Genomic DNA, 257297 nt, shown 5'->3' on the forward strand with positions numbered 1-257297 from the left:
AAAATGTAAAAAATAACCCATTATTATAATCCCAACAAGTAGTAGTTTGGGATTAGGTAGACTATTTACCTTTTGTTCATCTCCCAGTTTAATAAAAACCTTAACCCTCATTTCTTGTTTATTATAACAAATATAAATTACATCTTGCGTAAAGTATATATAAAAGTAAACATTTTCAACCAAAAAAAAACAATTAAACAAAATTGACTAATTGATATACATATCTAAAACATGATTGCATAAAGCCATAACAATAGAACCTTCAGCTGCTGAGTGTTCATAACAAAGACCAACCATTCCATTTCTGTTTACTATTAGCTAATAATGAAAAAAAAGGAAAAAATTTAAAAAATATTTTATAAATTTATTTACAAACTTATTATTTATAAAATTATTATTTATAAACTCATCTTATAATATACTATTTTCAAAATTTTATTTATATCATGTAAAAGTTCAGGCAATCTATTGATAATTTAACAGATAACTGATTTTTTGCTTTAAAGATTTTTGTTTTGATTTGAGAGCAACTGCAAGTTGAACAGAGTTGCTTCAAAATCAATCAAAGATCATAATATTTTTTGAAGAGGGAAATCTTTTTCTGATAAGCAAAAATAACAATAATTTTCATAAAGATATTTTTACATATATATATATATATATATATATATATATATATATATATATATATATATATATATATATATATATATATATATATATATATATCTTTAAAAGTCATATCTTGTTATACGATATGTATATAAATAAATTGTTTTTAATAGAAAAGGCAGCATATAACTTAATAATCTTTTTAAATATATTATTATATCTAAAATATATTTAAAAAGATAGTTATACGCTGCCTATTTTATTAAAATCAATTTATATATATATATATATATATATATATATATATATATATATATATATATATATATATATATATATATATATATATATATATATATATAAATATACAGGGTATATATATATATATATATATAAATATACAGGGTATATATATATATATATATATTTATATACAGGGTATATATATATATTTATATATATATACAGAGTATATATATATATATATATATATATATATATATATATATATATATATATATATATATATATATATATATATATATATATATACACACATGGTGTGCCAGAAAAAGTGGTACGATTTATGTTTTGAAACTACAACACTTACAAAAAAAGTGAATAACATTAAGAAAAATAATTGTGAGTACTGAGTAATATACGAATAATTACATTATCCAGAATGTTTTGGGTAAAAATTGTTCAAAATACCCTCCTTGCTGCTCGATGCATTTTTGCAGCCTAGCACGCCATTGATCAATTCCTTTTGCAATAGTATCTTGTCTTACACAATCCCAACAATATAAAATTTGTTCACACAAGTGAGCTTCATCCCTTATTTCAACTCCTTTGTACATTGTCTCCTGTAGTATTTTCCAAATCAAATAGTCTAACGGGTTATGGTCAGGCAAGTTTAGTAGTAGTAGTATATATTTGTTACAACAAAAGTAAAAATAATTGACAAATTACAAATCATAGATTGTCAGATTACAGTTAGTTTTTGCTTAGCAAGGCTCGCTTTAAAACTGTTGACAGTTGGAGAACCGATTACTTTATCTGGTAACATGTTCCATGCATTGGCAATGCGATTGTTAAAAAAGTGGAAACAAGCTAAATTATTGCTGTACTTTTCACGGTGAAGTCTTTCTCTGTGATTTGCTCTTGGTGGAATTGTGATGAGGGGAAAGTGCCAGTTGACTATGTCGATGTTATTATTAATTTTATATTTTTGGATAAGGTCACCTCATTTACAACGTTCAACAAGAGAAGATAGGCCAAGTTGTAAACATCTGGACTTGTAGTCTAAGTTGGTCTGGTATTTTTGTGGCTCTGCGCTTTATTAATTTAATAGTTTGTTCATCCTTCACCAAATGAGGGTTCCAAGCTGGAATTACAAACTCAAGTAAAGGACGGATGTAGGTGGAGTAGAGTTGTTTCCATAAAGAAGCATCACGAGATTGGAAAGTGTGTTTTAGGATGCCTAGCATTTGATTTGTTTTACAAGAGGCAATGATGGATTGGGTTTCTACTTTAAGATCATTGGTAACTTGAATTCCCAAGTCATGCTCAGAGGTGGTTGCTTCCAATGAAGTTCGAGTCGTTATTAAACAAGGGCCTAATTCCCCCATTGAATACTTGAAAGGAGTCAAATTTTTTTGGCCAATGTGCATGATCTTGCATTTCTTTGCATTTAGCTCCATGAGCCAAGATTTAGTCCAATGAACAATTTGGTCAATATCTGATTGGAGTTGAAGTTGAGCAGCAAGTGAGTTGACAATGCCTAGGATTTTAGTGTCATCAGCGTAGATCTTAAAACTGTTTTCTTCAGTTATTACATCCGGCAGATCATTGATGAAAATGACAAATAAAATTGGAACCAAGACTGATCCTTGCGAAACTCCACTTGTCACAGGTAACCAATTCGATTGAGTGTCACCAAGGATGACTTGTTGAGACCTGTTGAGTAGAAATACTTTTATCCAGTTGAGATTGCCTTTGATTCTGTATATTTTTAATTTGTAAAGCATTCGTTGATGTGGGACTTTGTCAAAAGCTTTAGCAAAATCCAGAAATACGACATGGTAGCTTTCTGACGATATTTCTAGTCAAGAAGTCCATTTGTTTCAAGGAGATTCGTAATGCATGTTTTTTTCTCTAAAAATCCATGTTTGACTATTTGATAAAAGATTGTTTGATTTTAGATGCTGCATGATTGCCTTCTTAACTAATTTTTCCATTATTTTACACGGAACCGAGGTGAGGGATATTGGTCTGTAGTTTGATGGGACGATTCTGGAGCCCTTCTTAAATAAATGTGTTACATTTGCTTTGGACCATGAGCTTGGAATTTCACCATTGTCAAATGACTTTTGAAAGATGAGAATAAGTGGAGAAGACATTGAGGTAGAACAAAAGCGTAAAACGTGAGGACTGAGATTATTTACACCAACTGATTTAGATATATCTAGTGCTGAGAGTTCTATTAGAGTGGCCAGAGTATCAAAAGATATACTATTGAGGATTGTGTTAGTTCTACGATCAAAATGGGGAAGATTGTCATTGGATGGCTCTTTGCTGAAAACCGATTGAAATTGATTGTTAAGTGAGTTGGCTATTGTAATTTTGTCAGAGCTAATGATCTCACTGGAACTGGTGATTCATATAGATGAGATCTGATTTATTACAGAGCGTTTACTATTTATGTATGAAAACAATCTTTTAGGATTACGCTTATCATTGGCAAGGGCAATTTTTAAGGATTTCAGTGAAGAACGACTTAATTTTTAAACAAACTTTCTAGTTTCTCTATATTCTTCAACCAGGGATGTGATTTTCCATTTTGAACTGACGTTACGAGCCTAGAGCGATTTTTTAAGACGTATAAGAGATAATAGTTCTTTTGTAATCCATGGTTGTTTTTTTGGGGATGGTTTGTTTGGCATACGAGGGATGAATTAAAGACAACATTCATTGTATTTGTTGAGCCAAAGTTGGTAACATTGTTCTACGTTTAAGTCTTTAAAAATAGATGACCAGTCAACCCTATTGAATTTTTTGTTGATTTCGTAGTTACCAGGCTTATATATGAAACGTGATAATTTTATGCTGGAAGCCAGTTTGTAATGCCAGGTGATAGAGCAATGATATTGATCAGACAAACCGAGTGGAGGACCAATGTTGATTTCGCTAGCATGATATGGAGAGTCACATATGATGAGATCAAGAGTGTTTGTCATAGGGAGATTAGCAGGTTTGAAAGTAGGAACAGTGACGATTTGGTGAAGATGACAATATTGAAAAAGAGAAACAAATGAAGAGCTGAGACCAATTTTACTAGAGGAAAAGACTGAATTGGAAGTCCAAGTAATCTCTGGGAAATTTAAGTCACCGGCAATTATGATACCATTGTATTTTTTAGTCGATAATAAAGTTTTGGCATGGAAAATAGCACTTGAAATCTCTGAGAAGGCTTTAATACTGGAGGATGGAAGTTTATAAATGCAGCCTAGAAGCGGAGTTTCATTCAGAAGCTTTAGCTCAACCCATAATTGTTCTGAATAGTAACAAATAAAATCTTTGTGTAGTAAGGATTCCTCTATTTGGTTTAAGATGATTTTACTGTTTGTGTATATAGCTACACCTCCTCCGATTTGGTTGCGACGGTCTAAACAATAGAGGTTGTAGTTCTGAAGAGAGGGAGTTGATTGGTCATTGAACCATGTCTCGGTGATAAAAATAATGTCAAAAGAGTTATTTTCTGCAAGTAAGAACAGTTTGATGAGTTTTATTGGATTGAGGGAGGTTACATTGGTGTAGAAGCACAAAAGATGAGATAATTTGATGGAAGAGGCCTTGTTAAAGAATGTTGACCTAGTGAGTTGTTGAGAGCGACTGAATGGCTTCAGCAGCTGATTTCCATTTGAGGAATGGGTTCCTCTCTCTTCCGTTGATGTTGACTGTTTTGGATGTGTCAATGCATTTCATTTTTTCGCTGCAGATGACAAATCGAAAGGGTTTGTCAAGTAAATCTTTTGCCAATAATTCTGCATTTTCTGTAGCACAATTTTTGTTTAAGTTTTTGAATGTTTCTTGTTCGAGAGGTGTACGGTTTGGGCGAATGTAGACAGATTTTAATTTGTCTATTGAAGCAAGTCGCTTTGCATTACATAAGAGATCATTGTGGTGATCATTCGAGTCAAACTCCATGATGATCAATTCATTTGGTTCAGCTGCTATTGTAGTTAAACTGGTGGTATTGTTGGTCTTTTTTGTGAAATGACCAACAACTTTAAAAGCAACATTATAGTTAAGTTTTTTGAGCATACTTTGAACTGAAATTAGCCTCTGATTATTGTCAGAGGATTTTGGAAGACCGACAACTATAGCTCTTTTTGATTTTAACTCTACAATTTCGGCATTTTCGTTGACTGCTGTGATAATTAGTTTATTGGCTTCTGAACCGTGCTTGACTGCGCTTGCCCAGTTAAGAGTTGTGGTCAAGCTCAGAGATGCTGACTTTGGCTGTTGAAAAAGATTTGCTTTTAGAGTAATATTTTCAGTTTCAAGAACAGCAGCTGAATGGTTACCTTGACCTAGGCCTGGCCAGTTGGCTACTAGAGCTGCAAGTTGGTCGGTTGAATAAGGTGTAGTCATGATCACCAATAATTTACAAATTGCTCAATCTGATATTTTATATTGATAAGAGGGCTACCACTCTGAATAACAGTGGATTACCTCTTGGTCGAGAACTTTTTGAACTTTCTATTCTTTCTTATTTTATCTTATTATACAGGGACTAAAAAGTTTCAGTATGTGTTTTTTTCTGTGTTTGAGGGCCATTCATCTAGTAAAATAAGAGAAGGAACTTTACTCTTCAAAAATGTTATTGTGCTTCTTGCACGATGTGATGGAGCAGAATCTTGTGGAAAAGTGTAGCGGTGATTACAAAAAATTTGCTCGCAGTCAGGCAGTAAACATTGCTGAAGAATAGTATTTTGGTAATATTGAGCATCAATTTTGGTGCTTGGTTCAACGAAATAAATTAATGGTGTTTAGTGACACCGAGATTGACCATAAGACTTTTTGAGACTCTGTGGATTGCAAAAACTTTAAATAGGAACATTATATTTTTTGTCGACTACACAATACACTCTGTTATTATGAGTATTTACAGTACAGTAAAAATCTTTTCATCTGTGAAGAAAATGTTCTGAACTTAACAAATAGGAAATCTATCTAATAAATTTTGGCAACATACTATACGTCCTTTTTTTTGAGCATCAGTCAACTTCTGAACACATTGTCTTTTGAACACCTTTAAATTCAAAGATTTAACAATTCTACGAACAGATGAATGTGATATTCCAGTTCTCCATGTTATCATCCTTTGCAATAAATGTTTCCTAGGTGAACCAACAGGACTAACTATCAAAGGCTTACAGTGCCTCTGTTTTCTGGTGAATTAACAGTTGGGCACCTCCCATTACCGATTCATCTGTTGGCAAAGAATTTACAAATGCGAAATGCACCCCAGTGCTTTTCATGATAAATAGCATCAATTGCAACCAAATCTTGTTTGCTTATTCGCATGTTATTCTGAAATGCAATAAAACATTTAAATATAACATTAATCTTAAATACCATTATTACCATAGTATGAACACTTACGTGATGCAACACATTGTGTAACACTAATATCTAGCAAAAAAGAACAAAAAGCAACATTTCTAAAATTTTTGCAATTTAAAAAAACTTCTAAAAATACACTACCATTTTTTCTGGCACACCCTGTATATATGTATATAAATTGTATAATATTGTATATATATATATATATATATATATATATTGTATAACCTTGTATATATATATATAAATTGTATATATATATATACACCTTGTATATATATATATATATATATATATATATATATATATATATATATATATATATATATATATATATATATATATATATATATATATATATATATATATATATATATATATATATATTTATGTTTAGCTTTAGCTAAATAATAAAATAAGATACATAAGAAAAAGCTTTAGGTTCTTAACAGAAAGTTTTTTCTAACAGCAAATTTTCTATCCCCAATTATCTGTTCAAAAATTTGTTCAAGAAAAACCTTTTCCTGATTATGAATCTGTTCTAAAAAACCTTTTTTTATGAATCTGATAACCAAATAAGTCTACGCATATTTTATTATAAATATTTTTATCATAAATATAAAAATTATAAATCATATGTCAACACAATAGCAGTTCAGTGTGATATTTCAAATGTCAATTGATAAGATGGTTCATAAAAATTTTTAGAGCAGAAATTCTTATATTTTTATAGAATAATTTATGAATGCATTTCCAAGTTTTATTTGAAGTATGTTTTACTTAAAGTACCCCATATAAAGTTGTTCATACTATGCTAAATGAACTGCCAGGTTTTATGTCTGCCGTCTCTGAATTTTTATTGTTCCCTACGAGGATACCTTTTAAATATGTGTAAAAAAAAATAATTTAAATTCACATTTATAAAGGGATAAAAATTGATGACCTTTATAAGGGTATGGTGGGTATACCCTGGAAAAAACATTTTTTTTTAATTTTTTTTTTGTAATCTGATTGAATATATTGTTGAGAGTCAATTATAAAATATTTTCTGGCACCTCAAATTTTCTGGTACCCAAGAAATATATAAACCAAAATTTTTTTTTTGGTTTTGAATTGAAAGTTTAAGCTTTTTAAACTTTTATTAATTTAAATATTTTCAGATGTGTATGAATTAATTTAAATAATACATTGTTTCCGAACAAAATCTGCCAAATTTTAAAATATAATATTTTAGTAAATCATATTTTACTATCACTATTCTATTAACTATATATATATATATATATATATATATATATATATATATATATATATATATATATATATATATATATATATATATATATATATATATATATATATATATATATATATATATATATATATATATATATATATATATATATATATATATATATATTAGGGTGATTCATATTTGACGAATTTTTGAAAATCAAGTTGGTCTTACCTGGAATGGTTGACCACCAATATAAAAATAATTTTAAGCCCAAAAATTTTAATGACAAATCTGACATGTGACAAGTCACATGACTTGTCACATGTCAGATTTGTGTATAAAAACATAGAAAACTTCAGGGGTCTGGCGGGGACCTTTAAAATCAACATGGAAAGCCAACTTTTCTTCTATATAGTATATTTTGGACTACTTATTTATAATAAGGTAGAACCAAAAAGAAATACGGTGGTATTTATTCCACATGATGTGGAGAAAGTGGCGAAAAAACTGTTTTCTTTTACATAAAATGGCGCATTACTATGTATAACTGACGCTGGTTTTTTCTTCATATTTAGGCCAAATTTTGAAATTTAATATTAGAACTAAGCATTAATAATGTTTATATAGAAGGGACATGTCAATAGCTACCCGCCCCCCTCACTCTATTATTGGAGATTTCTCTCCTCCACCTTTTCTCACCTCCAATAATAGGGTGAGGGGCGAAGTTATTTAAATTTTATTATAAATCATATTATTTAAAATTACTTTATTTTCTTTAGCAAAAAAAAAAACATAATTTGGCAATATAAATATTGAAATCATAATATGTAAATATAATATAATATATTGCAATGCATAAATATAGTATATAAATCATGTTGTTTTTTTCTCTGCTTTCCTATTGTTCATACGCTAGCTGCAACTGTTCCTTGGTTACTGACTCATGGAGGTGATCTTGTCTTTGCTGCACAGCTAGTATAAGTTCTTAACGATCATCCTCATTGTGAACATTGATCACAAACTCTAATACAAGTTTTACAGCCCTTTCAGAACAATTATTCACTACTTCAAGTTTACTTACAAAATTGGATAATATTTTGAACTGGTCAACATAGCACCACATAGGAGCAAGACAGTTTAACCTAAGTTCGTCCTCCATTATTGTCAGGTTTAATAAACTGAAGATGAACCAAGAGTTCTCTCCAACTAATGGAGCAAGTCCTGGTGGCACTTCTTGTTTAAATTTTAACTCGTTTATCAAGTTTGACTTCTCTGAATGCTGAAAATGATCAGGAACTGGTTTGGAGAGTAATGTTTTTGCGATGTTTTCTTTCTCCACATCAGGAAGGGTAGGGTCTAGGAGAGCAAGTGGAACCAAAGTTTCATCTAAGTACCAGGTGTGTCTCTTCATTGACATCATTGTACTTTCAATTCTGTTTAGAACTCTCTTGGAATCAGAGTCGCGTTTCTCTACATATTCTTTGTACTGCACCATTTGCCAATAGACTTGTACATCCTGAAATGGTGCCGCTGAGGGCAATAAGGTTCTCAGAAACCAGACAGAATAGAAAATCGAGATAAGTTCTATCATTGTCTTTAACTCTTTATTTTGGGTTGCAATCAAATCATAGGGCAGATGTGTACTCAATATCTGAACTTCAAGTAGTAAATGGCTTTTGACATGAACCTAGCATGAGAAACACAGCCTGGAGCTCAAACTTTGAAAAATATTTTAGGATACAGATACATCAGGGTAAGTTCCAATAACTCCCTATAATCCCCTCTTGGAAATATGTCAGTGTTTAATGCATCTTTGCATAGTTGATAGTTTCCTCAATCTGGGTTGCCAAGAAAGTATTGCTGATGGAATTGGTATTAAACCTTATTAAATTGGAAGAATCAACAGTTTCCTTGATGTCATTCCAGTTTGTCTGAAACCGTTTGAACATTAAATTTTCTGGAGCTGCTGTTTTGCCTGAGGTAATTTGCTCCCAGAAATGTTTGAGATGAAGTTCATATATATGCCTCCTGCAGGCAAGCTCTAATAAAATAGATTCCTGTCTTTGACTGAACCTTATATTGGTTCCTGAATGTCTTCTAGTATTTGAGGCAGTTGTGTCAAAACATAGTCCCTTCACATCGTCACGTATTCCATAATCTTCCAGTACATTAAACAAAGCTTCATACTGAGCAGCTCCAGTCCCATGCTCCATTGCTGGAATTCCAAGAAGCTTAATGTCTCCATCAATATTAGCTGAAACAGCAAACCTTTTTCTTTTTTCCCATTAGTAATATCTTCCATAATTTTTCCATCAAAGTGAGCTATTATGGGAGAAAGTGCTTTCTCAGCAGCTTTTTTAACCCCTATTTTGAGCTTTGCAGCTTTGCAATATCTTTTACAAAATCCTTGGCTAACAGTGGCGTTTCATTACTTGGACCTGGCTGATCGAAATCAAACAAACAATCTGAGTCTATGCTGGTATATATATCACTGGTTTCTGAGGAAAACTGAAGCTCTGTAGTAAAATCATCTCTCTGAGAAAACTGTTCAACACTGTGTACTAACTGTGGATATTTCAATCTTCTCTGTTTTCTCTTCTTAATTCTCTGGTTATAAAGTTTGTCTTTTTTACCCAGACTCATTTTACGACTGGTCTTGATCTCTCAAAAATTTCATATCGGTACAATACGATTTCTTATTAAGACGAGTCTTCTTTAGAATATCTTCAATAATTGCTTTAGCAATCCAGAAAAACCTTCTTCCCTTTTTTTTTTGAAATCTTGTCTAGCTTTTCCTGCTTCTTTTGAGTTCTTACACTTACTTTTCTTTAAATTCTCCCAGCTATTGATCAGATCAGTGATATGCTTCCTTTTAATAATATATATAACAGGTTTAAAAAATATTATATTATTCAAATTTTGTGGTGTGTTTATGGTAACCTGTCTCTTTAATATGAATTAAATTTTGTTTGGCCTACTTTATAAATGGGTCAGTGAGTATCCCATCCTTGTATCCTCCGTCTATCCATGGTTTCTTAACTGCGAATATAATGCAGTTTTCAGGACAGCTACCAAGACCAGAACACATTGGTGTTTGACAACCAATGGTACAAGCAATCAGCTTTTTTGTTGGAGCTATTTTGACTCCAGATCGTCTAAATTGAAAGTAGAGAATAATGTCTGTATTTGTTTAAAACATTATTTCTGGAAAATTTTCTTTAAGATCCTCTTCTTCAAAAAGATATACCTTTTTTTAAGTCTTTTCGATCTTGGCATCTTGGTTTCTAAACAGTAATTTGATTAAAGAAAACAATTGATATTCATTCTTTGTTTAAGTCACATGTATTTTACAATAATAATTTTGTATATAACCGCAGATAGTATCTCTTTTATAGATTGTTATGGATACACCACATACACACACAGAATGTAAAATTACGACGATGTCTTCTGCAAATACGACAATATGTTAGTTTATAAAACCGTGGAAACGAATAAATATTCCAAAATATTCAGGAATCAAAATGATATCATAATTTAATGTTTATATTGTCTTTTTTTCTACAGAAAATAAAATAATTTTAAATAATATGATTTATAAAATCATATTATTTAAAAAATTGTATTATAAAATCCCCCCCACCCCTTCCAACAAAGAAGGGATAGAGGGGGTATAAATCTCCAATAATAGGGTGAGGGGGGCAGGTAGCTATTGACATGCCCCTTCTATATAAACATTAATGCTTAGTTCTAATATTAATTTTCAAAATTTGGCCTAAATATGAAGAAAAAACCAGCATCAGTTATACATAGTAATGCGCCATTTTATGTAAAAAAAAACCTGGTTTTTATGCCACTTTCTCCACATCATGTGGAATAAATAATATCGAATTTCTTTTTGGTCCTACCCTATTATAAATAAGTAGTCCAAAATATACCATATAGAAGAAAAGTTGGGTTTCCGTGTTGATTTTAAAGGTCCCCGCCAGACCCCTGAAGTTTGCTATGTTTTTATACATAAATTTGACTGACCGGGAAAGTCACGTGACATTAAAATTTTTGGGCTTAAAATTATTTTTATATTGATGGTCAACCATTCCAGGTAGGACCAACTTGATTTTCAAAAAGTCGTCAAATATGAATCACCCTATATGACACTGGCGATTAAAAAAGATGTTTTTCCATATTATTATTATTACTATTATTATTATTGCTATTATTATTGCTATTATTATTATTATTTGGCATCAGAACTCATTCCATTGTTTTTTTGAATTTTGTAATGGTTTTTTAATTGTATTTTTGAACGGATTTTTCTTGATTTAAATATATGGCTGATGAGTGCCGCAAATGGCATGAAACTTTAAGTACCATAAAAAAGTTGTTTTTTTTTATCTTATATATATATATATATATATATATATATATATATATATATATATATATATATATATATATATATATATATATATATAATTTATTTATTTTATTTATTTACAAAAATAACAAATAAGTTTACAAAAATAAGTTTACTTATACAAAATTTAAAATAAAAAATTATTATAATAGACATAATGTTCACAAAAGTTTATGTGCTGCATGCAGGTATAATAAAAGCAAATGTTAATTCCAATAACAAGCAGTATTCATAAAGTGGGTCAAAGTTCAAAACAAGAGCCAGTTTAACACCTGAATCAATCAAAAATATTCATAATTTTGAAGAAATGTTTCCAATATGCCCTCACTGTTTTGCTTTTGTTGGTATATTTAAATTTGAGTTGTTTAAAAAAATTTTAATTTTATAAAATAATAATAAAATTATAAAACTTAATTTAATTTAATGCGAGGAATCATCCTCGAGGAAAAAAGAAAAAAGTTAAAAATCTAGTTCATATTCTTAAACATAAAATGGAAAAAGAAAATATTTTTAGTGGACAGAAAATGATGCCTTTAACTAGTGGAAACAAAATTGCAGTTTAAGTTGGTGTATCAGATAACAAAACTCTTTGCAGAACCATAGCTTGTGTATTCCCTGAAACTATTATGCAGTTACGAGTTAAAATTGATCCAAGTGGTAATGAAACCAAATTATTTTGCTCCAAGTTGAGAGACGTGGGACGAAGCAGTTTTAAAAACAATATATTTGGAAGACTGAAAGAACTACAAAAAAATATGAAAACTAATTATGATGCTCAACAAATTTTGTTTGAGGAAGCAATTAGTTGTTTGGTTGACCAAGATATTGTTAAAGTGAAAGACACATCTGATTTTTTTAAGTTGATAATTAGTAACAGAGAGCTTGATCTTTATAAGACTTAAGTTCAAGTGTCAATTGATTCTGGAGGTGGGTTTATGAAAATAAGTGTTAATATTTTTCATACTGATGAAAAAGAGACACTCCCTTTAAAAATCTGGATTCTGGTGTTCAAAAGGTTAAATTTTTGACAATTGTAGCAAATATACCAGAATATTACACAATGTCAGAAAGATTATTGAGCTCCTGAATCTTTACAGACTTTCGAAATTAACTCTCATAGCGGAAAATATGCGTGCACATACTATGAAGGTAAAATGGAAGTAAATGATGGAAAGCCAAGAATATTTAGAAGCCTTGGTAATAAGATATACTTCATAGTTTATTTAAAATGAGAGAGGGATTGATTGAGGTATTACATCTTTATATCTTTAAGTATTACATTTTAATAATTACAGATCATTTTTGATTTTGAAAAAAAATGGAGCAATTATGAAAGTAATGAAACATCAAAATGTTATTTTTCACAAAAGGTATATGTTAAATAATATGTATAAATAATTAGATAAATTTAAAAAAATATATAGGTTTTATATTGTCTTATAACATAAAAAATTATTTTATCAACCAACCAACATTTTCAACTAACCAACATTATTTTATCAATCAACCAACATTATTTTATCAATCAACCAGCATTATTTTATCAACCAATCAACATTATTTTATCAACCAACCAACATTATTTTATCAACCAACCAACATTATTTTATCAACCAGCCAACATTACTTTATCAACCAATCAACATTACTTTATCAACCAACCAACATTTAATCAACCACCCAACATTATTTTATCAACCAACCAACATTATTTTATCAACCAGCCAACATAATTTTATGCATTTTTTTAAAGCTTATTAATCTTGATGTTGATTCAGCTGTTGAAATTCAACATCAAATCCCTCCACCAGAACTTCATCTTTAAATGGGTGGTGTAAATGTATTAAGAGATTTACTTTTAGAAGCAAAACCTCAGACTTTAATGATCCAGAAATTCAATTTTAAGACATGGATATGAAGGTAGGATATTCTCATTATTTGAAGAGAGTTAAATAATAATCTGTGCATTTTTTTTTTTTTTAATTATTTAAAGAGATTAATAACATAATTTGAGTTAACTTATAAAGTGTAGCAAGCGTATATTGGAGAAATTAGATTTGTTGGAACAGGATGTCCCATCTCAGTTCATTGATCTTCATTTACCTCAGTGCCTAAAAGATATTCGGGCAATTGAACATTCTTGCTTTGGCTATGAGTTATAGGAAAACATTGAGGTTTTTAAAACATTCAAAAGTTCTTTTTTTCACATACAAGGTCTTGCTGAATATATATATATATATATATATATATATATATATATATATATATATATATATATATATATATATATATATATATATATATTCATACAGCGTTTTTGTGGAATTAAGATTTTAAGTGCGGCCAAAATAAAAAATGCTAAAACAACTTTTTAATTGGCGAGTCGTCAATTAAAAAGTTTTTATCAACAGTCATCAATGACGCCTGTCGATAAAAACACAATACACAATATGTAGAATTCTGGCTTTTGAAAAGGAAAACACAGTAAAAATTTTTTACAGGTTTGTGTTTTACTCCATAAAATCCAGACGTCTGGCAACCCTAATTATATAGAAAGTTTTTGAATATTTAAGTTTTTAAATACTTTAATAATTTTAAACTACAAATTTTAAACTTAAAAAAAAATTTTAAACTTTTTTACATGGGTATTCGTATTATTGTTCATCATATTTTTCAGAATTTATAATTTTTCAGATTATATTTTCAGATTATAATTTTTATCATTAGATAAATTTAAAAGTTAAAAAACTTATTTAAATTGATAGCTTTTAATTGAAAATTAAATGAAAGTTTTCAAAATCTTAAAAACTTTAAATTGAAAAACTTTTTTGGCTCGCCAATTTCCATCAAATATAATGTTAGTTAAAAGAACTTTTTAAAGAACTTGTTAAAAGAAAGAGCAAGTAAGAAACGCGTATGTACACAAGGGTATCTTTAATAATAAGTATCATTCTAAAAAATTTTTTATCCAAGCATCCCATCAAGGAGATTGCTGCAAACCCACAAACAAACACTGAGACCATGAGAAATAATATGATGTACATTATAACATGCATACAATTATAGATGGTTAGTTCATTACTGTGTAGTAGTAAGCACTATGACTGATTACAATATACAATGAGTTTTGATAACAGTTATTCCCAGTATAAGTGATTGTATATTCACAAATGGTGATTATAATTAAAGTAGGAATATGAGTCTATAATATGTACCACAACTATACCACAATTAATATATAATATGTGTCATGACAGCGATAACAGTATCAAGTGATAACAGTTCTAAAATAAAAAATGTTGGAGCAGAATAAATTATTTGGTTGAAGGAAACATTGCAGATGCTTTACAACAGAATTTTCACCTTCTGCTAAAATCAATTATTTATAGTAAAAGGATGCAACTTAGCAGACAAGTTGAATAAGATTGAGTTTTGGTTGATGGAGAATAGGAGATTTGGTTGATGGAGACTTCCTTGAGTAGCAAACATAGTAGTAGTTTTAAGGGAAATATTTTTAATCTCTCATGTTATTCATGTATTTTTCATTATTTCACATTATTTTTTTCAAGTTATTCTCCAATGTATTGGAAAATAACATGAAAAAAATTGTGATTTCTGAGATTGTTGTGATTTCTAATTTGTTCTGTGAATTTTTGTGATTTTTAATTTGTTGGAGGTAGAAAAAATTTTTTCAAGACTTCCACATATCTTTTTAACTAACTTTTTTTTGTTTTTGTTTTTGTTTTGCACACACTGATTCAAACATGCTAAATTTATTGCAATCTTGTCACATTGTATCCCACTACTGAAAATACATAAAAATATACATTTAACAAAGAGGTATAAATAATATGTAGTTTTGAAGCTTTAAAAGCCATATGCCAGTGACACAGAGGTATAAAGAAGCTTTAAAAGCCATATGCCAGTGACACAGAGGTATAAAGAGGATCAAAATCTGATTGTCAGAGAGTAGATGTAGAGTGAAAGAACAAGTGGCAAGACTTAAAATAAAATAAAAAAAGTTTGTTAAACAAAGACTATGCTAACAATAGTCTTGCTATTGTTGATTGGAGTAAGAATTTATATAGAGAGATAAATCTTTTTAATTAAATTCATCAGAATCAGAGATGCATTATTTTCCAGCAGATAGGAAAGAAGTTGATCACTAAAAAGTTTAAAGAGTATTGGAAAGAATTCTGGAGAATACTTTTGAAAAACAATGAATTATTTTAGATGTCCAAACTGTAGCTTAAAGTTTAAGTAAAAAATAACTATAAAAATAACAACAGAAGCCTAACAATTGCAACATAGCAAACATAGCAACAGAAACCTCACAATTTGTAACAACCTGTTTCTCTGGGATGACAGGAAAAGTGTAGTTATTAAATTAAAAAAAGATAAATCAATTCAAAAGCTATTTACTAAAAGGTTGGCCTTATACTAGGGAGAAGTATCAAACCTTTGCTAGAAAGATCAATCCCATGAGTGATGGAATGTTAAACTTGTTTTGTTAATAACACTTTTAAAGCTTTTTCTAAAAATGATATTTTTCCAAAAGTCTTCATAACTTATCTACTGAAATAAAACATTAGATTTAGTAATCTACCTTATCATAAGACAATCACACTTAGTCAAACATTAGACATATTTTGTATCAATTACATGCAATGCTAAAAAGATGTTAGTTCTCAAAAGAGTAGTTTTTGTAAAAAAGATGAAAAAAGAATAGTTAAAATTAGAATAAGCAGCTGCACCATGGGATTGAGTAAAAACAGACAAGAATAAACCATGGGATAAAGGCTTGAGTAAAAACAGACAAGAATAAACCATGGGATAAAGGCTTGAGTAAAAACAGACAAGAATAAACCATGGGATAAAGGCTTGAGTAAAAACAGACAAGAAAAAATTAAACTTTCATTATGAGCGGGATCCAGGACATTAGGTAGAAGGCAGTAAACAATATTAACTGTATTAACAGTCTGTCTAATCCTAGCAGTATCAACTGATCTATGCTTATTAGTCTCAAGTCTGCTGATGAATAATTTGAAATTTGAAATTCTTTGAGAGTCACATACAGTTATTATTCCAAGATCCCTAAGCAATATTCATCTTTTGTTGAAAGAAAATGCAATTCAAGGTGATTTAATTCAACTACCAATGAAGCAGCCTCTACAAGAAACAAAAACATTTTATAAAAAGGATTGACTGAAGAACTGTATTAAATTTTGACTGATATAGTCCTTGCATGTAGATAAAAACCCAAAAAACTATGTTAATAGTCAGAAAGTATAAAAATTAAAAAATTAAAAAAGAAAATCTTTATTTAGTTTAATAGATTCAGATCGCCTGCACTCTGATCCCTTTATTTTGCAAGAAACTAACAAGTCTATAAAAGGTTTATTGTTGAATACTTAAACAGAAAACTCAAGTTTGGATATAATTTCTGCAATTAAGTTCTAAACTGGGTTAAGGATTGCCTTAGTAACAAAAAACAGTGTAGATGTGATGTGTCTCGGAGTTCTGCAATTGGTTCATTGTTACTAGTTTATGAATGATATGCCTGATATCATCAAAATTTTTTGTATGATGTTAGCTAGTTTCCGAAATCAAAAATATTTTAGACATAACTGTTGTGCAAAAAGACAAAAATGCTTAATATGCATGGTCTCAACAAAAGAAAAACAAAGAAAACAAAGTTCTGCATCAACAAATGCAAGATCATCAATTTTATTGGTTTCAATGTTTTATTTTTTATTATGATTCATCAGACTTATCATATTCCATCTGAAAATCTGTTCGTTAATTTTTGATTTTTGAAAATTGTCAGTTAAGAAAACCATAGAAGTGTTTGTTCAACTTAAACTTGCATTCTAGAGAAAAGATGATTCGCCACAGATTATTTATATTCAAACAGAGAAGACTGTATAATGTATTTATGTCACAAACTGTTACCCTATTTTTGTTATATTAATTTATATGGCGTTTTCAGAAAAAGAAGAAAAATTGTAGAACAATGAAAGAGAAGATGAAGCTTCCGTTGATGTAGCAGCATTCCCTTGTGGCAGCAGGCTATTTCAGTGTGACTTCAGAGTGCTTATTTAAAAAAGCATATATATATATATATATATATATATATATATATATATATATATATATATATATATATATATATATATATATATATATTAGGAATCGCTAATATATATATATATATATATATATATATTATATATATATATATATATATATATATATATATATATATATATATATTAGGAATCGCTAATATATATATATATATATATATATATATATATATATATATATATATATATATATACATATATATATATATATATATATATATATATATATATATATATATATATATATATATATATATATATATATATTAGGGATTATAGTAAAATAATATATAATATATATTATATTACTATTTACAAAATTATGTCAATAATTTTGTTAATACTCCCAGACCCTAAAATACCTGTGATGTTATTGACTACATTTTTACTCAAAACATCAAGATTGTTAAGAGTTATTTTAAAATCAGAAGAATTACAAACAAAACAAAACTTATATTATACGCATATCATTAATTATATTAATAATTGTATAAATACAAATAAATGAAAATCTTGTTAATAGCGTACTAAAAATGACTTTTAAAAATATTTAATTATTATAAATTAAAAACTTTAAAAATTATAAAATATTTCAAATAATAATAACTGCTCTAAAACAAAACCTGGCAAACTTTGTCAAACCATCTATTCGTGCTATTTTCATGAGTACCTCCTCCATGAACCATTTGACCAATCAAATTTGAAAACTCGTACTTGTATTGAGTAGGTGCAACAGATACTGGTTGATCAAGACAAATTAAACATATAGAGTTGACAATACAATCAACATTCTCCTTGTTTATTGAATCTGAAAAAAATATATTCTGTAAAATTATATGTATATTACAATTTAATTAAATCTTTAAAAAATTGTAGATGTATAAAGTTTATCATTTTAATTTTGCTTTTGGAACATTTTTATTACAGATTAGCTAAAAATTTAATAAATTGAAATACTTTTTTATTTTTAACTTATTCTATTTATTATCTATTAACTTAGTATATTTTTATTAAAAAGAAAAACAAAAATTTAAAAAAAGATGTTTACGGACAATCGAAAAACTATGTTGCTTTAATTTAAATGGATTTCTTAAGTAAACAAGTTTAAATAGATTTGTTGGGTTAACAAAAAAGTGAAAAAAAAGTTTGGCAAACAAAAGCCTATTGAACAAGGTGATGAATATGCAAAATCTAGCAAAAGAAGAAAACAGTTACAACAGAAAAATACTAATTGCTTTTTAAAAAATTGTAAAAAACAGAAAATTGTTATTAAAAGTTTTTAGTAAGTTAACACCTAAGAACTTTCATTTAATAACTTTTTTTTTAAATCTAACACCTTTTTAATTCTTTTTTCTAACAACATTTTTAGTTTAGTTTTGTCTTAAAAAAGCAATTTTAGGTAAACATTTCTTTAGAACTTTTAAAACTTTATCTACTTTAAATTTAAAAACTTAACAAACAAAAAAAAAGGTAAATTAAAAATGCATTAGGATTGTATGCAAAAGGGTATGCAATGGACATGTCATTAATAATATGTGCAGCTCTGGGCTGTTCACAATGTGCTAAAAAATGTCTAAAAAAAGATCTGTACTTGGATAGGGTCAGTCTGTATTTTTTGTGTTACTAGTAAATGATTAGGCTATGTAAACTTTTTAACCTGTTTAAGCTATATGCAGATGAAACCAAATTGATTTCAAACATTAAGAGCTAATTTGATAATGAAATATTTCAAAAGGGTCTAAATCTTTTTGAACATTTTTCATTATCAAATTAGCTCTGTTTTTTTAATGTTTTTTTTTCTTTCTCTTTTGACACTAACATCAAAACACAAACTTTGACAAACAAAGCTGCTGCATCATAAATTAGGTGTGACTAGGGATGTAATAGGGTTCAGTTACAGAAAATATAACATAATAACAAACTCATAACTTATTTAGATCATAATTTAGAAAGTATTGCTTTAATACATACCAGACATAACATTAAACTACCTGATGTTAACAATTTCCAAATTTGAGCCCAAGTATTTCGATCTTGGGTAGTGAGAACTCCAACAGAGCATTCATCTTTTTCAAGTGACATATTTGTAATATGATATAACTGTTGTATTAGGTGAGCTTCACTTAAAGGACAACCATCCTTATCATAAACATTCAACTTGAAAAACTAAAAAAATTAAAAACTGTAAAAAAAAAAGTGATTTTTTTCTTGACAGAGAAAAGATTATCTCTTTTCTACTTCCTTTATTTCTAGACTCTGTTTTCTCTGTTAAGAATATTATAATACTGTTAATATAAGCAATTTATTACTTACAGGTGATGCGGAAGTTATTGGACAAATCTGAATTTATTTATTTGAGCATAATATTTTGTTTGTGTGGTTTTATACGTAGACATAAACATTCTATAAAATATAAACTTTATTATTTGAAACAGTTATTTAAAATAAGGTTAAATGCAGCTGATCAAGAATCTTTTCAAAAGTGTAAATAAACCAAATATATAAAAAAAAATGAAAACATAAATCATTTTGAAAAGGAAGGATTTGCTCAAAGTACAATATATGATAACCTAAAAAGACTTGAAACTGTTCAATTCTTTTTTGATAGAAAGCACCCTGGTTGTCCAACATCCTAGACTAAAGATCAATGGCAAGAAAGCCAAATTAACGAGACTTGTCAACAATCAAAAAGGGGTCAGTAAATAGGTTTAAAATCTGGTGTAAATCAATCGACAATTGGTCATCAGTTTAAAAAAAATGAATATTAAATATAGAAAAAGGGAAAAGACTCCAAAATATACTATAGAACAACAATTAAAGGCAAAGAAGAGAAGCAGGAAACTATCTAACCAACTCTATAACATAAAATCGCTTATGGTCATCAATGGAAAAAAATACTTTTGTTTTGCAGGGGACAAAATGCCTTGAAATTCTGAATAATACACAGACAACAAAAAAGCATGTCCAGAAAATGTTAATTTTATAGGAAAAGAAAAATTTCCAAAAAAATTATTAATGTGGATAGCCATATCTGACCACGGTATGTCCGAGCCATTGTTTCACACTTCCAAGGCTCTAAATTGGATGGACCAAAATGTCTATTACATTTATAAAGAATCCAATTCCCCAAATGTGCCTCAAGCATGACCAATTGAAAACTTTTGGGGACATTTGGCACAGAAGGTTTACAAAAGAGATTGGCATGCTTCAACAGAGCAAGTTTTGATTGATCGAATTAAATTAAAACTACAAGAAATCGATATAAATTTTTTACAGTCGCTTATGAAAGGTGTCAAAGCAAAATTGAGATCATTTGCAGATGGTGGTGCTTTTTCATTTAAAAAAAATATATATTTTTATTAAAGGATAAATGCTTTATTTAAAAAAAATATAATAGTTTTTTTTTCATTTATAAGTAAGTTATTGATAATTTTATTTTGTCCGATAGTTTACGCATCACCTGTTATAATATGTTAAAGTATATATTAGCAATATATTAATTTATTTGTATTATAATACACAGCACATATATATGTATGTATGTATATATATATATATATATACATATATATATATATATATATATATATATATATATATATACATATATATATATACATATATATATATATATATATATATATATATATATATATATATATATATATATATATATATATATATATATATATATATATATATATATATATATATATATCATACATATATATATACATATATATATATATATATATATATATATATATATATATATATATATATATATATATATATATATATATATATATATATATATATATATATATATATATATATATATATATATATATATATATACATACATATATATATACATATATATATATATATATATATATATATATATATATATATATATATATATATATATATATATATATATATATATATTGTATTTTTTCAGTTGGTAAACCTTTAAAAAAAATTTCCTTCTATTAATTATCAATTAATTAGACTTTGCTTGATAAGATAGAAAATTAAAAAAAAGATGTGCTTAAGCACATCTTTTTTAAGTACATACATTACCTGATATTTTAAGGTTTAAAATAAAGGACTAACCATTTTATTCTGAAATCAAATATGAAATGTATAGTGATTACTCTTTTTCATATTCTTGTTGTAAATTTTGCTCCTTTATAAGCCTTGATATCTCAAACACTAAGGGAACTGGAAAAAAGGTTTAAGATATTGAGAGTTCAAAATATTAAGAAAGGGTTAAAAATAATCAAACTGCTCAACTTTCATTAAAAACAAGTTATTTTTCTGAAAAAAAATCACTTTCAACAAAAACTTAAATTTTCAAAAAAATCTGTCATGACATTGCTTTAAATTATCTATCTTTTCCATCTTCATTAAATCCTCTAGTTTTAGTGCTAGGGATCGTATTTCATTTCCATATCTTGAGCTGTATAACAAAGAATTATAAAGCGTTTTAAAAGCATCTTCTAATTGAAAATCAGAAGAGCATGGCAGGGCTTCAATGTCAAAACCTTTGTCAACTCTATCTATCATTTATAATCATAAGGGTCTCAAATCTGAGCAACGATTTCAGTATAAGTAGCATGTGAACCAGTGGTTACTACATTGCAATCTAAACCAATGTAAGATATCAATCAGAGGTCTTCTTGAACGGTACTAAGATCTAACTCTTGAAAACGGTCAAGTTTTTCTGTCAAAAATTTAAACCGATCATCATCATCAGTTTCTGTAAAATGTTTGTTTGTTTTGCTGATACCAGCTTTTTTAAAGCAATTGACGACAGTGTCTTTGACACAGCATTTCAATAAGAAACAAAATCTTTCATTGCTTGAAGGATAGAAATATTCTGCAGGAGTTCATTATTATCAACAGCCTTGATACACAGACACACAATTGAGTGGCAACAGTTAGCTTTAAGACTTTGTGTTATGCCTTGATCTATGGGCTGAAGGACAGATGTAGTGTTAAGGGGAAGAAATATCAGGTTGATGTTGCTCAGCCCTTCATTGTGTGGATGGGCAGAACATTTATTCACCAGGAGTGCTACTTTCCTTGTCTTGAGTACAAAAAGATGAGTCACGCTTCTTTACCCATTCTGTAAAAAGGTCTTCGATCCAACTTTTTAGCTGATCTTTATATGTGCAAGGGAGTTGTTCATTACCTATGTTTGTTATTTTCAAATAAATATAAAACTTATAATAATCAAATAAATATAAAAAATATATAATGTTATTTTCAAATAAATATAAAATAACAAACATAGGTAATTTTTCTTCTGTTGCACTCCCTGCTGCCAAGCCTGTTAGTCTGACTTTACTATTTTTTTCCCAAAAACATTTTTCTAGAGATAAATGGTATTACTCAGTATTAAAAATGTTTTCAAGTTTGTAATTTGAAAGTGTAGGTTCATTCCAAGAAGATTCCCCGAGATTATTTTAATGCTGATGTCATTCCTAAAAATAGGAACAGAATTTTCTCAAGGTCTTTTAATGCCTTGTATTTTTCAGAAAACTGCCCTGTGGACTAAAAATATTACTCAAAATACCAAAAAATTTGAGATATTTTCAAGATAATGAAAGAATTATAGCCTTAATAAGTACGTAATACTTGATATAAAAAAAATTGGGATGGCAAAAAATGCTTAAGATTTTTTGCCATCCCAATTTTTTTTATATCAAGTATTCGAGATATGGAGAGTCAACTGTATGACTAAGTTGATGTACTTTTAGAGCAAATTTTTTACAAATATTTTTTAGAGCAAAATTTTTAAAAAATCAGTTCAGAGTCCTGCATAAATAAAAAGATTATTAAATTTTGTAAGCCATTCTAAGTTTTAAAGGGTTTTTTAAAAAAAAAAAAAAAAAAAAAAGGAGAACAAACCTTATGAAAAAGCAATTCATTAAGTGAAAAAAATAAATAAAAAGATAATGTTCTGATTCTTGATTGTTATAATTCTAAAAGCAATAAATGAATCATTAGAAAAAATAAACACTACATCTAAATTTTAAAAATAAAAATTTGCTGTTTCTCTACATTTTATGCTTTTTTTATTGACCTCATGGTTACCCAAAGGCTGTATCAAGCTACAGGTAAGGTATAAGGGTAGAATATCTTGACAAAAATTTCTACACTTATAAAAAACACACTGATGAAACATGATTGTTGTTATTTATCTGAGTTTTATACCTTTTTCCTTTTAACATGTTTATATTGTTTAAAAATTTAAAGTTTTATCAATATGCAAACAATATTTGATAACAAATTAGAGGTCTGGGTCTGTAGCTAATAGATTGAAACCTCTATTTTTTCTTAAAAGCAAAAATTTTGACAAGAAAGCTGTGAAATACTGATGATGACCAGTTGCCAAATCCATTTCTTATAATTGCAGGCAAAATATATATATCTGAAAAGAACACTTTTCTAATTAAATGAAACTTCCTTGAAAACTAGGAGATCTAATTGACTATTTATTTAGCATGCAAAAAAAAAGTTAATATATTCACTTTTCCCTATTAATATTATCATTTATATTCACTACTTTTTATTTAAATTTTTTTTAGCTAGAAACTTAAATAAAAAGTCATCAAAAAAAATATTTACTTGACTATTATGTGCAACAACCATATGGCGAGAACAGTCAGGAGGTGCAAAAACTATAGTATCTCTATCTGGTAGAGGAATACGATATGTTGATAAAACATTTTTATACTGCATCATACTTAAAGGATTTCCACGAGAATATTCAACAGGAATACTTTCACTAAAGAATTTACAAAATAAATGTTTATATATATATATCTACAGACCTTGGCGGGAAGCAAACACTTTGCCACATGGATTGCCATATTCGTTTTAGAAGAGCTTTTCTCCGCTCTCGCATTCATTCATTCCAGCCAAGGCCTGTATCTATATCTCTCTCTCTTATCACCTTAATATATATATATATATATATATATATATATATATATATATATATATATATATATATATATATATATATATATATATATATATATATATACATATATATATATATATATAATATATATATATATATATATATATATATATATATTAGGGTGTCCGTTTTTTTTCAAAATTTTTATTTTCTAAACCGTAGGTTTTAGTTCTGTTCATTTGCTTTTAAAACAATCGAAAATAAATTTTTACCTTACTTGGAAGATGTAAAGTAAAAATTTATTTTTACCTTACTTTTTTCCTAGTAAGGTAAAAATTTATTAATTTATTAAGCAAAAAAGTCAAGAGAGATCTTGAAATCATTACATCGTCTAAGAGTTAAACCTTCCAGGCGAAAGTAGTAATGAAGTGCATTATCTAATTAAATGGATGAATTCTTTTGAATTTGTTGTTTTCACTACTTTTTGGTTTAAATGTTTGATGGCAGTTAACAACATGAATCCTCTGCTTCAATCCACTCAACTCACTCTCGATGATGAAGTATAGATTATAGATTTTTGACGGATCTGGATAGAACCCATTTCATCAGGTCCAAGACAATTGTCTTGGGACCTGATTTTGATAGAGGCAACAGAAGTTGCAAAGAACTTGAAATTTGATGAAATCATGTTTTGCTGTGAAGAGAACAAGAAAAATGAAGATCTTCCCTAATGAAACTGCTAGTTACAACCATGAAGAAGCATCAAAAAACTTTGAGTTTAATATCTTCAATGTTGCACTTGATAATCTGACTAATCAAATGAGATCAATATTTAAAGTAATAGAAGAAGAATGTAACAAGCTTTCCTTCCTTTGGTCTTCACAGAAGTCTCAAACAGTCAAAGAACTAGGTTTAAAAGCTGAGAATCTGGCTAAACTTTACCCAGAAGACTTATGTAAAAACAAATTTTCTGATAAAGTTCAGCATTTTTTTCCTTAAGAAGTATTCTAGCCAGCGAAAAGCCTGTCAAACTTCTAAATGAAGTTTATGCAAAGGGGCTGCATTCAATATTTCCACAAGCGCGTGTTTCACTTAGAATCTTTCTAACATTGCCTGTTTCAACATCTGAAGGTGAAAGATCTTTCAGTAAGTTAGCTATCATCAAAGATTATCTTTGTTCCACAATGGGCCAGGAGTTCAAATACAGATTCTTATGAAGAGTTATTTCAAATTTTGTCACTAAGAAGGCTCGTAAGATGTGTATATGTATTAAGACTTGATTTGACCATAGTTTGTTTTTACAAACTAATATTAATTAAATGTGATTTTAGGTTTCTACGATTTATATTCTAAGTAAACAAAGAACAACTATACTAATTTACTTGCTGTTTATCATTTTAAGACCTGAAGTATGGTAGGACAACCATTAAACTTTTGGACTCAGGCATCACAAAAGCTCTAGGCAGGCCTGAGTGTAATGAGCAAGTTATAATGTAATGAGCATATTAAATACTATTACGATACTACTTTAAGTAATTGTTTTTACTTAACATGGTACTTAAAAAAGTAAAAGTAAAAATGCAAATATTTAAACCGCTTTAATTAGAAAACTATCTAATATGTTCATGCTGGCGATATAACACACGTTATTTTTAAAGAGTATTGAACTGTTATTGTAAAACAGCAATAAAAAATTACTGAAAAGTTGTTTCAACAATATTATATATAAGAGCTTATGACACAAGTTCTTTATATTGTTCAAGTTGTGTAATTCTAAAACAACTTCATGACACTGTTTAATACAGTTTATAACGTTAGTAACAAAATGCGTTTAAAATAAAACAAAGTAAATAATTAGAATTGTTCTAATTAACCAATTAAAAGATTATCTTCATAAATCTTTAAACTTCATTTTGCGCAAAAACATGCTATATCTATAGACCAAGCGATCAAAGCAAAAAAACATTAGATAACACACTTTTTCTAATTTCTTGCTTCTTAATATAGCGTACTATTAAAAATTAAAGTGTAATTAATTTTTTCATTCAAATGGTTTATAAGTTGATGTTTTCATTCAATTTTTCCATTCAAATTGTTTTGTAATAAAAAATGAAAAAAAAAACTTGGTTTAATAAATTGAACTATATTTCTTTACATATATATGCTTAAATTATTTTTTTGGAAAAAAATTTCTTTAAACAGAAGTAAAATAATTAATTTTTTTTCAATTTAATTTTTGGAACGGTAAAAAAAAAATAATGCAAAGTTAGAAAAGAAAAAAAACAGAAAAAAAAAAACACAATAGACTTAATTTGAGTCCTGTATTATATTTAATAATTTAGTTAATAATCATACAATTAATAATAATATAAAGATGTTATGATATAACCAATCATTTTAATAAAATATTATCATTTTATAAAAACAATTGATCTATATATTATTATATAAGTTGATTCAATTCACTTCCTCTTTTTAAATAAAAATATTGTCCAATGCGAAAAAATTTAAATGATTGCACTATAATAACAAGTGGGCGAGCAACAAATCATTTAAAAGACTTTAGTAATTAAAGTGTAAATAAATTAGATACTTGTAAAGTTTTTATTCTCTTTCACTCTAAACAAAGCTGTCAACCACAATTAAGTGGGACTTAATAATGGTTACTTGCAGTAACCACTTGCACAATTGGTAAATTACCAGAAAAAAAAGAATGGAGCTAAAGAGCAGTAGAAGGCATAATAGCAGTTAAAGTGAAACAATCGACAGAAGACTAGAAAGGTCATAGGTTGTATGAGTTAGGAAAACATGAAGATAGGAGAGAATTCCAAACGGTTAAAGTGCGTGGGGAAAAAACGGAATAAAAGTTTTGAAAGATGAATAAAAGTTTTAAGAGCATGCAGGGACAGATACAGTAAAAGAATAAGACTTTACTTAATGACAAGTCAAGTAAGAATGAGCTTTGCTTGATGGAACTAGAGATGATAGTATTTGTAGAAAAGAGAAAGAGATGCAACATTACAACAATAGGAGAGTGGCTCAAGCTTGGCAGATAGAGCAAGTCCAACTATGTTTACAATGCATTTTTAGACTTTGTCTAGAAGATAAAGAACATCATTAGAAAAACCAGCTCAATTATGACAACAGTATTTAATACAGGAGTAAATAAGAAACCTGTAGAGGTTTGAATGAGGAGCTTGAATGTTTGAAGAGTAAAAAAAATAGGCAAGCATGATAAAAAGAAGCAACCTTAGCAGATGCTAATTTAGCAATTGATTGTATATATGGTTTCCATGAGAGGTCAGAAGTGAATGAATAATCTAAGAAGATTAAAAAAAAAAGGAATCAGTGCGAGATTTCCCATTCGTCAATATAGGAGTGTTGACAGTATTGTGATAGTTGTTTGCAGTAAATAAGTGAGTTTGGTTAGAGTTAAAATTCACAAGCCACTGCAAGCCCCAATCTGTTACAGAAGTGAGTTCAAATTCAAGATCAGCTGCCTGTTCTATGCAATTGAAAAGAGAATGCACAACAGAGTATAAAATAGATCTACATTAGATTTAAGATTTTCGGGAAGATCATTAATATAGATAAGAAACCAAGCAGGACCAAGGACCTTTAGGTAAATAGGTGTTTGTTCTCAAGAAATTTTTTTTTTTTTTTTGAAAAAGATGAAAAAAATGATTACAATTAAATATAGCAGCTGCACAAGAAGGTTAACCCGTGGAGTAGAATAAGGCTTGACTTGGAACCAACAAGAAGGAGTAAAAGCTTCCACTCTTGCTGGATCCAGGAGTTTACATAGGAGGCACATTTATCAGTAAAGAGATAAAAGACATCAACCCAAGAATTGTCACAAAAATAATACAATAAGAATCCCAGACAGCTTTAGGGCAGTAGTAAGTAGTGTGATAATAGGGTGAGTCCAAAGAAGAAGTACGAAATGGAAGATTTATAAAGATTATTGCATGGTGGAAAAGACCTAAGGGAAAACAAGGAGAAACTGAACACAAGCTATGGTCAGAGACAAGACACAAACCAAGGAGTGAAGGTAGATAATTAGGGTTGTTAGGAAAACGAGTCATAAAGTTAACTATCTGAGTAAGAGATTGAAAAGTGAAGAAGTTATGGGCTTTAGTGCCAGCAGGGTCAGTGGAGTCAAGCCATTTAGTGTGATGAGCATTAAAGCCAACAATCAAAAAAGTGAATTGATGCATAAGTATACCCACATCCCAAGCATGTGGCTATTGGAGTCTTTTGAAGTCTTTGTAAATAAAAGGATAGTACCCATCAAAACTGAGATCTGAATAAGAAACAGCCAAATTTAAATTAGTCTCACAAAGAGTAAGCAGATCTAGTGAATTTTGCAGGAAGTAAAATTCAACTGATGGAAGATTACTTCGAAGACCACAAATATTTGTGAAAGAAATATTGAAACAGTTAAGTGGTGGGATGGTTTTTTATATTTAATAAAGTCAAAGTCAATGTTTGCTGGCTGGCTGCAGAAAGTGTAAGTGTAAAATGTAAGTGAAAGTAATATCAACTGGTATTAAAGTTTGATATTTTTAGGTATGACATGGCTACATGTCATGTCATACATAATTTTTTTTATACTTAACAATTATACTACACAGCTTTTCCCTCATTGATGTATCCAGAAGTTATTTGGGCACACCGTTTAAAAAAAAAAAGTTCCTTATATGACAGTTGTAAGTTATACCGGTACTGGTACATGAATTCATTTTGTTTATTTTAGCCTTTCAAAAAGGAAGTATGTTATATATACTTTTATCCTATATTTTATATACTCCTTTTATTTAATAAGTCAAGTTTGGTCTAAAGGTGTTCAAAAAAAGAAAATATTTTGTTTGTTATACTTTTTGTATTATACATTATTTGATTTAGTTTATATGCTCCCAGACTTGTAATTTATAATTTTAAATATGAATATATACAATCCTTTTTTAAATTTTTAATTCACAACATCTATGTTTATGTGTACTGTCTTATATAGTTCAAGAGTTTATTTTAATTAGTTCATTGTTTTAAAAAAACTACTGAAAATGATCAGAAAATTTACCTAACTTTAAAATTTTTAGAAATTCTGTGTACTAATGTAATGTTATATGTAACAACCAACATCTTTATGTGCCAACCACCTTATGTCGCTTGAACATTGGAAGACATGTACATTTTTTATCCTCTGATGCACTTTGTTTTATTATTTCATTTTCTACTGCATTTATCAAAAAATCCATCTATTATTGGATCATGACAAAAAAAGTGCATAGATGTTTATGCATCTATACATGAATCTATATTATGAATCCACAGCTGCAATATCAGATAAACTAAGTGAGCCATAAAAGAAATATATGGAGTTGTTTTTTACTTAAACTACGGAATATTTTCTTGACACAATTTGTCCTTTGCAATTGTCAGTATTAATCTAAATATACTGAAAAATGCTTTAAATGATTTTATTTATTTGAAGACCAGTATAAGAAAAAACTGTGAATGTTAGCTGATCAGTATGAGAAACAACTGGTTTTGAAACTATATTGAATGAAAAATATTTGGCAGCTTGAATATCAGATGTTATTGTTTTCATGATTTTCTCAGTCAAAAAATAAACAAATAGATACAAAGTCAACAATAAACAAATCATATTATGGCCAATATTTAAGCCTAAAAATTCCATTTAAAAAATTTCCAAATACATAATAAAGTTGAACTTTTAAGTGCCCATGAGGCAAAAAAATTGACAGTTAATACACCTGCATTAAAACTTCTCTCCAATACCTTCTTTTATTTTCAAACTGTTGAACAATATGTTTATCAAGAGTTTGTACTTTTGATAAGCGTGTTGCATGTAAGGTCACAGGGTTAAGATTTTTTTTGTTTCGGTTTTTTTAAATTTAATTTTAAACGTGAAACTAACGATTCATTGCTTTTTTTATCCGCTTGGTTTGGTTTTGGTTTAAAAAAAAAAAGAACTGTTTTGTTCATTTTATTTTTAAACCTTCATAAACCCTTTATATAATGATGTAAGATCTTCAAAGGCTACATGCCATCCCCAAGAACATTCATGTAGATGACTATTCAGTAAACCACTAAAAATCCTTCTTAAATACACTTAAAAAACTGTGTGATGTACAAACTAAAATACTGAAACTGTATTACTTTCCACCACTCAAAAATACTTTTTTATTTTTTTAATTTTTGTTGCTATTTTTTTTCCGAAATGAACAATTTCTGAGCACAATTTAGTTGTTGTTGAAACACTCTTACTCAATTCTGGTCCTCAACATATGTTCATGATTTCATGACAACACTAAATAAATAATTTGACAACTTAATTTTGAATAATTTCTTGATTAGTTTAAACTTTTACATTGGTTTTTTGGTTTCGAATAGGTTTTTTTATTTTTTTAAATAAGTAGATCAGTTTGGTTTGATTCAGTTTTTTGGTTTGTTTTTCACAGAAAAAACGATTTGGTAACCATGTAGCTTTAGCTGCATAATTTGTCAGCAACACTTTGTGTTCACTTTATTGCTCATATTCTGCAAGTTTATTAATATGATCCCATGAATTAAAACTGTGGTTTGCAAGTGCACTTATACTCCTTCCATTTAAAAGTTTACTAACAAAACAAGTGTCTAGTTGATGTTGAATACAAAACCTAATGCGATAAAATAAGTAAATAATTTAGACAGTACTGTGACAATATTGCAACCAATAACTGACCTAAGTTTCATTGATAATCCATAGGGCAGCATCTGTTTGTTGTACATTTTTAGGTTCAAAAGACTGAGTATCTCCTTTTAGTGGTAGATTTATGGTAGTTTTAGATTTTGGCTGATCAAGGGCGTCTTATTTTAAATTGATCCCATTGGTGTTGAGTCTAAACTGAATTATGTTTCTGATTCTGAGTCTATACTAATCATATCACTTGTTAATTGTGACTTCTTGTATTTTTATTGCAAAAAATTGATCGATACTATCATGTCGCTGTTTATCTGCCTCATCATATTCTCATTTTCTTTGGGGTTTCTGTCAGCCAAACTTAAATTTGTTCATTTTATCTTAAGTTGTTTTATTTTATCTAGCATACTAAACTACTATATAAACTAAAAATACATTCAAAACAAAACAAAAAAACACTAAAATGTTTCCTAACAGAGAAAAAATATAAATATATATAAATACTATATTATTATATATAAATAGTTATAAATATATTATACATATACATACTACAATATTAAACATACGTATACATAACAGATATGCATAACCTTTTGTCAAAAGAATAATGGAAAAAGCTCTATTTGTTACAAAAGTATGCATAAAAAAAATCATTAAACACCATTGAATAAAATCTTCATTCACCGCTGAGTTGAAGAGTTGAATTAAAAAAAACAATGCTCAGCAACATAATAACAGAAACATTTATTATTTTTATTTTGTTAACATTAATAATATCAGGGTTGAAAAAAACCCAGCGCTTTTTTAAAAAAAACCAACCCAAATGATTTTTGCATGCGCGTGTGTGTTTTTTTTTAAATTGATTGTAATTACAAAACCGAAATTTTTTTATGTAATTAATATGGAAAAGTATCCACATTAATTACATATGGGTGCTCAGCCCATTAAATTTAGTAAATAATGCTGAAATTTTCAGAGAAGCTAAAAGTCTTTAAATAATTAAGAAACGTTTTAAAATTCAAATGGAGAAATGTGGGATAACTTTAGATAAAGTACTACTACCTTATCTAAAGTTATTTCCACATTTCTCCTGGCAGATAGAGATGTGAAATTAAATTATTATTTATTAAAAGATTGTAAATTACGGCTTCAATACTAAGTTAAATAATGTTCATAAATATTCCAAGAAATATTTATATTTATAGCTTAAAAGTGATTCAAAATCATTTTCAGATGAATTTAAAATATGGTTGTCTCTACTGAATGATGAAGATCTGAAGTTATATAGTATTGAAATTAATTTAAAGTTTGATGAAGCAATGGAACCTTTGCATTTTTAGGCAAATTTCACTGATATTAAATATTAAAGTGTATAAGAACTCTAAGGTGTAAAAACTTCAAATCTAACGCCAAAATATTATATTATTTCAACTTAAAAAAGTACTGTGTTAAATTAAATAATCTATTTTAGACAAATGACACAATATATGACTAATAAACAAAGTCCGTTTGGAATTTACATTTTTTATTTATAAAATATTAAACAAGAATATATTTCTATTTAATTTTAGGGAAAGGAAAAGCATTGAGCATTTATTTGGCTGGATATTACGATTTCAAACTTTTTCACACCACATGTCCAATGATTTCTACCATTTCAAGTGAAAGATATCCATTGCACTGGCTCCATAGAAAGAGTGTTTTCCACTTTTGGTATTGTGTGGAGCAAGCTAAGTAATAGTTTAGGAAACATTAGAGCTGAAAAGCTTGTTCTGATATACAGTCAATAAAGAGGAGAGGAATTAGTAAACAACAATGACCAATCTTTTGTAAATTTTTTAAATTTATTTAAATTTAGTTTGTAAACTTTATTGATTTTAATTTACTTATAAACATAACTAACTTCCCCCAATATTTTTTTTTGTATAACCCAATACATACATACATACATACATACATACATACATACATACATACATACATACATACATACATACATACATACATACATAGATATATATATGTATGTATGTATGTATGTATGTATGTATGTATGTATGTATGTATGTATGTATGTATGTATGTATGTATGTATGTATGTATGTATGTATGTATGTATGTATGTATGTATGTATGTATGTATGTATGTATGTATATATGTATGTATGTATGTATGTATGTATGTATGTATGTATGTATGTATGTATGTATGTATGTATGTATGTATATATATATATATATATATATATATATATATATATATATATATATATATATATATATATATATATATAGTTTGTTGTCTTTGGGAAGAGCAGAAGGAAAAAAGTGATTCTTACGCCAACACATACGTCACTTTTAATTACTTTTGACTTTCGTCCAACATTTTCGTGTTGGACGAAAGTCAAAACCATTAATTTAATTACAAATTAATCGTTATATAAAAAACCCACAAAAACGCAAATTTAATTGACCAGAATGTTTTTAAAAACATTCTGAATGTTTTTAAAACATTCTGAATGTTTTTAACAATATAAACAATGTTTTTATTTTTATTTTTTTTAATAAAATGTTTTTATTTTTATTTTTATTTTTTTTACTGTATATCATGCGCGGAGTGTTGCTACATCGACTATCTTATAGCCTGACTTGCAAGGGAGTGTTGCTACATCGACTGACAAATAGCCTGACTCGCAAGGGAGTGCTGCTACATCGACTGACAAATAGCCTGACTCGCAAGGGAGTGCTGCTACAACGACTGACAAATAGCCTGACCCGCAAGGGAGTGCTGCTACATCGACTGAGGGTTTGGTTGGGGCAGGCAATCTATCATTAATAAAAAAAAAAAAATTCTGGTCTGGCATTTTAATTTTTACTTTTTTGTCAACAAAATATGGAAAAAACTTTTGGACAACATCTAAGGGTTCTATATATATATATATATATATATATATATATATATATATATATATATATATATATATATATATATATATATATATATATATATATATATATATATATATATATATATATATATATATATAAATATATATATATATATATATATATATATATATATATATATATATATATATATATATATATACATGCATTGTACATACCATATTGTATATAATGCATATAAGCATATTTAGACAAAAGATTAAAAATTTATTCATAATGTAAGATTTATAAATAGTAAAACATACTTATCAGTTGTAAAAAATGGATATTAAAAAAAACAAATGTTTGGGGTTTTATTGGGTTTTTTAGAAATGGTTTTTTTGGATTGGGTTATTTTGCCACCCTGGATAAAATTGACATCTATTTAGGTGTTTTACCCAGAAAACAGAATGAAAAGAAAAATTTAGTAACATAAAGATTACTAACTAAAAAATTACTAGTTTTTTTCATTTTTTATGAATTCACTTGCCTGTTAGAAGCCACCAATAAATTAAAATTAAAATATTAAAAATTGACGTAAACATAATTTCCTAAGTTCTTTAAAAGTAGGGAAATAACATAAGGGAAATCTGATAACATAAGGGATATTTGACAACATAAGGGATATTTGACTACATAAGGGATACCTGACAGAAATTAAATTGAGAAAAATAATGATTGTAAAAAAAGCAAAGCAAAGTGCAAAAAAAAGTGCAAAAAAAAGCTTGGCACAAATGTACCAGTTGTAGCATAGCTAATTTGGCACTGAATTTTTATATGTTAAGATTGTAAAACACAATTTTAAAAATATCACTCAAAATTTTTAACCTGTTCGATATTTTTATTTGTTATTTTACCTGATTTTGTACATTAGAATAATTTCTCCAATTAAAAAGGTTCTTACTTAAACATGAAATAAAATACTTGAATTGGTTTTTTTTTAAAAAAAAAAAAAAAGATTAAGTGAATCTAAAAATAAATACCTGTCAACTAGTTCTTTAAAACTCACAACTGCTCTAATCACCTTTGCAGTGAACCTTGAAAAAATATTTTTTAAATACATTGATCAACTTATGATAAATATTCTAAATATTTAAAAACTATTTATACAATTACTTGAACTGATCAAGTTCTTGTTCAAAATGTTGCTGAGGAAAGCTGAATCCAGGATTAGATTTAATAACAAGTGGTTCCCGGTACTCAAAGTAAGCATAGTTATTCCACCATTCTGCTAACCAATTGTCTGTAACTTTTGCCTTTTCTTCTAACTTGTGCTGGAGTTTTTCACCAACACCACCAGGCATTAAAAATTCAGAAACTAATTTCTTTGTTTTTTCAAGCTGATTTTTATTTAATAATGGATCTATTGCTATGATATACTTATTCATAGTTTGATGCAAAGGTGGAACTGGTAAATGTGGCAGACTATTTTCCACTGCCATCATAATTCGTGAATGGTATCTAACTTTGGTTAAGTTTTTCATAATAATATAAGACATTTTTATCTAAAAATATAAATATTACTATTAATAATAGCATAAACAAACTAGATGCTAAACTTATACAAAATACAAAACTTATAAAAATTAAGATTTTAAAGTGCTCTCTTACCAAATTTTTTTTATTATTATTCTGATTCACTCCCAACAAGGCTGTAAACAACCACTATTAAGTTGGGAGTTACTAGAAAACAAAGAATAGAGTTAACGGAAGGTAACAGAATACAAATTAGCATAGGCTATGTTGTAAACTGGTTTTTAGAGCTGTACCCTTGTTAAGAGATAACAGGAAGAGTTGCATAGCCGCTATCAAGAAGGCACAAGTAAAAATCTATAAGTAAAGTCAAGAAGATCCAGGATTCATTATCCTAGGCACAAAACAACATAACACAGGTTTACATCTATGTCAGCCTAATAGATAAAGTAGGGGTTTAAGGCTGGTCAACAGAATTAGTATTTTGATTTGTTGTATACTCAGTAACTAATTAGTGACTCAAACTCTAAAACCTACGTCCACTTTAATCTCTAGTATTTTGTTAGATGTAATGTTTTTCCTAATGCCTTTCCAAAGTATTTCCATCAATGTTTTAAAGTACTGATTACAGAAAGTAAGTTACTTTAACTACTCCAGGTCAGGTCAGGTTCAGGATTATCACAATATACCTGCTACTGGTATCATGTAACCCAGTACTACCTGCCCTACGTCCTGCTGCCTTTTAGGGTTTTTTTTTAGACAAAGGTTAAAAGAAACAAACACTGCAGAAAAATACTGAAAATTGTAATTGCAAACAAAAAATTGATTGCTCTATGAATGCCAAATGCTTATCAAAAAATATTATTTACAAATGCATTGTTTCCTCACAAAATAACTCTGATAAACAATATATTAGCTTAACCAAAGGCGAATAAATATCTTTTAAAAACTTATAAAAACAAATGACCAAAATAAAACTATCCTAATTCTAAAGCATTCTTTAATTAATTCTAAAGAATTCACAACTAATTTTTGTGAAAAATAATGTAGCTAATGTATTTTCCTGATTCCAACAAAACAACAGTTTTTATAAAGTTAATTATAACAGTTCCCAACCTCCTGTGAAATATTTTTTTTATAATTTAAATCTTTTGATATTAAGTCATTCTTAATTTAGTTATTACTATAAACATGGCAGATATTAGATAGTATTGATGACAAGATGTACACTTCTACTAGTCTTTGCTTAGAAAGGAAATCCTAAAAGCAGCAAGACATGGAACAGGTTGCACTGGGTTATATGCTACCAGAAGCAGGTTAATCATGATGACCATATACCTGACCTGACAATAATGAATGTTGATCATCTAAATATTAGACAGGATAAATAATCAACTTATAAAAACTACAATATTAAATTACATAACAAATTATTTAGAATAAAAAAATAAAAGTTGATAATTATTTAATATGTTTCAGTTGTTTTTTTCTAGACAACTTTAAATAAATGTCAATGTAACTTACTTTTTTTAGCTATTTAATAACCAAGCTCTATTACACATTTAAGAACCAAGGTCTATTACATATTTAAGAACCAAGCTCTATTACATATTATCCACATATTCTCATAATCTTGTAATTCAATCCTAAATCAAATAAAAATATTCTAATAGAAATCAACTTAAAAACTTTCATTTTGTAATTTTAGGCTTGATTAAATACTGGGTTAGAAACAATCGTATTTCTATGCAAAAAAACGAAAATCTCAGTTTATTTTTTTTTGTTAAAAAACATACAAAATCAATGGTATTTTTAGTTTAAATTTTTGTTTGAAAAAGATGTGTTAGTCAACGACATTAATTTAAAAAAATTAAAATCATTAATTAAAGATAAGATATGATTAATTTATTTGAATAAAATGGTTTTAGATTGCAGGTTCCATTAATAATGTTAAAAATAAATGTGTAATAGAGCTTGGTTTTTATGCTATTTGGGTTTATTTGATAACATTAAATAAGACAAGTGTTTAAAGTCATTCGGGGTAACTTTGAACATGTATAGATATATAAATATAACATTATAGACATCAAATAAATAAATATGCAATTTCAATCAGGATGGATTATTTATAATTTTTAAATTATTGTAATTGGTACTCGTCCAAAATGCACTAAAATGCATATCTTTAATCATCTGATGATGTTTCTTGAAGGATTGCTTTTTTAGAGGTTTTTCTCTGTAGAACCTTCTACTTGATTGTATTTTTCTAAGCTTTGTTAATATTTATGGTTTTTTTGTCATTGCAAGTGCTAACTACAAAAAAAGCAAAAATAGTAAAAAAGCTAAAGATACCTCTTTTTTTGTGGTATCTACAGCTATTATAGATCTACCTTACGCCATCCTCGATAATTAGTATTTGATTTTCGTTTAGCAAATTTGGTGGTGTTTTAGTGAGTATTATTAGCAGTTAGAGTTGCTTGTTCCAAATCAACATTATCATAATCATAAAGCAAAGCTGTTGCAAGCAGTTAAATTTAAATTCAGATTTTATATTTGTAGGAGCAGCATCTCTATCCCAAGCTTGAAGACAAATTTATGGGATATCAAAAATGTTGACAGTTTGACCTGAATGTGCTAACATCCATGAATCCAGACCTTTGTTATATGTTATATTGTAAAAATGCTTTAATAGTCCAAATACAGTTCTATCTAATGGTTGAAGTTTACTTGTTTTATATGGTACCCCATGTCTGAAGTCTCTCCACTCTCCCCTAATAATAATAACAATATAATAATAGCAATAATAATAACAACAACAATATTAACTGTATTTTTTTTAATAAAAAATGGGATAACCTAAATAGTAAACTTTAAAGAATTGAGAGATATTAGTTTCAAATGATAATGCTTTGATATTTTACAGATTTCAACCCATAATTATTGGAGTGGTATTTTGATACAAACAGGTTTAAATTGCTATTGGATTGAAGATGATAACAATAATTTGCACTTATGCGAAATGAATAAAAATTAAAAGTAAGTTTTATTGTTAGCGATTCCATACAAATTGGCAGTTTAGGAATTTAAACTGCCAATTTGCAGTTTAGAACATTATGATTAAAATTATGAAAACCTTGTTTTAGAGATCAAATAACTTAATAGGAGCTTGTTTCTGGAAATACCTCCATAATTGGTATGCATATCTTAGATGTAAGCCTAAAATAGCATGGTGCATATTCAAAAGTGTATTAAGATTAACATAATCATATATTTATAAAATGAGAAAGCTTATTGGAATAAAACTAATGAACTAGATTAGTAAGATCATGAGTAATGCATTACATTAGATTAGTGTCATCAGCAAAACAGTAAATGGTAGCAAACAAAACGAATGTATTAAAGTCATTAATATAAAAAGAAAAAAAGCAGCAATTATAAACTGAATCTGAGGGATACGAGCACATTTTACAAGACTTTAAAGCTTTAAGTCTTGTAAAATGTTGTTAAGATTTTAATACCACAATTAATATCAATATCTTTAATATTACAATTAATATCACAATTAATGACCTTAAAATCACAATTTGTTTTTATCAATGACTTAATTTAAGCCATTGATAGAAACAAATTGTGATTTATCATGTAAATATGTTGTAAACCATTTTCTAATTTTTTCAATAGAATAGACTGAACTACTGTATCAAAAGCTTTCTATAAATTGACAATAACAACACATGTGAAATATTCATCATTGAGAGTTTTTCTAATTGATTTAATCATTCCAATAGTAGTGCGAATTGTGAAATCTAAGCTGATGGATGGGGTGTATACGAATATTGCACCAGACCACACCGGACTATACCGGACCACGCCGGACCACACCGGAGTATAAAAAACAATTTTAGTAGAGCGAAATATGCATAAGTTACATTTGTAATATTTAAATGCAATAAAAATTATACAAAAAAAAAAAATTTTGAAAAATTTAAATTTTTATAACAACTTTAATTGTGCACCCACAAGTAAAAATACATGTTTTAGTCAAAACTTTATTGCATACGTGAATCTCATTCACGTGCGCGCATCCCTGTCACATAATGTTTTTGATTTTGTGAAAAAAGAATTAATTTTCATAAATAATGTGTTTGGATTTAAGCAAAACGGTAAGCTTTTTTATGAGAATTTTAAGTTATCCTTTTGGACTGCTTACCCTAACCAAAAACCCTTTGCACTTGCATGTACACTCCACTGCGCCTGTCCCTATGTTAGTCAGTCGATGTATGCACACTCAACTGCGCCTGTCCCAGTGTCTCCGGTGTTGGTCCGGTGTATTATTCGTATACACCGAGATGTATGTAAAGCTTTACATACGAGAATCTACGTTTTCCTCGAAAAATTTAAATGCTTTTAAGGACATTTAAACTTTTCCAGAAAAGCATAGTTAGTTGAGTAGTTATGTTTTACACACTTTATACTATTTTCCCTTGTAATTCAACATACAAAATGTCTTTAAAGACATTTATTTTTTTCCAGGAAAGTGCAGAGCATAGTATGTATTGCTTTTTCAAAGGATTTTCTTATAATAGAAAGCGGGGAAATGGGTTGGTAATTAGTGAAAACCAGTTCAAAGCCTATTTTAAAGATTAGAATGACTTGAGCAACTTTTAAAACATCTGGAAAAAGTACCATTTTTAAATGAGTACACAAATAAATAATAGTGCAAAGAGACTTAGAAATGCGTGGGATAAATTTAAAAAGAAATATAGGTATTTGATTTGATTTGTATTATATGTCATTCTTTACATAATTTTGTCTAAAGGCAATCATCATTCATGTAATACAAAAGAAACATTTTTAAAATTATTTTCTTATATCGAGAACTGTAGTAAGTTATTAGATCCGCCTAAAATATTAGATCCCACTGCGTAAAACTCAAAACAAGATTGCGCTTTCGGGTTATAACTGTTAGAAGTGTACCTAAAACGTCCGTACTACCTTAGTAAACATAAACAAGGAGAAAAAAACGTTTAGAGAACAAGAATTCAAGAAATAAAGTTTACATAAAAGTAATTTAAGAAAGACGATATAAGACAGGGCAATAGTGATAGAAAATAAACAAATATAAACTAATTAGTTATTTATTTACATGAAAATATTTTACAAATATTTTTATTATATAACCGTGTAAGTAAAAGTAAAATTAAGACAGATATAATTTAAATCTGTCTGAATTATTACCTCCCCTTGTAAGTCGATTAATGTCATCAAAAGATAATGACTGAAGTTCTACAACTATAAAATAATTAATAATTAGTTGATATTGTATAATTTCTGTTTAAACTAACTGATTAAATTAGTTATATAATTATGTAAAAATCATTTACAAGTATCTGTCTGAATTATACCCTTCCCCCGAGTAAATTACGAACTTGCGTCTGAATTATCTCCTTCCTCCTAGTAAATTAGTCAATAAAAGATGGAGTGATAATGGCATTGAGTGATGTAATAAATACTAAACAACGATAAACTTTTAATTATATATTTAATTAAAAATACTTTACAAATACTTTTTAAAGTTTCTGAATAATTACCCTCCCATAAATACCCCCCTCCCTTCCTTAGTAAATCGTTTAATGTAAGATGGTGTGATAATTGTATAAAGTGATAGTAATAGGCAAGGTTGTTATCTGTCAAATATACCTGAGACATATTTTTTGCCGACATAAAATATGTCCCACATATTTTCTATCGACATTTTGACAACATTTTATGTCTGAATTATTTTCTGCAGACATAAAATATGTCAGACAAATTTTCTATCGACGTATTTTGACATAATTTTATGTCTGAATTATTTGCTGTTTGATATTCTTGAAGAAAAAATCAATCAAACAAATTTATTGCGCATTTCAGCCTAATTTACAGAGTTAAACAAAAATAGTTTAACAAATTTGTTGCTTTTTGCAATCAATTATGCTTCATAAAACTTTTACTTTAAACCCTATAAGCAAACATCTGTTGTTTCATAAAGGTCGTTTTCTGCCCTTTTTTTAGCGATGTATCATTTGATAGTACTGACAAAGTATATTTAGCGATGTATCATTTGATAGTATCGACTAGAATTGATGCATCATTTGATAGTATTTGATAAAATCGATTAGTATGGATTAGTATTGGCGATTTCCCTTATTAGAATGTAAAAACCATCTCAAGCTGAGTTTTTTTTACTGAAAATGGTTTTTATTAGTATGACTAAACTTAAAATTATTCTCTTGATTAAAATAATAATTAAAAAAAACATTTTCAGTTATTTTTAATTATTAGTTGATCCTGAAAAAGATTTCATTATGAAAAATTGAATTCAAAAGATTCTATGAAAAAAACGGTTCACAGAATTTCAAAAAATTCGTGCCAAATTAAATTCATTTAAGCTGATTTAATTTGAAATATTTCGCAAAAGTTATATTCAGCTCATTAAATTTATAATAAGAAGACTAACCGGTAATAATTTATAACTAATTACGAATAATATACTTTTAGTAATAATAGTTATGATTTATTTAACAATAAAATAGTTGACAATTGCATTATAACTGCATATTCAACTGCCATAAACTTGCATATTATGTTTTGAGTGAAATATATATTGGAATATTTATTTTTTTCGTTTTCCTTACGACTTAAAGTCAAAAATGGAGTATAATTTATTGAATGAATTAACTATTAATTTAAAATAACTAAAAATGTTTTTTTTAATTATTATTTTAATCAAGAGAATAATTTTAAGTTTAGTCATACTAATAAAAACCATTTTCAGTAACAAAAACTCAGCTTGAGATGGTTTTTACATTCTAATAAGGGAAATCGCCAATATTAATCCATACTAATCGATACTATCAAATACTATCAAATGATGCATCAATTCTAGTCGATACTATCAAATGATACATCGCTAAAAACACTTTGTCACTACTACCAAATGATACATCGCTAAAAAGGGCAGAAAACGACCTTTATGAAACAACTGATGTTTGCTTATAGGGTTTAAAGGAAAAGTTTTATGAAGCATAATTGATTGCAAAAAGCAACAAATTTGTCAAACTATTTTTATTTAACTCTGTATATTAGGCTGAAATGCGCAATAAATTTGTTTGATTGATTTTTTCTTCAAGAATATCAAACAGCAAATAATTCAGACATAAAATTATGTCAAAATATGTCGATAGAAAATATGTCTGACATACTTTATGTCAGCAGAAAAAATTCAGACATAAAATTATGTCAAAATATGTCGATAGAAAATATGTCTGACATATTTTATGTCAGCAGAAAAAATTCAGACATAAAATTATGTCAAAATATGTCGATAGAAAATATGTCTGACAAATTTTATGTCAGCATAAAATAATTCAGACATAAAAATATGTCAAAATATGTCGATTGAAAATATGTGGGACATATTTTATGCCGGCAGAAAATATGTCTGAAAATATGTTGACAGATCTGCCAGACATATTATGTCGTAACAACCCTGGAAATAGGAATTACGCAACTGTATATCGATAAATTATAAAATTATGTAAAAATGATTTACAAATATACTTTCTGAATTATCACGTCCCCCTTCGTAAATCATACAATACGAGTTGTATGATACTGGTATTGAATTATATAAATCATTGTTTAGATTGCAAAAAGAGCATCGTTGGTTTCCGAAATTTGCTAAAAACAGATTAGCCGTCATTGACGTGGTCTTGTTTGATCAACCACGTCAACCACGGCAATCTGTTTTCTGATAAAGTAGTTCGTGAAAGTGAATTTCCGATTAATTAATGAAAGTGAATTTCCGACTTTTTGCAGTTTTTATTCCTAAAAAAAGAAAAAATTTTTACGGTTTTCTGTTTTAAATTTTGTTTACTAACAGTGTACGTAGTAGCCAAAAAAATATGTCATTTTTACTTCAAGTTATAGAGCATAGAAGTTGCGTATTCCGTCGAAATATTCTTGTATTTCGTCGAGATATTTTATCTTTATGCTTTATGTTTGATGCTGCGTCAGAAGATATTATTATACTATTAGGCTGGAATGCAAGAAACGAACTTGAAATTTAAGTAGAGCAAACTTAAACTCATGTTATACTTAAAAACCGACCGTTTTCAAGTTAAACGTTTTGTTCTTATGTCAAATAAAGGTATTGTTCTTTTTTTAATTGTAATAAACTCAACTTGATCTGAAGTTGGTATATTTTCAGGACTGCCGGTAGTTATGAGTATTGCTTTTTCAGTTAGGAGATTTTTTAGAGTAAACGACTTCTTAAATGTGATGAAAGTCCGCTAAGTGATTGAAGTTTTGGATTGTGCGATCCACGAGATATTTTCAAATTGCAGTTGTTGCAAGTTCCGTATTTGAAATCACTAGCTGCCACGGTAAAATGATTCCATAAACCATTTTTTTATCGATTATTTTCTATTGTAAAATTTTAGTACTGAGGAACTTTTGATGAAACTATTGGTTTGAGTTGCTTTACTTAAATGTTAATTCATTTTAAGAATGATTTGAGATTAGTAACTTAAAACTATTATGTAATGTGATTTCAATTAAAATTTCTACAATTGTTATAATTAAAAATTTGTTTACTAACATACGATCACAATTAGGAAATCGTCATGATCCCACTCTAAATTAAAACTTAAAAAAAATCTAATAAAAGTTTCGGTTCATTTCGGTTGCGGTTTAAACCGAAATTTCGGTCGAAACAGGAAAAGTAAAAAAATTGTTGAAGCAGAAATTTCGGCTTCGGTTTCGGCCGAAGCCGAAAGTTTCCGTTCCCTAATTAAGGGTCCCCGAAATAGTTTTAAGGGCCTTTTTTTATTTTCCGTTAATTTTTATCAAAATTATTTATTTGAAACATTATTGGGAGGGCAAATGTCCCTGCTGACCCCTCCCCCCCCCCCCCGGTTACTATGGGCCTGTATTAATAAATTTATTTACTTTGATTTATAACAGATTTATAAAATTTATTATTTTGGATTTTTATTACAGATTCATTATTATGGATTATTATTATAGATTTATTAGATTTGTGATTATTATTATTACAGATACATGATTATTACTATGGATTTATTATTAAAGATTTATTATTATAGTCATTCATAAGATTTATATTTTCAATATTTATGAGTATGATTTATGGTTTTATAGTATGATTTATTGTACTATTTTGTTTTTAAAATTGTAAAAGTTCTGATGATAAAATAATTATGATCTTTTTTCAGAAGCCTTGCTTGTTTGTTCTTGTAAACTATAGTATTTATTTTACGACAAATGTAAACAGAAAAAATATATATATATATATATATATATATATATATATATATATATATATATTTGTTGATTTCAAGCTTGAATTATATAATTTAACTTCTTAACTTTAGATAAAATCAAAATCTTTGTTATGATTATATTGCTAATATAATTATATTTATTTATGTATTTTATCATTAACTAAAATAAATAAATACAGCTTTATTTAAAACAATATTTTAGTTTAATTTAATAAAAACTCAATATTATTTACTTATATTTATTTAAATGTACATTTTATTTTGTACATTTAAATTGTTGAAAAATGACATACTCTAATATATATATATATATATATATATATATATATATATATATATATATATATATATATATATATATATATATATATATATATATATATATATATATATATATATATATATATAAAGTAGAAAATCACTTAAAATTTTTTTCCATTTAAAATTTTGTTTCATCAACAAAGATTCATCAGAAATGAAAGATCAATTTAATAAAACTTCAATTTATACCAAAAATTAAATTACAGGAAGTTGCAAATGTCTTAACTACTGTAAATTTTCACACATTTGTGGAATTTGCTGACACTATTATAAAAAGAATTCTTAAGAAATGATTACTTATGCTATTTTTTTAAATGTTTTTTTAAAAAGGGTAGTTAATGTAAATATTATTTGAACTCATTTATTTTTATAGTTTTTTAGGAGAAACTTATTTTCGTGCCTACATTTCGAAATTAATTCCGATCTTTTGTTTAATAAGCATTCTTGATTTGCATGTGTAATTATTTCAAATTTTTCTTGTAGGCATAGTATGCATTTTTTGGAAATATTGTTATATGCAGGCGCATATAACAATATTTCCAAAAATTCAGTAATATTTCCAATAATTCAGTATAAAATCATCAATATTTTTTTCTTTTAATTCTTATATATATTTTGACAGCATGGTGTCTTTTGAATACTTTTTATTCTTGAAAGATTGCTTATGATTGGCAAAACGTTTTTTCCATTCACCCTCTGTCATGCCAATATATTGTTTATCAGGTACATTCTAAGAGGAAACAACACATTTATATATCACATTTTTTGATAAACAACTTCCACTCATTGGACAATTGATTTTTTGTTTACAATTACAATTTTCTGTAGTTTTTTCATTTAGGATTTCTTTTTTGTTTAACAAAGCCTTATTGTGACCTTTTATAATTCTTTCCATATTTTTTGTGCAACTGTAGCTAACTTTAATTGTATTTCGATTAAAAATTTTATGTAATTGATTAGATCGCGGGAAATGCTTATCAACCAATTTTAAAAACACTTTTTCTATGTTAGTAGAAACATTTTTGCTATATGGGGGGTTGAACCAAATTACATTTCTAGTCCTATTTCGTTTTTTTGTATTCTTTTTTTCAGGGTCAAATTTTAGTTCAAAATTTTCAAAACCACTTTTTTTTAGGGCATCTTCAAATATTCGTTTAGAGGAATCGAATACATTTTCATTTGAGGAGTTTTGGTTTAGTCTGTTATTAATTGAAATCGGGATTTGTTTTAGAACTTGGGGTGGATGGTTAGAGTTAATGTTAATATATAATAGTTCATCGTTTGGTTTTTTGAAAGGCTTATATGAATTTTCAGAGAGGTTAAATGTGACATCAAGAAAATTCACAATTTTTAAATTTATGTTTATTTCGATTTGAAAGCCAATATTTTTTAAAATTTTTATAATATCTTTTCTAATTTTGTCGAGCTGTGGACCAGATTTTCTACGCATTACTATTAAACCATCGTCGCGATAAAGGCCTAAATCTTTTATACTGATTATTTTACTTAACAAATCTAAAATATGTAGTCCAACAAATTCACAAATTTCTATAATTTCTATAAATAACTGCCCATTGTTACATCAAAGCAGTCATGTATGTTTTTTTTTTCCCAAGTTTCCTTATTAAAATAAAGTAAGGTTTTCTACAATGTTTTATTATACGGATTGTGTCATCAGGAATAACTGTGTGGCTTTTGCAAATTCAATAGTCTTATCTAAAATATCTGCGGTTATTGAGGGGTAAAAATCAATAATGTCAATTGCTCTGTTCTTTTAAGAACATTGAGCACTCTATTGTGTAGAATACTTTTTAAAGTTGTTTAAATATATATATATATATATATATATATATATATATATATATATATATATATATATATATATATATATATATATATATATATATATATATATATATATATATATATATATATATATTAGGGTGTGTCATTTTTCAACAATTTTTAACAAGTTAAATTCCAACCAACTGGGTTAGTTAACTGGTTAAATAGAAATGATTTAAACCTTTTAATTTAATATTGATTAACTCAAATTAAGCAAAAGTATGGTACGATTTCTTTTTTTAATCTTTTCTAATTTTTTCAAAATAAATAGTTCGAAAAATAAAGATTGTTTCTGTTTGTCACAGACGTGAGTTATATTCGATCTCAAGCGTCATTCTATTTAAAATTATTAAAAATTATACTAAGTTGGAGCGTTTTAAACCATTTTTCTTGATCTAAATTAGTATATATACTTTTTAATGTAAACTTCCCAACCAATTCCAAATTAATATTTAGGCTTTTTAGAGTTCATAGAAAAAAAAGTTGGTGTTTTATTTCAATGTTTAAGATTTCGGGGCACAAATTGTAAAAACGGGTTTCAAAAACGCTGAAAATTATTTTTTTTGAGATTGAATCACTAGCAGAAACAATCTTTATTTTTCGAACTATTTATTTTGAAAAAATTAGAAAAGATTAAAAAAAGAAATCCTGCCATACTTTTACTTAAGCTAAGAATTAATCAATATTAAATTAAAAGAACTAATCGGAATGGCGGAAGCTTATTTATGACGAATTTTATAAATAAATTGAAAAAAAAAAAGAACGAAAGAAAAGAAAAAGAAAAGGTTTAACGGAATTTTTTTAGAAAATTAATAAAACAAAAATAAAGTGAGTGAAGAAAAAAAAAAGAAAGAAATAAAAAAACAAAAAACATAAACAAAAATTAAAACCCAAATCGAACAAATAAACAAAAGGAAAAAAAGAGAAAAGAAACAAAACGATAAAAAACTTAAGTTTAAAGAAAAAAACATTCGGAAATGGAAAGTGGTATAAAAATCACCAATCTCCGTTTTTGAAAAGACGAAAAATAATGATTTTAAAAATTTTTAATTTTTTAGTTTTTATTAATTTTTAGAGGACGATATGTGTTTTTCTGAGTATTTTGATTAGATTTCCTTTTTTTGTTTGAATATTTTTATTAATTATGAACACTCTAAACTTTCTTTGCGACTAAATGTTTGTTTGTGTGTGTATTGTGTGTGTTGTGTGTGCGTGTGTGATGTGTATGTGTGAAGTGTATGTGTGTGTGACAAGCTTTTATTTGGGAGTGTTATTGGAAAAAAAAATTTGTTCATTTATTGTTATATTTTAAAGAAATAATTATAGTACTTTTATTGTTTTTATTATGATTATTGATATTAATATTATTATATTTATTAAATCATTGTTAGTTTTTTGTTGTTTTAGTTAAATAAGTAGGTTGTTGCGTTTTGTCCGTATATAACTGTTTGTAATTTTTCTGTCTGTGCATAATATTAAATTGTTGTTTTAAAATTGATATTGGTTTATTATAATATAATTTTCTTATTATTCTTATATTTGATCATTTATCGTCATTATTATTTGTATTATTAATATTATTTAATGGTATTTACTTAAGATTAGTTTTTAACTATTTGTAAATCACCTCGATTGTACGATCTTTTATCAAAATATATTGATTGGTTAAAATAAAAAAATTTTTAATTATAAACTGCCATTTATAACTTTTACTTTATAATCAAAAATAAAAAGATTTAAAAAAAAAAAAGTAAAGATGCTACCAAAAATCACGGTGTCACTTTCAAAGACATTTTTAGCAATATGTTCTCAGAACTGCATCTTTTTTGCTAAAAAGAAACCGTGGATTGTGGAGTAATGACGGCGGCATATTTCATGACGAGCACATCAGATTTGCTAAATAATATATAACTATAGCTTTTTTTTTTTTTTACCGAACTTTAATTTTGCTTATTTTAGTTTGTGAACTTGACTCTTTTCACTCTGCCACTGATGGGACTCCATTTAAAAGTTTTAAAGCAATTAAAAAAAAAATTCAATAAATGTTATGTGTTCTAGGAAACTAATAAATAATCTAGTTGAAAATAGGCAACGCTAAAAAAAAATTAAAAGAAAAAAAGAAAACGCAGCAGAATTAGCTAGAAATATCTTTAAAAAAATGCTAAGAAAGTTTTTTGGATCGGAAAACCTGATATTTGTTCTATTTTAAAGAAGAAAGATGGAAACAAGCTACATTCATACAATTCAGATAAGCAAATTTTAAAAGATCAAATGACGAAACGTAAATTGACTCTTTGTTCAAAGGATTTTGGCATATTACCGAAAGATGAAAAAGATAGAAGAAAGGAGATTGCATTACTTAACATTTATTGAGCGATAAACTGATAAACTATTGAGATCAAACTGAGAACTAGTAAATCAAAAAAAAATTCTTTTTTCAAATCCATGCTTTATGCAAGCAGAATTCTATTGGGCCTAGAAATTCTTTTTTTGTTATCTTTTGTAGAAGGAAAAATTACTGTTACGTTTTTAAATTTTTTTTTTAAGTGTTCTTATGGGGAAATACAAATTAAATTTTTGTTAACTTAATTAACTTTTTTTGGTCAAATTTTTCCATTTCCTTGTATTGTCATCGAAAATGATTAAGCGTGCAAAATTTGAGCAAAATTGGTTGAGAAAAAAGCTTTCAAAAATTGATTTCAAATTATGTGGCACACAAACATATATATATAGAAAGTAACCTTATATAAAGCATGGAAAAATGAGTTTTTATCCTCAGAACAAAGTGAGGCCTCTTCCTGTCAGGATTCCGACTATTCAGCAAACAAAATTAAATCAGACATTAGTGCTTTAACAGTTTTACCTAAATAAACTGCAAAAAAAGTTGCAATTACACGTATTTCTAAAAACATTTCATCTAGAAATATGATGCACAAGAAATATTGAGCAGCCGTGGCGCAGTGGTAGCGCACTTGCTTCAGAAACAAAGGATCCTTGGTTCAAACCCCACCTCTCGACAAGTCTTGCGACATCGGTTAGGAAGGAGGCGTGAACTTCCAATTAATTGCTCATCTGCCGTGCTCTATGATAAGACCGTAAGGACTTCTTGGGGCACCTAAAATAAAATTAAAAATTAAAAAATGCACTTGTTCTCTGACATTGCAGCTACTTCTGGGGGCAGTTTGACAGTTTTCTCGCTTTCTGAATCCACCGTCAGACGTGCAAAAAAGAAAGCAGTAAGTACAAGTACAAGTGCAGCTAAATAGAGAAGATATAAGAAAAGCGGCAAAGCAAAGTAAATTCTCAATAATCGCACACTTTGATGGAAAAATTTTTCAGGATATTACTAACGGTACAAAACAAAAAAGAAATCGTTTTGCTGTTCTTGTAATTATTGATGGTGATTTAAAGCTTCTTGGCATTCCACCAATTGAACAGGGTACTGGAATATCTCATCATGATACTTTAGTAAACATTTTGGATGAAAATAAGCTAAGAACTTATATAAAGGGTCTGTGCTTTGAAACACAACTGCAACTAATACAGGAAAATATTCCGGCACAAACATTAGGTTCTGTCAATCACAGGGTTCAATTATAATACATACATTTGCATGTCGAAGACATGTTTACGAGCTTCACTGTAAACATTTTATGGAAAAAGTTCACATTATCAAAACTTATGCTCGATGTTCAAAGTTTTTCAAACTAATTGGAATGCAATAAAGGGATCTATGGATAAATCAAAGTTCAAAAAGTTTGACAATGTTGCAATTAAAGGAGCGTATCTTGAAAAAAAGATTGAAGAAACTGTTGATTTTTGCAAGTATGCATTTGCCAATTTAGTATTTCTAAAAGGTGATTATAAAAAACTTGTAGAACTTAGACTCACCTACTTATGTCCTGATGTAAGCTTTAATGTTTATGCTCCATGATTAGTTTCATATGCATATTTTATGTCAAAGTCTATATATTAACTTAAAATGCAAGTTTTAAGTAATCAGTTGCCCTACCAATTGACAGCTTGTTTACAAAAAGAAATCAATAAAATGGCAGAATTTATTCATATATTTTATACCGTGTGATTTGTGCGTTCCTCTTTAGTTTCCTCTGCACATTTTCAAGATATAAAAGCATACTGGCAGATGTTCAAGTATAAAAGTTGGGTTAAATCTTATGATTCAGGAGCTTATTATGCACTAGAGGGATTTAAAGAAATTTTGAAATCGATGGAGAGACATACGTGGTGTTTGGATCAAACCTTTATTTTGTAATGTCTCGCAGCTAAAGAACTCGAAGATGATGAGAAAGAAAAAGTTGCAAAATTTCTTTTCTCACAACCTATTCCTCCACTCTATAAAAAGTCTGAACATTAAATCCTACCAAAAGGTCTAGACTTCATCCAGCAGAAACCACCTAGCTTGTCACAGTTGGTTGGAAGGAACTCGTGGTTTATTTTAAGCTTGTTAAATACGATGTAAGTACGATGATAAACCTTGGCTTAACTGTCCTTCATCTTTTTGGGGCTTTATCAACCAATTTAAAACTTTCATTGAGTTTGTTCGCCGAATATATATAGTCAACGACTGCTCTGAACGGGCATTGTTTCAGAGTTTTGACGACGAAGCTCCGTCGTCAAAACAAAATAGTTAAGAATAAAAGAAACAAATATATAGCAACTTTTAATTTACTAGTTTTCTTTTTTATACCGTTTTTTAGTTAATTAAAGCAAATCATTCCATTTTAAAAGGACGGTTATTTAAAATAAAACATGTTTATTGTAAATATGAACGGCGCACAGTGGAGTATTTGTATAACAAAACTGCATACAACAATTTTGTGGATTTTTTTTTCAATTTTTTAGTTTTAAACACAGTATTTTATCACAATTAATTTATATATATATATATATATATATATATATATATATATATATATATATATATATATATATATATATATATACATATATATATATATATATATATATATATATATATATATATATATATATATCTATATATATATATATATATATATATATATACAGTAGCGGACTGGCAAATTTGAGCGGCCCGGGAAACCCCAAGTGGCCTCAAAAAAAACAACAATATAATATAAAATAACATTTTAATATAATATTACGTATAAATACATACTTAATAAAAAATAAATAAACAAAAGATTCTTAACCATTTAAATATTTACTAATACCAGGAGCATTTTCTCTTATTTTATCTATTATTGTATAATTATTTAAATTAACCAAAATATCCTTCTCTCTCGCCATAAGCATCAAAAACTGCAAATTATCTTGTGACAAGGAAGATCTGTGTCTATTTTTTATAATTTTTAATTTGGAAAAACTACGTTCACAAGTTACTTGCGTCGAAGATAATGTTAAAATAAATTTATATGCAAAATAAACATTGCTGTATACTTTGCTATATAAATTATATTTAGCCAAGAAATTAAAACAGCAATAAATACAATTTTTGCAACTCTTTTTGTTTTTGAGGTATACTTCACTTATTATTTCTGAATCTGAATCAGTTAATTCATCGGTGTTATATATATCTTGCATAGATATTTTAAAGTCGTCCCATTTTGTCATTAAATCAGTTAATTCCTCCCTTAAAATTGACGCTGTAGCTGTTTTATGATATTTTACTAGTAATTTACTGAGCTCTTCTAAACTGTTTTCTGAACATTTATTGTCGGTAAAATTTTTAGGGTCTAATATTGCCATGTCTGCATATAATTTTCCATGATTTTTAAAACGGTTTTCTATAGTATTTATTGTGGTATCCATAATTACGTTAAACGTGGTTATTTTATATTTTTCGATTGGGTTTTGAAATTCATGATCTTCGGTTATTTCGTCGGGCATTCTTTTTCATCGTCTAAATCTCTCTTCTGGTATATTTTCTTCGACAATTATTTCACAATTTTCCTCTTCAAGTAGTGTATTCGCACGTTTAGCAAATGAATTTGACTTTTCTTTTACATTACTAAAATCACGTGAAAATTTTTTTAACGAAATTAATGTGGAAGTTACCATGTTATAAGCTGTTAAATAATTTAAATTGCTGGTTTGTAAATATTTAGATAACGGTCCAATATATTGAAAAATTTTTAAATAAATATGCGCTGTAAGTATAACTTTAAATTTCAATAAAGACTCTATTAGTGTTGATACAGTGTGTCTAATTTGAGCATTGAAAGATACATTAGACACAAAATAATTCAAAGTTATCAATAAGTCTACATATAATGAGGTTTCTTTGTTATCATAATGCCCAAAAAAATTTTTAAGTGCTGTTTCTTTTGCTGACCATCTTGTTTCACCTATAACGTTAAGTCTCTGATACCTTATTTTTACACTGGTGTATTCCCAAACATCCATACGTTGATAAGATTCTCTTAGAAATACGGCACACGAGTTGAGTAATTGAAAGAGAGAAGTACCTTCAATTACCGAAATAGTAGCATTTGTGACAACTAAATTCAATACGTGGGCATAACACCAAACGTGAATTTGACCAGGCTTTACTTAACCAACTGGTGAAGCCATTATACTGTCCACGCATGTTTGCTGCTCTGTCTGTCGAATTACCGATACAATTTTTACTTAACCAGCTGGTGAAGCCATTATACTGTCCACGCATGTTTGCTGCTCCGTCTGTCGAATTACCGATACAATTTTTAATATGTAATCCACTGTTTTTAATAAAAGTACTAATTAAATTGCACATGTCTTTCCCTGTAGACGATTTGCAATTTAAAACAGCTACTACACGTTCATAAATATTTCCCTTTACATATCGGACAACAATTGAGCACTGATCCTTTTGTGTTATGTCCTGTGTGGTGTCAATTTGCAAAGAAAAAATACCTGCTTCCTGTATATCTAACAAAATGCTATCTTGAATTAATTTTCCACTGGCCAAAATTACCTGGTTAATAGTAGATTTTGAAATTAATGAAATGAAACTGCCTCTACCTTTAGTTCCCGCGGATGTTTCATTATTTGTCTTCTTTTCTTCGATGACTCTTGATAAATGTAATTTTAAAACAGCGTCATGTAGCAATATTGTTTCTAAAGAGTAGCAATATTGTTTCTAAAAAATTACCATCGTCTTCTTGATTATTTTCAAGTGAAAGTGAAGAAACAGATTCAGATTGGTGAGCGCGAAAAGCTAATTCTTTTTTTCCAATTAAATTTTGAAATTTTAACCAATAAAGCTAAAAATAATTTCTTAAGTTGTTGTTATCGCCCACCTTCAGGAGAAATTAAAAATTTCAGGTCATTTTTATGTAATGACGTCATTAAAAAAATTCACCACGAAAATAAATTTATATATTTATTGGGAGATCTAAACTTGGATTGTTTTCAATACCACGTAAATAATAACATTAGAATTTTTTATAATGATATTTTTGAAAATGGAGCGGTTCCATTGATTAACAAACCAACCAGAGTTACACACTCATCTGTTTCTCTAATTGATAATATTTTGACCACTGATATCTTTAACGATTCTTTAAAAAAAGGAGTAATAAAAAACGACTTATCTGATCATTTTCCTTTTTTCTTTTCTATAAATATAGATAAAAAATTAATATTTAATGAAAAACTAACTTCTAAAAAACGTATTTTAACGAACGATAACCTTGAATCTTTTAGAGAACAATTATCTTTAATTCATTGGAACTTTGTTAATGTTTCCGCTAATGCAAATTTAATTTATAACTCATTTTTCAAAACATTTTACAATATCTATAACGCTAATTTTCCGGTAATTAATCACAATCTCCATGCTAAAAGTATTAAATCACCGTGGATTACAAAGGGTTTGCGTAAGTCTTCTAAAATTAAACAAAAACTATACATTAAATACTTGAAAACTAAAACAAATGAAAACAAGATTATTTATAAAAATTATGCTAAACTTTTTGAAAACCTAAAAAAAAAAAAAAAAAAAAATTATTACATAAATTTACTTGAAAAATTTAAAAAAAATTTGAAGCGCACATGGTCAATTATAAGGGAACCTACTGGCAGCAAGAAATCTTTATCTCACACTTTATCAGATACAATTAGACATAATAATGATTTTATATATGATAAAAGGGAGGTTGCGGAAGAATTTAATAAATACTTTGTGTCTGTAGGGCCTAATCTTGCCAAATTAATTCATAAACCTAACAATCCAATTGCTAACTTATATTTCCCTTTAAATTCTTACCTAAACTACTTTGAATTATCTTTTGAAGAATTCGAAAATGCTTTTAAAATGTTAAAGTTAAACAAATCAGTAGGCCCTGATGGTGTCAACAGAAACATTATTATTAGTTCATTTGATGTTTTAAAAGATGTACAATTTAAAATTTTTTCAATTTCAATAAAACAAGGAATTTTTCCACAAAGCCTAAAGATAGCAAAAGTCATACTAATATTAAAAAACGGTGACTCTACCAACATAAATAATTATCGTCCTATTTCAGTTCTTCCTGCGCTCTCTAAAGTTTTAGAAAGAATTTTGTACACCAAAATATATAATCACCTTAATATAAACAACTTATTATACAAAAACCAATATGGCTTTCAAAAAAACAAATCCACTGAACACGCAATTCTTGAAGTTACTAGAAATATTTCTTACTCATTCGAAAATTCTCATTTTACTTTGGCTGTTTTCATAGACCTAGCGAAAGCTTTTGATACTATTGATCACAAAATTCTTTTTAAAAAGTTAGAGTGGTATGGAATAACTGGTAATGTATTAGTTTTGCTGAAAAGTTACCTTTATAATAGAAAGCAATTTGTTTATCCAGATGAAAGTACATCATCTAATTTGTTAAATGTAACATGCGGAGTTCCGCAAGGATCCATATTAGGACCTCTTTTATTTTTAATTTACATTAATGACCTATTTAAAGCTTCAAATCTAATTACAATTATGTTTGCTGATAATACCAACTTATTTCTCTCTCATAATAACATAATAACATTATTTAACAACATGAACATTGAACTCGCTAAAGTTTCTAATTGGTTTAAATTAAACAAATTATCATTAAATATTGAAAAAACTAATTGGATTCTTTTCCATCCAGCTGGTAAAAATTACCAACTTCCAATTAATATGCCAAATCTTTTTATTGATGATATTCTTATTAAACGGGTTATAGTGATAAAATTTTTAGGTGTGTATATTGATGAAAGTCTTACTTGGACGAACCACATTGCAAATTTATGTAATAAAATTTCTAAGAGTATAGGGATTTTATACAAAGCAAGAAGCGTATTAAACAAACATACATTCATTCAACTATATTACTCACTAATTCATTGCCATTTAAGCTAAGCTAATATTGCTTGGGGCAGTACAAATAGAGGAAAACTCGAACCTCTTTATCGGCAACAGAAGCATGTTGCACGGCTTATAAATTTTAAAGGCCGTTTTGCTCATGCCAAACCTCTTTTATATGAAATGAAAGTTCTTAATATATACGAACTAAATGTTTTTAATATTTTATGTTTCATGTTTCAATGTAAAACAAACTTATCGCCTATTTCTTTTCATAATTTATATCTACAAAAAGACATAATAAATATACAGTGGGCAAAATAATTGTCCGTACATTAATGAAAAGTATCTATATTTGATCAAAACAGCATTTAAAAGTATTTAGATAGTTGTAATTAAGAGTTTTTAAAGAAATATTATAATATTAAAGTAATTTTAAGTGTATTAGTTAAAAATATATTAATGTATGAAAAGTTATATAAGTTTATTTAAAAAGAGTTAAAAGTTCAAACAAAAAATTTGTCCGTACATTATGTTAATTTTTAAATTAAAATTAGTTAAAATTAAATTAATATCTTGTTTGACCAACATCAGCTTCAATAACTGCTCTACAACGATTTTTCATTGATGAGACGAGTTTAGACGTAATTTCTTGATTAATTGATGACCAAACATCTAAAACCAATTCTTTGAGCTCGTTTTTATTCTTCGGAGCTCGATCTTTCATTCTTTTTTCCACCACCGACCATAAATGTTCTATAGGGTTCAAATCGGGCAATTGTGCAGCCCAATCCAATACGTTAATGCCATTTGCAGCAAGATATCTGGTTACAGATCCAGCTTTGTGCTTTGGATCGTTGTCATGTTGGAATATAAATTCCGTTCCAAGTCCTAATTTTCCTGCCGAAGCCATCAAATTCCGTTCTAATATGGATCTATATAAGTGTTGATCCATTTTCTCATTAATAAATTCAATTTTGCCAACACTGGACGCACTCATGCAGCCCCAAACCATAACATTTCCACCACAAAATTTAAATGTTGCCTTCAAACACTTCACATTATATTCTTCTCCGACTCTTCAATAAACTTTTGCACCACCATCAGCTCCATATAAATTAAAATTACTTTCGTCTAACCAAATAATCATATTCCAGAATGTATCATCCTTCAGAACAGGTTCCTTTGCCCAATGCAACCGTTTTCTCTTGTTCACTATGCTGATGAATGGTTTTCTCCAAGGCGTCCGTGCAAAAATATTGGCTTCATGCAGTCTGTTCCTAATTGTTTGTGGCAATAGTTTAATATTTAATTCATTTTCCAGCTCTTTTGATACTTCTACGGCATTTTTTCTTCTATTCTGCTCGATTTTCCCAACTATACACCTGTCAACTCTTGGCGTTGTTGATCTTTTTCTGCCTCGTACACCATTATTTGCCACTGATTTTTAAAAAAAATACTTTTCCCATATATATTGAACAGAGCTTGGTGGTATTTTCAACATTTTTGCAACTTTTCTAATTGATTATCCATTTTCCCTATCAAAAAATACTCGTTTACGTAAGTCAATACTATATTCTTTTCTTTTTCCTTCCATCATAGCCACGTAGTTAATAAAAGGTTTATTTTTATTTATTATAGTATTATTTAACCTAAAAGTACAAGATATTAATATAAAAATCATTTATAAACAAAATTTTACCTTATTAATCAAATGTACGGACAATTTTTTGGTTTTAAAATTTTTAAAACTTGAAAATAAGTTAATTATAATTTAAATTGTCGGGAGAAAATTGAACATGGTGTATCGTTTTTATTTGTTTTCTTGTGCGCTATCTATTGGTTTAATTTATTTTTTTCTATCATTTAAAGTTTTAGAGCTTTTTTCGAAAAACCTTATTTTTCATTAATGTACGGACAATTATTTTGCCCACTGTATGTTAAGGAATAATAATTTAATTCGACAACCGTTTTCTCAAACTAAATTTGGAAAATTTTGTATTTCTTTTCGCGGACCATTTTTATGGAACAATGTAATTTTAAATGCTCCAAATGATATTTCTCAAGATTGTACTTTAAATTCTTTTAAATTTAATCTTAAAAAACTAATTTTTTCAATTACAAAGATATTGATTTACTTTTAAAATATTTTCAAATTTATTTAATTATTTTATTCTGTAGACTAATGGTTTAATGTGAAAAAAACGTTATTTGTGTATATACTTTTGATATTATTTTAAATTTAAAATAAGTGTTTTACTTCAGCGGTTCTCGGTGACAAGACCTGCCGGTCTTCTTCGAGTTTCCGCGTTCTTTATTATTTTTATTACAAAATCTTTTTATTGTATTTTCTTTCTTCTATTTAGATTTTTATTTTTTTTATTTATAAAAACTGTAAAATGAATTATTAAAAAGTTGTAATAAAGAACAAAAAAAAAAAAAAAAAAAAATATTAATTTTACAACATCTATAATTCTTTCCAATACTTGCTTTCGTTCAATAATATTTTTCTGACGTATGCTTCCTTCATTTGTGAACATTAAATTATAAATATCTTTGCCTTTAGATTTGAGCATATGACAATTTACACAATTTTCATGAGTTTTACTATTTTCATGTTCTTTAACACGTTGCAAAGTGTGCCTCCAGTCCGTCATTCCACAATTTACAAATGAACTCTCGTTTGTAATATCACTGTAAACCAAACACATGGTACAAAATAGAGCATTTTTTTCCAAACTATATATAGAGAAGATAAAGTAAATAGCTAACGCCTATTTACTTTATCTTCTCTATAAAATATTAAATTTGGTTTAAAAGGTAAATTAGTAATGTCATCAATGGTTGGTTGGCATGGATGTTTTTTAAAAAACTCTTCATAATTTTGATTTCCTGGCCTTATGAAATAATTATCTGATAAGAAATTAAACATTTTGTTTGTTGGTGTTATCATTTCATTATTGGCCTGGGTGGAAGTTGAAACTGAAGTTCTTCTGAAACTTCGAGAGTTGATGTTTCAACTTCATCTGCGCCAATGGGACACATAATAGTATCATCATTCCTCGAAACTGATGAACTCAAATCCAAATCTTTATTCAAATTTTCAATATCAAATGCACTGATCTTAGAAGTTGAAGCAAACATATCACTTAATTTAGGAGTATTTTTAGCAGCTTCTTGCATGATTTTTTTGTCGCTTTTTTCTCTCTTTTTGAGCGCCTCCTTTAAATTTTCTTTTTTCCATTTTTTCTAAATAATAAACGTAAATAATTTAACAGTATAATACAATAAGTATATATTTAACCCATTAACGCCTAAACAAAAATTAATCGATAATTTATTCTTAAAGTTTGCATTGATAGTATACGCTTTAAGAAAATAAGATTTATCAAAAATGTATGAAAAGAACAATAAGTCATCTTACATATATATAGTTTATAAAATAATAATAATAATATTATATAATTAAAATAAAATGAGCACTTCCAGTTGGATGCAGTATAAGTTAACAATTTTGTTTAAATTGTTTCTATATGTAAATTCTACGAGCCTGCGTTATTGGGTTAAATTAATTGATGGATAGTAAAACATTGGGGGAAAAAAAGTTAAATAGACAACCTGTTAAGAGTTAATTTTAAATATCACCGGACAAAAGTGCATGGTGATAAAATAAAATGAAATAAATGTATAAAAACATATTTTCTCTTTATGTGATTACAATACCAGTATTTGGTATTTTTATACTATATAAATATAACATTATAAAACAAAAATATATATATATATATGTATATATATATATATATATATATATATATATATATATATATATATATATATATATATATATATACATATATATATATACATATATATAAAAGTAACCTTATAAAATATTAGAATTAAGAAAAAAAATGAGAATAAGATCTGCCAACAACGTTCTTAAGATTTTTTATTTTTAAAATGCAATCTAAAAAATTTAAAATTTTGTAATTTTAACAATTTTAATAAATTTATAAGATGTATTTTAAACGTTGTTCGACCGGCCCACCGGGAAATGTCCCGGTGTCCTGCCGGCCCAGTCCGCCACTGTATATATATATATATATATATATATATATATATATATATATATATATATATATATATATATATATATATATATATATATATATATATATATATATATATATATATATATACATATATATATAAATTCTACGAGCCTGCGTTATTGGGTTAAATTGATTGATGGATAGTAAAACATTGGGGAAAAAATAGTTAAATAGACAACCTGTTAAGAGTTAATTTTAAATATCACCGGACGAAAGTGCATGGTAAAAAAATAAAATGAAATAAATGTATAAAAACATATTTTCTCTTTATGTGATTACAATACCAGTATTTAGTATATATATATATATATATATATATATATATATATATATATATATATATATATATATATATATATATATATATATATATATATATATATATATATATATATATATATATATATATATATATATATATCAAGGAATAATTTACTTGAAATATTTCAAGGAATAATTTACTTGAAATATATATATATAATTTACTGATTTGGGTAAGGAAAGAAACAAACTAAATGTCAATCTGTCAGAAGAATCTTCCTTTCGATATGTATCAGGGGCAACGCAATACAAAAAATACAAAAACAATGAAATTAGTAATCTCTATAAGTCAGACGAAAGTTTAAAAAAAGACCATTCAAACGACTTAAAAAAACAAACTTGTTTAAAATGCATATAAACAAATGCAACGTCTCTAAACAATAAGTTAAACTACCTAACAATTGAAATTATCCAACATGATGCTTCGGTTGTATTTATAAGTGAAACTTGGTGGTCAGATATATCATCTACAAATATTATTGGTTTTAATTTATTTAGAAAAGATAGAGATAGAAGAAAAGGAGGAGGAGTAAGTATTTATATTAAAAACAACATCAAACCCTACATTATAGACGATGACATACTTAACTCTAAAATAATTGAGTAAATTTGGTGTCTGAAGAAAAAAAATTGAAGTCGGATTAGAAAAGATTATTTGTGGTTGTATCTATTGTCCAGGTTCATGTAGTAAAATGGAAAATTTAGCTATAATCCGCTCAGTTAAACAAATTAGCAATCTGTATCAAACGAATAAATGCTCTGGTATCCTGCTATGTGGAAATTTTAATTATCCGTCAATAAGTTGGTAAAAAGTTACAATATACTTCAGTATGATCAGGATATTCAAGCAAAAGATTTCATAGATTGTCTAAGTGATTGTTTTTTGTTCCCAAATGTTACTTATCCAACATTCCAAGTAAAAATTGGTTTGACGAGTAATGTGCTAGATTTGATAATAATCGAATGTGAAAACAGAGTATTTTTCTTTCAATTTCCACCTTAAGGAGCGATTGAACAAGGTCACCACTTACTCAAGTTCAACTATTCGTATTCTGAAAATAGGAATGATAAAGAAGCACCAATGAGTAAACTACTTTATAACAAAGGAGGTTACAAGAAATTAAATGATTCTTACAATATTTGGTTTTCAATTTATAATTATGGATGCGATATGTTTATTCCTATGTTGCAAATGAGTAGCAAAAAGAGAATAAAAGATCCTCTTTGGATGAGTATTGAACTAAAACGCATGAGTAAAAGAAAGCGCAACTTATGGTTTATGTGCTGCAATACAAAATTTAGTAACTATGTATTGGTCACAGCATACAAATATTTGAATTTGGAAATAAAAAAAAGGCGAAAAAAGTATTACGGGATTTCCAAAAGAAGTTAGCACCGAATTCTAAACTAAGAGTGGAATGCAAGAAGCGATTAAACAAACTACTACAGACGGTGCTATAATATGGGGGGCTATAACTATGTAAGCGAGTACATTGAACAAGTGTTTCGTTTCAATTTTCACGAAGGAAAATTTAACAAACTTTCCAAAACTTAGTGATAAATTTAGTTTTGAATGCCCAAATCCAAGCTTTACAGAAGCAATTATTAAATTTCATATCTACAAACTTGATGTACAAAAAACTGCAGGAGTAGACAACGTTCACCCGAAAGTTCTAAAAATGTGTTCTAAATCACTTTGCAAGCCTGTATCAATACTATTTAACAAGTCTTACAAATCAAGTGTTGTTCCGGACCTTTGGAAAAAAGCACACATTACACCGCTGATTTAAAAGGGAAGGAAACTTGAACCATCCAAAATTTAGTTATCGTCCAATTTCACTTCGGTTGTATGCAAATTAATGGAGTGTATTATAGGTAATGAGAGTGAGAGAGAGAGTACACAGTAAAAAATAAAAAGCTTACATAACGGTTAGTGAAAAATTTATCGTCATGTTTACCGTTATGTTAGTAAAAAAAATGTCTTAAGCGTCATGTTTCCCAAAGTTATTTATATTTTCTTTTGTCTAAGAAAGGCGTTATGCTTTACCGTTATGTTGCCCGTTATGTTAAATATGTATTAATACGACATCATAGAAATATTTTTAAAAAAGCTGGATTATTTACAATATGTATAAGATAGCTTTATAAGCAATCAAATAAGCGCTCAAACAACTTTTATATTATTACTGCTTATTAGTATATGTTTATGATATTTTACTGAGGTTCATACTAATAATATGGATTGTTGCTAATATAATATATTGGTTTTCATTTAATATTATCAAATAATGTTTTCATACTGTTATTTATCTTTATTAATATTATGCTATACACACATAAAATTAATAAAGATAAATAATATGACAACACTATACTTATATGTACATATTTAGTTAAATATGTACATTAGGTTTATGACTTTTTTTCAACCTCATGCTCCTGTACTGTATTATTTGCATATCTTTCTAGTTCTTTTCGTGGTTTTTAGGTAAAAGTTCATCAAACTACAGTACAGGAGCATGAGGTTGAAAAAAAAGTCATAACCCTAATAAACATATACGTATGGTGTTATCATATTATTCATCTTAATTATTTAAAAATTTTGGCATATAAAATTCGTCGAATAGTCACACACGAGAATATGACAACACTGTACTTATATGTACATATTTAATTAAATATGTACATATACGTATAGCGTTATCATATTATTCATCTTTATTAATCTTATGTATGTATAACATAATATTAATAAAAATGAATTACAATACGACAACATTATTTAATAAACTTTGTAAAAAGAACTTAAAAAAAGGAAGTTCTTAAACATTAATTAATGTTTAAAAACTTCTTTTTTTTTGAGTTCTTTTTACAAAGTCTCTGCTTTGAATTTATTTCTTAATATTTGCATTGTTTCTTCACAAAAATAGTATTTAAAATTTTTTTACTATATTGTAAACAGTACCTTTTTTGTGTGAAATATACTGATTGATTGAGTTTTTAACTGCAATAATCTGATTAGTTAATTGCAATTAAATAATCAGATTATCATCTCGCAGTTTTAGATAAATAAAATAAAACTAAAAGTAACTTGAAAAATTGGGCCTCAATTGCAAAGAGAGGATTAGTTTAAATCAGAGTTTCAAGCCACAAGAGTTATAATTGTTACCTTAAATAAGGATATTGGAAAGTGAGAACGTAATGTTATTGTCTTTGGAATGTCACAAAAGAGAATGAAGATTGATACTAAATTCCATAAAGAGTGCGACTCCAAATTTGTAAATGATCTATTTAGAGAAATAATCGTAAATAAAAATGTAATCAAAAGAGTTTATTAATTCAAACCCAGGAGCGATGCACTAAGCAGCCCTGTTTTAGTAGAGTTAACCAACAATGCAAAAAATGTAGAAGTTTTGAAAGCTGCTATAAAGCTAAAGACTTTGAATAATTTTCATAAAGTATACATTAATCTGGATCAAATTGAGGTCGAAAAGTAACAAAAGAAAGAACTAGTTATTGACAAAAATTGCAACAGAAAACTTGCTACAGAAGGAACTATCAACAAGCCTATTTTATTTGCAAAATCTGCATCAAGTAAATTGACAAGAAAAACATCTGTCTTGCTGGTATTCTAATGCTACATTGCTAAACAACAACTTTGATTAATTATTAATTGGTATTGAAGTTGAGCAACTACATATGTTATGATATGTGAAACATAGCAAAGTGAACCATCAACAACAAGTATTCCGAATTATTCCTTTTCCAGACAAAACAGACTGTTTAATAGGGGACATGGAGTATTAGTTATGAAAGCATCAGTTCTTTTAATTTGAATAATAGTTATTTACATAATGAAATTATTGAGTAAATATGGCGCTCGGATTGTACAGTTTCAGAAATAATTTTTTGTCGGTGTATCTATTGTAGATACACCGACAAAACATTATTTCTGAAATTGTACTGTAGAAGGTTTGAGTGAGGGAAGTACTGTCTGAGTAGAAGGTTATAGTGAGGGAAATAACAAGCAAGTTGTAGATTCAGTCAATTAACCTATAAGTTGTTAAAAAATAATCAATATTAAGTTTTAAATATATGTGGTGACTTTAAATACTCAAAATATAATCAACTCAAATTATAAATCAAGCAACATTTCAAATAAATAACAACGAAACAACAAACGTATTAGTTTTTTTTTAACTTTTAAGGTTATTAAAGTTAATAAACATAACGGGTAATTACCCGTTATATCAGGTTTTCGTTGTGTTCAATATATAATTCGTATAAAAAAAATTAACGGCCAATGCCGTTATGTTTTTTCATGCGAGTTATAAGTGGAACCACGGAAGTATTATTGATGGAAGTGCAACGCTATTGAAATTCCTAAAACCATGCATGAAATCTTTTGTTCATAATACAATAAAAAGTCGTAAATAATTTCACTAAAGTTGGACGGCGCTTCTGAAGTATGTTTACGCTAAACTCGCTAACTCGACTTTTTTCGATAAATTCTCTAAAATTTGCCAAATTTTTTCAATAAAAAGACTTTGAGGTTCACCTTGCAGACGATGACTTGTATTTTGATATTAAAAAAATATATATATATAATAATGAAAATAATAATAATAATTATTTTGTGCATCAAGTTTATGCAATTTAAGAAAAAATATTATTTGTATATAATTATATATAGATATATAAAAAGTTCTAAAAAAGGTTTAAAAAAAATTTACTCTGATTATAAATCTAAATTAACAATAAAGTAATTTAAAAGTGGCCAAAATTATAAAAAAAATAAAGTTTTTTAATTGCCCCCATTTATCAAAAATTTGTTTTTACTAGAACCCCTTTTTTTGTATCACTTTGTGTGTATAACTTTGTTTATTTTGTATGCAGAAATCACATTCTAAATTATTTAAGAACTATTTAATTTTTTTTTTTTTTGCTGGTTCGCAAATTTATTTTAAAGATTTACATAAAAAATTTTTTGCACACAAACTAATTCGATGTTGTTTGATTGTAACGGTAATAAGTATTAGTTATCATTGTTATTGGATTGATTGATTTCCATTGGTTACCATTGTTGTTGAATTAAAAAAGTATAAAGATCTTAATACTTTACCAAAGTATGGTTGAATTAAGAATATAAAGCATATCAAAAAAAAAAAGAAAACTCTGAAGCAATCCTTTGATTTAGAAATCAAAGTCATTTCTCGACTTAAATTGAAATTAATAGTTTTTATTAATCTGCTCTCTCATAAAAAGTGATTCCCACACCACCTCATTACATCACTAGGTTAATTTTTTAAATGGACTAATCTTTTGAACGCTAAAAATTAAAATGTTTAAAAATTTTGATCTAATTTATAGCAGCAATTTTATAATAAAAATTTCCTTTGATGTAAAAAAAGGTCGACAAGGAAAGTAGGTAAACGTTTTTAAATATATTCAGAGTAAAGCTGAACCTCGACTAATTTCAACAATCTATATTATTTAAAAATAAATAGTTAATAATAAAGCATAAGATTGTTATTAATTGCACTTTTTTTTAAATTTCTTTGTTTTCTTTTAAATTGGTACAAACTCCAATAATTGGCTCTACCAAAGTCGAAATTTTAAAGCCCTAGCTTTATAACTTTTTTTTACAAATTTTGTATCAACTTTTCAAACTTTCTGCATTCTTCCATGATAATTTCCGTAATTAAGTCGATAACCAGCAATATTTATACCTAAAAAATTCAAATATGAAGATTATTAAAGAAAACACTTCTTACACTTTCTTATTTATAAAAGTATGCACCCTTACTTCTGCTGCTAAATTTAGAAGCAATTTTGACTGTGAATAAATTAAATACGTTCTTCTCTGAGTTTATGCCCAATTTAAAGACCAACATCATCATAAAAAATGCTAAGATCCCATTCATATACATTTAATGTAACCACGTCATCACATGATCTTTAACCTAAAAAAGGTTTTAATGACTTGTAATTTTAAGATTCATAAAATCATATTCATTTAAGATAAAAATAGTAATGATGATGATGATCATCATGATTGCCATCACCACCATCATCATCATCATAATAATAATCATTGCCATTATTGTAATCATCAACTTACCACTAGATATTGAGAATTTCGGTTCCAATGAGAATTTTCAAAATTATTTAGAGTAGTTTTGATCAAATGACATCATATATATATATATATATATATATATATATATATATATATATATATATATATATATATATATATATATATATATATATATATATATATATATATATATATATATATATATATATATATATATATATATATATATATATATATATATATAAATCAGTAGAAAATAACTTAACAAAATTTTTTTTATTTAACACTGTGTTTCATCAAAAATGAATGATTAAATTGATAAAACTTCAATTAGATTCTAAAAAAGTGGCAGCACTGCTTTATTTTATCATCAACATCCAGTGGGTGTGGCTGAGTATTGAAACTATTGATTTGAATCTGTTAACTTTTACTGTTGAATTATGTGTTTTAGTGAACATTTGGTATATCTTGCCTTATGAAATGTTGCGGACAAGTGAATATGTATGGTTTAAACAACCTTTAAATGAATATTAAATTATTGCTGTTGATAGTGATACCGTTTAATATTTTTCTGATTTTAAATATGCGATTTTGATTATTTAAGAATTTTTTGTTGTTAGATTATATTATATTTTCAAAATATGGGTAAAATTGCTAACCCTAATCCCAGAAAACGAGGCAAATTTGAAGCATTATTAAAGTTGGAAACATTTTCACAACGGGAAATTGCCAAGAAATGTAGACTAAGTAAAACAGCAGTTTTTACCATCAAGAAACGATTGGACTTTGGTTTTACGTCCTCTCCAAGACGTTCCACTTCAGGCCGAAAACCAGTCATGACGCCACGTGCAAGACGGGTTCTGCTTGCAAACTGTCAAAAAAACAGAAGAATGACCAGCAAGCGGCTCTAGGGTGTGCTGCAGGAGCACCAGATCAATGTCTCAACAAGTTGTGTTCGGAGATGTCTGATACAAGATGGATTTTTAGCACATCGACTACGCAAAAAACCGCTCTTGACCAATGCTCAACAAACGCGACGGTTGCTGTGGGCCATGGATCAAAAAGAATGGACCACAGAACAATTGAGAAAGGTACCATTTTTTATATAAGAGCCTAAATTCATGTACTCTAAGTTAAAGCAAAATCTAACATATTTTTTTCATGTAATAATGATGTTTAATATTATACATTACCCGCTAGTGCAATTGTTTTATGTCCATAGGTATCGAACATTGTAGCAATGGTTATGTTTATTGCATGAATGCAAAATGAAGTGAACATATAACCAGTGATTACAGTATGTTAATCTAATGTATTTCTATGTTCGAGGTACTCGACGATAAATCTCAGTACGTGCGCCATCGTTCTGGGGAAGAATTTCAATTGCAATGTCTGGTGAAGACCGTCAAGCATTCTACCTCAGTAATGGTATGGTTGATGATAAGTTCTCATGGTGTAGGACCTCTTAGAATTGTTGAAGGCAGAATGGATCAACATCAATGCATCAACATATCGGAGGAAAAACTTCTACCTCAACTTCAAATTCATTTTCCTGATGGTGGTTTCATCTTCCAGCAAGACGGCGCACCTTGTCATATGGCACGCTCTTTTACAAACTTTTTACTATATAAGGTTGGCATAATGTTTTTTTCCATTTGCTTTCGGTTAAGCCAATATGATAAACAATATATATATATACAGCGGTGGCCAAAAATTAAAGACCACTCATTTTTTAGTTGGTTTCCTAATCTTTAAATTAAAATTAAGAAGATTCAAATTGACATATTAAATTTTTTTTAATATCTTGTTAATTAAAACATACGGATTAAAGTGGTATAATTTTTTAAATCTAATTCTAATTAAATAGCGTTTAACTTATTAAAAAACTGATGAGCACTTATAAATCTTCTTTAAATAAATTGGACAAAATTTAACGACCACTTTCAAATCTTTAATTTGCACTTATTAAAAATAATAATCCATTATTTTTTTTAACTGTCTTAATTGCTTATTACGTTGGCTATAAAATAAAATGTCGAAACCTGAGTTTCGATATCAAATAAACATTTATTTTTTGAATTGCAATAAGGATATAAAAATATTGCAAAAATGCGTGCAAAGATCGAAGAAAAAGACAGATACGCAACTCTTGTATTAAAAGAAGAAGGCTATAGCATCAGACAAATAGCAGAAAAGCTCGGAAGGTCTCACTCTTGCATTATTAACATAATTCAACGATACAAAGAGACCCGGTCAATTAATGATCGTTATAGGACTGGACGCAATAAAATTTCAAACAACCGTGATGTTCGCTTGTTAGTGAGATTAATGACAGAAAACAGACAAGCATCAACTACAGACTTGTCTACAAAATGGACACTGTCAAATGGTCTGAAAACAAGCCCTAGAACTGTGCGAAGGGTCCTTCAAAATTTAAATTATTTATGGCGTGCTGCTGCAAAAAAACCACGCTTAAATAAAAAACAAAAATTTGCCAGGAAAGAGTGGTGCAAACTACATAAAAATTGGTCAACAGATCAGTGGAGCCGTGTGGTTTTTAGTGATGAAATGAACGTTGAGGTAGACAACAGAAAAGGTCGCGTAATGTTGCGTAGACTTCCAAGCAAACGGTTCGATGAATCATGCATTTTGAAATGAACAAAACAAGGCAGTGGTTCAATAGGCATTTGGGCCTGTATGAGTGCCTGTGGAGTTGGCGTTTTTCATTTATTCGATGGTAGACTCAACAAAGAAAAGTACATCGAAATTTGGAAAACTCGCTTATTCCTAGCATTGATTTATGGCAGTTGTAAGATGGATTTATTTTCCAGCAAGATAATGCGCCGTGTCATAAAGCGCATGTTGTTAGCGATTGGTTCAGTTCTAACAAAATTCAAGTGCTTCCATGGCCTGCCAATAGTCTAGACTTGAATCCAGTAGAGAATTTATGGTCGTGGCTTGATCACAAGCTTGGTAAAGAACAACTTTACAATTTGGAAGATTTGAAATCTTCTATCTCTCATCATTTGAAAAATGTGCCTGATGAAGTAATCAAAACTTTAATGAATTCAATGCCAGAACGAGTACAAGAGTGCTTGAAAACAAATGGAGGAACGACACGTTTCTGAATTATTTTTTTATTGCTTTTTGAAATATTTTTGAAACTGGTCTTAAAATTTTGTCCAATTTTTTTTCCCATTTATATTTTTTACTAGTCAGTTTTTTAATTTTTTAACATTATTTTGTAAAAAAATTATAAATTCTTTTATAATAAATATAAAATACAATAAAAAAAAATTCATTCTAAAAATGTCTTTCTTTTTTTGATACCTTTTTCCAAAATAAAATTATACTAAGGTTAAAAATAAATTTTGAAAAAAAAATGTGTGGTCTTTAATTTTTGGCCACCGCTGTATATATATATATATATATATATATATATATATATATATATATATATATATATATATATATATATATATATATATATATATATATATATATATATATATATACAGTATGTCAAAAAAGTCTATCACCCCCTGATGGTTTTTCAATAAAAACAAATTTTTATATGCTTAAATATAAATTTTTGACCCAAATTTTTTTTTTAAATATTGAATTTATATCAAAAAACATTTTTATTACAAGAAGTTAATATTCTTATACTTAAAACAAAAATTATCCACTAAATTAGAAAAAGTGTAAGTCAAAAAAGTGTATCACCCCTTAAATAATTATTTTGCTAATATAAAAGTAATAGTCTATTTGTGCGCCTTTTGCCTTGATGACTGCAAGACATTTTTTAGGCATTGAATTTACTAAGTTTTTAAGCCATTGTGTGTCAAATTTTTCCCACTCCTCAATGAGAATTGCCTTTAATTGCGACAAACTGGATGGTTTTTGATCAGCTACTTTAATTTTAAAAAGATTCCATAAATTTTCAATGGGAAAGTCTCAGTCACCAGACCTAATTTTCAATTAGGTCTGGTGACTGAGGAACCCAATCTAACATCTTAATACTGTTTTTCTTTAACCACTCAGTAGCTAACTTTGATGTGTGTTTAGGATCTCCATCCTGTTGAAAGATAAAATTACGAGATAAGCCAGCACTTCTGGCACTTGATCTCAGTTTTCGCTTCAGAATGTCAGTATAAACCTCTTTTGTCATTATTCCATCAATAAATTCGAGTTCGCCAACACCACTCCTAGCAAAAGAGCCCCAAACCATCATTTGACCTATGATAAGAGGAAAAGATAAGTTAGAAGTATATATTATATTGAAACTTTATAATAAAGCTTAATGTCACCTCCCCCATGCTTGACAGTTGGTCTCATACATTTAGGATTTAGGCGTTCACCATTTTTTCTCCATTTGCGTATGATACCATCAGAACCAAACAAACATATTTTTGTTTCATCGGACCATAAAACTCTTTGCCATTGGTCATTAGTCCAATTTGAATGTTTCTTAGCCCAAGCCAATCTTTTCTTTTGATTCTTTTTACTCAAAAAAGGCTTTTTTGGAGCAGCTCTACCTACAAAACCTCGATTTTTCAAGCGATTGCGAACAGTTTGAGGATTTACAGTTATACCATGATCTGTTTGTAAATCTTTTGCAAGCTTTGGTGCAGATAATCCTCGATCTTGTTCAACTTTTCGAATAATTTCTCTATCAATGCGTTGGGTAGTCTTAGCTGGGCGTCCTTTTCTTGGCAAATTTGTAACAGTACTCATTTTTTTATATTTTCTAATGATATTTCCTGCACTATTAGCCTTAATATGGACTATTTTAGAAATAGTTTTATATCCTTTTCCACTTTTATAGTGTCTCAGGATCAGTTTTTTTACTGATTCATGAATTTCATATCTTTTCGCCATAATTTTCTTATTAAGAACCTAAAAAGAAAACAAACTTTGCTAAAAAATTAGTTAGAATAACTTCTATCAACCAAATTTGATTGTTTTTGGCTTATTTTCTGCAATTTTACTAATTTAAACAACAGAAAAGTTAAAAAATCATAAGTGGGTGATACACTTTTTTGACTTACACTTTTTCTAATTTAGTGTATAATTTTTGCTTTAAGTATAGGAATATTAATTTCTTGTTACAAAAATGTTTTTTGATATAAATTCAATATAAAAAAAAAAAAATTAAGGTCAAAAATCTAAATTTAAGCATATTAAATTTCGTTTTTATTGAAAAAACAACAGGGGGTGATTTTTTTGACATACTGTATATATATATATATATATATATATATATATATATATATATATATATATATATATATATATATATATATATATATATATATATATATATAATTGTGTTTATCATATTGGCTTTTTTTTATTTTATACATGTTTTATTTTACAACTACAAAGTAATTACAAGTTACCAATCACTGATTGGCAGTAAAGATATACAAATTTAAATCATAAATATAAAGTTCAAAATATACGAGGTAAATAAAAATATAGTTGCTTACAACTCCGAGACATGAATAAAATAAATACCAATTACAACAAGATAATAACGTGTAAGTAAAAATAATCCGATAAATATATCTCTATATTACTCCAATTAAAATAAAAAATACAATAAATAAAAATAATCTGCTGATTTTTTGGAGGAGAGTTTAGATGTTTCACTATAAGTTAATTTACCACATTTCAAGATAATGTTAGTGTATAAATATGATAAAAACAAAATTTGTGTAAGATTGATAAAAAGAAATACTTATTTGTAGTTATAGGAAGCTCGCAGAAGACTTAAGTCAGTCTTGTCATCGAGTACCTATTTCTTAGACGTGTAATAGACATAAAAAATCAGTTGCATACGTGGTATATATGTACGTGTTACATATATACCTTGTTATTAATATTATTTTTATTATCGATTTGTATTAAAAGTTAAGTTACATTTATTTATTTATTCAAATTTAAAAAAATTTCTTACAATTGTTTAATTTAATTATTGTAGATTTAAGTTTTTTTTCAGAGAGTGTTTGTTGTTTAAGTTTAATAGTGATTCGTTTCTGGAAACTAATTTGTTAAATAAATAGGGACCACGATATGTAACTGAGAATTTTGAGTCTTGTTGTTTCAAAAGGTATCTTAAAGTTGCCTGTTGCTCTTGTATTGTATTTATTTATATTGTTTTTAAAAAAGTGTGCTGTAAAATGCTCTGGAACCAGACTTAGTTTATATTTAAACATGAAAAATATATTTTGAAAAATATTTATTTGGCTTAACCGAAGGCAAATGGAAAAAACATTATGCCAACCACAAACAATCTTTTAAACATGTTGAAGAAAAAATTAGATAAGTGTTTTTACAAATCTATTATTGCTCTGTTCTTTAAGAACATTGAGCACTCTATTTGTAGAAAACACTAACATAATATATATATATATATATATATATATATATATATATATATATATATATATATATATATATATATATATATATATATATATATATATATATATATATATATATAACATATAGTTGACAATATATAAAAATAAAATCGTAACATAATTTTTTATAAATATATTTTATATATATTTATAAAATTATATATGCATATACTTTTATTTATATATAATTTTAAAATATATATAACTTTAACTAAATTTTCCCAATTATACATTCAAAATATAATGTACAAATAATTTTTTTAAAGTAATGAACCTATATTATTACTGTTATTGATGCGTGTTTATCAAGACAAATAAAATAAAATGGAGCCATCAAATTTCAAAAAGTTTATTTTTGAGAGGAGATGAACGGGGATGAATGGTGCTAATGTATTTTAAAAGGTACTTTTAACATTGAAAAAATAAATAAGCTTTTTTTATAAAATGGAAGCACTAATATGTATGGTTTTTAGGTATAAGACGGAATATACTTTTGAACCAACAACCATCAGCTAAACCATCTTTTTACTCATAAAAATCAATCTCTTCTTTGAATTATAGAACTAGCTATTTGGCAACATTCCAGCTAACTTCTGAGCTATTTTTTATTTTAAACATCATTAACTTAAAATTTCAATTAATGTATTGGTATAAATAATATGCTTTTTTTTTTTAAATATCGTTCATTTGCCGATTATTTATATTTCACGCATGATTTTTGTATTCGGAACAAGCGCCGTCGACGAAGGTACCGTCGCCGTCGACTTTTAGTACTTTTTTTAAAAAAAATTTCCTGTGTCATAAATCGATGAACTTTTGTTAGAAAACATTGAAAACATGTTCAATTGCTTTAGATTGTAAAAAAAAGTCACCCCGCAATTAAAATTACGAATCATCATTTATTTAATCTGGTTACTGCTACTACTCATACGTGGCTTTCTGAAAATCATTTAAAACTTGCATAGATTAGAAGTGTTTAAAACTTTAGAACATTTTGGAAAATTCCAGAATATTTTAGATGACTTTAGAAAATTCTGGAACAATTACGAATGCTCTGAAACAATTTTAGAATATTCTAGAACAATTTAGAACATACTGGAACAATTTAGAATATTCTAGAACAATTTAGACTGTATATGTAGCTGTTTATCTAATTTTATAGTTATTACGTTATCAAGTTATACGAGCAAAGCTTGATAAAATACTGAAATGTTATGATGAATGTGTCAAGCCGGGAAGCTACGAACCCCTTGATGGAATCTTTGATATTACTAAAGTGGATGGAACATGGTTATCTTCCGAGGACAATCTATTGTACCATCTCCAAGTGGAAAACAAAGGAGCAGTGTGATACTCTACAGGCCAAGCGGCAAGTATAGAAATGATCCATCCCTCTAAAAGAAAAAACCTTTCTGATACGTCATCCAACTAGTCATCTTTCTATTTTAGTGATTCTGACTCTGAGGTTGACGACAGTGAATATGAAAACAATGAAGAAGATGAGACTACTCCTGCACCAAGCAGAAAACATCGTATAAGCAAAATTCCACTCAACTTGGTAACCTACACAAGAGTATCAACAAACAAAGCTGCTAACATATGCAAGCAATTGGCTCGTGAAGACATTGACATCCCAACTCCATGCCAATCAGCTATTTCCAAGTCAACAATCAAAGAGGCAATCAAGCTGAAAAAAGAAATGATTGAAAAGTTGCATATGGAAAGCTGGTTCTTACACTTTGATGGCAAGCACATCAATGAAATCAATTTTCAAGTGGTCGTCCTTAAAAATAAAAGGAGAGAAATCAAATTGGCAGGGGAAAAACTATTGCTCAAGGAATTTCTAAAGTCCTCAATGAATTTCACCTAAGGAATTCAATACAGATGATTATTATAGATACTACCAGCGTTAACACTGAAAAAAAGAAAGAAAGAAATTGTTGAAAGTTGTTATATTGCAACGAATGTTCACAAAGAAACGCATCAACAAACCTCAGTTTATCAGTTGTCAACATCATGTATTAGAAAAAATCCTCTGTTTGGTGATGGATAAAGAACTTGGAAGTAAAACACTATCGCCGAACATCGTATATCCATTCGTACCTCAACTGTTGAAGGAGTACGAACAACTAAAAACACAGTTTAATAACGGAATAGAAGTAGTTCTCGAAATATTAGGCTGGAGAAATGATATGAAATTTTTATTTCATCTCGCTCGAGTGTTCCAATTTTTTGATGAAAAGGGACATTTTTCATTTCTCTGGTTTCAGAAATTACCCATCATTAGCAATGCGAGGTGGAATTCTAGAGCTATGCTAGCAATCCTGGCCTTCATTTTAATTCCTTCAACAAGGACAGTTCTGCATAGAGTATGTCGATTTATATTGTATGGCTGGGCCAACCATTAGTTTACAGACCAACTGTACAACGAAAACAACTTTAATAACTTGGCTGAAGTACTAAATCCATATAAAAAGGCTTTAAGCTCATTAAAAAATCACTGGAAGCGAGAACCATCCATACTACAGATCCCCAGAAGTAATCAATGCGCAGAGCGCGCAATCAAAGTAATGAAGGAAATGTATTCGTCATGCAAAAACAAAGACAAATTGCATCTTCTATTCTTTCTATGCAACAAGCAAGAGCAAGAGCAAGGTGAACGGTCTGAGTCATTGTTGGATTGAAAATTCATTATATTACATGACTATGACATTCTAAATACATTTGAATACATAGTAGTACTTGTGTCAAAATCGATTTTTCAATGGCGGGGTGAACTTTTTTCAAAAGGTATGCAAATAATAGTTTATTTTGTGCTTTTTAGATCAAAGTTCATCAAACTACAGTACAGGAGCATGGGGTTGAAAAAAGTCATAACCCATAAAAAAACATGTAATTTGTTTACAGAGGATTGTGGGATGCCCTGGTAGTATAACATTTAAAAACAAATAAATATGTTGTTTTAAATATACAAATGCTGTAATTGATTGCTCTAAAACTATTTTGTAAACTATTTATAAAATTCTTTTTTTATACTATTTTGACATTATTTTTAAAAATTCCCAATTAGAGTTATAGGTTTTGTAAATAATATTGTTCAAAAGAGCAGCAATATTACAATCTAATATTAAATATATCATGTCTTAAAAATGCTTATCGATAATAAAAAACCAATTTGATATTCTTCAGATAAAACTTGAAAAATAATTTGTTATGTAATAATTACACACAAATTATCATTATCAACTTAAGTTTAAACACACTCCCACACACACACAGACAGACAGACAGACAGACACACACAGATATACATATATATATATATATATATATATATATATATATATATATATATATATATATATATATATATATATATATATATATATATATATATATATATATACATACACATACATGTATATACACATATATTTATATATATATACACATACGTGTATATATATATACACATATATGTATATATATATACAGTGCTCGAAGTGGGAAAAAAAAGGTAGCGGGATGGTTTTTAATATTTTCTAATCACCATCCCACCTATCCTAAAATTATAGATTTCGTATTTTGTGTAGATTAAATAAAGGAATTATAAATCCCTAGAGTATCCCTATAGTAAAAAACCTATATTAAAAAAACAACTTGAGGTCCGTTATATTCTTAAGAGACTGTCACCGTAAAATATGGAGTTGAGTTTCACATCAAACGTCATTAAGCAATCAAAAAACAATGGTATATTTAAACATTTTATTTTTAAACAAGTCTTATTTTTTTGTATTTACCAATTTTTAAATAATTGAAAAAAAATTCTGTCAGAATATCTTCCAAAATATTTTACTTTCATTTATAGACTTTAATGCCGGTGTCACGAAATAAATGTTCCCCATTACAGAATTTCCCCCCGGCCGAAATATTCTTTCCGGGGGGAAAATTTATTTCGAAATAATATTTCCCCCCTCGTAATATCTGTTCCCCTATCTGCGAAATAAAGTTTCCTCCGTAATATTAGTTCCCCCTTAATACTTAATAATATACAAATTGACATAACTTGCGCAATTAAATGCGCATATAGATAGATCTAAATGCTAAATGCTACTTTTGGTTCAAATGCTAAATTAACAAAATCTACATAAAAAAACAAAGTTTCGCTTGAATCGAACGCATCTTTCATTATTTTTTTTGTTATATAAAGTTTTTTTATGCAAATCTCTAATAAGTTGCAAACAAATTATACGTTTTATTGTTAAAAAAATAACTTCGTGCAAGTTTAGAACGTTTTTAAATGTTTTGAAAAGGTTGTTTGGAATTTTTGTTTGTATATTTATGATTATGTTATTCAAATCTATATAAGTTTTTTTGTTATGTTTAGTAAAATAATACTATAAATTGCAAATAATTTTTATGATATAACTTTCATTTCATATTTATTATAGTTATTTGCTTTCTGTAACGAACACGAATACTTGCTAACGTTTATAATTCAACTAGTTAAATAAAATTACAAATTACTTGCAAAAATAAGTTGTTTTTATTCGATATAATGATTTAGTTATTTTAAAACAAGAATATGGAAAATGAAGAAAGTAAAGCTCTGCAAATGTATCTCGGGAAAAATGAATATTTTTCTAATTATACGAAAGACGATAAAAGAAAACTTCGAAAGAAAGCAGAATCCTTCCGGTTGGTACATGGAGATTTATTTCATATCGGAAATGAAAAAAAACTACAACGTGTGGTAACTGGAGAAAATGAACGAAACCGTATAATACAAACATTCCACAGCAACATAGTTGGAGGATGTCACTTTGGGCAAAACGCCACTATCAAAAAAGCAACTGATAGGTATTGGTGGAAGTCGATTTCAAAAGACATACGAAAATTTGTAGCATCCTGCCCTGAATGTCAACGTGCGAATCCTAACAACAAACCATCACATGCGACGCTTCATCCAATCCCAGTACATTACATTTTTCACCGTTGGGGAATAATTCTAATTGGTCCGTTGAAAGAAACTAAGAGCGGAAAGAAACATATTGTAGTAGCAACAGAATACCTTACTAGATGGGCTGAAGTTGATTCCATAGCAGCAAAAGACGCGGAATCTGTTCATCGTTTCATTCTCCGTCTGGTATTCAGATTTGGAGCTTGCTACATTCTACTTCATGACCAAGGACGCGAGTTTTGTAGCAAGCTCGTGGATAATCTTTTATTGATATTAAATATGGAATCCGCCAAAACATCAGCATATCATCCTCAGACTAATGGACTGACAGAAAGGTGATAAATGGTTATACTTTTTTTTATTTTTGTACAGTTTTAATAGTAACTTTAAAATTAGTTTTTTGTTTAAAAAAGGAGCATTAATTATTTGCTTTAAATACAACAGTTACTAACTATAATTTATTTATTTAATCTGCACAATAGGTTTAACCAAACATTGATTACCCATTTAATGAAGCTCGTAAACAACGAAGCAAACGACTGGGATGAACTACTGGACCCGGTGGCTTTTGCATACCGAATAAATAAACAAGCTTCTACGAAATACTCTCCCTTTGAGATTATGTATGGAGTTAAAGCTCAGATTCCAATTGATTTAGAAAACCAGACAAGAGAAGTTTTTCAATGGGATACCAAAATCGATGAAGCCAAACAAGGATTATGAATGAAAGATTTCGCTGAAAAAATTGGTGCGAAAAGAAACGCAGCTAAAGAGAACATCACAATGGCACAAAATATTCAGAAGAAACGTTACGATATTAAACATTCAAGTCAAAAATTTGCAGTTGGTGACAAAGTTTTGAAATGCAACAGACGTAAAGACACACGAATGAGCGATAAGTTGGCTCAGAGATTCACGGCCCTTACACGATAATAGAGGTTTTGGACAAAGGAGTTTATCGGTTGCAAGATAAAAAAAGAATATTGAAACAAACTGTTAACGGTATCAACTTAAAAAGATGGAGTGAACAACGGGATACAGCTATGTCAATTCAGTCTGATGCCTCCGATCAGAATAATGATGAAGCTATAGCAACAGAAACAATCGATAATCAACAAATGGTTTCAAAATCTGAATACTGGATTTCAAAGTACAATCTGACCATTGGAGATAAACAGATCTTGTTTTCAAACGCATGGTTGAACGACAGAATTATTGATGCAGTCAATAAAATGGTTTCAACACATCTTGGTAACAAAAACATTCAATCAACTCTTCTAGTTCAGACACGATCTGGGTTCAAAGCAGTTACCTGTGAGTCCATCATCATTCTTCACGACGTCAACCATTGGGTGACAGCTGCATGTATTGACAGAGAGGTTTTGTATTTAGATAGCCTTCATGGTTCTGTTTCAAACTATGTTAAAACTCAAATGAGATAACTGTATTTTAATTTTGTTAATACCGAGGGTTTTCTTCCAGTAACTGTGGTACCATGCGCACTACAACCGAATGCATCAGACTGTGGTGTTTATGCAGCTGCCTTTGCATTTCAGTTGGTCATTTATGGAAAAGATGGTACGACGCAGACGTTTAAAAACAAAATGATGCGTTCACATCTCATTAGCTGTTTGGAAACATCAATCATCAAACCTTTTCCGATAACCGTCTTACGTAAACGTGGAAAAAATAAAGCGATGCAAACTATTCACATTTAGAACAATTACTGAACAATATTTATAAGTTATTACTGTAAAATGCTGTAAAATACAGGTAATACTGCTAAATTACGGTTTTATTTTATTTAGTTCTTTTTTTTTTAAATGAAATATGGAAGGCATGTGAAAATTTCGCCTTAAGCACCGCCATGCATATCGACGTTCTTGGTATAGGTTCTCGTATTTAACGTTATGGCATGTTATTTTATAATTAAAATAGCGTAACAATAATTATAATAATATAAATAAAAAAACAAACAAACCCTTTATCAAAAAAACCAAAGTTTTGCAACATTTTTAGCGGGGGAACATTTATTACGGGCGGGGATGAAATATTTTATCCTCCCGGAATGTTTATTCTAGAATAAACTTTCCGGGGGGAAGGTTTGTCCCGGTACAAACTTTCCGGGGGGAAAAAAATATGGGGGGAAAATTTGTTTCGCAATACCGGCGCTTCACAATTCCTAAAATTAGCATAGCGATGTCCTTTCCCAAACCACTTAATGACATAATCCTTTGGATCGAAATGCGTAATTGGTGGACCTACTAATGAAATAAACATTAAACTCGACACAGTTTTTATTAATAAAGAGTTTCGCAAAGATGATAAGATTATATTCATAGTAGAAAAAGAACACTCACATTCAGCTGTTGAAACAATCAAGGTATTTATAGTAGTTCTCAGAGGCTGAAGATCATTAAGGGTTTTATTACAGTCACCAGTGGAGATGTATTCACGAAACCCTTGGACTGCCGTAATTTCACAAATATTTAAGGTTTTTGCTAATTGTCTAATATCGTTATCTCCAAAGCATGGATCTTGGTCTGCAAACCATTGTGGCTTATCAAAAATTTGTAAATTTTTTATTAAATTATCGTATTTTTCTTTGTTTGGATCATTTTCTTTGTCTTGTAAAGATTTATGCGCAGCTCTAATTGTAAACATTCTAGAATCAAGATTTTCACTTAGTTTACTAAAAAATTTATTTTGATTAGTTTTAGAAACTTTTCCGATCTGTAGTTTGACGCCTTTAAATTCAAACTTTTCTGCTGCAAGCTGCGTTTGCGAATAATATTCACCTGAATTATTTCTCATTCTCAAGCCGATGTACATCAGGTAAAGAAGTTTGCCTATCTTGTAATTTTTTAGAAAGATGTTCTAGTTCTATTAAAGCATCTAGTATTAGTCCCATGTTGAGTATGAAATTGATATCACATAATTTATTTTTAAGACCTGCATATTGGGCTCTATCTCCTCCATTACGCCTTAAATCCAATGAAGATTCATGAAAGTGTTGATACAATGCTGCATAATTATTCCAAACAGCCATCACAGATCGAGCGCTAGACGACACCCATCTAGTGCCTAGAATTCGTCCAATGGAATTTAGTTTTACTCTTAAAGCCATAGCAACAGTTTCCAGTTCTTTTTTGTTTTTAGGAGATGCACTGTAAATGAAATATAATTTATCATAAAAGCTTTTCATGTGACAAATTGGTAAGATATCGCGCACAACATCATTTACTGCTAACTCTAATCGGTGATTGCTACAATGCCATAAAATCAAATTTGGAAACTGATTCAAAAGTGCTGGGCTACGTTGCTTTTTTGCCAAGCATATTAGAAGCACCATCACATGCAAAAGACACCCAATTACGTAATAAAAAGTTGTTGTCAAAACCAAAATTGTGTAAAGCACATATAAAAGAGTTTGCAATAGACGAGGCTTCTATATTTGTTAATTCGATAAGATCAAAATAAATACTATTGACAATATTTATTTCTGGAATGTTCACTTTTAAGCAGATTGACAGAGCAGACTTTTTGCTCATCGTGTGGTAGATCATAAACCCTACTTTAATATCGTTATGAAGAATATATTTTACAAGCTTAGTGCGCATTTCATTTGAAATGTGATAAACAATATCAGCGTATGCGTGATCAGGTTGTAAAATACGTCGCATGTCTAAACCATTTTCTACCTGTAATAATATTAGTTCATTCAAATCAAAAAATGAACGGATTCCTTTTTGCAATGTGATAAACAGTGCGAAATATGCGGTAGGTAGTTTCGTGCTGATTGATCTGCATTTTTGAACTAAACATCTCTATGGTGTTTTTTTTGGACTGAGAAATAATTTTACAAGCCTTTTCGTGTGCAACTGATAGTTTATGGCTTGAAAGCTTTTTTCTCATTGATTGTTGTTTTTTTTCTTTTGTTTCGCCATACTCCTTAACGTTGCCAAGCGTCCACTCGCTAGCCAATTTTATTCCTTGAGATTTTTCGGCACCTAAATTATTTGCTGACTTACAAACAGAACAACCAAGACCTGTTAATGAAACTGTCAACCAGTCAAATGTTTTTAATTTCTCCTTCCACATTAAATCAGACCAGTAATCTGGAAAAATACCATCACATTGAGGAAAGGATTGGCAAGTTTCAATACTCGAAAAATCTGTCACTTCTTAATTTATTTCAGTGTCATTTTCCAAATTACTTTTAGAACTATCACTGCTTAACTTTCTTTTCCTTCCGCTTGCTAGCCATTTATCCATATTTATAATAAGTAAACTTTTTTTAACTCATAACATTTAATGTTGAGTAAATCTACTGTGTACTATATTTTATTTCACCAAAAAAAACTCTAATGATACTTTAACGAAAAAAAAAAGCCAATGTCGCTTTTTGTTGCTTGGTAACTTTTTATTTAAAATACAAAAGAAAAGACGCAATATTTTATAATTATCGATTTAGTTTTTAACTTTCTACCGCAAGTTTTTAAATAACAGCTGAGACTTTAGTTCATTTAAATTCGCATATTAAAAAATGTTTTTACAAGTTTATTTATAGAAGGAAAATAAAATAAAAATTCCATTAATTTATTATCTACCGGATTGGCATCCCACCCCAAAATATGCATTAAAAGAGGTAGTGGGATGGTTCTCAAAATTTAAAAAGGTAACGGGATGGCATCCCGCCTCATCCCGCTTCACTTCGAGCACTGTATATATATATATATATATATATATATATATATATATATATATATATATATATATATATATATATATATATATATATATATATATATATATGTATATATATATATATATACATATATGCATATATATATGTATATATATATATATATATGTATATATATATATATATATATATATATATATATATATATATATATATATATATATATATATATATATGTATGTATATAAATAAATATATGTATATATATACATATTTGTATATATATATACATATATGTATATATATACATATATGTATATATATATATACATATATGTATATAATATATATATATATATACATATATGTATGTATATATATACATATATATATATATATATATATATATATATATATATATATATATATATATATATATATATATATATATATATATATATATTAGGGCGGGTCAAAACCATACTTTTTTAAAATTTTGACAAGCAGCACTACGTGGAGTTTTCTAATTGGTATAAAAAACTATGTAGACTAATTTAATTTTATTTTACACCCCCTAGGGGTCGCACCACACACCCTAATTTTTGGCCCAAATTTTTTTTTTTTTTTGGGGTATACATTCTATTTATATAAAAAAATTTAAGCAAAAAAAAATTTTCAATTTCAAAATTTTTAACTTCATTACCTTTCAAAATATGATATCATGTCAGCATAAGAACTTTTGCTATGCTACTATGTAATTTTTTGGTTTATTCTATTTGTTGCATTTTAGTCTCTATACATAGTATATTTATTGTTTGTATATATATTTGCCTACTTTTTATTTTAAATAAATAGCAGCTATATTGCTATTATGTTCGTAGAAATGAAGATGCTAAAGACAAAGGATCAAGTTCTGCTCATGAATGTTACAGATTAGTTACCACTGAAATTGAAAATATTTGGCATAAATTCAGTTTTCCAACAATCGAAACAGAGGGAATTCTCAAAAGTATGTAGATTAATGGAAAAAGCATCCAATTTAAATAAAACTTCAAGACTTAGAAGAAACGCTAATTTTTATGACAAATTGAAAGCTTTTGACAACATTTTTGACATATGTTCATGCAACTGTTATGATTTAGGAGTAGAAAGAGAGAAATGCAGATGTGCCTTTAAAGTCCCAATAAAAGAATGGGATGCGTTTGTTGGGCAAAAGAAACGCACAAATCAACTTGCACTACTTGATCGTGCCTACACATCTACTTTAAAGAAAACTGAAAAAAGAAAAAAAAAACAGTTATATACACATACAAATGTTGAGAAAGACACTGATAGACAAATTACCAATGACAATTTTTATGAATCTGAGGATAATATCATATTAGATGAATCTAATAATAAATATGACAAGCTATACGAATCTAATGTCTTAAAAAAATGTAATCAAAATAGGTTTCATTACAATCAACTAGCAGTCATAGCAGATCGTTATCGTGTCAGTTGCAGAGCAACTGCTGCTATTGTCAATGCTGCTCTAAAAAGACATGGGTATACTAAATGAATCAAATATGCTTGATAGGAAAAAGTAGAAAGAGAAAGACTTTGTGTTGGACAAAAAAATGAAAATGAGAGAAAATGCGAAAATTTGAAATTACAATGTATTGGTTTTGATGGAAGAAAAGACAATACAATAACAACGGCAGGAATTATTAAAGAAGAACATATTACAGTTGTTAGAGAACCAAGCAGCAGCTATATAAATCATCTAACACCTGATAATGGAACTTCTCGCTGCATTGCTAATGAAGTTCTCCATTTAATATTTGAAACTGGCAGCAGCGGCTCTTTAAATGCTCTCTTATGTGATGTAACTGTAGTAAATACTGGAAAATTTGGAGGAGTGATAAAATTAATTGAAACAGAACTCGATAGACCAATGTAGTGGCTCGTTTGTCAACTACATTTGAATGAACTTCCCTTTAAACATGTATTTGAGTTGATTGATGGAAAAACTTCTGGCCCTGGATCATTTAAAGGAGAAATTGGTAAAAAAATAACGGAAGACTTAACTAATTTAGAAGAAGTTCCTTTCAAAAATCAATGGTTCTTTTCATTTAATCAATGGTTCTTTTCATTTAATTCCAGATAATATCTTTAGTGAATTAAGTTCAGATCAAAAATATCTTTACAGTATCTATTTATCTATTCAATCAGGAGATGTTTCAAATGAAATCTCTAAAAATTCTCCCGGAAGCATTCATCATGCTCGGTGGCTCACAAGAGCAAATTGCATTCTATGCTTATATATTTCTACAGAAAAGCCAACAAAAGAACTTATTGACTTGGTTACAATAATTATGCAATGCTACGCACCAGGATGGTTCCAAATAAAATCAAATTACTTGGCAATCAATGGTGCTCAAAATTTTTGGTATATTGCTCAACTAGTTAAAAATACAATTATTAATGTAAAATATAAGGAGGTAATGGAGCAAGTTTTGAAGCAAAACTCATATTTCGCTAACCCAGTGAACATTTTAATGGGGATGATAAGTGATGAAAGAAAACAAGTTTGAACTACAGCCAATAGACATTTCAAACTTCCTACAACATTAAATTGCGGAGTCATAGATTACTGTGAATTAACAAATTAGGACATCCAGGAAGTTCATTCACCACCTTTACTGAATGACTATTCAAATGAAGATATTTTGAAAGCCAATGACACTCCATTAAGTATCCTAAAGTATCCTTGTCATAGTCAGAATATGGAAAGAATAGTTGGAGTAGTCACAAAGGCATCAGAAAATAGATATGGCTACGAAAAATGTCACAAATGTGTAACAAACCTGTTGGAGTCCAGGGGAAAAATGCCTAAATTTGATTGGAAAGCGCAATGAAAATAAGATATTTATAAAAATATACATTTTTTTGTAGCCTATAAAAACTTTTCATTCTATTTTTTTTATATTTCTAAAAGTTTTGCTTTTTTGCTTAGAAAAGGTAATATATATGAACAGAAAGCATTTTAAAGCTTATATCCTTTTTAAACATCTTGAATCCCCTATTCTAATAAAATACCTAAACAGTATTTTAGTAGAACATTTTTGTAGTATATCTAAATCATTACAATTATATAAAATAAAATAAAACAATTATAAAATAGTTATATATAAAAGTTTCTTATACCCCCTTTTTCTTTAAAATGCTTAAAAATCAAAATATGTGTGCGACCCCTACGGAGGCTTGCACAAACCTAAAAATTGGTATACATCCTATACACATATATAGGAACCCCCCACAATATGCTGCTTCTTAAATATAATGTTTGACCTGCCCTAATATATATATATATATATATATATATATATATATATATATATATATATATATATATATATATATATATATATATATATATATGTATATATATATATACATATATTTATATATGTTAGGGATATACTGGAATTCCGGCCGAAATTTATGTCTTTTAGATCAATTTGTTTCTGGCTGGAATTAAAAAATTTTTTTACATTTTTCTTTTATGACATGTGACACAGGGTGTGTAATTAAATCAAAAAATCATTATCCTACAGAGCAATGAAGAACTATAGGTAAACCTAGGTAAAAAATACAAATGTAGTTTTTGCAAATGTATTTGCAGTGCTACAATTTCAGCAGATAAAATTACATTTGCATTTTTTTACCTAAATTTACGTATGGTTCTTTATTGCTCTGTAGGATAATGATTTTTTGATTTATATACACAGCCTGTGTCACATGTCATAAAAAAAAAAAAATTTTAATCCAGCCAGAGCGAATTGATCTAAAAGACACAAACTCCGGCCGGAATTTTTTTATTTTCTTGACGTAGATCATGTACAGCCTAATAAAAGAAAAAAAATTTATTCTGAAAAAAGTGTAACCTTTTTTTTTTTATTGTAACCTTTAAATAAAAAGTCAAAAGTACAGAATTCCATGATTTTAAATAATAATGAAAAAGCTAGGTTTTTAGTATGAAGCCACTTTTCAATAAATTCCATGAATAATGTTATATAGAATATGACAAATCAATGATATAAATAAAGATTTTGGTAAATAGTTTTGGTGGTTTGTTTTCTTATTGGTCTCTAAACCATGCCTAACATCCATCGCTTCACAACAAAGTATTACCACACACTATTGACACAGTCAGACATCTTTAACATGCCAGCTAAATCTGCATGCTTTGTACAATAGTTTTCTTTATAAGAATTGTAACAGTAAACCTGTTGAAATGAATTTTGATTTTTGTTAGCAAAAAATTAACAAGCCTGCTTGGTTGGGTTTTTTTTTGTGTAAATATTTAAATAAAATATTTTTATGCAGTACAACGCTTAAATCGGTTTCTATAAGATATTTACTTTTAGACCTACTAGTTTCTAATAATTACAGTAACAAAGCATTCAGGTAAGCTAATCCAAATCGTTTGAAAGTCTGTCATTTCAACCTTCTTTGATCTGAATAATTCTAATTCTAAATAATTCTAAACTTTTTAAATAATCTTGCTTAAAGTGGGATGTGAAAATATTGCTAAATTTTTCCGAGAGAAGTTTCTGACACAATTTCAATATATATTAGTTATTGTAACATTTAATCCTTAATGAGATAGAGATTTTAAATCACAAAACATTCATTTCTTAATCCGAAGTTGAAATACTCTCAACATGTTATTTTCCATTGTTGTTACATCACATCGAGCAGGTTTATCAGCATAAAACTTTTTTAAACTCATTAGATTAAAAAGAGTACTGTTTTTATGAACAAATTGGTTGGTCAATAAGAAGTCAGTATAACAGTTGACAGTAATATTCGATTTAAAATATGCTCCAAGAATTTTGGTGTAAGACAGATGGAATTGCATTTGTCTATTTCATTCAGCGTCTAAATGTGATGCCATGAGGCTATTTTTAGAACTTAAATTCTGTAGTAATGGCATTATGGAGAAGGCAAATGATTGTTACACAATCAATACAATAAAAATGATCTTATTTCTATACTACCAGGACATCCCATAATGCCTTGCGCATACGATTACACTTTAAACAATGTAAATATAAAAGAGTCGACAGCGCTTGATTCGAAACCTTTGATGTTTTCAAGTGTTGCACTTCCAACTATAATACTTCCATGTTGAGCATAACGGTAATTACTCGTTATGTTCAATGTATAATTCGTATGAAAAAAACATAACGGTATTTGCCGTTATGTTTTTTTCATATGAATTATACATTGAACATAACGGTAATTACCCGTTATAAAACACGAAATCTAGCGGTATGTTTTTTAAAGATATAACGGGTATTTTTTTTACTGTGTATTATACGTGATGATAGTAGTGCACAATTTGAAAAATAAAACAACGACACGGCTTCGTTAATAAAAAAAATTGCACTACCAATTTGCTTACATTGATTGATTTTATCGCAAAAGCACTTGCAGATGGATACAATGTAGATATGTTGTTATTAGATTTTGCAAAACCATTTGGCTCTGTTTTATTGCTAAGGAGATAAATAAAGCTTGATTGACTCGATTGATTGACTTCGGGATTAGAAATTATTATGGTAGTGTAAAAGTTTTTTAAGCCGGTTAAGTTTATAACCGGTAAATATTACAAGTTTAAATCGGTTGCAAAGAATAATAGTAGGAAAATTTGTGTCAGAATGGGAGAAAGTAGATAGTGGAGTCTCTCAAGGCTCAGTTTTAGGTCCCCTATTCTTCGTGGTATTTATAAACGATTTGTTAACTAAAATAAAAAATGAAGGAGAGCTATTCGCTGACGATACTAAACTATTAGCAGTATTTAAATCGGAATCAAATAACATCAGTTTATAAAACGATCTCATTATTTTAAAAGAATGGACAGTGGACTGGCAAATAAAATTTAACTCGCAAAAATGTAAATTAATGCATTTCGGAAATAACAACCCTAAATATAAATATAAAATTGATAAAGTTATTTTAGATGAAGTAAAAGTTGAAAAAGATCTTGGTATTTTTATCTCCAATGATTTTGATTGGAGTCACCATATATGCTATGCGAATAATAAAGCAAATAAACAAATAGGAAGAATTAAACATGCATTTGAATATATAGATGAAAGTATTATTAGCTTATTATACAATTCATTAGTTCGTCCCAATCTCGAGTATTAATAGACTTTAAAAAGTTCAAAATAGAGCAACCAAAATATCATGTCTAGTTAGTTATGGTCATGAAGAAAGAAATTTTAAACTAAAATTGCTTTTATTAAAAAACAGAAGAAAGCGGGATGATATAATCCAAATATTCAAATTAGTAAAACAAATTGACGAAATAAATTTGCATAACCGAATTGAATATTTTAGTACTAATGGTCGAGCAAGAGTTCATAAATTAAAAATGCATAAGGAGTCAATAAAAACAAAAATAACTACAAGTTTAACACAATCAGACAAAAAAATTTTACTAATAGAGTTGTAAATGACTGGAATGTACTAACACAAGAAATCATTGAGTCAACAAACGTAAGTCAATTTAAGTACCACATTGATAAGTACTTTAACCTTTAACCTTAAATCTCAAATCTTGTATATTGTTTTTAATTCTAGTTAAATTTTTTGGCCATTATAAATTGAAATTCTACGTAATTTCAGTTTCAACTCTTGTGAGTTACAGCGTCATTTCTATAATATTCTTCAATCTATAGTATTGATATTTCTTTAACAACTATCTCAAGATTTTAATGTTATACAAATTATTAAGCAAACCACTAAATAATCCCAAATATAAATGCATAGTCTTTTGACATAAACTTACAAAAAAATGCACGAGAAACTTAAATAATGTAAAAATAAACTTAAGTAATATGAGCAGCCGTGGCGCAGTGGTTAGAGTTATGGCTCAGAACCCAGAGGTCTGAGGTTCGATGCCAGCTCTAGCCAACAAGCGACATTGGTACGGAAGTAGGCGTGAAACTCCCCTTAAATGCTCTCACGCGATGCACTGCGATAAGACCGTAAGGACCTCTGGGAGCATCTAAAATAACTACAAAAAAAAAAAGAAAAAAAAAAAAAGTTGATTATAACGTTTCAAAAACTTAAAAAAATAATCAACAAATAAAAGCCACTAAAGTTCTCATTTTATATTGCCTACATAATAAAACTGAAACGACTTCTTAAAATTAATTTTAAAAAATTTCTTGTTGATATTTAATTAAAATATTAAACATTAATAAAACTAATTTAAATCAACACATTTAACATTATAGAAAAGTACACATGACCATAAATATGCATTCCACGCTCAAGTGAGTTATTTCGATAAAATGAATATATACATTCATACAAAAACCAAGTGGTCATTGGGTTGCCATTTGTTAAAAAATTTTAAATTTTGATTAATGTTATTTGTGTTATTTTTTTGTTTTAAATTTCAAATTAAAGTCATGCGTCATACTTTCTATCTAAATAGCAGCTTAACTACAATTTGATAAAAGCGTAAATTTGTCCTTGTAAAGAACTAATTTGATATAAGATATATAAATAAATAGCTAAAATAATCTTTTGAATAATTTTACGCAAAATAATAACTACATAATTTAATTTAAGAAGCCAGTTTATGTAGCTTAAATATTTTGCTTGAAATATTTAACTGAAACAACAGGTTTAATGCAATGTTTTTTTTGCGTCCCGTAAGTTACACAGCATATAATCAACTATAATTGCTAAACTTATAATAATTAAACGAAATTTCAATATACAGGAAAACAAATAAATATTTTTGGGATGATTCATAAATATATAAACATATAATCTATATCTAAAAATGTGACATTACAAAAATCAAAATATCCCGTAACGGTGGAATCGCCCACATAAACATGATCATAAAAAAGTATACATACTTATGTCCATAAAAAAAATACATACACATGATCATAGAAAAGTATACATACACATGATCATAGAAAAGTATACATACACATGATCATAGAAAAGTATACATACACATGATCATAGAAAAGTTACAGTTGTCATTCCAATTACAATTAGAATGAATAAATAATAAACCTTTATAAAAAATTCCAATATAGATAAAAATAAAACAAGTTATTACAAAATTTTTATTATAAGACTTTTTATTTAACTAACTACTGATAACTCGTTATCTACAGTGTTCCGAAGCAAGATGGCAAAGTACTACAAAGTACAAATGTTTTCTTATATTTTAAGCCTTTTGGAGGTAAAATCATTTTTTTGCCACAAAGATTTATTGGGAAAAAAAATTATAATGAATAGATTTTTCATAAATTCTGGATTCGGACAATTAATTGATTTTAAAAAATTATGTAAAGAGATCAAAAACTTTTAACAAATTTGAGATCTTTTAACATATATAATTTTTAAACGAATCATCCAAAGGCAGATCAAACTTTTTGTGAACTTTACAAAAAGCTTCTTATTAATTCTATTATGAGGTTGTCATTTCTTTTTTCTGCATTCAAATCATAAAACAATGAGAATAATGTGTTATAATAAAGGTGTTTAACAACAAGGTAACTTCATACAACATAAAAAGTTTCTTGTGCGTGAAAGTGTTGCGCTAACTAAATGTAGCTAATTATTTAAATGTTTTAAACTCTTAATAGAAAATAATTTACATACAATAAATGTTTATAGCAAAGGGTTTTTCGTTAAGAATATATAATATAAATAACATAGTTATGGATGTTCCACACTCGTTAAGTCAATCCTTGAAAGCAATAACTGACTCCTTCCTAACTCTGCTACTAGTTGTTTTACTATACGTTTCTAGAGTCTAATCATACTTCTAAAATAAAATTTATAATAAAATCATTGAACTCGTTTTACAATTCCGTTCTTTTAAATAAAACAACAAAAAAAGTAAAACATTTACAACTAGCTAGCATAAACACTTAACGTGTTTCCCAAACATAGTTCCTTATCAATAGTAATACCTAGTGCTTTCACCTAATTTGGAGTCTAAAACCCTAGTGTTATCTTTTTTTTTTTAGAAATTTTTAATTTTTAAAAACAGTATTTTCTTTTACAGAAAATTCCTTGAAGTTTGAAGACTTTGGTAAGGTAAATAGTTAATTTGCAGAGCAAAATACAATACCGAATATAATAACTCGAATAACTAATATGTTGCTAAAAATTTACGTTCTATTGACATGCTGGTTTGACTCTCCCACTAATCATTTTTTTAACGTAAGCTTTTTTTTGGTTTAGAGTATAAAATGCTCAGTAAATTCAAAAGTGTCAAACTATATGCAGGGCTGTCCCGAACGGGGGTTTAGGGAGTTCCCCCCCCCCCTACTCCTCCAAAGCTGTTTTTTGTTATGATTTGGCACATTAGTACATTTGAGTTAGCAAGTTTTGAAGTATAGAAGGCAAATGTCAAATATCAAGGACCTTTTTTTTGTTTTTTTTTTGTTTTTTGTTTTGTTTTTGTGTCTCTAGTTGGCAAAAAACTCATACAACACCCCACCACCACCACCACCACCACAACCATGATAGACCTCTTCGGGACGCTTCTTACTATATGCACTAATTAACGATTAATTTTTTACGAAGACTTTCTTTATTTTAGATATTCTGAAAGTTAGCTATATTAAATACCAAAATGTACTGTCGTTTCCCTAGAAAATGATGTGTATATCGTAAAATAGAGAGCTCAAAATAAAAAAATCCGAATCCGAAGAAAGAGTGCTGCTTTTAATATTAAAATATTATTTTGATATTAAAAGAAACATCTTTTTTTCCTTAGCAACCCGTTTTGTTTAATTCTTTATTCTTATATCATACTCTTCTACTGATCCCTTGCAGAGAAAGTTAAAATAATAATTAAAGTAACAATAGCAATATTGTATAAAAATAAAAAATAAAAAGAATATACAACAGTATTTCCTGCATTGTGAATTATCCTTTAAAGTAACATGGTTGGTCACCTGTATGCAATTTTTGTGTCGCAAAAGCAAAAAAAAAAAAAAAACCGACAAAAAACAACAGCAAAGAATAACAACCGCAGTATTCCCCCGCATAGTGAATCATTTTTTAAAATAGAAGATTTTAAAGCCTGGTTTCTATAAGTCTGGCTAAAACTGTTCAACTATATGTTTATGAATTCGTTGTAAACTACTTAACTATTAAGAGTTTTATCAGAAAATATTATTGACAAGACCTGACCTTTTTCGACTTTTAGCGAAATCTCCGTTTGTAATTTTATCTTATATAGATGTTTTAAATATTTTTTATCGAAAAACAAATAAAAAAACATAAAAAAGATAAAGAGATGAATAAGTGTTTAAATAGATTAGTAAACCAGGTAGCCAGTGAAACCATTTTATTTAAAGCCTTAAAAAAGTCTTAACATTTAATTTATTTATAACACATTTCATTAGCCTTATTTTTTCATTACATTTTAAAATAGCCATGCTGGGTTTTTTTTCTTTAGTATGGCGTTGTAAGTAACCAAAGAGAATTTATGTTCAAAATATTATTTTTAAGAAATATTAAGTAATTTAAAAAAATTACACACTAAAACAAAAAAACAAAAATTAAGCTGAAATTAGGCAACAACAAAAAATTGTAAATTTGTAAGGTAAATTTATCTTCTCTTTTTTTTTCGAGATAAAAAAAAAATAAAAACAATAAAAAAAGAAGACAAAAGAATTTTAAATCATCCAATAAATTTTCAAATATAAACATCATTTATTTAAAAGCATTGTTTTGTTTAGAGCTATTAACATGTTGGGAGTTTTTAAACAGCATTTGTGTCGTTTACGCACGGTTTATTTTCAAACTTTAATTCTTTATTTTTTTTTTGAAGATTACTGAAGTTTTTTTTTCTTTCTTGGCATCGCATTAATATGGGTCCTGTTATTGTTCTAAATGGGATGAATCATCAAAATCAGCAGTTAATGGTCAATCAGGTTTGCTTTTTAAATATATCAATTTATTTTTGTACACTATTTTCTGGTAATATGTTAGATATATGTATTATATATATACATATAAATAAAATAAATACACACACATATGTTCAGGGGCGCAGAGAGGGTGAGGGATCCGGGTTAGTTCCCCCGGGCAACACGTTTATGGGGCATCATTATTGGACGAAAAATTCTAGAGGTGCTTCATTATTCTTATTATTCTTATTTTGGTAGAGGTAGGGTGGGGGTGTTCAGTAAATTTTTAACTACCTACCCCGGGCATCATGAAGTTTCTGTGCGCCCCTGTATATAACATTACTCATATTACCATATATGATAATATATATATATATATATATATATATATATATATATATATATATATATATATATAATTAATACCGTAATAATAAATTTATGACAGTTATGAACTTTCTCAAAGCATAACCACAAAAAATTAAAAATAAAAACTATTGCTTTTATCATAACTTGTATAAAAAATATTTATTGGTATTTAAACTAACATTAGTAGATAAAAAATAAAATATTTACATTCATTTTTTTTGTAGAACAACATTTTGGTTATATACTGAAAAAATTTAATTTTTATTTCGTCCTACGTTATTCCTAATTCGTTTTATATAAAGATTGCCATTTTTCTATACAAAACTATAAATCGGTTTGCCAATTAATGTTTAGTGATTATATTACAACATAATGATTTTTTGTTTGTTTTATATCCCCCATATCAGTTATTAGTAAAACAAACTACTTTATCCTTGTCTAATGTTATCTGTATAAGTTAAACTGTAAATTGCTTTAACAACGTTATTGAATATATCTAATATATATTCTTAAACTTATTTTTCTTGCAAAACATTTAAACAATTTTTCATCTCAGCATTCTTGGATGTGTATACCGCCATTTATTTTTAAGATTAAACATTTTTAATGTTAAAATATGTGTAAAAAAACAAACACTTAAATATGATAAGAAAAAAAATCTCCTTACTTATTTCTCTTTAGATGCTGTATAGATCTTTCCTTATATATGTTTTTATAGGTGTTTTGATAATTAAACTATTTAATTTTTATATATTTTGTGGTTTTAGAAAAATTTAGATATATTCAAATTTTATGTTTTATTATTTTTGTATTTTTGTACTATTTGGAACTTCTGTTTGCATCGCGTCATTAATAATACATGAATTTCATAATAAGGAATTGAAATAAGAACAAAGGCTGGTTAATGAAGTCAAAATGAATGACATTATGTAGAAAATCTGCTATATTCTTTAACTCTGATGAGCAATACATTTATTATAATAATTATCTTAACGTATATTGTACAAACATCGTGTAAATTGAAATTAAAAACTTACATTAAATATTTAATAGCTTTTTTCTGCTTGAACAAGTAAAAAGAACTTAAAATGAAGCACATGGCAGAAAAACGTTTTGACTTTTAAAAACAAGCCTTAAAGGTGATAAAAAACGGAAAAGACGTCATAAATTATGCAAAGTGATTATTTTTTCGCTAAACCAATCACATTCTCCATTAAAAAACAGAATTTTTTATTTTATTTTAGGCAGGTGAAATAGAAAACTTTTTTTTTTTTCATGTTTTTTATTTTGAGTTTCAAAAAGGTTTAGTAACTTAGTAAGGTTCAACCAAGCGACGAATAGTACTTTAAATTATTTTTATAAAACTCTCACACTAGAAAATTTAAAAGTTATAGAGCTGAGTCTTTTTACCTAGAAGAAATTAAACACTTATTTAAATAGACTTTTTAAATCCCTGTTGAGTTTAAAATAGATAATACAAAGTTACTTAGAGCTTTGAAAGTTTAATCTTGCTATAGCTATAATTATAACCATAGAGTAAAAATCATATTTTAGAATTAAGAATTAATAACTTAATTATTAATTCTAAAATACAAATCTTTTGAATTAGAGGTGTATCTACTTGTATTAACTACAAACCATTTTCAAATTTACTTTCATTCTACCAACAAACCATTATTATTAATTTACTTATTCATACTTTAAAAACGTGTCTATTGTTTCTGACATTAAATAGATTGTTTGCTTAATACGTACCGACTACCAGGGTCATCCCAAAGAGGTATTAAAACTAGGGGTGCCCCAATGCCTACTTTTGAATTTAGTACCGGCTGATACCGAGACATCGGCCGATGCCTTGGCATTGACCATAATTTATATTTGTACTCTTTTCTTTTTTACTTATAGGTAAACTAGGATTTTTTTTTCAAATATAATGTTAACAGTCAATTTTAATGTTTATTTGCTAGAGTTTGCTTAATGTTTAAGCTGCTCGTTGTTGATTTATTTTTATTTTATTTTTTAAAAAGTTTATTTAAGTTTATATATATATATATATATATATATATATATATATATATATATATATATATATATATATATATATATATATATATATATATATATATATATATATATATATATATATATATATATAAATTAGTAAAAAACACTTATCTAACTTTTTTCTTCAACTTTAAGTTTCACTATTGCTGAATCAGGAAGAGTTACTAAATCTCAAAATTTTTAAATCTCAAAACGACGGTTTAATAATAATGCATAAAAAATCAGGGCCACAACTCGATAAAATTAGAAAAGCGTTTTCTCCCTCTAATAAATTACATAAGATTTTTAACAGAAATACCATTAAAGTAAGTTATAGTTGCACAAAAAATTTAGAAAGAATTATAAAAGGCCACAACTACGCGTTAATTTATAAAAAAGAACATATAAAAGAAAAAAACACTGATTATTGTAACTTTAAACAAAAAATAGATTGCCCTCTAAATGGAAAAGGCCTTTCGAAAAATGTAATTTACAAGTGCATTGTTTCCTTACAAAATAACCCTGATAAACAATATATTGGCTTAACCGAGGGGGAATGGAAAAAACGTTATGCCAACCACAAACAATCGTTTAAACACAAAAAATATTCAAAAGAGACTATGCTGTCAAAATACATTTGAGATTTCAAAAAAAAAAAAAAATTTAATTTACAATGGTCTATTCTAAAACCTGCCCCTGCCTATAATAACATTTCCAAAAATGTATGCCATGTTTGCAAGAAAAATGTGAGTCGATTACTCATTTAAATCAGGAAAATTTATTAAATAAAAAATCTGTATTAATTTCTAAATGTAGGCACGAAAATAAATACCTCTTAAATAATTATAAAAACAAATGACCAAATTAAATTATCCCCATTCCAAAGAAATTTATTTAATAATTACTTTCTGTAACTTCCCGTTAACTAAAAAAATATAGTAGTTAAAAATTTTTTTTATTTTTATTTTTAGTTTTAATAAAATATAACTTCCTGTAAAATATTTTTTTCTATAAATTGAATTTTTTTTTGAGATTTAGTAACTCTTCCTGATGATTCAGCAATAGTGAAACTTAAAGTTGAAGAAAAAAGTTAGATAAGTGTTTTTTATTATTACTAATTTATTATTGCTCTGTTCTTTAAGAACATTGAGCACTCTATTTGTAAAATAAACTAACGTAATTTACATATATATATATTTATATATATATATATATATAGAACCCTTAGATGTTGTCCGAAAGTTTTTTCGATATTTTGTTGACAAAAAGTAAAAATTAAAATGCAAGACCGGAATTTTTTTTTTTTAATAATGATAGACTGCCTGCCCCAACCAAACCCTCAGTCGATGTAGCAGCACTCCCTTGCGGGTCAGGCTATTTGTCAGTCGATGTAGCAGCACTCCCTTGCGAATCAGGCTATTTGTCAGTCGATGTAGCAGCACTCCCTTGCGAGTCAGGCTATTTGTCAGTCGATGTAGCAGCACTCCCTTGCGAGTCAGGCTATAAGATAGTCGATGTAGCAACACTCCGCGCATGATTTACAGTAAAAAAAATAAAAATAAAAACATTTTATTAAAAAAAATAAAAATAAAAACATTTTATTAAAAAAAATAAAAATAAAAACATTGTTTATATTGTTAAAAACATTCAAAATGTTATAAAAACATTCAGAATGTTTTTAAAAACATTCCGGTCAATTAAATTTGCGTTTTTGTGGTTTTTTTAAAAAACGATTAATTTGTAATTAAATTAATGGTTTTTACTTTCGTCCAACACGGAAATGTTGGACGAAAGTCAAAAGTAATTAAAAGTGACGTATGTGTTGGCGTAAGAATCACTTTTTTCCTTCCGCTCTTCCTAAAGCCAACAAACTATAGAACTATATATATATATATATATATATATATATATATATATATATATATATATATATATATATATATATATATAGATATATATATATATATATATATATAGAACCCTTAGATGTTGTCCGAAAGTTTTTTCGATATTTTGTTGACAAAAAGTAAAAATTAAAATGCAAGACCGGAATTTTTTTTTTTTAATAATGATAGACTGCCTGCCCCAACCAAACCCTCAGTCGATGTAGCAGCACTCCCTTGCGGGTCAGGCTATTTGTCAGTCGATGTAGCAGCACTCCCTTGCGAGTCAGGCTATTTGTCAGTCGATGTAGCAGCACTCCCTTGCGAGTCAGGCTATAAGATAGTCGATGTAGCAACACTCCGCGCATGATTTACAGTAAAAAAAATAAAAATAAAAACATTTTATTAAAAAAAATAAAAATAAAAACATTTTATTAAAATAAATAAAAATGAAAACATTGTTTATATTGTTAAAAACATTCAAAATGTTATAAAAACATTCAGAATGTTTTTAAAAACATTCTGGTCAATTAAATTTGCGTTTTTGTGGTTTTTTTAAAAAACGATTAATTTGTAATTAAATTAATGGTTTTTACTTTCGTCCAACACGGAAATGTTGGACGAAAGTCAAAAGTAATTAAAAGTGACGTATGTGTTGGCGTAAGAATCACTTTTTTCCTTCCGCTCTTCCTAAAGCCAACAAACTATAGAACTATATATATATATATATATAGAACCCTTAGATGTTGTCCGAAAGTTTTTTCGATATTTTGTTGACAAAAAGTAAAAATTAAAATGCAAGACCGGAATTTTTTTTTTTTAATAATGATAGACTGCCTGCCCCAACCAAACCCTCAGTCGATGTAGCAGCACTCCCTTGCGGGTCAGGCTATTTGTCAGTCGATGTAGCAGCACTCCCTTGCGAGTCAGGCTATTTGTCAGTCGATGTAGCAGCACTCCCTTGCGAGTCAGGCTATTTGTCAGTCGATGTAGCAGCACTCCCTTGCGAGTCAGGCTATAAGATAGTCGATGTAGCAACACTCCGCGCATGATTTACTGTAAAAAAAATAAAAATAAAAACATTTTATTAAAAAAAATAAAAATAAAAACATTTTATTAAAAAAAATAAAAATAAAAACATTGTTTATATTGTTAAAAACATTCAAAATGTTATAAAAACATTCAGAATGTTTTTAAAAACATTCTGGTCAATTAAATTTGCGTTTTTGTGGTTTTTTTAAAAAACGATTAATTTGTAATTAAATTAATGGTTTTTACTTTCGTCCAACACGGAAATGTTGGACGAAAGTCAAAAGTAATTAAAAGTGACGTATGTGTTGGCGTAAGAATCGCTTTTTTCCTTCCGCTCTTCCTAAAGCCAACAAACTATAGAAATATATATATATATATATATATATATATATATATATATATATATATATATATATATATATATATATATATATATATATATATATATATGTATATATATACAATATTCTAGAAATTAAGCTTAGAAATAAAATTAAATAAAAAAAAAATTAGCAATGAGCAAAGTAACTAAAAGTCTAATAGACTATTTTGATATCGATGAAAATAAACATTCAAAGTAATTTGTAAATTTTGATATCGATGAAAATAAACATTCAAATTAATTTGCAAATTTTGATATCGATGAAAATAAACATTCAAAGTAATTTGTAAATTTTGATATCGATGAAAATAAACATTCAAAGTAATTTGTAAATTTTGATATCGATGAAAATAAACATTCAAAGTAATTTGTAAATTTTGGAAAATAAAAATAGAAGAGAAACATCTGGCAGAAATGTTTTTTTACATTTTACATTACATTTACATTTCTTGATTTTAAACTTTCTGTATATTTTGTCTCTCTGTATATTTTGGATCCATAAGTCAAATAATTGCTATTCTAAATTATAAAAAGACACTAAATGTAGGTAGCTCCTGATAAAAAACGGTTCAAAAATTACTTAAAGGTTTAGATATGTGAATATAATTACTTATGCTTATACATGCATTTTCGTTTATAAAACAATATTTTTACATACAAGTCAGAAACACATACAAAAAGTAACAACTGATTTTTCAAAACAATCGGTATCAGCCAATGGTTACCAAAACCAATGATGGTGGCGATGCATCGGCTAAATGGTCGATGCATCGACTGGCAGATGCCGATGGCAATGCATCGGAGAACCATTAATTAAAACGCCCCCTACGACCCCCAGGGGACGGTCCTCCTAGCTACACTAAATAGTCTTTTACTAGCAAAGCTCGATGCAGAAATAGAAATCTAGAACTTTTTAAGGCTCTTTGCTAATTTGAAAGTCACAACATTTCTTTTCCATATTTCCACCGTTCTTTTGAAGGCAAATTTATTGTCAATTGCTGTAAATACATGGGCAGATCCATAAAAGGAGGCAATTACCTCATTCAATATTAAAAAAATATTTTTTTTGTAAATTTATTTACTTATTAAAGCATGTCGTTTATAAACGGAAATGAATTAGAGAGGCTACTTGAAAGTAATAATAAATTTTAATAAAATTGTGTAATGCGAAAAAAAAAAATGGACTGTTGCCTGCTCTCGCCTAATAAGCGCAGCCCATTAAGAGCAGCTGTGGCGAAGTAGTAGCGCGCTTGCCTCAGAAATAAAGGATCCATGGTTCAAATCTCACCTCTGGGTAAGTTTAGCGACATCGGTTGAGAAGGAGGCGTGAACTTCCTATTAAATGCTCATCTGCAGTGCTCTATGATAAGACCGTAAGGACTTCTTGGAACAAATAAAATAAAATAAAAAAAAAAACAGAATTTGTGGAGAAGGAGGCGTGAACCTCATAGTTAAATCCTCTCCAGCGGTGCATATCTACATGTTCTTGAATGGGTTTATCATTATCGATTTAGCATTGTCAAAAATACTAGAAATATTTTAAAAAGTAAAAGGTTAAATGTTTGCTTATTTACAGTTTTATATTAATATTTGTAAAACAACACTTAACTACTAGTTTGTAGCAACTTTCTTTGCTTGCAATTCTGATTTTTTGGTTGAGTGGTTAAAAAATTACTTTGAGTGATAAAGCAATAATATTAGTCGTGATATAAAAACGATGTACGAAGCGGGAAAAATATTGTTTACAAGTAAAGTCTTCTCTACGGTCCGAATTAAAGGTAACTTTGAGACCAAAACTTTTTTTGCTTGCAATTCTGATTTTTTGGTTTGTTTGTTTTACTGTTAAAAGCTATTAGGTAAATAAAATTAGTTATTTAAATTTTTTAACTTTTACATTTTTATATATCTAAAACAAAATTTAAAGATTTTAACAACGTTAATAACGTTAACAATTTTTTGAAACGTTTCATTTTAAAATTTTTTGAAACGTTTTATTTTGCAATAAAAAACGACATACTAGGTAGAGCAGCAACTATAGAAATTTCGTCAACATACAAACAAACAACAATTAATTAAATAAGTAATCACTGTAAATCTTTAAGCAAGTCATATGTTTTTTATTTCTTGTTTTTTTGTTTTAATTTAAACCAATCAACTCTATACCAAAATAAAGCCACGCGAAAGATTTCATGTTAATGTTTTAAACTAAAACCCCTTAAGTGTTTATTCTTAAATATTAAACACTATATTCCAATAAGTGCAGAATATTTTAAAATTGTTTTAATACGTTTAAAACGTTAAAGCTCAAGACATTTTCTTGTTAAATGCTTGTAATTGCAATGATCAAAAAGACGTATTTTTTAAACATCGTTTTATATATTCACATAAAATACTGGTAAGAACAATTAAAAAAATTTGAATTAAAAATAACTTAAACTAAAACAGATAAAAAAAAAAAGAGTAGTTTATTCTAGATTAAGCTCATAAAATATTCCGAGCAGTTGTATTATTTGGTGTAACTTGCTCGATAAATACAAAATGTTACTCTGTTCATATAAGGGTTGTGTGTCATTAATATACTTGTAAAAATATCTAGATAATGTCATGCAAAAAAAAAGAAATATTTATTATGCGCTATCTTTTAACTACAACCATTCTAAAAACTGATTGTTTTTTTTTTTCAAAAATTTATGATAGTTACAATTTGAGTACTTTGAGTTGTTTAGGGCTATTGCAATACATACTATTGCAACACATACTATTGCAATACATACTATTGCAATACATACTATTTACATTAAAAAGTAATGTTAAAGCCGTTAAAAAATATTTAAATTCACTTGCATATCTTTGCGCTGCTTTGTTAGAGACAAAAATTTTCCCAGGAAAATGTTTAGGAAATGGAATAGTAAGCTTGGCATGCTCGTGATATTGGAACGCTTTGTTTTCTTCGTTTGTTACATTTTTTTGCACTTGTTTGTTATAGTAAAGTTTTATTTAATAATACTGTAGTAACACTCTAACTTGGGGTTAAGGGGTCAATCATTTTTGAGTTATTTTGTTAATTCGCTTAAAAGTTAATTTTTGCACCAGCATAGATTTGGTAAAGTTGTTAACTGTTTGTTTTTAATGAAAAAAAAAAGACTTCACTCAGAATGCGCGGTATAGTTCTGAAGCTGACCATATAAGCAGCCTCTATATAACCAGCTTTTTGGAAGTCAGTTTTCAAGTTTCAACTATCCAGGCAGCAAATAATGACGTTAAATTAAAGTTTTAGATTTAGATTTTGTTTTAATATTAAGATCTGCTCCAATATTTTCGGTTTAATTATGTATATGAAATGATAATGCATAATTAAACCAAAAATATGGAAAAATAATGAACTCGTTAACATTTTTATAATGTTTTTAATCATCTAACTAAAAAATATAAAAATATTTAGAATGAGATAGCGTTTTTTATAGTTTATAATTAGTCAGGGTTGGTTCCAAAAAACCAAACCCAAAAACCCACCCATAAACCCAACTTAATGGGTTTTTGGTCTCGAATTTTTTTAATTGAAATTTTTTCATTCATAAATTAATTTCCATTAACACTTAAGATTTGATGCTCAACAAAATTTTTTAATGATAATAAAATAAGAAGTTTAGTGAGTCATAAATGAAAATTTTGTTTTATTTGCAGTAATATTCAAATTTGAAAATTTAAGACAAAGTCATCTAACAATTTAGTCATCAGCAGCTGTACATCTCGATCTTAAATGTCTATAAATTTGTACAAGCTTTTCAGCTTTTTCTCTTCCTAAAAGCTTTAACGATATGCGAAATTTTATTGTATAAAATACATTTTTATCTTGCAGTTTCTACATATTTGAATTAGATAAAAAAATTATGCCTAAGTAAATCAAAGCTTCACAAATTCATTTAGCAGTTGAATTTATAAACTATATATCTCCAAAGAGAGATAGTTTTTGTTTTAATGGACATTGCAGAAACAGATCCGTCTTCTCTATTTTCTAAAAGTCTTGCTCTTTACAGGCAGTACAAAGAGCAACAACTTATTCAGAAATGAAGATTAGGGTCAAAGACCATAATCTTTACCCTTGACCAAAAAGCAAAAACAAAGGCCGTGATTTTTATCAATGGCTAAAAGGGACTTCCCAGGGTCAAGACATTTTAGGAACTACTAGCTTTTGTCAAAATTTGTGCTTGTTGAAATTAAAAAATATAACATATTTTGTTTTGTGCACTGCTGCAACTAATTGTACTGAAGAAAGATCGCTTTGATCCTTCTTCAGTACATCTTTAAAATTAATAATTTTTTAAATTGCATTTGCAATTATCCAAATTGATGTTTTTTAAAAAAATATTCACTTGAAATCTCTGATTAAAAAACTTGTGGAATAAAAATGCAGCCTTAAGCTGCCATCTCCTTCTGAAATTTGCATGTGCAGTTTTTCTGCCGATTTTTTTTGATTTTGCAACAGGTTAATTTAAGAAGAAATTAAAATAAAGATGAAGAATAATTAGATACAGATAAAGAGGAAAAAAAGTACAGATAAAGTTTTGTGCTTTAATATAATGTTCAATATTCAAAAAAATATACACATATATTTTCCATATTGGTGGTATAAAAAATTGAAGAAGCAAACTTACTAAAAACTTATAACCTATTTTAGCATATCTTTAAAACATATATTAACAAGCCTTATCAGACATTTGCAGCAAATAAAGAATAATTAAAAATAAATGTTATATGCTGTGAGATTTAATGGAAACAAAATTTAATGAAATGCAAAAATTAAATCCAAATTAAGTAAAGATTTAAAAAAAAAAAAGGTAAACGCTTGATTTTGAAAAAAGTTTTAAATATAGTAACAAATTACTATGGGTCTTCCATAAAGTACGTACGCAGGTATGGGGGAGGAAAATTTAATCAAAAACGTACGAATGCGTACAAGGTAAAGGGGGTGTTAAAAGCAGCTAGTACGTTAACGGTTTGACTATCTCTTGCTCTCTATCTCTCCTAAAACGTGATTTCTTTTTTTTTAACAAAAGTCTTTAGTTTTACAAGTTAAAAAATCAGAATTACGTTATGTAACAGAGAAATGTATGCGTTTAAGAGGGAGGCAGGGCGGATTTAGTAATATATAGTGCATACGTAAGCAGAGGGTGGGGGTCATTAAAAGCATAACAGTAACAGTGCGTACAAGAGGGAAAGGGGATCCTAAACCATTAGTTTTACTGCGTACGTACTTTATAAATGCCCATAATACGGTCTTTGAATGGAACATCAAGTGGCGTATGGAAATCTTGGGAGCTTCTGAAGACAACTTAACTTTACAAGACAAATCATACGTAAAGCTGAATATTATCTCAACTATACTTTTTTTTGCTCATGTTTCTTTTGTGAACAAGCTGCCTGGTTTCCGTTTTTCTGTTTTTATTTACATTAACTTAAATAGTATAAAGATAATTCATAATGATATTAATAATCAATCAGTCATATCATATATTCTGAAAATTATTTCATGGATATACATGTTAAAAAAATTATTTCATGGATTTACATATAGTAATTTTACTAATCTTAAGTAAACATCATACATATTTTTATATATATATAATTAAAAATAATTATAAAATAGTAATGATAATAATAAAAATATTATTTATAGTAATAAACATAAAAACTACCATAATAATAAAATAACAAACACAATAATAATAATAATAGTAATAATAATAAAATTAATAATACTAAAAATAATAAGGCACTTGTTTTTATAAACACAATAGCTATCTATACAAAGTTAGCAACATTAAACTAAATAAAAATACATACCAATGCAAACAACGCACTAAAAAACAACAAACAAACAAACAATGCAAACAGCGCACAAAATTAGATTACAAAATAAACGTACAAAAATATAGGACAATTTAAACTAAGCATAAAAACGCATTACAGTATGAACAGTGTATGAAAATAATTCAAAAAATTAAAGTTAAAAAAAATGTTCTTTTTTTTTCTTTTTAAAAATTTTTAAAAGCTGTTGCTCTTTTTTATCATTATTTTTTATTTTCAAACTTTTTAAAATTTTTAACTTTGTACTAAGTTTATGGTAGTTTTTTTTTTTTTATCTGTTCTTTTTTTTATCTTCAGTCATTTTATCTATTTGTATTATTTGATTTTGTTTTTACACTGTTTGTTGCTGTTTTTTTATACGTCTCTTTTTAAAATAATAATTTTTGATTTTCCTTATCTTCATTTTTCTCTTTTTTTTTCCTTTTTACCGTTAAAAACCACCTCCGCCATTCGCGATGTCATTGCAAAGACATTTGCGATGTTATTGCAACGAGATTTGCAACGTCATTGCAAAGAGAATTGCGATGTCATTGCAAAGAAGATTAATTAAAGATTGATTGATTATTTTAATTAATTTTTTTTTATTTTAAAACATTATTTTATTTTATTTTATATCGAAAATCTAGAGAATTAAAGTTATTTTTATAAAATATTAAAACTAATGTTATTTGTAATTTATATTTTTTGTATACTTAGACCATATAAAGCAATAAAAAATTAAAAAAACATCAAGAATAAAACAAAAGAATTATTTAATGCCTGAATAGAGTTTTTTTAAATAAATGGCTCCATCATTTATATGAAAAATCTTAACAAATAAATAATTGGTTTAAGTTAGTTTATGGTGTGATTCAAGCATTTTGATGTTTTACCTAGTCCGGGTAAATTTCAATGATGTCCCATCCCCTAACAGTACTAAACACGATTAAACAAACATAAATAAATATTAAATAAAGATATTATATAGTTTAAAAGGTAAAAGGTTAAGTAAAACATTATTTGTAAATCTTCTTCTTCTTTTTCTTTCGGCATTTCCCGTTTAGGGGTCGCCACAGCGGATCAAACTCCTCCATCTAGCCCTGTCATAAGTGTCCTCCACTGACACACCAGCCACTCTCATATCCTCCACCACTGCATCCATAAACCTCCTCTTAGGTCTACCTCTCCTCCTCTTACCTCTTATTATTTGTAAATACCATAAAAAATATTTTGCGTAAAATTTTTTTAACCCAATTTAATTATGTAGGAGGAGCTCGACACACTTCAGTTTCACGATGATGACAAGCGAACCAATCTTATTGTAAACTACTTGCCTCAAGAAATGAGTGAAGAAGAACTAAAAACATTATTTTCCTCAGTGGGTGCCCTTGAAAGTTGTAAGCTAATACGCGACAAAGTGACAAAAGCCAGTTTGGGGTACGCGTTTGTTAACTACCAACATCCAAATGACGCAAGAAAAGCTATTCATTCGCTGCAAGGAATGAAATTAACTACAAAAACAATCAAAGTAAGATTCTCTTATATATTGAGTAATTGAATATATTGTTACTAATTGATTATTAGCGGTGTCAGTGATTCAAAAATAAAGCAAATGTTTATAAAACTATTATCCGAAAACTTACAATTCTATTTAAAAACTTTTTATAAAAACTCTTAAGGGGTTGTCCATAAAGTACGTATCCTTTTATTTTAACCCTCTTCGCCCCGCGTTTTGCTATACGTCTTTTTGAGTACCACCTCCCTAAACGCACCTACGCTTTTAACCTACCTACCCAACATTTTATAATACTCTTTTTAATTTAGTATCTCTTTACTTTTATAATTAATTCACTGTCCTCTTACCCCCCCCCCCCCCCCCATGCCTTATCTTATATACGCAATTAGCTGACCCCTCTCCCCCATCAGAGCGTACGTACTTTATGGACAATCTCTAACTGCAATACCTTTATAAGCCATGATGCTATTTTCATTACAATCGTAGTTACACAACTTAAGCGTAGCTTCTTATGTGGTTACCGAACATTTGTTTTAGTTTAGTTGATTTGTTCAGAGATTCTAAAATTTATGAAGTTTTTTTTATTTTACGATTTGCTACAAATTACAGATAATTGTTGTAAAGCTTTACAACTAGCAAATAACCAGCTTTTCTACAACCGTTTTTTTAACAAACAAATAACCGGCTTTTCTTCAACCATTTTTTTAACTAACAAATAACCCGCTTTTCTTCAACTATCTTTTAACTAACAAATAACCAGCTTTTCTTCAACTATTTTCTTAACTAACAAATAACCAGCTTTTCTTCAACCATTTTCTTAACTAACAAATAACCAGCTTTTCTTCAACCATTTTTTTAACTAACAAATAACCAGTTTTTTTTCAACCATCTTTTTAACTTACAAATAACCAGCTTTTATTCAACCATTTCTTTAACCAACAAATAACCAGCTTTTCTTCAACTATCTATTCAGCTAAAAATTAACCAGCTTTTATTCAACCATCTTTTCGACAAACAAATAACCATAATAAAACTTTCACAAAATAAATTTTAAAGTTTTGAATAAAAGTAAAACGATTAAAACTTTTTTAATTGATATACAACGTATACCAAATTTACTCTAAGCTTTTCAAATTTTGCTCCTAAATTAATCTCTTTTATGTCCGCTTTACTCTTGGACCTTACTTAATCAAATTTATAATATACGTTTTTGTTTGCGTAATCTTTAATTTACGTTTTGCTTTTTATCTTTATCCGAAACGTGCACAATGTTATTGAGCTTATATTAAATTTTGTTTAACAGGTTAGCTACGCACGACCAAGTTCAAATGAAATTAAAAATGCAAATTTATATATTAGTGGTTTGCCACAAACTTGTGATGCTATTCGTTTACGAGAACTTTTTCAGTTTTTTGGAGAAATTATAACTAGCAAAGTTCTTGTTGATGAAAATGGTATCAGTCGCGGAGTCGGATTTGTTCGCTTTGATAAGCGTTGTCAGGCAGAATTATCTATTGAAGCTCTAAACAATAAGGTGCCGAATCTTCTTAACGCAATAAAACCGTTAGCTGTAAAATTTGCAAACCCGCCTAGTCAAAAAATGAATTCATATATTGAGGTCCTTAATCATAGTAAAAATATCACAAACGCAGGATATTTACAAAACCAAGGGTTTTCTCAAGCGTATTATTCACCGCTTCCAAACGCTGTTTTGACAGGAGTGTCAAACGGCAACACAGTACACAATGTGACTAATGGAACTAATTCGACATACAACAACGCCTTAAATGGATCAGGTCCGAATAATCTGAATCTTGTGCCTCAGGCAAATGTCACTAGTTGGTGTGTTTTTGTTTATAACTTACCGTCTGATGCAAATGATTTGACCTTGTTTCAGTTGTTTAGTAAACACGGAGCCATTCATTCTGTTCGTGTGATTACTGATCATGAGAAAAAATGTAGAGGATACGGCTTTGTAAATATGCTACATTATGAAGACACTATAGCAGCCATTTTTCGATTAAACGGTTATTGTTTAGAACGAGGAAAACCACTACAAGTATCGTTAAAACGTTCAAAATGCATGTCTAATATGTATACCAACTAAATATTATAATAATTCGCCAATCGGATATATTTTGGAAATTTTTATCGAATTTTTACAAAAAAAAAAAAAAAAAAATGAAGACATTTTGCGGTCTGAACGTTTATTATTGGAAAACATTGTTGGGAAAAGTTATTTTAAAAAATTATTAGAAAAAACTATGAAGAAGTTATCGTTAAAAGAAAACGTAGTTCAAGTATTTATACAAAAGTTTATAAAATTAATATTTTCTAACAAATATTTGCCCTATATGACAGTTTTAACGATAATTTTGTAAATTCTAAATTAATAATTATAACCATTTTTGAAAAATCAGGGGGTGGTGAAAAATCATGGGAACGAAATAGACATAACTCACATTCTTTTGATAATTACTATAAAAAAAACAAAAACTTATGTAACAGTTCCCTTAGTACTTTAATTCTACCGAGAACACAATGTACATTTTGCTCCGTTACACCTGAAATTTTTTGCTTTTAAAAAGATTTGTTGTAAAACCCAATAAAAATTGTTTCTATAATTGAAAACATTCAAACCAAATAAAGTTAACCAAATATCTTTAAATATCAAATTTCTTTAAATAATTTTTTAGGAGGTAATATAAAAGTGTTTAGTAAAAGAATTTTAATGAAGTTTTCAAACTTTTATATACATGCAATTCTGTTTCTGAAAATAAAAATATCAATTATATAGAAGAATATACAGAAATCTGAATTAATAATAAGAAATATTTGAAAAAATAAAAAGTATAAGGTAAAAGGCAGATAATAAACCTTTTAAAAATGAAAAAAAAAGTTCTCATAACAGTTTATATATAAGAAAGAAGGTGTTAGAAAAAAAAAAAAAAAATTGTCAACAAAAATTAATAAACTCTGAGATTAAGATTGATTTTTTATATGTCGATACTCAAAATGCATTTAATTGTTATTAAAAAAGATGTTGCATAATTATCATAATTGGTAAATTTAATTGTTGCATAGTTGTCATATATATTGCATAAATAATATAAGTATTATATAATTAATAAAAATATTGTATACATAAATATAATTAAGTTGTTGTTTTTTTAAATTATTTTAAATTTATCAACTAAAATTACTCAATTAAATCAACTTGTTTTTAATTCATCAGCGCCCTACTGTATATTTCAATTTTACTTGGAAAATAGTGAGACAGTAAAAAAAAAAAAAAATTGAGGGACGTAGAGTGGAGATGAGAACTAAAAATAGAAAGTATGCCAATTACCAATAATGCAATTATTAAATAAAACATTCCACTTGTCAGTAGAAATATTTAGTAGAACAGAACAAAAAAAATACAAAAACATATTGTATACAATAATCATACTTTTTGTTTTACACTTTTTTTTTAAAGAAAATTCTCGCTTACTTGCAAGAATTTTCCGGATAAAGCTAAGTTGAGAACCCAAGTAAGCAAATTTTTACTGAGGTTGTTTATACACACAATACACAATCAGGTATATTCCTTCATCATTATTTAGCATTATTTAAATTCTTCTTTTAAAATAAATTGAAATAAGTTTAGAAATATTTACAAAGAAAGTTAACTTTATAAGAAAAGCCCGGTGAATCTTAGAAGACCGTTAAATATTTTCATGCGCTGAATTTTACAAAAATATCACATAAAAAAACACAAACATATTTACTTTTCAGACTGTTCAAGATAATAGCATTTAAAAATAGAGTAAGCTGGGGAAAAGTGAGACACTTTTTGAGAGAATGTTCACAACTTGAGAAGAATCAAGTTTTACAGCAAAAATTTTTGCCAGCCACTAGCCTCACTATGATCTCGTAAAGATTTGGGATGATAGGTTGTTCCATTAGTGCGGAATTCCTTTCAAAATGATAACTACTGTGCGTGAGGCAAAATGTGATGAGAAGTCAGAATTCATAAAAAAAATTAAAAAAATAAATTTTTTGATAAATTAGACTAAAAAAGTATAAAGAACTCAAACCAAAAACTTAAAGTATTCATTTAATAAGGGAATATCCTATTATGATGTCATGTAACTCAAAATATTTGAATAAAACATCAAATCTAGTTGCATAAAAAGCAAATATCAAATAAAACAAAAAGCGCAACGGGAAATTAAACATAATATTAATCAAAAATAAATTCGAACACAAAGTTTTATGTTTGTCAAATAATTGAATAAAATATTAAACCTACTTGGATAAAAAAATTAATTTAAAACAAAGAACACAATGAAAAGTAAATCATAATATCTATTACAAAATCAAATGCAAAGTTTTATGTTTTCATTTCATATTAAGATATTTAAAAAAAATAAAATTTATTCATATAAAAAGTAAATATTATTTAAAGTACAGTCTTAGTGTATCCAAACAGTACATACACACCAAGTTGTGTTTCCTTGACAAATTGAACAAAACCATTCCTTGTCATTGTTTATATCTTTTTGAATCAAGCATTTTTTCATTATTATTATTATCATTATTATTTTATTACCTTTTTATATTTTCCATGTTAGCTCTTAGATATGTTTTGTTAAAAAGTTCTACAACATTTTCTGCTTGTATTCATCTTCTTTTAAAATTCACTGTTCAATGGTTAAACCTTATGTATTTGGTAGTGGTGTAAAAGCTTATGAGATGTATATGGTAGTAGTGAAAGTAAAAACGGTCTATTATATATATATATATATATATATATATATATATATATATATATATATATATATATATATATATATATATATATATATATATATATATATATATATAATATATATATAATATAATATATTATAATATAATAGCGCTGTACACTTCAAAAGTGATGAGTGCAAACTGCAAAGAGTTTGTACTTTAACAGCTGCAATACACAAAAATAATAAAAATTAGTATTCAAAATGTTCATCCAATTTGTTTTTGAATTGGTTGATACTAACTGCATCTATTGTTTCTTGTTTAAGATTATTCCAGTCATTTACCACTCTATTGGTGAAAAAACGTTTAATATTTTAATGTAGTTTAATATTTCCCGTATATTGTCTTCTTAGTTTACTATTCTGGCCTTTAGTTTTATGATCTTTGTCTAGCATTTCGGGTTTTATGTGAAAGTTTATGATATCGTATCCTTTCAAATATTTAAACATTTGTATCATATCGCTTCTTCTTCTTCTATTCTCCAGCTTCCATACTTGAGTACACTAAAGCTGCATTGTTCATTGAAAACTTGTGTTGGTTATTTCCAATTACCATAATCTTACATTTTTGCTGGTTGAACTTCATCAACCGCTCATTAGATCATTCCATTAAAACGTCTATATCTTGTTGAAGATCAATTATATCATTATCATTTTTTATTGCTCTAAGGATTTTTGTGTCATCAGCGAAGAGTTTACAGCTTGGTTTTATTTTATTGGAGATATCATTGATATAGGCTACAAATAATACTGGTCCTAGCACTGATCCGCTTTGGCAAAATCTAAAAACAATACGATCACATCCCAACCATTGTCTATTGAATTTGTGATGAAATCTAGAGACTTCAATAGGTTTGTCACACAACTTTTATTATTAACAAATTCATGTTGGTTTTTATTGATTAGCTTGTTATCTACTAAATATTTCATCATTTTATTCTTAATTATCCTTCCCATGACTTTACAAACTACAGATGTTAAAGATACAGGTCTATAGTTGCTAGGGTGTAATTTGTTACCGTTTTTAAACAGCGGAATGATATTAGCACATGACCATAACTTTGGGAGTTTACTTGTTTCAAAGGATTTATTAAACATTAATGATGAGGTTTTGGCTAAAGTGGATTTGCACTCCTTTAGAACTTTTGGGTGAACTTTGTCCATTCCAGTTGCTTTATTAGTATTCAGTTTGCTTAAGTATTCCTCTACAACAGAGACATTTAAATCTGGATTTCTACAGAAAGTTTGTGTTTCTATATCTATGATTGGATCAGATAAATCTTGCGGCTTGATGAATACTGATGCAAAATACCCATTTAATGTATTTGCAATTACCTTTAAATCTGTTACAATACTACCGTTTTTTAGTTGGATCGCTCTTATACTCTCTTTGACCTTTGTTTTATTATTTATATATGCATAAACTTTCTTGGGGTTAGATTTCAAATTTAAAGCAAGATTATATTCAAAATTTTTGATTCTCTGATTCATCTTTTTTTAATGTCTTGTTTATCTCTTTCTATTTTGCAAGTAAACGAATGTCTCTGAATTTCTTCCCTCTACATTTAAATCGAATTTTTCTTTTTTCTTTCGACAACGCTTTCAATTCTTTATTTATCCAGAGAGATTTTGTGTTGGTTTGAATATTTTCCACTTTAATGATCGGAATAAAAAGTTTACATCCTTCTTCGTAACGGCTTAGCCATTTTTTGTAACATTCGTTTATTTCCAAACCTTTATATTCATCGTTCCAGTTTATAATTTTAAAATAATTATTTAATTCATAGAATATCCCTCGATTGTTTATAAACTTGTCTTTTTTAAACACAATGTTATCAATGCACTTTTCTGTATGATTGTAGTTAAATCTAATAATGTGATGACCGTGGTTAATACCTCCCAATGGTGGAAGGTGTGCCGTTTATAAACTCTATTTTTATTTTCAGTTATAATCAAATCAAGTACATTCGTTTCCTCTCCTATGTTATTTTGAAAGGTTGGTTCAATCACATTCTAATGCATGAAGCAATTATTTAAACATTCTCTGTTAACAGACACTCTCTGTTATCAGACACACAAGTTAGTTTGCCATAATATTTAGAAACAGTAAATTCAATACATGGTTGGAAGAAAATGAAAAACTGAAATACGAATATATTAAAACTGAAATACGAATAATATTTAGTAATATTATTCGTATTTCAGTTTTAATATATTCGTATTTCAGTTTTTCATTTTCTTCCAACCATGTATTGAATTTACTGTTTCTTCAACAATGACTAATAGGGTATTATTTTGTTTAACTTAAAAATGTTTGATGTATTGTTCACTAGCAGGTATGATTAAAAAACACAAAGCTTTGCATCTGCATACTCAACCTGTTGCTGGCATTGAACATAACATTGAGGAAAATTTTATATTTGTTATTCATGGCCCATCACAATCAACACAGTTTTGAGTTTTCTAGTCTAATAAAATTTTATTCTATCAGAGTCACATATCTTTATCAGGGCTACAACCATATTTATTGTTGGTTAGGCTAATAAAGCAAATTAGATAGTCAACCAGCTGTAATTTTATGTTTTATGTAATGATGCCACTATTTCGTGTTTTTTTCTATGTTTATGTAATTAATACCACATCGTTTTAGAGCCATGCCGTTACTAAGGTCAATATTTACAATACCAGTATCAAAGCTCTCTATTTATGAAAAATATGTTATGCCTTTTAAACCGTTATAAATGCTTTGTACATCAGTATTTTCAGTGTTATTTAGAATAATATTAGCGACACTTTTGGTATTATCTTTAAAAGTGTAATTTTTCCTCAAGCATTACTACCATTTAAATCTTCTGTGAGTTTATTGATATTGAAGTCAATGTTTTCAATTTTAGTGTTATCTATGTGAAGTATAATTAAATCAAATACGGAGGTATTAAAACAAATACAATGATAAAACAAAGGCAGTTCTTTATGACTATTTACAATTTAAATGTTGACAGACAGATGATTTGCATTAAAATTTCAATTTCATTAGTACAAAATAAACATCTCTTTTTTTTATTTTTTAAGGACTCTGTAAATTTAAAACAATGGTTTCACTTTGTAACTGTTTGGTGCAAGATAGAGCCTAAATCTTTTCTTTTATAGTTTTTATTGCAGTTAGTATTTTATCATTAATGTGTTTTAAAAAACACAAAAGTGAAAGTAAGCGAAAGTACACAACTTACTAGAAATAACAGGACAACTGCAATGTTCTATTTCCGGATTAAATCAATCAAAAAGTAAAACAACTGATCTCAAATAGGCACTATATAATTTTGTACTCTTAGATTTAATGCATGCAATATTTAACCAGGTAACTATTTTAACTTAGTAGCATACTTTATGCTTTTTCAGGAAGTCTGCAGATCCCTTCCTTTTTTTCTAAAAATATCTGTAAATAACATCTTCACTAATTTTCTCATCGTAAAATATCTTGTTTGATGACCATTCAGCTTTAATTTTAGGTACTTTAAGTGAGACTGCATTGAAAGTATAGGTTTGCTATTCAATAACAATATTTAATAGCCTATTAGACCTCCGTTTATTCTCTAGCTTTATATAGCATAAATACATTTGCATTTTGTTTCGCAATTCCTCGAAAGTACCACATAAGACTCAATTTCTTTTTTAATCAATTACATTTTTAATCATGATGAATCAGGAACCAATAGCCGCAGCGACGGCACTGTTTCAGTTTTCTTCCTCTATCATTTTATGATTGATTTCCATTGAGAATTTCATGCTGATTAAGAATCGTCTAAAAAAATTGGCCTGAAAATTTGAGAAAAGCACTCTAATTTGATGTTGAAGTTTTAAAAATTTCACTAAAAAATAAAAAATCTTTGAGACAGCTTTTTAGATGTATATATATCGACTGACAAATAGGGATTGGCGCAATTAAATGTACATACATCGAATGGCAAATAAGAATTGGGGCAATTAAATGTAGATGGTTATGGTCAGGGTTAGGGTTTGGGTCAGAATCAATTAGTAACGGTTTTGCTTAAATTTATTTTTATTTAAAGTGTTCATAAAAACCGGGCTGTTTTTAAATTAACTTAGAAAAAGAATCTAATCGAGTATGGAGAAAATGGCGATTATTAGCATTTTTAGTGAAATATTTTAAATTTCAACATCAAATTAGAGTGCTTTCCACATATTTTCAGGTCAATGTTCAAAAAACAATATCAAAAAACATTATCGTCCACGCTTTATACAGACCACCAAATGGATCAATTAAAGTGTTTGAAGATCACATTAAAAGCGTAATTAAAATAAATTCGGTTTTAAAAAAATCTGTTTATCTTGTTAATGACTTAAATCTCAGTATTTTAGATTATGACACAAATAAAAACATTAGACAATTTTTCAATGTAATTTATGAAAATAGTTCTGAAAAAAAATTCCTGTCATCAATAAACCTACGCGCTTAACTAGAAAAAGTGAAACTTCAATAGATCAAATTATCACCAATAACTACCTTGATATAAAAATAAAAACAAGAATATTTAAGACAGATATTTCTGATCATCATCCCATTTTCATTATTTCACAAAAATGTAATAAAAATGATATTCAAAAAAATAAAAAAATAACAACAATATAAAAAAATAACGACTCGTAATTCAATTGTAAAAAAATCAAAAAAATATTATTATTCAGATCAATTAAAAAAGCACTCGAATGATCCTCAAAGTACTTGGCGTTAAATTAAGGAAGTCATTGGTAAAAATAATTCTGACAGAAATGCTATTCCAAAATTACTCAAATTTAATAATAACTACGTTTTAAAGAAACAACTAGTGGCTGAAACACTCAATGAATTTTTTTGTAAATGTTGGTGCTTCATTAGCATCAAAAATTGAATCCTCACAAACTAGCTTTGATGCATACTTGGTTTCTAATAATACTAATATTATGTCTAATGAAAAACTTATCGAAGAAGAATTATTAGTCGCGGTTTCTTTAATCAAGCCTAAAAAAAGTATAGGAGTTGACAATATAAGTAGTAGCATCGTTATCAATTCAATAAAACTCATTACAATCCCACTCTTGAATACATTTAATTTTATCTTTAAAAGAGTGAGTTTTTCCGGAAAAGTTAAAAATTGCTAGAGTTGTCCCAATTTAAAAATCAGGTGATCCTTATGGCGTTACTAATTATAGGCCGATCTCAATTCTTACATTATTTTCAAAAATTCTAGAACAAGTTATGCATAATAGACTCTATTCTTTCTTAAGCAAAAATAATATTTTGTACAATAAACAATTTGGCTTTAAATCTGATCATTCTACTAATCACGCAATCTTACATCTCGTACATTATATATTTAAAGGGTTTAATGAAAAAAAGTATACTTTAAGTGTTTTTATAGATCTAAGCAAAGCCTTGATACAGTTGATCATATAATTTATTTATCCAAACTCGAAATAAGTCGATCATATAATTCGATCATATAATTCTTTTATCCAAACTCGAAATCTACGGTATAAGAAATTCAAACTTGGCTCGGATTAAAAGTTACTTGTTTAACAGGAAGCAATATATTTCATACGAAGGTGGAAAAATCGGATAATATGACTATCACATGCAGTGTTCCCCAGGGTTCAATACTAGGACCTCTCTTATTTCTAGTTTATATTAATGATTTAAATAATTTTTCTAATATCCTCAACTCAATTTTATTTGCCGATGATACTAACTAAGAGGTACAAAAAGAAACGTTTTATCAATAGAATTATAATGGAAATAGAAAAATATTTTAATCTGTTCCACGTTCTTGCAACAAATTTTTTTAAAGGTTTATATCCATAAATTACGCAACAAATTAACTGGGACTAAGATGACAAAAAACTTTCGAGGTTATTTAGATTATAATAAGTATATAACTTTAATATTTCTATAATCAATTAGTTACTGTAAGGTTTTGAAAATGGAGTTGCGATGATATAAAATGTTTTTTTATGCATGTAATATTGTATATTTTATTTCAAAGTATATGTTTTAAGTGTATTAACTATTATTGTTGTTTAATAATGATTAATATTATTAATATCATAATATTTAATAACTATATTATTTTTGCGGTTACGGAAATATTACTGGCTAATATAGACGTAGGCGTATCAAAGTTTAGATTCATTAACCGACTTAAGGTGGTACTACCCTGTTAAAACCACCAAAAAAAAAGGAATTACAAAGATTTTTTTACTTTAAATTTTAACAGTTTGAACATCCTAAATCACAAGAACTACTTTACTTTTCGTGAAAAAATAACAGAAAGTCCTAAAATTTGTATTCAAAAGCAACAAGGTTATTTTTGAACTCCTAGCAACGGCCTTAGCAACCATGTTTGTTTATGTGTTTGCCCTATTTTCACAACTTTATCATTGGTATTATAAAAAGCTTATTTCGACACAGAAAAAAATATTAAAGGTGGTTAATCATATTTTTCTGGCCAGTTTCGATGTTTTTTAGTTAGAGGTTTTTTTTAGTTTATGACATTTTTTATTTTAAAAGCTGTTTTTTTCAGAATAATATTTTTAAAATATTTTAAAACTAGAATATTGATATCTTAGAAACTTTTTACTCTTTTTTTTTTGTAGAAAGTGATGGTAGGGCTGGTAGTAAAATAATCAAAAAATATTTTTTATTTTGACCAATTTTTTAAATTATACATACTCAACGGACCATTTTTGTATGATTTTTACAGGTTAATATCTGCCATTTCATTTTGGCTTAGTATTTAAAAAAAATTCTACTAAGGGCCCTCCACCAACCATTTAGCTATATGTTTGTAAAATTTAAAGCTTTTATCTCAAATATTACTCAAGTTATTTATGTTCTTGTGACTGCATGTTTTCGCTTATTTTGCCGACTCGGCATTTTTTTGTGACAAATAAGTAAAGAATAGGTGTTTTTTATATTCAGTTTTTTTTACTACTATCGAAAGATGTTTATCATTTTAAGAAAAAGATCTTATTTTGGAAAATAAATATGCAGGGTAGTACCATCTTATATTGGAATAGCCGCAGTGGGGTGTAAATACACCAACTGAAAGGTTTACGTTTGGCTCGGCACTCCTTTAATTAAAAGAAAGATTTTTCAGATTAAAAACTTTTAAATTAAATTGTTTCGTTACAAATTCGGTAATAATTGTAAAAAATCTTCGTAGAACTATTTACCCCTCCACCGCGTGACGTAATTTATGAATGACCCCTTAACAAAAAGTTCTATTCAACGCCGTTAATGCAAGTTCTCAAACTTTTTTGTCTTTTTGTCTCTTTGTCGGAAAATTTTTTTTCCGGTCTGCAACATTTGTTTATAAATAATAAATGTTAAGTTTTAAAAGATATGTTAAGTTTAAACAATATCTATATATATTGTGTAAGACTCAATATATCTTTAGCGATGGAGTAAGAAAATATGTATACATATTTTCTACAAAAAAAATAAAAAATTTATATATATTCCAATGAAATATATATATTAACCTATGGTAATTTAAAGACCGGAATTTTAGTTAAATAGTTTTATGGCATTATAAAATAGGGGTGGTTCACATCACAGTAATGTTTAAATTTTGAGCTTAGACTTTTAAATAAACCTTAAAAGGTTTAACTTTTAAAGTCTAACTAGTCGTACGTCAATTTGTGTGTTCTTCACACTCATATTAATAAAAACTTTCATATAAAATGGAAAAAAAAGATTTTAAACTTGAAATAACTAATTTTTTTCGACCTTTAATATGTTTGCAGACATATGACTGGTTAGAAATTAAACATACAGTCGACTCTCGATATCTCGAACTCTAAAGGGACCGGAAAAAAAGTTCGAGATATCGAGAGTTCGAGATATCAAGAAAAGGGTTGAAAATAAATAAAATTGCCCGACTTTCATTAAAACAAGTTATTTTTCTGACAAAAATCATTAACAACAAAAACAACAACTTTTGGAAAAAATCTGTTATCTGATATTGCTTTAAATTATCCATCTTTTCCATCTTCATTAAATCCTCAAGTTTTAGTGCTAGGGATTGTATTTCATTTCCGTATTTTGAGCTGTATAGCGAAGCATTTTGAATTGTTTCAAAAGCAATTTCTAATTAAATATCAGATGGGCGTGGCGGGGCTTCGACGTCAATAGCTTCGTCAACGCTATCTTCAACTTCATTATCGTCGTTTTCAAAATTAGGGTCTAAAATCTGAGCAATGATTTCAGCATCAGTAGCAAGTGAACCGGTGGTTACTACATCGCAATCTAAACCAATGTAAGATTCCGCTGAGAGATCTTCTTGGACGGCACGAGGATCTAACTCTCGCAAACGGTTAAGTTCTTCTGTCAAAAATTTAAAAGAATGATCATCATCAGCTTCTTCAATACTCTTGTTTGTTTTGCTGATACCAGATTTTTTAAAGCAGTTGATGACAGTCTCCTTCGACACAGCATTCCACGAAGAAACAAGATCTTTCATTGCTTGAAGTATAGAAATTTTTGGCATGGGTTCGTTATTATCGACAGCCTTGATACACAAACGCACAATTTTGTGACGATAATGAGCTTTAAGACTTCGTATTACGCCTTGATCCATGGGCTGAAGGATAGATGTGGTGTTAGGGGGGAAAAATACTAGGTTGATGTTGCTTAGCCCTTCAATGTGTGGGTGGGCAGAACAGTTATCCACCAGGAGTGCTACTTTCCTGTTTTGAGCACGAAAAAATGAGTCAAGTTTCATTACCCATTCTGTAAAAAGGTCTCCGGTCATCCAACTTTTTAGCTGATTTTTATATGTGCAAGGAAATTGTTTAATGTGCTTAAAACACCGTGGGTTTTTAGATTTTCCAATAACAAACATAGGTAATTTTTCTCCCGTTGCACTCCCTGCTGCTATGCCTGTTAGTCTGACTTTACTATTTTTTCCCCCAAAACATTTTTCTCGTGATAAATGGTATGTTTTGTTTGGTAGGCACTGGTAAAATAGTCCAAACTCATCGGCATTGAAAATGTTTTCAAGCTTGTAATTCAAAAGCAATGTTGGAAGTGTAGTTTCATTCCACGAAGCAGTCATATTATTCGTCACGGCGGCACTTTCGCCTGAGATTATTTTAAAGCTGATGCCGTTCCTAAAAATAGGAACAGAATAATTGAATTTTAATTACACGTTTAAAAAACTAAATAAATTAAATATAAACAGATACATGTTATTTGTTTATATTAAAATTGAACAAGATTTGACAAAATTTAACTGACCTTTCTTTCCAATTATGAAACCAACAATCAGATGATTTAAAATCCAACTCTCCTAATGCTTCTGCGAATTTTAGTGCCTTTTCTTTTAGTATGGTACCATCAATTGGTACTTGTTGACTTCTTTTTGCAACGACCCACGTGTATATGGCCTTGTCTACATTTTTGAAATTACCACTACGAAGTTTCTTCCGTTTAGATTTTGCGCCATTTTTTTCCAGTGAGGTTAATAACTTGGTTTTATTTTTAATCCAGGTTGATAATGTGTTCTTTGGGACTCCATACTTTTTGGCAACCTCTTTGTTAGACATCCCAGTCTCTAGAAAAATTTTTTTTTTTTTTCGAAAATTGGAATTTAAAAAAATTAAATTTTATTAAAACATTTTTGAAAAAAAAAATGTTAAAAAGTTCGAGATAATGAGAGAAAATTGCCCTGTGGACCGAAAATATTGTTCGAGATACCAAAAAGTTCGAGATAATAAGGTTCGAGATATTGAGAGGATTTTAGCCTAAACTAGTACGTTATGCCCATGGGACCGCTAAAAAAGTTCAAGATACTCAAAAGTTCGAGATATCAAGTATTCGAGATATCGAGAGTCGACTGTATAACTTAAAACTTGTTTGAAAAAAATGTTTTCTCAATTTAATGTTTTATCCTCATTGAGAGCAGTACCATTTTATACCAAAATATGGCTTATCAACTATAAAGCAAAATTTTATATCCAAACTTAAGTAATTTAAAAATTTAACTTTGTTTAATTTTAGACAAACTAAAGCGCTGGGAGAAAAAAATTAAAAAAAATAAATTATTCGGGCTAAAATAATGCAGTAAAACAAAGCCTTTTTATAAAAACGCAAAATGCGTGTATTTTCCAGTACATGCATTAACGGCGTTGAGTAACGGAAATGTCACATGGAACTAGAGTTAAACTTGTTAGAAACTTTGTAAGTTCAATGTTTATATCAAAACGAAAAATAGTATCGCCACAAACCATAATTGTCCTTAACTTTGATGGTTTACATATATATTAAAAAAAAAAAAAGATTCCAAAAATTTTTAATTTGAAAAAAGAATTTATATTTAAAGGTTAGAAATAATCTATGAAACCGTTTGGAGATTATTAACAGTTGAGTTATTTTTCAAATCTATATTGATTTTCGTATATCACTTCATTTAAAGACAAGTGATGTTTTCCGTAACACAAATTTTTTTTTAAGATTTTCGAAAAAATGGAAAGAATCGCAATAGAATCATTAAAATATTTTTGTTAGATTCTCAATAGGATCATTAAATGACTTTTACTGTCTTTTTATATGGCAAAAATTTTATAATTCCTAATTTTTAAAATGACATTTTAACTAACATAAATATAAAAGATGTGTATATAAAAAGAACTTTTTCTAGTCCATCTAATCATATCATGATCAGGTTATAACTTAAATATAAAATTAAATTGTATGTGATAAATCATGAAAATCAGGGTGAAATTAAATTTAAAAAATCTTTCTCAAAATTATTTTTATTCTGACCACAACCACTTCGAAATATTATTTAGACAGAAAATTTATTTCAAACACTTTTGTAGAATTAAATTTCTACTTGCGTTTGTTTGATTCAATATAGTATTGTAATTATCTAAAAAACATATCAATCAGCATTATGCAGGTTCATGTATCATATCGACCAGCATACAAAATTTGTAGCAACAAACTTTGTTTTTTCTGAAACAAAGTTTGTTTTTAGGGAGGAGTGTGAACAAACAACAACTGCAGACAATTGTAATATAAAAATAATTCCGTCCAAAAGAACTGTTTTCATTTAAAAAACATAAATTTTTGTTTAAAAACATAACAAATTTTATTTAAAAAAAAACAATTTTGCAACATTACGCAATAAAAAAAGTTATTTTAAAACGTTAAAAAAAAAAAGTTGAAAACTCAAAAAAAAATTACGTAGCAAAAAGTTATAAAAATAATTTGAAAAACTGCTGAAAAAAATACAGAAATTCGTTTGAAAAAATTCAAAAAAAAATTAAATATAAGCTCTTTATTGAAACATTTATTTATCGATTTAATTTTGTGATTAAAGTGTAAATTATTTAAAAAGATCTAAATCAATGCAAAAAATTAAAGTCTAAGTTATTCTAAAAATTTATATCTATATTACTCTATATATTTACTCTATATTATTAAATCAATGCATATATTTAAGAATAAATTATTAAAAAAATCTAAATCAATGCATAAACTAAAGAATAAATTGTCTTAAAAATCTAAATCAATATATAAATTTAAGCATAAATTATATTAAAAATCTAAATCAATGAATAAATTATGATTATACAAAATAATTGTAAAATCATAAAACTATAATGAACAAGGTAAATAAAAACTAATTGAATTACAATAATAAACATTAAACAATAACGTAAATGTTTATATAAAACATATATTGTTCAAACTTCTTACATGAATGACCTAACAGTTAATAATGCGGATGTAAACAGAATATAACTAGAAAAAAGTCTTTTAGAAGATTTGCTGGTGCATTTTAAAAAACTGTCAGAGAGTTTCATAGGATAACCATAATCAACCTCAAAACTTTCTACATTTACACGATAGTATTCAGAACCTAAATAAAATCGTAAATTAATAATAATGATACGTATACATATTTTTGCACCACAAATATTATCAATATTCTAAACAAACTGATTAATTGATAATATTTGTTCATATAATTTGTGAAATTAATTTAAGTTATTACAGCTTTAAATTTAAAAAATTTTGCAACTATCATCAAAAATCATAAGCCAATCGGTATAATTACTAATGATTCATTTATAGACGGAATCTTTCCTGACTTCTTTAAAACTTCAAACATTACTCGGATTCATAAAAATGGATCAAATTTTAGATATACTAACTACAGACCAATTTTTTTTATTTTTTCATAAAAAATTATATAAAATTTTTTTATTATTAAAAAAAAGATAAATTATTTGAAAAATTGTGGTAGAACTAGTGGATAAACAACTAAATGGCTAACCACTAAGCAATTACATCTAAAATATAAGCTACAAACTATTAACTTGATAATCATTTGTCGTAGGAAACTGTTTAAATCATTCATATCTAATTGATGCTGCAGATAAGCTTCGTAACAGGATCATTGAATGATTTTAAACATCTATTTGTTAATCTTTTCACCTTTGTCACTTTGTATAAGTCACACATGTTTTGATCAGATAAAGCCTGAAATTCTTGTATAATGGCAGCACTTTATAAAATTTAGCATTGTACCACCTAATATTTTTCAAGCAGGGCTTTAAGCACTGAACACACTGAACTCAGTCCATCAGTTGCAAATATTAAATGGAGTAACATATTGGTGGCATCACTGCGGACAGACTTTAGTTCAAGGGTTTTTTTACCAAAAAAGTTAAACACGTCTTTCACATATTTTAATATAGTCTCACTTTGATGGTTATCAAAGGAGGAACATAACGTGTACACATTCCTGTTCCATGTGCTACTGTTAAGAGCAGTACACCTAAAGCTTAAATATAACAAACATTTGTGTTTTTGTTTATTTGAAAACTGAAGACACATTTATGTTGTAGTTGGCGGGAATTGCACCAATACTTCTAATTGTATTAGTGAGTAAATAAATATATTACAATTGCTGAACATCTACTCAGTTTTCTAAAGTTTAAAGCCGATGTTATTTAATTGCCTAAAATATTTTTTCTGCTTTGTTTTTTCACAAGTGTTTTACTTTTAACTTACATTTTTGTGTCAGATTGTTTTCTTTATTGGTAAAACATTACAGCTTATTGGATTAAATGATTCCTTGTTCTTTTTCTCTCTTTCGACCTGTTTTAATCAAATAGTAATTGTCTATTGAATAGACCTCCTTTACTATTCAATAGACCTCCAGCCAACACTTTTTGGTGTTTTTTGGATAAGAAATGTCAAAATCTGGAACATCTTAGGTAAAAAATGCTACTAAATGGAAGTGAAATGGAAATGAAATGGAAATGAAAAAATAAATATCTATTTAATTAAACTGAGTTTGAGTAGGTTTCAAACCAATCTTGGTAAACATCGATTCTTTAGGATATTTCCAGAAGAGCTTTTTTCTTTCATCTTTTCCTTTTTTAAACAAAATGCCGTAAGGTTTTCTCATTGGAGACTAACCAAACATTTGTTTTTAAATTTAAAACTGGTGTTATACCTTAATCTTTAGTCAATCAAGATGGTACACTAGAATTACCAATGCTATATTTTAAATCTTTCTTTTTCTTCATTATTTACAACGTCTGAAGTTTTGATTTGCAGAGATTTGCAGCAAACATTGTCCATTTGTAGTTGATAATAAATTATACATTACATTAAAAAATTTTTTTGAATTTTTTATTTTTTTTATAAAGTATTTAAATATATTTCATTAAGGATTCAAGTTCACAAAATTAATTGTTTTTCAAACTATTATAACTAAAATTAAAAAAAAAAAATTGTGGCAAAAAAATTGGATATATTCCTTTGGGAGATCATATTCAAAAGATTAATTATTTTTACTTTAATCTTTTGCAATTACTTTTTACAGTGAAAATGTTTTGTTTTTGAAACTCAATTAGTGTTGAGGTTGTTTTTTAAAATTTTTTTAGACTTTTAGTGTGCATTTTTTAAACTTTCAACAATTTTTTTTAAACTTTCAAGAACTTAATTTTTATAATAAATCATAAAAACAGAGAGACTATATTATTATAAACAATGTGAAGTATATTTGAATAATAAGGTTTTTATAGTAATGTCTGTGTTTATAAAACACAGTAAAATAGTACAGAAATAGCCCCTGTAGTGAAAAGTGCAGACAGTTGCATTGAGAACAAAAATCAAACCAGTTGACACCAGTTATTGAGAGGAAAGGTTACATTTGGCAAAGTGAAAAAACAAAAAAATTTTGTTGACTAGTGTAGAAATTAGCAGCACCAGATATTGGCAGTGGCTCAAAAGTATCTTTATAAACAACAAATCAAATTTAAGATAAAACAACTCAATAGACATGAGCTGATTAATTTGATAAAAAATAATTTTGCTTATGAAGATAAGTTGAAGTAAAGTATGAAGATAAGTATGAAGATAAGAAAGATGTTCAGAAAGATTGTAGTTTGACTGTTGAAGTTTTGACCTTCCAAAAACCAAAAATTCAACATAAAAGCATTTTTACAGATACAAATGCATATATACAAAAATATATATATACAAATAAATAAATTACATGAAACTTTATTTACAAGCACTTCATTTAACATCAATGTCATCAACACAGCAACATATCAACATAGCAACTGATTTGTTATTTAAATATCAAACATTTTAATAAAAAAGTAAAAAAAAAAAGACTTTAAATTTCCACCTACAGTTCATACTTTTTACACGAAATTACAATTAAACAGATGGTGTTGAACAATGTTCCAATCAAGCAGATGTTATTTTTAGCTTTATATTTTTTAATGTACTTATTAAGAAATCCAGTTTATTTTTTTGACAACAGTTTCCAGCACATCTAATAATTACAACAATCTGATTTTAACCATAATTTTTATCATAAAGTCATAAACTATCCATAATTATAAAGTTTTAGATTTGCTTTAACCAAACAAAAACTTCAGATAAAAGATGAATTTCGCATTAAGTAGAAAGATCTTGCAAACTCAAATGTTCATTAAATAAAATGTCATAATTAAATATTTTTTATTCAAACAAAGAATATACTATTTTGTGGGTGGGTAACAAGGTTGGCTCCATCCTAATATTGGTTTAATACCTGGGTGTTACCAGATTTAAAAAAAAAAATTGAATCTAAATAAGTTGAAAAATTTTATGTTGTCACACCAAAACTAAACGATTTTTGAGCCAAACCATGGAGAAGTTTTTGCTAACTTTTTTTATTGAACATGTATTTTTTTTAATGCAGTTTTTTAAAATTAGTACTTTATAAAATTGTAACATAACTAACATTAGTCTAAAACATACAGTTCTTTTGCTGTGCAAAATTTGTATTAATCTAACAATAACCAAGCTTAAACTTTTGGGATGATAATCTATTTTCAATAGAGTTTGGTAACTGTTTTAAAATACATGCTCTTTAAAAAAAAATTAAAATATGTTCACTTGTCCTGTTGATTTTTTCTTGGCTGGGATTATAAAATGATCTGTAGGGTTATTTACAAATATGAAACAGTTAGATTTTACATTAATATGAAGTTTTTAAAAACATTTTTTAGAATGATTTTCTTGCTAATGATCTATTGAATATGATCTTTGGTTATTGAATCAATTTTTTTATAATTGACTGCAGTAGTATTCATTAATAATTTATTGTATACCTCTTAAATTAAGGTATTTGTGTAAGTGTAAGTGCATGACGGAGAAATATAGGTACTCGTAAGTTAACACAGCGCCTTTAGAAGAAAAACAGATCTTTTTATTAATTTAATGTTTTTCTCTTTTTTAAACATCAAAGACTCAAAACATGAGACCAACATATCTCTATATACTTTTATAGAGATATGTTGTATAGAAAACATTTATATAGAAAACTTTTAATGAGCTGAAAATATTTTTGGTCTCTAAATACTTTAACAAATCGTCTAATACCATTTGAAATCATTTTTTCTAAAATCAGATGCCACATAATTAACAGGTTCTCAATTCACTATCTAATTAAATACCTTGTACACTTTAGCCTTTCCTACATATATATATATATATATATATATATATATATATATATATATATATATATATATATATATATATATATATATATATATATATATTTATATATATATATATATATATATATATATATATATATATATATATATATATATATATATATATATATATATATATATATATATATACAGTATCGGACAAAACGAGTGCAACCAAATAATGCTAATTTACTTTCTTTATATAAAAGTGCTGCATTTTTTCAATTTAGAGTAATAAATATGTAACTGTTTAGAGACAAAGTTCTTCAAGTTTTATTCGTCACAAAGTTCATTACTTGTATATAAAAATTAATAAATTAATCAAAAGTATTAAAAAAAGTTGATTTCCTTCAGGACAAAACAAGTGCAACTCAACAAAATATTGACCAAGCTGTATTTCGCTATCAATATTTCGTGGCGAATCCTTTGTTGACAATCACAGCCTTGCATCTTTGAGGCATAGATTCGATCAGGTGATCAATGAAACTTTGTGGAATCGCTGCCCAGGCCTTTTCGATTTGTTCAAACAGTTGATCCTTATTACGAACACCTTCACGATTAATTCTGCGGTTGAAGATCTCCCACAAGTTTTCGATAGGGTTGAGATCCGGAGATTGAGGCGGCCAATCCATCACCGATAGGTGGTTGTCTTGAAACCACTGCTTGACTACTTTTGCAGTGTGTTTTGGATTGTTGTCTTGCTGAAAAACCCATTTTATTGGCATATTCCATTCAGCATGAGGTAACATAACATGTTTCAGGATATTTTTATACATGAAACATTATTCCATCGTTTCGATGTATTGGACCTAGACCGTTAGCAGAAAAACACCCCCAGACCATTACATTGCCTCCACCATGCTTCACGGTCTTATGGCAGTAACCTAAATCGAGGTGTTTTCCGGCTGGTCGACGTACACGGCAAATGCCATCGCTCCCAATGATGTTGAACTTCGATTCATCACTGAACAGGACAGTTTGCCATTTCTGCACATTCCAGTCAATATGAGATGTAGCAAACAGGAGTCTTTTCTTCTGATTTTTTTTAGTGAAATCAGCGGTTTCTTTGCAGGGCGTCGAGAAAACAATCCAGCTTCAACAGCACGTCGTCTGTTGTTTGGTCCAATACAGGCAGCTCTAGTTGCTTTTGTATCTCGACTGATGATATCCAGGGATCCTTCTTGACGGATCTGACGATCATAGAATCCTCTCTAGAAGTGGTGGAACGCGGTCTTCCACCTTTGTTATATGCTGTCAACTTCCCCGTAGAACGATATTTGGAACATAGTCTTTATACGGTCCATTTTTTCACGCGATATTTATCACAAATACTTTTTTGTGACATTCCACTTATGTAATCGCCAAGAATTTTCTTTCTTAGTTCAAATTCAAGATTGTCGGGAGCCATTTTTGTACTTGAAGTCATAAAAATAATAAAAATAAATAATCATGCTTCTCAAGGCTTACCGTGTTACATTTACCTTGTGATCATACAATAATGCTCTGTGGAACACAACGTCTTGGTTGGATGTGGACTGTATTGATGTAATGAAACACTTGTTGTATTTCACTTCTTGTATTGATGTTCTTCGATAAAACACTTTGATAAAACTCACTTCGATAAACTGTCTTGATAATACTGACTGATTGACTTCCATATACTGACTGAATTACATGTCGATTTACATGTCTCTTATATAGTAAAATGAACCTGTGTGAACCTGTTCTGGAAGATTCTAGATGCTTCTTTTCGATGTTTCTGGAAGCTTCTAGATGCGTCTGGATGCTTCTGAATGTTTCTGGATATTTCTGGATGCTACTGGATGCTTCCAGATGCTTCTTCTGGAAACTTCTGGAAGCTTCTGCATGCTTCTGGAAACTTCTAGAAACTTCTGGATACTTCCTTTAATTATTCAAAAACTTCCGTGACGTTGACACGGGCCAGACTTAAGAAAATGAAACAAACCAAAAAAGTTGCACTTGTTTTGTCCGCTGCAAAATGGCACTTATCAACAAAATTTTGCCTGTGTGCTGTCACCTGTCAGCTGATTGCTCATGTCATGGCATGCTATGACTCCAGACTCCTGAACTGTTTGCTGTGGTAGTATAGTTCGTTTCCTTTTTAAGACATGTAAAATTAGGAATACTTTTTAGCATTGTTTGATGTTGGTTGCAAATGTTTTGTCCAATACTGTATATATATATATATATATATATATATATATATATATATATATATATATATATATATATATATATATATATATATATATATATATATATATATATATATATACAAATATATATATATGCATATAATTTATTTTAAATATTTCAATCAAAGACCATGAGTACAATTGAATTTAAAGTTTAATTAAATTTGATAATTAAATCAAGTTTGACTCTATTATAACCATTGAAAATTGTATCATATCACCTCGTTATTTTCTTTTGACATCATCATACCACCTCGTTATCTTCTTTTGACAAGTAAAAGTATTCTAGACAAGCAAGTCAATTTTCATAATATAACTTATTCATTGAAGGTAATAATTTAGAGGTGCACTGCTGTTCTCATTCTAAAGTATCTTGTTTTTGATTAACTAAATATTTTTTAATATTAAAACCTTATAATCAACCTTGTATCCATGTATACGCACAGTTTCAATAACATTGTAATTAGTTATGTAACTCATCAGAAGAACTAATTGACATAATTTTTTTATCATGAGCATATAATTTTAAAATATTTTTTAGAGACTAAAGAAGATCATTTACATAAAGTATAAAGAGTAGTGGACCTAACACAGAGCCTTAATGAACTCCACTGTGCACCTCAGCCCAAGTTGAAACATTATCTCCTATAACTACTCTTTGTCTTCTAGTAGATAAGAAAGCCTCAAACCACAAACATATGCTTTAAGTATCAAAAGCCTTTGCGAAATCATATAAACCCACACAAACTGGAATTCATTGTTCAACAATTCCTGTAATATAAATAGAGTTTTAAGTAAATTTGTTGTTCATGATTTTTAACAAAGCTATACTTAGTTTGATTAGTTGTTTTATTTACCATTTACCATAGTTACCAATGATTAGTTATATGGTTATTTTGGTAAAAATATTTTTCAAACTTGTTTTTCATTATGCTTTTAGTATTTGTAAAACTAATACAAAAAAATTATATAGGTCTATAACTTCCAGAGCTGTTCTTGTCACTTTTTTTATATAGTGCAGTTATATTTGCTTTCATAATGGGTATCCTCAGGAGTTATAATTTAAAGAATGTATCAATAATTCTCGATTTGAAAAAAATATATATTTTTCTTTTCCTTTGATAAACATGTTTTGAAAACTTATATTTAGTAGTTTAGTAATCTTTTCTCAATTATGATTTCACTGCTTAGTTGTCGCAGAGTTTTTATACAAGTCTTTTATGGATTGTTGTAAATTCATATATTTATATAATATTTTTTGGATTATTTTTAACTTTATTCACAATCATTAGTTTATACTTTTGTTTTGAAATTTCAAATGAAACTTTTTTTTAGATAACTGCTTACATTGGCTATGAAGATTTCAAAGTTCCATTTGCTAGAACATTTTCTGTATCTTAAATTCTGTTTATCTCTAATGAGTGAGGTGAGGTCTTTGTTAAGCCACAGATGTATTTTTTCAATGTTTAACCTTAATCCTAACTTCAATTGGCTTCTTTTTAAATTTTTGTATCTGATTTCCATGAATACTATACCAAAAGGGATCTGTCTTGAGGGCATTATTCAGTTTATTTCACTCTGTTCGGAGTATGAAATCTTGTTGATGTTCAGCATCTGTTAAATATTTTCAAAACTCGAAAGCAATTCCAATTTTTTGGATGAATGTTTTGTAGATTGGATGATGTTTTGAAGATTAGAATCAGCCAAGTATACAAACAAAGAGTCTGGGCTGGTCAGACATTTTCATTACTTAATCGTTTGCACAATCGCAAAATTTATCATACTTTTTTTTTTAATTCTTTTCATTTATTCGATCGAAAAGTGTTGAGAAGAATTTTAAAACTTTCCCCCACCACTCATGCAATACTTTTGAAATTCCTGAATGGATTCTTTGCTCAAAGGCTGGCAAAAATTGTCAGTCTATTATTTGATGATAGCTACCGTTTACAGTTGATTACCTCCGCCTGAGATTGGTAATAATAACAATAACAACTATTACTTATAAACACAAATACAACAAGTGTTTAGACATGTTCTAATAAAATTATCATTTTTATTAGGAGAGTGATTAAATGCAATGTTTTAAAAAATAATTATTTAAATTTATTGAAAAAAAGTTAACTTTTAAAAAAAAAAAGAGAAGGAAATCTAAAACAGACAACAAGAAAATTTAATTTTAATTAAAATATTATTTTTATAATAAATCATTATTAAAGCAAATTCAAATTGTTTCAACAAAATAGTTTTTGCTATATGATGATAGTCTAAAATTTTTTTTTAATAATTTGATTAAATTAATTTTGAAGCAAATTTTCTTGCATTCATGTATTGGTATTATTTTAAAAATTCAGTATTCACATTCCATTTATTCTTCTTGTTGTAGTTTATTATAAATTTTTTGGAGATTAATATTATCTTTAAATAAAGAAATTCTTATTTTTTTAAAACAAAAGTAACAGAATTTATAAAAATTTCAACTTAAAAACTTTTGCTCTAAAAATATTTTGACTTTTATGAAAACAATTTAATTAAAGTAAAAAATCTAAAACAACTGCAAATACTCAAAGAAAATACTTAAAGAAAACTGATTTCAAAATTTTGTTTTGTGTTTGCAATACCTTTGAAAAAATAAATCTTTCTATGCTCATGGACATCATACCATTTAAATGCACCATTAATAGAACTAGGTAACCCTTTCCAATGAGTAGTTATTTTCTTTTCATAATTAAATTTATATTTCATTGTTGATAATTCCAAAGTATATTTCCAATAATAATCACCTTATAAAAAAAAAAAGAAGATAAAAAAAGTTTAAACTTTTTTCTTGGACTTGGTAAATAAAAACAAAATAAATAAATAAACCTTTAAATAAAAAAACATGACAGTCTATTGATAATGCTGCATCCACATCTCGAAAACCTTTGTCTAAATTTTCAAATCCATCTGTAATTTTTCTAGGAGCTATGTCCAATGAATAGTTCTTGAATACAGAATAACTAAAAAAATTTAAATCCTCAATAATAATAATAAACATCATTGCTATGACCAAAATTAAAAAAAACAAAAAACAAAAACGAAAAACAAAACAACTATGATAATTTCTTATACCATAGTTAAAGTTTTTATTATATACTTATTCAATTCTAAATTATTTTATTAAGCATGATAACAGTATAATAAAGGTAATATAACAATGTTTCAAGACAATGTAAATCAAAGTAAAAAAAAAGAAAAATTTATACCATAATTTTTTTCACTTATTATTTAACAAAAACATTTAAATTATTTTTTTAATTTATGTTTGGTTTTTCAAGATCTAGAAACTAATTAAAGGTAAACCATTTAATTAATTAGATTAATTACATACATACATACCAGAGTTGAAAAAAAACTATTTTTAAAAGACACACCAAAAACCATGGGTTTTTTAAAAAAAGATGACAAAAAAACTAAGGTTTTTTTTGGGTTTAAACTCCTATTTTGTAATAAGCCATCAACATTTTCAATTCAAAAAAAGCATTAGACATTGTACTTGAACAAATTATATTTCCTTTTAGTATTATAACTATAGTTCATCAATCAATACATCATTATTTAATGTTCTGTATATAAAAACAAACTTTGCCGCTTTTACTACTTCCATCTTGTTTCTTAACTTGGTTAAAACCACAGTTTAATCCAGTCTTGTGTGTGTGTGAGTGAGTGAGTGAGTGAGTGAGTGAGTGTGTGTGTGTGTGTGTGTGTGTGTGTGTGTGTGTGTGTGTGTGTGTGTGTGTGTGTATATATATATATATATATATATACATATATATATATATATATAAATTAGTAAAAAACACTTATCTAACTTTTTCTTCTACCTGAAGTTTCACCATTGCTGGATCATCAGGAAGAGGACTCTTCCAGATGATCCAGCAATGGTGAAACTTTAAGTAGAAGAAAAAGTTAAATAAGTGTTTTTTACTAATTTATTATTGGTCTGTTCTTTAAGAACATTGAGCACTCTAATTGTTAAATACACTAACATAATTTACATATATATATATATATATATATATATATATATATATATATATATATATATATATATATATATATATATATATATATATATATATATATATATATATATATATATATATATATATATATATATATTTATATATATATATATATATATATATATATATATATATATATATATATATATATATATATATGTATATATATATGTATATATATATATGTATATATATATATATATATATATATATATATATATATATATGTATATATATATATATGTATATATATATATATATATATACAGTGGTTGGCCATCACATTCGGACTACTTGTAAACTTTTTGTAAAACCGTATAAAAATGAATTTTCAGGCAAAAAGAAAAACAATGGTTCAATTTAAAGCTTGTTCTTTTATTTATAGTTATAAGTTATACTTGATGAAAAATAAACAAATAAATTTAAACACTTTGAACATTTATTGGTTATGACAGTAAATTATATTAAATGTATAAAGTATTAAAATTTTCTAAAACCGTCTTTATTTGCAATTTAATAGCATCAGATGCAATAACTGTATCTGATGTGTTGTGGCAAGCTTGCAATTGATTTCTTTATAGTTTCTGTCAGAGTTGTTAGTCCTTGGCCTCGGTCTTGGCCTGGCCTTAAGGCCAAATATTGAGGCGTTGGCCTTGGTCTTGGCCTTGGCCTTAAAAAAACAAACATATTTTCTTATTGATTTTGTTGAATTCTGCGCATAACCTTGGTCTATTTTCACAAAATGTGGTTTTATTGTCACAGCACTTGCTACTTACAGTTTTTTTAATAATTGGCCTTATCGTAAGGCAAAAAAAACTTAATTTCATAAGTTTTGATATTTTAGTTTTATTATTTAAGAATAATTTATTTCATAAAGAAACAAATTTTTTTAAAAAATTGGTTTGCAAAATGGTTCAAAATCAGATGTAAAATACAAAGAAAATAAATCAAAACCGATTTTTTTTCAATGACAGACTTCTCTTAAAATCAGTAGAAATGTAATAAAAATGAAATCAATAGAAATAGCACTTTGATTTTATCTTTTCAAAATTAAATGCAATAAGTTTTTAGAAGTGTCTTTTAAACCTTATTTTATCTACATTGCATTACTTTCAATTTACACTTCTAAGATCAACAAGACTATTGGCAGGTGTATATTGTGCCTGTTGCAGAGGTGAAATTCAAATCATGGTAAAACCTTAAAGGTGTTTGGTGCTGGTGTTAGCACCTTTTGACCGAGATCACAATATAAAAATCGTAAAAAGTTCTGCAAAGGAAGGTTCAAAAAAATGTAAAAACGGATCGAATCCTTCTGAAAGCAGTTTTTGATAATAAAGACTAGCCACTAGGTTTTGAGTTGTATATTTCACCAGACTACTGGTTAATTTTTTATATTTTAAGTCATAGTTTGAAAAACTGCCTACGGATGAGACTCCCTCAGACTTTTTGGATACAAAGTTGTCAATAACTCACCAGAACTAACAGCAAAATTGTAAATCTATTGACCATAGTTTGAAAAATTTATTTCTCAAAACAAGAAATATATTTCTTGTTTTATAAATTAAATGCAGGGTAGGACATTTATTTCTTAAAACAAGAAACATATTTCTTTTTTTAAAATATTTTGTAATAAAAAATTCAATTTTGCTGTGCTTACAGTAAAATTTATTCAAAATAATGTAGAGAGTGCGATGAGCTTGAAGAAGCTTCAGAAGCTACTTCAAATAAAGAGTTTTTGTAAAAAAACATTAAAAAAGAAGAAGAGTGGATTCAAGGAGCTAGCTATAGTGACTGCTTTCTTGTTATTGAATGATTCTAATAATTTGAATTTTGATCCGATGCCTAACTGCAAACTGTGAACCTAAAAAGTACATTTAAAAATTAGTTTTTACAAATTTTCTTGAGATATTTGTCTTAAGCTGAAAATTTATATGTATATAAATATTTATTATACATTTGCAGTGTTTAAACGCTGAATTCTGAAGCAAATTTGCTTCAGAAACAAGAGATCTGTGGCAGTGACGGATTCAGTATTTTTTGGTGTTTGAGCTAACATGGAGCAAAATCCAAATATTTTATGTTTATACTTATGTCAAATAAGCTTTTTAAAAAGTTGCAATAATTGAAGGCTGGGCTGGGAACAAAAAAGCCCTAAAATTTTATCTCCCCTGCCCCAAACATGTAAACAAAAAGTTGACGAAATAATTTTTTTGCTATTCTTAACTAAAATGATATTAACCAATAAATTTTAAGTTTCATAATACTATCTCTTAGTGTTCAAAAAATATGACCATATATAATTTGTAACCTCCTAAGATTGAGGAGGGTTTAAACTTTATATGGTCATAGTTTATGAACACTAAGAGATAATACTATGAAACCAACTTATTTTACCAACTTGTTGCTCTCATGTTTGGGGCAAGTGGGATGAAATTTTAGGGCTTTTTTTGTTCCCAGCCTCCAATCATTGCAATATTTTGCAAAGCATCATTATTTGACATAAGTATAAACAATGTATAAGTATAATACAAATGTTTTGGAGAATGTCTGTTAGCTATCTCAAACACCAAAAAATGCTGGATCCTTCACTGAACTGTGGTTCAATGCCTACTTTAGACTTTTTTTCGACTTCGAACAATCGGCGTGAATACTTCTATCAAGAAAAACTAAAAACTAAAAAATTTTTTTATATAAAAATGACCTCTACGCCACTCATTAGCCACTAGGTAGATAAATATATATAAAATATCATCTAATATCATCAATGAGAACTATTGTTTAGCCGGGACCTGGGTTGTAGAAATCCCTAAATTTGGCCCCAGTCACTTCCTAGGTGCAATGCTGCATGCTGAAAAGTCATGCATATCAGTCGATTGAGTTTAATTTGTTGATAGGCTTGTAATGTTGCATAAAGTCTGTCTTCAAGAGCTTTATCAGTCAATTTTCTTTACATCAACTAAAAAGTAAGAGTTCCAAGCATGTATAGCAAACTCCAAATATGGTCTGATAAATATTGTACAAGATCTTTTTTATATGGTGGAGTCTCTTTATACAAAAATGTATTTAAGATTTCCAAGGCTTTTGTTTGTTTTAACTGCTACTATGTTGTGCTGTTGTGCACATTTTAGATCCTCATAAATTTAAACTCTAAGATTTTTTTTAGAATTAATGACTCCTAAAACTAATCTGATAACTGTGCTGTACTCTCTAATTTTGTCTATAAGTAATCATATTTCATCAGTTCAGACTAAACACATGTCTCTAAATATAAGATTTTTTTACATTCTTTTCTATTAGCCAGGTTAGCATACATTTAACAGATTGTAAAACAGCTGTCTCTATTGTTTCCATCAAGTTTCATAAGCTTTGAGCCATCTGGCATTGTTCCTTTTGCATATTGCTGATGTGATGCAAACTTATAAATCTTTAATTAAAATGTAGCAAAAAATGCTGTTTGCAAAACAGAATTTTTTGTAATTCGTAAGTTATTCATGGAATTTCACATGTCGAAATTCCACGAATTATGTCAACCCAGCTTGAAAGTGAATTTCCAAGAATTACTTGTTTACATTTTATCAATTTAGCTTTGACCCAATTAAAAAGGTCAAGATTTTGTAGCAATTTAATATTTAAAATTTTAACAAATGCATTTTAATAAGTTTTTAGCTGTTTAAAGTCTCTTTTTTATATTTTGAGTCAAGAAGTGAAATTGAACAATCTTTTCTTTTGCTTTTGAACAGTAAAAATCAGTAAGAATGAAGTAAGAAAATCTAAAGGACAGATATCCAAATGAGTAGTAAGACTTATACTAAGTAGAAATGTAAAATGCAGCTATTAATGCAGAACATGCTTTCAAAGGGTGTAGCGGAATAGTGTTGCAAAATTTTGATTGTCGCAAATTTTATTGTTGAAAATGTAAAAATGGAATAGTGTCGCAAATTGTCGCATTATTGATTGTTAAATAACAGAATAAGGAATAATGTCGCAAAAGAGTTTAATGAATAGCGTCGAAAACAAAAAAAAGGATTAGTGTTGCAAATGAATTCAATGAATAGTGTCAAAAACAGTAACAAGGAATAATGTCCTAAAGGAGTTGAATGAATAGTAACAAAAATAAAATAATAATTAATAATAATAATAACAATAAATCTGTATTTAGATATCATGTTTGGTGTCATAATGAAATAGCCTGCTGCCAGAGGCTTCAGTACATACATCGAGTATAAATTGTCTGACCCGTAAGGGAGTGCTGCTACATCGACTGAGGGTTTAGCATCTTTTCTTTTGTTTTCCACACTATTCATTAAATTCATTTGCGACACTATTCCATTTTTGCAACATTAGGCCTTTTTAGTATATTTAATACTATTCTGAATTTCATTTTTCGACACTATTCCTGTCACCCTTTCAAAAAAACTAATTTTATCATCACCTAACTGGCTTGATTCTGTTAGCACAATAAATGTATTTTTAGGTGCACATTTAATGTGCAAATATATTTTAATTTAATCTTATTAATCTAAGGGGAATTTTAAAACAAAGAAAAGGGCATAAAATTTTTCTATATTTATTCTATATTTGCATTTCTAAAATGAAGTTACAAACATTGAAAAATATATAGACATCTTAAGCAATACACAACCTTACAGTTCTTTAGTTTTTTAGCAATATTCAGGATGATCCAAATTTTTTTTGTAAGAATTTGTTTCCCTAATAAAATCTACATGAACTAATTCTGACCTGTGCTCACTCCAAAGCTTAGGACCTCATAAAATTATTTTTTAATAATTTAAAAAAATGCAAAAATATGCATCAAAGGACTAGATTGGGCTGTCAAGCCCAACCTAGTCCAGCTGTCAAGCCCAAGTGAAATAAAGACAAAATTAGTAAAAGAAAATTATAAAATATATTCTCATAAAATTTCTTTTAAATAAACATAAGTATGTGCTTAATGAAAGCATGAACTTTAGAAGTAATTGAAATTCCAGGGAATTTGTTCTTTTTAGAAAATATAAAATCTTTATATAAGGAATCGATGACATAATAACATTGTTTAAGTGATGCCTACATTAATTTCAATTAAACTCTCCTCAAAGTATAAGTAGCCTGAAAATGGTATGTTTGTTTTACCAGTTAAAAATGGTTTGTACCAGTTTGAAAGAGCAAGAGATGCTTTGACTAAGTATTGTTAGTCAAATGATTAAATAGCCTGTTGGTAATTCCATAAACTTTTTGATTTCCAGAAAAAAATTAAAACATCAAAGAAATTCAATTTCTGATTTATTTCTTCTTCTTTAGTGGACTCAAGGTTGGTTATTAAGAAAGTATTTTGAATCTTTATTCTTTATTCTACAAAATAAAAATAAAAATACAAAAGATATTGTCTACATATCTTTGTTATAAAACTACATTTTTGCAAATACCAATTGTTGCCATATGACACTATACAAAAAGAATTTTTAAACATCTCAGCTCTAATAAAATTTCACGAGTAAACATCTCTCATCATCTCCTAAATGTAAAAATTCTGTAAGTACTAACTTACTCTTCATTTTTGACAGAGCATCCTTTTTAAAAATAATTTGATAATTTTTTCTCTCTTATTTTCTATCTTTAACATATATGAGGTTTTACACCTTTTTAACTAACAAAAACTTGTCAACACTGAACTCTTGTTGTATTGCGCATTTACCATGTGACAAGAAAAAAAAATTAGCACAAAATATTCCACAATGTAAAATACTTCAAAGTTTTGTGTAAAACAAAAAATACCAAAAAGTTTTTTTAACAGTCTGCACCAACAAATTCATTGTATTGTTTTGCATCAATTTTATCCATTTCTATTTGCACAGTCTCTCAGCAAAACACTTGGTTAGTTGATTGGTTACTTACATTTGGTTACTTAGATTTGGTCTACTTGATTAGTTACTTAAGATAAGTTATTTTATTGTTGTTATGGTATTGAACGGGTTTTTTTTTAATGTTTGGTTTGAAAATAAATTTCATCAAAGTTTGTTACATTTTCTTAAATGTTACTGTTACAATTCTTTTTATTGTTTAACCATTCTGTTTAAAAATCATTTTAGTTATATATTATATTTTTTAAATAAGTAAAATACATTGATAATATTGACAGCAACATTAAACAAACTATTTTTTGCATCTTAGAAAATACAGAATTATCATATGCAGCATAAATATATATAACAGTGAAACTAATAACTTTGTAAAAAAACAACATGATAACAGAGTGTTTAACTAATTCAGAAAAAAGTTTCAGGAATCATTGTTATAAAGGGGTGTATGTCTGGGACTTTTTCAAAACCTAAACTCCAAGATCTAGGTTTTCTGTGTTTTCAAGGTTTACTGAAATTAAATGTTTATACGTGAAATTAGGTGTTTATACAGTTACTTATATCTACATATAAGTAACTGTACTACTGTACTACTAAACATTCTTAAAATCTTATAAAACTTTACAAAATTTCAGAATATATTGATTGATTGTGAGGAAAAAACATACTTTTACCAATTAATAAAACAGAAACTTGTAAAACCATTTTCAATTTATGAACAAATATTAAACCACAACTTAACAAATAGAGTCAAGTAAACAGAAAGCTATGTCAACTCATTCGAAAATATGAAAAAATATGAAAATAGGTTCATTCATAGTCTAGGTTCACAATAAAATATTATAAATAATGACATCATAAAGCCAAGATCAGCAAAAAACAAAATAATTTATTGGTGAAAATAAATATGAGATAATGATTGATTTTAATCTTTGAAAAAACTAAAAAATTAACAAATACTAACCTATCACCGTAAAAAAAGAAATGAAATTTGTCTCCTCTTGTAAAAACAGCATCAACATAGGGAACTCTCTCAAATTTTGAAGATACAGAAAACGGTCCTTCTGCAATACCAAAATCATCAGAATTTAATACATAATACTTGTCTTTATTGAACACCAAAGTGTTTTTTATATTTCCTTCACTTATCTGTATAGATGCATCAACAGTAGTAGGACAAACAATTTTAGGACGCACAGTTGTAGTCATAATGGAGTCATTTATCGCAGGTAAAACTTTACGACCTATATAAAAACATTTAATTTGTTAATTTAAAACAATTGCTAATAATTAAATAACAATAGTTTTTTTAAAGCAATTTGTACATACACAAAATATAGTAAAAGTAATGCTGAATATATTATTGAATCCCAAATGGATCACTTTAAAGTGATCTTTAAGTGATCGAGTCCTCATATGGATCACTTTAAAGTGATCTTTAAGTGATCGAGCCTCATATGAATCACTTTAAAGTGATCTTTAAGTGATCGAGTCCTCATATGAATCACTTTAAAAAGATCTTTAAGTGATTGAGCCTCATATGAATCACTTTAAAGTGATCTTTAAGTGATCGAGTCCTCATATGAATCACTTTAAAGTGATCTTTAAGTGATCGAGTAGTCCTCATATGAATCACTTTGTTTTAATTTAATTTTTATTGTACATGTTCAATAGAAATAACTTAAAAAAAAAAGGAAAGGAAAAAATAAAAAAAACAACAACACAATTTAAGGTGAAAATGTAATAATTTAATTAAAAAAGACAATATTGAGAAATTATTTAAACCATTTTAAAATTTTTAAATAGTGGTCAAAAATTGCTTATAGGAACTAAACGAAAAAATGATGGAAGAACTTTTTGATTTGTTTTTTTAATGACGAACTTTTGTAACATTTTGTTTTATTTACCTATTTGCATTAGATTATTGTTTTACTTAAACTCAGAGCTGTTGTTTCTGATGTAACTTTGTTGAGTTTAGACTGTTGTTTCTGATGTAACTTTGTTGAGTTTAGACTGTTGTTTCTGATGTAACTTTGTTGAGTTAGACTGTTGTTTCTGATGTAACTTTGTTGAGTTTAGACTGTTGTTTCTGATGTAACTTTGTTGAGTTTAGACTGTTGTTTCTGATGTAACTTTGTTGAGTTAGACTGTTGTTTCTGATGTAACTTTGTTGAGTTGTGACTGTTGTTTCTGATGTAACTTTGTTGAGTTAGACTGTTGTTTCTGATGTAACTTTGTTGAGTTAGACTGTTGTTTCTGATGTAACTTTGTTGAGTTAGACTGTTGTTTCTGATGTAACTTTGTTGAGTTAGACTGTTGTTTCTGATGTAACTTTGTTGAGTTAGACTGTTGTTTCTGATGTAACTTTGTTGAGTTTTTTTTGACTGTTGGATTGCAAAAATATATATAAAAGCTTTTTATATTTATTTATTTTTTTATATTTCACTTTTGTATTAACCATTTTAATTTTTAACTTTTCAATTTTATATACTTTATTTAATTATTTAGTTTTTTTTTTTTTATAAAAACAAATCAACAAAGAACAAAAAATTACATTTAAATTATTTAAAGTCATCAAAATGATTCAATGTCATTAAAATTTATTAAAAAGATATACATACATACACAATTACATACATTTTAAATTTTAGATTTAAAGACTTTCCTAATATTTGCATGAAGACTGATTGTATAAAGACTGATTGTATGAAGACTGATTGTATGAAGACTGATTGTATGAAGACTGATTGTATGAAGACTGATTGTATGAAGACTGATTGGGCAAAAGTTGGAGATATTTGTGATTTTTTTTTAAAAACATCTTCACTTCCAACAAGGCTGCAAGCAACCACTAATTAAAGTTGGAAGTTACTGGAAGAAAAAAGATGAAGATTGAAGAGCAAGATAACAATTGACAGATGACTTAAAGGATTGCAAATTATATGAATCAGGAAAGCAAGATAAAGGAAGCAAATTCCAAAGAACTGATGTTTGAGGAAAAAAACTAGATGAATAAGAGTTTTTGGAGCACTTAGGAACAGTCACAAAAAAAGGATGAGACTTAATTGAATGATGAGTAACACGAGAATGAATTTTAGTAGATGGCACAAGAAACGCTAGCTCTTTGGAGCAGTGCCCATTATAGTATTTGTAGAAAAGAGAAAGAGAAGTAACATTACGATGATGTGATAATGGTTGGAGGTAGGCTGCAAAAGTAGGTCCAACTATGCTTACAATGCGATTTTGCACCTTGTCTAAAAGAGAAAGCGCACCATTAGAAGATCTGCCCCAGATATGGCAACAGTATTCCATAGAAGGCCGGGTTTGAGATTTAAAGAGATAGAGAATAGAATCCAAAATAAGAAAGTGTCAAGCTCAAAAAAGAGATGCAACCTTAGGAGATGCTAATTTTGCAACAGATTTGATATATGGTTTCCAAGAAAGATGGGAAGTAAGAGTTAATCCTAGAAGATGAAGGGTAGATGACTCATCGAGTACATTACAGTTCATAAATATAGAAAGATCTAAATTATTGCGATAGCGATTGGCTGAAAAAAATTGAGTTTATCTGGATTGAAGTTCACCAGCCACTGTTAGCCCCATGCTGAAGCAGAAGTGAGATCCTTTTCAAGCTCAAATGCCCCCTCCAAGCAATCAGAGAGTGTTGGCTTCTTATTACGACAAAAATAAATGGTAGTATCATCAGCAAACAATGCCACCTTAGATGTAAGAATATCTGGAAGATTGTTAATGTAAATTAAAAAGTGCATAGGGTCAAGGATAGAACCTTGAGGAACCCCTGAAGTTACAGAATAAGAAGAAGAGTGCTGTCCATCGAGGACAACTTTTATACTACGATTGAAAAGGAAGGATTCAATAATCTTGAATATGTTACCAGATACACCGTAAGAAGAGAGCTTATGGAGAAGACCAGCATGCCAAACTTTATCAAAAGCTTTAGAAATGTCAAGAGCGATAACCTTAACCTCTCCACCTTTATCTAATGTACGATAAAACCTACCGGTTATTACTGTTGGCAAATCAGCTGAAGAATAGTTAGTTAGCAGTTATAGTTAGACGAAGCAGATCACTCTCCAGAATTTTTGAAAATAGGGATAACAGATGCTGCTTTCCAGCAGACTGGAAAACAAGATTCGGATAAGCACTTGTTGAATAGTTTTGAGAGTATAGACAATTGCTCCGGAGAACACTTCTGCAAGACTATAACAGATATGTTCATCAACCTGTTAGTTGGCAATATCAGGTAGAATGCAACTAGTGGAACGTTGGTATTGATGAAAAGTTCTTAGCAAACATTTCAGCTTTGTCTTAAAGTGAGGTGACAAAGTCTGAACCATACAAGAGAGGTGGAATTAAAGATTTACCCTTATTATTAATACTATTAGAGATTCTCCAGAAGTCACAAGAGCCTATTTTTGAGATGAGATACAAGATTTCATGACCTGAGAATAGTGGACTTTGGGGTTAGACAAAACCTTTTTACAATGGTTTCTAACAGTAATAAACAGATGTCTGTTTTCTGGAGAAATGTTTTGCTGATAGATATGGAAGTAATGGGAAACCTGACTACCAGCCGGCCTCAGAACCATAAAACTGAGTTTTAGAGCTGTACCCTCATTAGGAAAAAATAGAATGAGTTGCCTAGTCATAAAAACAGAGACACAAGCAAAACCTATGCATTGAGTCAACAAGATCCAGCATTCAACATCCTAAACTGGAAACAATGTATTAAAAATACATCTGCACCAGCCTAATAGATGAAGGAGGGGTGCGAGGCTGGTCAACAGATAGAATCTATTTACCCCTTAATTACATAAAATGTAAAAAAAAACAACATATAACATAAATATAAAATATATTATAAAAAAAAAGCAACTTAGTAGCAAACTTAAAACATAACTCAAAATACAAAATAATGACAGAACGCTATATACAGTATCGGACAAAATATGGTGGACATACTCAAATTAAAAAAAAAAGTTGATCATAAACTGAAAAAAAGTGATAAAACAATTGACATATTAATTTTTAAATAGTCTATTATGTTGTTAACAAAATTTAAAACTTTTGAATCATACTAAAAATCACCAAAAAAGTTTTACCACAAATTTCCTTAACAAACTACATTTTTCTATGAACAAAACAAGGTGGACATTCAAAAAATCGACTGAAAATTCAAAAAATTTCAAAAATTAACTTATTATTTTTCGAAAAACTTCAAAAATTAACTTAATATTTGGTAGGACCTCCTTTACTTTCAATTACTGCTTTCATTCTTCAAGGCATAAACTCAATTAATGAGTCAACAATTCTCACATCAATCTCTTGCCAGGCCTTCTCGCTTTGTTCAAATAATTCCTCACTGGTCTTTACATTTGCATGCTCAATTTTATTGTCAATTATTTCCCAGAAATTTTTTATGGGATTCAGATCAGGGCTTTGTGCAAACCACTCTAATACGGTGATATTCTTGTCCTTGAACCACTATTTTACAATTTCTGACGTATGTTTGAGGTCATTGTCTTGTTGATAAATTCATTTAGATGCATCTCCCATTCAGCATGTGGTAACATAACATCTTTCATTATATTATTGTACACATTAATTTTGTGAATAGGACCAGGTCCTAGTGTTGAGAAACATCCCCAAGCCATAGCAGATGTTCCATGCTTAACACTCTTTTTGGTATATTTATTATTGTATCTGGTGTTATTTGGTCTCCAGACTCGCTTCTTGCCGTTGTTTCCAAAAAGGTTATATTTTGATTTACATGAAATATTATTAAAGATTTTAAAAGCAGAAAACGTCAAGCTGAAATTTGTAGAAAATATTTTATAGCTAAATAGACTGTAAGCAAAACTGTCAAATCATTTGGATATTGTGACTGCTATAAAACAAACCATCAGGGCAGACGTCCAAGAAAAAGATCACAAAGACTAGATTGAAGAATTATTAAAGTGCTTAAAAAAGATCCATTTTTATCATCCACAAAATTAACCGAAAAACTTGAACTACAAATCTCTAATCGCACTGTTAACAAAACTAACAGCTAACGAAGCTCTAGCTAACAAAGCTTGTTTTCTCGAATGCCTGCCAAAAAACTTCTTTTAAAAATAGAAAGCTAAGACTTGCGTTTGCCAAAGCAAACTTTTTAGTGATATATCATGAGTTAAATTTATTTTTAGTTTAATTAAAAAAATTATTGGTCAGACATTCTAAAATCTATTTTATTATTTTAGAGTACTGTTATGATAAAAGTGAAAACAAAAGAATACGGTAAATTAAATAAAGACAATGAAATCTTATAAAAAAAGCATCGTTTTGATTTGTCCACCTTGCTTTGTCCAAAGAAAAATGCTGTTTGTTGAGAAAAACGTGTTATAAATTTTTTTTGTGATTCTTAGTATGGTTCAAACGTTTTAAATTTTGTTAAGAACATGATAAACTATTTAAAAATTAATACATACAATTGTTTTACTATTTTTTTTTTAGCTTTTGATCAACTTTTGTTCTAAATTTGAGTTTGTCCACCATATTTTGTCCGATACTGTGTATATATATATATATATATATATATATATATATATATATATATATATATATATATATATATATATATATCAATTTATAGAAAAAAATATTTTACAGGAAGTTATAAATTATTATAAAAAATTTTTTAATTACTATATTTTTTTGTTAACAGGAAGTTACAAAAAGTAATTATTAAATAAATTTCTTTGGAATGGGAATAGTTTAATTTGGTCATTTGTTTTTATAATTTTTTAAGAGGTATTTATTTTCGTGCCTACATTTAGAAATTAACTCAGATTTTTTATTTAATAAATTTTCTTGATTTAAATGAGTAATTATTTCAAACTTTTCTTGCAAACATAGCATACATTTTTTGGAAATGTTATTATAGGCAGGGGCAGATTTTAGAATAGACCATTGTAAATTAAATTTTTTTTTCTTTTTTTTAAATCCCAAATATATTTTGACAGCTTAGTCTCTTTTGAATATTTTTTGTGTTTAAACGATTGTTTGTGGTTGGCATAACGTTTTTTCCATTCCCCCTCGGTTAAGCCAATGGTTAAAGCAATGGTGAAACTTAAAGTAGAAGATAAAAGTTAGATAAGTGTTTTTTACTAATTTATTATTGCTCTGTTCTTTAAGAACATTGAGCACTCTATTTGTAAAATACACTAACATAATTTACATATATACATATATATATATATATATATATATATATATATATATATATATATATATATATATATATATATATATATATATATATATATATATATATATATATATATATATATATATATATATATATATATATATATATATATATATATATATATATATATATATATATATATATATATATATATATATATATATATATATATATATATATATATATATGTAAATATTTCATTATTTACATATAGGTTAGTTATACTACTTAATCTCAGTTTTTTCATTTTTCTTTTTTCATAGTTTCAAGTCATAAGGAAGTCAATAACTGTAAATTCCGAAAAAATAAAACACTAGTACTTGCCATTTGAAAAAGAAATAAAAAAGAAACAGTGTATATTGTAGCAATATGAAAGTTGTTGATGTCTAAAATTGCTATTAATTGCTATCAAGATGATTTTATATATCTAAGTAATTCATAATTGATAATTAACATATATTAACAGTTATAATAATAATAATAATAATAAATTGATAATTACTCATTTAATTAACATATATATAACATTTATTAACAATTGTATCTAAGTAATGAAGAAAATATGGGTTTCTCTAGATGTAATAGACCAGGCACTTTTGTACATTTTTACAAATACAAATTTTTTTACTCTTAAAAACTTGTAATTTATAGTATAATATTTTATAGTTTATAATTAGAACCCTGCAAATCTGCATTTTTAGTTTCGAATAGAATCATGAACTAAATCAGTATTACTAGGAAATCCAAGTTTAAGCATCTTTTTTCAAAAAAAAAACTTTATTTAAAATTTTTTTTTTGTCTGGATTAATTTTTCAGCAACTATTTGTAAGCAGTATTACAATTACTTTTGATTACAATTATATATAATAATACAATTATTTCAATTAAAATTATATATAATATTGTTTGGAAGCAGTATTACATTACTTTACTATGGCTTAGATAAACAAAAACATTTTGATAGCACCTTAGCATTGGATATCTGAAAAAATAACAACACTCACAAAATGAATAGTGATTTGATCAAAGCGACACTTGATTCGCAAATTGAATTGATTCGCAGAGCCCTTCTTATAATACTGATGTTATTTATTATAGTTTAATTTTTAATATTAAATAATAATGAAATATTTTACTAAAAAACTTTTTAAAGTTTTGTACTGCTGAACAAGAAAATCAGCTTCTTAAGGGAACAAGAAAATCAGCTTCCTAAAGTAACAGTTTTCGATAGACAGCAACTTACTAAGCCACATAGGATTGTTCAGTTTGCTGTATTTTGTTATACTCCATGGTGGCTGACTGCATCTATATCTTCAGCAGCTCCTATTAACAATTTAAATCTTATTAATTCATTATTAGAGTATAAAGCATTGATTAACTATTGCTAATGCTGCTCTGAAGCTTTTAGCAATCACATGTAGTACCTCAATGAGGACTTGGCTCCGCTGTCTTTTTTTAATAACAACTGGACACGCAAAGACAAAAGATTAAAAAAAAAATCGTTGAAAAAATTATATGACAGTAAATAAAAATATGAAATTCAAAAAGAAAATGGTTAGGGTTTGGTAAATCTATATTTCCAGTGCTTTCTGAATTGGCTGTAAAGAATTTGACTGATTTTATTGGTGAATCCTCCCTAGTATTTTTTACCACATTAAATATAAACAGCAGTTTTCTCAGGGAACCACTTACAAAATGGCAAAAAACCAAAAGTGTTTTTGCTTCAAAAAATGTGATTTTTAATGTGTTGTAAATGACTCTTCTGACCCTGGAGTAAAGCTTTGTAGTGACTTTGTGGAAACTGTTTAAAAAAAAAAAGTTCTAGAACATTATGCAAGTTGTAGAAAACAATAGAAATATGTTACGCAACCAAAGAGAAAGACACTTAAAGCCAATCAGATAATACATTGAATTTTGACCAAATTGTCTATATCTTTTAATTTTGATTTAATATTTTTATAGATCTTACAGATTTAAATTTACATTTACTGTACATGCAATTTAATTGTTAATATAACATCACCTTTTCTTGATGAAATTTGAATTTACTTTATATTTTTTAATTTAATGTTAAAACTTTTGACTTAATATGTTTATCATACAATATATATTTGAATTTCAATTCCTCATACTAGTATATCAAACTAGTGTTTGGAATGGGTTACAACACATTGTCTAAAAATGTTAAATTTATACTAAATAGACTGATTCCTTTGGTAGACTTCTGATCAAACAAGTTTTATTGAAGTAGTTTTTAACAAGGATACCATTTCACCAAAAACAAAGGGTCTAACTGAAAAAAAAAAAGATTAAGTTGTGTAAAAAAGGTGACCACACCTCTTCATTATGTTGAAAAACTTCAGATTTTCTACTATATGGTATACTTAAATTTAAACTTGCTACCGCTAAAGATTGTCTAATTAAGCTCAAATTTTGCCCAGTTCTTAGTTAGAAGTAACCTTCTAACCAAAAAAGTCAATATAGTTTACACAAAAATTATAGCGCAACAGGATAACCCAAATATATATGTATACATATATATTTTTTCATTTTTTAGGTGCCCTTAGAAGTCCTTATGGTCTTATCACAGAGCACCGCGGAAAAGCATTTAATAGGAAGTTCACACCTCTCTCCTAACCAATGTTGCAAAACTTGCCCAGAGGTGAGGTTTGAACCATGGATCTCACGTTTCTGAGGCAACAACTGCTCATTTGTGTATATATAAAATAACTTGTATATATATATACAATTTATATCGCATGTTAAGGTGAGCAGTCTGACGTCATACCGAAATAGGTTGCTGCTGGGGAATTCAGTACATACATCAATGGAAATAGGTAGAACATGCAAGGAAGTGCCGAAAATAAGATTGCTGCTCCAGCAACCTTTTTTTCAAAAAAATTTTTTCCTTTTGAAAAATGGAATAAAATAAGCAAAAGAGTTGATCAATTGCTGATCTATATACACTTTAGTATATTCATATTTAATATATTTGCATATATAGTGTAAAACAAAATATCTATTATAATGTTATAAGATTACAAATAATGTAATGGACATATTAAAAAAAGGGACGAATAAGAGCCTGAAATGATATCACATGCTGTGGATGACCATCCTAAATATGAATCCTGTTAGTTAAGATCTCCATGTATTAAGTGATACATGTGGTAGACAAAATAAGAATAATATCCTCATAAATTTTATTCCAAACCCTGATTATGTTGTTTTAAAAAGATTCCCAGTACAAAGTCATTCCATTCATCCAATGTAAACAAAATTTTGGAACAAAAAAGTGATTTATTGGAAAAAAGGGCCTACCTACATTCTGATAAGAATTACCGAAAGATGTAGAATGATGCAGAGAACGAAAAGGAGTAGAGAACGAAAAGGAGTAGAGAACGAAAAGGAGTAGAGAACGAAAAGGAGTAGAGAACTTAAAGATCTTTACTGTCAAAACCAGGGAATTTAGAGTAACAGATGAAATCCCCAATATCAATAAATTACTAAATAAAAGCTGCAATTTGTTAAATAAATATTCAACTTACACAATTTAGAGATCTATTAACAGATACATTCAAAATAAAACTTTTTAAAAAAAGTTATAGAAAAGTTTACTGATCAATTTATAAATTTAATGTTGATATGGTTGTTTACTACTTTTTATTTAAACTATAATTTTATATATTTAATTATATACATTTTAATTTCGTCATTGTTTTTTATTCATTATTAACTCTATTATTCTATTATACCTCATAAATTCTTAATTAATTTAATTTATATTAACTATAAAATAATATTATTTAATTAATATTAAGTTAAATACAAAATAGTAATTATAAAAAAAGTTTATAATTTTTATCTTCTTGCAAATTAAATTTATAAAAAAAGTTAAAAATAAATAATTACCGTAAAGTTTTTGAATTCCATCAATATCAAAAGATGTTAAATCCTCAACATGATGCATTTTTTCATAATATTCATACATAATGGTACCTTCTATATGAGAATGATCTAATCCAAGAGAGTGGCCTAGTTCATGAATTGCAATCAAAAACAAACTTATTTTGCCAGAACTATGAGCAACAGAGTAATTACCAGTAGAAAATTTTTGATCATCATTAAAATGACAGTCGCCATCTAAAGGTTCTATAAGAAAAGGTTGGTAAAAAATTTTTTTCTTTTAAATGGTTTTATGTCCATATTTACATACTTGTATGGTTTCAATGAGTTTTCATAACACCATTTGTTTTTAAAAGTAAAGAAAAAAAATTAAAACCACAAATTAAAAATACAATAAGTCAATAAACAACTGATTTATCTTAATACTTAAACAATTTGCTTTTGCTTATTTCTAAAAAACTACTATGATTTTAAAAGCAAATTTAAACCTCCATTTTTTAGTTAAATGGCAAGTAAAGTAAACAGATGGAAAAAATTTTAATAAGCAAATATTGCTACATCTTTGACATTAGCACCTTGTTTAAATTTGCTTTTTATCAATTATTTGGCTATATAATTATTATTTAATTATATATCAATTATTCTATATCAATTATTTGTGCAACCTCTTCTGTTTTGGGTGAAAGTGTTGATTCAGATGTCTTGTTTGAGTTTAAATCTAATATTATCAGTATTTCATTATTAATAGTGCTCGCTTTGTAAGCGAGAGGTTCGGAGTTCAACTCCCACCACGTCCCTGGAAGTACCGCGCTCAACTTATTTTCTCCGCGCAGCGGCCTTGCTCGGCAAGGTTTGTGTTTCGGAGTTAAAGAGTTGAGAGAGGGTTGCACCACGAATAACAACTAAAAAAAAAAAAAAAAACACAAAAAAATGAGTAGCCTCCTCGACTGTAGTGGCCCCCCTCGGGCCTTGGGGAGGTTTGTGTTTCGGAGTTAAAGAGTTGAGAGAGGGTTGCACCACGAATAACAACTAAAAAATAAAAAAAAACACAAAAAAATGAGTAGCCTCCTCGACTGTAGTGGCCCCCCTCGGGCCTTGGGGAGGTGAATAATCTAAAAAAAAAAAAAAATTGGTTTATTATGATCATTCTTTAAACTTTCTACCCAAAAATTTGCATTCTTTTTAATTAAAGACCAACATGATAAATAATTTCTGAACGTTGAACTACTAGTAAGCTTACTAAATACATCCTACCATTCATATATCATTATTGAAAAAATTCTACATTATATAAAGTCACCTGAAGTCGCAAAATGAGCACATACAGATATCCTTATTCAATAAACTTAACTACAGGGTGGCATATAAGTTGCTTTACCATTCTAAAAATACAATTTCTTTTCATGTTTTCCTGACTCATACAACCTTATCTTACTTTAAGTTAAGAAAAAAAAGAGAAAAAAACTCTTCAAAAAAGTGTTTCACTCTTTAGAGGAGATAAGTAGAGAAAGAGCAATTAAACAAAATTATCAAAATAAAAAAAAGTTAAATATAAATCTATTCTCCAAAAAAGTGTTTCACTCTTTAGAGGAGATAAGTAGAGAAAGAGCAATTAAACAAAATTATCAAAATAAAAAAAAGTTAAATATAAATCTATTTCAAAAACCTCCAAAATCTTTTTATTCAGGAGCTTCATGTTAAAAGTTGGTATAAGTTAAAAACTGAATTATTTGAGTTTATTTAAATTTTAGGATTTAGAGATTCTATTCAATTCTATTCAAAATATTATAACCTACTAAGTTTAAAAGTCTTTCTTTCTTACCAGGAACCAACTCTGAAAATCTACAAGCTCAGTAAGCTCTGTTGGCCAATGAATAACCTGTAGCTTTGGTTTCCTTGTATGAAACTGTTCATTGACACTCAATCAGCTTCTTCAAAATCTTCTTCTTTATCTCGTTATCAACATTGTCTAGGGCTAGGGCCAGAAAAACTAAGCATTCCATTAATTACTAATTATGTCACTGCATGCTGACAAGAAGACCTTTTCCTGGTACTTCTCTTTTTAAAAAGAATGCATTAAGTTTATAGAGTTTCTTGTAATCCCCCCTTTTAAATATCTCTTTAGTCAATGCCCTCTTGCTGAGCACCAGGTCTTCTCTTGCATGTGTAAAGATGACCGAACTTTTAGCTTATTCCAATCAAATATTTATCTTGTCCACCACCTTCCTAAAATTTACCCAGGCTTTCTGCATTCTTATGTAGAGTGCAATTTTAAGCCCATTTGTTGATTTGAGAAAATTAATAAATCTGAGCACATCTAACCAACCTAGGGAGCTTGGTAATAACTCATTTTAAATAATGAAATCATTCATTAAATCTTATTTTAATTTGTAGCAATGTATAAAATGCATCATGACAGTTAAATAATAAATATGTATGTACATATTTATTACACCTTAAGTATACCTCTCAAAAATGTGTAATATGGCAAAAAAAACAACAAGGTAATTAAATTTTAATTAAAAATTTAATTAAAAAACAACTTAAATTTACAGGTTACATGCTTTTTTATATATATGTCTAACAACTATAATAAAGTCTTGGATTTTGTTAAAAACTAGGAATACAATAAGCATATTGTGGAGGTACTCTAAACTACGTATGTTCTTGAGCACAATTCTAATAATACAATTTTTTTATTTACTTTTACCCTCAGGCAACTTCAGAGAATAGGAAAAACTTGAGAGGTATCCTTAAAAAAAAAGTAGGCTTTTGGGACACCATACTGCCGTGCTTGTTTGTGTGTTTATAATATAATGCCTATTTGCGTTGCATTGTTATTAGTGCTTACCTTTGTTAGATCTAGGATAAAATGCATGTGCATATCTGGTTTCACTAAAATCCTGATCAGTTTGACCAACATAATGTAATGATTTTTGAAAAGATATACGAATATCAGCAGATTCTGAATTAGATACTTCTATAAAGTTTAAATTAGTAACATCAGCCCATTTTTGAAAAGATTTCTGCATGATTTCTCGAACCTCAGTTGGTAAAATACCACCATTATTTCTGCCATCCACAAACCATGTTACTGTCTAAATCAATGACTGATGTTTAAAATTAAAATTTTAATAAATTAATGTTTTTATTAAAAGTTTAAATACATAATAATCATTACTCTTAAAAGTCTGAAAATTATGATCTATTTATACTTTTAATAAAAGCATTAATATTTAATATATCAATTTAAATATTAATACTCCAATTTAATGTTTGACAATTAATGCGCTTAGTTACTGTTTAATGTGCTTCGTTGCAATGGTTATAACAAATGTTATGCTAAAGTGTAATAGGCTATTTATGATAAGTCTAATTTAATGCACTTATTTATAATGATCAAGATTTGTTTTCTTGAGCAGTTTAATGACATCAAATTTGACTGTTTTAACGTGAACAAATTAGGTAACAGGTATATATAACTTTAATAATAATTTACTTTATTATTCATTTTTTAACTTTATTGTATTTTTTGTATCTAAATAATAATTCTATTTTTTAATTTAATTTTAACTTAAAACTATTTTTTAGATAAATTATTTGTAAGTTATTAATTTAATGCACTTAGTTACTGTTTAATGCGCTTAGTTACAATTGTTAGTTATTCTCCCCCATAGCTTCTTTAAGCAAACTATGTTCTTAAACACTGTTTTAAATTTAATAAATTTTGATTAGGAATTTGTATATATTTGATTATGTTTTTATTTGTATACATATATGTTTTAATACATATATTTTTTTAGTTTATCAGGTTTTTAGATTTTTCAGTTTTATGTTGCATTGCTATTAATTTGGAAATGGCATAAAAAAATAAATAAGAGTGTTATTTGTTAACAAGTAAGTTTATATACATAAATGTCTGTATATTTCAGTAATTTTATACATCTCTGTATTTATATGTATATTTTCTTATAGACAAAGTTAGGAATAGAAAAAATTAAAAAAATTTTATGCTCGAAGCAGAAGAAAAATAAAAAGATTATTCTTATCCATGCGTCTTTGTTTAAATTGTTAGGCTTCATTTTAAAGGTGTGTGTATATATATATATATATATATATATATATATATATATATATATATATATATATATATATATATATATATATATATATTTATATTGTTAAATTTGTTTTAAATTTTTTCATCTTTTTTTATCACTTTAGATTGAAATATACTAGTTGACATTGCTTCATTTTTTTAACAATAATTAATGCTATTAAATATTGTTTTATATTTGTGATCAAAATCTAAGTTCATTTCATAATTAGTTCATATTTTTTAAGTCATACTAATTTGTAAAAAAACTTATAAAAAGATTTCAATAAATCATAAATTAAAGAATTTCAAAATAATCTTGAAAAATTTTAATAAAATTAGCTTAATTGTTATTTAATTGTTTAATGTTAAACTAATGAGTTAAACTGATGAATTATAGAGGTAGGTAAAAAATAATAAGAAAAATTCCAAAATTAATAAACGCCCCCTCCCATTTATTAAGTACTTAAGAGTATGTTAAAAATATGTTGTTTTTTTGAGAATAGTATATATTTAATTTTATTTAGTCTCTCATGATTTAATTAAGTTTTAATTTTTTCATTTTATTAAATAACAGTGGTTTATTAATTACTTATTTTTGTCTTTTCTTCACTTTATAGTAGTACGAAATTTTATAAAAAAAAGATCGCAAGACTTTTTTTGTTTATTTGTTATAAGCAGGATTAATACTACTGGTAATATGCTTCATGATAATAGTGAAATTGAAATGAATGATACTACTGGTAATATGCTTCATGATAATAGTGAAATTTAAATGAATGATATTGGACTTGAAGAAGTTATTAGTATAAATGCTAATAGGCAACTTGAAAATAATTATCAAAATTAAAGAGAAAAAGTGAGGCAAAATTAAATTAATCGTTGTCAAAATATAAGAAATGGTGCTTGGCAAGTAGAAATTAATTTAAATCCTAATGAGGGTAATATGGTTAAACAAGTTAATAATAACTGTCGCCGAATCAAAAGAATTGGAGCATGGTGAGATAAAATATTCATGAAATTAATCTGCAAAGTATATGAAATGCAGCTTGACAAGGAAGAATGCATTCTATAGCAAGAAGTAACAATATTCCAGATTATAATTTTTAAGGAGAATTGAATCAGATCTGTCAGCATTGTGTGTGAACCCATTTGCTCTTGCATTTAAAACATGGCTGAAGTAGAAGATGAAGAAATTCATCAAAAGAAAGTTGCTAAGTCTCAGTTGTAAAAATGTCTTTACTTAAAGGGCAAGATAGACATTGTTATAACCTGCCCTTACATAATGAAGTTCCAGTTGTACTCATTGGTTAAGATGGTGCTCCACCTCTTTCTAAGGAAGCTGTTATTTACCCAAGAGGTCATTCTCTAAAAACTATATAGAGTATGTCAACTTAGATCCTAAAGTTTATCCACTTTTCTTTCCAAGAGGTGATGCTGGTTGGCATAATCAACTGGTGCACAACCCTGAACATGCAACACCAGTTAGAAATCATGTTACATTATCTCAGATTTACAATTATAGACTTTCGGTAAGACAAAACCTTTATTCAATATTTAATAGCAAGAAACTATTTCAGTAATATGCTGTTGACGCATATGTAAAAATTGAAGGGAAGCCTCTTGCTTTCATCAGAAATAACCAAAACAAACTGAGAAGAAAGCAGTATGATCCCTTACATGATCATGTAAATAACCTTGGAAACAATCATTATATTAGACCAGGGTGTGTAGTAGTTTTGTCGTCAATTTATGTAGAAAGTCTTTTGTAGTCTATGTAGAAATTTTTCCAAAAATTCTATATAAAATTCTAAAAGTTGGAAAAAAAAATAACAACCTTTGAATGATTTGTTTTACTATTAAATATCACAGTAAAAAAAAAAACAATTTTTCTTACTTTGTCTGCTGTTATAACTGATTTTAAATAGTTATTAGTGTTATAATCAATAGCCAATTGTGTAGGGCTAGATTGTAAAACTAGCCAAGCAAGTGTTGCGACTTGCAGTGCGTATAGAGCTAAGCTGTTAAACTAGCCAAGCAACTGTTGTGACTTGCAATGTGTGTAGAGCTAGACTATTACTAGCCAACTATTTTTTATAAATAAAATTCTATTAAAAAAAAAAGAAAGTAAAATGGTGCAAAGCAAGATTGGCACTCTTTCTAGCCAAGCTATGTACTTAGCAGAGGCGTGACAGCAGGTGGATAGCATGACAAAGGTGTTACTGTTGTATATCTAGGTTCGGTTGTCAAGCCTTTCATAATTATATAGAAAACACACGTATGTTAATATTTAGTGTAATGTAATGTAGTTATACAAGTATGTTATGCTATTTGCTATTGCTCTGCATAATTTTCGTGATATACTTTGTTGTAATGTTTTGTCTTAATAGACAGCTTGGTTTACATTTCTGTTAGTGTCTATTGTTAAAAATGGTTATAGGTAGTTTCATTAATCTACCTAACTGCTTTTAATCTAAACATTAAAAACCAAGATAACATTTGATATTACTATAATCCAATTGCTTAAATCTCAAAAAGTGTTATTAATAATTTGCTCTTTGAATGAGATATTATAGTTGGTTTTTCAAACGGATTTCAAAACTGAACCCATTGCCAAAATATTTTCATAATAAAGTATTTTTTTAAAATCTATTTTATTTGAGATGTTTTCAATTTTTTAAAAAGAATTTCCCACTACTATGAAGTTATGTAATTTTTTTTTGATTTTTATGTTAAATTATTGTCCCAATATTTATGTTAAATTATTGTCCCAATCAGTAGTAAATATTTTTAATTATTATAATATGGTTTTACAAAAATTAAGGAAAATTTCAATTAATTCTAATAATTTTAGGCAAGGCAAGGCAAAAAATGTTCCACATACTTTTCGCTAAATATTTTCCGCATTAGTAAAATATGGCTTGGATGAATGCTGCAATAAATATATGGTTAGCATACATTAACAGCTTTAAGGTAGGTCGATATATTTGCTTACTGTATTCAGAAGCTATTCTAGACCATTTTCAACAGGTTCAACCATATTTGGACGCGGCCCAAATTAAAAATTAAGGCGCCTTTTTTTAAACGTTTTTCGCAGCAAATATTGTTTTTTTATGCCTATGTTCAGCAATTTTTGCGCTAAATTTCTCTGGGAGGGAGGGTACTGTCACCCAAGTTTTTTTCCTAGAATAGCCCTGATATTATATACTTTTTTAAAATTTCTGCCGCATTATTAAATAAAATTAAGATAATAATGCAACAGAACTAAGTTTCAAAGCTTATAGTTAAAAAAGCACATACACACAGATGGGAAAAAAGGCTTTGATGTTATAGGAGCCAAAAGTTTTAGAATAACTTTTATATATATCGACTTTGTTATGCTAAATGCATAAGATAGATCATTAATTTCTACCATTTTCTATAACCTATTGAAAAGTATAAATGATTATTGAAAACCATGTAAATTATGTTTGAAAAATGCACTATAACACTATCAAAATTAGTATTTTTTTTTTTTTTACAATTTTTAATGCTACATGACAGGGTTGTAAATAAACGTCAAAACACGTAAATATAACCCTTACAACTTTAAAACCATATATGGTATAATAAAAAGATTTTTCTAATAACTATTTTGCTCAAAAATATTTTTAAATAGTTAAAAAAGAGCTATGGAGTTTAATATGTGTTTTCATAACATTTTCTCTTTTTTTTTCTCCTTTTATATATATATATATATATATATATATATATATATATATATATATATATATATATATATATATATATATATATATATATATATGTATATATACATATATATATATATATACATACATATATACATATATACATATATATACATACATACATATATATATGTATATATACATATATATATATATATATATATATATATATATATATATAATATATATATATATATATATATATATATATATATATATATATATATATATATAAGTATATATGTATATATGTATATATACGTATATATATGTTTATATATACAGGCCTGGTTTTAAAGCATTAAGCATAGAGCAATTTACAAACCTCTTAAGCGATTTATACGTAAGCAGTAAGCGATTTCGGTTTATCATTTTTTAACTTTTAAATAAGTCACATTAATTTTTGAATGACGTTTTTGTAAAAATATTTCTTACATAAGTTTGAATGACAATTATGTTTGATATAAGCGCTATTTAAATAATAAATTTTTTCATTAGTAAATATTTACTAATGAAAAAAACTCAAATAAAATTAAAAGTTTAATTTTACTTTGTTTTTATTTTATTATAATGATTGATTTTTAAGCATGAAGCAAAGATCATAAAAACATAACTTTATTCTGATAAAAAATATATGATTTAATATAAAACATAATTTAGATCATAAAAACATAATTTAATTCTGATAAAAATATATGATTTATTTTAAAACTAATTTAATAAAAATATATAATTTTATTCTGATAAAAAAAATATATAATTTAATTTAGATTTTAAAAAATATATAATTTAATTTTGATTTTAAAAATATATTTAAGTTCATTAAAATTATTATTTATTTTTAACACAATTGTTTTTTTTTGCATTTATCGCATTTGTTTTTTTTTTGCATTTATCGCAATTATTTTTATCAAAATTGTTTTTTTGCATTTATCACATTTGTTTTTATTTTATTAATTAAAGTAATTAACTTTTTAAAAATTCAAAAATTTAAAATATTTTAATTCATTTATGCAAATGTTGAAAAAAGAAAGAAACTGGTCAATATCGAAAATTTAAAAAAATGCAATATTAAACTTAATTATTTAATATTAAGATCCCTATTGATGAATACGATGCTTGGGAAAATATTTGCATGATAATCTGTGACACGACTGCAGTAAATACTGGTCATTGGAAGGGATTGTAAAGCTCATACAGGATGATGTCTTGAGCAAGGGCTTTCAGAAGCCACAATATATTGGCTGTCAGCACCATGTGCTCGACCTCCTTCTGAAGCATGTCATGGATTTTCTTATTCAAAAGCCAATGACCAATATAAAAACTCAACTATTCCTTCCTTAACAAATTAACAAAAAACTATGTCTTTCTTCAGGCTGATTACCACCTCGTTGTGACAGATGATTTTAACACAGGCGAGAACCCTGGATGGCGAGATGATTTTAAGTTCTTATATGAACTATGTCAGGCATATTATCATTACAAAACAACTTCACGTTGGCCTAGAATCAGCTGGAAGAAACTCCCAAATTTACACCAGACAAGATGGAACTCATGTGTGATATATGCTATTATAGCATTATTTCTGATACCAGAATGGCGCAGTACCCTCGCTCCAGCATGCGACTTCATCTGCTACGAATGGGCAAATACTTGGTTCCATTCGCAACACTACAATAAAGCGTCCTTCAATGAACTGTTTACCTCACTCATGAAGATAAAATGCAAGAAAGCAGTTAAGTGTCTGGAGACGCATTGGTCAGTCAAAGAGTCATTAATTGACATTCCCAGATCTAACCAAATTGCTGAACGCGCTGTAAAACTGATAGAGGAACTTAATTCGAAATCAAGAAAAATTGAATTTTTGAACCTAAAGTTCATAGCAAAAACTATTTTTTAAACATTTCTTGTACATTTTGGACAAACTGCTAGCTGTTCTGTATCTTATTTGCTAATAAAATTTGCTTAGTTATTACTATAACTCTTTTGAATAAAGCAAAAAACACATGTCATTTTTAAAAAAATAAATTATTTTTTCACTTTTTTCTTCCGAATAGGAAACGGAGGGAGGGAGGAGGGGGGGGGGGGGGAATAGGGGGGGGAGGGGGGGGGGGGATTGGAAGGTTTTTTTTAAAAAAATCAAAAATGCAATTCTTCAATTACTCATAAACTTTCCTTGATTGCATAAAAAATTTTTTTTTGTTATCACACTAATATATATATATATATATATATATATATATATATATATATATATATATATATATATATATATATATATATATATATATATATATATATATATATATAGATCTATAGTTTGTTGGCTTTGGGAAGAGCGGAAGGATAAAAGTGATTCTTACGCCAACATATACGTCACTTTTAATTACTTTTAACTTTCGTCCAACATTTCCGTGTTGGACGAAAGTAAAAACCATTAATTTAATTACAAATTAATCGTTTTTTAAAAAAACCACAAAAACGCAAATTTAATTGACCAGAATGTTTTTAAAAACATTCTGAATGTTTTTAAAACATTTTGAATGTTTTTAACAATATAAACAATGTTTTTATTTTAATTTTTTTTAATAAAATGTTTTTATTTTTATTTTTTTTAATAAAATGTTTTTATTTTTATTTTTTTTACTGTAAATCATGCGCTGAGTGTTGCTACATCGACTATCTTATAGCCTGACTCGCAAGGGAGTGCTGCTACATCGACTGACAAATAGCCTGACCCGCAAGGGAGTGCTGCTACATCGACTGAGGGTTTGGTTGGGGCAGGCAGTCTATCATTATTAAAAAAAAAAAATTCCGGTCTTGCATTTTAATTTTTACTTTTTGTCAACAAAATATGGAAAAAACTTTCGAACAACATCTAAGGGTTCTATATATATATATATATATATATATATATATATATATATATATATATATATATATATATATATATATATATATATATATATATATATATATATATATATATATATATATATATATATATATATATAATTGGGAAGCACAGAAGGAAAAAAATGATTCTTACACCAACACGTACGTCACTTTTAATTAATTTTGACGAAAGTCAAAAATATTAATTTAATTACAAATTAATCGTTTTTTAAAAAAAACCACAAAAACACAAACTTAATTGACCAGAATGTTTTTGAAAACATTCTGAATGTTTTTAACAATATAAACAATGTTTTTATTTTTATTTTTTTTTAATAAAATGTTTTTATTTTTAATTTTTTTAATTAAATGTTTTTATTTTTATTTTTTTTAACTGTAAATCATGCACGACCTGTTGCTACATCGACTATCTTATAGCCTGACTCACAAGGGAGTGCTGTTACATCAACTGACAAGTAGCCTGACTCGCAAGGGAGTGCTGCTATATCGACTGACAAATAGCCTGACTCGCAACGGAGTGCTGCTACATCTACTATCTTTTAGCCTGACCCGCAAGGGAGTGCTGCTACATCGACTGAGGTTTTGGTTGGGGCAGGCAGTCTATCAATTAATAAAAAAAAATTCCGGTCTTGCATTTTAATTTTTACTTTTTGTCAACAAAATATGGTAAAAACTTTCGGGCAACATATAAGAGTTCTATATATATATATATATTATTATTCTCTGTTCTATATTCTATATATATACATACAGTAGCGTCCAAAAGTAATTGAACAAACACCAATTTTTGTTATATTTTCTCATTAAGTTAACATTTTTAAATGAAATTTTGCGTAAGTGTGTCAAATTATACTACAATTATGAAAAACAAACCAAAAATTCCCTTTTGAGAGTAATTACTCAAAATTTTGCTAAAAGAATGTAAGTGATTGGCTTAAAAGTAATTGGACAAATTTAATTCTAACAACGTTGATATAACTTAGACTATTTTAACTTCTTTTTCTGAAGGCAGATTTTTATAAAAACATTCAATGATTAATAATTTGCAATGTGACATAATAAATATTTAAACAGTGAAAAAGTTGATTGTACAAGCATCTGAAAACTGTTTGACAAATTTCAATAGATTATATATAATATAATAGATGGTATTGAATATGTTCAACGCCCTATAGGTCTTCGAAATGATGTTAAGTACCAAGTTCCTACAGTAAAACATGGTGGTGGTTCAGTAATGGTTTGCTCATATTTTAGCCATAATGGAGTAGGCCCAATCTATTGAGTTCAAGGCATTATGGACCAAAACATGTATAAAGGATTAATCAAAGATATAATGGTACCACATGCAAAAGACAAAACTTTGCTGGTTGGACTTTCCAACACAACCACGATCCAAAACACACCTCCAAGCTAGTCACGGAATTTTAGGCTCAAAAAAAAGTTTGTATCTTGGAATGGCCGTAACAATCTCCAGACCTGAACCCAATCGAACATCTTTGGCAACATATTGAGAAAAAAATTAGTGTTCTAAAACCATCTAATCAGCATGATTTATTTGAGTTGATTAAGCACACTTGGGAGGAAATACCAATTGATGTTTTAATTAATTTGGTTGATTCACGTAGATGTAATGCTATCATTGCGACAAAAGGTTTTCCAACAAAGTACTAGAATTATGCACAGATTATATACATTATGTAACAGAATATAACACTATGTAACATTATATATTTATCCTTTTAAGAAAGTTTATCCTTTGTTGAGAAAGTTTTTTTTTTAAACGACATATTTAGTTTGTCCAATTACTTTTAAGCCAATCATTTCCATTCTTTTAATAATATTTTGAGTAATTACTCCCAAATTTGGATTTTTGTTTTCTTTTTCATAATTGTAGTATAATTTGACATGCTTAGGCAAAACTTCATTTAAAAATGTTTACTGGACGAAAAAATATAACCAAAAAGGTGTTAGTCCAATTACTTTTGGACGCTACTATATATATATATATATATATATATATATATATATATATATATATATATATATATATATATATATATATATATGAGAGGCTTAGCGGAAAAGTGGTCTAACCCACATTTTTGAAATTTTCCGGATAATCACTGCAAAACTGTACATTGAGTATGTAGTTTGTTGTGGAAAAAGTGCCTAACCCCAAAACTCATCTATACAGTGCTACTACCTATAATCATATTTACTTTAACAGAAAAATAAAATTTGAATTGTGGAAAAGTTGCCTATCCAACAATCAATATGGCGAAAATGAATTGCTCAGATTTGGAAGAGTTTCTAATGAAAAGTGATTGTGATGATTCAGATGCAGATAACAACACTTCTTTTGAGGATGGTGTTAGCGAAGGTATGTATATAATTAATGCAGCATCAAGATATACTTTTCATTGAGTTTATCATACAATAATATAGTTTCTAGCCTCAATGTTGTTTAGGCAGGTTTTCCAGTTTTTCAAAACTGACATGCACTTTTTATTTCAGTTTCAAGTATTGGGGATCAACATGTTGAAGAAAACGCGAGACCTATATCTATACTAACAGGAGTTAATGGTATGTACAATTTGTCTAAAACTAAATAGGCTTATAAAAGGAATTTTTTAGTCCTATTGATATGGCCTAGGACTGATTGTTTACATTGGTGTTAGGCCTAGCATTAAACTAGCTAGGGCCATTTAGTTTGTTTTGTTAGGAGTTCTTTTCTTGTTAGAAAATAATTTTTACCTAACATTTTCATTGCAGATTCAAATGTTAACCTTGTTGGAGAAGTAGGAGAGAACGACAGTCATAGACAAAGTCATAAGCGAGTTGTTCATCCAAAACTACACAAAAGAAATATTTTGAAACAGAAAAGGTCAACAGGGAAGGGATATGTTACATCAAAGGGCAAAGTAGTTGAACCAAAGATTTTTATTAACAAAGATTATGGTTGCAATCTAGAGTGCAGCAGTAAAATAACAGTTGCTCACCGTAATCAAATTTTTCTAACTTTTACACCATGAACTGGGTTTTAAAAAACACCTTTGTGATGCGTTCTGTTGATGTAAAAGAAAAACACAGGACGTATACTGCATCAAATAACTCCTGTAGGGCAAATAGTCGTTCCTATAAACTAACTGATGAATGTGGAAATTTTAAAAAGATTTGCAAAACTTACTTCAAAGACACATTGCAGATTCTTGATGGGACAATAACAAATATTTTATCAAGGAAAAAAACAGATGGTACACCTATCGAAGATCGCAAAGGTAAATCGGCCCCACAAAATAAAAGTAGTGATGAAGACACAGAATATCTTCAAAGATTTATTCGCTTATTTCCAACGTACCAATCTCACTATAGCAGAAAAGACAACCAGTACAGAAATTATTTGCCTCCAACTTTACGAATGTCAACGATGTACAAGAAATATGTTTGCAATTGCAATGAAAATGATCGCACCCCACCTTCAATTTTTGTATTTCGACGCATATTCAATACAAAATTCAATTTACATTTTCACCATCCGCAATACATGTACATGTCAAAAATGTGATCTATTTAACAATAAAATTAGGTGTCTTTCAGAGGGTGAAGAAAAGAACACTGTTAGGAGGGACCTTATTATTCATCAAGAGATGGCTGAAAAGGCAAAATAAAAAATGAAACAAGATACACTAGATGTACATACAAATCCAAACAAGAGGGTATTAGTTTTCGACTTACAAAAAACTCTACCGACACCAGTGCTTGGTACAGGAATACCCTACTATAAAAGGCAAATGTGGGCTTACAATCTTGGAATCCGCGATGAAAACTTAAAGGTTTTATGTATGTATGGAGTGAGGAACAAGCATCCAGAGGTACTCAAGAGATAGGTTCTTGTATCCTTGAGCATGTTTTTTGACACATACCAGAAACTGTGACCCATTTAATATTGTATAGCGATAGTTGCGGTGGACAAAATCGTAATATAAAAATGTCTCTTATGTTACAATATATTTTGCACAAATCTTCATTTCTGAAAACCATTGAACAGAAATATTTTGTACCAGGGCATAGTTTTTCCTCCTGCGACCGAGACTTTGCTGTGATTGAAAAAGCCAAAAAATGAAGGACCAAATTTTTGTTCCAGATCATTGGATAGACCTTATTAAAAATGCAAAAAAGAGGGCCCCAATATTTATTGTAAGAAAAATGGAGACCCATAAATTTCTCAGTACAAAATGATTGGAGAGTGGGATAACCAATAGAAAAAATTAACAAATGGCGAAAAAGTTTAATGGCTAAAGACATGCTGGATAAAATTGGAAAAAGGATCACCATGCTCATTTCAAATGAAGCAAGCACATTTAGAAAGTGACACATTCATGTTGCTGGACGTACAAAGTGAAATCGTGGACGGCCATCTACCACTATCAATGTTGAACTTGAGCCCTTGTACCCCAATGGTAGAAAACTCACAAGAGAAAAACAAGTGATCTTTTCGAGCTAATACAATTCATACCACCTGTCCATCATCCCTATTATCTTGCTTTTAAAGGTGACAAGGAGGCAACTGATTTGGGTCTAACAGATGATTTTGGTGACGAAGACATAAATTACTGCATGCTACATATATAAAAAAATCATTAACAAGTCATAAACAAAACATCCATTTAGCCTAACCAACTCTATTAACAATATTTTAAAAATTTTGAAGAGGCAAAGTTGCCTTACATTTAGAACAGAGAATAATAACATAGTAGAAAATCAAATTATTTCACTTTATACTGTGTTTCATCTATAAAGACTTTCTGATGAGTCTTTATAGATTAGAGTTTCTAATCAGTTCTAACCAATAACCAAAAACCGTGGCTTTTTGTCAAAACCAATATAAATGAAAATAGTCAGTTTTCAAAAAAAGGTTTTGGCGGTTTTTTTTGTGTCTTTTGAATGTTTATTTATTTTAAAAAGGTATGAAAAATAAAATTTGTATGCAATTAAATTTTTATTTTATTATTTAGATTGTATTTTAATGGAAAGCTTAACATGTCTTTTCATTTTCAAACTTATTCAAGTATTCCAAAAAAAAAAGTTCAAATATTGAATAAAACACGCAAATATATTCGAATATTAAGTATTTGAATACTCAAATAGAATGGACTATTCTTTATATTGAAAATTTTTATTCCTTAAAAAAGCATATGGATATTTTTGCTGTATATTTTGGCTCAACAAAATATTAATGTTTAGGTATGTAATAAAAATAATTCACAGTAATGTTTCTATCAATTATTTAATTTTTTGAAAATATATTTATCTTTCCAGATAAATCAAGTCATCAGTTTGGAAATTTGTTGCCTGGCATAAAATTCCAAATTCAAGAGATGATGAAGGCATCTGTAATAGATGCAGTTCTGTTGTAACATGCTCCAGTGGATCCACAACTACTTTGCAGAATCATAATTTGCGTCATGGAATTTTTATCAATAGTTCTTTGAGAATCAAGGAGCAGCTCAAACCCACCTACAGAAAAAAAAAATTAAAAACATGGACAGTTATTTACAAAAAACGAACCTTAGAGAAATTGTAGCTGATCTTGTTACAGATGGTGTTTCAATTAATACAATAACTAAGAAAAAATTTATTTGCTCATCAATTCAACAAGGAGGAAATCATCTTCCTAAAAGTCCAACAACTGTGATGAATTTAATTCATCAAGATTTTACATAAAAAGGAAGTGAAACAAGAAACTATCAAAAAAATTCAAATAAGAAATAAATTCAGCTTAACGCATGATGAATATACATCTTTTAGGCACAGAAGGTACATAAGTGTCAACCTTCATGAAAGCGAATGTAAGAAAACCTATAAAACTGGCCTTATTAGGATTTATGGCTCCTGTCCAGCTGAAAGTTTAATACAAAATATTAAAGTTCATTTGAATTCAATTACGTGTCAGTATGGAAAGAGATATAGAAGGTTCTACCAAAGATGGTGCAGCAATCAACAAGAAGCTCATCCAATTAACGGACATTGGTGATCAGTTTTGCTTTAATCATGCAACTTATCTTGGAGTATGCGAAACATTATAAATAAGACACAATAAAGACACAAACATACCGATTCCCAAGGAAACAGACAGTGATTCAGAAGAGGATGAACATGGAATTTACAATGATAATTTTAGTTTTGAATCATTAAACAATCATCAATTCATAATCAAATTTTTCAGAGGAAAGTTACTGAGGAATATGGTAAAGAAATCGAACTGCATTTGGATGTTCGCTGTCCTTGAAATTCACTTTTCTTAATGAATGTGCTATTGTTAAATACTAAGAAATGTTTATTCTAAACATTTACTGAATTAAATGCTTTATTCAGATAGCGTCACACACTTGCCCAAATCTACTGATTAGTTCAAATGGCTTTAGTAAGAGTTTTTATTGTACCGAAATACAGACAAAAGAACAAAAAATCTTGAAAAAATTTACAATGTGATTCTCTTTATAAAGCCCACATCAACAGATGTCAAACGCATATTTTCAAGCTGTACTAGTTTCTGCACCAAAATCAGATCATGATTATCTGATGAATAGTTAAAATCTTTAGTTTTCTTAAATTTTTTTACAATAAAAATAAGTCATTAAAAGTTTTTTTTTGAAATATAAACATGTTAGAACACTATGTTTAAATAACTTTTTTAATAAACAATGCAAGATAAACTTACATAAGTTTTTTTATCTAACAAGAAAAACTAAAAACCATGGTTAGCCATAGTTTTTTTTTAATTCGAACCGAAACCGCATTTTTTTGGAACTTCTATTATTGATGAAACACAGTATAAAAAAATATTTGATTGTTTAATAAGTGATTTTCTACTAATTTGATTTATTATTATATATATATATATATATATATATATATATATATATATATATATATATATATATATATATATATATAATATATATATATATATATGTATATATATATATATATATATATATATATATATATATATATATATATATATATATATATATATATATATATATATATAAATATATAAATTATTAAAAACACTTATCTAATTTTTAGTTGTCTTTAACAGCATGTTTTACCATCAGTAGGTTTATCAGGAAGCTACCTGCTACTTTATTATTGCTCTGTACTTTAAGAACATTGAGCACTCTATTTGTAGAATACATTAACATTGTAAATACATTGTAAATACATTTGTAAATACATTGTAAATACATTTGTAAATACATTGTAAATACATTTGTAAATACATTGTAAATACATTTGTAAATACATTGTAAATACATTTGTAGAATACATTAACATTGTAAATACATATATACATTGTATACATTGTATATATATATATATATATATATATATATATATATATATATATATATATATATATATATATATATATATATATATATATATATATATATATATATATATATATATATATATATATATATATATATATATATATATATATAATAGGGTGTCCCAAAAATGATGAAAACCAAAAGTCTATACTCTTCAAATTATATGAGTTGGTCTATAAAGATAGATATGAAAAATATTAATCTAAAGTTAGTAACTTTGCGTAATTAGAAATTCAGAAAGATGTATTTTTATATTGCATGGTAGTTTTTTTCACAGTTTTACGCTCATATTACTGAGTCAATATTATTTGAATAAATAACACAACCGCTACAGAGAGAAAATGAATCACAATGTTAAAAACCTTTTTATCAAATTAAGCACATTGGAAAATAGTTATAAAAATATAGGCTTTTGTAAGTTGAACTTTTGGCATTTTGGCTTGGAACTTTTTTTTATGATCTTTTGCAACATGCATTATATTTTGCCTCTAATCTTCCTTTCTAGATGACTTCATGTAGTTTTGCATTAGCTTGATGTTTCTTTCGTTAGTAGTAGATAGATATTTACAAATAAACAGAACTTACAAAAACTTTCAGTATTCTCCCAAGATTTTACTCCACCGCAAAACTATTGTTCAACTTCACTGAAACTTCAATAATTCCCTAAAGATACCAAGACTCTGGACTGACCAGAAGAGATAGTGTTGTTTCGGAATCAAAACCCGGAATATTTTGAGGATACTCAATCTGGAATGTAGGAGTAGGAAACTTAAGTAGGTTATTATTCTTTTTTTTTATTATCGTCTTCAACATCATGACCTCCAATCGCTAACGCAACAATCTTGGTACCAAAAATGTTGTTTTATACTCTTTGTTAAAGACTGTCCTAACTGGTCATCATATTGCTCATGTATATTAAAACTTGCCCTGAAATCAAGGCCATTCTGGGGTGCTTTTGAAGACTGAGACCTTTTTAAAAACCATGGTGCATAAAAAATGGCGGTAAAAAAACTTCCTTTCCGTGCCTCATTTTTTTCTTTTTTTATCATTATTTTAACAACATAATTTTTGTCTTTTCCAGTGTAAGGAGGTAATGTCTGTCTAACATAAAATATTTCTCATAACAAGCATCAAGTTGGTAGAATTTAAAATTAGTTACATTTTCAACAAGATAAAAAACAACAAACTGGCAAAGGTTTCTCAAAATCACCTCTTACAAAAGTATTTTTGAGCAGAACCTTAGAGCATAAAGAACTTTTGCATGAGTGTAAAACACTGAATAAACCTCTAGGTTATCCCAACTCATTTTTACAATATCATTTAAAGTGTTCACTTCTGTACAAACTTCAGTCCACTAATTTTTTAACTTCAAATACAATGCTCTATGGGGATTTTTTGTCTTTCCTGGGAGTACTTCCATTAAGTGAGACATATGCACCTCATATATGTGATGCCTGCATAACAACCGTTATGGAGGCATCACATAAAAGGAGATTATTTGTTATGCAGCTATGCAGGCATCACATAAAAGGAGATTATGCAGGCATCACATAAAAGGAGATTATTTACGCTCAGCAACTGAAATGTTCCTGCATATTTCCTTGTGTTACTACTAATTGTATTGCGGCAGCAAAAAAAAGTTGATTAACACACTCATAATACTCTAATAATATTACTAGCTCTATTGCCTGGCATACTTAGAACCATTTTTTAGTTGGACAATCCCAAGCAATATATCATTGCAATCTAGAGGATCCAGAAAACTAAGGCTAACAGCCAATCTGTCATAAAAAATATTTTAAGATCTTCTGAAATTTCTTTAATTAGTTTAATGTCAAAATGTAGAACTAGCCTTTTACCTCTTTTACTGAGTCTAACTGAATTGCCTGAAAGTGTTTTCTGTGAACAGAAGACCTAGAAATATATTTTTTTTTAATATTAACATTAGATTTGGAAAGAATGGTAGACATGATTGCAGTCTGAGGTTGTATTCCAATATTATACCTTGCTGCCACAGTTGATGCTGCTTCAATAAGCTTATCAGGAGTAAGCTCTATGATTATTTTAGCTATTTTCTTTAATCTAAAAGTGTTTAATAAATATAATTTATTAAAATTTTTCAAATCCATCTAAATTTTGACTATATATTGATATACTACTATCCTGGCTTCCTTGACCTCTATGAATCTCTTTTTGTTTTTGTTTTTCTATAGTTAGTAATCTGAGTTTCTTTTTTTCAGTTCTAACTTGTTTATCCACGCAACAGCCTTGTTCGTCAAGGTTCATGTTTCGGAGTTATAGAGTCAATAGAGGGTTTTAACCTCAATTAATGATCTCCTTTTCTGTAGTGGCCTTCTTGGCCTTGAGGAGGTGAGTTAAAAAAAAAAAAAAAACTCTGTAAGCTGCATCATTTTTTTCCTCAATTAACATTTTCTTTTCCTTCATTTGGCCTTTAAAGAATTCTAGATCATTTTTAACAACTACGTTATTAGTTGCTCTTATTTTCTGCTCAAAATCTATTTTTAAAATATCAAAAAGATTATTTAATTCCAACTTAAATTCTTCTACTAGAATGTTTTGTATTATCTCTAAACTCAAGTGGTTTCCTTTTTAGCATTTTAGTGTATTTTTTAATGAACTTCTTTAATTTGTCTCTAAGTAAATTATACGAACAAACTATTTTATCGATAACAATTATAATAAAGTTAACAAAAAACAAGTACAAACTGAATAAATATTCATTATTTTAAAGCTAACTGATTACCTTACTTAAGCTCCCTTCTGAATATAACCTCTGAAGCCTGCTTTGATCCATACAGAAATAACTTTGGCAACAACACAATTGATCCCAAAATGATTAACACAAACTCCTTCAAAACACACAGATTTGAATCCAAAACATTTTTGTGGACACAAAAAAATTTTGTTAAACTTTGACGGCCTGAATCTGTAGATTCAGAGTTTAATAGGTAATATCTCCCCACATTTCCTACAGAAAGCAGTTGGTTTGTTGACAATTTTTTTATAGAACAATTAAGATAAACAGTTCTTTTCTAGGGTTAATAGAACATTTGTATTTTGCTCTTTTGCACCTTGCTTTATTTTTCATGTTAAAAGCAAATAAAAATTGATATTGTGAACACTTGAGCACTTTTGAATTAAAAAAATTTAACAAGTAAATCTATTACAGAACTTTATAGACATTCATAAGCTTATTAAATAAATCTTTCGGTATGATTTTAAAAACAAGGCTATTTTTATAACATTTATTACAAAAGCGAAAGTAATAAAAACACATAAAAAATTGTTATATCCAAATTTTCACATGCATCTTGCAATGGTCAACTAGGTGAACCATATCATATGGGTACTTTCTTTTTCTACAGACCAAACCACAAACATTTGAGGATATAGACTTTTTTTTCAATATATATATATATATATATATATATATATATATATATATATATATATATATATATATATATATATATATATATATATATTTACACATACAATATTGGATAAAAGTGCGTATAACATACTCCCTTGTCAATAAGATATAAGAGTATACACTTGTACTCTTGATTTTTAATTCTTAACACTTTTTTTTTAAGTTGTATTTTCAATCTTAATGTATGCAGCTTTATTCACAAAAAATACTAATGAAACAAAAAGAATATAAATTCGAGTAACATTACAAGTAGCCATATTTAATCAGCAAACTCAGAGGATTTGGGAAAAAATTCCTCTAGAATAGTCTGAGCAAACTCAGACTATTCTTGAGGAATTACCACTATTTCTCATTCTACTGCTCAATTATTAACTAACTATTTAGCGCTGACTTTTTACAATTGTCAGTGGTTGTATTCAATTGAATGACAACAAAAAATAACAATCAACTTTAAATAATGTGTGACATTTATGTTCGAATAACATACATTTGAATGCTCAGTGATTAAAAAGTAAGCAAGCAAATACAGTGGCAGACTTTAATTGATTATAATCACTTATTAACTAGTTACACACACACACACACACACACACACACACACACACACACACACACACACACACACACACACACACACATATACACACATATACATACACGACTGCACACACAACCACACACACACATCTACACACACACCAGAGTTGCCAGGGTTTTTTTTCAGCAGTAAGCCAAAAATAAATAAAACCTTTGATTCGGGAATGTTAAAGTCTTTACAACAAATCTTTTGGCTCATTAAATAATATTTTATGTAAATGACTGCATGCAACACTTGGTTTGACATTCTGTTTCTCTGTTTGCTTTTCACATAGTTGACCTGCGAAAAGACTCTCTCAACAAAACAGTTAGAAACAGGAACACATTGACAAGCAAGGCAGTATTCAGAAATGTTGTGAAATGTCATGATGTCCAAAAAGTTCCACAAAACTCTGAATTAAAAATAATGAATTCTGGATAGCTTTAAGTCCCTTAAAGCTATTCAGAATTCAGCAGTATTTTTAGGAATTTCTTTTTCTTTAAAAATACCAGACTCAGTCCATTCAACAATACTGACTTTTCTGTATTGGTTTTCAATTTCTTGATTTTTTGCACCCATTAGGCGAGGAAAAGGTTGCTTTGAAAATGGAACCTTTTCAACGTTTATTAGTTTATATATATAATCAAATAAAAGTTTTTATATTTGTATAAAAAAAAATTATATATATACATATTTAAAAAAAAAAAAATGCCTGTTAGCAGGGTTGCCATCTGTTTTTTTTCAAGCCAGATTTCTCAAATCTGGTTTTTTTTTTAGGTTTTGCTTGAATTTTTTTTCCTGGTTTATTTTCGAAAACCTGGTTTAAATCTGGTTTTCTTTTAAAGCATTATTTTGATTTATAAAAATTTTATTCCTTGCAATTATTTAAAAGAAAACTTTAAAAAGCATTTAAAGAAGTATACATTTCATTTAACAATGAGTACACTATGGTGCATTTTACTAATTTTACCAAACTTAAGAAAAAGAAGCCAACACGCAATTCAATATTTCAAAGTTCGCGTGTACTATTTTATTTTTATTAAACATTGCTGTTGCATTTTGAAGCACGCTTCTTCTCAATTTAAAATAAGTTTAAAATTACATTTTCTTTTATTTCCAAATGCTATTGTATCATTTTTTTAACCTTATAATTGCATCTTGAATCACATGAATGGACAGTTAAATCATTAATAACACTGACTCTCTTTTGTTTTTCCTTTATGAAATAATTTTTTTTAAACTTTGTCAAACAAAATTAACAAAATAAAAAACATTATTAAGATGCACATTAATGATGAAGTGGAAATTCTTTTTTTCTAAAAAAAAGTCTTGGTATAATGAAAAATGTTCAAAACATAGAAAGCAAAATGTTTCAAACATTCAACTAAATTAAATTTGATTGAAGATTAAGAGAGAATAAAAGAATATTTTCTATATATAAAAAGTTTTTTTGAAGTTTAGGCTTTAAACATTTTTGCTTCACATAATAAAACCTTTGTTAGGATTGACAAAAACAACACATCTTTAATTTAATTAATAAATTAATTAATTTACTTTTAAATAAATCGTTTTCTATTAGACATTTTTTAATAGTCAGACATTAACATGTTTTTTCTAACAAAAAAATTTTAACATGAAAAAAAAAAATACAAATATTTACACGGGACTAATGGTTATCATAGTGGACAACCCAAATGAGAAATAAAAACTGTTTCTGTCAGTGACAGGAAAAAATCCAAAGGGTACACCGCTATATATATATAGTGGTGTACCCTCTGGTTTATATATATATATATATATATATATATATATATATATATATATATATATATATATATATATATATATATATATATATATATATATATATGTAGATATATATATGTAGATATGTATATATATATATATATATTATATATATATATATATATATATATATATATGTATATATGATATATATGTTATATATATATATATGATATATTTATATAAATATGATACACATGTGTGTGTGTGTATATATATATATATATATATATATATATATATATATATATATATATATATATATATATATATATATATATATATATGTATATATGATATATATGTTATATATATATATATATATGATATATTTATATAAATATGATATACATGTGTGTGTGTATATATATATATATATATATATATATATATATATATATATATATATATATATATATATAAAATCTAATCCTAATCTGACTTTAATATATATATTTTTTTTTTAATGTTAAAAACTCATTTTGTTGTTGTTTTTCTTATTAAAAATTCTTTGTTTGCCTAATTTGGAGAGAAATTCAAAAGGGTTAAAATTTAAAATATTTTGTTTGTACTTAAATTGACAAAAAGTGCATGAATTAGTGGAATTCAAATGCATGTTTTGAAAAATTGCAGTAAAATATAGCATTGTCAATAGCAGCAAGGCAGATAACTGTATCAAAAGAGTAGTTTCAACACATCCTAAAATTTTAAAATATTTCATGTTTTATATAGCTCTTGATATTTAGCATATTTCCTGATATTATATGTTGTTCAAAAAACTGAAGAATTTAAATGAAATAAAAAAACTTTAGCTGCAGTTTTTAAAGTTTGCAGATCAGCAAAGCTGATAACCTATAGTATATAGAGAATAAAGGTGTTTAGTGAATGTTAGATCTTTACAATGAAATTACACATGAGAACGAAATTCAAAATAATAGGAAGAAAAGTTGGATGGTAAAGATTAGAAAGGAGGCAACAACACACTTGAGCGTGGGTCATATCAAGGAATAAAAAGACTCGACCAAATTTGCCATTATCATGATCCATGTATAACGCCACAACAGCAATATAAAAAAAAATTGGTGTGGATCAGGGTGCCCATTGGTTTTTATTACTCTCAAAGAAGTTCTCAAAGAGTTTGGTTCTGCTCTATACATAAGATTAGTACAATTGTGCATCACAAATTATAAAAAAAAAAATAATAATAAAAATAATGCAGTACTAATACACAATCTTTTATTAATAAAGTTTCTTTAATTTAATACTACTAGCTGTTTACTATCATGACCATGGGTTTAAAAGAATGTTAATGAGAAACCTTCTGGGTACTTTAAATTAAGTTCACACATAAATTTTATAGAATGAATGAAAAAAGTTAAAGAAAATATTTATTTTAATAAAGGATGACAACTTTAATATCACTTCTTTATCCATCTCTAAATCTTGTAAAATTGAACTTTTTTCATCAAATATGTAAACAACTATTTTTTATTTGTTACAGAGAGAAACTTTAAAGTAAAAAAAAAAAAAAATAATAAAAAGTAAACAAAAGAAAATTAAAACTTTGCTTGTAAAAATTCTTTTATATAAAAAACTTTGAAATAAATTTTATTATAGTACTTTAAACTAAACTTCTTTCTTACTGAATTATTCCATGCAGAGTTTTGAATAAGATAATTATGTTTCCTCATTGAATTCATTCCAATAAATTTATCAGACACTCCACATCTTGGATTTAAAATATATCTTCTTGTTTCTGGATTAATTTCCCCAGTTACTTCTAAGCCAAGATCACTATTGTTAAAGTTTTAATTTCATTATTTGAAAAAAAAAAAAAAAATTAAAGCAGAGGAAAACAAAAAAAAAAACAAAAAAAAACTTTTGATATATATATATATATATAGGTAATAAATTTATTTTTTTCCCCTTTCTTTGATGTTTGTTTTGCTTTCAGTCTTTCGATAAAATCCTTAAAACTATCTCTTATAAAATCTGTGTCCTGTGCATATTTAACATTTGTTTAACTGTCAATTTTGCTATAATCAATGGTGCTTTCAAATGGTGCAAATTTCAGCTTTATTTATAGATAAGATTGGTGTTTCTTATTATAAAACAAATTAATTACAAATGTTACACAATTTAAAACATTTCTTGCTTCCAAGTTTTAAGTGTTTTTTCCTGATCATTTAATCAGAAGTTTAGACTTTGTGCACAGGATACTGATATTTTCAAAATTTAATATTTTTAAAGAAAAAATACAATTTTTTAGTTTATCAACTTTTACCTACTTTTTTTATTCAAAATTATTTTATAACACAAAATTATTAAACAAAATGTGTAAAACTATAACTATTTCTGAAAATGCGGTTGTAGGTGAGAATGCACTTAATGCCTCAACCCCAAATTGTTCACGAGACTATTAATGTAAATAATACTAAAATGTAAATAATATTTTAATATAAATGTCTGTAAGCATCATATATAGACCTTAGAGATTACCTAAGCTAATGAGGCAATTAGCCAGTTTTGTAAATAGATAATTAAAAAAGTTTAAAAAAACCTATAATATCTCTCTGGGGAAATATTATATGGTATATATGATCATGTAAAGTTTATAATAAAGTAGTGTTTAGTATAATATCAATTAGCGTTAAATCAAAATATATAATGCTAAAAAATTCAAGCATTATTATTGAGTTTTAATATGCCCTCACTTTCTAACAAACATTTGGTAGCACAGGGTAGTTTCAAGTAATTGAATATGATGATAAACAATAGTGAAAGTGAATTGGATGACATACATTATAATCGGATGGATCAACTTAAATGAGCTAAAACAAAGACAAAAGCAACACTTACAAGAACGAGAAGAACGCTGATAGAATTACTTAATTCCGACCTTAAAAGGCCAAATGAGGTTTGCGAATGTTGGGAAAAGATTGACGAAGCACAATTGGCTGCAACGAAAGCAATGGATGAACTTTCAAATGAGTATTGGAAGAAGAATGAATTTGAAATGGTGACAAAAGTCACAAAAGAAATTGAAGCAATAGAGTCTACATGGAAGCAGACAAAATGACTCATGAATATCTTTACTTGCAAAAAGATGATGCATTAAGCATTGTCACGATAGGAGATGGCAGTGAACATAAACAAAAAACTTGAACTGGTCTGTCAAAAAATGAAATTAAAAAATGGCATTGAACAAGGTGATGGTTGTTATGGGCAACATGGTGTGGAAAATATGGAAATGGGATTAATGCGTTGTGGATTAATGGATAATTGATTGATGGATGATGGAATATATAAAGTTTATGGAGCAAAATTGGCTAATGAAATCGGATAATTTAAAAAATGACCAACTGGATGCACAAGTTAAACGGCATGCTGAAATCTCTGAAGTTAAGAAGAGCTATCAAACACGCCCTGTTGGAACTGGTTGGTGAGGAGAATCAACAAAAAGAACGAAGTACAATGAAAAAGGTGACGACTTTTAATCTATGAATAACACCTTGAGTAGGAAAAAAGAAATTAAACAAGACTTATGGAGGCACTTATCTAGAGTGTCGATTCCTGTCTTTTAGGAGATAAAACACAATACAAAAATTGGAAAACGTTGTTTGAAGCATGTATTGATAGAGCTCCAGCTACACCTAAATACAAACTGTTGCAACTACGCCAGTATCTATCAGGAGAAGCTTTGAAAATTGTTGAAAGTTTAGGGTATTCAAAAGCTGCATACGAAGCTGCAAAAGATTGACTCAAAAGGAAATATGGTGGAAAATGACAACAAATAGCCTTGTATTTGGAGAGAGTAGAAAATTTCAGCCCAGTAAAACTTAACAACCCAAGTGGTCTTAAAAATTTTGCTGATATGTTGGACATAGCAGTCATAAATTTAAAAGAGTTGGGAAAATTTGATGAGTTAGCAGATGGCTCACTATATATTAAACTTATAAAGAAGTTACTAAAAACAATGCTAAGTATATTTTTACGATGGTTATTTGAAAAGCAAAAAAGTGCTGGAGTGGAATCATTGCAATAATGGGTTATTCAAGAAGCGGAATTTTATACGGTTGCCCAGGAAATCCTATGTGGTCTGGAAGAACCAAGGTATAATCAAGAAAAACCACTTAAAGGCTTCAAAGAGAAACAAAGAACTTACTTTAGAGAAAAGACGATGTAACAAAAATGTGCAAGATTTGTGATAATAAACACGCAGTTTGAATTACAAGGAGTAATGAAAGAAATTAAGGTTAATGTACTCAATGGTAGAGTAGACAGCTTTCAAACAATGCCTATCGGAATCCAGTTGGAAAGCATTGACGGCAAATTGAAAAAGAAGATAAATGCATTAACAGTTGACAGAGTTACAAGTAACATGCAAGTAGTGGATTTGAATAAACTTAAAAAATATTGGAGTCACCTAAGAACTATACCATTTTGCAGATTGGGACAGTGGCCAAGATATTCTTATTGGATTAGAAAATGCAGAACTTCATTCGTCAAAAACAGAAGTTAAAGGACGCAATGGTAATCCAATAGCCTGACTCAACCCACTGGGATGGACATGCATTGGGGCGCTTGGACGTACACAAAATTATTATACTTGCTACACCAGAACTTGAGCACAAACATTTCTGAAATTGAAAAAAATTAATGAAATCTAAAAACATTTTGGGAAATCAAAAATGTTCATCCATCATCAGATAAGTAAGCTAGAACTGTTGAAGATAAAATGGCCCTAAACCAAGTACAAAATTCGATAATTTATGTGGATAGACGATATCAAATTGGCATTCTTTGGAAAGAGGATCCAAAACCATTACCAAACAACTATAAAATGAAATTGATTAATAAGTATGGAAAAGAACACCGGAGGTGGTGGAAATTTACAAAGTAACAATACTTAAAAAAAGGTGATATCAAAAAAAGTAATCACAAATGAAAGCAAAAATCAATGGATTCTTCCACACTTCAGTGTCATAAAATTTGAAAAGGAGACCACAAAAGTCAGAATCATTTTAGACGCTGCTGCAAAATGCCAAGGTGTTTCGCTGAATGACATTATCCATCAAGGACCAAAACTGCAATGAGATATCTGTGTTGCGCTGTTACATTTCCAAAGAAATGCAGTTGCTTTGCTGGGTGATATCGTAGAAATGTACTTGCAAATTGAGCTGAATCCAAAAGATTGAAGATATCACAGATTTCTTTGGCGGGATCTAAAAGAGAATAAACAGCCGGAGTTATTTGAGTTTACAAGAGTTGTATTTGGCATCAATTCCAGCCCTTTTCAAGTACAGTTTGTTATACAAAAACATGCAGAGAAATATAAAAATAAGTTTCCATTTGCTGCAGAGACTGTTGACAAGTCCACATATATGGACGACAGTATGGATTCAGTTGAAACTGAAGAAAAAGCTGTTGAACTGTATAGCCAACTTACACAACTGTGGAAAAGCTGAAATGACTGCAAGAAAGTGGATTTCCAATTCAAAGAAAGTAATGGAATACATTCCTTTAGAATCAAGAGCAGCAAAAAAAGATATAAAAATAAAAAACTTACCTATGGTTAAAACATTGGGCATATATTGGGAAGCAGCCAAAGATATGTTTACAATTAATTACACTCTACCAGACTGCTGTTAAAATACATCTCAAAACTCTTTGATCCACTTGGATTTTTATCTCCTATTGTTATTCGAGTAAAAATAATATTTCAAGAACTATGAACTTCAGAGAAGATTGGGATGAAATGCTACCAGAAAAAATAAAGCAAAAGTCACATGGTTTAGCGAACTAAAAAACATACACCAGTGCAAAATACCACTTTGTTTATGTTTTTAAAACACTCCTAAAATTATTTATTCAATCCTTCACATATTGTCGGCGCTTCTCAAAATGCTATTGGAACAATTTGTTACTTAGTTCATTGTCATGAAATTGGTGGAATGTCAAATTACTTTGTTTCATCAAAAACTCATGTTGCTCCATTGATTTTCCCACAAAGACCTTGGTATTTGTGAGCTGTATAATGGCCATATCAACTAATATACCTCATATGGTGTATCTCATATGATATATTATTCTTCTACATAAGCTTACCTCATATAGTGTATCTGGAAAAGTATTTGAGATTATCAAATCACTTCTTTCTAACTGCAGTATAAAAATCATCCTGGAAGGCAAACACTCTTTTTAATTCTAGTAACTGCTGGGGTACCTCAAGGTTCTATCTTTGGCCCTGTATTATTTCTTATCTACATTAATGATCTTCCTGACAACCTTACATTTAAAGTGGCTTCATTTACAAATGACTTGACTCAGAGAGCCAATCAACGAATTTGATCTTCTGTAACAGACTGGGGCTTGCATGGATCATGAATTTTAACTCCATCAAAACTTAGTCTTTTGTCAACTGTTTCCTAGCTCTTTAAATTTATTCTTTGCTTTCTAGTAATTCCCAATTTAATAGTGGTTGCTTGCAGCCTTTTAAGGAGTAAATAAAATAAAAAAAAAAAGTTCTGCTTGGTTTTTTGTTTGTATATAGTTTTGTTTTTATAGTATTAGTACTTTTTCATATTTTTGAACATTTCCTGTTTTGTTGTATAAACAAACTTTAACATCTCAACAAACAAATTTGTGATCATAAAATATTTAATTTTTGCATTAATTTTCATTAGACATAAATTATTATTACTTGCTTAAAATAGATTTCTATAATCAATTATTATTTATTTGGTTTTTGTGTATTTAATGGCAACCATTCACTCTACATTTTTGTCTTCTTCTACTTGTGGTACTTGAATATTGCATTTTCTCAAATTGTGTGTAAATCAAATGCAACAAAAATAGTAACAGGTGATGCAGAAGTTATTGGACAAATCTGAATTTAATTATTTGAGCATAATTTGTTTTTGTGGTTTTATGTGTAGGCATAAATGTTCTATAAAATATAAACTTTATTATTTGAAACATAACTATTTAAAATGAAATTAAATGCAGCGAATCAAAATGTATTTTGTAAATAATCCTCATATTAAAAAAAATAGAAATCATGAATCATTTTGAAAAGGAAAGATTTGCTTAAAGTACAATATATGATAACCTAAAAAGACTTGAAACTGGTCAATCTTTTTCTGATAGAAAGCACCCTAATCGTCAAACATCCTGGACTAGAGAAAAGAAAGCCAAATTAATGAGACTTGTCAACAATAGAAAAGGGGTCAGTCAGAGAAAAATAGGTTTTAAATTCAGTGTAAATCAATCGACAATTGGTTGTCAATTAAAAAAAAAGAATATTAAATATAGAAAACATGAAAAGACTCCAAAATACACTATAGAAGCAGGAAACTAGTTAACCAACTCTATAACACAAAATTGCTTCTGGACATTGGTGATGAAATATACTTTTGTTTTGCAGGGGACAACATGCCTGGAAATTTTGGATACTACATAGACAACAAAGAATCATGCCCAGAAAGTGTTCATTTTATAGGAAAAGAGAAAATTCAAAAAAAATTATAAATGTGGATAGCCATATCTGACCATGGTATGTGCAAGCCATTGTTTCGCACTTCCAAGACTGTAGCAATTAATTCATCTATCTATATTGATGAATAGGGATGGCTCTTTCACTTACTTTTTTTTACTTACAAGAGTGAGATAATTTTTATCAAAAAGTAAATTACATAAGTAATTTTAAGTGTTTAATGTAAATTTACATTTCCATATAGGTAATTAATTTTTTTAAAACGACTTTTACTTTATACTTTATGTAAGTTCTTTTACTTTCAAAAGTAAGTTATGTAAAAGAAGATTACATCAAAAAGTAATTTATTTTTACATGTAAAAGTAAGTCACATGAAAAAGCTGTTTACTTTTACATTTAAAAGTTAATTACTTTTGAAAATTACATTACATAATATAAAAGTTCCATTTACCTATAAAAGTAACTAATTAAAAAGAATAAAAAAATAAAAAACTTGCATATGAAAGTAAATTACGTAAAAGTAATTTGCTACTAAATGTAAATTAAATTTACAAATAAAACAATATTTTTCAAGTAGGAATTTTTTATTTTAAAAGTAATAACAAATCTTTATTAAAAATAAATTATACAAATTTAAATTTAAATTATATAAGCTCACATTTCGTATAATTTGTAAAGCAAATTAAAAGTAATTTATATAAAGTAAGTAAGTAGATTTACTTAAACTTTACAATAACTTTGGCAGGATCTTGTACAGCAGTAATGCAAAAAAGTAAAGTCTAGAATTCAGACAAAGCTGAAACATGGCAGTAAGAAGGCGCATATACCCATGGGAGACTCAGAAAGGGAAGACTATTTGAAAGGCATAATTGGCATAATTGTTAGTTCTTTCTACAGGTTTTTTGCATAAAAGTTTTTATTAATGAAAAATTAAACCAGTACTGGATTATGGGGGCTACAACCCCATCTCCCGCAGATTTAGGAGCTCTGATATTATTAAGAGGAATTTGTAAGGTTTTTTCATAATGCGGACTTAAAATTTTGTAAACTTTAAGTCCACGTCATTTGATTACTTATTCATGAAAAAATAGTTAAATTAACTTTTGCTCCAAACTTTTGAATAAGGAACGGAATTTGATTGTCAGACAAACTTATAACTTAATTAAAGATAATATTTTAAATCCCCTTAATAATTGGGGCGGTTGCTCAAAATCTATATGGTCATAATTTTTGAATACTAAGAGATTATTGCATGACATTAGAGACTTGTTAATGAACTTAAATTTAGTTTAAAATGGTAAAAAAAATGTACATATAAATGTTATAAGCTTGCCGCTCTCACGCTAATGGCATGAAAGGGAGGTAAACATTTTAGGGGTTTATAGTTAACAGACTCGCAATACTTTTGAAAAGCTTTACATAAACATGAATATATAAATGTTTGGAGTTTGCTCCATGTTGTTGCATAAAGATAAACTCTCAATCAAAAACCAAAAGCTTGCTATGGGCCTGATTTTAAATATGTAATTGAAATCTGGTTGTTTAAATATTGTGATTTACACTTTTGTTAACTTTTTAACTTTAAATTTTTGAAAATTTAAACTAAAAAAAGTAACAAAAAGTTACTGAAAAAAAGAACTTGATATTTCCAGTGGTGATATTCAGCCGGTATGACCGTACTGGTTGTTGAAATTTTCCGTACCAGTTGATATACAGTTAAATAAATTGATAATATGATATGTATTTTACATTAAATTGTGAATTATATTTTGTGTGTGGTACAAAAGACTAATTTCAATATTTAAATATAACTCACTGTCACTTTTCGTAACTTTTTATATGAATTATATAAACTATTTGAATTAAATTATTAATATGAATTAGATAACTGACCACGCAAAATAATACTTAGTTGCAACAAACCGGCCACATTTTAAAGAATATTCGCAAACACTAAAACCCGTTAAACTACAAACAAACTAATTCTATTGGTTCAAAACATACGCTGACTAAGCAAAAAAAAGTAGGTGATAACGACACTGAACTTCAATCCAAAAACATTTTAAATTTTAAACAAGCAGAACAAGGTAAGGATAATTATGATTACTTGAAAGTGCTAAACATTTGCATATTTCAATAGAGTGGAAATCATGTTCAGTAAAGGCTCACAGATCAAACAAAGAAAATTTACAATCATCAATGAGGAAAAATTGAAAGAACATAATCAATCATCTTCACATAAAAAAGCAGGAGAAATATTAAAATTAGCTGAAAAAATACTATTTTCAAAACTTTCGATGTCGCAAATGAACAGCATTTAAAGAGCACAATAAACATTTTCAATACTATCTATTTCGTTATTAAAAATAATAAACCATTCAGTGATTTTAAAAATTTAATAGATTTACAGAAAAAAAATAATTTAGATTTGGGAGTTTAATTGCATTCAAGATTTATTGTCCCAGTTGTCGCAAAACTCATCTCTACAGAAATAAGAAGAACCATTTTTGACAAAATGATAAATACTGGTTGTAAAATTTCAATTATTATTGATGAAGCTTCAACTATTTCCCACAAAGCCGTTTTAATAATTTATTTGAAATCTGAAATTCAAGATGTCGAAAATAGTGTATCAGTTTTTATTGATCTTGTCAAATTAGAAGGAGCAACATCAATAATAATTTGTGAAACTATAATATCAGTACTCGAAAAACATGGTTTTAATGCAAAATATTTATACAAAAATCTTATCGGATTTTGCTCAGACGGTGCTAGTGTAATGTTAGGAAAAAAGGCTGGAGTATTAGCAAAAATATTAGAAAAACTTCCAAATATTAGCATTTGCCATTGTTTAGCTCATTGCATTCAGTTATCGCTAGATGATGTAACAAAAGAAGTAAAAGAAGTAAATAATTTTAGATATTTTCTTGATAAACTTTATGTTTATTATCATACTTCAAATAAATATCAACGGGAATTAAATAATATATCTGAAGAACTTGAAATTGAAGTACTCAAAATTGGTAGAATATTTGGCCCTCGGTGGGCAGCATGTAGCGCTAGGACCGCTAAAGCAGTTTGGAAATCTTATCAGACCTTGTATATTCACTTTATTTGTAATCAAGAAATTGGAATAGTGTCATATTTGAAAAATGAAAACTTTTTGAGAGACTTAGGTCTAATACTCGACATCTTAGAAGAAATCTCCATAATTTCTACAGCTTTACAAGAAAGAAATGTTTCATTAATAAGAGCAGATAGATTAATAAGACGAACAATAAATGTAATTCAACATTTAAAATTAAACAAAGGAACATATGAAAAGGAAGCAGATGATACAATCTTCTATATATATAAAAGGCAATGTGTGTGTGTGTGTTTGTTTGTTTGTTCTCTATAGAAATCCAAACCGCCGGACCGATCTCGATGAAATTTGGCATGGGGGAAGTCCTCGAGGAGGAGAAGGTTTTTAGCTGGGTTTTGACCCCGTACCCCAACCCCCGGGGTCAAGGGGGCCCAAAAATGGGCCCCCCTGACCCCGGGATCAGAGGGGACCATTTTTTGGGACCATTTTTGTGTACAGATATCAGGTAAGCCAGTTTAAATATTGGCCCGGGCAACGCCGGGTAACTCATGCTAGTTAAAACTAAAAAGTACAATTTTCCATTTGAAATTAACAGGAAAAAATCATCAATTGTACTTTCTAGAGATAAATTTTATGACATCAAGACACTTTTCTTCACAATCGACCATATAACTTTAAATTTAAAAGTGTGCTTTTTTGAACCACCCTACTAAATTCGCTATATTAAATAAATTAAAATAAGTGGTTGTTGTGGTTCTGAAAAGTTATAAATTTTTTTTAAGTTAATTACTTTTACTTTTTTAACTTTTAGTTTTTAATTTTTTTTTTTTTTTTAAATTAATCTTGATGTTATTTAAATCAGTTATTTAAAAGTTATTTTTAAAAGACTGTCTGGTTTATTGTTCTTGCTTTGAAAATCGCTCTGCATTTTGAAATTTTATTCTAAGTTTTGTAATTTGGCTTCTTTTATTCAGCGTGGTTGTTGTTAAAAACCAATCTAACCAAAATGAAAGTTATTTCTCGAAATGACTAACTGGAATAATTGTTGTCTAGAATTGACTAATTGAAATTAGTTCATTCCAGACATTAATAGCTATTAATAAGTAAACGAAAAAAAAAAATTTCATTTCTGTTAGAGTGGTTTTTGCAGCCAGGGTCATCCCGAACAGAGGGTGTAGGGGGTATCCCCTCCCCCAAGCTGTTATATATGCATTTGAGTTAGCACATTTATACATTTAGCATTTCAGTTGGCAAGTTTTAAAGTATAGTTGGCAAATGTCAAATATTGAGGACGTTATAATGTCTCTAGTTGGCAAAAAACACATATGACACTCCCCCCACCCCCACCTGATGAGAAACCTCTTTGAAATGGCCCTGACAATGATCACATTGAATAAGAGAAGCGAAAAGCAGCAGCGACCAATTGAAAAATATTGGGGACATTTGGCACAGAAGGTTTACAAGGGAGATTGGCAAGCTTCAACAGAGCAAGTTTTGATTGATCAAATTAAATTAAAACTACAAGAAATCGGTTTAAATTTTTTACAGTCACTTATGAAAGGCATCAGAGCAAAATTGAGATTAATTGCAGATGGTGGCATTTTTTCATTTTAAAAATAACTTATTTTTATTAAAAGATGATTTCTTTATTAAAAAAAAATATAATAATAGTTTTTTTTTCATTTATAAATAAGTTATTGATGCTTTTTTTTTTAAACATCTTTGCTTCCAACAAGGCTCAAGCAACCACTAATTAGAGCAAGATAACGATTGACAGACGACTTAATTGCAAATTATATGCATTAGAAAAGCAAGATGAAGGAAGCAAATTCCAAAGAACTGATGTTCAAGGAAAAAAACTAGGCGAATAAGAGTTTTAGGAGCACTTAGGAACAGTCACAAAAAAAAGGATGAGACTTAATTGAATGGCGAGTAACACGAATGAATTTTAGTAAATGGCACAAGAGACGCTAGCTCTTTAGAGCAGTGCCCATTATAGTATTTGTAGAAAAGAGAAGCAACATTATGACGATGTGATAATGGTTAAGGGCTGGCTGCAAGAGCAGGTCCAACTATGTTTAAAATGCGTTTTTGCACCATGTCTAAAAAAAAAAAAGGCCATCATTAGAAGATCCGCCCCAGATATGACAACAGTATTCCATACAAGGCCGGATTTGAGATTTATAGAGATAGAGAATAGAATCCGGAGTAAGAAAGTGTCAAGCTCGATAAAAAGATGCAACCTTAGCAGATGCTAATTTTTAAACAGATTTGATATACGGTTTTCAAGAAAGATTGGAAGTAAGAGTGAATCCTAGAATAAGAAGAGTAGATGACTCATCGAGTACATTACTGTTCATAAATATAGGAAGATTTAAATTATTGTGATAAGGATTGGCTGAAAAAAATTGAGTTTTATCTGAATTAAAGAATGAGAATTATCTGAATTGAGAATTATCTGAACTATTTTGTCCAATATCTTATGCATCACCCGTTAATATTTAAGTGGATTTAATTATTAGATTTGAGAATTCAATTGTATTTTGACGCCATTTCTACAATAACAACAAAACAACGCTTGATTTCGGCATCATCAAGGATTGTTTACTGTTATCAGATAGATTAAAAGTGTTGATAGTACCCTTTCAAAAACTTTGACTTGAATCTTCAACAACTTTTACAATTTAAAAAAAAAAGTCTAATAGAAAAAGATGATTGCTTGCACTGACTACAAGTTGAATAATTTGATAATATATAATTTAAATATATAATTAAAAAAATATCTATGATAAACATGGTAAATGTTCAATCAACTGAATTTAGCATTTATAAAGTTGATCAAGATAAATTAATAAAGTCACTCATAAAGATAGATTAACAAAGTGATTTAATAAAACAATTGATGAGTTAAAAAATTGAACCAAAAGACTAGATGTTTTAGAAAAAGCTTAAATTACACCTTTTACCTCTGTATCGTGGGCTAGCGCCATTAATAAAAGTATGACATATATCTAAAAGATCAACCAAACAGCCATAAATTTAAAATGTAAAGTTATTAAAAGAGTATTTACTCTTGCAGTATTTACTTTCTATCGGAAAAAGTTTTGTACAGATTTGTTTATACTAGCAAAGTAAATCAAAATACAAAAAGTCAAAATGTCTGTTTATTAGGGTAGATCATCATTGCATTTTTTTGTTCAAATTACTTTGGATAGCAAATAAATGTTGCTCTAACATCTAAATATCATTAAAATAAAGAACTAAAATTATTTTTTCCTTTTTTTGCCGCAGTCTAAGTGAAAATAAGCTATTTTTGATATTACAATATACAATATATAAAAGTTTTTGCTCTACAAAAAATGCAATAATTTTGTTTTTTTCTGCTCAAACTTTTTAGATTGCTTTAAAACTCAAAATTTTATGTAATAGCACAATTACATTAGCACTAGAAGAATTTCTTATTAGCAATACAAGTTTTTTTAAATGTCATTTTATATTTACTTTTTATTGTACTTATTCGAAGAAGTTCTATGAAAGTGTTTATTGATCAATTAATCCTACATATTCCAATTATTTTTTGAAGCAAAGTGTGGAATATACTTTTTAGAAGTTTTGCTCTAATGTATCCATCTCTTCTCATTTCATTTCTGATACAGATACCGCTGTTTTTGTAACCAATTGAAAATATCTTTCTAAATTTTGAGAATGGCATGGAAAATCAGTTTTTGCACATTTTGTATTGCATTTTCAATGAAATCATTACTTAACTCTTTTAACATAGGTGGTGAGGTCCTTAGGTGTTCCTCCCGATATACAAGACTAAAGTAACCAACTGCATCAAAATTTAGAAGGAGAATTTTGAATTTTCTTACTTCTGTAGAATTTAAAACTGTGCATGGTCTTGCGAATTTAATTCTTTTAGCTGCTAGTTCTCTTATTTGTTTTCGTTCATCCATCAACATTGATATAAAAATAATTTCTGAGTCATCATAATATGCATTTATTTGAATGCATTTATCAACTATAAGTTGATCACTTTCAGAAAGGAAGCGAGATAATTGAATTAGGTGCCGCAAGTGTTTTGCCCCTATGTAACATTGAGGCTCCAGTTTTATAAAAACCACACCGGTGCATAACCTTGAAGAATGTAACCAGTAAGTATTACAAGCTCGGTAAAAGGAGGAGTTCTTGCAACATAAAAACGAAGGATTCGATTTGCTGTTGTCAGCCATCGAGAATAAACAAATGGGCCTGCCTTTTTTTTTTTTCAGACTTTCTTTCACCTTACCTATTTCTATTGACTTGCACATGTTATAAAGATACTGTTGATCTTTGCTAATATTATTTGTCAATCTCATGTAGAACGTCCCAATGTTGCCACTAAATGCAGTAGGACCTGAAGTGGTGCCATCTAATTGTGATACTAAATTTCTCAATGGGAGTTCATTAAAATGGAACATACACTCTAACCATCGAACTGGATATCCCAAATGCAGTTCCAGCAATCTTATTACACCGTTGTTCACACCAGTATTTACATTAGCTCCATCAGAGCCAATAGCTATCACATTATCAAGTGATATTTTGTTTTCATCAAAAATATCTATAACAGCATTCTTGATATTTGTTGATGATGCACTTGATGGAGAAATATGACTAAGAAAAATCGAAAGAGGTTCTTCAATCAATGTGATATGTTCCTGAGTAATTATGTCTTTACTGCAAGTTGTTAATGCACAAAGAGTTTATCTTTTCTCCTATCAAAAAAAATTAATTTTGGGCCTATTGAACACATAGCTAACTTTGCTTTGTGTGATAATTTAGTTCTAACCACTTGTCTCTGACGCCTTAACTCGATTTGTTCTATGATGTCATGTTTTTTTATAAATAAATATAAATTTAGTTTTATTCAATTTGCAAAACAAAATTCTAAAAATAGATTTAAATTCAATAAATCATATACAAAAGTCCATTTATTTGATATATATGTGGATATTGGTAATCTATATAATATTAATAATACAACAGTCTTTACATACTAATAGTATACTAATCTTTATACACTTATAAATATTAAAGTTTCCAACAATTTTTTTTTTAAATAAATAAATAACAATAATTTTAAAAAGTGTTAATTAGAATCACTACAATTTATATAGTAATAAATAGTAAATTAATATGTAAATTAAAATGATAAGAAAAGCCTAAAAATGCCAAAAATAAATAAATAATAATAATTTTAAAAAGAGCTAGTTTGAATCACTGAATAGATGATTAGTTTATAATTTAATGATGATTAGTTTATAATTTAATACTGGTTTATAAATCCAGACATTATTAATTCGACATTATTCAATTTTTTCCAAAATTTTATTTCGGAAAAAATTGAAAAAATTATGATCAAATACCAATACCTAAATACCAATAAAAAGCCTAAAAATGCACAATATAAGTCCTGCAACAGAAAAAGAATGCCAAAAAAAACTTGATTACTGTTCTATTTTTGTTTTATCATCTAATGGTAACAATTTATTACAATTTAAAATAAAATTTAATAATTTTAGAACAAAAATTACTAAGTAATTTAATAACAATAAAAAAAGCCTAAAAATGCTCAAGTATGGTAAAATAAGGTCTTTTAGAAACAAATGAAGATAAAAAAAAAGTGAGTTTTTTTTTTCCCATTTAACTTTTATTGTTCACGAGCAACTATTTAAACTACTCAAGATTAAATTTTATAACAAAATTACTATGTAATTAAATAATGATAAAAAGCATAAAAAAATACAAATATGGTGATTTAATGCCCCCTGGCGATTTGAGGCCCCCTGCGGCAAAGGAAGAGATTAAAAAAATCAAACAATTTTTTTCTAATCTACTTCATATTATTCAGGAGTAACAAATTATCACTATCCAAAGTCAAAATTTTTTCAATGACCTACCCTACTGTTTATGAGTATGAGCCAAAATTAAATATAATTCAAAACTTTTGTATTTATAAGTATGGCTGAAGAAAAAAGTCAAGTATAAATTCTTTTAGAAATAAAACCAATTGTACAGTCCTCAATGTATAGCAAATGTGCTAAATAATTAATTCTAATATATTTTCAACAATTAATGCATTGATGCAGAAATTGGTATTAAAATTATTTTAAGATGTAATACATGTTTAACTTGTACTAGTGATACATTGTAATACATGTATAACCTTGCAGGCCTTGTTTTAAATAAAAATGACCCAGCAAATTAGCTTGTCATGATTTTGACGTCATAAAACTATCTTTATCATTTTATATTTATTTACGGACATTAACTTTTTTAAACTATTGTAATAATATAAATTATTGCAAAACAAGTTTAATTTACTAAGAAAAACAAATCTAGAAGTTTTATTTTGTAAGTGTACAGAAGGTACAATATACAGAATGAATTGCATTGTACATAAATGTACTATGTACATTAGTGTTATTTTGTAAATGTATTGTGAAATAGCTATTTTGTTTTAATTTTTCCTAATTTTATCAACTCCTTGTTTTTAACTGTTAATTTGATGTTAACAGACAGACAGAGGTCTGTCTGTTAACATCAAATCTTGCAATCAATTTTTGAGTCACTTCCTGATAACAGGTTTTCTTCAAATTTTGCATACATACTTTTGCTTGATGACAATACAATATTTAATAATTAGTTTTGCAATAAGTCAATTAATTTAGTTAACTTTAATTAAGTTTATTTTTTACATGGGAAGAAGAATAACAATTTTTAAAATAAGTATATTATTAGTTCCTACTTATACGATAAGACGATAACTTCGTAAACAGAATGCCTGTGGTTACCCACCTCTTCCTGAATTTTTTTTTTCACATGCATACAGCCAAATGTTAATAAAATAAAATAGTAATAGAAAAAATTGTGTTTTAATAACATATAAAAGCATTGGGTTTTAAAAATTCGCTTTTAATTTTACTTATTTTAAATATTAATTAAATTAATTAACATAAATTTCTTTATTTTCTCAACATATGTATTAATGAATTTAAAATGTTAATTTTTTTTTTCAATATTTTTTAAAATTGAAACTTACAAATAATGATGATTTATTTACTTTTAAAAAGTACAAACAAAAAATTATTGCAAAACAAAAAACTCAAGTTACTTTTCCTCATTTTATTTTAGACAAACAAACATTTCCCAGTATCATTTATTATCAAATGTATACTATTGTACTGCCACATGCTTAATGACAATAAAGTTAAACATACACTTAATACAAATTTTTGATGCAGTGTTATAACATGTTTAAGAGGAATTTAAATAACTTTTTTAATCCAAAATTTTTCTAAATTATAATCCGGTCAAAATAAACATTTCAATTTACAATAATTCGCATAAAGCTGAAAATTGGTACATACCTTTAGGATATTATTACAAATAAAATATTAAAAGTCCCCACCGATCCCATATCTGCAAAAAAAGTTATTAAAGGTTAAAGGTTAAAAAAAATAGTTTTTTCTTTTTTTCAAATTAATGATAAGTTTTATCATAATAAAGATCAAACAAAAGTATTACATCATGAAAGTATTTAATAAAATTGCCTTTTTATAAGATATAATACATTTTTATAAGAATCGTTATTCCTGAGATATTGCAATCCTTGCGAAAATATATTGCGAGAAGATATTGCAAGAATATATTGCGAGAAAATATATAGCTAAAACATATTAAGTATAATGCGATATATATATGCAATATAAAATATATTGCTAGAAAAGACATTGCGATTCTTGTGAAATTACAAAATTAATAATCATATAATATAATATAAATATTACAAAATTAATATACATATAAATAATATATACATAATATTTGCATATATTATTTATTATTAAATGCATATTATGTATTATATATTCGTATTATTGTAATATATTATATATTAGCATTTTCTTTGCCTTCATCTTCTTCGTAGTCATCTCCTTTTTCAAGCTGGATATGTGAAAAAGATACATCAATTGTCTCCTCATTGATATTATCAAAATCATCATTTATTGAATTTGATTCAACATTGGAGTAAGACTGGCCTCGGCAATTACTACACACCGATGAACATAATAACCTGACTTTTTTACAGCTACATTTTGCACTACAACCCTTTTTGCAATTGCAGAAGATGGTGTTGAGAAGTCTTTCCGGAGCTGGTGGAAGTAAAGTGTCAATCAGCTCTAATGTATTATCTACTAATTTCCAACCCCAGTCAGATGGGTCCAGTTGATTGCCTAGCCATACTTGAACTTGATAATATACTCGATACAAGTGTTGACTTGAAGAAGCAGATGTTGGAGGAAGACAAAATAACTGCACTCTTTTATTGTTCTGGATGTTTTTTACAAAAGTTAGGTATCTATACTTGTCTAAGCAATCAATTTTATTTGAAGCTCCATATAGAGCAAGATGAAAACAAATCCCATTTGTAACAATGTCTTGTGGTGAAGAGTCTATCTTTTGAAACAATTTGACGCAATCAGTTAAATCACACTTTTCAAATAATTTAAATGCGTTGTTTTATCCTTTCGGAAAAATGCTGATGTAGTATCGCAGCCAGTAATTGCATGTAAAAATAAGATATGATTTTGACATTTTGGATAAGCAGATAAACTTTTTGATGAATATATTTCTGTTGGTTGATGAGCTTTCCCAGATTTTAAAAAGTAAATAATCTTATCAATTGGAGTTCGTGCAGTCAGTAATACTAATAAGTCAACATCTTCACCGACAACAATAGAATTATTTGTTGCATTTGATTGATCTATGGCTGTTTCAATTATAAGGACATGAACGCCATTATCCACTTGCATCACTATGATATTTGCAGCTGTAAATCTTTCGCATAACATAAAAATGAAGCGAGACTTGTTATGAGTATTGGAAAGGAATTGTTGTTGGTTTGTTGGAACTGTCATAAATTGATCAAAAATGACATCAGGTGAAGAAGATACTTTTGTGGTTCGACGACGCTGTTCTGCAGCTTTAACGTTTTTCCTATAATCAGTATAACCATCAAATACTACTATAGACACTCGATGACTAAAATGTCTATGTACGTACTGAATGTATTTATCAAAAGTAACGTTAAAGGTTGCTTCTTGATCCCACACAACGCGGTGTAATAAATACCCTCCATCAATGATGTAACTAGCATTTGTGTTGTCTATTTCAATTTCCATTGATTCAAAACAATTGTAAATAGCTGATTTCTGTGTTTTACGCATTCCAGTTTCATCGAACATTGATAAAGAATAGGGAGCTAATTCATACTCAAAAAATTTTTCTATTTCATTCTCAAATGTCTTACTAATACTCATACGTTGAAATAGTAATACTGGATCTACAGGTACTTTCTCACCATGAACTTTTATGGTGCTACTCATGGTTAGAAGAGAAAGAACTTTATCAGCGCGTTTTAATTTGATATTAAATGTTTCACCTGCAATTTTAGACATAGCAGCAGTCCCAACTTCACGAGCTTTATGACAGTTGATTTTATTATCACGAACAATTCCACTAGCAATCGAAATGATTTCTTTAATTTTAGGAAAAGAATCATGTGATAAAAACCACTGCTGAAGTTTTCCAATATCTTTATCATCTTTCTTTATTTGTGAATCACTTGCATCTACATGCTGATCTGTTGTATACGTTTTAAGATCAGCAAGATCTTCCAATCCTTCACATACAGTGTTCATTGCATGCATGCCATAAACCCATTTACTTATAACACTCTCTTTTGCACTTCTTCCTTGAGAAATACCTCCATATGTCTTCATTGATTTCATCATTGATTGCTCAATCACCATATCTGTTGAAGTACCACAATTGAGTTTATCAGAACGCCTAACAGTGAAAAATCCTTCGATAAACCATTGATAAACACTTTGGTTCATTAACTTCTCTAATTGTAGCATATCCTGTAGATATAAGTGCGAAGACTTAGCATAAGAAAAATGTTCCGATGTGTGGAAATAAGGTAGCATTTCTTTAATGCTGTTCAAATAACCTTGCCCATCTCCCATGCGTTCAGCTCTGATAAACTCTTTTGCAATTGACACCATATTAGGATATTGTATCCATAGTTTTGATGTAGGTCCTCGTTTTTTAAATTCTTTTAGTTTTTCATTGAACTTATAAAGTAATGCATTGCACATTTCATTATCATTGCCACTTTCAATATCACTATATGAAACGTTGTTATTTATAGCGTTTGTAATGGTAATATCAAGATTTGCTACCATCTCTTCATCAATAGCAAGATCTTTTGAAATTATTATAGCTAAAGAGAGCTGAAGTAATGTATGGGCTCTAACAGCTCTATCGTAAGCATGACCATTGAGCATTTTTTCCAATGACAATGAGCATTTTTTCCAATGAAAGTGCCTCTTGTATGCCACTTCCTTGCATAATATTTTTTTTTTTTGTTATTCACCTCCTCAAGGCCAAGAAGGCCACTACAGATGAGGAGGCTACTTAATAGTGGTTATAACCCTCTCTCAACTCTATAACTCCGAAACACGAACCTCGACAAACAAGGCCGCTGCGCGGAGATCAAGTTGATATATAACCAATTGATCCAAAAAATGACATTAGTAAATGAAATCCTCCAAATCTTATTATGATCTTTGATAATTCAGATCCATCAGGTGCTGCAGATACAATTTCTCGAGCTTTTGCATACAGAGGTTGATCGAAAGTAATAATGCATACTTCGTGGCCGTAATGTTTTGCGTTTTCTAAAGCGCAAAGTAAAGTCGTATATATAGTACTGTAGTTACTTGCTGGTTGGTGAATAATCGGTAAGAATAAAATTTTAGACTTAAAATTCTGAATACTACTTGTTAAACGTTCGATATAACCACTCCAACCGGGTAACGATAAATTCTTGCATTTACCATAGAACCATATTGCTTCAACTTTTTGGATTAAAGATATGGGTGCTTCACTTTCATAAGCTAAATTTTGCACACTTATTTTACTATAACCCACTACACCATCATTTTGATAGATTTGAATTGGCACATGAGCTTTTGCTGCAATATCTTTTGCAGAAGGGATTTCCTTTATTCGTGGTATTTGATCCTCTTGTGAAACTGAACCTTTTGGAGTAACAATTTGAATTATACCTATTATGTGAAGCGAGTTATTACCATCTAAACTATTTACGTTTATATCAGCATTGTCCGCAACGTATTGAATAAATGTGCCAGTTGATAAATGTAGTGGTAAGATAAAAGGCGGATGGTGAAGAACTGCTGCTGCCTCATACATTAAAGTGTCATTGTAGGATGCGCATAGACCAAAAGACGAAAAGATTTGTATAAGAAGTTTGGAACCAAACCGTTGATGGAAAAATACAGAGAGATCCAACTGCAATTTTGATTTAAAAGACCTAGGCTTAACAACAGACATAATGCTGTGGCTGATACTTGTACAAACTAATTTTAAATGTTCTAATTTAGATCATTTGTTTTTCAAAATAACTTGCTCTAAAAAATAAGTCAATGACTATGGAATATCGCTGTTAATATCTTCAAACATTTGACTAGGCGAGGGATAATTGGTATTATCAAATACCAATGATTGAATGTCCTCTCAAATGATTGCTGCCGCAATTTTTAAAATTCGAAATCGTTCTTCTTTATTTTGGCTTTTCTTCTCATACCAAGCTTGGTTAAGAATATCGCTATGATTGTCAAAAAAACAGATAAACTTTAATTTTCCTGGTTTTTCAATGATAATAATTTTATAACCGAACTTCAACTTTAATCGTGTCTTAATTGTTCTGTTATCTAAATGTGGATTTTTGCAAATATTTTTTAGTTCTTCTAATAAAAACTGGCAGTCATCACTGTTTTCAATGTATTTAAATATTTCTTCCATCGCAACATTTGTAGATTCATCTTGAGGAACCGATTTTACACCCATTGGTTGGTCTCAAGAAAGAATTATAACAGGTATTATGATATTTAGCCTCAGCAGCAACTAAATCAAATTCATATTCAATGCGTGCAGTAACCTTTTTTGCTTCCTCGTCAGAACGACTCCATGCTACCAGAATTGATTCTTTAAATTCAAGAGTCGCAACTTTATGAATTTTACGCCGAACTTTCTTCGCTTTTTTCTTCTCGGCCTCCTCGTTTGCTTCACCGCCGCAAAATAAGCAACATTTTTTTAAACAAAAAAGTGATTTACTTACGCGCGCTCTGGTACAAGGTGGACTATTTTCAGATGTGCTGACTTGATCTATATCTTGCTGTCTTTTAAATGCAACAATAGTACTCTTCCGAGTATACTTTTTACGGCACATCACATGAATCATCACAGACTTCAGATCTTTCAGGTATTCATAAAACCCGTCACTTCTTTTAACACTTGTATCAATCAAAGTCTTCATTCCACGACCAACAACAACAGTTTCACTTGCTATTAAAAGTTTACTACATATAAAACATAGTTGCGACATTTTAATAAAAGTATTAAACAGTTCCAATCGTAATAAAAATACTGCTTGATACTCTTAACTGCAACGGAACGTTCAACGCTAAAAGTATTTCATCGTTCGTAACTTTGTTCCAAGAATTTTGGGAAGTCAGACGAGAAAAATCAGTTGAAAACATTATTTGAAAAAAAGCATTTTTCATTGTTCTTATACAAGTTCAAAGAAAAGCCGATGAAACAGTTTATTCAAAAACGCGTTTAAATGCTGTTCGCTTTTGTTTGATCTATTTTTATGATAAAACATTTCCTTTTTTGTTTAAAAAAAAAACAACTTTTTTTTATACCTTAAACCTTGAATAACTTTTTTTGCAGATATGGGATCGATGGGGACTTTTAATACTTTATTTGTAATAATGTGCTCAAGGTATGTACAATTTTTCAGCTCTACGCGAATTATTGCAAATCTACCACTATTTTTTTTGTCTATTTTGACCGGATTATTATAAGAAAATTTCTGTTAATGCTTTTATAATATTGCGCAATGTGTTAATTATAAAAGTCTGATGTAATTATTATAAAATAATATTTTTTTTAAGTATTATTTTTTGCAAAATAAAACTTAAAAATAACGAAGACATTGCTATTGCTATAATTAAAAAAATATCATAAGTGGCGGTAATATAAAATAAAATTTAAAGTGTACTAATTTTGAGCTAATAATTTTTTGTTTTATTTTTTATTTTTTAAAAATTCGGTAACTATTGTTGTTTGTTATGAGAAATTGTCTAAATAAATATTCTTGTTTTTTTAATATATTTCTTTTAAGATTTCATTTTTAACGCACCTTTTAACATTATTTTCATCATATAACATCTTTTTTTTTCTTTTGTTTTGATGGAAAAGTTAGGTTAATAAAAAGAAACTGTCTTTGAAACAACGCTTGACCTTGTGTAACCAGTTCTGATTTTTTTAAAACTAAAACCATATATTAAACCATAAAATAAATCTTTAGAAAGTTTACTGTTTTAACAGCAAAACATTGAAAAACTCAAAAAAAAAAAATTAAAACAAAAGCAAATATCGCATACATCTGAAATCTTTTAACAGCCTTGCTGAAACATACTGCTTTATCATGTTCAAGATCAATCGTATCATTTCCAGCCTCATAATAGCATGTTGTGTTTAAATAACCATTTTGGATAAAAAATTTCTATACAAAACACAAAATTTATTATATAAAACAAAAAACATCAAATTAAAATACTAAAATATTTAAGTAAAATAAATAAAAACAACATTTGTAAGAAATCACTCATCTAAATAATAATTAGTATTTCTCTGACTGCATATTTTCCATTGTTATGCAACCTGCAATCCATTGTTATCGTTTTTAGTAAACAGATAAAATCTTTTCCTTCTTTTTACATATATGTGGTTTTAAAATATGGAAATTATGGAAAATGTTTAATCATGTATCTTTAGTAAGATTGCTATTTTAATTGTGCAAATTTCTATTATCTATTATTTCTATTTTTCTATTATTATTTCTATTATATTATCTATATTCCATTTATCATTTAAAGTATTACTAACTTTTAATACCACTATTACTATTACTTTTTAAAACATTTTAAAATGTTAAAAATATAACAAAAAAATATGAACAAAAATTAGTAAATAATATTAGTGAAAAAGAGATCCAAAACAACTCTTAAGAAGAGAAGAAGAAACGAAGAAAAACATTGAAACATCATTAGAACCTTTAAATTTTATGGAGTTGAACACATCAACTGAAATAGGCGTCTCTCCCTATCTAGACAAAGAAGATATTTTCTAACAACAACTGATTGAAAAACTTGCCATTGTTTTTCTAGACTGTTCTAAACAGTCTCAAGAAACAGCAGGCAATTTCAAATATTTCTTAACATAGAGAAGAGAAAGAAAAAAAAGTATGCAAGGAAACATTTATTTAATTTTATAGCATTTTTAAGGGCAGGTTTTGAAGACTTACTGATCTTCTAATAAAGGGTAAGTTACCCAAAGACGAGGTAAAAAATCTCAAGAAGAACAAGATTTCTGCTGAAAATTGTTCTAAAATACATGAGCATGTTTCATCATTCCACACCAAAATTACCTATTATGGTACCAAAGATATCATCTCAATTTTGCTAATGTAAAAAAAAAAAATGTTTTCCTTGTTTAAAGTACCACCTATGAGAAAGATTTGGACGTAAAATACAAGTTTTATCTTATTTTCATAAAAACTTTTCATGACCGTTTGGATCCACAGGTAGATATAAAATGTAAAGAACTGGATCTAAAAATGAAAAGCTCCTCTATTGGTGATTCAGAAAAATAGGATGCTCTTCTGAACTTATTTATTACAAAAGAGGAGCCAAGATATTTTACAATATAATTTAAAGCATCACCAGGTTACGTGTGGAATGTCTTCACATTCCACAATACTTTCACAATACAGACACAATACTTTCCTTTGATTTCATGCAAAATTTTTCTCTTCTAGCAATCCCAGTTCAGAACATTTTTTACCTCAGGCAATATTGGGTGAACTGTTTTGGGATAGAAAACCTAAAAACAGGCAATTCTGAAATATTCATGTACTATGAAGGAGTAGCCCATATAAGAGCAAATGATATATGTAGCATGCAGCATACATTGAACTAATATTCTATCAAATGCAAAAAATCTTTACCTCTTGCCTGATGGCATCTACAAACAGAATCAGAATCACACTGTGATAAGATTCAATACTTTCTAGTTCAAGGGCATTTATACCTTTTAAATTATCAAGATTTCAGTAGTATGAAGAGGATGATATTTAGTCCAGTAATAACATTTACATAGTATCTAAGCTACAAGTTTATATCAGTGGTAAGTACACCAAGCTACTTATCACTAACATAAATAATATTGACGGTTGGTGGAAGAAATAATACACAAAAAACCCTTTAGCAAGAGAATGTTGAGGATGAAATGTGGTAAAAGAAGCAAAATTGCTCTCACTCAATATAAAGAGTTGTGTTATAACTTTAAAGGGTAATCACAGCATACACTTTCATTGAAAGATTACAAAAGCACAGCTATTAGCTCCTGAAATGTAGATATTGATTTCCCTTTAAGTACTGCAGCCATCAGGGAAAATTCCAATCAACTTAAAGAAAATGGAAGACATCAGGATGATTATTCATATTCTTAAAAACTTTTAAGTTTTTAAAGATGAACTAACTAACTGACCTGCCAACAACCAATGCACATGACGAATATTTTACTTTCTTATATTCCTGTTTTATAATGACTTTGCAATGCTATAACATCATTTTTGATATAATATAAATAAAAATATAAACTTCTAATGATTGTAGTTTAATGAAAATTCATGAGTAGCCTTTTTCCAAATTTTTAGATTTCTGTATTTTTAGCTTTCTGTTTTTTAAATATTTAAAAGTTCAAATATTTGAACTTTGTTTAAATATCTAAAAGTTCAAATATTTGAATGTATTTTAAATATTTGAAAGTTCAAATATTTGAATATTTTTCAAATATTCAAATATTTGAAAGTTCAAATATTTTCAATTTTAGAGAAGTTATGATGTTTTTTCTCTCTTCTAAAAAGTTTAAAATTTGTGACTGAAGTTGTTTCTGAACTTACCGATTCAAGTGATTCAATATTGTTAATCCAATTTATATTTATATTTTTAAACATTAAATTTTTTGTGCTGTTTTTTTGGAATATTTATTCCAATACATGGTTAGGGGTAGTGTGTAAATCATTTATAAGTGAGTTACAAAATAATTGATTGCTAACTTAAACTAAACCTAATGGTAAAATGAAAACATGAATAAAACTAGTAAACATCTTTGTAATTTTAATACAAATTGATAATAAAAATTTTCAATAATATTCTCATTAATAAGACTCAATATATAAATTCTTGCCTGGTGTTGATGCCAACACTTTAACTATTGTTTATAGATATCAAAATTTAACTATTTTTTCTTATTTATATTTGTTGAACTTCTTCAGCCAAGGGTTCTTTCTCAGTCTGGGGCCATAAGCCATGGTTTAGTTGGTTTATGCCTTGATCCAGTCTTTACACTGAAAGTAACTCTTCATAGGTTTAGCATTTGAATGCAAAGTTGAGTGGAAATTTGCCATAACATTTGCAGAAATCATAACAATACCAGGGTGCTGTTTGGTATCTCCAAATCGAAGACACTTGTTTTCACCATTCAAGTTTCATGAAATGTTTTTAAAATTTAAAAAACACCTTCCTAATCACAACATCCAAGTTGGGTTGAATGGAAGTATTAATACCACCAAATAATTCGATTCCAGTCTATAATTTGATTCGACTATATTTTTTTAGTATATAATATTTTAGTATATGAGTTTTTTGTATATGATATTTTAGTATATGAGTTTTTTGTATGTAACATTTTAGTATATGAGTTTTTTGTATATTACATTTTAGTATATAAGTTTTTAGAATATAATATTTTAGTATATGAGCTTTTAGTATATAATATTTTAGTATATGAGTTTTTGGTATATATTATTTTAGTATATGAGTTTTTAGTAAATAACATTTTAGTACATGAGTTTTTAGTATATAACACTTTAGTATATGAGTTTTTGAATATAACATTTTAGTGTATGAGTTTTAGTATGTAAAAATGTTAGATAAACGATTTGTCCCCTGTAACATTTTAATATTATTTACGTATTGTAACAAAACAGCATTATACAACGATTACGTATCGTTTGACTATTATTTTTATGAGACAACATTTTTAAATAAAGAATATTGAATCATGTGGTGCTTTTAAAAATAGTTAAATGAACTCTTTTTTAAATCTATATGCAAATGAACACAGTACTGCAATATAAAAATACAACTAAATAAATAAATAAAAATCACAATAAAAGTAATTCAAAACTAAAAATAAATTAGCTTATAAAGTGATTTATAATTTATACAAACTCTTATGTTTCATATGATTTTGTCAACACATTATGTCCACAAATGAGCTTTAGCCTTTTTTTTGTTAGGTCTTTCTAATATTTAGAGAAGCATATCTTTCTTGCTTATGAATTTAATACTCTTTTACTAGCACTAATAGATGAAAACACAATCATGTAAACTTTGAAGTAACTTAGCTCAAGAGCGTTAACAACAAGTTAGCAAAATTTTTTCGAAAAAGCGCATTTATTGACTTTAGATCCTAGTTCTAATCCATTCTCATGCAAATTAAAAAATACTTGTCAAAATACAACCTTTTATAAAAATTCATACAAAAAAAAATTTGTATTTAAATGTTAAATTTAATGCTAAACCTAACTAGTTATTTACTGATGTTGATCAAGAAAAAACTTATAATTAAAAACTATAGGCTAGAAATATTTCTAAATTTGTTTAATCAAAAATTATATAAAATCAAAACATAATATGTTGAACAAGAATGAAATAAAAAGCAAAAAGAAAAACTATAATTTTGCTGTGTCAATATTAATTCAATATTAAGCAAATTTAATACAAACAAGCCAAATACAACAAAGAAATTAAATAATATAATTTTTAATAACAGTCTAATAAATGTCTTTGATAAAAGAAATGTCATTCAACAAAACTCAAACATTGGCAATTAAATAAAGCATGATAATAATAAACAAATGCTTATTGTGTTATAAAATTTATTTAATTTTAAGTAAAAGTATGTAACTTCTTTTAATTCTAAGTAAAAATGTATTACCAATTGTCACCATTTTGAGATGATAACATAAAAATGTTTAGGGGTATTCTATAAACAACAAAAATCATTGCAAAAAAAAATGCAAGTGGAAAGATGAGTTATTTCATAAGAAATTTAAAAACTAAAAAATAAATATTAAAAATATAACAAATACAAATAACAGATAAGATAGCAACAAATATGTAAATTAAAACAACATGCTAGAAAGTACGGAATTAATAAAATTAGGCATTAACACTGTTGCATAAAGATTTGAGCTGCAGTGCAAACTGCTTGTTTTTGCCCTTGTTAGAACGTTTGTTAAATTACATATTTTTTATTACCTCTTTTGCTGGTACAAAAATCTAAAAAATCTATTTTTCATTTCATTTATTAAAAAACTGATTGATTTGAGATTACCTACTCACAAAACATATTTGCAATAATACATTTAAATGATATGTTTATTTAAAAATTAAACCTTCATAAATAATTGCTATTAACATTTCTCATTATAAACAATATAAGCATATTATTATAAGAATATATATTTGTTCAAAATATAAACTTATTAAATAATTAAAACTTACTTCATATATTGGATTTTGATAAGATTGTGTTACTATTGTATTTTTCTAAATAAAATACACAAAAAATTTTTTAAAAAAACCGCACCAATTGTTCTAAATTATACAGTATAATATAATTTTACTCATTTTTTAACAACTTAAATAAGTAATATTTTATTGTAAAATTCTTTTAATAGGTGTAAAGTTTAATTTTTTTTGAGTTGATACAACTAAATAAAAATAGAAGGATGATAACTTTTAGTAATTGTACTCATTTATTGAAGCAATAAAGTAATTCAAGTAAGTCAACTTATTTCTATATCTAAGCCTAATTTAGGCTAGTTCTGCTTAGTTGCTTAGCAGCTTTCTTTACTATAAAAATATCTAGTTTGTTTAATAAATAGTGAGATCACCGTAGAGGTTTTTTTAAACAATTTAATTTATGCAAAAGCTTGTTTCAATGACATTTCTTGTAGTACTTATAATTTATATTGGAGAAACAAAAAAGAAAATTATACAAACCATCAGGTAAACAGCATAAAAGGCAATTGGCATGCTTCTGGAGCTACAGAACACTGCAAGGACTGCCACAGTATATTTAATTTGATGCACCCCAGAACAATCGCACTTAATTATAATTACCATGAAAGGAAAATAAGAGAGTCCCTTGAGAATAATTATACCCAAATGAATTACAAGATAAGGTGCTTCCCACCACTTTTAAACAAGGACAACAGTGTTAAAATTGCGTCAAATTGTAGGAGACCTCTTTTTAAGAAAACCATTGAAATTTTAAAATAGTTTTCACATTATGCTAGCTCATCTTTATATTGTTCTCTTAACAGTTTTTTACATAGGTTTTTGTGATATATTATTATTGTATTTTATTTTACGTTTGACAACAGTCTGAGCTAATAAGACTGAAGTATTACATTATTAATTTAAAAATTAGTACTTAACTGTATTTTATGTTTTATATATTAAATAAATGCAAAAGCTTGGGTTTTCCCTATTTTATTTTGTGATTATAATAAAATTTTGATCAGGCTTTTCTTAAATAACTTCTTTTATATATATAAAAAAAAAAGGATTTTGTTTCACAAAAATTTATTTTCATATTTTATTGTAAACAAAAATATTATTTATGATAATAATAAAATATGCAAATAAATTTCTGTAAATTTATTTTTATATATTATTAGCAAAGAAAAAAATGCACAAATATTTGGATAATCCAAATAGAAGCTTGAATACAATAGCAAAAATGTTGCAAGTACATCCCTATATTGTCAGTTGTGTTATTCAATGCTTTTCCCAAGCAAAATTAATCTGGTAGTGGAAGAAAAGGGAGTTTTTAAGATATAAAACTGGCTAGACTACTGGTTAACAGTTTCAAGATCAACCCAGGCCTCTCACATAGGGAATGTGCAAAATGAGCCTCATAGTTTTGTTGTAAAAGTTCAAAATAAACATGAATTTTACTCAAATCACAAAAAGTATCCAACCTTGTTAAAACTTAAAAAAAAACTATAAGAACTCGCTACAGAAAGTTGCATGACAATTTTATCTCTAAAAGTTTCTGTATTATTGAAGATGATAAAACTTATATTAAATTGGATCATCAGCAAATTCTTAGTGCGATCTATTATATATAAAAGCATTAAATATTTTTAATTGTTGTTCTGGGCGCAAGTTTATGCGTACCAACAAAGAAAAAGTAGCATATTTTATTAGATACAGAAATAAATAATTTTATTATTAATATTTTATCTTCATATATTAACGTATTAAATTACTTAGTTCTAAATAAAAACTGATGAGTAACTCTTTTTAAGAAGTTTTTCTACTTTCACATTTATTTTGTGTACACACTTTAGTTCTCTCAATATTTTTATTTATCTATCATGCCGCATGGCAAATGATCCCGTTGGTATTGATAGATATTTCAACTGTTACCAAATGAAACTGATAAATCATTTTTATTGCTTTTTTTTTATTAATTTTTTAAACTTTTACTTCGTAACTTTAAAATACATACACATTACATACATACCATGCATACACATTTCAGAATCAATTATATTGTCTATCCAAAAAAAGTTTGGAAATAATAAATATTAAATAGAGTTTTCAGCATAATTCTGATTTCAGAAATTTAAAAACTTTATCAATTCTGAGAAAATGCAGCAAATATAGGACTTTTATTTATTTATTTAATTTTTGTTAAGCCTTTATATTGCAATCTTCGATTATCTGTTGCATCTTAAAATTTTAAAAACATTAAACTTTTACAGAGAAAACTTTAAAAACAAAAAATAGTATTGCCACTGTTCAACACATTTTAAAGAGATATCTGATTAAAGAGATCAAACACTATAAAGGTATATCTAATTAAAGAAAATGAACACTGTTTGTAGCTGACTTTACTAATTTACATAATTATGTTATGGCAAAATTCCAAATATGTCTTGAGAGAATTTTATTGTTAAAAAAACCACTGAACTTCTTTTGATGAAAGTTTTTTAAAAAACAATTCATGATTGATATTATCATTTTATTTATGTTAATAAGTAATTTATATTGTTTATAAACTACTGTTATAATTATTTAGAATCATAAATATATAAATATATTATTTTTTAATAAAATATTAAATATATAATGGTTTAACTTACTTCTGTTGGTATCAGAACATCAGGTTGTGTTGTATGTTCCATAACAGTTTCCTAAATGAATAATGCATAAACATTTACATTTTTATATTTCAAATAAGGCCTAATAAATGTACACAAAATAAATGTGAAAGAATTAGCACAACATTTTTTTCAGTGGTTGTATTAATATATTTTTAATTTTATTTGTATTTTGTTTACAGCATGTTGTTTTAAAAAAAAATTTCAGTTTTCCCATTTAACTTAAAATAAGTTTTAAAAATGGCAAAAGAAGACAATAGAGAAAAAAATTATGCACAATTACAAAATCCGAATAGAAAGGAGGATTTTCAAGATATAAAACTGGCTAGAAAACTGGTTAACAGTATCAAGATAAACCCAAGCCTTTCACTAAGGGAATGCCCAAAAAGATTCTCATAGTTTTGTAGTAAAAGTTAAAAATAAACATCACAAAAAAAGTGTAAGAACCAGCTGCAGAAAGTTGCATGACAATTTTATTTTTAAAAGTTTCTGTATTATTGAAGATGATGAAACTTATATCAAGTAGGATCATCAGCAAGGCAATCAAAAAAGTAGGATCAATAGCAGATAAATTTAAATACACAAAACAATAAGTTTGCAAATAAAGTCTTGGTTTGGAAGCTATTTGAAAGTGTGGCAAAAAAACAGCAACCCTACATTTCTGAGACCATACTTTCTAATAAAGTATATGTTAAAGAGTGTTTATAAAAAGGTCTCCTACCTCTCATTAAATCAAATGATAGTAGACATGTATTCTGACCTGATTTAGCCTCAGTTTATAAAAGTAAAAAAGGTTATCAAATGGTATAAACAAAATGATGTGAAAGTTGTGCCTAAAACAACAAATCCCCCAAACTTGCAAGAATTAAGAGTTACTGAAAAGTATTTAGTAATTATGGCAATGATAAAAATCAAAAGCAAAAAACTGCAGAAATGTTAAAGATTTGAAAATGTCATTTAAAAAAGCATCAAATACTTTGATTGTTATTCCATTTTTTTGGTACCACCAAAGCAAAAGTTGGAAATTTTATTAGATGCCTACAGAAATAAATTATTTTCTTTGAAGTATTTCATGCAATTTCATAAAAAATTGATTAAGACAAAACTTATTTTTTAACTACTGCCTTCAGAGTATTTTGAGCTCTTTCAATGTGCATTAGACTTTTTTTAAAAAAAGCATGCATTTTCTTTTATTTCAGAATCAATTACGTGGTTCTAATAAATAATAACAATATTTTCATCTATTGAAACAAAGTTTAGAAATTTTAAATATAAAATAGTAGTTTTTAGCATAATTCTCATTTCAGAATATAAGAACTTCATCATTGTAATGAAATGCAGAAAATAAAGGACTTTTATTTTTTTGTTTAAAACTGTGTTTATTTTACAATATTCAATTTTCTGTTGAATTTTAAAAACTTTAAAAATATTAAACTTTTACACTGAAAACTTTAAATACAAAAATTAATATTGTCACAATTGTCCAGTCCATTTTACAAGTCATATCTTGTTAAAGAGACTGAACATTATTTATACCTTCCTTTTTACTAGTTTACATAACTATGTTTTGGTTAAATTTCAAATATTGCTAAACAGAAATTTATAGTTAAGAAAATCACTTAATTTTACTTCTTGTGGTAGAAGTTTTTTAAAAAAAGATTTAAGATCTATGTTATTACTTAATAGCATATATTAATTGTTTATAAACTTTTGTTACAACTTTTTAGAATCATCCCTTATAAACAATGTTTAATTTAACACTGCTGCTGCTGTCGTTACTCATTTGTGCGCATTTGACACAGAGTTTTTTAAAAAAATTTAGCATGCTTGGTCTTTTAATATTTCTCTTTATATTTTTGACCACGTATAAGATATTTTTAAATCTTTATAATCTGTTAATATCTGCTTAATTAGTAATAAGATCTAAAACTTTCATGTTAAATAAACCTTACGCTATTTTTAAAATTTTAAAATAACTTAAAAAATCAGGAAACTTAACTAACTTTAATAATAACACAATTTAAGTTCTTTGTCATTTGTATTTAAAGTATATTAATTTGTGTTTTTTATTTTTAAGAACTCAAAGATAATGCTCTTTTCAAAAGGTCAAACTTTTGATAAAGTAGGTATTTATCTCAAATCTTCTTGCACTGTCAACTCTATGTTGCATGTTCAAGAACAAGATTGTTTAACAACTTAATTTTTAAAATTGATAAACATTCATTACAAGGTATGTCATTTTATAAATGCTACACAAATAATGCTGTTTACAAATGTACTTATGTATAAATAATTATTGTTTTACTATTAAACACTACATTTTTTATAACTTAACAAAACAAATTTTGTTACTGAAAACCAGTTGATTTTAATGCAAACCCAGTTGTTGTTACTAAAAACCCAGTTGTTACAGATTTTCTGATAGATTTTAACTAACTTAGCTTTTTAAAGTTGATAAACATGCCTTACGAGGTATATCACAGAACAAATATTACACAAATAAGGTCTTATTTGTAAATGTTTCTAATTTATATATTTAAGTATCTTATGTTTCATATGGTGTGGTAATGTGTGTTATTTATTATGTGTTTATATGTGTTAAGATTATATGGGTTTATATTTTGTTTATGTGTTATAAATGTGTAAATATCTGTTAAATGGAGTGTCTCTATGTGTTTTTTGTGTTATTACACAAATAAGTTTGTATTTGTAAACCTTCCTAATATATATAAATATATATATAAATATATATATATATATATATCTTAATTCATATATTTAAATATTTTTATGCATCATACGATTAAGTAATGTGTATTATTTATTATATGTGTTTATATGTGTTAAAGCTCTATGGGTTAATATTTTGTAAGTTATATAATTTTTAGTAAGTTGTATAATTATATAAAGTGTTTCTATGTGTGTTATGTGCTATAATGTTACGTGTTTATAGTTTGTAAGTGGTTATTATGTTGTTTTCGTGATTTTAAAGTGTTGTGACTTGACTTAGTTTACAGCAAGTGTTGTCCTTGCTAGCCAAGTGGTGTACTTTACTATGATGTGAATTGGCTTTGTGCTAAGCAGTTTACTATCATGATGAAACACATAAAATCTGTTTGTAGCTAATGCAATCATAAAATGTGTAAATTTGAATTAGATACACTTTTTAGACAACATTTTTCATAGCCAGTAGTGTTGTTGCAACAACATCAACAAGTGCTGCCCCAACACTAAAAGAGTGACATCTGCTGAAGTAGATGAAGGATTTGTAGTGCAACATCTGTTTAAGTAAATAAGTGATTTGTAGTTTTTATAAGTTACTATAAAAAAAAAACTTTAGAATTTTATGCATTACTTTTCATTTCTAGATTTACTGTATTAAGCCTTTTAGCATTTAGAAAATTAAATGGGGGCAGTCGGCCATATCGTAGGTTTATAGAAATAGACTGTTTTAAATGTTTTTGTATGTTTTTAAATAAATAAAAAAAATCTCTCATTAAAATTTTTTTTATAAGCTTGCAGTTCCTGAAGTCTTTTGTAAACAATTGTTTCTTTGACTTGAGTTACACTGTTCAGATTTTTTATTTTTTTAAAAATACTTTCAACTTAAAATAATTGTTTTTTTTATAAAAGTTAGTATACAAAGTGTTATAACATTAGATAAAGTTGGTGTTGATCTCAAAAAGCCTTGGTTTTCACACAACCAAATACTATGTAGTACATTCTAGAATCAAGTCATTTTAAATTTTATAAACATGTATCTCAAGGTATGTTATTGAACGAAAATTACACAAATAAAGTTGTGCTTTAAAAGTTATTCTTATAATAGTTTTAATAAGTATTTTTATCTCTCATATAATGTGGTAATGTGTGTAATTTATTATGTGTTAATACGTGTTATACAAGGTTATATAGATTTATATTTTGTAAATGTTTATGTAGATTATGTTTCTATGTGTGTGCTGTTAGTAGTAAAAATATCAGGGAAACTACAGGGTCATTGGTAAAAAACAGGACGTTTTTTGAAAAAAAACAGGACTGTTGAGGCCTAAAAAACAGGATTTTTCGTAGAAAAACAGACTATTTTGTGACACAATTTAAAATATATTATTTAAAAATTTAATATATTTAAAAACTGTGTATATATATATATATATATATATATATATATATATATATATATATATATATATATTTATATATATATATATATATATATATATATATATATATATACATATATATATATACATATATATAAGTATATATATATATAAATATATATATATATATATATATATATATATATATATATATATATATATATATATATATATATATATATATAAACTATATATGGTATAAACTAATATGGTATACATATATATATATATGTATATATATATATATATATAAATATATATATTTATACCATATATGTATATAAATATAAATATATATATACATATATATGTATATTTATATATATATATATGGTATAAACTAATATGGTATACATATATATATATATATATACATATATATATATATATATATGTATATATATATATATATAAATATATATATTTATACCATATATGTGTATATATATATATATTTATGTATATATATATATATATATATATATATATATATATATATATATATATATATATGTAAATTATGTTAGTGTATTTTACAAATAGAGTGCTCAATGTTCTTAAAGAACAGAGCAATAATATATATATATATATATATATATATATATATATATATATATATATATATATATATATATATATATATATATATATATATATATGAAGACCTCACTGGAAAAACCGGCGTTGTCACATTTAAAAAGTATTGAGAAAGTATTTATTGATCATTAATAAAAGTCTTTATTTAAAGCAAATGAAACTAAGCAATTTAAAAAAATTTATATTATAATTATTTTATTTAAAATTTATTCAAAAACAAAACATTTTGTAATTTTTTATACAAAAATTTTTTTTTCTTTGCTTTAAATAAAGACATTTATTAATGATCAACAAATACTTTCTCAATACTTTTTAATGTGACAACGCCGGTTTTTCTACTGAGGTCTTCATATATATATATATATATATATATATATATATATATATATATATATATATATATATATATATATATATATATATATATATATATATTTATACATCTATATATATATTTATATATATATGGTATAAACTAATATGGTATATATATATATATATATATACATATATATATATATATATATATATATTAGGGGTATTCAAAAAAAGTGAATTTTCAAATCTAAAAAACCATACCCCCTAAATTTGGGGCAAATGTATAAAAAATGAGCCTCGCAAAGTTTGAGCGCTGTCCGATCACTTTTTTCCCCCCTCAAGTTAAAAATTTAGGGGAAAATTGACCGAAAAGTGGTAATTTTCGGGCGCCTTGAGGGAGGGGTAATTTTTTTTTTTTTCAAATTTTTTTTTTTATGCTATATGTATATAGGCCTATATTTTTGTTTAAAAATATATGGTTTTCTTCCTACTTCTCAAAAACCTATGTTTGGTGGTATTGAAAATCAGAATTTTTGTAGCTAAAGTTAGTTATATACATATATATATATATATATATATATATATATATATATATATATATATATATATATATATATATATATATATATATATATATATATATATATATATATATATATGTATTTATTTATTTATTTATTTATAAGCCTTGTGTGTATTAACATATACACACAAGGCCTCTCTAACTATTCCCAAGACATACCAGAGGGAGCAACCAACTTTATTTTGCCAGAAAGAATGAACAGTTGTTGGTTGTGACCTCAGCAATGTTGTTTATCTATATTGAAAAAAACACTATTTATCTATATTGAAAAATCAAAATGAGCAAGAATAAATAAAATTATAAATTTATATTCAAGTTTTATAACAGAAAAAAAATTTACAAATCTAATAATAATCAAGTTTAACTCTTTATCTTTTTTCGCATCACACCAAGTCCATCATTAAACTTAATCTTTGATATTGTACCGGATTTTTGTTCTTGTGATCTGAATACAGATCGAACTTTGTCCACAGTTAGCAATCTGTTGTGCTTTTCAGTTTCATCAGAATATCTATGAATATACTGCCCCATCATACCTATTGACCGTTCTGAATGGTCATTTACAAAAATCAAAGTTTCCGCATATTTTTGAAAACTTTTGAAGCATGACTGAGTATGCCAATAGTTTGGTGGAAGTGAGAGCCAGTCTTGAACTCATTGCTTATCAAACCCAATCATGTCAAAAATCAGGTAAGAAAAAACATCAACCAAGGCAGACAAGGATGGTGGTTTTTTCCCAATTTTTGTATTCATTTTATAAATTTCCTTGATATCTTGCTTTACTTTATTCTCAGGCTTATAATAGTCAGAGCTAGGCATATCAAATGACAGAATTGCTGATGCAATTTTTGCCTTCTCCTCTGATGCTAACTCATCGTCTAGCAAAGCTAAAGGTATCATTGTTGAATCCAAATACCAACAGTGTTTATACTGAGACTCTAATACAGCATCGACAGCTATTGGGTTTGTACATACCTTCTTGTACAGATGCATTTGATGTATCGCTGTAATGTCAAGAAAAGGAGCTTTGATGACATCCTCAGATTGTAGATACCATTTTGCATAAAAGCAAACAATAAATTCTGTAATAAGCTTAATTTCAATTTTTAGTTTATCATTTTCCTGAACAAATGTAAGTTGATTGGATAAAAGCCGAAGTTTTAGATAATAAATTGCTTTTCCTAAAAATCTTGCATGATGAATAGCACCAGTTTTTCTTACTTTATATGTTATAGGGGATAAGTACGTGACAACTAATTCTGCAAGCTCACTTCTATCATCTCTTATAATACCTGGTTTACTAACGTATGCTTTGCAAAATGTTAATGACTTCATAGCTGCCTTTTCTAAAAAACTGCTTTTAACCTTATTCCAATCAAACCGTAACAGTAGAACTGAATTATAGTTAAAATTAGGTTCTTCAAAAATATTTTTAAGCTTTTTGAAAAGAGGATTATCAGGTCCACTAGTTTCTTCATTGGTCACTAATTTCCAAAAGTGAAGCATTCTTAATTCAGTCACATGATGCCTACATACTATTTGGAGGAGATACTTATCCAGTTCTTGAGATATTCTGGAAACTGATCCTTTATTCGTCCCAGTGTTGGATGATGTTGTATTAAAGCATATTCCTCTAGTTTTTGACATAAGTTGATACTCCTTAATTAAGTTCATTACACCTAAGAACTGATCTTCACCAGTGGATGACGCTAGTGGAGGTACTCCAAGTAGGTAAGTCTGTCCATTAATGTTAACTAAAACAGCCATTCTATCCCTCTTTAACATTTTTCCTTTGTTTAGCTCAAACAAGGTCTTCCCATCAAAATGAATTATATGGAGATGCGTCTATGGCTGCTTTAACATCTTCTTTTGAAATTTTTGCCATGTTTTCATTTTCTTTTTTCATTTTTCTATATGCGGTAGATTGACTGCTTTTAACTTCTTTAAGATCAACACCTGATTGATATAGAATTGCATTTGTTACCTTCTGTAAAACATTTGGTGATATATCACAGGCTGTAGCAGTAAGCGAAACATTACCAGCAAAAACATCTTTTGGAATTTTTGCAATTACTGTGTCTGGGTTTTCAGAGACTTCTATATGATACCAATCACCTGGCTCGAAATCAGATTCAATTGAAGAATCATCGCTTAGAATTGTGTCTATAAGTTCAACGTTGGGTACATCATCTCTCAAAATCTTAGGCTGTAAACGATTTTTCTTCCTGATGCTTTCTTTTGCCTAATTAACAGAAGAAATGTAGTTTTAGTTTTTAATTTTAAAATTAGTGGAAAAAAGAATTAACAGAGCTTGAGAAAGAGCTAAAGTAATTAATTAAAAGTATTGAATACCTTTTTTCTATATTTAATATCCTCTGAACCAATAACAAACTTTCTTTCATTTTCCTGATCTTCAAGAAATTTTAGATCTTCAATCTTGTCTTTTAGTGATCTTTTTTTATCTTTACTGATTGTGTCTTTGAGATTAGAATTACCAGTCCAAAAAAGTTTTTTTATTTCAATCTCAAACTCGTTTTGTTTAGCCAAATCACCACTATTTCCCCTTTTTGCATTTTTTTTCAAGTTGGAATAGGACTTATGCAATTTAAAAACTTTTTTAACTAAACTTAAATCAGTTAACACATCAAATCCAGCTTTAATCCAGGGTCTCTTGATTTTAGACAAAATACATTCACAACAACTCTCCGAACATCTAGAAAAATTTTTTTTAGGGGGACAAGCAATAATACTTGATATTGAAACAGATCGACATTGTTGGTTATATATTAAATGTTGAAGTATATCCAAGCCTGTTGGAAGTTGTATATCTAATTAGAAAAATTTATATTTTATAAATAAAATAAATTTTTTAGCAACTAATGACTCATTATAATTCCAATATTAATAAAAATGTTTATACCTGATATAGCTGGTTTTGCCTCTTTTATAATAAAAAGTTCCTTTTTCATTGACCTAAGTTGTGCTTCACTCATTTTTAATGTTTATTGTATGTACTAATCTGTATTTATAAGAAAAATTCAAAGTTTTAAACTATCAGAATTTACAAGAAAATATATGTATATAACATTAGGCATAACAGAAAATATATTTTAAAAAATACCAATTTTCATGATTTTCAATATCACCAAACATAGACTTTTGAGAAGTAAGGAAAAAACCATATATTTTTAAACAAAAATATAGGCCTATATATATATAGCAGAAAAAAAAATTTGAAAAAAAAAAAAAATTGCCCCTCCCTCAAGACGCCCGAAAACGACCACTTTTCGGTCAATTTTCCCCTAAATTATTAGCTTGAGGGGGGGTCAAAAGTGAACGGACAGCGCTCAAACTTTGTGAGGCTCATTTTTTATATATTTGCCCCAAATTTAGGGGGTATGGTTTTTTAGATTTGAAAGTTCACTTTTTTTGAATACCCCTAATATATATATATATATATATATATATATATATATATATATATATATATATATATATATATATATATATATATATATATATATATATATATATATATATATATATATATGGTATAAAAAATAACATTCTAACATGGTCAATTTTGAAAATAAAAAAAACTAAAACAAAAAGCCAACTCATAAGAAATGCATGTTACCTTGTGAATCTCAGCATTATTTACCATCATCAATAACAAACTTTGAGAGCAATTTTCTTAGAAGGTTCTGCATCTTTGGGAACAGGACTGTAATCATTGACTGTTTTGTCATTGCAGTTGAAATTTTTATATTGGAAAGGGCTTTCCCATTAGAATTCTTTAAAACTGGTTTCATATGGGGAAGGAGAGGCTCCTTAACTCTGATTAAAAAATCTAAACCACCTAAACTATAAAACCACCTAAACTATAAAACTACCTAAACACTAAAATAAAATTGAGGTTAGAATGGTAATCTTTCTAGTTGTCACATAAAACCCCCCGATTAGCAAAACAGGTTAACGCCATATCAAAAAAAAATGATTATTGGGTTGTTTCATTACTGATACTAAGCTACATACAATTGACTCCCGATATCTCGAACTTTTGTGTATCCCGAACTTTATTTCCAGTCACTTGCGCAACCATTTGAGCCAAAATCTTTTCGATATCTCCAACTTTTTTCCCAATTCCCTGAGAGTTCGAGATACCGAGAGTCAACTTTATAATCATTCACTAAAAGCCAAGGATTTATTTTTAAAATAAAAACATATATTTTATCTTATTGGGATTATTTCTTTTTAGCGCTGCTGTTTCAAAAAGAGTCTAAAATCCAAATTTGCAACAATAAATCTTAAAAAAAAAACATCTTTAAAGTAAGTTTTTTATTTGTTATCTATTTAGTTATATTTTTGAGTTTTCAAATTAATAAATAAAGTACATAATACATTATTGTGTAATTAAGGTGTAATAAATGTTTTCAATAATAATTACAGTAACTTCCAACTTTAATTAGTGGCTGCTTGCAGCCTTGTTGGAAGCGAAAATGTTTAAAAAAAAAAAAAAAAAAAAAAAAAAATTTTGTTCCATTTTTAGGTCGAAATCCTTCTCTTATGACTAACTTTTGAAAGTTTTTCTACAGGGTGCGTAAAAAGTTCACGCACTCCTCTGGCAACGACGTTATTTCCCTTATTTTAAAGCTTACCATTTATTTTTCTGCATTATTTATGCTCTTCTCTAATCTTTGAATATGTTTTAATATTGAAGTTTTTAGGTTCCATGAGGAAATCAAGAGATTTGCGGCCGGCAATCGAGAGGCTCGCTAAAGAGAAAAAGAAAGCATCAGAGATCACTCGCCTTCTGAATGTTCTGCGGCGTACGGTTTACGATTGCTTGAAGCGACTTGAAGAAACTGGTTCCATTGATGATCGTCGACGTTCTGGAAGACCAAAAACTGCAACTTCGGGTAAAATCGTCAAAAAAATCCGCGACAAGATTCGGTACAACCCAAAACGATCGATGAGACAAATGGCCAAGGATGAAGGGATTTCGGAAGGTTCAGTTCGGCAAATCGTCCACAAAAAGCTCGGAAAATACCCATACAAAATTCATAAGGCTCATGGACTTACTGATCGGATGAAAGCCACTCGTTTGGCCCGTTGCAATGAGCTTCTCAAGCGACTCAAGAAGACGGCGAACGCCTCAACGATTCTCTTCATAGACGAGTGTCTCTTCACTGTCGAGCAGTTCGTGAATTGCTTCAAAGACAACTCACCCCCAAGCAGTGATGGTTTTCGGAGCGATTACAGGAGACGGCAAGATGCCATTGGTTTTTGTCGATCAAGGAGTGAAAATCAGAGCTCAAAACTACCTTGATGATATTTTGACAACAGAGTAATTAACTTGGACCAATTCACACGGACAGCGGTTTTGGACATTTCAACAGGATTCCGCCCCAGCCCACAAAGCAACGGTCGTCCAGGATTGGTGCAAAGCCAATTTTCCGGGTTTCATCACACAAGAAGAGTGGCCTCCAAACAGCCCGGATCTTAATCCCCTCGACTATTCGATTTGGGGAACTATGAAGGCCAAGGTTGGAGCTGTTCGTCATCCAAATTTGAACTCTCTACGGCAAGCACTCGAAAAAGAATGGGCCACTCTTGACAATGATATGGTGTCCCCCCATGGTTGAAGCATTCCCCAAGCGCCTCAGGGCATGTATCAAGGCAAAAGGAGGACTTTTTGAGATCTGACTTGTTTTTGTTGTTTAGTATGTTATCAAGAATAAATGTTTAAACTTTTGGCACATTATGATAGTTCTACGTGTTTTACGTCGTAAATACTGAGTGCGGGAACTTTTTACGCACCCTGTATATATAATAATTTAAGAAATATTCTGAACGTTGATCGCTTTCTAAAAGCTAAAACAAAGTTTCGCCAATCTTCATGCCATTTACTAAAAGTTATATAATAATGAAGCAATGCAAATTCCTTTTATAAGTACTTTTTTATGTTAAATTTACTTTTTTGTAACTTTTTTTTTTTGTTACAAAAGTTTATAGTTGTGTTTTATCTTAAGAAAAATGTTTTTTGTTTCTCACATAAATATATATTTTTTCTCTTTGGAATTATTATTTTGTATGGATATATTGGCCGTTTTTGCTTTGTTTTTTTTTATATTTCCAATATACTTTTAAATGTGAAGGGAAACCATTTATACTTTTATTGCCTTTGGTGATTACAATCCAGATGATTTCTATTTGCATTAAGATTTTCAGCACAAACAACAATATGATAAGCACAAATATAATAATTATTATTTAACTACTAAAATTAAAAGATTTTATTAAAAATACTTTACAGAAAAGTTTATAAAAAATCTCAAACAGATAGAGCTAACTTATTTGATGTAACTAGGACACATAGTTTGTTTTCTATGTTCTCTTTCTTTTTAAAGAAATCTTAATGTGAAAGGATTTTAAAAAATTAATTTATAAGAAATTTTAAATATAACCTTACGTTTCCAAAAACAGCATGAGAAATACTACGCAACTGTCATCTATGTTGAAGATAGTTTTGTTGTGTAAAAAACATTGAAAGTACTATTATTTGAAAGCATTATTTTAAATTGTTAACCAAAAGCCAAAAATTTTATATTGATTAATTTTCTATAATATATTGGAGTAAAAGCGGCTGTATTAAGAACAAGTTTAGATATATTTGGGCGTAGAACATAGTTACCATGACCTGTATCAAACAAGTCCTGACAGCTTCTTTTAAAATATAATAATTTTTTATAATTTTTTTTTTACAAAAGTGTATCAATATTTTTACTTTATCTCAAAAAAAGTATGTTTTTTGATTTTTACGTAAAATGGTATATTTTTTCTCTTTAAAATTATGATTTCCTAGGGATATATTGGACATTTTTGTTTGTTTTTTTATGTCTGTTGTATTTTTATATATGTATCAAAACCATTTATACTTTTATCACATTGGTGATTGTGATCTAGATGGTTTCCATTATATACCTTTTTAGTGTCTTTTTTGTCACTAACAACAGCTATAATAATTTAAAATTTTGCCAAAGCCAGTATTAAAAACAGCCTAATTGAAAGTTTTTGTAAAGAGTATGTTACATAAAAGTTCCCATAACAGGGTGTCCACTCTGCTGGAAAAACTAAAAAAACTAGAAAGGACTATTTTTGAAAAACCTAAAGAAACTGGAAAATGTATATTTTATGCATCATTGATTCAATGATGCACAAAAAATACATTTTCCAGTTTATCCATCATGCTTTTTAAAACAGCCCTATACATTTTTTTCAGTATAAGAGATATTAAACAGATATAGCTAACATATTTGACATAACTAGGTTTTGATGACCCGTTTCTGTGACCTCTTGCTTTTTATGAAAAGGTTATATTTTATTATAGCCTTAAGTTTCCAAAAACACCAGGAGAAATATTATGCTACTGTCATCAATGTTAAAGATACTTTTATATAAAAAAATATTGAAGTTGATAAGTATAGATATGGTTGATGTTGAACAGACTTATCAAGACCCATATTTTACGGGTCTGGACTGCTATTATATATATAAAATAATAATAATTTAATAATATATTAAATATATAATCATTACAACATACTTGTGTTGGTATCAGAACATCAGGTTGTGTCGTATGTTCCATAATAGTTTCCTAAATGAATAATGCATAAGCGTTTACATTTTTGTATTTTAAATATATTTTATATTTTAAATGTATTTTGTATTTTAAACAAATTTTTTAATGTTATTTTGTATTTTAAACAAATTTTTTAATGTAATTTGAGATATTAACAAGTTTTTGTTAATATCTCAAATAACATTAGTTTTTTTAAGTTTAATTAACTTTAAACTTATATCCTAAGGTTTATTTAAAATATGAACACAACTTATCTTGGTACTTTGGGATCCCTTTAAAAAAATTGGGGATAAAATAAATTAAGCAACAGAAAAAAATAAACTTAAGAAATTACTTGTGCAAAGTTTAACTTTTACTAATGTAAAGTTTTTTTTAGCTTACAACAAGAAATAACCAGTTTTAAATTTTTTTTCAGTATCATGTTAAAGCATGTACACAAAATAAATGTGAAAGAATAAATACATCATTTTTTTCAGAGGTTGTATTAATATATTTTTAATTTTATTTGAATTCTGATTACAACATGCTGCTGTATTCAAAAAAATGTTTTGTCTTTCCTATTTAACTTAAAATAAGTTTTCAAAATGACAAAAGAAGACATTAGAGAAAAAATCAGGTTCAGAATTCAAGCACACCAAAGCTTATAGAGGAAGCTGGCTTCACTTACTACAAATTTTTTTTCCAAAAAGAAGCTACAATTCAATGGCAAAAAAGTCCTACACTACACTACATCCCTACACTGTTAGTCGTGTTATTCAATGTTTTTCCCAAACAAAATCGATCAGATACAAATCTGGTAGTGGAAGAAAGGAGGGTTTTTTAGATATAAAACTGTCTATAAAAATGTTTAACAGTATCAAGATTAACTCAAGCCTTTCACTAAGGAAATGCACAAAAAGACTCTCATAGCTTTGTAGTAAAAGTTCAAAATAAACAAGGCCTTCATTCTTTTAAATCACAAAAAGTACCCACCCATTTTGAAACAAAAAAACATGGTGTAAGAACCAGCTGCAGAAAGTTGCATGATGATTTAATTTTTAAAAGTTCTGTATTATTGAAGATGATAAAACTTATATCAAGTAGGACCATCAGCAAACTTGGTACTGTCTATTATATTGCCTAATATAGAGCAAAAGTAGATAAGAAACTTAAATACAAAAACTGATAAGTTTGCAAATAAAGGACTGATTTGGCAAGCTATTTGCATGTGTGGCGAAAAAAGAGTCCACACTTTCTAGTAAAGTATATGTTAAAAAGTGTTTACAATAACATTTTTCACCTCTCATTAAAACAAATGATATTAGACATGTGTTCTGACCTGATTTAGCTTTAATTCAGGAAGTAAAAAAGTTATGGAATGGTATAAACAAAATGACGAGAAAGTTGTGCCTTAAACACCAAATCCCCCAAACTTGCAAGAATTAAGAGTAACTGAAAAGTATTTAGTAAATATGGCAATTATAAAAATCAAAAGCAAAAAACTATGCAGAAACGTTAAAGATTTTAAAATGTCATTTAAAAAAGCATCAAGTAGTTTTGATCGTTGTTCTGTGCACAAGCTTATGAGTATCAAAGCAAAATTTGGAAATTTTATTAGATGCCTATAAAAATAACTTTTTTTTTTTGAAATAGTTTATCTTCTAATATAAATGTATTAAAATTATTACTTAGTTCTAAATAAATATCGATGAGTACCTTTTTTTTAGTACCTTTTCATATTTCACATTTATTTCATGTACACGCTTAGGTCTCTCAATATTTTTGTTTATCTGTCAGACATGTTGCCTGATGAATGACTGGGTTGGTATTGATATATCTATCAATTGTGATAGATATATCAATTGTTATATCAATTGTAATATCACAAGTCATTGTTATTGTTTTTTCTTTCTTTTCTCTTGTAATTACTTTGTAACTTTGAAATACTATTAGTTAATTAGGGTTTTGTTTATCATGCATATATATTTTCATAACTTTTAAATATGATTTGTTAATGATGTTTATATTTTGTTTACAGAGCATCATTTTTTTTATCACTTTGAAATATGGTTTGTTTCTTAGGATCTTAACTAACATTACAGTTAGTAATACTGCTGGTTTAGATTAGGCCGACAGTTTGAAAATAATAAACATAAAATAGAGTTTTCAGCATATTTCTGATTTCAGAAATTTAAAAACTTTATCAATTCTGAGAAAATGCAGCAAATATAGGACTTTTATTTACTTATTTAATTTTTGTTTAAACCTTTATTTTGCAATCTTCGATTATCTGTTGCATCTTAAAATTTTAAAAACATTAAACTTTTACAGAGAAAACTTTAAAAACAAAAAATAGTATTGCCACTGTCCAACACATTTTAAAGAGATATCTGATTAAAGAGATCAAACACCATAAAGGTATATCTAATTAAAGAGAATGAACACTGTTTGTAGCTGACTTTACTAATTTACATAATTATGTTATGGCAAAATTCCAAATATGGCTTGAGAGAATTTTATTGTTAAAAAAATCACTGAACTTCTTTTGATAAAAGTTTTTTAAAAAACAATTCATGATTGATATTATCATTTTATTAATGTTAATAAGTAATTTATATTGTTTATAAACTACTGCTATAATTATTTAGAATCATAAACATATTATTTTTTAATAAAATATTAAATATATAGTTGTTACAACTTACTACTGTTGAGATCAGAACATCAGATTGTGTTGTATGTTCCATAATAGTTTCCTAAATGAATAATGCATAAACATTTAAATTTTTATATATTCAAGGCCTAATAAACTATATATTATATTTATATATTCAAAGCCTAATAAATTTTATAAAACTAATTTCTCTTTTAATAGTATGAAAACCAGCTAATTCTACATTTAAAATTTTTTTTTTTTTTTCAAAATAATTTGAGATAAATTAACTTCATATATTAATAAGTAATCTACATAAGCTCTTGAAAAGGAAATTTTTCATTTTTAGATTTTATAAGACTATATTATTTTTATTTTAACAAACTGCAGCCATATTGACTTCTCTCTGTTAAACTAACAGGGTGTTCATAAACCTTTTAACAGTTAAATTATTAACAGTTAAATTAATAATACCAAGCTAGCAACTTATCATTGAAATTCATATATATTTTTTATTTATTAAAAAAAAAAGGAATACTTAAACATTAAAATATATTTAACTTTAACAACGATACTTATTTTTATTGACTTCAAAAATAAACACTTTAATCACGCCAGATTTCTTTTGAAAGAAAAAATCAGCAATTCAACTCTTATTTCCGATCTTTCTTGGAAATCATATATCAAATCCATTGCAAAATTAGCATCTGCTAAGGTTACAACTCTTTATTGTGCTCGAGACTTTCTTACTCTGGATTCTATTCTTTATCTCTACAAATCTCAAATCCGCCCTTGTATAGAATACCGTTGCCATATCTGGGGTGGATCTTCCAATTATGCCCTTTCTCTTTTAGACAAGGTGCAAAAGCACATTATAAACATAGTTGGACCTGCTCTTGCAGCCAACTTCCAATCATTATCACATCATTGTAATGTTGCTTCTCTTTCTTTTTTCTATAAATACTGTAATGGGCACTGCTCTAAAGAGCTAGTATCTCATGTATCATCTACTAAAATTCATTCTTGTGTTATTTGTCATTCAATTAAGTCTCATCCTTTTTCTGTAACTGTTCCTAAGTGCTCCAAAAACTCTTATTCCTCTAGCTTCCTCCTTCTTGCTTTCCTGATTCATATAATTTGCAATCTCTTAAGTCGTCTGTCAAACATTATCTTGCTCTATAATCTTTTTTCTTCCAGTAACTACCAACTCTAATAGTTGTTGCTTGCAGCCTTGTTGAAAACGAAGAAGTTGAAAAAAAAAGCCAGAACTTTCCTTTGGGAAGAACAATATGGCATTAAAAATGAAAAAGTTTTTGTTAATATCTTGAACAACATTAGTTTTTTTAAGTTTAATCAACTTTAAACTTATATTCTAGGGTTTATTTAAAATATGAACACAACTTGTCTTGGTACTTTGGGATCCCTTTAAAAAAATTAGAGATAAAATAAATTAAGCAACAGAAAAAAATAAACTTAAGAAATTACTTGTGCAAAATTTAACTTTTACTAATGTAAAGTTTTTTTTAGCTAACAACAAGAAATAATAACCAGTTAAATTTTTTTTCAGTACCATGTTAAACAAAATAAATGTGAAAAAATAAATACATCATTTTTTTCAGAGGTTGTATTAATATATTTTTAATTTTTTTTTCTTTTTAGCTTATGACATGTGTTTTCAAAAAAATGTTCAACTTTTCCCATTTAACTTAAAATAAGATTTTAAAATGACAAAAGAAGTGAGAGAAAAAATGATGCACAATTATTTGCAAAATCTAAATAGAAGCTACAACTCAATAGCAAAACTTGCAGAGTAAAGCATAAATGAAATCCCTTTAAACCTGTGTTTATTTTGCAATTTTCGATTATGTGTTGCATCTTAAAACTCTAAAAACATTAAACTTTTACACTGAAACTTTAAAAACAAAATTAGTATTGTCACAATTGTCCAGCCTGTTTTACAAGGCTTATCTTGTTAAAGAGACTAAACAGTATTTAATCCTGGCTTTTACTAGTTTACATAATTATGTTATGATTAAATTTCAAATGTTGTATAATCAACTTTTGCAAACTTAATGGATATTTTTCTCACCCAGGTCACTTCTGGATACTTCTGGTCACTTCTGGAATAGTAATAAGTGGCAAAGTTAGGCCAAAATAAATAATTATCATCGCTGTTGTTTTTCTTTATAAAATTTTTTAAACACTGTCAGTTTACTATCAGTCCTGCAAGAATGATAAATGGTTGAGATTTCCCTAGGAGAATATGGTAATCCACACAAGGTTTTTATAAATTTGCTTTTGTGTTTATAATTTACATTTTTTGGAGCAATTTTTTGTTTATCTAAGTAAAACCCAATATAATCAATAGAAATTCAGAATTGATAAAAGCAAGAAATTCTTCAGCAATTCAGTTGCAACTGCTCTAACTGTTTATCAGTACAATCAGGAATTTGGTATTTCTTTAAACAACCAATGTTTGTTTTATTTTATGCTTTTAACATGTGGAATGATAACACCTGAACTTTTGCAACTTTTCTTGTTAAAGTTCCAGAACAGTGTTTCAAGAGACAATTCAGATAACTGATGTTCTTAGAAATTTTTGGATTTTGACACTCTGCTTCATAACACTTAATGGTTCTTTCAGGATAGCAAAATACTTTGAAAAGAAAAATAATCTTAGTTTTAGCAATGCAAACTACATTAGTTGTATACTTGTTCAGTTGAAGTAATTGGGTTCCTTTTGCTTGGGTATTATTTACTTTTAGTTAGATTTCTTTAATCTTTTTAATGAGCTTTTTAATGAATTAATCTAAATAAACAAAAGGGTAACAAAAAAGTAACCTAGAAACCATAGAAACTGTTTTAAACTCATTTAACAAAACAAAAAAGAAACTGAGGCTGGATAATTACAAAATCGATAATTTTTAACTACTAAAAGATTATGAAAAACTTTTGTCACCAGAGGTTACTTTATAGACTACTGCTTAACTATTATAATGATACATGATATCATAAATTTATATATTTATTACAACATACTTTTGTCAAAATGCCATTTTCATCCGGATTTGTTGTAGCTTCTATTATATTTTCCTAAACCAAAACAAAAACTTATTAACACTAAGATTATAAGAAATAGTTACTGATTTATCATATAAAACACAAACAATGTATGTTGATATCTTTATTACAACAAATATTTGTTGATATTTCATAAATATATAATTGATATATTATAAACATTGCCTGATAAAATTTTTATGAATATTTTCTTTATTAGTATAATTAAATTCACTCAATGCTTGATAGTTTTTTATTAAAAAATAATGATTTAAGATCATTGCTATCAATGAGTAGGGATGCCCAGTTAGAGTTCGGAGTCAAGAAGTCCCTATTTTTTCTTAAAGTCTGGAGTCTCAAGAGACCATTAAAATTTTGAGACTCTGGAACTCTAGTATTTTTTTTAATCTATTAAGGTGCACCAAGAAAACTTATTAATCACGTCACAGAGCACAGCAGAAGAACATTTAACCAGAAAGTTCATAAACCCTTCCTCACCATTATAATTTATTTACTTAGCCAAATATAGATCAGCTTGGAATTGCTGTCTATAGAATAATATACAGATATTTTTTTAATTATTTTAAATGTTTATTATGCAGATAAACTTATTCTAATGTATAATTAATTATAAGACAAATGGTGACACTCGGTATAACTCGGTATAATATTTTAAGAATAGATGAAATATTTATAGATTTATTATGTATTTTAAATGTGCTATGCTTGTATTTCATAATTTATTTGAATTTAATGATATGAAAACCAACTCTAAACTCAAAAATAATTTAAAAAAATGTTTTAAAATGAATCATTTAAGATAACTTATTACTTATGTAAATATTTATTTATAAATTGATTCAACTATTTTAAATTACACAAGAGGTGATACTATCTTTGTTCTAGATCAGTTACTATCCCAGTTGGAGTTCAGAGTTCGAGAGTCAGTATTTTTGCCTGGAGTCTGGAGTCTCAAGAACCCATTAAAATTTATGGGACTCTGGTATTTTTTTTATCTTCGAGAAAACTTAACAATCTTGTCACAGACCACAGCAGAAGAACATTTAACCAGGAAGTTGGCATTGTGCTCCATACAAATACCATATTTTTTTTAATTATTTCAAAAGTTTATCATGCAGATAAACTTATTCTAATGTATAATTTAACAAAAAGACCAATGGTGACACTCGAAATGCCACACGACAAAGTTTGCTAAGATAATAAAGAAAATGTGCAATAAAACCATATTCAGGCTTCGACAGGTGAGCAATCGTATGATATTCCTGATATTGTATATTTGTTTATTTTTTGACAATTTTACGATTTTTTTGATGGCTGTTTAGATACTTTGGCAGTTTAAACATTTAAAAAATGTGTTGAAAAAACTAAACAAGAAAAAAAAAAATTATTTTAAACTATACTAAAAAAAAAAAAAAAAAAATTCCTAACAAAAAATAAATTAAATAGTTTAATAATAAACAATTTTTATTTAAATTATTAGAGTATACAAGGTTATCATCCATTAATTCATAAAGACTCCAATAGTCACATGCTTGGCCTGGGCATCTACTTTCGTAAGAATTCACCCATTTGTTGGGAAACTAGATTTAAATTCACAGAATGTTCTTCAATGTGCTTTCATTTAGCACCACCTCACTCTATTGCCTTTTTCTTTGTTCTATATCGCTCTCCTTTATCTCAAGACTGCACTCTTTTTGATGTAATTTCTGATCAAATTGACCAAGACCTCTCTCTTTATCCTTCAACCAATATCGTTGTTGTAGGTGACTTTTATGGTCATCACACTGAAAAGCTTGGCTCTAGTGTCAGTAACTCTGCAGGCATTAAGGTCCACAACTTTTGCCTTTCTTAATCCCTAACCCAGCCCGATAGTCAACTTTCCAACTCCCTTTCAGATAATCTGAATCATTCACCTTCTCAACTTGACTTATGTCTTGTCTCTGATCCTAGTCAGCGCTCAGTTTCTTCACAATCACCCTTAGGTGTCTCTGATCATGATTTGATCTCTCTAAAACTATTATCTCATTCTTCTTCATCATCAGATTCCCCTAATCATCATACCTCTGACAACTACCTTAAAGCTGACTGGGACTCATTCTGTGATTTTCTTCGTGATGGCCCTTGGGTAGAAATCCTTTGTCTTCTTGCTGACAAATGTGCCTTTTATGTAACTACTTGGATTCAGGCTGGCATGGAATCTTTTATTCCCTCTCAACAATTCCAAATCAAGCCTCACCCATTATCCATGGTTTTCCTGCGCTACTGCAAATTCCAATCATAGCTACTACTAGCAGCAAAACGATTCTCCAGAAAACAGACGTCTATTTACTATCGCTAGAAACCTTTGTAAAAATATTTTGTCAAATGCCAAAGCCCGCTATTCTCAGGTCACGAAACATTGTATTTCATCTCAAAAATTAGGTTCTCGTGACTTCTGGAGAATCTTTAGCAGCATCTATAACAAAGATAAATCTGTTATTCCACCTCTCTTGTATGGTTCAGATTTTGTCACCTCACCTAAAGACAGAGCTGAATTGTTTGCTAAGAACTTCTTATCAATACCATCACTTGATTCCACTAGTTGCATTCTACATGATGTAGCTGACAAACAGGTTAATCCGTTGCCTGACCTTCGTATCACTCCAGGTTCTGTATCTAAAGTAATTTCCTGCTTAGACTCTTCTACAGCTTGTGTTCTGAACAACGTACCTGTTATAGTCTTGCAGAAGTGTTCTTTGTCTATACTTTCACAACTATTTAAAAAGTGCTTATCAGTGTCTTGTTTTCCAACCTGCTGGAAAGCGACATCTCTATTTTTGAAAATTCTGGGATCTAACTACCATCTCATTAGTCTTCTTACTATCATAAGCAGGTTTTTTGAGTATTTAATTAACAAACACTTAATCTCTCATCTTAAATTTAATAACTTTCTGATCATCTATATGGATTTCGATCTTCTCGTTCTACTGCTGATTTGTTAATGGTAATAACTGATATGTTTTATCGTGCATTAAATTGATGTGGCAAGGCTATTGCTCTCAACATTTTTAAAACCTTTGATAAAGTTTGACATGCTGGTCTTTTCCATAAGTGCTCTTCTTATGGTGTATCAGGTAACATCTTTAAGATTATTGAACCCTTCTTTACCAAGCGTAGTATAAAAGTTGTCCTTGATGGACAGCACTCTTCTTCATACCCTGTAACTTCAGGAGTTCCTTATAGTTCTATCCTTGGCCCTATACTTTTTTAATAGACATAACGATCTCCCAGAAATTCTCACATATAAGGCGGCATTGTTCACTAATGATACTACCATTTATTCTTGTCTTGATAAGAAGCTAACATCCTCTGATCGCTTGGAGGGGACATTTGAGCTTGAAAAGGATCTCACTTTTGCTACAGGATGGGGCTCACAGTGGCTGGTGAACTTTAACTCAGATAAAACTCAATTTTTTTCAGCTAATCAATATCGCAATAATCTAGATCTTCCCATATTTATGAACGGTAATGTACTCAATGAGTCATCTAACTTTTATCTAATAGGATGAACTCTTATTTTAAGTCGTCTGTTAATCGTTATCTTGCTCTATAAATTTCATCTTTTTCCTTCCAGTAATTTCCAACTCTAATAGTGGTTGCTTGCAGCCTTGCAGAAAATGAAGATATTGAAAATAAAATTGCCTACTGAGAACAAAAGTTATAAGCAATTTGTCACCTTATTTAAAAGAATTTCAAAAAATACTTTAAAACAATTACATTTATCATAGAAAGTACGTATACAAATATATACAAATAAAAGAAGTTAAATTTGATATTCTTTGGTAATTTAAATAAAACATGTTTATTTTAAACTACCAAATATCTATTTTAAAGTTTTAGAAGTAATTTGTTTACTTTATTTAAAAGCATTTGTGTTATATAAAAACTTTAAAAAAGATTAATGATTCAAAACAATTTTTCAGTAAATATCTTAAATGTTTAAATTTTCAAAACATCTAAATAGCTGGAATCAAGTTGTCAAAAAAAAAAAAAAAAAAAAAGTGTATGGTCAGATATAACATGCAATAGTAATGCCATTCCTGTTCAAGCCTGTATTTTATGTAGTAACATGGTTGTTGATTTAAGCCCACAGGATATGCTAGAGCAATTCAAAATTAAATTTCTTTTTATAAAAGTTGCCACAGATAATCATCACATTAACCCTTGCTATAATATCGGTAAAACATTTTTTGAAATTAGTTTAAATTAGTTTTTGATTATTATCTAAGTTGGGGTTAGTCAATGCATTTTTGCATCTTTTAATTTTTGAAGATTTATTTTTCAGCAAATGTTGGTTGAGTGTCCACATGTCATTGTTCATCTTAAAAAAATTTTCAGTGAGTGAAAAACATTTTAAGATGAACATAGCATAAAATAAGATGAACATAACATTAAAGTAACATAAAATTTTTTTCAGTGAGTGGAATTCTATTATAAAATTACTTTTACTTTGTTATTTTCATAGTTTTGGATTTTTTTAAAAAATTACTATAATGTAAACTACTATTTTATATATTAAACATTTTAAGATGTTAGTCAATTTAAGATGGGTTAGTCAATGCATTTTTGCATCTTTTAATTTTTGAAGATTTATTTTTCAGCAAATGTTGGTTGAGTGTCCACATGTCATTATTCATCTTAAAAATTTTTTCAGTGAGTGAAAAACATTTTAAGATGAACATAACATAAAATTAGATGATCATAACATAAAAGTAACAAAATTTTTTTTAATAAGTGGAATTCTATTATAAAATTACTTTCATTTTGTTATTTTCATAGTTTTAGATTTTTTTTAAAAATTTACTTTAATGTAAATTATATATTAAACTTGTTATTGTTATTATTAAATTGTAAACTATTATTTTATCTTTTTTAACTTGAGACACATTTGAACATTTTTTAAAGTTTAATTTCAATAATGGAATATATTATAATAGCAACTTATTTCTTATGTTAAAAGAAATAAAAGGCCTTTTAAAAAACTTTAAAAAGTTTTTTAAAATACCTAAAATTTAATCAACTGATGCAAAAAACAAAATAACTCCACTTTTCATTTTCACAAAAATCTGTTGGTGAAAAAAATGGTAATAAAAACTGGGGCATTTGAAAGAGGTATTTATGTATATAATTATATATATAATGTCTATTATTTTATATATAAAATGTAATTATATATATATATATATATATATATATATATATATATATATATATATATATATATATATATATATATATATATATATATATATATGTATATATATATAAAATGGATATAATATATATAAAACGGATATAATATATATAATATATATATACATACATACATATAAACATAATATATATAAACATAAATAATATATATAAACATATAAATAATATATATATATATATATGTATATATATATATATATACATATATATATATAATATATATATATATGTATATATATATATATACATATATATATAATATATATATTATATATTTATATATATATATATATATATATATATATATATATATATATATATATATATATATATATATATATATATATATACAAATACATATTATGACATATTACTCATTTAGAGCCACATTTGCGGCTTCAACATATCTATAAAAGTCTAATTTTAGTATTGTTTACTTTAAAACCTTTTTATTAAAAACTCAAAAGATTGTTTTATATTTAAAAAAACAGTAATGCCTCTTGGACATCAAAAATTATTTTTAACTAGCAGCATTTGTAATATATCAAAAAGGTTTTCCTGTTTTATTATTATTATTGATTTAATTTCAAGTGATCTAGCTATCATTTTAAGCACTTAAATCCAAACTCATTTGTTTACTTCTTATAATTACTGAAATATTGTTGATTTTCCTATATTTATAAACAGCAACACTCTTACCTAGTCCTTTATTTTATGTTTTTCTTAGATTATCCTTTAATACTTCTCATAGAAACCAAATATACAAATCATTGCAAAGTTAACATCTGCTAAGGGTATTTTTCTTTATTTTACATTCCTTTTTCGTGATTCCATTCTCTACCTCTATATCTACATTCTCCCACATATGGAACAATGTTATCATATTAGGGCTGGTTCTTCTGATGACACCCTTTCTCTTTTAGAGAAAATCCGACTTTATTAATCATAAATTTAGTTGGACCTGCTCAATGTCAAACTTAAGCCTCAGTTTCATCCTATTGAAGAAGCATTTATATCTCTATTCTATTAATTACTAATGATATTACTATTATTGCTGCTTAAGTGACCATTTATCTATTATAACATACAGTAACATAACACACTCAGTGGCCTGTAGACAAAAATCGATATAAAACAATTTTCCTACAATTTCTTCAATCCTATAATAAACTCTGTGGCTCTCAATCTTATTATAGGACTTTGCCAACCTTTTTTACCCTATCACAAGACCCCTGGTTTTAGATCCAACAACCAAAACTTTATCATATCATGACCATTTTTATAACGAGTATTCAAGGTAATCTAGTCTTATTTGACAACAATTCCAAAAAGTTTTTAATAATAATATCAAAATTAATTTCAAAATATATGATTATTTTTTGCTTTCTTTTGATTTGTAAATCCTTTTCTTTATTTTTTATTTTGTCTAGTTTCAACTTATTTCTAAAACATAAATATATCTATCAATCAATTAAAAACAAAGTATGATAAAAAAATATAAATACACATATACGTTATAGATATATATCATTGCGTCTTACTTCTGCCAAGATCAATATATCAGATTTTGTTGTAAGTTCTGCTTCACTTTCCTAGATAAATGAGTAAGAATATAACTTTAAAAATTATAAAAATAGATGAAATAATTATAAAAATTGATGAAATAAAAAAAAAGCACATGAATGGTCAGAGGATTCAAACATTTCATCGTTTGAATAAACAAAATAAATTTGATACATATTTATTTAACTATCCACACAAAGTTCTTAAAATTCGCTAAAATTTTAGTTTAGTTAATTTTAAAAAACTTTTTAAAATAAAAAATAGGTACCAATGACCAACCCGCTGATAAACCGCAGTCCACATAACAGTTACTAATACCTGTCTAGTATAAAATGTGTTAAGCTGATTTTAATAATTAATACCTTAATTAAATGCATGAGTAATTAAATAATCAACTACTCATGCATTTAATTAAGGTATTGGATCATTCAATATTAAAAAAAATGTTAATAAGTAATATTTTCTTTTTTGGATAGTGAACAAAATGATCTGAAAATTTTGATAACCAATGCCGATTCTATATATTTTATAGTGTATATTGATCAAGCTATTATAAACTCAAGTGTTAGCATATGTTAAAATGTTAAAAACTCTGCAAAAACAACTCATTTTCAGTAAAAATTGAACAAACCAATTCTCAGGTGACAATATATATATATATATATATATATATATATATATATATATATATATATATATATATATATATATATATATATATATATATATATATATATATATATATATATATATATATAATTCATACTATAGCGTATTTATGAAACAACTTGTTACCTATTTAACAAACTGACAAAATTAACAAATTTTAGTTGTTACCTATTTAACAAATTAACCTAATTAACAAATTGCTACCCTATTTCTTAAATTAATTCATACAGCAGTTTTGAAAAATTAAAATAAAATGAAGAATAATAAAAGAAGATCAAACATCTCAGAGTGTTCCCTAAACAGTATGATTTTAATTTTATATATAAATATAAATATACAAGTTTGTTTGCATATACATATATGCATATATATATATATATATATATATATATATATATATATATATATATATATATATATATATATATATATATATATATATATATATATATATATATATATATATAGATATAGATAGATAGATAGATATAAAAGCATCACAGAAAATGGATAAGACTTAATTGAATGACATTGAATGCCCATTATAGTATTTGCAGAAAAGAGAAATAGAAGCAATATTACGACAATGCGATAATAGTTAGAGGTTGGCTGCAAGAGCAGGACCAACTATGTTTACAAAGCGTTTTTACACCTTGTCTGAAAAAGAAAAAGGGCAGCATTCGAAGATCCACCCTAGATATGGCAACAGTATTCCATACAAATAAGGATTTGAGATTTATAGAGATAATTAATAGAATCCGGAGTAAGAAAGTGTTGAGCACAATAAAGAGATGCAACCTTAGCAGATGCTAATTTTGCAATGGAATTGATATAGGTTTAAATCATCAGACTATTCTTTTATGTCCTTTTGTTTATCACCACTTCACTCTATCGCCTTTTTTTTTTTTCTATATTGCTCTCCTTTATCTAAAGACTGAACTCTTTTTGATGTTATTTCTGGTCATATTGACCAGAAATAACATCAAAATAACATCATATTGTTGTTGTCTGTGACTTTAATGCTCATCACACTGAATGGCTTGGCTCTAGTGCCAGTGAATCTGCAGGCATTAAAGCCCACAACTTCTGCCTTTCTAAATCCCTAACTCAAGTAGTCAACTTACCAACTCGCTTTCAAGACAACCCGAATCATTTACCTTCTCTACTCAACTTATGTCTTGTTTCTAATCCTAGTCAGTGCTCAGTTTCTCCACATTCACCCTTAGGTGCTTCTGACCACAGTTTGATTTTTCTAAAACATTTATCTCACTCTTCTTCATCATCTGAATCCCCCTATCATCATACCTCTTACAACTACTTTAAAGCTGACTGGGACTCTTTCTGTGATTTTCTCAGTGATGGCCCTTGGGTAGAAATCTTTAGTCTTCCTGTTGCCAAATGCGCTTCTTACATAACTTTGTAGATTCAGGCTGGCATGGAATCTTTTATTCCCTCTTGACATTTCCAGGTCAAGCCTCACTCTTCTCCATGGTTTTCCTCACATTGTGCTGCTGCAATTGCCAATCAAAACCAATACTTCCATATCTCCAGAAAACAGACGTCAGTTTATTACTGCTAGAAGCCATTGTAAAAAGGTTTTGTCTAACGCCAAAGCCCGCTATTCTCAGGTCATGAAATCTCATATTTCATCGCAAAAATTGCAGGCTCTCATGACTTCTGGAGAATCTTTAATAGTATCAATAATAAGGGCAAATCTGTAATTCCACCTCTCTTGTATTGTTCAGACTTTGTCACCTCACCTAAAGACAAAGCTGAATTGTTTGCTAAGAACTTTTCCTCAATATCATCTCTTGATTCCACTAGTTGCGTTCTACCTGATATAGCCATCAAACAGGTTGATCCATAGCTTGACATTTGTATCACTCCAGCTTCTGTATCTAAAGTGATTTCCTGCCTAGATTCTTTTACAGCTTGTGGCCCGCACAACATACCTATTATGGTCTTGCAAAAGTGTTCTCCTGAGCTATTGTCTGTACTTTCAAAACTATTCAACAAGTGCTTATCAGAGTCTTGTTTTCCAGCCTGGTGGAAAGTGGCATCTGTTATCCCTATTTTCAAAAATTCTGGAGAGCGATCTGATTAGTCTAACTGCCGTCCCATTAGTCTTCTTCCTATCATAAGCAAGGTTTTTAAATCTTTAATTAACAAACACTTAATCTCTTATTTTGAATCTAATAACTTACTTTCTGATAATCAATATGGATTTCGATTTTCTTGTTCTACAGCTGATTTGCTAACAGTAATAACCGGTAGGTTTAATTGTGCATTAGATAAAGGTGGAGAGGTTAAGGTTATTCCTCTTGACATTTCTAAAGCTCTTGAAAAAGTTTAGCATGCTGGTCTTCTCCATAAGCTTTCTTCTTACAGTGTATCTGGAAACATCTTTAAGATTATTGAATCCTTAATTTCCAATTGTAGTATAAAAGTTGTCCTTGATAGGCAGTACTCTTCTTCTTATTCTTTATCTTCATGGGTTCCTCAAGGTTTAATCTTTTGCCTTATACTCTTTTTAATTTACATTAATAATCTTCCAGGTATTCTGACATCTAATGTGGCATTTTTCGCTGATGATACTACCATTTACTCTCGTCATGATAAGAAGCCAGCACTCTCTGATTGCTTGGAGGAGGCATTCAATACAGATAAAACTCAATTTTTTTCAGCTAATCATTATCACAATAATTTAGATCTTCCTATATTTATGAACGGTAATGTACTTGATGGGTCATCCACCCTTCATCTTCTAGGATTAACTCTTACTTCCGATCTTTCTTGGAAACCTTTTTTAAAATCTGTTGCGAAATTAGCATCTGCTAAGGTTGCATCTCTTTATTGAGCTCGACACTTTCTTACTTTGGATTCTATTCTCTATCTAAATAAATCTCAAACCCGGCCTTGCATGGAATACTGTTGCCATATCTGGGGTAGATCTTCTAATGATGCGCTTTCTCTTTTAGACAAGGTGCAAAAACACATTGTAAACATAGTTGAACCTGCTCTAGCAGCCAACCTCCAGCCTTTATTATATCATTGTAATGTTGCTTCTCTTTCTCTTTTCTACAAATACTATAATGGGCACTGCTCTAAAGAGCTAATATCTCTTGTATCATCTACTAAAATTCATTTTTGTGTTATTTGTCATTCAATTAAGTCTCTTCCTTTTTCTGTGACTGCTCCTAAGTGCTCCAAAAACTCTATTTGTCAAGTTTTTTTCCTCGAACATCAGTTCTTTGAAATTCGCTTCCTTCATCTTGCTTTCCTGATGCATATAATTTGCAACCCTTCAAGTCATCTCTCAACCGTTATCTTGCTCTACAATCTTCATCTTTTTTCTTCCAGTGACTTTTAACTCTAATTAGTGGTTTTTGCAGCCTTGTTGGAAACGAAGATGTTTAAAAATATATATATATGGTTTCGAAGAAAGGTTGAAAGTAAGAGTTAATTCTAGAAGATGAAGGGTAGATGACTCATCGAGTACATTTTTATTGATATATATAAGATCTAAATTATTGTAATGGTTGGCTGAAAAAAATAGGGTTTTATCTGAAATAAAGTTCACCAGCCACTGTGAGTATGCTGTAGCAAAATTCACCAGCCACTGTTGAATTTTGCTGTAGCAGAAATGAGATCCTTTTCAAGCTCAAATCCCCTTTACAAGCAATCAGAGAGTGTTGGCTTCTTATCGTGACAAAAAGAAATAGTAGTACCATCAGCAAACAATGCCACCTTAGGTATGAAAATATCTGGAAGATCGTTAACGCAAATTAAAAAGAGTATAGGGCCAAGGATTGAGGAAAACCATGGAGAAGAGCGGGGTTTGACTTTAAATCATCGAGAGGAAATAAAAGATTCCATGCCAGCCTGAATCCACAAAGTTATGTAAGAAGCACATTTGTCAGCAGGAAGATGAAGGATTTCTACCCAAGGGCAATTACGAAGAAAATCACAGAAAGAGTCCCAGTTAGCTTGAAGGTTGTTGTAAGAGGTACAATGATAGGGGGATTCTGATAATAAAGAATGAGATATTGGTTTTAGAGAGACCAAACCGTGATCAGAAGCACCTAAGGGGAAATGTGGAGAAACTGAGCACTGACTAGGATCAGAAACAAGACGTAGGTCAAGTAGAGAATGTAAATGATTTGGGTTTTCTGGAAAACGAGTTAGAGAGTTGACTATGTGAGTTAGAGTTGGGAAAGGCAAAAGTTGTGGACCATAACACCTGCTGTGTCAATGACACAAGAGCCAAGCCATTCAGTGTGATGAGCATTAAAGTCGCCAACAACAACGATATTGGCTGATAGATAAAGAAAGAGGGCTCAGTCAATTTTATCAGTATCAGTAATAGCATCGAAAAGAGTCTTTAGATGAAGGAGAGCGATACAGAACAAAGAGAAAGGCAATAGAGTGAAGTGGTGCTTAATGAAAGCACATAAAAGAATAGTTGGTGGATTCAAACTTAGTTTCTTGACAAATGGGTGAATTTTTACAAATGTAAATGCCCAGGCTAAGCATGTGACTATTGGAGTCTTTCTGAATTAAAGGAAGATAACTATCAACACTAAGATCTCAAGATGAGACAGCTGAACTCAAATTAGTCTTACAAAGATCAAATAGGTCTGGTGAACTTTGCTAGAGATAAGACTCCACAGAAGAAAAGTAACTTTGAAGATCACGAATATTAATGAATGATAGTTTTAAAGAACTTATTGGTGACAATGGTTTTTTGTATTTTATAGTTTATACATCTGTGAATGATATTTACTACTTTAACAAAAATAAAATCTGACAATCATCTGCAATGATTGAAGTTGTTCTTACTTTCTGAGCATCAGCAAATCTCTCAATATACATTTTTTCTTACTGCAAAATAAAAATCTTTTAATTAGTTTTTTTAATTAGAAAAATAGAAGAAAAAAAACCTGAAAAAAGGCAATAATTCATTTTAAATGATTGATATATTTCTTCTTGAAAAGCTAAAGCATAGTCTAGCAATGACATCCATTGTTTGTGATGTCATTGATTGCCAAAACATCAAGTCAAAACTTAAATAAAAAATAAAATAAAAAAGTTAGTAGTCTGCTTAACTGTAGTGGGGGTAGACCCTTGGAAAGGTTAACTGTAATGGAGGTAGAGCCTTGGAAAAGTTAATTATAATCTCTTGTTGATTGCTTACTACTCAACAGAACTTAATTTAAAAATATATTGTCTGTGTGTATTTTTTTATAATTTCTCTCTGTATTCATGTTTTCTTTTGTTTGTTTTTTATTTATGCTTTTTATGCTTTTAGGTGTCATTCCATTAACTAGTTTCTATGAGTGATACCTAACCTATATCGGTAAATTTTCAATGAAATTTGTAAATTTTATCAAAATGGTTAAATAAAAATGCAACAATATAAAGTATTTTGGAAACCTGTTTAGAACCTAACAGAATATTCTGAATTCTTTCTTTCTTTTAAAACATTTCAACTTTAAACAACAAGTGAGCTGATTCTGAGTTCGATTCTTTAACAATTGGTTTATGAGAGTTATGTCTTTTACCCTAATAACTCTATAATTACTGTATATTCACTACCTCGAATAATTTTACTCAAAGTTCTAATTAATGATGTCAATTCAACTGCCAATCATGCTTTGTAGCAACATATGTTCCATCAATTCTGAAGTAAAACACTTAAAGTATAAGAAAATACAAACGCACTTTTTATTCTTTTTTGAAACATGACATACTATCACCACTTGTAACATTGTAACAAGACGTATTTAAGAATGTACAAAATATCTAATAATGTTTTGCAAATCCAAACATTTGTCTGTGCTAAACTAAAAGGAATACCAAAAAAGACAGTATGAGTTATAAGAATAGTTAATGCCATTTTTGGATGATATTTGTTACACAATTACCATTCAACAATTTTAAATCTCTAGATTTCCTTTAAGGCCTATATTTTCCTGATACTGACAACTGAAAGCTTTAAAAAATGCAGAAACATAAGATCTTGAATTAACCATAAACTACCACATGGATACTTGTATGTCTTAGTTCCCGTCATCTACATACCAGAATGACAACTAACTTGTAAAAAAAGGGCTCAATCTCACAGCTCTCACACATTCTTGAAGATTCAGCACCCAAATGTTCTCGTTTAAATACCAGGTGATTTTTATTGATGTAATAACACCCCACTATGCAAGAAATACCATTTATGGCAAATAAAACATGCTCCAAATTGAGTAACAGTATTTTTACCATCTTAATTTTAATTTAATCTAACAAAATCCAAAAGTAATATTTTTCAGTTGTTAGGGAAGTATATGGAATTAATTGCAGTACACCACCATATTCATTAGCATGTCTATTGAATGGAAGGATGTAATAATGGGAGCAATACAAAGAAGTATTCTTGGTCCAATCCTTTGTATTACTAAAGTACTGGACATAAAAAATTACTATCTAAAGAGTATTACACACAAAAAATATTCCAATATTATCATAGCTTACATATTTTTTGAAAAATTTTATAGCTGTTTTCTTGTTTCTATATTTAAAGTAAAATGAACATTTTTCTTTAAATATAGAAACAACTTTATTTCTATAGATTTTAAAAACAGTCCAATGATTATAAAGATTATCATAGCAAAGTTAAATGCAAAGTGATTTAAATCGGCTAAATCTTGACACCATATATGTAACATTAAAAAGCAAAATTCTTAAAATAGTCAACTCATACAAATTCCTTGGCATCAATCTTAAAATAAGTTTTAAATTCTCATCTTGAATCTGATAACTTACTTTCTGATCATCAAAATGGATTTCGATCTTCTCGTTCTACTGCTGATCTATTAATGGTAATATAATGGATCTCACTTCTGCAGCAGTATAGGACTATCAGTGGCTGGTGATCTTTAACTAAGATAAAACTCAATTTTTTTCAGCTAATCGTTATAGCAACAATCTAGATCTTTCAATATTTATGAATGGTAATGTACTCTATGAGCCATCTACCCTTCTTCTATGATTGACTCTTACTTCCATCTTTTTTGGAAACCATATATCAAATCCATTGCAAAATTAATCTCTGCTAAGGTTGCATCTTTTTATCGTGCTTGCCACTTTTTTTACCCCAGATTTTAATCTTTATCTCTGAAAGTCTCAAACCTGTCCTTGTATAGAATGTTGCCATATCTGGAGTGAATCTTCGAATGATGCCTTTCCTCTTACAAACGAGGTGTGAAAATGCATTGTAAACATAGTTGGACCTGCACTTAAAGCCAACTTTAACCATTGTCACATCGCCATAATGTTGTGTCTCTTTCTCTTTTCTATATAGAGCTAGCGCCTTGCTATAAAGAGCTAGCATCACATGTGCCATCTGCTAAAATTCATTTTCGTGTTACTCATCATTTAATTAAGTCTTATCATTTTACTGTGACTGTATAGTTTTTTTCTTCAAACATTAGTTCTTTGGAATTTACTCCCTTCATCTTTTCCTGATTCTTATAATTTGCAACCTTTTAAGTCATCTGTTAATCGCTATCTTATTTTATAAACTCTTTTCTCTTCCAATAACTAATAAAATCTTTTCTCTTCCAGTAACTTCCGACTCTAATAATGGTTGCTTGCAACCTTATTAGAGTTGGAACTTTTATACAGCAAAAAAAATCTTTTTTGCTGTATAAAAGTTTTTTATATTTCAAAATAATATTACTGGTTTTTTAAAACTTATAACAAAGCATAGTAAGATTTCCAACTTTAATGTTTGAAATATAAATGTTATATAAGAAACCATTTATACATTCCAATACTTTAATAAAATTCATAGACAAGGATGTGATATATGTTTATATAACTTCTGATAGTGAGTTTTGTTGGAGTTTTTTTTAATAAAAATAAATATATTTCTTTTTTACTCTCTATTAATTATCTCTTGGAAATCATTTATCATTTTAAAAAAAATCATTTTGTATAATTTACTTTGTCTATGTTGGTTCTACTATGCTCTTTTTCTTCTAAAAGATCTAAATTGTTGATGGTGTCACTTAGGATTGACAGCTATAATCACTAAGCAAGCAGGGCTGATATTTGACCGAGGGCGGATTTGATAAACCATAGCCAGGGCCAGGGCTACCTAAATCTTGACAAACCCTATAAATAAAATAAATATTTTATCTTGGATTAAAATTCACATTATGTTTATGTTATATATCATGTATCGAGTCAAATCAATATAATTTTTGTAAGCAATTTTTGTCATTTAAAATAATAAAAATTTTGTTTTTTGTTGTTAAAACAACAACAATTGTTTGAGATTGACATTTCAAACTAATCACAAACAATTAATTAAACAGTCATATTGTAAAAAAATAAATAAAAACACATACATGATAAAATACACATACATATATTGTATCAAAGACATATATTATCTGTCATACATGACATGTAAACAAAACATTTGCTATTAAATATTTTTAAAAGTTAAACACAAAAAAATTGGTTATAACCTTATGTGTATTAAACTAAATAAACACGATAATTGCATAATTATTTAGTAGTTAAACACAAAAAGATTGATTTTAACTTTTAACACCTTTTGCGTAATATATTAAATAAACATAGATAAATGTATAATTATTTAATGGCTTCATAGATATCCTATATTTCAAACCAAATATTACCAAAACCCATCAATTAAAAAATACATCTCACAATCATTCAAAAAATTTTAAAATGCATTAAAACAATAAAAACTATATTAAAATTATCTTACATTAGTCGCATTTTCAACGAGATCTTTGAAACTAATAGGCAATCCAAAATTCGTTGACATTAAGGAGACAATTACAAAAAAAATTTTTCGATAAACTAGCATGTTAGAATTTTGTCAGTTTGACATTATAGAAGAGATAATTATTGACAGTGTTGCTAAATAAAGTTCAAGTAAGAACACACGTGTACGACAAAAGATGTGATTTGCTGTTTTTAGACCTAATTTTTCAAAATAAGACAAATGACGAAAAAAATGTCTCTTTCGTCATCCGACAAAAAACTTTTAAAAATTAAAATCTAAGTTTAAAATTTATTTATTATAATACACAAAGAAATTAACAATAAACAATTTCTTCAGTATAATAAACTATTATGTCGGGTTACATTTTTGTTGAATGGGGTTATGGGGTTACATTTCCGTCTTTATTAATGTCTAGAATGGGGAATGGAGCCAGGGCCGTCCCAAGGAAGGGATGTAGGGGTGTCGCCCCTTCTTTGGCACGGCCCCTAAGAAATTAATTAGTCGGCATATTTGGACACTTCAGTCAGCAAAATTGGATCCTAATAGACAGTTGTCAAATGTTACACAACGATGACTTTAAACAAGGAATTAAAAAAACTTCTTTAAAATGAATAATAAAAGTTTAAAAAAATAATTACAATATGTTCCTTTTATTCTGTATTAGAAAAAGTAATACAAAAAATCACAAAAATTTTTTTGTATCCAAAAAAGAAAATTTATCTGTGCCATTATGTAAACTGTGTTCTAAATTTCTTTTTTTTTATCTGGTTAATAAGGTGCTTCAAGAAGACTAAACGAACTTGTCACAGAGCACCGCAGAAGAGCATTTAGCTAAGAAGTTCACGCCTTCTTCCTTACCAATGCCTAAAATATAGCCAGAGGTGGCGCCGAGCCTCGAACCTTTCAATTCTGCAACTTTATTCTTTATCGGAAAATTTTAGTTGATTAATCTCTATAACTTCTCTCTATCTCTCTCTCTCTCTCTCTCTCTCTCTCTCTCTCTCTCTCTCTCTCTCTCTCTCTCTCTCTCTCTCTCTCTCTCTCTATATATATATATATATATATATATATATATATATATATATATATATGCATAAATATATATATATATATATATATATATATATATATATATATATATATATATATATATATATATATATATATATATATATATATATATATATATATATATACAGGGTGCGTCAGCTATTTGAGAACATATTTTTAATTTTTCTTAAATGATAAAAAGTCGTACAGAAAATATTTTAAATTAAAACCAATTATATAAATAATATAAGATAAACTATTGTTTAATAATTTCATTCAATGTAATCCCCTCTACTTCAATAACAGCTTCGATTCGAGACCAAAACCGACTGCAAGCGTGCTTGAGACGGCCCTTATCTGTGTTGTCCATTACTTGGACAATGGATTCTTTTAGAGAATCTTTCGTGTTATGGGGATGTTTATTAACATCTCTCTCAACGACGCCCAACACATAATAATCCAATGGATTCAGGTCTGAAGAGTTTGGAGGTCACAATTTTCGAGTGATGTGATCATAAAAATGGTCCGCCAACCATTCCTGAGTGTTTTGAGCCTTATGTGCTGGTGCAGAGTCTTGTTGAAAAATGTAAGGCCTTCTATTTCTTACTCTATCGATCCAAGGCTTAATAACAGTACCCAAGACTTCAATGTAAGCAGCAGAAGTGCCTCTTAGTCCTTGCGGAAAGAAGTGTCGAGGCATCACATATCCTTCGTTGCTAACAACCCTAAAAACCATAACAGTTGCAGGAAATTTTGTGTGCATGACTGTTGGAACTTTGCAAGGGTCATCACACAGCCATCTGTCATTTCTTCTATTTACTTTTTGATCTTGATCAAAATTTTTCTCATCTTAAAAAAATCAAAGCATGCCTTGTTTAGCAGGAAGTTTCAGTTTGTTTAACAGCCTCTTGGACCTTATCAAACAATTCGCTTTGGTGGTCTCGGACATAAACTGACCTATCCTCAACACATAAGACTGACCGTTGCTCGTGCTTTTTACGTTTAGCAGCTTGATTACAAGATTGACTTTAAGAAATTGTGCAATTTGTAAATCGCTATGCTCTGCCTTTAATGCTACAATTACAGCATGTATTTTCATTTCTTGTGTTAGTTTACTATTTTTCATTTTTAATTATCTGCATAAAATTAAAAAATTAATGTTACATAAAGAAATAATGACATTACGCGATGTTCTCAAATAGCTGACGCACCCTATATATATATATATATATATATATATATATATATATATATATATATATATATATATATATATATATATATATATATATATATATATATATATATATATATATATATATATATATATATATATATATATATATATATATATATACATATATATATATCATTGTGTATGTTGCATATGCTATCAAGAAAGTGCTCGATGAACTGAGTTAGACGTATAATATAGTAAGAATTAAAACTACATGATTATCACAACTTTAAGTTTCATGCTATTGCAATCATTAGGTAAAATACAAATATAGTTTTTTTAAGAACTGGCAATTGTGCTCCCCCACTTTGAAACCCGTGTCATTGGCCTTGCCTGAAAACCTTGGATCTAATGCTAATAGAAATATCCCATCAAAATCCTTTTAACTAATGGTTGTGTATTTTATAAGGTTCTTATAACACCAAAAGTTGAAATCATAGACTGAAATCTAGCAGAGATACTTTAATTTGGATATTTTGTGCAGAAAGTTAAATTTGATAGTTATTTATTGATAGATATCAGCTCTTAAAAATGCATTTTACAAGTTTTTAATTATCAAATTGATAATTGATCACACTAAACTTTGTATAGGTACTTATAAAGAGCCTCTCTGGAATTTATCCTATCTTAAAGAACTTACTCAGCTATTCATCGTATCTTAAAGAACTTACTCACGTATTCATTGTTTACGTCCATGCAAAAAATATTTCATTTCTGCGCGCTAAAAGTTTCTCCCTCTTCAACCTTAAAAGTTTCTCCCATCTTCAACCTCTTCATGGTGGCCACTACAATGGCAATGATTGCATTAAGTTGTTAAAAAGGTAAATGAGTTGAAATTCTTTGCTAAAGATGAAAATCATTTAGTAGCCCTGGATTTCTGCTGTGCTTTGAGTTTATTCAAGGGAGTTGTTTCAGTTTGTTTTGACTATTCCCTTTTACCTGAATATGTTGTAAAAATTGAAGATTTTAAATCCAGTTTTGGATTTAAAATCTTCGATTTTCGAAGATTTTAAATCCAAAACTAAAGCTCCAGATTTGTGTCACTCCAAAGGTTCATCATGTTCAACTATTTATAAAGGTGAAAAAAATTAGCCTGGGACTGTATAGTGAACAAGCCACCGAAGCTTTACATTCGTGTTTCAAAAGTAATTGGGAAAGATACAAAAGAAATGCTTCTCATCCCGACTATTCTCATCAGCTCCTTAACTCTGTTGTCGATTTCAGCAGCAAAAAAGTGTGATCCAACTGCGCGGAACTGGACGAAGATGCAAAAAATTCGAATAAGAAGAATCTGACAAATGTTGTGTTACTAGAATTATTTATTGTGAAGTGTTTTTATGACCAATATGTTTGTTAATAAGAAAAAAAGAGTGACAAAATAATTCAGGAAACAATTTTGTGTATTTCTATTAAATATTTAAACTTTTTTGAATAAAACATTTATTTAGGAAAAGTCATAAGTTGTTACAACTTGAGATAAATATTATTTAAAGAAAAATGTTAATACCTCTGTTGGATTTAACAGGGTTATTTATTTTTATATGCGCATTTATTCATTCTAATATGCGTATTTGTTCAATCTTATATGCGTAATTATTCATTCCTATATGAGTGTTTATTTATTCTTATATGTGCGTTTATATGGGAGTCAACTACCCATAAAATCTCTAATATGATTTTGTATAAACAGTAAATAGGCTTTTATGTTTATATATATATATATATATATATATATATATATATATATATATATATATATATATATATATATATATATATATATATATATATATATATATATATATATATATATATATATATATATATATATATATATATATATATATATATATATATATATATATATATATATATATATATATATATATATATATATATGTATATATATATATTTGGGTGGGTCATTATGATGTAAATGTTAAGTTGGGGCTGTGAAACATTACTAAAATGTTGCATTACAGTCTACTTATGAAAAAAACTCCTTTTGAAATAAAATTGAAGCGTGTCTTGGATCCGCAACTTTGGGAATTAAAATTACTGTATAATCGTATAATGTAAATACACGTGGTTTAATGCTATATTCCATTACTCGACATCTTGTTACATTAAATTTAAAAATGCAAGTAGTTGTTAAAGGAGAAATAGTCAGAGTGTAGTAGGCAACACATAACAGCAATTTGTTTCAGTTATTTGCTATTTGTTATGGCTCAAGAAGTCAGATTTAGAGTCAATTTTCGGTAATTCTGCTCGAGATTTACGACACTGCAAAATCATTCCATGTCGTGATTTGTGCCCGAAAACTTTCATAGTTGTTGCTGAGATGTCTTTAATAGTAAGTTCAACTGCCTGAGAATGGCATGGAATACCACTCAAGACATCAACGTGGAACTGGAAATGTTCAAGATCATCATTAGAAACAGTTGATAAAAGCGGTGGTAGTGTTGCAATAGCAACAGACCAGTCAATCATTTTTATGAATGATGAAGCTTCCGGATCAAGCTTGATGCTTGATTTATCAAAGACGCGTATCTTGCTACTTTGTGATATAGCTCGTGCGTCAATTATTTTGTCACACGAAAACTGACGAATTGATACATTTTCATCTGTAACTCCTCCAATAAGAATGTTCTCAGGATGAGCAAAATAGCAGTTGTTTTGCAACACTGGTTCAAGAATTTTCCACTCTTCTTTCCCTAGTTCATAGCACTGCTTCATAAGATAAAAGAAGTTTCTTGCTCCATCAAGGCAGGAAGAATGTTGCTTTATGTTGAACCACGATGGCGCATAAACATTTACGATGAATCTTGTAATTCTTTGCAATGGTTTTGAAGGATTTTCCTTAGACATATACAAACGTAAAATACGATTGGCCTTTGTTAGCCACCTTGCATGGTTCAGATTTCCTGGCATAGCAGTCTGGAGGAACAATATTTGATCACAAGCAGTGTATCCCTGCTGAACAGCTAAGCAAGTTTTTAGAAGGTATATCTGATCAGAGCTTAAATCTTTCCTGACATCAACACTTACATCCTCAACTTTACCAGGTATATCTTTAAAGTTCACAATATCTAAATCTTTTGGATCAAAATCAAGTGTAATGTCTATTTTACCTGTTGAAGTAGCTGGACCTGTTGAACGTCCACCATCCACAACAGAGAAATATTTTCTAAAAGGTAGTTTATTTGCATGTAACAAGCAGACCAACCATTGAAATGTTCTCCCAAGACCTTCTTCTAATTTTCTGATTACTCCATTATGTTGACCTGTGTTATTCACAGAACCATCGCAAACAACTGCTGCTAAAGTGTCTGATGATTTGATGTTGTTGATGCTCAATAATATCTCATGTGCAATTTCAACAGCTTTACTACTTTGTGGCGTGACATGATTGACATATTTGTTTTGTGGAAATGACACTATCACATAATGTTCTTCTTTGAAATTTCGTTGGACACCACTTGTTTTAACGGAAGTGATATCCTACTTTCCATCAAATCCAATGCAAAGTATTTTTTGGACTTCAGCAGCATGCTTCTTAACTTCTTTTTTCCTCCACATATTTCTCTGACGACGAAGTTTTGCTGGATCAATAGCATTCTCTGGTGTTATAAGATCTAAATCTTTTAGTACAGCATTTGCTATTAGGCAAGCATCCCTGTTACTGAATTTACACCTATCCATGGTCTTACACAACTCAGGATATTGTTTAGTGTTGTAAACCTTTATCTCTTCATCACTTGACATCTCATTATCACTTGACATCACTTCATAACTTGACATCACTTTACCATCTGACATCTCAATTGGCAAAAATTCTTCATCTAGCTTTGACTGTTCATTATCACTGCAATATGTTTCATTTGGATCAATTTCTTTATCAAACTTCATTTTCTTATCTGTAATCGGTAAATTGCATGTTTTACTTCCTCTTTTTTCTCTCTTCTGCAGCTTAATTGTTTCTTCTTTGTCTACTTTTCCTATTACCATCTTCCGTACCGTTTTTTGATCTATCCAGAACTCCCATTCAAGTGTTGGAATTTTTTTTGGCAGTGGACATGAACAAGCTGACCTTTCTCGAACACCTTTATTAAAACACTTACACAGACAAATATCGAATAGTTGGTCTAACATCTGTAAACTTGATTTAAATGTTGCAGAGGACTTCTTGCGATCAGAGTATTTACCAAGCTCATGTACTTTGTTAATTAGTCTCTTTATGCGAATAACTAAGCTGCTGACTGCAATGGTAGGAATACTTGCTTTGTTGTACAGTGCTTTAATTTCATTAGCTATGACTGTTGCTCTTTCAGTAACACTTGCGCAATTGTTATTTTTTAATAAATAGTCATATGCTTTGAAAACATCAGCAGAAGTTGGCAGTTGATTTGTTTGGAATGGTCAAGGTTGTTCAAGTATACCATGTTCAGTTTCACTTCTTGTTTTAACAGTAGCCATTTTTATTTTCAATTTTAACTAATTAAACTAAAACAAAAAAACAAACAACGTAATTTAAATGTAATATATACAAGTATATATCTTATAATGAAGAACAGGATCATGTTATCGGAAGTCAACAAACGACACTAACAGCTTTTTGTCTTATATTTCGTAGGGTGCTCTAAACTTTTGCAAAGTGCTGTATACTATTAATAAAATATTATTAACATGAATCATCAAAAAACCTAAATCTTAATGCTTTTATCCTGCAATTATACAACTGTTGTAAAATAGCATCATTTTGACCTAATATAGTAAAATTCAAGTTAAAGTTGGCAAAACTAAATCAAATTTTTATTACATTTCTTTTACATATCATTAATAGAGACAACAAAATGCAACTTTATTTTCATGTTTCATAAAAAAAAAAAAAATTTGACCCACCCTAATATATATATATATATATATATATATATATATATATATATATATATATATATATATATATATATATATATATATATATATATATATATATATATATATATATATATATATATATATATATATATATATATATATATATATATATATATATATGTATATATATATATATATATATATATATATATATATATATATATATATATATATATACATATATATTTAAAATATAAATTAGGTTGTTGCCACTGCTATTTATTTAAAAAATGGCTGCCGAGCCAGCACTGGATTTATGTAACTACGCATATGGTTGTAAAATGGAATTAAATTAAACTCTGTAGTATCCATAATATTTCAAAGTCTTCTGATTACTCCATCCGTATTTTGAGGCCTTTCTCTCTGTTTGTAAGTATGCTTTAAAGAAGAAAAAAATTCTTCTATTGGATTAAGATGTGGCGTGTATGCAGGCAGATATTTAAATATTATGCCATGAGAGGCTAGTGTACGCCTAATAGAAAGGCTCCTGTTGAATTTACAGTTTTCCATAACAAGCACCGGGGCTTCCACGTCTACATTCCTAATTGCTGGTGCCAACATTGTAGTAATGAAAGTACAAAATGATTCTGCATTCCAGCTTCCAATTTTTGTTTCATAAGCCAGCACCCCGATGTTTAAAACAATACAAATTAAACTAACATTCTTGCTGCGATTTGCAGACGACTGTAAAATTGCTGGCGCACCTCTTAGCAAATAACCATATGTGCTGTTAGTTTGCCCATTTAATACAGTTTCATCCAAATAAATGAGTTTTTCATTTGAAATTCCGTTAATTTCGCTTGCAAATGCATAACGTGCATCAATATGCACAACAAGCTTTCTTGATAAATCCGAGCGTTTGAGTTTTCTTGAAATAGTAGGTAAATATAGCTTGAATGAAAAATGTCTTGGTTCAGTTGCTTTTTCTCCCATTAAACCAAAAGGAGCTGGTGAATTAATGATGACTTTATCAGCATGCGCTAGTACTTTGTGAAAGAAAGCTGAGACCTTTAACCAAATTGTTAAAGACATAAAGTCTTACCGATTTCGTATATATATGATTGCAGTATTCATAAATTTTATCGGATCGTTTGAGTCTTCGCAATTGATTGCAATTAAAATGTTATGCAACCTGATAATAATTTCTTCATCAGTTTATGAAGTTATGCTGAGTAATAAAGGATCAGAATTTGTTCGTCGAAATATATTTCCGGTATTACTTTTTCATGATCTGTCAGCTCTTGTTTCATCAATTCCTAAACCAAATCACGCTTTAATGACGACTCATATAAAATTTGCTACTAAAGTGTTACGATTTTGTGACGAGGGGGGGGGGGGAGGTTCATTAGGCATCAAACAGGCACCTTATCTTTCTTACGTTCATTTTTGCTTAAATTAATTATTAACTTTAAAAACGTAAATAATTGAAATTAAAATAAAAAAAATTACTTTTTTCTTTTCTAGAAAAATACAAATACAAGTTCACTTTAGTTTTTCATGTCTTAAAGTAGTTTTTTCAATTTTTTTAGTAATGAATGAAAAAAAATTCTATTTTATTTGCTTAAAAAATCATGAATTTTTCAAAAATAGCGCTCAAAATTACTTATGATCGCAATCACACTTCTAAAGTTGTTACTAAACACAATAGACTAAAAAATATCAAAATATGGAAAAGATGCAATTAGAGCAATATTTTAATTCTCCATCAAAGTTTGAAAGTTTGTACTTTTTAATGAATTTTTTACTTAGGATGCATAAAATTGTAGCACTAAAATTTTCAGGAGATTTCTATTTTTTTAAAACAGTCTTCATTATAACTTTTCGAATGACGATTTTTCGAATATTGTCTATATTTCATTGATCTATACATTAAAATAATAATAATTACTAAAACCCTGCATTATAAGAATATTTGAGTTTTAAATGATGAAGTACATAGTTCTATAAAAACAATAATAATGAATACATTGAGACACCCCAATTGAGAAAGGGGGATGTTTAAGGGGCCCTTTTGAAAATTTAAGAAATTTTTTTTTTTTTAAATTTAGAAAATACCTAATAGAAAAATTTTGTGGCCCTCATGACATGTTTTGAGGGGGGAAGGGGCTCCTTGGACCTAATAGCCGCGGCACTGCCTATAAGTATGATGATATATACAAACAATTCGACTTTTTAGTCTTAAATTTGAGTCGATATTACAAATTAAATTTCTTTATACGAACTAAAAAAATCTTTTTTATTCATGTAAACACTTTCTGCGTTTTTACTGCGTATATAAATGCGTATACAAATATTAATCAAATTATATTAACTGTCAGTTGAAAAAAAAAAGAAAAAAAAAAAAGAAAAAAACGACGTCATAATGTCATTTAAAAGTTTGTCATTAGAATTTTTTCTTTGAAACTTTGCACTTATATATTAACAAGACAACAAAAGAAAAAATAATATTGTAAGTATGCGAAAATCTATCGCTTGAAGGTTCAGAATAATATGTATGCACGTATATATCACTCGTTAGATGTTCTATTGAATGTATGTATCATTCGTTTTTGTTTTTGTTTTGAAGAATCTTCATTGCTTTTTTTTTTGTTTCAACTTTAAAAAAAGAAAAATGAAATTCATATGACTATTAATTTAATTTATGAATACTTATAATAATATTAAAATAGCTTTTTTAACCCATTAGTATAATACTTATTTAATATAATACTCTAAATACTTGATATACACATATATAGAAAATTTTTTATTACTTTTGTTTATTTACTTCTTATGGAAAAGATGGTTTCGGATAATTGATAAATATGATCGATACGACCATAATTAACAATATGAACGAAGATTGGGAAAAAATTAAGTTCTTGCTTTGGGGCCCCACCGTATATTATCAAAATATCTTAAATTACTCAAGAGTAGTGTAGAATATCAAGTCATAATAATCAATAAATTAAATTACTTAAGAGTAGTGTAGAAAATCAAGTCATATTAATCAATATAATACAATAAAAATTTTTGCTCGAAATCTTAAACCGTTTAGCGTAAAAGACTCGGATTATATTTCCGTATCCCGTTCCTCCTTTATAAGTGAATTTCAGATTTGACAAATTGAATTTCAGATTTGGCATTTATAAAAGTAGGGTAATTTTATACAAATAAAATTATTATATTTAATATAGACCTAGAATTACCCTTGACACGAGTTATACTTTTTTTTTAAGTATTTTTTATGTTGAATTTTTCATACTGTTTTGGTTTTCGAATTATGCCATTCTTCGAAAGACAAATATTTTGCCGTGGAATATATTATCTTAACTAAGTTATTATTTTTATATTAATACTATAATGTTTATGTTTCTAATATATAAAAAATGATATCACGATTATAATAATGTATATCCACAACAAAATATTTGATATTTGCTTTAGTTTAACAAATTAAGTCTAAAGATTATATTATCAACAGAGAGGATTAATGACAAACTTTTACTAAATCTGTTATCTACTTTTTCATAAGTAAAAGTATTTTTTTCAAATACAATATGGTAACTGTAACTGATCCTATTTTTTTTGGGCTTTCTTTGTTGTTTTTAAAATCAACAGTTCTTGGTACACCATTAATTAGCAATGAAGAAATTGATCCAAAGAGCATTGTGAGTAGTTTGTTTTAGTCTATATTATGAATTGCTTAATAGTAATATTGATATTTAATATAATTATTATTATTAAATAATTCATAATAATGATATTATATTAGAATATAGTTTTAGTATTTTAATGAATAATAAAATAAGTGTTCCTCAGCTGCTATTATTTTATTAGGCATTTTTAAAATTATTTTATATTTAACTATTAGCAAAATACCTGTGTTATGTTGATCCATTATTTTGTTTTAGGTGTTCAATAGAACTATTGCAATATGACAGGCATTTACATGTGTTAAATCATTAGTAAGAGGGATGACATGCGTTAAATCATTAGTAAGAGAGATGGTTTTTCATGTCATCCCTCTTACTAATAATTTAAATAGTTAAAAATTATTTTAATAAAATAATAATAATATAACATATCTGGCCGTTTCATCTTCAAATCATAGAGATAATGGCTATATCATTTGATTTGCAAAGACTTTCATGGTCACATACTTGACCTGGGCACACACTTACATATCAATTCACCTGTTTTGGCCATGAAATCAGATTTTAGTCTTATAACTATTATTTTATGTTCTTTATGTGCTTAGCACTAATTTACTCAACCACCTTTCACTTTGTTTATTATTGTTACACTTCTTCTTACGACTGCACTCTTTAGTTTAACTGAACTTGCTGGCTTTAAAACTTGAACTTTTTGTCTTTCTTAGTCTCTTACTCAAATAGTTAACTTTGTGCCTCGTTTTTTAGACAACCTAATCTCTCCTAGATTTTTGTTTTGTTTCTGACCTAACTTGCATTCAGTTTTTCCCTATTCCCATTTAGGTGGTTCTGATCATGCTATGATCTTACTAAGTCTTATCTCATAATACATCTTCTATATTAGACTCTGCCATATACCTTACTACTAACTTATAGTTGACTGGGATTCTTTTTGTGATTTTATTCCTGATGATTTCTAGGTTTATGCCTTTTGACTCTATATTGAAAATTGCACCACTTTTATGATCATGTTTAAGCTGGCATAATAGCTTTTATTTCTTACCGTTGGTTTTAAGTCAAGCTTTACTCAACCTCGTTACTCAAAGTTCGTTTTTTATATTATTTGTTTATTATTTTTTTATAATTTTTCTACCTACCTTTAAAGTCTTTGCCTATAAGGCTTTCTACATAACACTAGCTGAATGCTGAGTTCCAGGTCAGATCAGGTTTAAGATCATCATGATCAATCACCCTGCTACTGGTATCATGTAATTCAGTACTACCTGCCCCATGCCCTGCTGCCTTGTAGGGTTTGTTTTCTTAGGCAATGGCTAGGAGAAACAAACTCTGACTTGAAAATACCCTGCCTTTGGGCTCTTGGTTAAACTAAAGGCTAGAGATGGTCTCTAGATAAAAACACTCATCTTGGGCAGATGTTAACTGCATCCAGCTACTGTATTGTAGAAGGGTTACTAAGCAAAGACTTTAGAGATAAGGAGAATAATTCTGTTGACCAGCCTTGAACCCCTTTTTCATCTATTAGGCTGGCGTAGATGTAAACCTATGTTACATTATTTCCTGTCTAGAATGATGAATGCTGGATCTTCTTGACTCTACTCAGATTTTTGCTTGTGCCTACTTGATAGTGGCTATGCTAAATCTGTGTTATCTTCTAATGAGGGTACAGCTCTAAAACTCAGTTTAAGGGTTCTGAGGCTGGCTGATAGTGAGGTTTCCCAAACTCTGTAGTAGTTCTCAGGGAGGTTGATTCTATCAACAGCTGTAAAAAATCAGAATATCAACAGTGTTATGTTGTGCATGGATGGTGTTCCTGTTAATGCTTTTGGTGGGCATTGTTGAGACCACATAAGGAGCCCTAAGTAATGACTTTATAGAGTTATGACTATTAGTTAATTAGCAGGATTGAGACAACTGCATAGCTCATTGGTTGGGCTGCTGTGCTTTATCTGTGAATACATCAAGTTCTCTTTTAACTTAAATCATGCCAAATGTAAACCAAATTATTATACATTAAAAACCATGCCTGCCAACTAAATGTTTCAATATATCTTTCACAAAAATTTGTGGTCTGCAAAGTAACCTTCTATCAATTGAATCTTACCTCTTGCAAAATTCTCCAGACTTGCTTGCTCTTTGTGAGATAATTTAAATTGATCCTTTAATTCACAAAGACTCTAATTTTCACATGATTAGCTTGGGCATATACTTATGCATCAATTTACCTATTTGTGGAGGAATCAGGTTTGAGTCCTTTGACCATTCTTTTATATGCTTCCGCTTTGCACCTCTTCACTTTATCACCTTTCTTTTTGTTATTTATTGTTCTCAAGACTGCCCTCTTTCAGATGAAATTTCTGATCAAGTTGACCATGCTCTTTCTCTTTAGCCCTCTGCCAATATTGTTGTTATTGGTGACTTTAATGTTTATCACACTGACCCTGCTAGTAATAAAGCCCATAACTTTTGTATTTCTCAATCTCTTACTCAGATAGTTTACTTTGTGAATTGTTTTCCAGACAATCTTAATCACATACTTTCACTACATGAATTTGTGTCTTGTCTCAGTTTTTTAACTCTTAAGAGTCAAATTAGAACTTTTCTTCTAATTCGACTCTTGAGTCTGGCCATAATTTTCCCCCATTCCAATTAAACTGGTGAAACCATTGTTAGACATTCTAATCACTTCTGTTGCAAAAGTCATATCTTAATAAACTCTTCTACGGCTTGTGGTCCAAACAATATTCCTGTCATAGTTTTACAAAAATGCTCTCTCTTCAATTTTCTCTAAACTATTTAATAAGTTTAACTGAATCTTATTTTTATTCCTGGTGGAAAATGGCATCTGCAGTTGGAATTTTTAAAAACTCTGAAGATCATTCTGCTCCCTCTAACTACTTTCCATCAGTCTTCTATATGTTCTTAGCAAGGTCTTTGAGTCTGTAATCAACAAATTTTTAATATCCGATCTTGAGTATAACAACTTACTGTCAGACAATGAATTTGGTTTTCAACCCTCTTGCTCTATGGCTGACTTGCTAACTGCTAAGACTGAAAGATTTTATTGTTCATTAGATGGAGGCAGCGAGGCTAGGGCTATTGCACTTGACATATATAAAGTTTTTCGACATAGTTTAACATGCTGGTCTTCTTCTTGGTTTATTTGGGAAAATTTTTGAGATTATCAAATCATTTCTTTCTAACTGCTTTATGAAAGTCATCCCTGAAGGTTAACACTCTTCTTCATTTCCAGTAACTTCT

At 27.9% G+C, this 257297-nt stretch overlaps 9 protein-coding genes and 1 long non-coding RNA gene across 15 annotated transcripts in view; 3 read left to right on the forward strand and 7 right to left on the reverse strand.

The window, feature by feature from the left end:
• LOC100207901 (carnitine O-acetyltransferase) overlaps positions 1–37753 on the reverse strand; it is a 50935-nt gene extending 13182 nt beyond the window's left edge. The window contains exons 1-7 of one of the 2 annotated variants that reach the window (XM_065791443.1): positions 37630–37753; positions 35749–36137; positions 35616–35669; positions 24680–24839; positions 20032–20206; positions 18664–18848; positions 221–318 (exon numbers count right to left, since the gene is read on the reverse strand). In XM_065791443.1, coding sequence (XP_065647515.1) covers positions 221–318; positions 18664–18848; positions 20032–20206; positions 24680–24839; positions 35616–35669; positions 35749–36131 — 1055 coding nt within the window. In that variant the 5' untranslated portion in view covers positions 36132–36137; positions 37630–37753. Of the gene's footprint in view, positions 1–220; positions 319–18663; positions 18849–20031; positions 20207–24679; positions 24840–35615; positions 35670–35748; positions 36138–36243; positions 37489–37629 lie in introns of those variants that run through there. The other variant, XM_065791442.1, reaches the window with a different exon arrangement.
• A 41361-nt stretch (positions 37754–79114) lies between these two features.
• On the forward strand, positions 79115–79394 carry LOC136076555 (uncharacterized). Its single transcript, XR_010636366.1, has 2 exons — positions 79115–79190; positions 79338–79394. It is a non-coding gene; the product is annotated as an uncharacterized LOC136076555 (long non-coding RNA).
• Positions 79395–81658: 2264 nt separating this feature from the next.
• LOC136076162 (E3 SUMO-protein ligase KIAA1586-like) lies at positions 81659–83130 on the reverse strand. The gene is made up of 4 exons (XM_065789636.1): positions 83073–83130; positions 82723–82973; positions 82174–82556; positions 81659–82022 (listed from the first exon to the last, which is right to left on the reverse strand). Exons 1-4 carry the CDS (start codon positions 83128–83130, stop codon positions 81659–81661), a joined length of 1056 nt encoding a protein of 351 aa, XP_065645708.1.
• Positions 83131–94351: 11221 nt separating this feature from the next.
• LOC100211523 (ELAV-like protein 3) lies at positions 94352–110589 on the forward strand. Its single transcript, XM_065791444.1, has 3 exons — positions 94352–94542; positions 107342–107602; positions 108894–110589. The coding sequence occupies exons 1-3, from the start codon at positions 94480–94482 to the stop codon at positions 109695–109697; spliced, it is 1128 nt and encodes a 375-aa protein (XP_065647516.1). The 5' UTR covers positions 94352–94479; the 3' UTR covers positions 109698–110589.
• Positions 110590–113139: 2550 nt separating this feature from the next.
• LOC136076163 (uncharacterized) lies at positions 113140–113874 on the reverse strand. The gene has a single exon (XM_065789637.1). The coding sequence runs from the start codon at positions 113872–113874 to the stop codon at positions 113140–113142; it is 735 nt and encodes a 244-aa protein (XP_065645709.1).
• A 6659-nt stretch (positions 113875–120533) lies between these two features.
• LOC136076164 (tigger transposable element-derived protein 4-like) lies at positions 120534–121992 on the reverse strand. Its single transcript, XM_065789638.1, has 2 exons — positions 121679–121992; positions 120534–121551 (listed from the first exon to the last, which is right to left on the reverse strand). Exons 1-2 carry the CDS (start codon positions 121984–121986, stop codon positions 120534–120536), a joined length of 1326 nt encoding a protein of 441 aa, XP_065645710.1. The 5' UTR covers positions 121987–121992.
• Positions 121993–123443: 1451 nt separating this feature from the next.
• Positions 123444–243364, reverse strand: LOC101241586 (matrix metalloproteinase-19). Of its 4 annotated transcripts, none has more exons than XM_065791446.1 (15): positions 243141–243331; positions 233659–233709; positions 226823–226876; positions 223836–223886; positions 221116–221166; positions 207831–207881; positions 205177–205221; positions 199924–200045; positions 177407–177557; positions 154617–154863; positions 151772–152011; positions 141557–141836; positions 133539–133672; positions 133295–133456; positions 123444–124307 (listed from the first exon to the last, which is right to left on the reverse strand). In XM_065791446.1, exons 1-15 carry the CDS (start codon positions 243240–243242, stop codon positions 124141–124143), a joined length of 1908 nt encoding a protein of 635 aa, XP_065647518.1. In that variant the 5' UTR covers positions 243243–243331; the 3' UTR covers positions 123444–124140. The 4 variants fall into 4 exon arrangements, with proteins under 4 accessions (XP_065647518.1, XP_065647520.1, XP_065647519.1 ...); XM_065791448.1 differs by having other exon boundaries at positions 124023–124307; positions 233631–233709; positions 243141–243354; XM_065791447.1 differs by lacking the exon at positions 226823–226876 and having other exon boundaries at positions 124023–124307; positions 243141–243364.
• Positions 215113–216530, reverse strand: LOC136077046 (uncharacterized). The gene is made up of 3 exons (XM_065791445.1): positions 216430–216530; positions 215862–216337; positions 215113–215751 (listed from the first exon to the last, which is right to left on the reverse strand). The coding sequence occupies exons 1-3, from the start codon at positions 216500–216502 to the stop codon at positions 215329–215331; spliced, it is 972 nt and encodes a 323-aa protein (XP_065647517.1). The 5' UTR covers positions 216503–216530; the 3' UTR covers positions 215113–215328.
• Positions 243365–250704: 7340 nt separating the features above from the next.
• LOC136076165 (uncharacterized) lies at positions 250705–251418 on the reverse strand. Its single transcript, XM_065789639.1, has one exon. It carries the CDS (start codon positions 251416–251418, stop codon positions 250705–250707), a length of 714 nt encoding a protein of 237 aa, XP_065645711.1.
• A 1363-nt stretch (positions 251419–252781) lies between these two features.
• LOC100201778 (matrix metalloproteinase-24) overlaps positions 252782–257297 on the forward strand; it is a 57062-nt gene continuing 52546 nt past the window's right edge. Inside the window, exon 1 of one of the 2 annotated variants that reach the window (XM_065791451.1) lies at positions 252782–252918. In XM_065791451.1, coding sequence (XP_065647523.1) covers positions 252877–252918 — 42 coding nt within the window. In that variant the 5' untranslated portion in view covers positions 252782–252876. Of the gene's footprint in view, positions 252919–253786; positions 254037–257297 lie in introns of those variants that run through there. The other variant, XM_065791450.1, reaches the window with a different exon arrangement.

The sequence above is a fragment of the Hydra vulgaris genome, chromosome 02, assembly GCF_038396675.1.
Source record: "Hydra vulgaris chromosome 02, alternate assembly HydraT2T_AEP".
Taxonomy (NCBI): Eukaryota; Metazoa; Cnidaria; class Hydrozoa; order Anthoathecata; family Hydridae; genus Hydra; species Hydra vulgaris.

What these genes read in the sequence shown, in the direction of transcription:
- LOC136076162 (XM_065789636.1), bottom strand. Translation starts at nt 83,130, where the DNA reads ATGGATAAATGGCTAGCAAGCGGAAGGAAAAGAAAGTTAAGCAGTGAT. An exon ending in AAGCAGTGATAGTTCTAAAA is followed by an intron (nt 82,974 to 83,072) that starts GTAATTTGGAAA and finishes GTATTTTTCCAG; the next exon opens with ATTACTGGTCTGATTTAATG. An exon ending in TATCAGTTGCACACGAAAAG is followed by an intron (nt 82,557 to 82,722) that starts GCTTGTAAAATT and finishes ATATTATTACAG; the next exon opens with GTAGAAAATGGTTTAGACAT.
- LOC100211523 (XM_065791444.1), top strand. Translation starts at nt 94,480, where the DNA reads ATGGGTCCTGTTATTGTTCTAAATGGGATGAATCATCAAAATCAGCAG. An exon ending in AGCAGTTAATGGTCAATCAG is followed by an intron (nt 94,543 to 107,341) that starts GTTTGCTTTTTA and finishes TTAATTATGTAG; the next exon opens with GAGGAGCTCGACACACTTCA. An exon ending in TAACTACAAAAACAATCAAA is followed by an intron (nt 107,603 to 108,893) that starts GTAAGATTCTCT and finishes TTTGTTTAACAG; the next exon opens with GTTAGCTACGCACGACCAAG.
- LOC136076163 (XM_065789637.1), bottom strand. Translation starts at nt 113,874, where the DNA reads ATGAATCAGAGAATCAAAAATTTTGAATATAATCTTGCTTTAAATTTG.
- LOC136076164 (XM_065789638.1), bottom strand. Translation starts at nt 121,986, where the DNA reads ATGTCTAACAAAGAGGTTGCCAAAAAGTATGGAGTCCCAAAGAACACA. An exon ending in TTTCATAATTGGAAAGAAAG is followed by an intron (nt 121,552 to 121,678) that starts GTCAGTTAAATT and finishes TCCTATTTTTAG; the next exon opens with GAACGGCATCAGCTTTAAAA.
- LOC136077046 (XM_065791445.1), bottom strand. Translation starts at nt 216,502, where the DNA reads ATGAGTGAAGCACAACTTAGGTCAATGAAAAAGGAACTTTTTATTATA. An exon ending in GGCAAAACCAGCTATATCAG is followed by an intron (nt 216,338 to 216,429) that starts GTATAAACATTT and finishes TTTTCTAATTAG; the next exon opens with ATATACAACTTCCAACAGGC. An exon ending in ATATTAAATATAGAAAAAAG is followed by an intron (nt 215,752 to 215,861) that starts GTATTCAATACT and finishes TCTGTTAATTAG; the next exon opens with GCAAAAGAAAGCATCAGGAA.
- LOC101241586 (XM_065791446.1), bottom strand. Translation starts at nt 243,242, where the DNA reads ATGCTAGTTTATCGAAAAATTTTTTTTGTAATTGTCTCCTTAATGTCA. An exon ending in GCTGTTAAAAGATTTCAGAT is followed by an intron (nt 177,558 to 199,923) that starts GTATGCGATATT and finishes CTTTAACAATAG; the next exon opens with TGATCTTGGCTTAGAAGTAA. An exon ending in ACTCTGCATGGAATAATTCA is followed by an intron (nt 154,864 to 177,406) that starts GTAAGAAAGAAG and finishes TCATTGATTTAG; the next exon opens with ACAGTAACATGGTTTGTGGA.
- LOC136076165 (XM_065789639.1), bottom strand. Translation starts at nt 251,418, where the DNA reads ATGTCTTTAACAATTTGGTTAAAGGTCTCAGCTTTCTTTCACAAAGTA.